The sequence below is a fragment of the Phaenicophaeus curvirostris genome, chromosome 1 (genome assembly GCF_032191515.1).
Source record: "Phaenicophaeus curvirostris isolate KB17595 chromosome 1, BPBGC_Pcur_1.0, whole genome shotgun sequence".
Taxonomy (NCBI): Eukaryota; Metazoa; Chordata; class Aves; order Cuculiformes; family Cuculidae; genus Phaenicophaeus; species Phaenicophaeus curvirostris.
In genome coordinates, this window is record NC_091392.1 from 55,668,274 (window position 1) to 55,956,631 (window position 288,358).

The 288,358-nt window shown below is 39.6% G+C and overlaps 4 protein-coding genes across 7 annotated transcripts; all 4 read right to left on the reverse strand.

Annotated features, from left to right (window-relative positions):
* Positions 1 to 8,249: 8,249 nt before the first annotated feature.
* On the reverse strand, positions 8,250 to 12,916 carry DUSP6 (dual specificity phosphatase 6). The gene is made up of 3 exons (XM_069858521.1): positions 12,033 to 12,916; positions 11,106 to 11,543; positions 8,250 to 9,728 (listed from the first exon to the last, which is right to left on the reverse strand). Exons 1-3 carry the CDS (start codon positions 12,436 to 12,438, stop codon positions 9,421 to 9,423), a joined length of 1,152 nt encoding a protein of 383 aa, XP_069714622.1. The 5' UTR covers positions 12,439 to 12,916; the 3' UTR covers positions 8,250 to 9,420.
* Positions 12,917 to 49,971: 37,055 nt separating this feature from the next.
* Positions 49,972 to 105,055, reverse strand: POC1B (POC1 centriolar protein B). Of its 2 annotated transcripts, XM_069858549.1 has the most exons (12): positions 104,976 to 105,055; positions 104,806 to 104,890; positions 96,155 to 96,326; positions 95,257 to 95,436; positions 93,905 to 94,012; positions 92,983 to 93,098; positions 92,506 to 92,639; positions 91,696 to 91,764; positions 88,123 to 88,275; positions 79,809 to 79,895; positions 52,233 to 52,415; positions 49,972 to 51,025 (listed from the first exon to the last, which is right to left on the reverse strand). In XM_069858549.1, the coding sequence occupies exons 1-12, from the start codon at positions 104,988 to 104,990 to the stop codon at positions 50,921 to 50,923; spliced, it is 1,407 nt and encodes a 468-aa protein (XP_069714650.1). In that variant the 5' UTR covers positions 104,991 to 105,055; the 3' UTR covers positions 49,972 to 50,920. The 2 variants fall into 2 exon arrangements, with proteins under 2 accessions (XP_069714650.1, XP_069714661.1); XM_069858560.1 differs by lacking the exon at positions 104,976 to 105,055 and having other exon boundaries at positions 96,155 to 96,307; positions 104,806 to 104,877.
* On the reverse strand, positions 100,299 to 104,620 carry GALNT4 (polypeptide N-acetylgalactosaminyltransferase 4). The gene has a single exon (XM_069858534.1). The coding sequence runs from the start codon at positions 104,528 to 104,530 to the stop codon at positions 102,779 to 102,781; it is 1,752 nt and encodes a 583-aa protein (XP_069714635.1). The 5' UTR covers positions 104,531 to 104,620; the 3' UTR covers positions 100,299 to 102,778.
* A 13,683-nt stretch (positions 105,056 to 118,738) lies between the features above and the next one.
* Positions 118,739 to 175,066, reverse strand: ATP2B1 (ATPase plasma membrane Ca2+ transporting 1). 3 transcript variants are annotated; one of them, XM_069858575.1, is made up of 22 exons: positions 174,972 to 175,066; positions 153,381 to 153,791; positions 147,963 to 148,160; positions 146,864 to 147,118; positions 146,659 to 146,784; positions 146,149 to 146,292; positions 143,210 to 143,248; positions 141,959 to 142,120; positions 140,137 to 140,351; positions 138,737 to 138,979; positions 135,853 to 136,094; positions 132,941 to 133,178; positions 131,892 to 132,071; positions 131,722 to 131,809; positions 131,335 to 131,441; positions 129,141 to 129,332; positions 128,726 to 128,939; positions 128,402 to 128,613; positions 126,781 to 126,888; positions 124,726 to 124,908; positions 124,330 to 124,416; positions 118,739 to 120,183 (listed from the first exon to the last, which is right to left on the reverse strand). In XM_069858575.1, exons 2-22 carry the CDS (start codon positions 153,583 to 153,585, stop codon positions 119,872 to 119,874), a joined length of 3,750 nt encoding a protein of 1,249 aa, XP_069714676.1. In that variant the 5' UTR covers positions 153,586 to 153,791; positions 174,972 to 175,066; the 3' UTR covers positions 118,739 to 119,871. The 3 variants fall into 3 exon arrangements, with proteins under 3 accessions (XP_069714676.1, XP_069714684.1, XP_069714694.1); XM_069858593.1 differs by having other exon boundaries at positions 120,027 to 120,183; positions 124,265 to 124,416; XM_069858583.1 differs by lacking the exon at positions 124,330 to 124,416 and having other exon boundaries at positions 174,972 to 175,065.
* Positions 175,067 to 288,358: the final 113,292 nt, after the last annotated feature.

Consider the following 288,358-nt stretch of genomic DNA (forward strand, 5'->3'; position numbering starts at 1 on the left):
GTGTTTCTACAGCCCCTTAACTTAAAGATAAGAAATATCCGGCTGCTTCCTCCTCTCCTCTCCTGGGACCTTGGCCACGTTCTGGGGTGGGGGGGGGCAGTAAGTGACTGGAGCCAGCCTATGCTTTTCAGGGTGATGTAATTTGTTTGTTCAATGGTATAAAGGCTAAGTCCCTCACAGCAAGGGTTGGGGGAGACCTCAGCCATGGGTGGAAGCACCACGTGGCTTCTCAGTTGTCTTTCTCCAAATCCTCACTGTGAAAAAGAAAGCCCCCCTCCACGAGCAACTGTGGATCTGGATGATGTTAAAACAACTGGTGATGTATTTCTCTTAACCACTGTACTTATTCTCTTACAGTAATGATTAGACACATTGCCTTTACAAGCTGTTACTGTTAACTTGCGATCAATCGCTGCCAATCATTTGTCTTCCTTCTCATTGTGATAACTTGAGTAAAACTTGATTTCACCAAATCTGGGCCTTTATGATGATTCTTCATTAAGTAGCTCCTGAGTACTTGAAAGTTTGGGGCTTTTATGATGATTTTTGCTAAAAGCCCCCTTTGCGATAAAACACACACCCAGCTCCTGTGCCTGAGTCATCACTGTATTATGTCAGGGACTCCATTTATAGCACTACAACAACATGAACTGAGTCCTGGATGTGATGCTGTCAAAATCCAAAGGGTAAGATGGACTTTTAAGTGGATTATGACTTAGGACTGAGTTGTCTAAATTCCCTGTTTGATGGTGCTCTGTAGGACCAGCTCCTCAGGGTGTGAGGGCTCTGCACTTCGCAAACAAACTGCTTCTTCCTCCCTTACGACGCGCAGCCAAAATGCAAGCGCATTTAGCTCATTACTTAATTCTAGTAACACTAGAAATTTCCCTGCCCAAGAATTCTTAGCTTCTTCAATCATTAGTTGATATTATCAATTATTATGCAGCTTGAATAGTGTGACATGTTTTCACAGCTAAAAGAATGCCCCAGTGTCTGATTTTGCCAACATTTAAGCATGTGAATAATTCTACTGACAGGAATAAGCTCATTGACCCCTGCAATAAAACTCAGCAATTCAAGGATGTATGCAAGAAGTGTCATTCTGGAATACAGTGATACACACATTATTTAAGTCAAGCTGCACACTGTAACTGGCTTTGCAGGACTCAGGACAAAAGGGGAAATTTTCTTTTGACCTCAGATAATTATTGTATTTATTGTTAACATCACAGTAATGTCACATAGCTCTAACCAGCTCTCATTAGCCAAGGTACCGTACAAACATACCAGATAATTAAATCCCTGCCAAAGAAAGCTCACATACACTTTGAAGCATAAAAAATGAAAATCCTGTTAATTTTATTCCACCATAATCAACAGCATCTTTTAAAACTTTAATACTGTAATAACTGAGGCCTTGAGTGTGATCTCTGCTACTTCTGTAGCCATAGGAATGCCATTCATTTAGACCTCAACAGAGAGTCTGAAATATGCATTGCTGGCATGAAATAAAAACACTATTGGACTATTATTAAGCCTGCAATGCCAAGCACTTTGAAGCTTACAGAACTTATGCATCTAGCTGCCACCTGAGACACCTCAAAGCATACAAAGTTTAACTACCAACAAACCCCAGAAACAGCAATGTTTTGTCATCTCTTGCCTTACCAGCAACACCGCCAAGGTACCCTTCTTTCCAGCAGCTGACATGCATTTTCTTTTCTGCCTAACACCAAAACTGTTCATAGATGACTGATTCCATCCATATTTTGCCCAAGGAAAACAGGGATGTAAAGAGTATTTATACCTCATAGTGTAGAGATACTCATGACAGCTGTGATCAGTACAGAAACAGTATAGCTGGGTAATCAAATGTACCAATTTTGGGGCAGACTTACTGAACAAACCTTTCCCTTAGTGACACAACGTCATGCATCCCCTCCCTCCTCTCAGGGTGCTGTGCTGTTGCTGCTTAGAGGGACCAGCAACCCAACACCAGGAGCCTGCTCAGCTAACTTTTATCGCTACAGACTTATAAAGTTCAAGGTGCAGTTGCTTGGCATGTGCAAATCACCATGTTTCCACTGCTCAAATCTTGGGCAAAAGGAGCTTTTGAGGGAAGCAGCTGCCAGGCACATTCCCGACACACCCTGCTAGATTTTGTGTTCCTTCCTCCAGGCACAGAGTGCCCAAGATGTTCGAGGAAACAGTAACGGATTTTGTGACACAGACAAAGAACAATGCAGTTCTTCAGAAAAAAAAAAGGACAAAGTCTTTTAGGATGACATTTTCAGAGGGAGATTAATTTCTTTTCATCTTCATAGATCACCCCAAGGCATTTATATTCAAGGCCAAAGTCTAGTAAAGCTGTAAACATCTGAAAAGAAAAGTTCTCTTTTAAGAGGAAGCATTGGTCCACCTTAATAATAGAAATTTTCTACTGTCTACTCTGACTGCAGTTTGGAAATATGAAAAAAGGGGGTTTTGCACATACAGCAGCATGCAAGATTTCACTTAAAGCAAAAAAAAAAGGGGGGGAAAGGGTGTAAAGGTGTGTGTGAATGACTGATTTGTTGTTTCTGTTTTGTATTTCCAGAAATCAGACACATTTTTTCTTTATTTTTTACAAAAACTATCCTGCACAGAGCCTGAGCATTACTTGATTCCTAATGCCTAAATTGAATGTCAGCTCAGTGATGGGCTTCAGCATGGGCTGAATTTCAGCCCAGATGAGAGATGCTGTGATATATTTCTTCAAAGAGAGCACAGTTGGCCTAGAAACCCCTCAAACAAATGAATGTGGTAGAAAGACTGACACAGAAAATGCAATTTAGATCACTGATAGCACAGGAAATTCTAATCAATCAAGTGATAGCTGAAGTCTCACTGATTCTGAACTATTTTTGTTACGTGTTAGTAGGTCTCCAGGACACTAAAATTATCATTTTTTTGAAATAAGGAGAAAAGTTCTCTCGCAATGCATTGAGACATTTTGTGTTTCTAGCTCTATGTCTAATTCAGAATCATATATATATTTATTGTACACAGAGAGAAGGGATCTACAAAAATCACTAATGCCCCTAATGATCTCTATATAGAGGTAGACAATGTCTTCAAGAGGTTTAAGAGTATTAAGACCACGAGTCTGGCAGAGCGTTCAGTGTAGTCCCTTCTGCTATGCTGATTTACATCATCTGAGTGTCCAGCCTACCAACTGGACAGCTAATGTGCTTTCACAAATACAAAATACTAGTGCTTTCAGTCTGTTTTTGTAAGGACATAACAGAATCACAGAATCACTAGGTTGGAAAAGACTGCCAAGATCATCAAGTCCTAACCATCACTAAACCATGCCCCTCAGCACCTCATCCACCCGTCTTTTAAACACCTCCAGGGATGGTGACTCAACCACCTCCCTGGGAAGCCTGTTCCAATGCCCAACGACCCTTTCTGTGAAATTTTTTTTTTCTGATGTCCAGCCTGAACCTCCTCTGGAAGAGCTTGAGGCCATTCCCCCTTATCCTGTCCCTTGACACTTCAGAGAAGAATCATTTCCCAGCAAAGGGAAAAAATTACACTTTTAAATTATAAAGAACTTTTGCCCTGAGAAAACCAAGTGTCAGCCATCAATAAGTTTTTCAGATGACTTCACTTGCAGATGAGAATTTATTTCCTACAGAGTTGAGGTCAGAAGGAAAAAAGGATTTAAAAGAGACTTCCATAATATCCCCAAACATGGTTTTAACAGAAAACAGAGAAGTTCATTAAAATAAACGTTTTAGAGTTAGGCAAGGACACTACCCATTTGGGAAGGTGGAAAATCTTGGTAGCAGGACTTTCCAAAACACTTGTGCCTGTGGCAGAATGAGCAAAGCATTGAGCACCATGGTCTCCACATGATGGTAAACAGACCTCCCACGTAATATCATTTTATGCCATGGTATCTGCAGTGCTGGAACAACCTAGGGATGGGAGTGCGCCAGCATTTCTACATGCTTCCTGTGTCCCGGGGATCGCAACTGTGAAGTAGAGCAGGGCAGACTTTCTGTTGCATCTCTCAAATATAGTCCTGAATGCAAGCTCTGTCATTAAGAAATATTTCCTAAACGGACTCCATACCCCCATTTTCCATCTGATAATCATCTCCTTGTGTTTGCAGTAAGTCAACAATCTTCATCTTTGCCTTATGAGGAAAAGATACGGCTGTGAGCACTCCACAATTCCCTCAGCTCTTGCAGATCCCTTGAATAACAAACAACAGAAAGTGTCTAACGCGCTTTTTTTCCTTTCCTTACAAAGACAAGATTTTTACTCAACAAAGAGCAGCACCCATACCACCTTTCTGCCTGTGCTGTCTACAGCACATGCTTATCTTTCAAATTTGGCAATGAAGAAAGTAGATGTATGATGCAGCATCTTCCCTTTCTGGCTCTTCTGGTGAAAGAGTGGGTAGCTTTCATCTCCCCCTTCAGCAAGCAGATGTTTGGAGAAAACACAGTCACCTTTTTTGAACGCAGCATCTTGCTGCAGTTCATATGCCCACGATGGAGCATTCTGGCTCCATACTTGTGCTCCTGTGGTAACTGAGCACTGCTGAAAATACACATTCAGCATCAGGGGTTGGGGGGGATGCACACTGAACTAAGCTTAGCAATTTGTTCCACCATCTTCATTCAGGCAAAGCTTTAGGTGATTTATAGTGGTGTGGAGAGAGGGCCTAAGCTGTAGCCTCATTTAAATGTCCACATGCAACTGTTTTTCCTGGAGCTCTGAATAAAGTGTTGCTTAACAACAGGGAAAAAGTTTTGTGTAAACTTTTCAAAGAAGCTAAAAAAATGCTCTCCAAACATGTGATTGATAAGCCCAGCTTCAGTTTTATGCCATGCCATCCCCACTTTCAGCCCATCCCCACTTTCCTCACCCTCCCTGCTCCTCAGAAAGGGTCAGTGCCCTGTGATGCTGGGTGGGCCCCAAGGAAAAGCTGCTGCCTCACATCCTCCTTCCCTGTTAACAGCATCTGAGTGCTGGGTGCTACATAGAGGGGACACAGGGAAGCCAGCAGAGCCAAATCTAAGCAGTGAGAGAGAATGGAAATGGGGAATAAGGTCATCTGCTAGAAGGTGGCAAAAGGACAGCAGTGGTATTTTCATATTCCTTTCTCTCATATCTACCTTTCCTATAGCTCACTAAAAATGACCAAGTCCTTAAGACTTATCCTGTTTTTCACTTCAAACACAAAGTGCAACTGGGAGCCCTAAGGTTGGGAGAAAGTAGAGTTGATTTGGGAAATGAGATAAACAGAACAGCAAGAAGGTAACAGGAAAAAGAGAGAGGGAAAAAAAAACAACAACAAAAAAACAAAAGAGAAGCAATAAAGGACCATGGAGATTAGGAAAAGGTCTGCGGATGAACAGAAGGCGTAGGGTGACAAGCAGCACTAAAAGACAACAAAGAGAATGGAGGAAAAGAAAATCATTACTACAACAAAAACAGAGTTGGAAGATGTTTTGGAGGTGGCCATAGATTGGTTTGAAAGGGTCTGAGAGGGAAAGAAGAAATGCAAGAAGGGGTACCAGTGCAGTGAGCTGCATGATGTTATTGCACAGAAAATGGAAAGCAAAGTGCTAATGCACACTGAGGGAAACTTTGGCCTTATTGGAATACAGGGGACATGGATGCCTTAGGACACAATTTCACCCTTTGTGTTACAGACACAGATGAGTCATGTGAGAAAGCTCTGATCATTCCTGATGGTATAGCTTGCCTTCCTTATACCTCCACAGCTTCTGAAGGTATTCAGTACTTCACACTTCTAATTATAATACGAAGCAGGTTGTGATTTTTTTAGCCACAAAGGGGGGATATTTTCCCGTTTCCCCTAAACACATCAGGCCTGTCCCTACAGGCACAAGGAATTTATTCTTCCCTTTACAAATTACTTTACCAGCTGAGGAACTGCAATAGCTGCCAAACCCCATAGAAGCCCAAGACTTCTGCCCAATCCCAGCAAGGACCAAAATGAGGGAGGGGAGAGAGGAAACAAGTTATTTTCAAACAAGTGCTAGGGAGGGACTGCAGGTGCAAGCAGAGCCTGGCCTCAGTAAAGCCAGCAAGAGCTTGGGTAGCATGAGCCATTCCCTTCGCTGTGTTCAGGCAGTTATCCTGGAGCCTGTGCAGAGAGGGTAAACATTGCTGATGAGCACCATCACTGTTTTTCCCACCAAACCATTTGCAATTAAGTCCATGCATGAGCATGAACACCCCCAGCAAAATCAGTGGTTGAACCAGGTTTTGCGTTGGCTTCAGTTCTGATTTGGGTTTGCCTGTGACCAAAGTCATGCTTACCCCGTCCTGGCTCAAGTTCAGCCAAGGTTTCTAAGTAACGACTCTGGTTCAGGTCTCACTCAAGGAAAAATCTGGAAGTTGTTTTCTGCCCAGCTCTGCGGTGTGTGCTTGTGTGCAAGAGAGAGAGCGCGCAAGCGCTGGAGCATAAAGCTAGTCTGCTTTGCTTGCTTGTCCTGAAAAATGATGAATTGCAGAAGCACCCATTTGGTGTTAGTCATTCAGTGAAGCAGGAAGGAAGCAGGAAGCCCTTGTGAGCACTAACTTCTCAAAGCAGCTTGCAAAGAAAGCCAAGACTTCCCTCGCCTAGGCTACATCACTGCACGCTGCTTTTTACATCCTCACCTTAACAGGCACCTAGTCACAATTTACATTTGCAACTCATTCAGCCGGAAATATTTGCCCGGTGCAAACAGCTGAGGCATTTAGCGTCAGCTTTTTCTCTGCGCAAGGTGTATTAAAAAGTGGGAGGGAAGAGGAGCCCTACGCCCGCTGAACGGGAGAGGACCGATTGCACTCAACAGGTTCAGTTCGCGCTGTGACCCTGCCCAGCTTCCTGCTATTCAGATGTGTTACTTCCCCTTTGTGGTAATGGCCTGTGGCAGCCGGCCAGAAAACACTATTAATTTCAGAAGTGGCCTGACAACAAACCCACAGTGAAACAAGAGGAAGTGGCGGGGAGGCCATCTGTTGACTTCAGCAGAACAGTAGGGACGCAGCTATGTAGGTTCTACAAGGAAAGCAGATTAATAATCCACAAAGAGGAAACTGGCTAAAATTATCCGCAAACCATATTAAAAAAAAAAAAAAGAAAGAAAAAAAAAAAAAACAAGGGAGTCACTTGAGCTGCAGCTGGACAGGAAATTGCTAGAGCTGCCTGCAAATCTCCACTTTGAACAGAGCAGCATAGGGAATGCCAAGAGCGGAAACCGTTCAAAACTGGATTAGCACAAGCCAAGTTTAACTGCAACCCACTTCTACTTTCACAGTTTATGCACTCAATCTAGGCCACTACTGCATGAGATACTGACTCACTTTTTTTCCCATGTTTTGTTTGCTTTTCATTTCACACACTTGCAGTTTCTAAAATTACTTGAAACATGCTCCCGGCTGCCAGGACTTCTGCAGAACCCTAGTTGACAGCCCCAGCTGCAGCACTAGCCCACCGCTGTGGAACTGCACACAGATTTTGGCACTACCCTACCTTGGGCCACTTCTGATCAGGAAGGATGTTAATGAAAACAAGTTGCAGCAGGAAGTTTTGCAATCACTATAATTCACCCTTTTTCCTTCTGCAGAGATGGGACTAGTTGAAGGCTGCAAAGAGGAAATGAGGTCACTAAGAGTATATAGAGACTTCTCCTCCTTGCCTTCACCTGCTAAGTTGCAACACGGCTGAACAGCAACAGAATAATTCACAGGCAGCAGGCTCTTGATAGATTTCTGTGAAAAGACTTCCTGCCAGACAGATGAGGAAAGCATAAACCTATATCCTGGCCTCTGTAAGAAGAGTGGCCAAAACTTGTAAATAAACCCAGAAAACAGCAACTCTTTACTCTCAAGAAATTAAAAAAAACAAAGGGAAAGAAAATCCTTAAAAGATCTTTATGGTCCAGGGTCAGGTGCATCCCTGGGGTAGCAAAGGGATGCTGGAATATTTTGCAATTAACCTAAAGGGCTTCAAAAGCATTCCCTTCACCCAAACAAGACAAGAATCTAGCACATGCATTTTTTATTCATTTAGGCACCAGAGGACCAAAGGGAAAATCAAGGCTTTATTATCTTAGGGGCTATACAAAAGCTATTGAAAGCAATCATTACCTTTAAACATAACCATATGTGTATGTGCAATTAGCCACATCCACACAGAGGGGAAAGGAGGAATAAAACAGCCAGGTTCTCAATAGTCAAAAATAGTTATTTATTAATAATTTAAGGTTTTACATTCTTATAATAAATTCCATCTTAAAACTTTTACACTGTGAATTAGACTCTCCCTTATTGGCAACCATGTGCAGGTTCACTGTGCGTACACAGGTACAAATGCTCGCACATACTTCCAGTTTTATACAAAAAAAAGACGCAAAATATTGCATTTGAGGTGAAGCTCCCTGAAGAATTTGTACAGAGGTAATGCACTGTTTAGCACATCTGAAAGTTTTAAAAAGTGACCAAAAATCTTTCGTGTTCAAAGACAAACCTCCTCCCAGATGATGTATTTACAAAAGGTAAGGCAAAAAATTAATTTAATTTAAAATATATATATATGTCATGTGGAAACTACATTAAGTAGAGCGTGAGGAAAAAAAAATCACCACAAGGAAAAAAGATATATGAAAGAAGAGACTGTACTTGCTCACGAAACATGATTTGCAAACTTCTTACCATTGCCATTTCTCCCTCACAGAAATCTTGCTTCAATTGAACAATAAAATTTAAGCATGCTGCAAATACATCCTTTGCAATTAAAAAAAAAATGAAACAAAAAACCCAAAGAAACAAAGCAGAACTTATGAAGTGAACGAAAATACTGATATCCCTTGGATTGATTTCTTGAATACATGTGAATTCAAAAATTGCAAATCAATTTAAGATTAAATATTTACATTGATCAAGTAGAATACTACCAAGCTCTTGGCAAACAAGTACTCGGAACGCACTAAGCTGAAATCTCTTTCTTTGGCTCCTCTAAATTAAAACAAACAAACAAAAATAAGGAGTCTTCACTGAAGACAAAGATGTGCCACAGATCCGAAACCAGAGAGGGAAGTGGGACAGTTCCAGTCTCTAGAGAACTTGTGCTCAGCCTGTCCAGCCTTACTCTACCCTCAGGGAAGTCCTCGGACCCCAGCCACGAGCAGAACTGAGCGCATTGCCCACTTGCCATCTGGTCACCACGTTCCCTCCCTTCACAACAGCCGATTCCATACCGTAACCTTTCCCAGCCTGCACCGGCAGCTGCTTTTCGACAGCAAAGGCCAGAAAATGAGAAAGCAGCTTTTTTCTTTATCACTGCCAAAGAGATACCATCGAGGAGTGATCCCATGAAGCGGACAGGAGAAGGGAGGCGGTAGGGGCTCACGTGGACTGCAGAGAATCCACCTGGAAGACGTTCTGGTTGGAAGGAGCGGTGAAGTATAGCTGCTGGTTGGGCACTCGGTTGTCACAGGGGCTGCTCAGCCCCAGAGTCCGCTCAAAGTCCAGCAACTGACCCATGAAGTTGAAGTTGGGCGAAATGTTTGACTTCTTCATCTTGACGATATCGTAGGCATCGTTCATGGACAAGTTGAGCTTCTGCATGAGGTAGGCCACCGTCACCGTGACCGAGCGGCTGATCCCTGCCAAGCAATGCACCAGGACGCCACAGTTCTTCCCCCGAGCTTCATCTGCACAGAAACAAAGAGGCAGAGGAGGACACGTAAGACAGAGGGCTGGTAACTGATCTCCCAACACAGATGAGATCAGTATCAAGTAGGAAGAAAGGGCGATTTTCATCCCAGCTGCCGGCAGTGCGGTGCAAGAGTTAATTTCACCGGCTTAAAACCGGGGCGAGAAGACAATCCGCTCCCCTACGTGCACTAACCCCAGTCGAAGTGCTGAGAAAACTAAGAACGAGACAAAGGCGCAAAGATACGCTGCATGACACTGCTTTAAAAGTCAGTTTTAAAAGACACTTTTTCGCCTGGAGATTTGACTTAAATTCTCACAGTCCCCTCGCCCCAGCATGGAAATCCTTCAATATGTCACTGAATGCCTTTTATACAGACCAGCAGACTGCGAAGGTCTATTAAATTATTCTCCAACTGTTGTGCAGCTAACAATGGAGGTATTCAGGCATTTTAAAAGAATGAGGGAAGTCACAGGGGACAGCCCATTAGGAGGAACAGGATGTCAACATTGGTTGAAAATGGGTTCCTTTGTAATAGGAAATGCATTACAATGCCTGGAGATTAGTTTCTTTGTGGCTTCCAGCCCACATTTCTTCCTGCCGGGCTCAGATTACCTACATTCTCCACTATTACCGGTATCATTCAACCGGATTACAGAACAGTTCCAACGGATAATGCTCTGCCCACCCCACTGCACCCCGACGGGGCGATTTCAGCCCTCCCCGAAACGAAGGACAGTGCAGATTTTAACCAAAACTCCTTGAACCCAAGGGGACGCGTTCCCAAAGCTGAAGGTTAAAGGCTCAGGGCCGGCTAACGGGGGCACTGAGCTCGAGACGTGTATCATTATTACCATGAGATTTAATTAAGGCTCTGACTATACATTCGCCAGCGATACCTCTCAGGAATAACTTGTATTTAAAAAGCTAAAGTTAGCTTCGCAGGTAGTTTTTTCTTTTTATTACACTGCTCTTCAGCAACCTCAAGAAGGGGAGGGAAAAAAAAAAAAAAAGCCATCAACCCTAGCCTCATTATCCCCCCCGGGAAGAGATTTTAAAAGATCCTGCGCACTTCTCAGTCCCCAGCTCCGACACAAACGGCTCGGGGAGGAATCCCGCAGCCAGCCAAACCAGGTACGCAGCTTTGCAACCCGCAAAACGTCGCTTACAATTCACCAGGACTCCTCAACCCCCGCCTCGAAGAGCCCCCGCCCGCCGCTCAGCTTAAGCCGGCTTTAAAGCCAGAAAGTGGGGCATCCCCCAGACGCTGCCAGACACCCTGCTACCGCTTCTCGGCCGAAATCTCCCGAAACCAGCAAGATAAATTGAATTCTGCCGCTTGACATACAGCCCTTAGCAAATAAGCGGGTCTCACCTATAAAGGAGATGGCCTCGGGAAAGAACTGAGACAGATTTTGGCTCCAGTGGTCTGAGATCGGGATCTGTTTGTACTTGAATTCGCCGGCGTTTTCAAAGAGATTAGGCAGGTTGGGGGTGACATTCAAGATGTATTTGATGCCAAACTCTTCTAAAACGTCCAGGTTAGTGGAGTCCTTGGCACAGCCTAAGTAGAGGTAGGGTAAAATCTCCACCGGGAAGGAAGGCTGGTTGTTGGAGAGAGGGCTGCCGTCGGAGTCGGTGGCACTGTTGGGGTCTCTGTCAATGTCAGATTCGATGTCTGAGGAGGAATCGGAGCTGATTCGAAGGCCTCCCAAGCCCAGGACTGGCAGAGGAGGAGAGCTGCTGCTACACGAGCTGTCTAGGTTAGTTTCGCAGTGCAGGGCGAACTCGGCCTGGAACTTGCTGAAACCACCTGGGGAGAAAAGCAAAGGGGGGGGGGGGGGGTGGAAACGCAACCTGATATAAGACGGCAAGCCGGCTGACTTCCCTGGTAAAGCCCTATCCGCAATGTGGCATCCCGTTTTCCACCCTTTCGAACCCCACGGAAAAAAAAAAAAAAAAAAAAAAAGTCGCACTCTCAGGCAGATGGACTAACCTAAAAGACGGTTTAAGAAAATCGCCTGCTGCAGCGCAGGGCTGAGCCCATCGAAGATTAAAGCTCTGCGCCGCTTCACCCCGCGGAGACCTCTGGAGAGGTGCCTGGGCAGCAATTCCTTCTGCCTCTCCCGGCTCACGCCGGGGTCCCCCCCTGAGCCCCATCCTCCCCACCCGGCGACGGGGACAGCGGCGCTCCAGGTGCCTTTAAGCGGAGCGAGGACGGGGACGCTCGGGAGAAGCCCCGGGCCGGTGTCGTGTCGTGTGTCCCCCCCCCGCTCCGAACCCCCGTGCGGCCCCCTCTCACCTTCCAGATAGAACGCCTTGCAGCCTTCGTCTTTGAGGCGCTTGAGCAGCAGCCCCAGCACGGACTCGCCGCCCGTGTTCTCGTTCCAGTCGCGGCTGTGCTCGTCGTACAGCACCACCGTGTCGGTGCCGCAGCGGCGGGCGAAGCGCTCGCGGTCCTCCTCGCTGCTGGAGACGAGGGCGCGCAGGGGCAGGTTGCCCTTCTGCAGCCGCCGCAGCATCAGGCCCGGGATGGCCACGTTGATGGCCGACTCGATGTGGGACGACTCGTAGAGCTCCTGGGGCCGGCAGTCCATCAGCAGCAGCCGCTCGTTGCCCATCTCCAGCTGCTCGTTCAGCCACGCCACGGATTTACTAATCGCCATTTCCGACGCGAAAGGGACGGCTCTGAACGTATCTATGAGCATGAGGAAGGACGGGGGGAGCGGAGCGTGCTCTGGAAGCGCCCCTCTCTCTCTCTCTCTGTCTGTCTCTCTCTGTCTCTCTCACGGGGACATGCGGCCGGGCGGGCTGTCCCCTGTCCCCCTTCCAACTCCGCGCAACTTATCGCCCTCCGCCCCGGGAGAACGAATCGCGCCACCTCCCCCTCGCCGGGCGGCGGGGAGGGAGAAGCAGCCCCGCTCCCGGCGTGTGTCTCTCTGTGTCTCCCTGCGTCTCTGTGTGTGTATGTGTGCGCAGCCTGCCCTCTCTCTCTCTCTCTCTCTCTCTCTCTCTCTTCTTTTTTTTTTTTTTTTTTTTTTTATCAATGAATCCCTGAATGAACCTGCCTAATCGCCGCCGCAGCCCGAGAGCCCTTTTCCTCCGCCCCGAGTGAATGGAATCCAATTAGCGCGGCCGCGGCGCGGGGCTGCCCCGGCGCGGTCCCCGCCCGCCGCTCAATGGGCTCGGCCGCGGGGCGCTCAATGGGCACATTCTCCGCCGCAGCCAATCGGGGCTCGCGGAAGGGGCTGTTGCCGCGGCGACGGGCCGGCTGGAACAGGTCGCGTTGATGAATCGTTAATGAGTTTGTCATTCACAAAAAAAAAAAAAAAAAAAAAAAGAAAAACGGAAAGGAATTTCCGCTCCGGATAAGCGGAGCGCAAACAAGCGGCAGCCGCGGCGGAGCGGGGGCAGGTGAGGGGCGCCGCCCCGTCCTCCCCCTCCCCGCCGCGGGAACAAAAGGCACCTTTTTTTCCTCCCCCTCTGTGTTTTCTGTCCCTCAACCGGGGGGGTTGTGCCCCCCCTCCCACCCCCCGTAATTCCCCATCGCGGCTTTTCATTAGGGCGCTCTAGGAATCCCGTTTTTAGGGAGGCGGGGGTCGCCCCTGTCCTCGGCTGCTCCCGGCGCGGCTGGAGGGTGAACCCCGAGCTCCGCTCTTCCTACGGGGCTTTATTCGCACCGAGGAGCCCGCTCGCAGCCTGAGGAAGCCCGGCGCGGGTCGGTTCCCCCTCCCCCCCCAAAAAAATAAAATAATAAAACTGGGGAGGAGGCAGCAAAGGGGGAAAGCGAAACGCGGGGGGCAAAACTAAACTGGGAGAAGCCCGGCCTAAAAAATACTAATCCGGGCGGCAACATCTGCCTGGGAGTAAAATTCTTCCGAAGAGGCTAATCGCGTTTTGCGCTGCCGCTGCGTTCGGGGGGCGATTATTTTTAAGCCCGGCTGGAGGAGGTTGGTCGGGGAGCGAGGGTCTGCGAACAGAGAGGGCATCGAGGGGCTTGTGTGCTCGGCGAGGGGGCGTCCGTGATGTTAATTAAAGCTGGCGCAGCAGCCGCCGCTTTGGAGCGAGGCTGACACCCAGATGGCATTAACGACATCCTCCGCCGCGGGGACTTGGAGAGGATCCCCGGCTGCTACCTGCTTCAGATCTTTGCTTGAGAGCGGGGCTGAAGTGCTTCAGAAACCTTGCCCTGACTCGAAGCGAGGGGGTCTGGCCAGGCTGAGGTGCAGCTCGCTGGACACGCACCGCACGGACTTTGTGCCACCGCTCAGTGGGGACAAACGGTCCAGTCCACCTTGGCCACTTCGAAGAGTTTCCAGGCTCTTCCTACCGGGTGCTTCACTTTCTGTTTGGCTCTGTGTATTCAGCTTATGGGGTTTAAACGTTCAGAGCAGTGACGGATCAAAGCGAGAGCCTTTGATTTTTAATTATTTATTTGTTGTGGGGTTTTGCCCCCTCTACGCCTTCTATTTTTCACGCATGGCTCAAGCAAGACAGCAAATTCTTTGGGGCTGGTGCTGTTGGTCGTTCTGTGTTAGTACAGCTAATAGCACAGCCCTGGTAAAATGAATAATTGGGTCCTAATTTAAGTCCTACTTATTTATTTATTTATTTTTCTTAAAGCTGTGTTCGTTCTTTATGTTCTCAAGTCTATCAGACCAACTTTTATTCGAATTTTACAAATTAATATAACCCAGCCCTTCAGTCTTGCTAACCATGGATTTCAGGATTAAGAAATGGAAGTTCTAGAAATGGAATTTCTGCAAAGCACGAACAACTGAAATAGAAATTCTCAAACCTTAACTGTCGTTATCTCTTAAGGTGCAGTACAATGCAATGCTTGTCTTACAACCACCTTGAATATTTTGTATTACTCATTATTCTAATAATAACCTGCACTTTCTCTGTTAACCTTCATCCTAACAGGAGCCACAGCCAGAAGAATCCTCAAGTGATCAATTGTCACATAAAGGCTTGCCTTAATTTAAAAAAAAAAAAAAGAAGTCAACTTGGAAAACAAGAGGCATATTAAATTATAGTGAATGTGACCTGGAAGTTAAAGATAGAGACAATTTCCTCATAACTTGTGAAAATTCCCAGCACGCTTAACACAATAATGAATATAATTTGTTCTTTGCAATCCAGCTTAATATTAATTGACATCATTCTTTGGGATTACACTGTACTTTGATTACATTTTAAAAAATGAAGTTGCATTGTTGGGAAATGGAAAAACATCAGCATGTTGCAGAGTTAGTATTTGAAGAAAATGGAACAAGCCCCAAATTATTTCCATTAAACCCTTCCCTATTCATATAAGGTAAACTTGCCTCTCTGGTGAATAAAATATTCTAGGAAAAAAATATGTTCTGATTATCATCTTCAGGGCATTTTAAGTGACGTTTCAAGGCAGTGGTTTAAAAATCTTGGTTATTCAGCATTTTAACTGAAAGCTATGTATTATGCAAGCACTTTATCAAACCCATTGAGATATCTGTCTAGTAGTAATGCAACAATAAATAATGATAGCATTTAAAGAGATTTTTATCATTAGTACTGTCGGATCTGATTGAAATGTTATTAGGGTTAAGTATATGAAGGCAATAAAAAGTTAGATGAAGCACACTCAAGAGAGTTGTAACTCCCAAGTGGAGCTGAGGCAGAGGCTTGTAATGATTATGGCTACAGGCAGCTCATTGCATGTCAGCAGTCTGAGGTGGCATTTGCTGAGTTGGGAACCAAACAGGAGATTTTGCATTGCAGCAGAGTTAAGCAAGTAAAATAAAAATGACACTCTGACATTGTGATAGTACCTCCCGCAGCATGCAGCACCTGGAGAACTCTAAAGGAAAATTACATGGCATGTTGTTATCTTTGGTTCTTCATGCATATATACACTAACTTTTTTCTCTGACCACACTGTCCTGTCAGTCGCTGAGGGATGCAGGAGTGGATTCCATTAAGTATGCTACCATTTGATGCTTTGTCAGGGGCCAGATCTACAACCCCAGCCTCACCAGGAGATCACTTATCCTTCAACTTCTAGAAGTTTTTATAGTACCTAGGCAGTAAGCAGAGCTTGTTCCTGTTAACCATGATCCTCTCATTAATCCAGTCACTATGAGAGTTAGCTTTTTGAATCCTGAAATGTTTATTTCTGGGTGGGGTTTAGCTTATTTAGTTTTGATTTTATGTTTCCCTGGCTGCAAATGAAACCTCTTTGACCCATCTCAAAGATAATTAATTGTATAAAGCCTTTTTTTCCTGTTTTTTTTTGGACCACAGACCTTTTGCTCGTTCTTAGCATGTGTAGACGCCCAAATGGATCTCCATGATTGCTTATAATCTGAACTTGTCAGAGGTGCAGGCACACAGGACAAGAGCCTGGCATGGATGATGGAGGTTTGAGTTCAGTGTTGCTTTGCCCAATTCCTTCATGTCTTTCCCTGTAACAGAAGCCCTGGGCCTGAATTAGGCAGACAGGCTATCTGCATAGTGTAACGGGAGAGAGAAGTACTAAAAAGGCAGGTATCTATGACGTTCTGAAACCAGTCCAACTGGGCCACTGTGAGATGCTTCACAGCCTGGGACACTGAGGCAGTGATACAAAGGCATCCTTAGGAGGCTAAGTACTCATGAAGTTTTTTCTTGCATAAGACATAGAGGATGGGAAATTTTTTTCCTTATCTAAGTGCTTTCTTCCTCTAAGGGTGCAGATTCCCACCTCTGTTCTGCTTGATTTGGAGCAGAATCTATAGAAGCCTGTCTTTCTGTGAGAAGATGGGACCTAAAACAGGAAAGATGTTTCTGCTTCTTTGGTCAGACCTTTCCCATGTTGCATCAATCAATATTTATAAAAGCAGAGATTCCAGCCTTGGTTTTCCACATCCTGCTGATGACCTGAATCAAACTGGCAGAGACATTTTCTGTTTCTGCACTGTTTAATGTCGGGTGAGTGAAGTATGCTCTGGGATTGCCTGCTGGAGAAGACCAAGGAGCGTGAAACATGCTGGCATCAGGATTTTGGTTGACACGCCAACTCAACTCAATTCTGGAAATGCAAGAGCTTGGAGACAGGTTTCTCCACCAGCAGGTCACACTTGGGTGTAAATTTTGAGGATCTCGACTGTCAGTTTTGACTGAACCAGCAGATGCTTGTGGTTCAGCTAGGTAGTCATTCAGATTTAGATGTTAGAAGTTAGATGTTCACATTTTAACTAGTTATTTCTCTTAATAATCACTTTTGTTGTTCTGGAGAGAGGACATAGTCCACACTGGAGCTGCTCAGTTCCCCTCACTGTCTCTAAAAGGTGCCTAGTGAAAGCAGCCCTTACTTTTAGGTGCTTATCTTACAGTCTGTGACTCTCAGCTCTAGATTTATCTTTAAGTCTCTCTCACAGTTCTTTTTAAAAAGTGAGAATTAAGGGTCTGCACGTGTCGGTGGTGATCTGTTTGAAAACAGAAATACAAAGATCATCCTAGACCTAACTGGCCATAACGTACAGTGCATTTGATGCAGAACAGGTTAGTGTAGGGTGCCTAAAAGGGAGAACAAACGTGCTCTATAAAGCGTTTTATTTGTTTTATGTAAAGCACAAACAATTTATGGAAATGGTATTTAACTGATTATTCAATGTCCAATTATTCACATCTAAAATAATTCCTGAAGTTGGAGGAATAAAACGCTGAATGACTCCATTTAGGAAATCCTTTTCACTCAAGTGCTTTCCTTGAAACAGCAAATAGCTGGATGACCTCAAGCACATATTTAATTGTGCCTTGTAATAAAGTAATGTAATTAGCAATTACTTAGGAATGACGCTTTAAGATACTTAACAGCTACTACAGGCATGCAGAGCTTTTATTTTCTTTTGACTTCTTGTGGTATACACCAAGTTCCCCTATGAATGTAGTTCATACATGAGTTCTCTAAATGATTCCTCAGGACATGCAAAGGTGAGTGGTTTTGTTTGACAGCAGATTGCTAATGGCTGTAGGGTTTTTCTTTCTTAGCGTATGAAACTCAGCTTGCAGGAAGGCAGTGCAATGTTCGCATTTAGCCAGGCTTATATAGTATTAGTGAAGCACACAGGCTAGCACTGTAAGCTTTTTTTTCTTCTTTCATTTCCTTTTTTTTTTCCCCCCACCATATACTGCCATTGGTAGTGGCAGTTTTCATGGCACTGGCCTGGGTATCACACTTTGCAGTGATTTACGTTTTGCTGGCAATAGAAACATAGCACAGGTGGACAGCTCTGCCTTGAAAATAATAAACTTGAAGAGAACAGAAGGCTATGTGTGTGCATACTTTTCTTATAATTAGTGACATGTTACTTTGAAAGCTTTCAAATTAAAAATGGGCTGTATAATAGACGCAAAAAAGAGAAGCAGAGAAAATTTAAAAAGTGGTGTTGAGGCTCTGATTGCGTAAAAATAGTGGTATGCCCTTAAATTTGATGTCAGTGATTAAATTAATAAATTAGTTTGCTAGTTGGAATCCAGATTCATCCGATTCTCTTACCTTAGCTGAGAAAGACAGCAACTGCTATTCACAAGTCCCGATCCATGGTGCAGGAGCATCGTGCTATTTGTATAGGGACAACAATGTGCTTATGTTACTTCTTTGCCAATACCAAAGAGTTCAGTAGTGCCCAAAGCGTGTCCTCATGTTTTGCATGCTGGTGTGTTTCTCTCTGCTGTTGCTTGCTATTCAGGGGCAGCCTGTATCATGCTATACTGGGCACATACATCACACCAGATGAGGCTGCTGAGGAAATGCTATAATCTCTTTAGTGCTGCCCATTTTTATGTGCTTGGAAGAGCTTACTAGGCACTAACATGTGGGCTTACCTGTGGAGGCACTAATGCTATCGCTAAAGCATTTTTCCTTCAGTAGCACTGTCCTATTTTCGTCCCATTCACTCATCCTACAAAGAAGAAAACTGACAGCATCAAGCAAGTGCAGAAAGCAGCTCTCCCTTCCCAATGCTAAAAGATTTATTTTCCTCTGTGTTTATGAGGTCCCTTGCTCTCAAATCTCTCTCTTGTTCCAACCAGGGGAATAAAGTATGCCCATGGGATGACTGAAGGCTTGTTCTAGACTGTGAAAAGAGTAAACAAGGACCGTGTTTGCACAACGCAGGGAGCAGAGCAGGGGCAGCAAATTACGTAAGGAAAAGATCTTCATCCTGGGACGGGCATATTCAGGAAAAGAAATGTCGCACAGCTATCTTATGTTCTGGTTCCAAAGAGAGGCAATTAAGAGTCCGACCCAGGCATAAACGATTCAGTTTCCGCTGTCTGGTTTTCATATGACCACTGGAATGTGTGCTGGGGACCTGATGGAGCCGAGCACATAATTTGGGGGAGACACGTGGGTAGATGTATGTCCTGGCACCTGTAACTCTCATGTAGCACATCTGCTCCACTTTCCACAGATGTAACCCACATGGGGACCCCTCCTGGGCCAGGCAGGAGCTGCACCAAATGGGGTAAGTGCACTGACAGAGGCAAGAGTTTCCTTATTACTGGGGCTGTGGGTTTTCCTGGTGACCTGCTGCTGTCAAGCGCAGTTTGGTAAATTTTATCAAAGGGGAAGCACCAAACTGATGGCCTGACCTAGGTGCTAAAATGTCCTATCCTGTAAAAAAATAGGGCTCAAATCACCAGCAGAGTTGCTGGCTTCTAGGGGACAGCATGTGGCGTAAGTCTTCATGCCCTGCAGTGCAAAGGCCTAGCTTTCTGGTTTAGTTTGTAAATTTTGCATGCACACAACCTCTTCAAAAAAAACAAAAAAAAACAGAATACGAGATAAGAAATCTTCCAAACTACAGTGGTCCCAAGGGGTCAGTCACCTAGTAATGTCCCTTGTCTCTTCATCTGGAAGCTCAAGAAACATTGGTCGGTGGAAGAGGGAAACCAGTAGAAAGAATTTTGTGTAAATAGAACAAGTGGGAGAACAACAGTGCCCTAAACATAGAGCACTACTGGGTTGTGCACGTTACTAGGAAATTATATATTTAAGGTATACAGTCCTTTTGAAAGGCATACATCTCAAGGTATAGCCATAAATGGATACGGTTGTTATTTCTTCATCTTTGATTCAGCATTTAAGAGCTTTGCAATGTCCAACACAGCTTGAAGACTGGGTGTGTACAGGTGTAATCTCTGCAAATGTTAACAAGAAAATTACTGCTGCTAAGTTTACTCTGAGTGATAGATATTTATGGGGAATTAATGGTAAACTGTCCCATCCAAATACCAGGTTGTCATTTGGTATGTCAGAGGGCAATGGCATGATGATTGCAGTACCATTTACTGTCACAGATTATGTTAATCATTTGGTAAATTGGTGCCGCCAGCATACTGCAAAGGTAGATTGTATTAAACTTTTACTTTCTCTAAGCAGTTTCCTAGTACAGCTTCAAAGTATAAACCATTCTCACATGGTTTCCTATTCTGGCTAAACTGTGCACATAAATATCTGTTGAAGTGTTCACAGGTGCATGTTGTAGAGATACCTACACCCCTATGATTTCCAGTGAGGCCCTGAAGCCTCTCCACTCTTTCTTAGAGGTTTTATCCAGTACCTTACAAATGTTGTTTTGCGATCTTGGTTTGTTCCAGTCACATTTTGTACCAATTTGCTTAATTTCAGGTGGTGGTCCCATCAAATCTCAGACGTTAAGCATTTCTGTATCATATTGTAATTTTAAGTGTGTGGAAAGCAAGGACCAGGATCCATAAGCGCCCTGCTCCATTTCTGGTCTGCACGAGGTCAGTGCCTCAGCACAGGGTTACGGAGAGCTGCACGAAGGGCAGTGCTGTCCTGCAGACAAAAAGGCTCACGGTCATCTGTAATAACTGCATTCGGAAAGGTGAACAGAGCACAGAGGTCAAATCTGAGTAGGTTATAGGTACAGTTGCTTCTGTATGTTTTTTCAGTAAGGAGAACTGAGAAAACTACAGCCAGCCACATCTAATGCCAGCCCTGCCCTTATATGGTTCTCAGGCAGGTTTTTGGAGAGCAGATACCCTCCGCAGCACTGCCATTCTTGGCTGCTTCCTCCGTAATGGGTGGGCAGAATCCCAAAGATATAGATTATCCTTTTTTTTTATCTTCCTGAGTGAAGCGTAACATTATTGAATCAGGGAAATCACATTATAATTACGCTATAGATGATGTATCCTAGATGGTTATGTCTTCAGATACGTAGAGGAACGCTCAGTGAGTCAGCCTGCAAATTTTGGTGGAGTAGGTCTATTCCGGTGTGTGGGTGTTTGCAGAACAATTACGTAAGTGCCAGGGTAACGAGGAACTTTTGACATTTCTGGCAGCTTAACTGAGTTCTTTTCAGTCAAAAATATACTAATTGTTGTTCTCTTGCATTAAACATACATTGTTGCCTTAACTGGATTTGGGGGGCATTTTTTTAAGCATTAGTTGTCAGGGCAAGATATTGGAACAGTTTTATTCTTGAAAAACAGGAGATTTTTCACAGTTACACTGAGATGAACATTTGTGAGAACTATTTTAAATCATATAAGAGGGTGCGAAAGTTGCTTTGCCATATGCCTGGAATTTACTATGGTAAAGCTAATTACTGCCACTGAATGCAAGGGCCCGTCAGCATTTTCATCATCACACCCACCCTCAACACCTTTTCTCTTTTTTTAAGGGGAGTTTAGTTTGCCTAATGTTTTTGCTTATATAGTCTTTGGGTTAAAGAATGATAATGCAACCTCCAAACTAACCCTTTAAGTGCCATGTGACCTCTATTCAAGGTGTGTAGGTTCAGTACCTTGATGAAGTATAGTGTATTAAATTGCAAGGCAACTGTTTTCTATGTGTATTGCATAGGGGAAAGAAGGAGAACCTTTTTTCCCCAAGAGCAAGATACCAAAATTAGTCAGACTAGGTCAGTGGCCAAATGGCATTTACAGAGATTTCTCTTTAAAGATCAAATATGAAAGAGACAAAACCTGAAGACTATTTTTTTTCTTATTTGATCCAAGTTATGCCTTTGGTATCAAAAACCTCTGGTCAAAGTAGCCAATGGAATTTTTTTATCTAGATAAATAGGAAATCTTTCAAATAATCCTGACTTTGCTATATCGTTTCTCCTTCTACATGGTATAATTAATGAGCCAAGTCACAACTCTGAATGGTGCTGGGCATCTAGCTGACATGCTTGAGTGATTATCTAGCAAAACAACATTTGTTCATGGCTTGTGGAGTGTCCATAAATGTCTGGAGGATGTTTTTCACCTCAAAAAAATTATTTTCTGAAGTCATTCAGAGAGGAGGGCTCTGTTATGTGCTCTGAGGGTTCAGAGGGAGAACTGAAGCTACCAACTGTGTGGGTACTTGTCCACACACAGCACACTGGCTATGGTAGCAAGTCCTTACCAAGACTGCAAGTATGTAAAATGAGGACTCTACCAGTGACGGTTTGTGGTGAGGAATCACTGGGATAACCTGTGTTTCTTGGGCTCCAACAATATACTTTTGGCCAGGAATTTTCCTGATTAGTGAGAACAACGTCAGCCTGGATGTTCTGGCTTAATGATATGTACATTATGCCAGCTCAGACTCTTAACATAAGGGGGTACATTTTATCACTTGTCTCTGAAAATAGCACACTCAAAGTTTCAATCTGAAGTCACTGCAATCATCCAACTGCTTCTCTAAAACTTAGAAAATTCTGGAGATCTGCAGTGTGAATCCATGGCCTTATATCACTCACAGCCTGGCAAACTGAAGGGAGTCATTGTTCTCATGTGCGCAGGAGAAATTGCTTAAATCCAATGAGCAAAAACAAAGGGACTCTCAGTGCCTCATATTTCCTCCCCAGGATTTAGGCAAAGTAAATAAAGGAACAAAGTCTTCTGCATTGAGTGCTCGGGACGGGAGCCCTCTTCACTCTAGCCCAGTGCTTTCAACAGCCAGCCATGTCAATTCACGTAGTTACTCGGAGAACGCTGCAGGCAAATAAGCATGAGTTCTTGCATACCTACAGCTCTCTATGCTCACTGATAAAATTAATTTCTCTTAGATTCAGGCACAGGCTAATTATTTAAAAACAATTGTTCCAAATGCTTTGAGACTCATTAACAACACATGTGATCCCTCTGCTGTGTTAGGAGAACAAGAACTGTTACATACAGGTAGGGAAAGGTCACCTACCTTCATCATTCAGCTTCAGGGCAACTCAGAACCTGCAGCAGGATATTTCCTTTGGAGGGTTTTATCAGCTGGACTTTTTTTTTTCTGAAAACCTACAAAAGTAAATGCAGGAATGCTGCGTTATTAATTGGTAAAGCTAGGATATATATTGTAATGGGAAAATACTGATAACAGTCTTCTAATTGTCAGATACACACCTGTCTGTCTGTGTTGAGGAAGTATTACTTGATTCAACCATTTTGATGCTGTTTATCTTATCTGAGTAAGATGGTTGGTTTTCTTCAGCTAGAGACTGGACTGGAAACAAATAGAGCAGTAGGTGTTCTGCGTTTAGTGGTGAGGCAACTGTAGGTAAATTGACCCATTTCTCTTCACTGAAGTGTTCCCCAACACATAGCAACAGTAACAGTAAAATAGTAGCAAGAAACAATAGGAAAATTCATACCCATTAGAACAAGATTCTGTGCTGTGAAAACCATTTTAGGTGTAGTGTCTCGTGTCCCTGTGAGTGGTGTTACAGCAGTTTTTCAACCTAGGTTAGCTGACACATGAAAGCAAAAGCAGTGCCTGGAACAGGACCCATGAGGTTGATTGTATTTTTGCTCTTATAACCATAGCCTATATTGATTTTGCAACTGATTCCCTACAAAAATATATTGCATATTACTTTAGAAGGCAAATGAGGCCAAAATTGAAGAGAAATTAACCAAAGGCTTTTTATTCTCAGGGCTTGGCATTGATCAGTCACTCTTACCATCCATTCAGCTGGATTCAGCACATTGTCTTTAGAAAGAAGGGGGAACTTCTGACTATGGAGACAGTAGAGATGCGAAAAACGTGCCAGAGGGATCAGGTCTAGCTGTGGCAAGGTGAGCTTCAAGCAGGAATTACAAGTAAGGTGAAGGTGACCCCAAAACCTCCCCTATGCCAACAGCTGCCTTGTGGATCTATGCAGTTCCAGCTCTATGCTCCTTGTCTCCTTTCCTCCTAAATTCCCACCTGACCTTCATACTCAGTCCTCCATAAACAGCTGAGCTGCCTCCATTCACTGTTGGTTGAAGAGTGAAACACACTGACAAAAGGGTGAAAGGGTTACCTGGGCCAGCGAGGAAGGAACTGAGCATTTGCTGAGGTTGTTTTTGCCTGAGGCCACCCCTTAGAGCAGGAGCCAGTTTGGGAGCAGTTAAGAGACATTTTTGCACACTTGGGGTGGGGTTCTGAACTGTGGCTGAGGTCAGGGAAGAAAGAGCAAGGTCTAGACAAAATGGGTCTGCTAAACTTAAGGTAAAAGCCCTCCCTGAAATGTGGTATCTCTGTCTGAGAACAGGCTACCCACCTAGTCTGGTCTCGGAGCTTTTTTTACTGGCAGTTAGAGAAAATGCCCTAGCTGTCATATTCTTAGACACTGTTTTCTTTAGTTCTTCACAGTCAGCCCCACAAGGGTATTTGTTGAAACTCAAACTGTTTTCATTCTGCTGCTGGATGAGAGGGCACCTCACACTTGTCTCCATGAGCATGGTCTAGTTCAGTTTCAGAGGAAGTACAAAATGCTTCTTGAGTCCTTTCCTTCTGTCAGGTCTACAGAAGGGTTTCTAGGAAGCAATTTGGTTTTTAGAAGACATAGCACTTCTAGGAACCTACATGGAAGAGAGAAGATGGATGTGTCATTTCAGAGGAATCAAAATGAATTCCTAAGGTCTGTACGACAAAGATTTCCTCCATGGGTTTTCTTAGCACAAGGTCCATGTTCTTCTGAAATTTCCAATGTGTTTTCAGGGCTTTTATAAGAACATGTGGGCTGTATTTGCTATGGAGTGGCCCTTCAACCAGGGTGAATTTTAGCTTCCAAGAATCAACTTCAGCTGAAGCAACCCAAAGATCATGTAAAAAAAAAAAATTCTTTTGCCCTGCTGTCAGTGACATTTGTGAATGATGGAAACCATCCATATGGCTAAACAGACCATCTCCACTCGCCCACAAGTAGTGACTTAGAGGATGAAAGTAATATTCATCCTGATCATCTGTTTTGTAACAGGATATTTATCTCAAGCTTTAAAGAATGTCATTATTATTGGGGGAGGAGGGGAATGAGCAGTAAGACAGGATCTGTAATAGATTATTGATGCTGGGAAGTGGGTAAGCTGGAGGGAAGGAAACCTGCCTGAACCACACTCGCTCTGCTATTGTGCAGGAAGAGGGGTTGCGGGCCCATGGTTGTATAAGGAGGAGGAAGCATTCTCACCATGGTCAATTAGGAGTCCAAGGAAACTAAGTGAGAATTGAAAAATGGTAGGACCTTGAAAGGAAGGGGGGTGACAACACCTCTAATGCACTTGAAAAGAAGACTGGTTAGGACAGGGACTAGGGATGGGGAGGTAAAACTCTGTGAGCACACCATTGAAAGCTAATCTCATTGCACTGCAGGGAGGCTGGCAGTGTAACAGACTGAATCTTAGAGCTGGGACTCTTGTCTGGTTATGCAAATCACGTGGTTCTGATTGATACTGGCCCAGAGTATGGCTCAGTGCTTGTGGCTGCCTAAACCAACCCTCATTTAAACTCCATTTCTGAACTAAGGAGCATGAAAATTTCAAAGCTTTTTGCTTCCTGTCAGGACTTCCAGGGGTGGTATTAATAGCTTTGGTGAACTGTACTCCATTGATTTAAAGCACCTGTGCTTCTGAAAGTCAGGATTTTATCAATTTTTTATCACTTACACAGGAAGCAGTGCTGGGCTTAATGCTATTTATCCAGCTGGACATATTGACTTTGACATAGGAGATCAAAGCATTTGGGTTAGGGATTGTGTAACATCTTCCTATAAGAACTGTCAGGGGTAGATTTACCAAAGCCTGAAACTTGGATTGATGATCATTTTGCATGAGTGTTCAGCATCAGGAAGCACACAATAGACCCTTTCTCTTAATGGAGCTGCAGGCTCTGGCACCTTCAAACATACGTATTTTGAAACATGTTTCACCATCTCCTGGAACATAACAATACACAAAACCCTGGAGGTACACTTGAAAGTGAGCTTTCTTTCAGCTCTAAGGAGGTGACCCAAGACCCTTTAAGATGCAAGTTGCTGTAGTGCAGATTGAGAGTCAATAAGGAGAATAAGTTATTTGTCTTCCCCCCCCACCTGCAATACAGTAAGAGCATTTCCCAAGAGGTAAGAGGCCGAAAAGTGCTAGCTCAGGAGCTCAGAGATTCAGTCCTGTGCTCCTGTGAGTCCTCCTTGCAGCGCTTCAGGCAACAGTACAGCCTGGCAGATAGATCCAACCCTTCCTCTTTGGCTAGATAAGAGACTTGACTTCTTGTCCCAGCTTAAGGTGACACATAGCACCTTCTGTGAACAAACTTGATCTATTTATATGTGAAGGGCAGTACATATGCTTGTTAAACACTAGGGCATGTCATAATACCACTTTTTGTGGGTTTATTCACATCCTCTAACTTTCAAAAGGCAGGATGCTGGCCCCCTTTGCTAGGGTAATGAGGAGAGACTGCAAAGAGAAGACCTCAGCGGGGGTCCTAATTTAGGGGTGCTATCTGCTCCCTAACAGAGATTACCTTCTACTGTTTGCTATAAAGGGAACAGAAGACTCCTGTCCTGAAGAAGGGTGACAGTGTGAAAATAATGTTGTGTGGGCTTTTCCTTTTTATTCATTTTCCTTTTTTTTTTTTTAAAGCTACAAACAAACAAAACCTAAATATTTGGAGTACAGGGATTGCGTGGCTCAAGGACTCAGGATGATTAAAAGCAGGAGCCATACAGAGACATCCAGAAATGATTGTTTTTAACAAGACAGGAACTTTGTCTGAAAACAGGATGACCTGCTGCAAAAGACGCCAACAAATCCCTGCAGAGCTTCAGAAAAAACAAGCAGGCGCCTGAGTGTGCTTTAAAAAAAAAAAAAAAGAAACCTCCTGCCTAGTAATAAAAAGGGATGTGAGGGTAAACAGGAAAAGAGCACTCCACACTGCGAGCAGCCCGGAGGAGGAGAGGCTGGGAAGAGCGCTGATCTGAAAACCTGATATGGTAACCAAAGGGAAGGATTTCTTAATATTCCCCAGGACAAACTCTCTGTGAAAACACAGCCTCAATGCAGCTTTGAGTGGCAGTTGTCTACAAGTTCCCATGTCCCTTTGTACCGGTAGCGTGGAGGATTTGAGAGGGTAGCGCTGGCTTCACAGGTTCTATTGATTTGCTTCAGTGACTGTAAAGAAGTGTTTCAGACTTCTGTGAAATACGGCCTTATGAGACATTTCTACTGCATAACTGTATTTCCTGAGGATAAAGTTACTGCAGTTTTGCACACCTGTGCTGCAGTTGTGCTGCAGTACAGCTTCCTCTCCCAGTGTTGGTGTGAATCTCGTGAGCGATGTTGTGTTTTCCACTGTGTCTTAGCCCCTCAGGTCTTGTAATTTCATGACAATCTCATTTTTCATGCATCTGAAACAAGTCTTTCTAGTCTTCATGCCTAAGAAAGAAAATCTTGACATAATAAAGGCAGCTTACCATAATACGCAGACTATAAATCCTATTATTACTGTTTTCAGATGGTGAGTTTTAAAATCGGATACTATTTTGAGTAATTGGGATATTGATATTTGGGCTTGATCATGCTGACAACTTCTGCTTGTTGGCAGAATTTGCAGACTCAAAAACTAAGCAGGTTTCCCATTACAACATGCGTATTGTCAGTGAGACACCCATAGAGGTAAACGTGATGGGATATGTATGCAGCATCAGGCCCAGCAACAGCAAAATCTTTTGCAGCGAGTTTCTCCTTGATGTTGCTCCAAATTCAAACACTTCCTCAGAACTGAAATAACAACTTAGTACAGCTTCTGTTCATATGGGGCCAGAAATTGTTTCAGCAGGCTGTAAAATCCACTGGCAGCAGAAGATTAATCCTTTCAAATGTAGGGCCTGGCCCCTACCAAAAGACAGACAAGTGGTTTGGGTTGGTGTCACTGGTCTGGCTTTGTGTCGGGGCTTTTGGCACAAAGGCTCCTCCCCGCAAAGCACCAGATAGCTCTGCCATGGCAGTGCTGCTCCTGCACTCTCCAAAGGAACACAGCTTTTCTGGTTTAGTGGGTCCTGTAACACCTATGGCCTTACCAGCACTGATGGGATTTACAGAGAGGCTTTTGGATCGCTTGCCCTGGATATATCCCTAAATTCCCAGTGATGCGCACCCAGTGCCCCAGCACTGCTTCTGCTCCCCATGGGTGTTTACCAGCCCCAGCCTGCCTGGTGCCTCTGCGTCCCTCCACATCAGGCTGCCTTCCAGAGAGGCTCCAGCCTTTTTGGGTGGGGGGACCAGAGGAGGAAAACTTGTTTGTGAGCTCTTCAGATAATGGAAAAGACATTAGTCTCCACCCTCTTCTGGATATTGCTTTAAGGATGACAAAGAACAGCTTCTCCTCACCCTGGAGGAAGATGGGCGCTAGGAGGTCTTGGAGCGGGGGCTGCCCTGAAGCTGGGGATCTCAGGCAGGGGCCCCAGCTCGGCAGCTGCTCACAGGGGTGACAGCTACCGCTGCACATCTTTTTGGCCCCTGCATCTAGCGCAAAACACTTCCCACCCAGGAGCTCTTTGGTTTCTATTTGTGATCATTTCATTTGCGCCCTTTTGCACCTGCTTCCTCAGCTAGCCGAGTACTTGGGGCACAGGTTTTTATTTATTCACTTTTTATTATATAATGGACATGGGGTTTGTTCCTTTGTTTTAGTATAAATCAAAGAGGATTTGCTACCATTCATGTATGTGATTGCCCATACACCAAATACTTATCTGTGGCTTGAAGCACTGCATTTCCTGAGATAGTAGAATTATATAGTAGACATTATAATAGGATAAATTTCCAATTTTGGAGAAATGAAATTAAAACTATATTAATTTTTTATTTCATCAAGTTGTATAGAAATACTAGGTGCTTAGTCCACTGGTTACCTAGTTATCCTCACACACACCTCACAGGGACACATACAGCTGTAGCAGCATGCTGTGGTTTTGCTTTATAGTTTCCAAACTTACTGTGAACATGGAACAAACCTGCTTGCAGGGTGTAGATAAGCATGCTTTTGGAAGGATCTCAAAAATTTTATTCTTACAAGATGTTCTTGTCCTCCTCAGGCAAAGTCATGATACCATGTGTATGGCCTAAGAATTCATTCTAAGTAGACGCGTCAAGGCGGTTACAACTTGATTTAAAAAAAGATTTTAAAATAAGAGTGGTGAAGCTGGTGAAGGGGCTGGAGAACAGGCCTTATGAGGAATGGCTGAGAGAGCTGGGGTTGTTTAGCCTGGAGAAGAGGAGGCTGAGGGGAGACCTCATTGCTCTCTATAACTACCTGAAAGGAGGTTGTGGAGAGGAGGGTGCTGGCCTCTTCTCCCAAGTGACAGGGGACAGGACAAGAGGGAATGGCCTCGAGATCCGCCAGGGGAGATTTAGGCTGGACATTAGGAAAAAATTTTTCACAGAAAGGGTCGTTGGGCACTGGAACAGGCTGCCCAGGGAGGTGGTTGAGTCACCTTCCCTGGAGGTGTTTAAGGCACGGGTGGATGAGGTGCTGAGGGGCATGGTTTAGTGTTTGATAGGAATGGTTGGACTCGATGATCCAGTGGGTCTCTTCCAACCTGGTTATTCTATGATTCTATACTTATATTTATCATTGCAAGGGAGAGGGTGAAACCCTTCTCTGTAAGCAAGAGATGCTTTAAACTCTACCTTAAATGAATACAAATTGGGTGAGATGTCCCAGGTCCCAAATTCATCTCACAAATTACCAAACAACCACAGCAGAAGCAACATAACTGCAGATCTAACATGCAAAAAGTTTTGCATTTATGTGAAAAAAATGGTGAGTTCAGGGCAGCTGCTTAGATTTCTGCAAGTATATATCTTTTTTCCAACGCTCTGTCTGAAGTAAGAGGTACTGGCTCCTGTTCGTCTGTTTTCATTTGAACAGTGGATCTTGCAAGCTTTTTTTTTTTTTTTTTGCATTTGTGTTTGAGGACATTTTAACTCTTGCAAATTAATTGTTCACCTCAGCCTCTTGGAAGGAAGTTGTGGATGACCAATGCCATTAGTACAGGATAACTTTTAGTCTGTTTACTCTGTAGTGGGCTATGAAGTAATTGACTATTATGGTGCTGCCCGGCCTCCAGCTTGACCCAGTATTGCTCTCTCAGTGGCTGCCATCCCTGCGCCCTGCAAATGCCTGAAAGTACTGACTTTCTTAACTGACAGAAAAGGGACATTCAAACCAGCTAATTTGCTGCAAGAAGCTCACTGTTTTGGGCAGTGAAAACACAGCCTTCTCACAATACTGCCATTTCTCTGGGTGGATGCTGCCATGTGCAAGGGCTGGCCGGCAGCATGAAGGTCATGGTAGGCATGGAGAGGTGCAGCCCGATGCTGGCATCCCCTGCAGGGGACAGTTGTTGCTGTTGCCATCCTCCAGCTGTCAGTGGTGCAGAAGCAAGCCTGAAGTTTGAAGGCAGAAGTTTGGCATTGCACAGTTTATGCCAAACTTGTGCTGAGGGGTTCTGAGCTATGAGGGATGATACTCTGAAGACATCATTCTTACAAAGCTCTTTTTCATTGTATTCCAACTAGTCAGGTTATTTTTTCTTCTCACTCCAGATATTTTGCATTATCCTTGCCACATGGAAGAAGTGAATGATGCTGTTCTGATCTTCTGCCATAAAAATGTGAAATATTGTTTGTGTGATCTTCAGAGTAGATTAGAAGTGGGAATTTCCACTTTTAACATGCTGAAATTTGTTTTCCTTTCTATCTAGGCAAGCTACAGTCATGTCAAGTTTTCCTCCAAATTAGAAATTCCATCACAAATGGATTTGTAAAATATGTAAATGCTTTATTAATCTTTATAAACAGCGCTTCAAAGCAAGATGTTAATTGAAAACTTCCTTTTATTTTTTTAGATAAATTGATTTTTAAAAGTAAATTTTTTTTTTTACCATTTACATTCATGAAATATTCCATGAGGAAGGACTCTCAGAGACAGTCAGCACTGGCATTGCTGCTCCCTCTGAAGTCACCACTGACTTCTGGGAACAGAACATGACAAAACTGTGAGTGCTTTTAGCAAGCCCCATTTTGAAGCATGCTATTTAGCATGAGGAGTTAAAAAAGCAATACTGTCAAAATGGGAGCTGTGGGTTAGCATCTCTCCAGTGATTTGTGTCGTCTATGATCAGTTATACCTGTGCTGTGAGGCATAATGATGGAGCAGCCAGTGCAGGGCTTACTATGGTAAGTGTCTGCTTTCCTAACATTATAAAATGACACATGTATCTCCTTTAAGGATGTTGGTTGCTCCTAATAATGGAAATAATACAGACAACACAGGTACAATTGCTCCTAGTTCTCACAGAGGGTTAAGTATTGACATGTTACCTTTCCAGCACTCTGGTTTCTGAAGCAACACGTTGCTGTGGTGGCAGAGCGCCAGTGCTCCCTGGGCAGGTTCTCTGCTCCAGCTAATAAATCCTCCAGGAGCTGGGCTGGTAGTGTAGTACAGTGTGCTGGCACTTCGGTGGCTTGAAGGAGAGATGGCTGGGGTGTAGGGTTCATGCCCCAACAGAGCCACACTGGAGACAGCCTGGGTCTCTGCTCCTCATCCCAGTGTTTTTCCATGTCAGGAAGTGGTGCACTTGTGTCTCAGCCACTTTTACATGTAGGGAGGTGTTGCAGTGTCGCCCCAACCAGCTTTGCACAGAGCTTAACTCTGTTAGAACACAGCCATCTTACTTCTTGCCTCATCTGGCTCTGGAAGCAGTACAGGTGCTTCCCCTGAGCCAGGAGTCCCTGGCTGGTTTGAGCCATTGTCCCAGTGTTTGTCCCCAGACAGCTCAGAAGCTGAGACACTGGGACAGAAACAGACTCTATGAGACCAGCTGGTGTCTTTATACCTTATAAGAATTAGACAAGTTCATTGCTCTTACAAGGGCACTTACACTATAGGGGAGATTTGGCTTCACATCACTGAGTTTATAGGCTGTAGCCCAGACTGTGACAGACCAGTCCCACATGGGGATAGCTTCTTGCCCCTGCCCATCTTTATTTCTTAATCAGTTATAAGCAATGCAGTGCTGAAAAACACAAACCAAAATGTAAATTGATTTATTAGTGGATGTTATACTAGTGCTCAAAAACAATGCAGCAAAATGAAAAACAACAAACAACATAGAACTGTATCCATATGTGTTTTGGATAAGAGTTTGCAGTAGAACAGAACTGGTTTTTAAGGCATTTCACATATGGAGTGCACCTTATGGCCTTTCCTTGTGTGAAATTGAGAACATTTTTGAAGTTTCTTGGCCATGCGGATGGCAAGTTACTGTTCACTAGATGAAGTTATGCCACAAGTGGGAAGTGATAGATGAGGAGACGATGACAACTCTTGGGTCACAGACAGACGCATCGCCACTGCAGCGCAGGGACAGATGTATCTTGTTCAGTGCAAAATTGCTTGTAATTTGCTATTGTCCAGTGTCAACACTGAGTGAAATAAAGCCAAACTAATTACTGATATGGAGCCCCCAGTCCTTTTCCCATAGTCTGAATCTATACATCATCATAGCTCCAGGTTAAATCTTATGTATTGGAAGTGAACATAAAATAGCTACAGACCTCAGAAGTGCAGTTGACTGGGGAAATCATATGTTAATGGGATAAAAATTGTATTTTTCTTCAAAATGCGAAGGGACAATTTATAGAGCCAGGCCAGCTAAATAACCCAAGCTACCAAGGACAGGTCAGTGTCACCTGTGAGTGATGCAAGAGTATCTGGGAAAGGCAAGGAAGACTGTCAGGGATGAGTTGCTGGGGAGATACCCGGGCATTTTGACAGGGTGTTGAGCTAACTCCTGAAGAAAACTAAGCTAAGTCCAATTAGAGTTGAGAGCTGCTGCATGAGCAAGAAAAGGAGATAGGTGGATTCTCTTTCCTCAAAATTATCCTATGGTAAAAGAGGACCAAAAACTATAAAGACAAAGAAATGTAAGGGAATAGCAGAGAACGTGTTTAGTAAGGGACAGAAAATGCCAGGCCTTCTCATGGTCCACTTGACTCTCTTACCAAGCAGCGGTGTTCTGCAGCTGATGGATAATCCTGGACAAGGAACAGCCAGCCAAGGAAGGCATTTCATGAGAGAAATATACCTAAGGCAGTATTTTATCTCCAGGCTTTGGTGGAGGAAAGAGAGCATAGTTATGTCCTGATGGGTAGTAGCAGGTATAGATGTGATGTTCTTTCATCGTGCTTGTTTATGGGGAGGGCAGTTGAGCTGAACACGCCAATTTACACTGCATTGCATGGTGTGTGAACCTTCAGCAAAGAGAGGCAAGTATGTGAAAACAAGGGTATTAATAAAGGCCGCAGATCAAGAGCAGGGCGAATTAAACCTGGCCACAAATAGATTTTAATAGTGCACCACAGACAGCACGATATTAACTCCTGCACTAAAGCAAAGATGGGGTTTGAATGTGTGGGTTCCTGGCTTCATGCACTCTGGCATGGACCACCAAGTTGTGTTTATAAACCACCCCAGAGGGTGTCTGAGAATAGTGCTGACAAGGGCTACACACCTGTGTAGACCTTTCTTGAGCAAAGTGCTCCACTGGGACTCCATGGCTTGGACAGCCTTTGTTGATGGGCCTTTCACTTTCTGAAGACAGTAGAATTAAAATGAGCTGGACAAGCAGGGCAAGCAAGGGGGAGAGATTTCAGACTCCTCTGTACCCAAACTGTGTCAAAGTGTCTGAAAATATGTTTCCTGGGAGCAAGCTGTTGCACATGAAATGCTGTGCTATTATAAGAAATTGAAGAAAAAAAAAGATCAGTGACTGCAGATGAATGACCAAAGTGCCGAGATGACAAAACGGACTCTTGGTTTGCCATAAAAGCATTTGTTAAGCTTTCAAGAGCTGAGCGACAGGAATGTAAAGCCTCTTTTGCTTCGCTGGCAAGAGGCAGCTGCGAAGGAGGGGTACTTGTCTGAATTAAAAATTGACTTTTGCGAGACTGGCGTTCCTGGCAGGTTACACCTGCTTCCCACCCCATGCCTTGCTGCCACTCTGTCTGGAGCAACGTGCTCTTAACAATAGCTGGTGGCTGGAAGGTACAGTGTGTGCTATACTGCTCATTTCCCCTTCCTCCCAGCCTGATTGTTATTGCAGCGGTCAAGAGCAAGAAGGGCTCTTTAACACCATTAAGCTGTGAGAAACTGTAGCTGTGACAGTGAGGGTCTGACTTCACACTATATGAAGTTAAAGAAAAACATTTAAAGAGAGAAGATGCCTTCCTGTAAGTACTTTGTACTGTAAAGCCTACATATATACACAAACACTCACATGCACATGCATCCGGGAGGAGGTGTGTGTCCATGAAGGGAAATCCTGCCTGCACCAAAGTCAGTGACAAAATTTCCCACTGACCTTGTCAGAGTAGGGTTTTGGCAATCATTTGTGCATGTGGTAGGACATTGTGCAAGTGTTCAGACATACTGCAACTGCATTCACACGCTGTTGGCCTGGGGGATGGCAGCCCAAGCCATGCTAGCAGTGTGCTGAAATACAGCTGGGGCGTGAGGGCTCGTCCTCAAGCCAAGCCCCACACACCAGCAGTGGTACTTCATCTCATTGTCACGTCTTTCTGCATCATGTTTGAGCTGGAGCAGCCTTGTCTGCCTGTGATTCAAGAGAATGTTCCTAGGCAGGGACCTTGCCTACCTCAAGGGACAGGCAGAGGGTCCTTGGTTGCTTGCTTGGTTTTGGGTTGAGGACTTTTTCTTTATTCGTCTTTTAAGTATTTGTTAGGATTAGTCTGAAAACTGGTGAACTACCTGCGATTACTCTGCTCCCCAAATAGGTAGGTTAGTTTTAAGAGGTCAGTTGGAAGGGCCAACAGGCTCTTAGACACCTCTAATCTTATATTCAGTGTTTTCATCCAGCTTATTTTACCCATGGCTCAGGCAGAAATTCAAGAAATCTACTTCTACAGCTGGCTTTAGTGGTTATGCCTTGAAAACTACTATTTTAAGGTTGATCATAATTCTATTCCAGTGATTTTTTCAACAGTTTTTAATTTGTGCAGCTCTAAGAGTTTTTCAATGATAATATGGGTGGAAATTCAAGATCGTAGCATAATGATTATAAATCATGGTTTCCTTAGGTACCTTTTGGAGATCCATTAAAAGTAATTTAGGGGGCCAAGGTCTAGAGACCTGCTGTAGTGTGTTTAGCTATAATGTACCAAAACTTAAGTAGCTATTTTCACATCAATTACTGCATGCAGTGGGCCCGCCACCTGATTTTAAAATGTAAAATGCTTATGGTATTTATGGATTCCTCCTTCATAACTATAATTTTGTAATAGCTGGGTTCTCATTTCTTCTGTCCCTCCCTGGCACTGCAAGCATCACGAACTAGCATCACCACGTGTGACAAGTTCTTACTTGCCACCTTCATCCCAACTGCATACCTCCTAGCTGGGACTCCTCTGTGGGACATAAGAGTTAAGTGACTCCAAAAACAGGAGCTGCAATTCCTGCAGGAGAGCACCATGTATCTATGCCTAGGACTAGATCTGAGGCAGTATGCCTAGTTCTTTTGAGAACTTGTCCCTAATTGTAATTACCATAGCTGATGGATGCCCACTTCTGAAAATGTCCTGCAATGTTACAGGTGCTGAACATTCAGAAAATCCGGTCATAAAGACCAGCCAATGAGTGGAGTGCTGTCTCAGTGCAAGGGTAGTGTGAAGGAGGGCAGAACAGGGCCAGAGCTGCTAACAAAAGAAAGCATAAATGCATTCAGAGCGAGAACCTCAGGAGGTTCAACAAGGCCAAGTGCAAGGTCCCACACCTGGGTCAGGGCAATCCCCGTTTTCAGTACATGATGGGGGATGATGTGATTGAGAGCTGCCCTGCAGAGAAGGACTTGGGGTGCTGGTTGATGAGAAGCTTGACATGAGCCGGCAGTGAGCGCTCGCAGCCCAGGTGGCCAACCGTATCCTGGGTGGCATCAAAGGAAGCATCACCAGCAGGTTGAGGGAGGTGATTTTGCCCCTCTATTCCTCTCTTGTGAGACCTCATCTAGAGTACTGTGTGCAGTTCTGGAATCCTCAATGTAAGAAGGATATGGAGCTGTTGGAATGGGTCCAGATGAGGGCTACAAAGATGATCAGAGGGCTGGAGCACCTTCCATGTGAGGACAGGCTGAGAAAGTTGGGGTTGTTCAGCCTGGAGAAGTCTCAGAGGAGATCTTATCTTGACCTTCCAGTACCTGAAAGGAGCCTACAAGAAAGCTGGAGAGGGACTGTTCATAAAGGCTAGTGATGATAGGACAAGGGGGAATGGGTATATGCTGGAGAAGGGCAGATTTAGACTAGACATTAGGAAGAATTTCTTCACCATGAGAGTGGTGAAGCACTAGAACGGGTTGCCAAAGGAAGTTGTGGATGCCCCATCCCTGGAGGTGTTTAAGGCCAGGTTGGATGGGGCCTTGGGTAACCTGCTCTAGTGGGATGTCCGTGCCCATGGCAGGAGGTTTGGAACTAGATGATCTTTGAGGTCCTTTCCAACCCTAACTATTCTGTGATTCTATGATAGACAATGTCTGCTCAAGATCCCAAATACCTGACAAAACCAGACTAAAACAGTATTACTAAGAAATGTCAAGCATACCTATTTCAAGTATAAAAAGCTAAATCACTTCCAGAACAAACCGTTTGAATTACCTTTGCAAAAGACTACGATGTCCTCAGATCCCTCAGAACAGCTCTAAACTAAGAACCTGAATCCAGAGCCTTGCTGTTGCTTTGGCAAATGCATCCTCACTTCCATGCAGAGCTGTGGCCCCTTGGCCATGCTTTGTGTCTCACTGGAAGAACTGGTAATATTACAAGCTGCTGAAGAAGAGAAACTGCTGAACTGCTTCGTAGTTCTGTGATCTGGGTTCATGAGATTCATCACAATTTAATGATTTTTTTTAATATTCATTCATTTTAAAGTTGTGTATGAACTACTTTCAGAATGTTATTATCTTCTGTGATTTTTTTTTTCAGTGACTCTTTATACTGATTATTTACATATTCTTTACATTCCCCCTTTGGTACACCTTGTACATGGACACATGTACAGGATAACACATAAGCAATTGTGGTAACTACTCTGTAAAGATGTAAAGTGCAGTTATTGCCACAGTACCTGCAAACCAGATTCTGTGAAATTTACCTTCAAACAGGGATCTCGGCAACCCCCTGAACATATCTGTATATACCCGACATGTGTTAGCAATATGCTGCAATGACATACATGTGTTCCCATGCGGCCTGTACCCGCATTGATGGCACAGCTTACTTTGTTCAGAATCACATTATTCATGTGTTTGTTATTCATGTTTCTGCTTCCCCAACTTTCCTTTGATGTAAATTTAATACAAGCTTTTTTTCATCATTATTTGAAACAGAAACTGTGGGACAAAAGGAACATCAAGTATAGGATATACTGAATAACATTAGGGAATGTTTTATACTTTTCCTGCAAGTTTTAAGCCATAATAAAAATTGTATATTTTTCAGAATCAAAATAAAAGTCTCTACATCTGATCAGGAGCTACAGGCTTACAGCTAGAGTCAGATTGGGGTGCCATGGCACTGAGCTAACTGAAGTCTATCACAGAGGGTGTGTGTCAGGGAAGGCAGGAGGAGATTCAGATTGGCTTCAGTTGCACAGAAGACATTTTATTTCAAGTGGACATTAGCTTCTAAGTCCTATACTGTGCAGGTCCTGTACTGTGTCATACACAGTTTTGGAAAATTAATGGAAAGATACTTAATGTTAAGCTTTACATTCCTCCTCAAATGTTGCTGAGCTACACCTTCACCTGTTATTAGCTTGCACGGTGTATGAAGATAACATTACTCTGTGCTTAATCTTTAAACAGAATTTCTGTGATTACTGGCCCTGGTTCTGAAAGCAACTGTGAGAAGTGAACAGGGCAGATGGGAGAAGGCTGTCCCAATGGATGCTACAGAACATTTCTGTAATGATTTAAAACCACAGTAGACAATGGCTTGCTCACATCCAAATGCGTAGCATCCCAAGATGCTGCATGAGGCAGGGGAGAGAACTGAAATTGCTTTTACGGATATGCTAGGCATAATTAAAGGCTTATGTTTGACTCTAACAAACTGCTGTACAGCAAGGGAAATGGCTCCCTGAGTAGCTTTTTACAAAACACTAAATATACTATCATAACAATAAAACCTAACTATCCAGCTGCTGGTGAATTATGTGCATGTGGTATTGTGGACAACACATCCCCTCCCTCCCCTTGAATCTGTCCCTTTCTGCTGCTGGAAAACAGCAAAGGTCCTCCAAGGAGCAGCTGAAAAGTTTGATAAAAATAAGTCAGAACTGCTTAATCTGCTTTTGCAATCTGGCTGCACTTTTTCTGAAAATCATGATTGTTCCTTTGGCAAAGTTCAGGGTGAAGCGAGAGCTGTTAGCATGGCCCCAAAGAGCGGGGAGAAAAAAGCTGCTTGCTGTCTCCCCCTTTGACATGACAAATAAAGGCAAATGTGTGAAGGTATTAGAGCCCCAGTGCAGAGCAGGAAGAGGAAAACAAATGGCACCACACCATATGCCCATAATCCCAATTAAAATGCATTCAAATTCATTTCTCTTCTTCTCAGCTTCCCTTTTCCACACCAATGAACAAGCGTGTTTGACAACAGAGTGTGGGAATTTCTAGTTCACTGAGCAGGTTTCCTTTCTCTTTGCCCCTGCATCTACCTGAGGCTGCTGCTCCAAACCCTCGCCACACACTCCAGAGCAAGCCCTGTCTCCCCTCACCGTACAGCCAGGTGTTGCAAACCATGCAAAGGACTGGGAGAAAGCAAACTGGGAAGCAGCAGACATAGCTTGAGGTAAAGCGTTCTCAGGGGCAGCGGTGTACTTTGTAGGAAATCAAACCTTTTAGGCTCCCCTACGATGCTGTGCTTAGCTTGCCACCTTTTCCAGGCATGGAGCTTCTTGTGCTTGAGGAATACACACAGGGAAGTGCCTAGCAGGCAAGTAGGACCTCCTGCCTTCAAAAAGTGTGGGGCAGCAGGCACTGCAGCCAAGGTGGTACCTAGTCAGTGCCACCAGCAAGAAGGGAGCAGAGGAGAAGTGCTGCAGGGTACTTAGGAGGCTAGAAAATTCCATGGAGTCAGCAGGGTCATGAGTGTATGAGAGGAAGACAGCATGGGTTAAGAGAGGGAGAGGATGTTAGTGTGGCAAATCAGTCTGGAAGCATCACATTGATTTAAAAAAAATGCAAAAGGATGCACTCACCATTATAAAATTGAATAGGAAAAGCAACAAATAAACATGGTCTACAGTTCATAAAACCAAGGTTAGACAGATGGAAGAGCCCTTTTCTTCTACAGTGTAGCAGGCAACCTCATCTGCAGCTTCTCATGTTTCTACTTTTCACAGTTCTAATGCAGAACTAATTATTTCCCTCTAAAGGCCCTTTCCTCTCCTTTTCATCTTCCTATTGACATAAAAGCTATTGACTGGATTTATAATCGCAGAGCTGCATTTCACTGTCTCTTGCATCAAACTGCTGCTTTCTCCCTTGCAGCATCTCTCAGATCTCAACCAAGGATTCAAAACACTTGCTTATAACTTAGCAGTCTCCAGGTTTTAGGTTTTACATCCCCCTCTTTGCCAGCCTTTTCACATCTCCATCCCACTGCTTCCTACACAGAGTACAGCTGCCAGGCTGATGATACAGATGCAGAGATAAAATTCAACTTTCAAGAGCTGCCTTAGTTAAATTATTTTAACGTACAGTTCCAGATAGTTTTCCCTGTATGCATTTTCTTTAAGCTTTTAAGGTTCACCACATCAACCTTTGCCTCTTGATCAGGTGGAGCAACCAGCTGCAGTAGCAGGGTGTCACTCCGTGACCACTCTGTGGTCACTTGTGCCAGAGGGAAAGTGCACAGTTGGGAAAGATCCCAAGCAAGTGGCATGATAGATGTTTAATTGAGCAAAAGGCCGCTCTGAAAACTGGTAGGAAACAGAGTCTAACAAACCAAGGTCATTTCTTCCTGTTACCCCAAGCCTGACTTCTCCCAGCACTACAAATCTCGGTCCTGTTTCTAACTCCTCAGTGCCTCATATCATCCCCATCTGCTCTGAAGTTCTCAGATCTTCTGTGTTCTTACTGTAATCTCATTCTCCACACCAACCTAGTCTCTGTCCCACTGTATCCACTTTTCATCTGGCCTGGGTCATCATCTGCAATGGTTTCAGTGAGCTGCCTGCCTTTGTCCTCAGAAGAAATGTCTCCTACACCAGTTCGCTCAGCTGCCTGTATTTTCTGATGCCAGAAGGGCTCCAGGAAAGGACAAAGGCAAGGTTCACGTATTATCTCATTCTTCAAAAAGGCTGAAAATTTCCAGAAAATTTCATCCTGAAAAGGATACCTACTATGGAAAATTTTATTCAAATATTGAGGAATTTCTGGGAATGGCTTCTTACAAAAACAAGTGCAAGAAATGAGGGCTATTTGTGGCACTCCTAGCCTGTGGCTTAAATAATTGTAGGAGCTCTTGCCCACCAATTTCCTAACCAAAGCACCCAAATGAACTAAGTGATTCTGTATGTCAAGATGCGCTAGTACCGTATGAACTGTAATATTTATTTTAAATCCCCTTGTAGACAATGTACTAATTCAAACTAGTTCCCATAGCTGCTGCAAACAATATCGTTATTATACAGCTCATTATCTCGCAACAGCTGGCAGAAATGAGCTTGGTAAGTCACAACTTCGAAAATGTGCCTGCACTTCTAACTTGTGTTACAGATCACGACTTCTTAATGGTCCCTTGGACAGGCAGCTATCAAACAGTATTGGTACCAATGCTTTAAGCTGATCAAAAGAAATGAGTGAACAGCATGAAGCAGATTCCTCCCAGCGTATGCTGAGGTTATACCTGTGGTCATTTTCTGCTTGTGGCGGCTACAGTGTCTCTCACATGAGGTAACCCATGAGAGAAATCTGCAAGGAGGCACAACAGTTTGAGGTTGCCTCACAGTGTTCAAGGTTTGGCAGGGCCATTGTTTATAAAACATTAATACCAAATTGATGTTTTGAGGAAACTCCACCCATGAGAGATCCAGAAAACTTCCTGATATACCCAACAAGACTTCAGCCAAATGCACTAATTGTAGGCTGCAAAATATTTTTTCAGAGGAAAAGGACGGGAGAGAAGAGAGAGTGAAAACACAGAGAGGAAGAGATAAGCAAAGAACTGATGGTCTGCAGCAGGATGGACAATATAGGCAGGACAAAGCATTAGGGCTGAAGGAGGCAGAGATTATGAGTAGGTTTGAGAAGATCATTCATCCCAGTTATTAGAGGCTGTACTTAAGCAGAATGAGGTTCACGTTTGTCGTCTCCCTATCTATTTCTCTGCCTGCTTTCAGCTGCTGGAAGGGAATTGCCATTTCTCAGATCTTTAAAACTTAAAGCCTATTCTTCCACTTGGAGTTTTTGGGGTCTGGCAGGACTTACAGCTTTGCATAGAAAAATACACTGGGGCATAAACCTTTCTTTCTATAGCTCCTGGCCATGCTATGACAGCAATACAGTCCAATGCTGTTGGCTGCACTAGCTTCTTGGACAATCTACTTTCAGATGTAATGGGTTTCCTGATTGAGAAAGTATGATTAAAACTGAGAGTTCTGGAAGGTACAAGATCTTCTAATGCCTAGAGAGAATATTAAAATAATGCTTAGAGATGGATTCTGTTGTTTGGTAACACCAAGTTCAAATCAACTCCAGAGTTTAAAGCACCAGATCTTCTTGATGTTGGCCAAATGCTTCTTCTCAGTCAGATGCCTTTCAAGGCCAAATTAACCCAAGTACACAGGCACATTTAACATCCCGATGAAACTCATGAGCTGAAGGAAAAACCATATCGATTTTAGAGACTGAGAGTCTGAAGTACAAAGTCAGATAAAGTTGACTCCCTACAGCATGAGCCCTGAGGTGAAAGAGAAGTTATCTGCCTTCTGCAGCCTTCTTCACCTTATTGAGCCCCCAGGATCTCAGGCACATGCCTGCGCCAAGTCCTGCCCTCAGATAACTCCACATTAAAGACAAAAAATGAAACAACTGCCCCCCCCCCCCCAGGTGATTCAGACTGAAGTGAAGAGAAATATCTCTGTCTCCAAGGGAAGATAGAGCAGATAGACCAGGTAGCAGCAGTCAAAGCACAGGCAGCTGCCACCAAGGTGGCTTTACAGAGTATGTTTCTGTGCCTAAAGTTCTAAGAAACCACCTGACACCCACAATTCCAGCAGCCACAAATGCCAAGAAAACATTAGAGAGGTTGATGCAGCCTCTGTATCAGAAAACAGGCCTGGGAGAAGTAAGTGAAGCAGGCAGTGCTGAAGGGCACTGCTGGTACAGAGAAACCACAATGCAATTAAGCATTTTTGAAAATAGAGGAGAAAATATTGGCACCAGGAGGTCTCCTGAAAACACTCAGAAATGAAGCTTAATGTGGTACAAAAAATGTTTCACTTCCAGGGCAGTTTAACCTGAGCAGCTTCTTTGGAAGGGAGGAAAGCTGCTCTGGGGCTGCCATGTAGCAAAAGGGTCTAGACTGTGCAAGATCCTTATTATCAAAACACTTGGAACAATCAGAAAAAGCCAGGCAAATCCAATGCATATTTTTCCCAAAACGTCTTCCCGCTAATTTAAAAAAAAAAAAATCAAAAGAAGTCATCAGGAAGAATCACAGGTTCAGTCCAGAGCCGTCCCGGAGCCATGGAGCCTGGAGAGCTGCCAGGCAAGCTGGCAGGAAATCAGGCAGGCTTGTGATGGAAACCTGCCTGTGTTTCATCGGAAGTTCATCCAAACAGAGATGCTTCTGCGAAACATTTTGCTTACGACAAATCAGCATTCTCTAACAAAAACCTGTGCTGTTGGAAACATCCCAGCCAGTATTTCTTACAGCAGAATCATTCCATAAATAACAACAACAACAACAAAAAAGGATACTGGGTATGTCATAGCTAACATTAAAGGCTATATTATACGTAGTTTTGTGACTCCTTATATAGGGCAAATCATAAAAATGAGACCTCGGGCATTTCCATCTGTTTTGTCACAATGAGTGTTGGAGACTCAGCTTTATTACCCTGCAATGTATACAAATGTAAAAGTAGCGGTGAGATGCTGAGTGAGGATAGATTTTATTGTAGCCATCATTTTCTCAATCTGAACAACATTTTTCAAATCTTACAGATTGTTAGTTTTGTATTCCTCCCTCTTCCTCCCAAATCCATTACACCAAAAATATGGAAAATTCCCTCCCAGTACTCAGATTATGTAATGAGTGCGTAACTCTCTGACTTTGAAATGACTAACAATCATTTAGAGAAAAGAGAGAAATGTGGAAAACACATACAGGACTTGGAATTAGTGAATAGCTGAGAGCATTTTTCTTTATAAATAAAAAGAAAAAATGAGGGATATTTCTTCTTTCATGGTTTTGAATGAAACTGGAGACCTCTCATCCTAGCATCTCTTCCAAAGGAGTACCCAAAAGGTGACAGAATAAGATCTACATATGAACTGAGGACTTAGTCCTGCATACTCTTCTTTTACCTGAGAAACAGAGGCAGAGATGGGAGGCTGTCATTCAGATCGCTATGAATTAAACAGCAAAGTACCCATTTAAACTTACCAGAAGCTCAAGTTATAATGACTATGGGTTTTTTTTCCATGTACCTTTGAAAGAAAACAGCCATCAGCTGCTATTCAAATTTTCTTTCTTTGTCTCGCAGTTATGTGAACACGGTGCACAAGATTAAGACATTTTCAGCATGTAAGTTCAATCCTGTGAGAAGTCCCACTGATTTCAGCCAGCAACTTCCTATTGAGTCAGCAAAGTACTTATGCCTGTGTGTGATTTTAAGATGACTAATCTCCCTGGCTGTGTCTGCACTGGAGGGTAGGTACATTGGGCAGGATGTCCTGTGGCCCTGGCCCCTGGCATACGCCCTGGCTGCATCCTGGCTCTGGGCTGGGACAAGATCAGCCTGACCATGAGCTTCCACTTGCCGTTCTTTCATTTGGAAAGAAATCCCTGTGCCGAGAGCCAGCAAGAAGTGCAGTATAACAATGAGAATCCACAGCCAGGGGGACTGAGGGGATGACTGGAGGGTCATCTTGTCTGCTGCGTGGCCAAAAGCCCAGCTCCGTGCTTAGCGTTACCCACATGCTGAAACTCTTGGGTAACTTGGAGTGGTACTGTATCAACCCTGGCTCGAATGAGGCTGTCACAACTTCTCTAATGAACCTCTCACAGTCTTTCAATAATGTGGCTATTTATAGGCTAGGTCTATACTGAATAGATTGCAGAAGCCGCACAAAAGCTCACAGTGTTTCAGCAATGAAGCTGTAGAGAGACATCATCACAGACCGAAACCATTCAGTACGGTTACATACAATTAAGTATTATAATCTACTGTGCTTTGCCTGATTACACTCACTGCTTAACTGAAAAGTTAAGGGCATCATATTACATTTATAAAATTTTCTTACAAGTGAAATCTGCTCTTGTGAAGTACAGGAATTTTCAAGTTTTACAGCTTAAGAACTAAGTTCTGCTATTGCCTGCAACACCAATTTTTAGGTAAAGCATCACTTAATTTTAACAGAATACCCCCAGTAATTGGTGCAGAACTTGAACTTAGTCAGAAACCATCAGCAACTGTTATCATCTTTCAAGTTGCTCTTTTTAGGCTTTAGCAAACATCCTGGATCTTGTGCTTCCAGCATGTATCATAGGGTGAAAATATTAATAAAAAGAATGATTTAAAAACAATAGACAAGTCCTCTCATGAGGAAGAATTGCTGCCGGGAGTGTTCTGTCCTTCTCACCTCCCAAGCATGTTGCATCTCAAATGTTTCTTTTTGAGATGTGTGAGATGAAGGCAGCATGAAGCAGCAGGACCCTTTGCACATGACTCATCTGAATCTTTCTCAGAATTCAGAGAAAGGATTTTATTGCTTTGACCTTCCCACATTTATGTCTCTACAACACCTGTTCATAGTCTCAATAAAGAGCAGACTGTTGCAAACATACTTTGCTTATGAATCTTATAAATCTTCTGAATCTTACGAGAGAATTGACATTTGATACAGGTGTTGGAATAAGTGCTGTAAGCTTTTTGTTTCCACCACCGTGGTGAGAAAAGGCTTTAGTGACACCCTTTAGTACAAAGAGTTGCAGTTCCTGCTACCTTTTCGTCCTAAAAGGAGAAGGGATTTCATCTGGAGATTAGGAGGAGGAAAAATCTTTAGACAGAAGTACTATTTCATTACAATACAAAGCACAAAAGGATGAAGAAGATAGCTAATAGCTGTCTATTCTTCTCTTCTGGCAATTTCTTTTTTAGCAGCACTGAAGAGAAGTTGGATTCCTCTGTTTTATCCAGGTCTGTAAGGGCCACAGAACATAAACAAGCTCACAAACCTAAGTACTGCTCTGAGTCGAAGAATCCTGTATTTAGATGGCATTGAGGCCCTCAGCATTTCTTCTCAGCCCACTCCTGCCTCTGCAAATGCACTGAGCCCTCTGATGCCCAAGTCTCTGCTACAGGTATGTGAAAATGGTGTGAATCCAGCTGGCAGCAGACTCAGTACCCACGCTTAATGCCAAAGCTTCCAGAAGATTCTTGAACTAGACGCTCCTGCACTGGTTGTGATCATCACTGCTTCCCAGACAGTCGAATCTTGCATCCAGCGATCCTCACGTGAGAGAGTGACTTTCGAAGGATGAGTTTAAGTTAGGCACATGGACCCAAACAGGAATCCCTGTTCCAGCAGACTCAGAAATTCAGTAGCCTAGAAATTCCCAGAGACCCTTGGAATTAAACTATTAAACTCTCAAACAGCAGCTTTTCTGACCCTGGCACACTCAGATGTTGTTTTGGTTTTTTTCCACTTGTTTTATTAATTGTTACTTCTGAAGACAGGGAAATGAAGGGAGGCAGGATGAAGAGCTTAATCAGATTGTGTGGCTTCATGTCAGGAAATGTGCTAGAAAAAATAAGCAGGTTTTCTGCTTTAAGTTGCATTTACAAACACACTGGTGGTACCTTGTCTAGAACTGCTGACTCTCTTACAAGAGAAATATTTTGGAAAGGAATATTTTGCCTTCTATAAGATTCCTTAGTGCTCACCAGTAAAATTCTTCAACACTGATAAACAAGGCCGAACTTTTACATCATTAAGACATTTAAGTGTAAGTACAATACTAAATTATAAATATGCTCTGTAACAGCTAAGAAATGCAGCTTATCACTCACTGACTAGTTTAGACAGGCTTTTTTTCTGCTGGATTTAAAATTTATGGTAAAATAGGTGAGGAGTGCACTCAGCATATCCTGTTAGCTGAGTCAATTGAAATCGCACCTGTTCTTGGATGCAAGTCATAACAAATCTAACCCATATACATTGTAAAGAAAAGCACTTGTATGCACTTTTTCCAATTAACATCTGCCTTTTGGCAAGTCATTAACCTATTTTCTCACAAAGAAATGGCTTCAATTGTATTATGCATCTGAAGCGTTCAAAAGTCCCTGAGGGGGCACTCTGACAAAAACATACTGTTCCTGGATCCAGTGTGAACATACATATTCATTAATTGTTTGGGGCAAAGAGTACAGAATTTCTGATTTTTACAAGTCTTACAAGGTAAACAGGTTACATAAAGCTATGTCCTTGGAAATATATTCAGATCCCAGATACTCTCACTCAATAGAAAGGTCAAGAGTGGTTTTGTGCTGTGATAGGGCAATGAAAATTATTCAACAATGCTGTAATAAGACTTTTAGGAAGCAAAAAAACCCTGTTTACCCTAAAAATAGTGTAGCATATTTATTTACATAAACATACATAAGTAAAGGCAGGAATTTGTACTTCTCAAATCCCTCGTGCTACAGGGGATCTGTTCAGATCATCTAAAAAATGTCGAGAATCTATTCTAGTACAATTACTCCATCTAGAAGATTAATCAGAATATAAAGCTACAGTTTAAATTTCTTGCCATAAAGATGATAATGAAACAATGAATTATTTTACATATATAAAAGCATGAAACAACAATTCTCCAAAGATGAGGGAAGGTGTTCAGATACATTTGGCTCCAGGAACTGTTTTTCCAAACCCTTAAGTTTATAAAAAAATGTGTCAGCAGTAGTAAAAAGTAAAGACTGAATGAAGATTTTTTTGGAGAATGTGGTGATGTGGGTTTGGTTTCTAATAAAAAGACAAAACAAAAACCCCTCAAATCAAACAACCACTCAAAAATAAAAAAGAAAAATAACAGAACAGTTTGAGTTATTAGGTTGGACCATAAAACACAATGGATTATTGGCACAGTCTGTTGTCTCAGTGGTTTTGCCCTGGTATTTTAAAACCTAGATGTTCAGATCAAAAGAAAAAGTGAACTGCCTTATGGTTCAGTGTCGCAACATAAAACCATTTGGTGTCTGCTGCCATGGTAATAATTGGGAACCTCTAAACATACTCCCAAGGGAAGTGCATCTTGTCATAAAAAATGAAAAACTGAGAAAAATATCCTTATTGCCCCAACATCGTGCTATAGGTAATGCTCAGGATAAGAATTCCGTTAAAATTAACATCTAAACTTTGAAAAAGGTGCTGGAATGTATCCAAACAACCACAAAGCTGGTGGAGGTTCTAGAGAACAAGTCCTGTGAGGAGTGGCTTAAGGAACAGAGGTTGTTAGTCTGGAGAAAAGGAGCCCAAGGGGAAATGTTATTGCTTGGTCTCTACAGCTACCTGAAAAGAGGTTGTAGTGAGGTGAGTGTTGGTTTCTTTTCCCAAGAAGAAAATTATAGGATAAGAGGAAACAGCCTCAGGTTAAGCCAGGGGAGGTTTGGGCTGGATATTAAGAAAAAGACTGGATGCTAGGAAAAATTTCTTCACTGGAATGGTTGTCAAGCACTGGAAGAGGCTGCCTGGGGAAGTGGTAGAGTCAACATTTCTGGAGGTATTTAGAAACCATGTACATGTGATGCTTAGGGCCATGGTTTAGGGGGTGGACTTGGCAGCATCAGGTTTACTGCCGGACTCTACGATCTGAGGGGTCTTTTCCAACCAAAATGTTTCTATGATACTGTGAAGTAACATTTGAGACACAGTAGTTACTAAGAGCATTTCTTTCAATTTGGAATAGCACTTTTGTTTCAAAATGCCTGCAGTGGTACACACGATGAATTCCCCAGATGCTGCATAATACTTTGACACTTCAGGAATCTGAAGTTGGGTTCCTCCAGTGATAGTCTTCCAGTGGCATGTGCCAGCAGGAGAGTTTATTCCTGCTTTTTTTCTCTCCCTCACAAACCTTGGGGATCTACTGCATGTCATTCAGAGACTGGTGTTATTTTTTTTTTAATAAGTGATTAAGCCATTTTTGCAGTAGCTACCTTGGATGCTGGAAGCAGTCTTTCTCCCAACAGGACAGCCTATTTACATTTACAATCAGAGGGATGGCTTTACTCCATGAAAGCTGGACTGCATGATGTATGTGGTTCAGCTCATTTAGAACAAGGATGGATTTTCAGTACTTCAGTCTGCAATACAGGTATACTTTTTGAAATCTTTAAGACCTACATAACCTACAGCTAAACAGCAGTAATTTTTCTCTAGCTATATAAGATAATTCAAATTAGCCAAGTCATCACTTATTTGCCAGAGCACAAACCCTAAAGTAAATGCTTCTGAAAGTTTAAGCAGACTCTTCAGGTGCTTTTAAAGGATGTTCTTCCATTCCATAGCTTTATTTGAAAATATATAGATCCTGAGAATAACTAGCTCACATCAAGTTTCTTTATAAGAAATATTGTGTTAGCTGGTGTTGGTTGTGTTTTAGGAGAGCTGTAACAGCTTGAGGAAAATACCTCCATCCTGTTCTCAAACAACTATTTCTAACTATACAGACATCCCAAGTGACGTGCATATCAAGTTTCAATATCAACAGACCACCTCATAGAATTACAAGAATTAGTGACAGGAGCTAAGGCAAATAGGAACATTTCAGCAGAGATTTCATTAAAACATACAGAAGTGAAAAAAAAAAAAGTCCAAATCTTGTTGATAAATAATCCTGAAAAGCTTAACCAGAAAAATATCTACAGATTAGAAACCTATATCTATAGTCCATTCACAGCAAATGAGAAACAAGAAAAAGTATTTAATAGCTACATGGTTTTGTGCCTATGAATGGAGCCAAGAAAAAGCAAAGACCAGAAGAGTATTTGCAAATGCCTTAAGCAAAGTACATCTGACCTAAAAGACAGTATTTACATAACTATGTGTTATATGGCATTATAAGCAATTGCATAATCAAAGGTCAGGCTGTATATATTAGAATATAAAAGACTATCCTTTCACAAAAGATTCATGGCAAGGATGTCTCATAGCAATAGTTGCATCAAAAATTTCTTTAAGAGACTGCTTTGTGATACAGATCTACTCAAGACTGAGCTGAAAATAAGTAGTACTTGTTGCTAGAATTCAGAGTTTACCTAGCGAGTGAGGTGATGTCTGGTTGTCTGAAGGTGATTACTATGAGAGAAAATGAAAAGTTGTAAAAGAAAAATTGACTGCTCATTGCTCTGGCTTAAACCACAATAGTATTTGCACAGTGAGCTTCTATACTTAAGCTGAAGTCTTTTGATGTTAATGAGGTTCAGCCTGGGAAATGGGCTTTATCTATATACAGTCAATTGCAGAATTGGATTAAAATACTCCCCCCATTTCAAGTGTCCTATTTTTCAAGATACAAAATGTAGCAGAAATGGATGACTCCCTAGTTTTGATTATGGATTTACAATGTTCTGCAATTGCCATTTATTATTGACATAAAAAATTATAGATGTTTTCTATTAAAAAACAAGACCTACAATCATGTTCCTAAAAATTGCATTTTAATTAAAAATAAAACCAAACTCATACATTGCAAAGCCTTCCCTGATTTATAGCTCCACTCATAACACACAAAACTAATGGGAGACATTCACAGCACATAAAGCTCGAGCACCTGTGGAAGTCCTTGAAGGATGAGAATCTTTTGCATCTATAATATAGATTTCACATAATTTTGTGTTTGGTTCAAATAGATTCTTCAGAAGCATGAAGCCGATTTTTAGTTTTCTGAATATGAAAAATTAATTTTGATGGGATGACATAAGCAGAAGTGTTCGTCTGGCAGCTGAATTCACACAGATGAAATTATAGTTTCAAAGTTTAAGTTACTTCATTTTCCTATTGGTAAATAAAAGTGTTTGCACTACATCTATTTGCAATCATCATTAATATGTTTAGAAGATGCAGAGTAACGGTTGATACTTTTTGGTAAAGTATTTGAGAGCATGTAAGGGAAAAAGAAACCTTCTGGCATTTTTGGAGTTAGGCCTAATTATGTCTTATTTAATTAAGGTGTTTGAGTAATGCTGCCCAGTACAAAGAGTATTATTTTCACAGTCCTTACCTGAGTTAAAAAACCTGCACAGTGCACTTCCATAATAATTACTATTCATCTAAAAATGTGTAGTTTGTTTCTTAGTTGTATTTAAAGACTTTATTAGGTTGAAATAAGAATTCTGTAATGTTCAACGGGAACAATTTTAGAGAATATTAGTTCTGGTTGGGCTACACTTTATTAAATACATAACCACAACATCTGCTTGCTACCAATGTTTCAAATGTGTTGTATATTTTTTTCTTCAGTTTTTATTACAGTGACTTATTAGAAATGGAGGATTTTTTTTTCTGCTTATAGCAAAATCCAATAAAGTAACATTTATTATTTTTCTTGTGAATATATGAAACATTCATCAATACAGTTCGTTTTCATCTTTTATTCTTCCTGTCTTCCCTGAAGTAACAATTTTTGCTGATTTTCTAAGCATTCTTTCAATTTATCTTCAGTCAAAGTCAGACGTTGTTCCAGGATTGAAATAGTCTGCATGAAGAGGACAGTAATTTCAATTTGCTTTTATATTACTCACACAGTATTATGAAAGTGTGCAACACAGTAACATGAAAAATCATTTTAACTCAAGAACAAAAAATATGCTAAGATGGTTTTTCCTTAGCTATTCCACCATTTATAACTGTATTTTGAAATAATGGGTTTGTATCTATGGATATCGTCTAGAGGTTTAAAATGGTTTTCACAAAATATTTTCTCTGACAGAAAGAAATACATATATGCATATATAAATTACTCTGAAATACTATCGAAAACTTGCATCCATATTTCAATCAAGAAACAGCCATCACTGGTGACCCCAAATGATATCTTCCAAAAACCTAGAAGAAACTTCTAAGGCATTGCAAAAAAAAAAAGGAAGTGAGAAAAAAGTCTACTATTAAAAGGCATTCTCCAAGAGATCACCTTCACCAGAAAAGGTGGATTTCTGGACACAGGGTGGCAGTTTCTTTTTAATCCAACTTGCCACCCAAATAATTTTCAGCTTATTGATGACTTGACTCCATACTTCCCAAAACTTATTTCTTGAGTTAACATATATATATATATTGCAAAAGAACATAGAATAAAACCTTAGCCACTCTCTTTTGATTCGGTTTATTGTTAATATATTACAGACTATAGAGTAGCATCTTAGAACACAGACTTGTTAAATCTGGATTACTAAAAAGAAGTATTGAGCATTTGCAAACAAGTGACGCAGAGTCACTGGCAGAAACTAGTATTTGTGCAATTTCACTGACACTAGGAGTTATGCCACTAGGTAGATTTCTACCCTAAGCCAACACCTTGAACACTAAGTTTGAAAAGGGATTTAATGGTACATTGCCAATTTACTTTGTTGATCTCCTGCTAATGCATTATTGTTCAGGCTGGGATCTGACAATTTCTGGTAAACAACTGGCTTCTGGTAAATCTATGTTACATCTCACTACTGAAAAACAGTGACTTTTCCTCCAGAGTTAAAAATACAATAATCTTTATGCTTATGTAGCAGGAAGTTTTCACTTTAGCAAATACAATACATGTGATCAATATTTGCTGAAAGGAAAAAAAACAAAGCACATACTTAACTGACTTTAATATTTTGATTTATGAACATGATTCCTGGATTTTTTTGTCCAATGACAGTGTTAGCATTTTCCACTGCAAGTGTTACCTGTAACTGCATACTTACTAGAGTTAAAATATCCAGCTGCTCCACAATTTGCTCCAAAGCATTACCCAGGGAGGAAGAGATGCCTGTTTGCTTGTCCACATTATGCACAGCTGATTCGCTCTCATTCTCAGACTTGCTTTTTGAACTTGTTGCCAAGACTGAAGCAGAGGAATACTGCAGATCTTCACTGCCGACATCATCCTTGAACACAGAAACATCATTTGAAGATGCAGTTGCCTTTGTCTTCATTCAATTGGAACCATACAAGAAGACAGGCAGAAAGGTCTGGCTTTTAATATTCTTTAAAAAAATCTATGAACACATACATGTACACACACAAAGGCTTTCAGGCTTGCTTCCGGTACCAGGTCAAATTCAGTCTGACCCAAGAAAGAATTTCAGCAGTGATGGATAAGGCAATAAGAGGAAGCTCAGCAGTCTTCAGGTTTCGGATATGTACGATTGAGGAACTACATGCTGTATTACTAGCATTTGAATTAAAGCTTGAATAAATACGATTGTTGACTGGAGTTTTTTTTCAAAAAGATAACTCTAGTCCACAAAGGAACTCATTCACAGCAGTCATATGGATGAAAAATCCATATGTGACTAGATGATCATGAGGGTTCCTCCCAACATCACAGTATGAAACCTTTGTTTAGTATTAATTAATCTTGATTCATAATAATAATAATAAAAAAAAAGTAGTTTTTAGTTGTTTACTCAGTGCCGTTACCTTTTGAGAAACTGATTTCTTCAGAAGAGAGGAGGAAACAACAGAAAAGACCCACACAATACAAAGTTAAGAGAGAAAGCTTGGATGTATAAACATTACTCCATGGTGAGAGAGCATGATCGGCCCAACCACTTCTGGTTTTGTTTGTGCCTTGAAGTCCTTGATGGCACTTTTTAGTCACAAAAGGTTAAATTATCACTAAATCATTAGAAGGCCCTTCATAACAACTTAACCCAATTTATGATGGCTTTAAGATTTCTTTGAAAACTTCAGATCATTTTAGTTTTAAGCTGAGGTAGTTAAGTTTTGTTATCTCTAATTATATTTTCAATATCCATAAAACTTTTAAATTATTAGAATTTAACCGTTTCTCTCAAATTTATCATCAGCTGATAAAAATATCCATTAGCTATGGAAAGGGGAAATTTTAGTCTTACCTGATGTATTTCAAGTACACGATATTTATGTTGTACCCAAAATATATGTATGTTATAAAACTGAATAGATTTTCAAAAGAGTCTTAAAATCATTGTCGGCATTAAAAAAAAAAATCTCCTATGTCTATAAAATAATCTTGTAGAATATAAATTGCTACGCAGAATTAGTGGCAAACCTTTATAAGATTACCTAGGCATGTTGATGAGTTTCTGCCAAGAATGATTTATGTGTAGTTGACCCTGCCTTTTGAATCAGGCAGGATCACAGTGATGGATGAAATACTACTGCTACAATAATGTCATGATATTAAATATAGGTAATACTAAATCATATCAATATTATTAGGAATTTATACTGCTACATTATCCACAGCACTATTCCTGTGTCTTCAGTGCTGTTCTGCACAGTTTTGACCAAGTAACATCTTCCGTTCTCTGGACTTGCTGATACTCGGAAATCTTTTCTTCCTGAAGTGCTGGAGTTGTACTATCTACATCCATGAAAGAGAATTAAGCAACAGACAAGTTGTGCCCACACCTATCTGAAAGAGGGTTTCTTTTTACTAGCAAAGCACAAGAGCAAACCAAAAAGGTCCAGGGAGGGGAACGGCTGAAGGCAGAGGCTGTGGTAGGTTATTGTATCTTGGGAAAAGGAGGGTAAATAAAGTCTCACCGTCCTGTCAGGGTTAAAAGATCCATTGTGCAGTTAAGTTCTGCAAGGACTGGTCTCAGCCCACAGGCAAGAACTCAAGAAGTGTAAAGGATGGTGTTGATAGGGATAGGGGGAGATATCCATGCATGTACTTCAGACCTTAACTTAAAATGCTACAAAACCACACGGAATCCTTCTCAAGGTTTGATAGTACCAAGGTATTTAGTGATATGTCACTTTCATTGAATTCATTATGATGAAAGAAACAGATAAATTAACTAGAAGACAACTCCAGTTCCTTTTCAGCCCAATTTTTGTGCCTGGTGACTGACTTATGCAAACAAACAAAGCATGTCAAGTAATAAAAGTCTGATGCAACTAATATTGAAATCCACCAGTGATTTGTATTGATACTGGATTATGTCAAAAACTAGAAGTGTGCAAGACATCAAACTACAGTTTTCGAACATTAAACATCCGTGGCTCTTCTACAGGACATCCTAATGGTTACATTAGCATTGGGCTACAGAGAACTGGCCTTCTCAGTCTAAAGCTATTTAAACTCATGGTTCATAGCATGATGCTTTGTCAGAAAGGCATGAAACTGTGGAAGAAAAGGCATTCTCTCCAGCTGTGCTGGTTTGACTTTTGCTATTGGTCAACAAAAAGCACCTTTAGTTCAGTGGTTAGGATAAACAGCTAGGAACGGGTAAATCCTGTTCTCATGAGAGGCTTCATATTTTTTTATATAATGGGACAAAATGAATAAAAATACTGTAGGAGAAAGGATTCAAACCCAGGACTTTACCACCCCAAACATAACAGTTTAACTACTTCTTTCTCTCCAGTACCATGAGTTTCAATTTCTTCTCAGTTTGAAAAAAATCTTGTGTTATCAACTTCAAATGATTCCAAAGAATTTTATATTGTGAAGGAGTCACTTGTTAGCACAAAATGAAATAGAATACAAATGGTTTGATTTTTGGACAAGGTAGGCAGAAAGTAAATTTCCCATTTAACTTTACTTTGCTTTAAAGTGTTAGAAGTCCTCAAAAGAAAGAGTTCTGAATATCTCCAAATATTCTGCTTCATAGTATATCCCACGTGCTTTTAGATGAGCATGAAATATATAGGATTATTGCATCTTAAGACTGTCTGTATCTTCCTTTTGCAGATTTTGTTATAGGAGATACCATTAATTCACTCCTGGAAGAGCTCAGATTCACTGTGTTCTGACTCACCAAGTTATATCTGAGGTCCTTGGGAAACAGGATTAATGGAAGCTTTTTGGCACGCTAACTAAATCACAAGACGGAGATAGTCTCAAATGCTGATTAACAGGGAAAAGATTAAGCTCAATTTGGCTTGGCATTCAAATGTTAAAATAAAAATATTGCCATACATTAAAGAATTCCTGCCTTACGACCTATCATACTATGAAAAACATCCTTGTATTTAACTATAACAGGAGAATCTGTTAGAATAGACATTTTAATGAGATTTCTACAGAAAGATAGTGAGATTACAGAAACCTTGATTCTGCCTGTAAATCTTGACTGCTTGCCCAGAAGCTTCCAAACCTCAACCAGGATCAGCTAAAATTTGACAGAGAGGTAGAGGGTGCACTGATTAAGTTGTGACAAATTTCAGGAAAACTGGAGGCAGGGTAGATGAGACATGTTGCAGGAAAGACAGGTAGAACTCAAGCACTGTATATTCTGCAAGGAGCAGTAAACCTGTCTGGTTGTCACATGCCTTATGAAAGGCAGGCAGTTGATGAGGGAAGTTAAGTGTCAGTGAAAAACAGCCAGTTGGTGCAGGAACCATTTGTAAAGCTCATGCAATTATTCTTTGGACACACCTGTATGCGTCCTCTGAAAATGCTGGCACCTTTTGCTGATTTTAATCAAACCTAAGGAAGAGGTAGGGGTCTCAGAAGTAATTAAGTTGCTAAAAGCTTCGGGGAAACCATTTGCCAGCGTTTCTCACCTGAGGTTAATCCTGCTTTACAAGTTCACACTCCTTAGGTCCAAAGAAGAATAAGAATGTGAATTCCAGAAATGTGAGAAAGACCCAGGCTGGAACCCATGTCTTTCCAGACACCACCAACAATAAACTCATTGGAAATAAACCTAGCATAGTTTGTCTAATGTCAACAAAGCTACTTGTACTAATGTTTTGAGAAGTATATTCATTTTCTTGCCATTTGAATTATACAGGTATAATAATTGAATAACACAGACAAAACAGATGTAACCATAAAATTCAACTGATACTCTCTGACTTTGCTTAAAAGCATACTGCTTTGCAAGTTCAGTGTCCTATGCATAATCTATTAATTTTCAAGTACTTAATGACAAAAAAAATAACATTCAATGACACTCAAATTCAAAATTTGCTGTCTGTGATTTGATGTATAAAGATTTAAAATTAATGGAGCAGGAGAGGAGAACAATCTGACGTTTCTGAACATAGACAAGTTCTTCTAAAAACAGTTCTGCTCTGAGGCTGCTGTTTCTCAGTTTCTTTTCAACCAAGCCTGCTGTACTTCAGAGTGCAAATAAAGTAAAAATATTGGGTTAAGCTCACAGAAAGTGATTAGAAATTTTGTCACTAAAGCCAACCTAGACAGATTCTTCCAACCCAAGGAGGAATGCTCTCAATTCAGGTAAACAGAGCAAATGCTAAACTATTAAAAATCTCACCACATACTTTTGTTACAGTAAAATTGATCAAAAACTGAATTTATCAGACAAATAAGCTATGAAAAATGCTTTGTAGCTCAGTAAATTGCCACCAACATTGCCAAGTCAGAGTATTGGAAATCTTCTTGTAATTTACTGGGTTAAGCAGGAAATTGAGATTCTTCTGCTATATACTCAAAGATGTATAGGGACACAGCAATACAAAAGTGCTTATACAAATAAGGCAATAGTCTTGATGTTTGTCAAATCTGAAAGGTTCAGATACAGATAAGCAAATAATTGAATTTTCAAAATTAGTAGGAAAGAAATTAAATGAGAGAGTTTCAAATTTTCAAATTAGCTAAGTTGTGCCAAAATGGTTGTCATTTTTACCACATCCTGGAAATTCGTAGAGATTTTTAAATGTTGTCAGACATGAAGTATGCTGCTATATCCTTGAGATACCTGCTTTATATTTTGATCTTTCCCAGTGCCGAAACTTACAATCTCCTCCAATTCAGTGAAGGGTCCAAAACTTCTTAAGTCTAATGCCACACTCAAACACCAAAACCCTGTTACAATGGAGGGACACTAGTCTCAGTAGATTTCCTTTACTTTCAGATGCCGATCAGTTCACATCCACCACTTTCATTCAGCACAATCTTTTTTATAAAGTTCTCTTTAAAGAAACTCTTCCTATCCAACAGCCTGCTTTACATAGTGTTTAAAGAACTAGATGTTCCCTTTCCTCCAAATTAGCCCTTTTCTAAAGTACTTTAAATACTGCTAAACAATTCTGTATGTTGCCAGCAATGTAGTAAAAATACCTCAATGCAAAAAACCAAAATCATTCTGAAAAACTTCAGAGCTATAGCTAATCTTGAGAGAATGAATTCGAATAAGGCAATCAATTTTAAATTGTTACTTCTGAGCAAATCTAAAAAGAAAATTAAAATGTGTACAGTGTTTCCATTCACAGCCCATTAGTAATAAAATGGACTCACATTTGGGCAACTTTATGAGAGTTACAAATAAGGAGGAGAAGGAACAGATTTAATTAATCAATAGGAAGTTATTACCATGACATTACCAAGTGGCTGTTCAGTAGAAAATTAAACTTAGCTTATAAATGATGTCACAAACAGCAAAACAATTGTTTATCTTTGTTTTCTATCAAGCAAAATAGTCAAAACTCTGTGGGTAGTACTCAATTTGTGAAAAATCCTCACACATAACCTTATCACCTTTGCCTGTTCCAAAATATTTTCCCATGAAACAATCACAGATCAGATGGAAACAAGCACTGCATCCCAGTCTCCCTTTGCTTCATGATGTATAAGAATAGAATCTGAGTAAAATGCATCAATATATAAAGATGCCTGAGATAAAGATGCCTGAGCAGTTTTATTTATAGAGGAAAAAAAATCCCTCAGGGACAAAAAACATGAAAAAATACAAGTATCTGTCACTCAACTGAAAATCATTAGTCTTCAATCTTCTAAGCACTTTCAATTTGGAAAATACAGACCACAGCTTCCAAATGAATATTTTAAAGATGTTATAATTAAGATGGGCTTATATGAAAACATGACATTGGTAAGCTTCCTAATGAATCACAAAAATTGGCATGGTCTGCTTTTTAAAAATAATCCTTTAAATTTTGAACACATGGTACATTTGTCTACTAATACTAAAACATTTCTGATACTGTGATTAAAACAACTACAAACAATTACTCATAAGCAGGGCATTAAGCTCAAACAGACCAAAGAGCAAAGGCATAGCAGCGTAGTCTCCCATCTCACCAGACCCTGATTTCCTGTGCTTTTTAGTTTTTTGAAATCATGGGAAGTTTCTCAGAATTAACAGTACTATTAAGATTACTGCTCTTTCTTCCATCTTGTGAACTTGCCCTGCAACTAAAATAGTTCATTGTGGATATATCAAATCGAACCATTCAGGAGATGGTTTTTTCTCCATTTTTTTGAAGGCGATAATTATTCACAGTTCGCTTCTATTGCTTTGATTTTTTCATCCAATAAGTGATCCACGTAAACCAGATCTCTATTAGGCTAATACTGAATATGCTAAATAACAATCTGTTTTATCAGTTTCTACTGCAGAAAACTTCCCTGTAGTTTCAGCTGATGACAGCACTCTTCATTTCCTCTCACACACATGAATGAGCACAGCAAAAACCTCCCATGTGCTAAACTTCAGATTTCTGCCCCTTGCTATCTGATGAGGTAGTTCTGGCAAAACGTACTGGCAAGCTTTAAATGCAGTTTTGCATTCGAGCAGTAAAGTACAGATAAACAGCGTATCTAAAGCAAAGTTCTACCAAGAATTCTAGCTTGAGCAGACCTCTTTCAGAACAATTCATAAACCAGATTTTCACATTTAACTGAAAGTCCTTCATGGCTTATTATGCATCTAATCTTCTCAAGCTCTTAAAAGAATGTCCAAGCTAAAAATAAAAACTGCAAATGCTTAAGGTAAGTGCACCTCATCCAATCTGACAAGGAAATATTCAATCTCCTCTTCAGCACAAGTATAATCACTGAAGGTAGTGCATCATCAGTTTAGGACCTAGTATCAGGATACAAACTCACAGCCAACAAACCAAGACAGCCTATCAGACCGTATTCCTTGGCAATAAAGGTGTTTTTACCCCAAATGCAATATCACTTTCTTTGTCTGAAAAATGACAAATTCAGCCTTAAGCTAGCTGAGTTTATAGAGATCACGAGGCCAGTACAGTACAATGAAAACTAGTTGCTAAATAGTTTTCTTAAAACTATCAATATGAAATTAACTGAAATCCTGATGATCTTACAGCTATGGTCTGATTAATCAGATTTATTTACTTCTACCTGGATTACAGTTATGTTAAATTTTGCATTGCTGCAACGGCATGAAATAATAAACTTCTCTGTTTACAAGCACATTTCAAAATATTCTGAATAGATACTTTTATGTAAAGAAATCATACTATAAAAATGTTCTTTTACACACATAATGAAACTGGCTATGTGGTTTCATTACATCAGCTTTTCCCCCAGAAGTTTTATTTACCATTGCTGCTTAATTTTTTTTGAGTTTGAGTATTGATGTTCATATCTAACTGCAATAGTTCCCTGCACAGACTCTGATTCCATAAAGGAATCCACAGAAACTTAATAGCTACACTTCATTTCCACTTTATTTAGATAAACTTGACCCTTAAAATGAAATATAGAACCTAGATACAGTAGCTACGCAGCTTGTAAAGGAGGAAAAAAAAAACCCCAAAACAGCCCCATCAAAGAAGTTCTAATTAAGCCTCTATGTGTTAAGGATACAGAGAAAACTGAAGATTTCCCCTGTAAAGAAAGCAATACTGCTGAAAATCTAATTATAAACAAATAAATAAATGTCATAGACACTCCACACAAACTAGGCTGAAATCATTAAAGGTTCTATTTCAAAAGGTGAGAAATTCCCTGCCAGGAAGTCAATTCTGTATATAACGTATACATGGCAGACCTAATTCAAACACTTTACCAAAATACTTGCACCACATTCACTAAAAATAACAATATGTACCCTCTGGAATAAAGGTAAGAGAAAATAATAAGTGATCTTCAATCTACCTTCAGCAGAAAGCTTTGTAAAGCTGAGGACAGATAACGTGAGACCACAGGAACATTCCCACTACTTAGTTACAAAATAAAGTAGCCAATTTTAATTTGGGCAAATTAGTTGGGACTGCATGTGTGCACATTCACAGGAACATCTTCTTGCTAAAATCAATGTTAAAGTTTCAAGTGATGACTCCTTTTTATCCATATAGAGTCCTAATAAAAATTATATTATATACTCCGCTTGAACTTCTTATCCATACTAGGAAGGGGAAAAGTTGAAGGAGGGCAGGAAGAATACTTGTAACAGAAACTGGAAACATAATTGAAGAGATAGGAGAAAAGAAATAATGTGAGCAAATGAATAACCCTATATGGACAAGGACTCATTTTGAATACTATAAATAGAATATTCTGCTATATTTGATACTACAAATGCTAACAAATAAAAACAGACATAAAAACTGCTAGGATTTTCCCAGCAAGACAGCAAATTCTCTATACACCAAGTAGCAGATTGTATATGGTCATGGAGGGCATTAGATGAATGAAGCATCAAATACAGGGAGGGAAGAAGGCAGGGTTATCTCAGAGCGTCCATGACAACACAGCATCCTCACCAGGAACACATCTACTCAGAGATGTCAGCTGTGCTTTTGGATTGCCTGCTTATGACTCTATTCTGTCCTCTTCCCCCACTTGAGAAACTAAGTGAAAGTCTCTGCCTTAGGCCAATCCCTAGCTAAATAAGTCTAACTAAACTTTACAAAGAAACAATAGCTGGTAACAGCATGATTTATTGTGTAGAGTCTTGAAATATGTGTAAGTGCTAGCACTTCATCTGTCTCATTCAAATGTTTGGCAAAATCACCTAGTATTTTCACTGGTATCGGTTCAAAATGAATTTACAATGAAAAGAGATGGTTCAACAAACTCAAAGAAATTTCTCATTCCTGAAGGCTTTAACTCCTAGGGAAACCAAACTAAAGCAATTTTTCTTAAGTTTAATTCTGAAAACCAAAATATGTTCTTTTCAATATGTATTGAATTCTCTTAGATCTAAGTGTCTCACATTTAACCTGTTGAAGCAAAACTAATCTTAATAAGTTACACTTTATGTAAATGAGAAGAGCTAAAAGAATGCATTTCTATCTTAAACTCCACCTCTCAATAAGAATGAACAAAAAATTACTGAAGACAGAATCCTGAAAAGACAGACTGCTGGGACAAGGTTAAAGACTGAAGGGCATGAGTAACCTCCTCCTAAACTCTGCAGAAAGGCGAGAAGATCTGCAGTCCCTGTGCTCCAGTCTCCACAGAGCAGGGGTCTGTTGCTTCACAACAGTGGGAGGCTGCTGCGCAGGAGAACCAGGGTAGAGCTGTGTATGCTGTAGAGCCTCCTTTCATGCACGCACACATACTACATAAGCAGAGCCCCCTGCTGCAGAAGGAGCACATAAGGTCTTTTTGCCATATTTAAGTATATACTCGTATACATATCTACACACCACCGTCTTTCAAAGTTATAAGCAAAGCAAACAGAAGCTCCTTTCTGTGGGCACAGCTGCACCTGTACAAATATTTTTTGTCAGGGTAACAACGTCAGGGCCACAGTATGAATTTTTTGGGGTTTTTTTTTGGTACTTCATACCAACATCACTCATGTCAACAAAACTTTGTTGCATAGACAAACCTAGCTTGTCGCCCATTAGGGAATGCTAGGAGATGCAGGGTGTCCACACAGAAAGATTCAAAGAGAAATCTCTCATTAGCTGAGACCTGGCAGCTTCGACTTCCCTTCAAGAGCAGAGGTAACAACAGAAGGGTGTACCATTTGACCAACTGCCTACCAACAATACCACTGGGTTTTAGGACCTGCTTCTATGTAACAAAATGTCTTCCAATTCCAATTATTTACAAGAAAATATCAAGGAGTAAAAAGCATTATAAACTGAGTTAGCAATCCAGCATGACAGAGTCCGAAGTTAAATTCAGCAGAGTCAGAACAATTGCTTGAAGACTTTGCCAAAAACCCAGATGCTACTATTAGGAAAAAAAAGAAATGTCCAGTATTTCACAGTTGCAAACTGAAATCCTCTGACTATAGCCAGGAAAAACATACTTCCCTATGTAATAGAGGAACATTCTTCCCCAGTATTTGACCAAGGCTTTTGTCAATAAAATGTTACACCTATAATGGATAACAAAGAAAGGTTTACTAATGACATAAAATGCTTTAAAAAGTGTCACAGGAAATTCCTGTGGCACAAAATAAAATGTCTGAAAAGTCATATTTATGTGGTGCTGTTAAATTTCATTTAATACCCAGAGGAAGAAGCAAAAGTCTACACCAAGCTATTTCAGTGCTTAGCATTAGCAAGACACTGAAGGTTCGGACAAGATGTCCAATTTGTCCAGGTAAAAAAAATACACCATGATGCTGAGCTTAGTTGAGAGATGGGATATTCACCAATTGCTTTAGCAGCACCAGTATGATTTTGTACTTAAGTGAGTTGAGTTTTACAATTTACCATGATAAGAATCAAATTAGGGAACTGCAGAAACTGAGAAATTTGAGAATTGCATACAAATATCAAAAAAAATGTTAATTTTGGAGTGGTCTGACATGCTTGTTATACTCTTGAAAAATCATTTATTTTAATTAGGGTTCCATTACAAATTTCTTTCAAAATACACACACTGTTCAGTACCAATTAAAATGCTAAATATGTTGGCACATAAGATTGGTAGGTAGGTTCTCTTTGGCTGTATTAAAATAGGAATTCAATGATAAAAATTACAGTTAAAGCATTAAGGTTGCCAATAATAGCTTTATTTTGAAACGCTTCACAATTTTCTCCCACTGTTGGACTGTGACAGCTGCAACGTTGAGGAAACCAAAATAAACACCTTACTGATTTAAGAATATGTTCTGCAGTTCTGCCAGTTCATTAAAATCAGAATTCAATTTAAAAATATAATACTGTGATAAACTGAGTGGGTTTCATTGCTCAAGCAGTTCATTAGCTACCGGGCTCTAAAGATTTACCTTCTCCCTATTTGACACTTGGCATTTGTAGCTTAGCCAATTTCTTTCTATTTCAAGTGACAAAAAATAGCAAACCATTGGAGATGACTGTCGGCATGGGATAAATGGCAACACCACTCTGACTGAATTTGGGTGGTCAAGGTAGGGGGAAGGATAGGAATGGTGGCTGACTCTGAGTTATAATTCCAAGAACATTTCTAATTCCAAAGTTTCACAGCAACATACTACTAGAAGAGGTCTTGATCACCGAATCCAGTCCTCAGGTACAAGAAGGAGTTTCCATCTATACCATTGTCATTGAGCAGTCTCTTATTTTAGACCTGACAACTCCCATAAATTTCTTTTATGACTTTTTATATTTTTAAAAGCATAAATATGGACAAAACTTTTATACAGACTATGCTCTAGCCAAGTAAAAGCATAAACCTTTCCCACATCTGCCTCAAAAGATGTTCTGAATATCACTGTGGTCACATCCACAATCCCATTTGCTTTTATAAAAATCACACAATCACTTGGTTGGAAAAGACTTAGAGATCATTAAGCCCAACTCTACACGTCCACCACTGAACCATATCCCCGAACACTTCATCTACTCATCTTTTAAATACCTCCAGGGGTGAGAACTCAACCACCTCTCTGGGTAGCCTGTTCCAGTGTCAGATAACCCTTGTGATGAAGACATTTTTCCTGATGTCCTGTCTGAACCTCCCCTGAAACAACTTGAGGCCATTTCCTCTCATCCTATTGCCTGTCACATAGGAAAAGAGACCAAAACAACCACCTTGATACAATCTCCTTTCAGGTAGTTGTAGACAGCGATAAGGTCTCCCCTCAGCCTCCTTTACTCTCAGCTAAACATCCTCAGCCTCTCCTTACAAGACTCGTTCTCCAGACCCTTCGTTGCTCTTCTCCAGACATGCTCCAGAACCTCTATGTCTTTCTTGTGGTGAGGGGCCCAAAATAGAACACAGTATTTGAGGTACAACCTCATAAATGTCAAGTACAGTGGCAGAATCAGTTCCCTAGTCCTGCTGGCCACACTGTTTCTGATACAGGCCAAGATACTACTGGCCTTCTTGGCCACCTGGACACATTGCTGGCTCATATTCAGCCGGCTGTCAACCAACACCCCCAGGTCCTTCTCTGCCAGGCAACTTTCCAGCCACTCTTCCCCAACCCTGTGGCACTGTATGGGGTTTTTGTGTCTCAAGTGCAGTACTCGGCACCTGACCTTGAACCACTGATCTCAGCTCATCGATTCAGCCTGCTCAGATCCCTTTGTAGAGCCTCTCTACCCTCAAGCAGATTGACACTTCCACCCAGCTTAGAGTTACCCACAAACTTACTAAGAGTGCACTCAATGCCCTCATCCAGATCAGTGATAAAGATTTTGAACAGGACTGGACCCAGCACTGAGCCCTGGGGACACCACTTGTGACCAGCCTCCAACTGGATTTAACTCCATTTACCAACACTCTTTGGGCCCGGCCCTCCAACCAGTTTTTTACCTAGCAGAAGGTATTACCCAGACCAATGGAAGCCAGTTTCTCAATAATACTGTGAGAAATGGTGTCAAAGGCTTTACTGAAGTACAGGTAACCAATATCCACAGCCTTTCCCTCATCCACTAAGTGGGTATTTTGTCACAGAAGGAGATCAGGACGTGTCTTTCATAGACCCATGCTGACTGGGCCTGATCACCTGGCTGTCTTGTGTGTGCTGTGTGATAGCACTCAAGATGACCTGTTCCATGACATTCCCTGGCATCAAAGTCAAACTGAGAGGCCTGTAGTTCCCTGGATCCTCCCTCCAGCCCTTCTTGTAAATTTGATAACCTCCAGTCAAGTGGAAGTTCCCCAGTCAGCCAGGACTGCTGGTATATGATGGAAAGGGGTTTGGTGAGCACCTCTGCCAGCTCCCTTAATACTCTTGACTGGATTCCAACTGGCCCCATAGACTTGTGAATATCTAATTGGCTGAGCAGGTCTCTAAACTTTTCCTCTTGTATCATGGGAACTTTGTCCTGCTCTCCCTACCCGTCTTCTGGTTCAGGAGGCTGAATACCCAGAGAACCTCTTACCTTACTATTAAAGACAGAGACAAAGAAGGCATAAGTACGTCAGCCTTATTCTCATCCTTTGTCACTATTGTTCCCCCCTGTACCCAGTAGAGGATGGAGATTCTCATGGCCCTCCTTTTGTTGTTGATATATTTATAGAAAGATTTTTATCTTTCACAAGATCAGCCAATCTAAGTTTTAGTTGGGCTTTAGCCCTTCTGATTTCCCTCTGCACAATCTCATTTCATCCTTGTAGTGTTCCTGAGATGTATGCCCCTTCTTCCAAAGCTCATACACTTTCCTCATTTTTCAAAGATACACGCAGATCTCTCTGCCCAGCCAAGCTGGTTTTCTTCCCCACCGGCTCATTTTTTGGTACATTGTCTGCTCTTGCACCCCCAGGACTTTCTTCTTGAAAAGCATCCAGCTCTCTTGGGATCCTTTGCCTTTTAACACTGCCCCCCAAGGTATTTTATCAACCAGTCTTCTAAGGAGTCCAAAGTCTACCCTCTGGAAATCCAAGGTGACAGTTCTGCTGACCCCCCTCCTTACTTCTTCTAGAACTGAGATTTCTGTCATCTCATGATCACTGTGCCTCAGGGATCCTCTCACAAGAGGCCTTCTCTGTTCACAAACAACAGGTCCAGCAGGGCACCTTCCCTAGTTGGTTCACTCATCAGTTGTGTTAGGAAGTTGTCTTCCGCACACTGTAGAAATCTTCTAGACTGATTACTTTATGATGCATTATACTTCCAGCAGACACCTGGTAAGCTAAAGTTTCTCACAGAACAAGAGCTAGCACTCGTGAGACTTCTCCCAGTTGCTTGCAGAATATCTCATCAGTCTCTTCTTCCTGGCTGGGTGGTCTATAACAGACTCCCACCATGATATCCACCTTATTAGGTATTGCACTGATTTTTACCCACACGCACTCAACCCTATCATCACCATCACTGAGGTCAAATAAGTATGGACAAGCTACTTTGAAAATAACAGAAGTAGGCAGTTAAAATTTAGGCATTTGTTCTCCACTTCTGCAAATTATGCTGGGGAAAAAGCCAAAATATAGAACCCTGAGGCTATAAGAAGGGTAATAGGAAAATAATGACTTTTCAAACTGCTTTCCCCATTCTCTCAGTTCTTTGTGTGGTAGTGTTGTATGGATTAAGATCCTGATCCATATTATTAGTGAGGTAACATGGATGGCTGCTTTACAGTCAGCTTTTCCTTCCCACCAATTCAAAAGGAGAAAAAACCCAAAACTAAACCACTATCACAAACTCCTGTCTCACTCAGCAGCAAAGTGTTACTATGCCAGTAGCTTGTGGAAACTCTGCTTAGCCCTTCTTATAGGATCCCATGGTCACCAAGGTGCAGAAAGGCAGTTGGCAAACAGTAGAAGTGAAGCAACCTCACCTAGTGTCTGTAACAATTCTTAGCCTTGTGTTCCAAATCCCATCGCTCTCACGCCTTTCTTGATAAAAGAGAAAACTTCACCCACAGTTTCCATTCTCTGTAGTGATGCTTATGTGACCAGAAAAGCTGAGGTACTATAAGCAGATACAAAACCCACAAGAAACAAGACTGACACTTATTCCTTCATTCACCAACATGTAGCAACTTTGGCATGGAAGAGATTCTGAGGAACAGGCTCACTGTGGATTGGCACATATTTCTTCATTTAATGTATACAAGTAGAAAATAGCAAGGTAATTTATGATTTATAACATCACCCAGGGCAACAAAATACACACACATTCATTACATGAATCTATATCAAAGTCCTGACCAGAACCAAACCTACATTGTCAAGCATTTCATTTTGGTGTAAAGGAACATGCTTTTAATGTAACTAATCATACTGGCAGCCAAAACAAGAGCATCAGTATGTTCCACATACAGAACTGAAAGCCACAGTACATGTACTCCGAGATGAAGCACAAGGGTAGAACTTGCTTATGTCACTATATTGCAATAAACTATTGCATGTAGCTTTTATTCCATTCCTGCTTGCCATTTGCCATTTCTTTGGCATTGGTCTGATGCTTTACTGAGCAACAGAACAGAAATTTTGTTATGAATTACCATGGATTCAAGTTAAATCCCTCTTGCTTTGTAATGATGACTAAGTCACAGACTCTTGGCATCTTTTATTTTTACATAAAAACCTCCCTTTCCTGTATGAATACTTCAATCTTTTAAGATTTCCAAAAGGAAGATTACTTTGGTGGTGTTATAAACAGCAGCAGCCTGGTGATAGCAAGAATATATGGAACTGTGTGCCCACACAAGGTAGAAAAGAACGTTTTTCCCACACTAATGAGAACACACAGCATCGCTGGTGCTCCCTGTCACCCATGTCCCTACTCTTAAGGAAAATAATTTCTAATAATAATAATCAAAGACACATTAACACAGAGATCAGTCAAGTGAAACACCTAACACTTGCACGTAAGGTACTCTTGTTAACAACAGCAGCTCAGACTCTGAAATGTGCTTGCCCTCCCTTGTGATCACAGCCAGGTGCCACTTTCTTTGAAAGTAAAGTACAGTTGTCTAAGTAGTTTAGTTGTAAGTGTTAGAGTTGGAGTAGGGATATAACAGAATTGAAACAAATATATATATGTATATATATATAAATAAATAGTATTTAAATACCTCACTAATTTAGAATTATGAAAAACTGCATTAAGTACCATCTACTATGGTATAGGTAAGAAATATAAGCACAACTATGCTAAAAGGCATATAAACCAGAATATTATACTGCTACGTCCCCTTCATTAATGTAATTTGATTAAAGCTGACTGTGTGCTAGTAACTGCTTAGAAGAGCTAAACAACGTGTAATCAGTCGTACAGTATCATTTATGACAGGCAGTGGTCTAGTCAAGACGTGGAGATGGGATATGAAAGAAAGCATATGTCTACTGTGTGCCACATTCTGTACTCGATGTTTAAAATGACAATAAAACCAAAAGCAGTTGGCACTATAAATTCCATATCAACAGCTGGCATTCCAGTCCTAAATGCCAAATTCCTGTTGGGGATTTAAAACCTTCACAGATAAAATATTCTGTTGCTTTTTACAGCTGTAAAAGGCAGAACACCACAAATGACCATAAATTAGAAGTGATGAAACACAGCTGATCAGGATAACTGAAGCCCTCAGCAAAAACTATATAGCCATTAGAACTAGGAGCAATAAAAAGGACATTTTAACCCAGTTTCCTATGGAAACAATGCTGAGACTATCATTTCTGTCTGCTTGTCTCCACACTGCACTTTTACATTTTGAACTTGTTGCAGATGTAAGAGGGTCTGATGGAGGAAGAGATTTCATACAAATTTCCTGAGAATAGATTACCAGCTAAAGGAAAGAAATCAGTAAGAACTCCCGCAGGGAAAAAGGATCCAGCATGAGTTTACACATTGAGACCAGAAAATGCATACAAGAGAAAGAGAACTTATAATTACCTCAAAGCAAGGGAAAAGCTTCAAATAAAACATTGCGGTCACCTGTGAAACAGATTCGTAGGAAGCTAGGCTACATTATTTCTGTCACTCAAGGATTACTGGTACTTTACCAATAGAACAAAAAAAGTCCTAGTAATGGCATACTTATTAGCTAGAGGTGTTGCAGAGTGATGCAGAAAGTTTTTAAAGTGGTTAATGAAGTATATTATCTTTAATTCTGGAAGATAATTAATGCTGTAATTGTATTTCTAGCAAAACACTTTCTATTTCAACTGTAGCAAAAACGTCTGTTAAACAATTTACACTATATGAAAATATTTTAAATTCTGGTTTACATAGTTTGAACTCAATGGTTTTGAAATAACTTGACAAGTAAGGTAGTGATGTTGACTTTGTATATATCCTGGAATAATGGAGAAATACAGGGGAGTGAGGAAGCTGACATTCCATCAGTAGTTAAACTAAAGTAGATAAACAGGATAACTGTGTGGTCACAGGTCACAGTCAGCTTGAGAACTGGTTTTAGCTGGTTTTTTTTTCAAATCCATAATAGGCATGCTACAATTTTAATTAATGTATTTTAGGTTATAATGCAGTATAAAGTCAATTATCTAGCTAGTCTTTCTTCAAAAACAGTTAAATCAAAAGATTACTACAGAATTTTGCTGGATCTAGTGATTCCACTGAAATCTGTTCTTGTTGCAGTCCCATGAAAAATGTACCAGTGACCTGGAAGATCAAGTTTACAGGTGGCAAAAAGGCATACTGGAAACTATTAAAATTATCAGGGTTACTTGGCAATATGACCTGACAGAGCTGTCAAAATGCAACATACAACAGAAAAATATCAGAAATGAAAGCATCATAGAGTAATACATGATAAAAAACCAGAAGCGTTACAAAGAATTACAATTACATAATATGTAACTAAGTAAAATTTTATAAGAGTTTCATGTGGTAAGTTCATTGGGTGAGTTACATTAACTTCTTATGTGTAGTTATATAACTACCTGAAAGTACTGAGCAAGAGGTAGTATTGTACTGTCATACTACACTGGCAAAAATTAGAAGTATGGACACAGAAATCATGTCCTAAGAGACATGTGAAAAATAAAGAAACACCTGTAAGAATAAATCATGGCTTGGAAGAGTAATCGTTTCAGTGAGAAACATTTTATGTTGGTTTATCTTGGAACAGGTTAGGGATAAAGTAATAAATTCTCTTAAATCTCTAAGTCAAGAAAGAGGCCTTCCTCTACAATAAAAATACTGTAATAGTCAACTCAAAGTTGCATTGCAATGCCTGTGCTTCAGGTATCTGATGTGCGGTGAGGCACTGACATCTCAGCATTTAGGAAGCACAATCTCCATGCAGTCAGAACATGCCAGAAGAAAGCATCTATCTATCCTGCCCTTCCTAGCACCAACCCCAGCTGGTACAACCAGAGTACAATACTGTGAAGGAATAAAAAAAAATATAAAACAGGTACAGCTTTTCAGAACACTGATACCATGTATTTTCACCTATGGTGTCAGCCACACAGTTCCTACTTTTTCCTTTCCTACCCTCCTCCCCGCCCAACTACTTATTGGAAAATGCATAATGGCAATGGAAGACAGTGTTTCTCTTCCAGCAGAATACTCTAATCGCTATCACCGACTGCTTCTCACTTGCCTTCCTCTGATGCTATATACTTTCAGCTCATATTTTAAAATGCTTCAAATTCAAGCTGAATCCTCTTAGGCTGAAAAAAATAACTGGATCCAAAACACTTACTACCTGAACAAAAGGAAGACATTACTACCACCTCCTTTGCTTGCGTGTTTCCATTGTATCTTCAGAAAGATGATGTTCAGATGTGTCATGAATGTAACACATATATGTTATAGCACTATCACATTGGATACGTGACTCCATGGACATTGGTCAACCTGAGTTAGGTTACAGCCAGCACTAATCTCCTACTTAAATCACCAGGTAATTTATAAATTATTTCCTTTGTGCTGGTATTAGTATTTGGATAGCTGAGCAGATCAGGGAATTTATTTGGATGGAATTAACCAGAAAAATACCAGCCGTGAAGGTAAAATGACTGTAAAACCATTCTTTAGCATTGTCCTATCTAATTTCTGACCCCGAAACTATTTTGATAGAAGATACAAGCCAAGATGCCTTCTGAGATTTTCTATTTCAAACACCTATCTGATGAAGGAACATTTTTGCCCTTGGTGCTGAATTGTATTTGAAAAGTTTTGGTGTTTCAGTCTCATTTTAAGCAACCTCTGTAATTTTTATATCTGACTCAGTATTTCCATTAGCTCACATGAAGCACGTAACTACATCTCTTACAGCAAACTACAAAGTAATGCAGCAAGATTTGCAAGGAAAGATGTGCTGTATTAGAACAACTGATATATTTGGAAAACACTCAAACAAGCTTTTAGGCAGAAAGCACCCTATGGGTTTAGGTATCACTGTAATCCGAGTGATAAATCAAATCTGCTAGTACTTGAACAAGTACTAACATTTTGGAAAAATAAGAAAAGATTATAAGTGTTAAAGTATTTGCTTTTGTAACATACTTGCATTAACCATTCTGAATAACATATCGGTTTTATATATATAGATATTTCATTTTATATTCAAGGTTCTAACACACAGTCGCAAACATGCTGTGCTAAACTTAGACTTCTGTAGCATTTAAGAACAAAGGATAATTCAAGGGCAGTATTTTAGCTTTAGCATCTTGTTTTCTAATATGCTTGATCTGTAGCTCAGCTTTATTATATAACTTAAGATAAACAAAAATAAAATCTTTCAACCTTCTGAGTCACACAATATGAATGAATCTAAACACTCCTTTGTTTCTCAGTCCCACAAAATGTGCAATCTCAGAATTATTAGAGTCCCTTGAGTACTAAAAAGTTCAAGACTTAACTTGTGCTGCTGCATGAAAAAAAATAAAACAGGTGCTTACAGAGTAACACAGCTACTGAATGCTAACTTCATTAACTTCCATTAAGCTAAATGACTCACAAATGGCATTTAGATCCCTAGTAAATCATCATCTAGGTCAGCAGGAAGCTCATTACAGACTGACAATCCAAGTGACAGAAACACTTTTCTACAAGTGCTATAGTAGTAATTTCCTGTGTGAAAGGCTTGCTGCTGTTCCTGCATTCCTCAGGGGACACTTCTTCTCAGAGGATGTTACTCTTCCCCAGGAAGAGGAAGGAACCAGTTGTTATTGGATGTGTGGGCTGATAGCTGTCGGGCATTTTCTGCATGCCGCAGAATCAGCTGTGAGAACTGTGAATACAGCTTAGATTCCCAGCCGAAGCCGCGGAAAACACTGCTTGGGCAGACAAGGTCAGAGCATACACATACAGTATCTCAGGAAGTTGAAACAGAAATAATACCTGGAACTTCCATTCCTCTAGTTCCCAGAAATGCGCTGATTTGCTAAAGGAACAATATACAGACGTGGATCGGCTTGAAAAGCATTCCTGAAGTATTGCACTGTTGCCATGAGTAATACCCTATACAAAAGTAAAATATGGGTACTTCCAAAAGCCATGTATAGCAAGCCAGTTATCTTACAAAACAGCACCAGTAGCCCAGCAACAGCACCTCTTAGTAGTGTCACTATGGACAAAGACAACATAATTAAACTGCCTTGTAAGGAAATTAAATATTGAAGCTTAATATTTTACATGGCTGGGGGAAGGCAGTGGTGTAGATTTTTATTTTTCCTGTTCCATCCCTTTCCTGTACTTCCTGTCCTACAGTAACTCAAGCTCCTTCCACATCTGCTGTGACACTCTTACAGGGCAGGTCACCAGTGGCAAGCCTGTGCCTAGTTCACCATCAGTGCATTCAGTGCCCAATGGCCTTTTAGTCTGTAGCACTGATATGTTTCCTTATTCTACCAACTGCTCATTTCTAAACTTGGTTAAAAAAAACCCTCCAACTATTGGATTCAAAAATTATGTAGCCGGGACAGACAGACAAATAAACATTACAATCTCATAAGATACATTTCCTCAGGAAAGCAGGCTAAAAATAGTATAGGAACTAGTATGTTCTTGCACTTTCCAATGCTCAAATTTAGAATTCTGTCTCCAATGAAAACTTGACTTTCTCTCAAGCTCCAGTTCACTCAAAGAATATAATGAAGCCTATTAAGGAACATCAAGACATGTATTATTACCTAATTATGTAGCAGCACACCACATTTCCTGTTCTCTCCTAGTAAACCAGCAGTTACACGCTGAGCTAGAATAGCATCACTGCAAAACACAAGGGCCATTTGGATCATATTCTTCTTTTATTACAAATGTTGAGTTCACTTTCATGTATTTGATCCTTAGTGTTTATTTGATGCTTGTGGTATCACAGCATATTGCTGTTAAGATTAAGTACACAAATCTTTTTTTCCCCCAAGCCTCAACCGATGCTCAAAATGCAAGTTCCGAAACTCACAGTTCACTATATCAAGCACTTAATACTTTTGGCATTTGTGACAGAAGGTGACCCATTTTGCTCGTATATGCTACAGCTTCTTTGGAAGGCCTTTGGAAGGGCAAGAGAAAAGACTGTGCCTGCTGCCTCATGATTGCTCCAGATGGATTAGATGTAGCCTTTGGAAGGGATGGGAGACTTTCCTTCCCTGAGAGCAGTTGAACATGTTTAGCTGCAGAGTGTGGGGAGAAGGCAGCTTATCTTCTTCTCCCAGCCCCACAAATTGTATCTGCACAGTGTACAGAGTAGAAAGCTCTGTCTGGTGTGTGCTGTAAGCCACAATGACACTAAAAATTTGTTTAGGAGAAAGATTGGACAGAAAGAGATTAATTTGAAAAGATGAGCAGAATTTACAAATTCTTATTTTTATTCTACCACACTGAACACTTCTGAGTTTCTTTATTTACTGCATTTATTCTGTGTTCTTGTAAGACGTAGCATTAGAGATTCAGAGCCTATTCCAGAGTTTTTGGTATGCCTGTCTATGGGAAAAGGTGCAGACAGTTTTACCTCACAACTCTGGAGAAATAGGATCTCTTCACATAATTCCCTAATTTCATTCCATGTTTGTGATTAGGAGTGTGGATCATAGAGTTGGCAGTTCATTCAAATATGGATTTCCTAGTAATGAGAAGAATGGCACTGGAACAGGTTGTCCAGAGATGTCATGGATGCCCCCTACCTGGAGGTTTTCAAGGCCACGTCAGATGAAGCTTTAAGCAACTTGCCCATGGCAGGAGGGTTGGAATTAGATGAATTTTAAAGCCCCTTCCAAACCAAACAATTCTATGATACGAAAAAAATCCATAACTATTCAGGGAGCAGCCTTTGTTATGTCTCTATCTGGCAACAAGGAAGGTAAGTTGATGTGAGAGTTTGGGAACTGTTAATTTTATCAAAGATCTTCTACTAGCGGTATCACTCCTTAGTGTAGAGCTCAGTCTAACTAGCAAGTGATTTTTGGACAAGGAACACAAGCAGGACAATTTTGTCTTTCTTTGAGAACAATAATTCCAGACTTCTTTTCAAAGGGATAGTGCCATACCTTTTCTTTGGTAGAGAAAAATGTATGAATATCGTGCAAAGCTCACAGTTTAAATGAAAGGATAGATGTCCAAGGTCGCAAGAAAACTTGATATCCACAGACTACAGAAAGCTGTTGTGCTTTTGGAGGAACTATAACAAGAAGTACACACAACCACTGTGCACCATGAAGCAATGCATGAATTATGCTCTATTGGCTGTTCCCTTCTGAATTGGGCTTGGGCCGCAGAGGAGATGATCTATGTATAAAATTCCTATTCTTTCTTTTCTTCCTTTTCCTCTCCCTTTAACCTCACTGAAAACAATTGGTGTTTATTTCCATGTAAGGCTGGAGGCAGGAAAGGGTGTAAATCAGAATAAATTTCAAGTTGCACGGCAAGGAAAATATGCAGTGTTTTTAGCTTTTAAGATAAAATTTCTTTTGTTGTAGTCTTCTACTGGATTCTGGAGTTGTGTTAAGCCATGCTAGAAAGACATTAAACTAAGATCTTTTCAAAATAAGTTCCTGAGGAAGAACAGTTGTGTAAGCCTTCATGTAAACAGAGATGGATGCCTACTGGGGAAGCATTGGGAAAACAAATTGTATAGGATAAATTAAGAGTACATATACTTCTAAATTTCGCATTAAGACACCTGCTACAAATGTAGTACAGATAAACTAACAGTGTCTTACTTTGAGGATTAAAAGTTGCACATGCTTTTAATTTGCTTTCACATATTTTAGAAGTTGGGGGGGAAAGGAGGGGGTTATTCGGCCACTTTTTATTTTAACAAATTGTATGTTCCTTCTGCTCCAAACATGAACAAACCTTATCTTTTCCCTTCCAATAACTAATACAGTCTTAACTTTGTAGAAATCCTACTGTAAATTAACAATAAACATGTCTTGTTTGCAGTGTTAACTAGGACTGGAAGAGAAAGAACAGCAAACATCTCCCCCAGAGCAGGCATTCCAAATTCCAGATTACAGTATGTTGCTTTGCTTCCTCCAAATCCTGTTTACACGAACAAGGTCAAGGGATGGAACATTAGAGAGCCTCTACAGTGATTTCCTGCCACTGTCAGTAAAAACTACAGAGACATCACCAACTTTCCCTTGCTCCCAACAGCTTATCAAGGACTGGAGGTTACCAATGTATTGCCTTACAGATTTGAATAAAACCCAACCTCCCTCAAAACTAAAAGTAAAATCAGAGGATGAAACACAAAGAAATAGTCCCAAAGGGGAAAAAACCATCCAATTTTCCCTCTTCAGTTGTTCAGAAAACAAAGGCAATATTAAGTTGTTTGATGCATGGAGAAGAAGGGGTAGAAGAGAGGCAGTAATGCTTACAGTGTCTTCAATGAGATAGAAAGGAGGAAGAAACACTACCTGCAGCCCCCAAACCTTGACCTCAATTCACTGAATATTTTCAGAGTGTAAAAGACTAGAAGTCATCTCATTTTTAGTAATTACAACATATGAAGGCTCTTACCATTGCAAAAGTCAGGGCATGGCACAAATACAGTCAAGCATATATAGCCTAGGTTTATACTGGTTTCAGTAACACACAGGAGAACTGAATAGATGAATACGCAAATTCAAAGCTATTTTCCTCACAATAATAACACAGATGGGAATTCTTATTGCTTTTGTAATTATAGTCCAAAAGAAAGCAGCTCCATAGTGAAAATTACACTGAAGTTTTTCCACAAACACAATGACCACATGGCCTTCACTACGTTTACAAAGGAAGTTGCATCAGCGTGAAACTTAGATGAAAACGGGTTTTTACCATTAAGTTAAAACACAAGCTGAAAAATTAAAGTGTTTCGAGCTCCGAGTTTAATAATTTAAGTGTTTTCTAGCAAAATCCCTAAAAGAACATTCATACCTGCATATCTTGGCTTAGTCTTTGATGCAAAAAAAAAAAAAAAGTAAGCAGATTTTGAAAATGCACATAAGGAGGTATTTTAAGTGTGGAAGTTGTTATGGATTGTTAGCTTTGATGAGGCAACAAATTAAAATTCCTTGAAAAGAAGAGGAGGAGTAGGAGGAAGAGAACATCAGTATTTCCTCATACAGATGAAGCTCAAAATACAAATGAATTGCTAAGAAAATATCTAAAGCTATATTTTAAATTCACAGTAAAGAATCAAGGCTGTTAAATTTTTAAATATTTGTTTTTCGGATCTTCTCCAGGCAGGCTGTTGTCAGGAATAGATGACAGTGATACTTAGCTGCACCTTAATTATCTGGAGTTGTGTGTCCTGTTTTAGGCTTCTCAATACAAGACAGACATTGACATCCTGGAGCAAGTCCAGTGGAGGGTGAGCAAGATGGTGAGGGGGCTGAAACACATGATATACAAGGAAAGGCAGAGAACCAGGTTTGTTCAGCCTTAAGATGGAAGGATAGGGGGAGATCTTACCACTATAACTACTTCCAGTGGTCCAGGGACTTGCCAAGGTTTTTGTAAATAGCTCTTAAGGTCCTGCTGTGTCACATGCATGATAAAGACACTGAACAAGAACCCTTAAAGACACATAAGTGCAGAGTGCATTTTTCTCTCTAACATTTCAGAAAGGCAGAAGAACTGCTTATGCTAAAGCAAAATGCTTAAAAATTAATAAGTATAAAAGGACATCTGTAAAATAAGCTGGCAACCTGATCAAAGGTTTTCAGTCATGTGAACAGTATCCTTCCAGTAGAAGTAGTACCAAAATACCACAAGCAGCTTTAAGACAGATCTTGACAAGTTTGCAAAGAAGAAAAAGAGCATACAGTGATGTTGTCTTCGATAACTAGCAGAAAAAGAGCAACCAAGGGGTGGTTGGAAGCCAGGGGAGGATGAATTAGACAAGGCTGGTAACCTCAGATTAGAAAAGGATTAAAAAAATACAAAAATAATGCAGAAACACAGTCTCATTCAAGCGAGGACAAACAGTATCAAGAGGAAATCTGGCAGTGAAGGTGAGATGGGAAGTAATTCAGCATCTACCCTTCCCCCTTAGATTTTTTGTTTCATGAGGAACACATGAAGCCTCTATAGGAAGGGCTTCTATACATTAGGGAAACTGTGCCAGCTTCAGATTAAAAGGTCCAAGTCACTGAGATCCAGAATCGTTTGGAAAACATGACACAGAGACTGGATGGCTGGCTTAAGAAATAGGCTATTATTCCACAGACAACAGACGTTGGTAACGCAGCAGACAGACTCTGGATAGAATGATGACACTAAAAGATGAGTTGAAATTAGAAAGTAAGGACGACCAGGTAGGTTACCAAAGTCGAATGTTCCTTGTAATGGGGAAGGAGGGATAATAGTGGCAGAAAACATGCAAATGGTTTCTGGATTTATGTCAATACTGGTGTGTGGGATAGAGCAGTCATCCTTAAGGCTGTGGTCTGAGTATCAAGGATACAGAACAGTTGCTAGATGGAAAAGAAGTGCAGATGGTGATTATTGAGGAACAGAAAGGTGAGAATCAACAGCGAACAGAAGATCAAGGCAATGGAAAAAAAAGCATAGTGATTACAGACACAGTCAAAAGGCCTGAATTTTGAAGCAACATTTTTGTAATGAAGACCACTGTAAAGCCAGCCAGCCGTCAAGAGGATTATGCCTCCAGCGAGTCAATTTATTCCTACTATGAGTCCTGGGCATAAGGTTTTGTAAAGTGCTTTCATATCAAAGGAGTTAATGAAGGAGATTAAATGACTGTCAGATGAATAGGTATGTAACAAAGTATTACAGTGTCAGTACACATTTGATTTCTGTGATCAGTATTAAGATCAGGAAGGAACGAACAGATTATTTTGAAGTGATTGGTAGCCAATAAATTATATCCACCACAATCTACTAACTGTCAAGCCTACAAAAGATATTTCTGTAAGACTGCAAATTACTTTTCAAAAGTTATATTAAGGAGACATATTTCCATTGTGAAAACACAACATGACAACTGCTACATCTTAACAGATATGAAATTATCATTTCAAATAAAAATTATGTGTTTATGAGCGTGTGATATATATGTGGATAAATATGTGATTATGAGTGTGTTCAGAGAAGAGCAATGAAGCTGGTGAAGGGGCTGGAGAACAAGTGTTACGAGGAGCGACTGAGAGAGCTGGGGTTGTTTAGCCTGGAAAAGAGGAGGCTGAGGGGAGACCTTATTGCTCTCTACAACTACCTGAAGGGAGGTTGTGGAGAGGAGGGAGCTGGCCTCTTCTCCCAAGTGACAGGGGACAGGACAAGAGGGAATGGCCTCAAGCTCCGCCAGGAGAGGTTCAGGGAGGTGGTTGACTCACCTTCCCTGGAGGTGTTTAAGGTGCAGGTGGATGAGGTACTAAGGGGCATGGTTTAGAGACTGGTGGGAATGATTGGACTCGATGATCCGGTGGGTCTCTTCCAACCTGGTGATTCTATGATTCTATTTCTTTTAGACATCAACCACTGTTTCATGATCTTCAATAAATCTTAAAGAATTTTATAAAGTACCTTTGTGACATACCTTTTCATAAAGCTTTCATGATAAAATAGAACAGCAGAAACCATACCTGCCGCCTATTCATATGTATTAATCCTTCAGCCACAAACTTGTGTTATAGTAACTAAAATTGCTCAAGATACAATCTATGCTTTCACAGGAACAGATTCAGAGCTAAAAGAAATTCTCATTTGAACCTAATTCTAGAACAGTACGTCTTTTAGATTTCATACCAGGAGAGCATATTTCTCCTCCTACGAGACTACCATTAAAACATCGCCTTCCTTATTGCCTTCCTTTCCTCCCACATGCCATACCAATGTCATATGAACAGCTAACACTAAAAAGGATCCAAATCCTATGATTCTGCCTTAAAACGTGTTCCTTTTTTTTCCTCTCCTAGAGAACTACTAGATGCCTTAAAAGGAGAAAATTAAAACATCGCTCTTGGAGTTTTTTCCAGAGGCAACTATTCTTTAGGTTTCCTATAAGATAAAGACTAAGTTACAAGAAAAAGTGTTTGAGAATAAGCCATAAATTTTAACAGTACTATTTAGATACAATTAGCATGGGCTTGCATTATAATTAGATTTTCTGCTTAGTATATGGTTAAAATTACCAGTATAATATGAAAGCTTCACTATTACGCCATCTTCTGGTTAGCCTTGGGAACTGTGAAAGTTGAGAAATTGGGATATTGAGCTCTGTGCGGTTGACAGCCGTTAACAGTATATTTTTAATTCATACAGACAAAAAGAGCACAATTCCGATAACATGTTTAATCTATACCCTATTTTTTTGTTTGTTTTCTTACCCGCCCCCAGCCCAAGGCAACTTACCCGATTACTGAAAGATAAAGAGGAAATAATCTCCATGACAGGTGGGTCACGTGTTTGCATATTAGTCACATCAAAGGTAGGGTTTATCTGGTGAAAATGAATTATAATATTATTATTTCAGCACTGATAGAGAAAGGCAAATATATAACTAAAAAAAAAAAAAAATAAAAGGACCACTTGCTACATTAAGGTACCACTATTCTCAAAGGACTGGAAACAGGCTTTAAAAGTCATGAAAATAAAGGTAGGATGTTACCCACCAACTGTGTAAAACACAATCATATAACACATGACATATGTCATCCAGAGGGACCTGGACAGGCTGGAGAAGTGGGCCTGTGAGAACCTCATGAGGTTCAACAAGGCCAAGTACTACAAGGTCCCACACCTGGGTCAGGGCAATCCCCGTTTTCAGTACATGATGTGGGATGATGTGATTGAGAGCTGCCCTGCAGAGAAGGACTTGGGGGTGCTGGTTGATGAGAAGCTCAACATGAGCCAGCAGTGAGTGCTCACAGCCCCAAATGCCAACTGTATCCTGGGCTGCATCAAAAGAAGCATCACCAGCAGGTTGAGGGAGGTGATTCTGCTCCTCTATTCTTCTCTTGTGAGACCTCATCTGGAGTACTGTGTCCAGTTCTGGAATCCTCAACATAAGAAGGACATGGAACTGTTAGAACAGGTCCAGAGGAGGGCTGTAAAGATGATGATTGGGCTAGAGCATCTTCCATATGACGACAGGTTGAGAGAGTTGCGGTTGTTCAGCCTGGAGAAGAGAAGTCTCAGAGGAGATCTTAACCTTCCAGTACCTGAAAGGAGCCTACAAGAAAGCTGGAGAGGGACTATTCATAATGGCTAGTGGTGATAGGACAAGGGGGAATGAGTATAAACTGGAGAAGGGCAGATTTAGACTAGACATTAGGAAGAATTTCTTCACCATGAGAGTGGTGAGACACTGGAACAGGTTGCCCAGGGAAGTTTTGGATGCCCTGTCCTCAGAGGTATTTAAGGCCAAGTTGGATGGGGTCTTGGGTAACCTGATCTAGTGGGATGTCCCTGCCCGTGGCAGGGGGTTGCAACTAGATGATCTTTGAGGTCCCTTCCAACCCTGACTATTCTAGAATTCTATGAATACAGAAAGAACGCAGATACATATTTGTTACAGAAATAATCTATACTACGTAAACATCCATCCCCCAAAACTAACACAGGTGATTCCTACTGGAAGAGGCATAAGCATTTAGAAGTTCAGTTCATGAAAATGAAGTTACAAATACTGACAGAAATAGACAGCTAACTCAAAACCTGCCCAAGGGTGAAGCCATGCATTTAGCAGTAGTTGATGCTGCTGCTGAAACACTGAACAGCAGGAAGTATTTAAACAGCCTTCTAACTCTTGTAACTGTCACTTGCAGGTGCTTTTGAAAGATTTTATGTGTGCAAAACAACCATAAGGGCTCCCAAAAGTTACACTTTCCAGTGTCAGTCATCTGCGGGCACAGCTGTAAGCTATCTTTCCTATTCCCTCCTTCCACTGGAAGGACTGTCCCAGGCAGAAGCATGGTACTGCCCCAGATAACTCTGGACTTGAAAACTGTTTTCCAGCGATGATGCTCATTTAGCTTGTTATAGTCCAAAGGCAGCAGCAGCTCTCCATTTGCACAATTATATATATATATATATAACTATGCAGAACTCAGTTTTTTATGCTACAACGGTCCCCTCCCTGTTGTAGTTTACCTCAGGCACACCCACACTCACAGTCTGATACCACAGCTTATAAGTACCACTACCATTCAGCTTGAGCTATCTATGTGTATCAGAGATGTTTGCCCTCACAGTGTAACGTATAGGAGTATTATTCTTACTATTTCATGAACCTATAAAATCCACAGGCCTAGACGATTTTCAGATTACCAAGAAGTCTGGTATAGTAAAGAGGAATGAAGTCTCCAACTTCTTACCAGTAGTCCATCAGCCCTAATTTCAACCATCTTAATTTAAAATGGAAAAACAAAGAAAAAAACCTAAAACATACACTCGCCTAGTGATAGGGCTATATTTTAGCTGCTGGAAGTTTATTAGACACAAGGCCAATTTATTTGGCTTCTTCAAGGATAAAGAGCCTAGCATTTCAGCTGAAGCCTGTCAAAACTCTGGCTTAACCAGAGTGTCTCACTCAGTAAGAGCTTAAGTGCTATTTCCACAAGCAAAAGTCCCTGATGCTAGATTCCGTACATTGATTTGTAGACTTTTTAGGTCAAAGATTCATTTGTTAAGTAACGGGAATGAGATCTTAAAGCTGGAACTAGTAGCCAAGGTAGGCATGCAATAGCATCTTGTACTGTCTGAAACCTTTTCATTCAATACATTTGCATTTCCATAACTTACATGTAGAAATTCAGGTTAAAATTAATAGAAGTATAAACTTTCTCAGTAAAGATGGGTGAAGGCATGGCGGGGATGACAAGGAAGATGAACAAACTTTACTAGCAAGGCTGAAGGTAAAAAAAAAACAAAAAACAAACAACCTTTAAAAACAGATGTTATCTGATTATTCAAGCTGAAAGTGACCCTAACATTTTGCAGCACTCAAATCGGAGATGACAAGCCTTAAGGGGAAATCTTAACTGTTTTTAAGCCAGTCCACCTTTCTGACTACAAGTGCCTAGCTCTTTCTTGGATTCAGCTTCCACAAGCCTTCCTTCATCCATGAGCTCTTTATGCAGGTATCCTGTTTTAAAATTCAGATTATAGGTGTGTCAATTGAAAATGAGCTACCCAGAAACAATCAGGAAAACCTGTCCTGCTACATGACCAAGCTGATAAATTAGAATTCTTCCTCAATTTGTAGATATTAGGATCAAGTCTTAGCTTTCTTCCAATTTTGTCAAATGGACTTGGAACTAAGGAACGGGAAAAGGAGAACCAAAGTCACAGTTAAAGTAATAATTTCCCATTTATCTGAAAGTTCTGGAATTCAAACTAGACTTCTTCAGTTTCTCCTCAGAAACCAGATTAATGAAAGTCTCCTGTGCATATAGTTCTGCTTATGTCTTTACCACAGAACGCAAGGAAGAGAGGAACGGCAAATTTCACTTTTTTTCCCCTCTGTATATACCTTATCTATTTAGATTAAGCAAAAATCAGGTACCGTCCTTAAGGACTTAGAACATTTGTTTAGTGTCCAGCATAACCATGGTCAGTTGCACCTGACCTTCAGTCAGTCTTGAAATAAATATAACTAATATGTTATCCTTGTGTCAATTGTATTACTAGGCTGTAGCTATACTCTTCTTGGAAATATTTATGCTGAATATTGCACTAAAAGTAAACAAGGCAATGGAATTAAGCCAAGTGTAAAAGTTTCAAATAACTTTTCATGACAAGATGATGTAGTTAGCTGTCAAATAACCTCAAACATATCTGGAAAAAATTAACTTTAAAGAATAAGAAAACCCACTAAACTCCAAAAAGCAAGGCAGATAACTGTCTTGTATTAAAGGCTTTCAAAAACTTTCTTCCAAAGCTTTCCTGTATCTGATAAAATATTTTAATTATCTTCTTCCAATACAATGATACAATTATCACATTTTGATCCAAAAAATATATATGAAGGAAGTTTTCTACAACATCTTTCATGTAAAGAACTAGAGATTTCTAAAGACTGATGTCGGACAAAACCAAAATATATTTCTTAAAGAAAGTTAGAAGCAGGAACTAGAATTGCTGCTTAGGATAGAGAACTAAAGGAGGAACACAGGAAATGGGCTCAACTAAGTACACAATTCTCAGCCATATGCTTTAAGTAAATGATTATGCCCTTGCAGATGTCCCTCTGTTGTTTTTAACAAAGTATATCCAATCTCAGAAAAACCACCACCCTTCACTTTATTTTTCTAATACATTTAATAAGATAAATGTTATATCAAAAAAAAAAATCCAAAACCTAATAAAACTAAAAGAGGAAGTTTTAATTACCCACACAAAGTATTTCCTAGGAAAGTGATGTAGCTAGCTGTAAAATCGTCTCTCCAAACATACCAAGAAGAAATTTAGCTTTCAATTTGATTAAACACTGGGGTTTTCGCTCAACTGGAGACCTCAAGCCAAGCAAGCCACAAGTTCTTATTTCTACTGCCACCTAGTGTCTATTGGGATTTCCTTCACCTAACTAGATCCTCAAATTCCAGTGTTATTTCAGCTGTTAAGATGAGCCTAAATCAACAGTAGCTTTTCATGTCCAAGATATGAACTCTCACATCTCAGTATGTCCAAACTTCAATGTTATGTTTTTAAAGGAAATTGCTATTTCTATCTTCCATTCATTTTAAAGAAGTCTCTAGAATATGAAAGATTAATTGCATGCAAATATAGAAAATTCAGGAATACAACTGTCACCAAATGGAATGCATTTATTTTTGTATATTGCACTAAAACGACATTACTGATTAAACATACTATTTTCAAGTATCCCCAAAAGCTCCTTATCTCAGCGACAAGGACTGGGATTTATCACAGCTAAATTTAGACATCTTTCCAGATACCTGTATTTGACCTGGTCACCCAAGATTACCTCTATGGTCAATAGAAAAAAGCAGGTACATTGATCAGTACAGCTGGAGAATAATTGCAAAGATTTGAAGGCAAGAACATGAAATTCAACACTTAAAATTCAGGCTACTGATGGTCTGAAGAAGGGGAGATACAACAAAGAAATTTCTTGTAAAAGTGAATTATGCTTCTAAAAGTAGTCAGGGGGTGACAAAAATCTACAGAAGGTATTTTGAAAACTACTGGGTCCGTGTATAGCTTTGAAGAGTGAGTAAGGAGAAGTTCTGAGCAACAGGGAAAGTACCGTCAAGCTCCATGTTTCAGTCACTGTCTTGAACACAAAATACCAGATGATACCTGCCAATTCTTAACAACCTTGTGCAGGCAGTTTTGTTCAAAACAGAATTTCCAGGTGGTGGTGTGTGAAAATACAAGTGTGTCTCTGAATCCAGCTGAATAAATTCTGAGCAAACCCAGCTCCTCGTCATGTGTACTGTCTTCCTAGAACCAAGCTGTATAATAGCATGGGCCTTGCCACATTTGAAAAAAACCAGCAATAGAAAAGCAACAGCTACCCAAAAGCCGTAAGAAACATGGAGAGGCACGAGACATCAGGAATTAAAGAAAAAGCATGGGAATAATTACTTCCCTTGAGTTCTAGCTGTATATGTATTGAACCTTGTTTTCTACCACTTTGGACTTTATCCCAAGGCAATCTATCTTCATACCTGCTATGGAGAGCACTAAACTTAACCAGCTCAACATGACTTGGGGCAATGCATTATAATGCATCTCAAGTGTCTAGATGACATAGCCTAGGGTTTGTAGCAAACCCTATGTGGTAATCTATATATTGTTAATATGTTAATATCCCTGCCTGCCTGCAACTCTTGCATATGTTACTAAGTCTCTTAAAATACTCCTACTTCAGTTCAGTTAAGATTAATCATCTTGCCCTGTTCCTCATGAAAAAGAAAGTAAACAGAAAGCAAGCAGTTCTGCATTTTGTCTGAAGGTGTGGATCACACATTAGGACAAACTGCATAATTAGAATTGCTGCCCTGCAGTGGAACAGATAACCCCGACTGGGGACTCTCCATTCCTCTACAAGGCTCCTTAACTAGATAAAACCATGGCTGACTTGATGTACCATTGGCAAACCAGACTAGATGACTTCCAAAAGCTCCTTCAGACATGGCTGTGATACAATTCCTCCTTTCCCTGGTAGATTAGAATTATGAACCATAGAAAGATGAGGGTGGTGTGGCAGTGGAACTGCCTAGTGTTAAAATTCTCTCTATTGTTTGTTGCTCAGAAAGAGGTTGGAATGGTAAACAAACAAAACCCCCAGTATGTTTGTTTTAAATGAATAGTGACAATTTTTTTTTTTCCCTTCCCCTCCAGGGTACAGCATAGCACAGTGGGGCTAGAAATGCTGCGTTTTTTTCAGCTGCAGGAGGAAATAATGAAAAAGATGGAAAAAATTCAGGCATAGTTAGTGCCACTAAAGCATGTTACTGCTGGTAGTAACCTGATGCTAGTTTTGTCCAAATAAACTATGTCTCTGTCCAGATGGTGAGGTCCACTCTTCCTCACCACAAGAAACCTATAACTTTTGTTGAGACAGGAGGGGCAGTAAAAAAAAAGGAAAAGACACATGGAGCAACTTTTTAAACTATGGAACACTTTTTAAACTATTATATCACTACATTAATTCTGAAACAAAGCTGCAAAAGATATTTTAATAATTATATTACATAATCTACAAATTTGTACATTACAGTAACATCAGTTTTGTTGAAACTAGCAGATGCTGTTCCAACTCCAAGAATATATTTCATCTCTGAGAACAAGATATTCTGCAGATAATGTGATGTTAACAGAAAACTAAACACAGCAATCTTATCCTTAAAATCCTGAAATTAGGCCAGAAAATATACCACAAGAGTCCAAAACTTTGCTACGACAAATGACAAAGCCATAGAGCCCCTTCACTACTATGCAGCAGCTAACCCAGAAACCTATGAGCTGCTATAAATGTTACAGCCATGAAGAAATGCAGAGGTTAAGTGAAACCTGCTAAAGCTAACTAATAAATAATTTCTTGACATTCAATTATCAAATTTTCTTTTATGTGCCCTTTCAGTATTGGTAATGAGGTGCTTCCTAGCCTTAGTTTAGCTTTTTCAGAGCTTCTCAATTACCTGAAAGCGGGGATGGAAAAAAAAAGAATCTGCAAAATTGCTTGAGAGAATATTTTTATCTTTGCCAGTATCTCTAAGCAGCAGAGGTCTGGAAAAGCTGACCTGAAAAGATAGGAATTGAATCCTGCTATACCTGCATTACCTTACAAGGTACTGTGGCTGTTTAGCACATGATATAACTGGGTGCAATTTGAAAAGGTCTTGAAGCAAACTGTGAACGCAGCAAGTGTGGTTTAAACCTGCTGACAAACGCTATGATTGAGTTTGTTCCAGCACTGACCGCCTATGCTGAAGGCTGCTATTGGTAAACAACTTCATTCATTGAGCTTACAATGAATACGACAGTCAAGCAAAGAAGTTCGCTTATGAAACTTGTCATGCTGTCCTGCTCTTGTTCTGATCAAAATGTTAAGCATCAGAAAGCTTCACATCAACTTGATGACAGAACCAGACACATAAGATACTAAGTGATGGATTCTATCAGGGTTCCCCTCCTCCGCTAAACAGTTTCAATCTTTATACTAATATTGCATATATTCATATTACATACATAAGCACATACACAAGGCCAATATCCTTAAAGCTCAATGTTTTAAAAGCCTCAGCAGGAAACAAATGCAATGGCAGCACTATCTGCATTTTACATGAATAAAAACAGGTAACAGTGAACTTCTACAATACTCTTAGCATATGACAGCAACCAAAAAGTTCCTAGATTTATATCAGATACAGCTTTTAGACACTAGAGGCACCTGGAGAACATCAAAGAAGTGATAAAAGTATAGGTAATCACCATTCAGAAACTAGCCAGATCTACCGCAAACAGTCCCAAACACATCCCTGGGGTTTTAGCATAAACAATGGTCTTGTGTAAGCCCGTGCTGTTTATCTATTCAGCACAGCTTTCAGACAATGTGACAAACCGGATTTTCCAAATACTGACAGAGAATATCTGGCATTTCATTTTGGTTCCCCAATTACCAATACTTCCAAGGCATGCTGTTTGAAGGTTTGATAGTAAAGTAGCTGAAGAATGAAATTATCAAGAAATCAGGCTACAGTGACATAAAAACACCCTACTAGCCTAGAAAGGCTTTCTCAACTTTTAGATGGATATCAAGATCTCCTTGTAATACCTAAAGGTCTTGGAAAGAGGGACTACTTGTGACAGTCAAGTATTTGACTTTCAGTAATAACAAGTATGTTCTGCTTACAATACATTTTGAGTAGTATCCTAAAGCTCAGTGAAGATTCAGATATCTTCTGCAACAGTTGCAATTTAAATTAGCTCAGAAACCAGACTATAACCTATGTTTTGCTTAAATCAGGCGTAGAGTACAGACGTACATATGAAGCCCAAAAGGAATTCACCAGGATAGATCAGACAGCCTCAGATAGCCTAGTGACTTTAAAGTGGATTCATAAGTTATGGTTGCTTCCAAAGTATGTAACAGAAGCTCTCTGGTAAACATAGAACACATTTAACTGTAAATGCCATCTGACTAGCATTTATAAAAGCTTCTAGTTTTCTCTAATAGAGTACTCATCGCACTCACCTCAACTGACTCAAGTTTTTCACAATGGAGATGAGGTGACCTTGGGTAAATATCAAGAAGATGAGGAGGATCATCAATATGTGTTCTTCTAATATGGTGTTTAAGAACTTCTTTGTAATCAAATGAATCAAAGTTGGTTTTCCACAGTAATACCTGTAAGAAGCCATCATATGTTAGTAACCACTCAAAGCCTATTCAGCGCCCAAAACATTCAGTGGAATCTGTTATTACAAACAGTTCACAACACCAGAATGAGCCTGATGTCTTCATTCAGTCTGATCTCTACTGCAACACAGGCACTTCCCCAGCATGGAAGACCCTAGTTATACACCAGGAGACACAGTGCACCAATAAAGACAGACCCAAACTAACTCAGACATTAGTAACAGTGAGATATATGGATCTCAGTATAAACTATATAAACCTGTGTCAGAAGCTGGCACTTGCAGGACAGTTAGGTTGTTTAGTTGATTCACAGCAGCTCACTGTGAGGCCCTTCTCTCTCTCTCCTCTTCTCAGCTGCGTAGTTCCACTACCTCCATCGCCCAATACAGCATAAAGTTAGTCACACTTTTTATGCGCATTTCCCCATTTTTCAGGCTAATTTTCTTCTTGTTAAACAATTTAAACTGGTTTAGAACTAAGTGTATACAAAGGTACAGGCAGGAGGCAGCAGAAGTAGGACCTTTCATCAGTGGTGAGCATTTGAGCTGTTTGAGGTCTAAATAAGTTTCATTTTGCTCTAAAGTAGAAGGCTATGCCACTGCAGCTTCATCTTTACAGATAACAAAATTAGTATGTGTAAAACCAGCATGGAAATATCGGATACGCCTTGAGTATTTCAACTGCAATGCAAACGGTGTAAAAGCAACCACACACAAAACTAGAAAAACAGTTGTTCCATAAGGAAGCACTTCCCTTTACATGACAGGAGTCACCAGACACGATGAGTTGCCTCATCTGTATGGTAAGAAATTAATTAACAGCACAAGCTGCTACCTTCCAAAGGAATAGGTATAAATTTCCTCTTTCACTTAAAGGTAAAAGGGTTTGTGGCTTCCATGGAAGCAGGTAAAGGAAATAGTTTGTCATGTGCACATACAGCCAATAAGTGTGAAAAACACAAACATCAGTACTCTACATGTTTGGGTTTATTTCTTTAAGGAAGAAGCAAACAGGAACAAAAGAATCATCCAGTACTCATTTCAAATAGTTAATGTGCTCCACAAAGCTTTCAGCTGGCTCTGCACCAACCAGAAAGAAACTGGAAACTACAAGCAGAGATACCGGTTTTCCATCTTTGATGAAGGGAAACCAGGTTTTAACTGCTGTTTGAAAAAGTAATAGCCTTGGAATAATATGCGTATAAAGCAGTAGCCTGTAGGAAATTTAACAATGAATCAGCTGCCTCCTACTCAGGCTGTGGACAGGCAGTATTTTTTGGACACTGCATTAGGGATAGAAGTTGCCTTTTTACTGCCAGCCTTTGCTCATCAGCTTGACACTGCCAATTCTACAGTAGGAGTTTGCAAATGAATACACCCTACATTTACAGTAGACCAACTTAATTCTATCACAGTAAGTTGAGAAGAGGTCCCACAACTATTCTCCTGGCAGACCTGGAAGAGGGTTGTGGACAGCAAAAATGGATGCTTGTGGAGCATGTGTATGTATACACCAACAGAAAATGGATGCTGAGGAATAAAGTTCTTGCATTTAACATGGATAAGGCTATATAGATAGGCAGTTACCACACAGTGGTTAGCACTGTGTGTTTTAAAACTTACAACACTGAAAGTTACAGAAAAGAAGTAGTCCTCTCCCACCAAAACATTCACAAGAAAGGGAAAAACTTCAACAGATAAAACCATGCCTTTCTGTAAGGTAAATAAAAGGAGTCACCTACAACGACTACTTTTTAATCCAACGTTTACCTAAGGAAGTACTACCTGATAAAACTGGATCTTCCCTCTCATGCATCCAGCATGAGACCTTTATACCAAATGGCTGAGAAACATGAGTCATCTTATAGATTTTGCACTATAGTAACAACTGACTTCATAACCCTGCATGCCACCAGCTTTACAGCGCGGAGTCAGAGCAGGAGAAAGGCAGTGACATGACTGCCCTGAACATACATGTTGTTCAGGGGCATCCAACTGTGCAATAAGACAGGCACTACCAGGGTGTGCAGCCATTTATTTGGGAGGCTGTAGGTCCCTCTCATCGTCATAGCTTCTCAGATTAATCTTCTATAGTGTGACTTATTTTAATGCAGGCACTTCACTTCCTTTCAAGTTGAATATATTTATCAATTCCTGCAAAACTCAAATGAATGTACTCAAGAAAAATATGATCAACAGTTCAGCATTACTTAGGAATCAAAGGCCTATTTTGGAACCGAAAAATTCTCATTAAAAAAAACTTTAGTATGGAAAATAAAAGATTGGACAAGTGGCTCAAGGAAAACATATTTCCTGCATTCTTGCCCAGGGCGGGGTGGGGGGGCGGGGGCATGGTTGCTTCCAAAATTAATACTGGAAGTTTGCTAATATTTTCACTTTTCCAATACCTGCAAGGCTTGGCACTGCTTATTATTACCACCCTGTGATAGAAAGCAATTTTAATTTTTTTTCTTTGAGTGCTTTCAAGTAATTCTAGAAAGTGTGTTACCTGAAGCATCAATTAAAAACCAGAAACACTCTCTTCTTTCTAATGATACTGAAGTTTTTAACTGAAAAGTACTTACAATTTTCCAAGACTGGCTCTGTTACTCACTGAAACATTTCAAACTCCACAAAACAGAATATAAAGCATGGTTTACGGTAAACTAAAAAGATCTTTATTTCTACAGCATGAGTCTCTTTGTCTACATTGGATTTCGAGCTCTTAATAACAAGAAACAATTGAAAAGACTGCTAATATTAAGGGACATTTCAGAGTGAAATATTAATCCTTGGGCTACAGAAGGTCTTTCTTTTAGGGGAATGCAAAAAACTGATAGCGATTATTCCAGGCTGCATAATATTTTTGTAATTATGGGATTAATCACACCAGATGACTATTCATTTTATGACTTGCTGTTTAATTTTAAATAACTTTTTTTGTTTTAAATGCTCACACAACTCTTCCTTGTACAAAATTCCCAGCAGTACAACTTAATTCTTACAAAGCAGCCACTTCAAAAGGAATTAAGATCTAATAGGACATGTATGCATTAATACTAGTTGAAATGTAACTATTTGTTGACATTGATTTTCAACAATTCAAATATTTCTGTCTAAAAATGATTCTTTTATTGTAATACATAAAACAGAAGTGGCTAGTACTGTAGTCTTTTCCTCATTGTAACATCCAATTGACAGTAATCAAGACAAAAACCAAATACATACTTTAAAAACATTTTTCTCCTCAAATTTAATGTTAGGCTGAACAAAGTCTATGTAACACACTACTGGAGAGAATGCATGTCAGCATACTGTAATTAGCATGCTACCGGGACATACTATATTTAACTTCCATCCTCTGTAACAAACATGAAAATATTCAGTTTAAAGAGATGATACCACAAACCTGAGCATCTGCTCCACCTGAGGCAAATTTTTCACCACTTTTTGAAAAAGCCACAGACAGCACAGATCCCTGAAAGAAAAAATTAGCATACAGTGAAATTACACTGTTACTGTAATCATGGTATTTTAAAGCAAACAGAAAAATACTTATGCAGTTATCTAACACATTTTTCAATAAAATAAGGAACAATAACTTTCACAAAAATTTTGCAAAAATGATAACTTGATTGAAGATTTAATATTGCACATCTTTGCAAGATATTGCATTGCGATTACTGCAATCAATGCTGGGAAAATAGTGACATTTTCCTTATATTTTATGCTTTAACTCTGCAATGAGAAATTATCGAACACACATTACTCAAGACAATGCACCTGAGTAATTCGTTATTAAAAGTAGGGTTTCCTTTGCATTAGGAGGAAAGGAAGATGTCTGCCATTCTTCACAGTAGTTATCCCCCATAAGCCTCCCTCTCCTCAGAGAGCACTGTTTTTCAGTAGACAAAGACCAACATGCCAAACAATTTATTTTGACAGTCAAGAGAGATAATTTTTAATTAATTCAAAACATGATCTATTATATAACATCAAGCATGCATACAATATTGACAAATGAATTGCATAGCCTTAGGTAAAATTGATGCATTTCCTTATGTACTTGCGACAAAGTGTATTAATACAACACTTTGCTGTCCACTATAGTTTATCTCCAAATTGAAAGATAAAAGACACAACATCATAAGTACCATGTTCCCTTTGAAAAGACATTGAAGAAGCTATTAAGATCTCCATACAAATAGATTATGTATACCTTGTGTCCATGAAGAGTGTAAATAAGTCTTCCTTCTAAGATGTCCAAAATCTTAAGTGTACCATCAGTAGAAGCAGTGATGAGATAGTTACCAGAAGGATGGAATGATACACAATTAACTCCCGCTCTGTGAACTAATTTACAGAAGACAATATTCAAAGACCATAGGTATCTACTAAGAGTAAACATATATTTTCTTTGCTCTTCTCTACTTCTAAAGAACTTCATTTAAGAGAAAAGCAACTGAAGTGTTGGGGACATAGTAGACTCTACAAAGTACTTGCTTAGTTCTGTTCTAAAAATTAAAAGCAGCACTGCAAAGGAATAATCAGGATGCAGCGTGGATTTACTACAAAAAGATTACTCACAAAATGCCAACAAAATCTGTTTGTCCACTTTCCCCAGTAAAGAGTGAAATCATATAATCTAAATAAACTACATTTAATTGCAAAATATAACAAACTACATTGTCTTTACCGTTGTAATGCTGCAGTAGCTTGTTCATTCGAATATCCCACAGTTTCACTGTATGATTGGAACCTGCAGAAGCTATACATGTGCCACTTGGGTTGAAATCCACAAAATTTGCAAATCTAAGTATAATTAATGAAAATAGATTGATTATGAGTTGCCAAACTTGTGTGGAATCCACATGTATGGAAACTCAAATAAGATATTTCAATTGAAATAAACATGAGAAAACAAGATCTGCATTATAAATCAGACTGTATAATTTGACTTTTGTTAAAAAGATACTATTATTGTCCTGACTCAAAGCTTCACACCTTGTGTTGGGGTACAAAGGTCCTACAAGGATGTCTGTAAAGAGTTCATAAGCAGCATGTAAAATAATTTATTCTAAGAACAGAATATCTAGCTGTAACAACCTTTTAGCTTGTAAAAAGGATAGAGGTGGAAGTCATGAAATTAGCAAAACACATATACAAAAATACATTCTATTGCCTTTGTTAATTAAAACTCTGGTTCCAAGTTGTTTAAGAAAACTGCAGATAAGTAAAAGCAAGTGTTTTCAAAACCTAAATAAGGCAGGCCACAGATGCTCACAGAATACTGCTTTCATCAACAAGTAGAGAATTCTAAAACATCTCTTGTCGAAATATCCAATATCAAATAGCATTATCGAAATGGAGGCAAAACACAAAATCTGTCAAAAAAAACCCAAACAATCTGACTTCTCTCTGGCTTACTTCTTGACTGTAGGAAAACAACTGTTTAACCTCTTTAGAAAAACACAAAATGAATTATTTTAGTTCACATAGGTGGTAGAAGTTTGATCTGTTTTCAGACATAACATAATACATATTAAAGCCATAAACCATTAGTTTAATCTCATTAAAATTATACATTCACATTTCTCTTCTTTTGTAGTAACACTCACCCTTCATAATCTAAGAAGCTACCAACACAAGTTCTATTTCTCGTATCCCAGATCTTAACAGAATTATCCTCACTGCAAGATGCTATTAGCCTTCCATCACGTGAAAATCTGGAACATACGAGTGCGTGCATTACTAAATCAATACTATCTAGGTTATCATTAGAGACATAAGTAGCAAAACACTAGAACCAAGAAAGTATCTTCAGAATTAAAATGTGTAACATTCAAGGAACGTTTGAATTCTTCATGTTTCTCATGGAGTAATAAAACTGAACAGAAAAGCTTCTCCTCCAGCTTTCCCCACTCCCATTTCACCATCAACTACAGTTAAAAATGGAGTCATAAGCAGGGGAGCTAACAGCAGCCTATTTCTGATACCAAAGAGATTATTATAGAAAACCATAGCCAAAAAGACAAAGAGGACACAGTGGAACCTTGTGTTCAATTTTAACCTACATATATATTCTCCTGTGAGTTCTCTCCAGCCTTACAAACTGTCAGTAAAACATTTATGATTATTACTAGACCAGCAGATTAGGTTTTTAAACAGGAAAACTGATGTATCTACAATTTCACCAATCCTTATTATTTCTGATATTGAGCAACTGCTTAAGGATATTAGAACACCGTTCAAGAGCATCTGCATCAGATTTCCTACAGCTTTTCTTCTCAGTGATCAAACTTCGGAACTTCGTAGTGGTCTGCACTTCTCCAGTGCTGAATTTCCTTCTCAAGAGGTTTAAATCAGGCCTCTGAGCTGCAGATTTTCCATTAATATGTCAAAAAAAAACCCAGCAAAAACCAATCTTTTCCTGTCTCTGAGAAGCTATCCTGCCTTTAAACAGGGTACAAATCTTAAATTGCAGTACAAAGACCTTTTCTTTTACCTTGTCCAGTTTTCTAAGTTTAACTCATTTTGCCTCATGATCGTTCTTTTATGCCACTACTGTTCCAAGAATAATTGAGAAAACCCCTACCATGCATAATAAATATAGAAACAAGTGAATGCTGTGAAATAAGTTAATACAAGACAAAACCACACAGTACTGGGGAAACAGACAGGATACCAAGTGAAAATAGATACAGGAGACACTATTTGTCTTTTAAATTAGAAGAACTGACACCCAGCAACAGATTTAATATGTACACATATTAACACTGACCAAGCTTTCAGACTTCATCTAGGAGACAAAAAACATGTGTGCATGGTTGATTTATTAAAACTTTATTATCAGTGACAGATCATCACTTATTATTCACAGATTTTTCTACTCCTAGTTCTGTCCTGGGAAATAAAACCCCTTTGTCGAGATTTCTATTTCTTTATAACTAGAACAAAAAAAAATGCTTACTTCGCACAGAGAACCCAATGAGTATGTTGAAATAGGGAAAAATAAAGGCGCTGTCGTTGAACACTCCATATTTTTATTGATTTATCATTGGATGCTGAAACTAGGAAGTGGCCGTCATCTGAGAAGCTCACGCTACGAACAGATGCAGTATGACCTTTCAGTACTGATGATTCTCCATGACTGTGACAAAAGACAGAAGAAAATCATATTCAACTGAAAGAGTTTAAAATCCCATAAAACTGGAAGTTCAAATGTGTGGAATGTTATCCAAATGAAAAAGCAACACATACAGGCTTCATCCTAGTGTTGCCAATACTTTTTGTCTTATTTGTATATTCAATATCAGAATAACAGACTTTAAAGCATTTGTATTTAATATGATCATTTTGGAAAACAATGCAATCAACTAGCAGCATTAGCTGCCATATAGTATTTGAAAGATAATTTATTGTATTTTTGACAATGTAATCTACAAAATGCTTAGAAGTTAAAGCCTTTCTAAGAACATTCTGAATAGCTTGTAATCACTACTAGTTGAAAAAAGTCTAAAAAGACAAAATAATTCAAATTATTTTTTCCCACAACTGTTATTTTTGTTTCGTTTGTCACTTGCCTCCCCATGATGAAGTGCAGACACACAATCCTTATTAAAAGGGATATATTATTTAATCCAGAAAAATACTACCAACCAGAGTCCTACACACATGAAATGTCTCAGTTGCTATATTTTTCTTTGGAAACTACCGAATAAAGAACTGTGCTGTTTATGCTCCCCAACCTCTGCTTCCATCAAAGCCCAGGGAAGTGGAAAGGAAACAGAAACTTCCACTGGGTAAAGACTCCAATATTCACATTGTACCCTAATGAAACACAGCCAGCATCAACCAGTTACACTCACATGCAAGGAATCCACAGTCTGACAGTCCAATCTTGAGAAGCTGAAGCCAGTAGCTGCCCATTTGGTGAGAACTGTACGCTGGTCACTGCTCCTGCATGGCCTACAAATTTGTAAGCTCTGCATTGTCTCTTCAGCTTCCACACCATAAGAAACCTATCCAAAGAAGAGGTAGCTGGAAAGAAATACAAAGATACTATGAGTCTGCTCACTATTAGTAAAAAAAACCAGTTAATAACTATGGATTTGGATTCACCAGTGAACTTACTGGATATTAGGGGGAGGGAGCATTTATTGAGCTTTAATGGATACTTGGCCTGACCAGAAGCCTGGCAGCCAGCAACACCAACACCAGGCTTTTAGAAGGACATCAGAAGACTGGGATGAGTAAAGGATAATTCTTCACAGGTAGCTTTCCCACTTATTAAGCAAACTGGCTTACAAGTACTTTAAAGATATAGAACAAAAGAAACACGAAGCTAAACACCACACACATGTCATTAAGTATGAACCCAGATTTGGCATTTCCAAATGCTAAGAATGAGACATTCATTTACCAGTGATTCACTTTGATCTCCAAGATGGAATTTGTTTTAAGCATCAAGTGTTTAACTCTGAGAAGACTAGCTAAATTAAACTCATGATATCATTTCTAACACTTCAGATATACAGTGAATATCCAAATATGATAATTCTATTATCCTATTTAAATACCTTTTTTATACTAACATTTGTCTAGTTCAACATACAATGTGAAGTTGTCAGTCTGACAACAGAAAGAGCATGATTTTTTTTTTTTTGCAGTCACTTTATGGGTAGGTCACACTATCTATGTTTGAGAAAGCAGACATAGATTTTACCAGAGCTTGATCATTTTCAGGAAACTATAAGCAACAAAAGCAAGGAGCAGTTGAATTAAACTGACAAGCATGATATTCCTACATCCCTTTTAACATCATCTCTGCTAAGCGCTAGCATGCAGGACATAAAAACGAAGGATTCCAATCCTACCCTCAATTATAAAATTCCTATTCCTAGTACTGAAAGAGAGGAAGAACAGGGAAGTTGAAGAGGACATGAAAAGGACAGCTTATCTCTTCTCAACCCATTTCAGGCACCAACACAGCACAAAAGAATAGAGTCTGTTCATTAGCACAAGTACTAAGGCAAGCCTCAAAGAAAGTATTAAGCTCTTCTTAGGGATTTGGCATGGAGATATTGTTTTTACTCCCAAAATATGAGTTTCTGGTAAAAGATGTAGGACCAGACTATCCCTATGTCCACATCAATAGACCTAAATTTGACACAGAAGTACAGGATTTTCCCCCCACCTTCAAAGTTTCAGAACTCTATTTTACAGCAGCCTCTTTCTAATTGTACTTGAATGATTTCATTTTTCCCTTTGATTCAGAAAAAAATGTCACCTAGAGCAGCATAAAACAGAAAGGAAAAGGTGAATTGTAAGCTAAAATAGAATGTGAAGACATCATGTTGGAAACAGAATGGATAAGACTGATGTTTTTAAAACGAATAATGCACATAATACCAAGTACCTGCGGTACCTTATGAACAGCACAAAGGCCATGTCATACCAACCTGCTTTGCTTTCAGTTCTGCTGAAGGAGATATTTTAAAAGATGACAGTACAACAAATTCAAAGCTTAGTTCCTTGTAGCTTGCTCTCTCACAAGTGGATTATCCCAGGGTTAATGAGACACAAGCAGTGACCTTACGTTGTCCGTTCCCTGCAACATCCACTGGCATCTTCCTTGCTTTCCCTCTGGACTCTGTTGTGTGTGTTCACACAGTGTCCTCTCTCCACCCTGAGGCAGGTTTCTCTCTCGAAGTCACTCATTACCATGACACTCCTCTCAGGGACAAAGGAGAGAAGAGGTTCAGGACCTGCACCTGAAAGAGTGAGTACAGACCCACTGCAAAATTATTTTCCTAAGGCACACAGGCTGCCATGACTCTATAGCTGAACAGCATGGAGGCATAAACCCAGAAAAAGAAACTCTAAGCCAAAATTTTCCATCCATGTTCAACTCCAGTCCCTATCCTGTCAAGGAAACCAGGACCCTTTACCATTAAAAATGCTCAGCCAAGCCAGGCTATTCCAAATTCAAGCAGGCTGAAATCAGCTCTGGTGTATATGGCCAACGCCTAAGCATTTCAGTTTAACAGTAAATATTTGAACTTAGCTAATCACAGGCATTAAACACAAGAGTCTATAGTGTTAAAATGATGCCAGCAATAACTTCCATTATCAATACTCATCTTAAAAACAGGTTTATACATTAGAAGTCTACTACATAATTTACTATTATCAAATAAAGTTCTCTTTTTGTTCCATTTTAAGGGATTTTGCCTACTTTATAACAACGCTTCGCAAATTTACTCAAGTACAGTATCTTAACTATTGCTTCTCTATCCTTTTAACGCATTTTTCTCCCCTCAAGTTCACATTGTCTATGCATTTACACCTTCACAATGAAGGTAGCAACGACCTTCCAGGCTAGATTACATATGAGGCCTTACAGCAATGCAGACCAGATCCGGTTGTTACATTCTACCAGTCCTCGCTAGTATGGCAGCACTCTACAGACCACCAGTAAGTGGTCCACAACAGATTTCCAAGGCTAATTTAAAGTAAACTGAACTGAAACAAAAGAAACACATAAAACCCAGAGAATCTTTTAGGATGGGACATACCACAAACATGTCTGTTGCACAAGCTCCTCAAAGAAAACAGGACATAGCCAGAACCGTTTTTAGAAGTGAAATACAAAATTGGTCCTTGCTGTAGTAATGAAAATATTTGATCAACGACAAAATATAATTAGAAAGAAACTGAAAACTTGCACTGAGCTGACTCAAACAGGCAACTTAGTCCAGTTTGTAACCTCAGTGCCTTTCTTTTTTTAAAAAAGGTCAGTGCTCTCTGTACACACCCAAGTACAGCTGACAAATCTCTTAAGTATTACTTTTCTGCTGCTGAGTCATAACAGAATTAAACACCAAAGAATAAACACTTGGCCTTATGCAAAGGCCAAGTTTACACATGGTTTTGCTGCAGTTCTCTAAACAGATCTCTGGGCTTCACTTATGCCACGAATATTTTATGGTATTTGCAATGAAACCAAGTTCAATTTATAAGCTGTAAGTATTGATGCAATACGTTTTCATATGTACACATGTATATATGAAGACGAGTTGCTGCAATACAGAAATACCATTACACTCCCATTTCCCAAAATACACAGTAGTGGCTACAAGTCATACAACAGATCAGAATAGATACACTCAGCCAGGTTTTACCACCTATATGTACCTCTTAGTCACCCTTTTTTCCCCCCCAAATAGAGAAGCCTCTCTGACATAATTAACTTGCTCAGTGCAAGTAGTACAGGCCAGATGGAGTACAGGGCTGTGCACAATACCTGTGCGTGAATATTCAAACATCACCATCACTAAAACCCACATACTTGACAGGAACCCTGCAAATGTCAATGTGATAAGGTACAGCATCACAAGGCAAACACACTTAACAGTGATTCTGAGGATTTCCGTCTTGGAGGAAAAGAATTATTAATTAAATATCTGTCAAACGAGCTGATCTATGATTCCAAGCACAGTGGATGTTATGAGACACTTTTAAGAGCCGCCATGAAGTTCAAGTTCATCGTGGTTTTTACTGTATGGTCTAACAAAAGTGGAAGAGAATTGAAAGGAGTCAGCACACTAACCGATACTGAATGATCATTCTGGATTTTATTTTTTTCAAAAGAAATCCCAAAGCCCTGTCACACTTATTCAGTGTTAAGTTTACATTCAATTTATTTTAAGTCACTTAAAATCAGTAGTTTAGTGTATATACAAGTGCTCATCAAACTTTCAAATTCTAACAGAAAAGAAAATCTTTCAACATTTCAGATTTTATAGAAATCTGTACACACTGAAAAACAACTGGATTGGAGTGTTTCTGTAGAATTGCTGCAACCTGGTTTAAAGGTTTTCTTTTCTTCCCTTCACTCTCCTTCTCTAGGCCCTCCCTGCCCCACTCCCAACACTTTTTGTTCCCATTGGGAACAAATTCATATTAATTTATTTATTTTAGGAGCAGGTTATTTACTTATGCTTCCTCCCCTCCCCCTTTAATTTTTAAATAACCACAAAAATGGAACAGGAAGTTGTGGGGAGAAGGAGGAAGGGTTCAGATACATTCAGAGAGATCAACTTTTCAAACTAAGAGGCAGATTCACTTAGACTTATTGCTTAAACAGGTAAGGAACACTTTAAATGTCAGTTTCAACACAAAAGAGGATCTTTATAGAAATGTTGGTTTTGCCATGTCCTAAGAAAAGTTAACTGTATAAAAGTTGCATAGTTTATATTCATACCATTTAACTACTTTCAGCTGAGGAAACAGGCATTGCACATACAACTTATGCTCTGCCATGTAGAAGAACCTAGTTTCTTTTCCTGGCATTTCTATTGAACGTAACAGTCTACAGCAAGCTTTTCACAAAAGCACACACTTCATAATATTTATTGCCTCAGCACATAATGACTGGCTGCCTTTTAAAATCTGATAAATGGTTGATACGTTGTAGGTCCAGAAAAGAATTCCTTGCTGCAGAGTGAAATGGAATCCTTTAGGAATGTCTCCCTTATATAGTTAAAAAGCTTCCTTTCTTTAAAAAAAAAAAAAAAAGAACGAAAGAAAAAAAAAGGAAAACTACAGCCTAGGGGAGGGGAAAGGAGAAAAAAAAAGAATGAAAGAAAGAAAAAAATCAAATTGCAAGTAGTTTCCTCAAAAACATTAAACATTTCAAATAACCCATGCCACACAGTGGCAAGCAATTTTAAAGCACGATTCAATGTTCCCCTCCTATCTTAGCCTGCTTCCACCCAAACCTCCCAACTCTTTATAAACACCAAGATTCAAGAATATATCTTAATTTACTTTTGCTTTATTTTAGCAAATCGTCACTTATTTCAGGTCTCATGTACTCCCTTTTAACCCTTTTACCTACCAACACCTGTAATAAATGCACACTTACTATCCTCACCTACCACCTCACCTACCACCTACTATTCCTCAAGTATCCAGATTTTTATTGCTCACTAGCTCTCGCTACTGCTGTCAAGAATTACTGCACTGTAGCTACTGAAGAACATTTATCACTTAAATGAAAGCAACCAAAAAACCTGGAATGCCTGAAAAGATAAGTTTTGAACTTAAATCATATAAACCTAAAACCAGATACTAACACAAGATTTTTTTCAAGTACACAATCTCTCTATCACATCTACTGTCTAGAATCACACTCAGAACTGATTAGTAACACAAGAATCAATATGCTTGAAACTCTTACTCTGCGTAATAGGATACAGAAAATATCTTAATTAAGTTCTTCCATGAACCGCCTAACCACCAAATCTTCACTTCCTCCAACCTGCCATTTGCCTTTTCAACTCCCTTTACTTCAGGGCCTCCAGCTTCCCAACTCTATCCAATGTCTCCCATGGTACTGTTGTGACTATAAAAAGACAAGAGTATGCTGCAGTACTTCAAAACTCAACCTATGGCTGATGTATGCCAGCTGTTGCAAAAATAAATAAAACAGCCCAAGTTTTCCTCTGTCTCTCCTTACCCTACCATGCTGATGGACCAAATAAAAAATGGATGCACTCTATAGTCACATAAGCTATGTGTCCCTAGGATGAAAGGCTTAATATAGAAAAGCTTACACAGAGGTAACATAAATATCATATACCTAAGAAACAGCAGTAGATAATGCAATTCTGTGTTTGCTTGCTGGCTTTCTCCATTACTTTGAAACAGAATTTTTAGTTGGAGCCTTCCCTATTTCTTCCCTTACTGCCAGCATGTCCCTAAGTTCCACTGCTACCACTCCTAACACATGTGAGCAACAGACTCATCCCAATGAGGAAGATTTCCAGAAAAGGCACAAGACCACAAAACAGTGCTGAAGCACAGTACAGAACAGTACAGAATCTTCTGTTTCTTCAATGTAGTATACTTAGTTGCCACCTTGAAAATCTTAAGAGTGTGTTAATTCCCAGAAAACTGCAGAACATTACAAGGTCTAAGATTCAACTTTCCACATTCGTGACAATCCAAGTATATGCTACTGTAGTACTGCTTTGTGCGTTAGATACACTTGCTATAACATATCTGTAACATTGGTCAGTTATTTCCACTACAAGAACCTTAACTTTTACTTCTGTAAGTAAAGATTCTTTACTTTTACGTAACATTATCCTGCATGTTTAATGTGTATCTTTTTTTTTAAAAGAAAAAAAAAAATCTCTCCTCAGTCCCCTCAATAGCCTTTGTTTTACTGCAACCAAGACAGAACAAAGAAAGAAACTAATGAATCAGAAGTTTACAAAAATAAAAGGCATTAGATCTGTACTCAACATTTTAGAGATTAAACCTCAGTATTTACTTTTGCTTTCCATACAGTTCACCACAGCAGATATAGTTTCTATACTGCTACAGAGCATTAAAAGACATTCCAATGTATGCAAACAAATGTTGCTATTTGCTCATGCGTGTAAAAAACTTGGAGACAACAGTCCATTTGTCACCAGCTGTGATTATTTATCAAATTTCCAAATCTGGTTTTTATCTGCAACATTACAAGTTCTCATTTCCACATCAGCACGCCCCTCAGTCGTACGATAAGCAGTAAGGCACTTTCCTGAATGAGGATGATAAATGCTCCCATCTTCTTTGAAATGCCATATAATAATTTCTGGAATAGGAGATCCATCTTTGGGGCAGCTCCTCATGCCTATGAAGTCTTCATTCTCAGGGACTTCAGCACACAGCTCAGTAACAGAGTTAAACCTAATCTCCTTATTTGATGTGTATTCAAAAAATTGATTGCCTCCCTGGCCATGACATCCAAAGAGAGATAAGTGAGACCCAGTAGGATTATGTTCTGGTAAGACATAGTCGAGGCACTCTGAACTTATTCCTGCACTGCGGATAGCACCATGCCAGCCTGGACGATCTTCCGGAACATGCAACTCAGCAAATATGTTTTTTAAATACCACTTAAAACTCTTGCATTTCAAACGCTCTCTTAGTATCTTTCTTTCAGAAATATCTCCATAGTTTTCTTTTCTTGCTGAAGGATTTCTATTGTAAAAGTGCTCTTTGTACTCATCCATCCATACCTCAGCAGCACGAGCCGTGTTCTGAAGGAAATTTGGTCTAGCATAGGGCGCACGTTTTGGAAACACATGGCCAACATGGGAGCACGGATGAATTTCCAACATGCCTCCACACTGCCAAACCCTAAATGATAATTCTAAGTTCTCCCCTCCCCAAACATCCATTCCTGTATCGTAGGTACCCAGGTACTCAAAATACTTCTTGCTGACAGCAAACAAGCCACCAGCCATAGTTGGGGATCTGATTGGGTCCGTTTCAGATTTGCGTCTGAGACGTTCGTGTTTCGGCACCGAGTGCCACTGGAATGTCAGCCTCCAGTCAAACCCCCCAATCATGGGCTCAGTTGTTTGCATGTAGTATTCAAACGTGTTCCAGTCAATGGTGTCGATGACAGGGCAAACAATGACAGTCTCGTTCTCAGCAATCCTCTCCAGCAGTGGTTCCAGCCAGCCAGAGACACATTCACAGTGACAGTCTAGAAATGTGAGGACATCACCAGTAGCAAAGGTAGCACCAATTAAGCGTGCACGAACTAATCCTTCTCGTTTGTTGGTTCTTATTAAGCGAACTCTTTGCAGACCACTTATGTATTTTTCAAGTTCAGCCTTCAAATAAACTTTATCACTCAAGTCATCCACCAGTATAATTTCTTTAAGAACCACCGAAGGTGACGTTTCAAGTACGCTATGTATTGTCCGCAACAACGTTGACCAGGCTTCGTTGTAAAAGGCGATTATAACAGATGTCGTGGGCAGTCTCCTGTAGTTGTAAGTTTTAGTTTTACAGGCACTCAGTCGATTATCTTCAATGTGCCGGTGGAGAGAGATCTTATCGCTCAAGAAAATATTAATCGCGTACTTCTCAATCAGCTCTTCTTCTTGTTTCTTTTCCTCGGGGCTCAGCTGCGGGCGAAAGGGCTTCCCCCATTCTCCCGGGGCACTGGGATCAGGCGGGGATTTGTCATAAACCGGACGAGCCAAATCCACAGCATCTTCTGCTCCACCAGAAAAGCGCCTCTCCCGCTTCCCTTTGGCGCTGCTCTCCCCGGCGAGGGAGGCACCCAAGGAAGAAACCGACAGCTCCACCACAAAGTAAGCGACCGTCAGGAAGCCGAGAAAAACGCAGCTTTTCCGGACCCACGTCCACCTTCTCGCCGGACGGATCCTCATGGCAGGCGGCCCGGAGGCTGGGGGGTCGCAGGGAGCCGCAGCCGCTCGCAGTTCGTCGGCGGCGGGTCGGGAGGGAGCCGGCGGGGAGGCGCACGGCCGCGCTCCCCTCGCTTACTTCCTCCTCCTCTCTCGCCGCGGGACAAAAACCCCTCCCTCCCGCCCTGTGGTTTGCTCGAAAAGTTGTCGCTTAAGGAAGGGGCAGAGACCGCCCGGCCGGCGCGGGAGCCCGCCCCGCCCCCGCCCCGCAGCCGGGCCCGGAGCCGCCCCGCACTCACCCAGCCCCGCGGCGTCCTCGTGGAAGGCGACGCCCGTCACCGCCGCTCGGTGGCCGCGTAGAGGCCGGATCAGCACGGGGTCCTCCTGGCGGGGAGAAGGCGAGCGGCGTGAGGCCCGGGCGCGGGAGCCGCCCCCCCCCGCCCCCGGCCCGGCCCGGCCCGGCCCTTACCCGCGCCGAGGCCATGGCCGGCCCGGCAACGCCGGACGCTCAAACCCCGCGCGCCGCAGGCGCGGCCGGCCGAGCGCCGACGTCACCGTCCCGCGCGTCCCTCCAGCCGCCCATTGGCCGCGCGCCCCGCGGGGGGCGGGCCCGCCGATCGATGGTGTCGGCGCTCCGCGGCGCGCGGGGCTGCGCGGAGGGCGGCCGTTGGCGTGGGGAGCGGGTGGCGGGGCCGGCCCGGAGCGGGGGGAGAGGGAGGCGCTGGGCGGGGGGAGGCTCGGCGGGACCGGCGGGGAATGCTGCCGGCACACGGGGCCGGTGGTGCCCTGGGCTGCACACAAAGGAGAGTGGCCAGCAGGTCGAGGGAGGTGATGTTCCCCCTTTGTCCCTCTCTTGTGAGACCCCACCTGGAGTGTTGTGTCCCGTTCTGGAATCCTCAACGTAAGAAGGAGATGGAGCTGTTGGAACGGGTCCAGGGGAAGGCTACAAGGATGATCAGAGGGCTGGAGCACCTCCCATAGGAGGACAGGCTGAGAGAATTGAGGTTGTTCAGCCTGGAGAAGAGAAGGCTCTGAGGAGAATTTATAGCGACCTTCCAGTACCTGAAGGGCCTACAAGAAAGCTGGAGAGGGACTATTCATAAAGGCTGGTGGTGATAGGTTGAGGGGAAACGGGTGTAAACTGGAGAGAGGCAGATTTAGGTTTGATATAAGGAACAATGTCTTCACTATGAGGGTGGTGAGACACTGGAACAAGTTGCCTGGGGAAGCTGTGGATGCCCCATCCCTGAAGGTGTTCAAGGCCAGATTGGATGGGACTTTGATCAACCTGATCTAGTAGGAGGTGTTCCTGCCTGTGGCACCAGGGTTGGAACTGGATGATTTCTAAGGTCCCTTACAACTTACACTATTCTATGATTCTGTGTTCATGAAGAAGTAACTTGCACTGCAATGGCCCTTTTCTTTCTTTACATCCAGTTTGGATCTTGCAGGGTTTCCTCTGACGTTATTCCCTGGCATCTACGGAATCAGGTCAGTAATTAGGCCATCGTGTAAGGTTTGTCAGTTATGGGACAGTTCCAAATCAAGTGTGTTTAACCATCCAGTGAACATTTAGAGTCAATGTGTAATGACTGGCTGCCTTTTAAAATCTGATAAATGGTTCATAACTTGTAGGTCCACAGAAGAATTCCTTGCTGCAGAGTGAAATGGAATTCTTTAGGAATGTCTCCCTTGTATAGTCAAGTTCCCTTTCTTGGAAAAAAAAAAAATTACAAAATGTCAGGTGATAGGCACAAAGCAACAGAAGGACTGCAATTACTGAGAGAAAGAGGGTGCATCCCTCTTTCTACAAATTGCTGGGAGAGTTTTTCTCAAATTGTAAGGCTTATGAAGTTAATCTGTTTCTTGCTGCTTCTCCTCATCTGGGAGTGTTTTGAAGACTCCCAAATGATTGTAGGAAGCAAAGTGTACCCTTGCCACAGACATATGATTAGCTATAATGGTTGTAGTTATAAAGGTAGCAGGTAATAGGTTTTACGCTGCTTAATTTGTCTCATTACCATGCATAGATTTTAGGTTTTGAATGATTTTAAAATTACTGTAACTCCTAGTAGTTTAATACAATGATGAGCTGGCATTGCCTCTTTAGAGTTGAGAATAACTGTTCTGCTTTATACAAGAGCAATCCACTGTATTAATTTGTTGTACACTGTGATGACAATGATAAATGGTGCATCGGAAAATATCTTCAAAGAATCACCTCTCAGTAGGCTGTTGTTTCAGCAGCTGTGAATTTTTTTCTTAGGTACTGATTTAAGGTAGTATATGTCCAAACAGAAATGCTGTATATGGAGGAACACTACAAGATTGTAACTCAAGGTTCATGCAGGTTACACGGTCACTGTAGGAAAGGACCTAATAAAAGTGCATGTAGAATTCGAGGACACAGGCAAACTTGGTAGCCTTTGTGCATTTGTGTCTAAGTGTGCACATAAATAACACTGATCACATGATTTTGTAATAATTGAGGTAATCGAGTGCATGTGCACAAGGGGCAAAAATAATATACTAGCCCACCTAAAATTGTATTGTATCTAAAATGAGACTTTATAATGTTAATACAGAATTTGAGTGCCATATCCTACTTTAAAATAAAACTGAGAACCCCAACTTTAATTATGTGGGATCATATTTAGAGCAGCTGTGTTAGCAACAGAGCCGTCTAGGCCCTTAGAGAGCCCTCTGGTCTTGGGGCTGTGGGCAGAAAGGGGACATGTGCAGGAGGTGCCATGGGCACTAGAGGGAAGTGTGAGATATGCTTTGCCAGTGAAGTATTGGTTATTCGTCCACCTACATGCAGAAGAATGTAGTCTCAGGGCATGAAGATTCAATGATAGGTTGTCTTGCAGTTGTAGATCCATTATTCTTTATGCCCCTGTCATCTTTCCAACTTCTGATCCCACCATTTTTTCTGCTACATCAAAAGGGTTATGAAAATAAAGAGTATAAGTAACTTGTGGAGTACTGTTGGTTTGGAGGAATCTTCCAAATTCCCATTAAAGACTGTTTATCAACAGCAGCAAGAAAATGGAAAAGGATAGCAAGCATTCACATATAGATTTGAAATGCAAAGGAGATTCAGAGTTGCCAAGTGACCTGTGATTGCGTCAAAAGTAAGTTGTGCAATGTTTTAAGTAACAGGATATGTATGTGATAAATTGAGGGAAAGTTCAAAAAGACTTTTCATGTTTATATAACCACTCAGAAAAAGTATCAAAAGAAGGGAGACATAAACCCCAGCTAAATTCCATGAGTGTTTTTCTGTCTGTTAACTCTTGACAGGATTGCAGATCAGCTGGTATTAAGAAGCACGTAGGGAGTAGATCTGTTTCCAGTTGGTGCCTCCAGTTGGCTAGGAGGTAGCTGCAGCTCGTTTAAAATGCATTACAGGACTTCTGGCAGCCCACTTGTCAGCTAGACTAAAATTACCTAGAATTTAAGTATTATGATATTAAGAGAATCTCGAAGAAATATTTTATATCCAATTCTGCTAAAAAGTAGCTGAAAAATCCGATTAAAACACACAAAATTTATTGAATGATCTGTATTCACCAAAAGTCAGTGGCAGCCTCATGATGGTGGTTATGGAGTATTTTATATTTGCAATGTCTATAACGTTTATTTTCACTGTTCTGTTTCCAAATGCATTACATAATCTCCACATCAATGTTTTTAGTGCATAGGGTTGTCAACTTGGAACTGCTTTAATTGTAGTTATTGTATTCACATAAACACTTGTTGGGTTCATTTTCCTGCAAACAGGCAACTCTGCAAATCACATGTGAGTTTCCAAGTAGAAATTAGAAGACCTAGGTAGAGTGGGATAGATCAACAAATCAAAAGCTTTGCTTCCTTAAAAAACTGGTTTTATGTTTGTGAAGACAGAGGAAAATTGGCAATGAATTTATATTTAGAATAAATTGATTTGTTAGAAGACACTGATTCTCAAAACATGTCAGGAAAGCAAGGACTTGTAACAAGGAGTTGCTTGAGCATGACACAGAAATACCATAAACTAAAAATAATTTTAGATGTTGAGCAGTAGCTTGCAGCTGATAGATATTTGAGATTTTTCCTTTTTCAGCATATAGATTGCATTTGAAAGAGAAATAAAGTAACTTAAAGTGCCTAAAAGGAAGCATGTATAAAGGAAAACTGCATTATTTAAAATCAGCACTGTAAAACAAATAAGCATCTGGATTACAAGCTAAAAGTGACAGTTACTCTGCCAAAGAGCTTGTCTTAAAGTCACTAGAATTTCTATAAAAATGTTTGTTATCCAGAGTTATTTTTAATTAATTCCTTTTAATTAGATGCTTTTGCATAAAAGGTACTGCTGTACCCTCCCCTAAGAGGATGGGGGAAGAGAATTTGAAAGGCAAAAGTGAGAAAGCTCATGGGTTGAGACAAAGGCAGTTTAATAGGTAAAGCAAAACCCATGCATAAGCAAAGCAAGAGAAGGAATTAATTCACTGTTTCCCATCAGCAGGCAGGTGTTCAGGCATCTCCAGGAAAGCAGGGCTCCATCACTTGTAATGGCTACTTTTACTTAGGAAGACAAATGCCATCACTCCTAATGCCCCCCATTCCTCCTTCTTCCCCCAGGTCTATATTGCTGAGCATGATGTCTTATGGTATGGGATATGACTTTGGTCAGTTGGAGTCAGCTGTCCTAGCCGTGTGCCCTCCCAAATTCTTGTGCACCCCCAGCCTACTCACTGGTAGGATGATGTGAGAAGAAGAAAAGGCCTTGAGTCTGTGTAAGGACTGCTTATCCATTAAAGAAAACGTTTCTATATAATCCACACAGTTTTCAGCACAAATCCAAAACATAGCCCTATACTACCTTCTAAAAATTCACTCTACCCCAGTCAGAATCAGCACAAATACATCTTTCTAATGACTTCTGGGATTAAATTCCTTAGTGTTCCGCCTTAAGTAACCAAACAGCACAGTAAAAATACTCACATCATAATATACAGGAGGAGCACCAAGTGCACTGGGTTTAAACCTCAATGTCTGATTATAACTCATAGACTCTATGATGTATATGCACTCTTTGAATATGAGAATATTTGCAGCCAGTGGTTGTTTTCTGCTAATGAGATTGGTTTGACTATAAAATTTTCTGGGATAATCCTTTTACAGTGTTTTAGAGCAGTGGCATCACTACCTGGCTGGATATACCATGCAATTCCAAATCTAAAGAACATCCTCTTCTCTCACTTTTTTTTTTTTTTTTAAAATGTTTTAATGAATGAATGATCAATAAAAGTAGTGCTTGCTGTGTTGCCAGTAACAAACACTGTGCGGGTCTATTGGCTGTGCTAATTGCCCTTAGGACAGTAACAAAGAAAGCTAAGTGAAGTAGTATTCTCAATTGGTATTTTATCAGCTCACACTCCTCATCTAGTGATAAAAGGGGAGAAAGGCAGGGCAGTACAGCCTCTCTGCTTTACTTCTGTCTGAATCTACTAGGCAGCACATCAAAGGTAACATAGAATCAATCTACTAAGTAACTTCACAAAACTGATGAGTTGTCAACTAAGTCCACTGTCCAAACATGAATTTAGGAGGATACAGAGTGGCAATTTCTGCTCACTTCTCCATTCAAACATATGAACCATTGATCATGTTGATTGGTATCAATCTAACAACTGATCATTTAGTCAATATTCAGACTTGCACTGTTTGTGACCCTTATGAAAAGAATGAAGTTAGTGAAATTTAAAGCTATAATAATTGTATTCAAGTAGTGACATATCGGCAGAATGGCTGGGGACCTCTGCTGTCCCAAGTTCTTTAAAAATAGCCATATTAAGCTCTTGCTGTAGAGTTCAGTTCACTTTTTATTGAAACAGTGCCTTTGAAATGAGACATGCTGCAATATACTTGCCCTACAGAAGAAAATTCAAATAATTTCTGCACCTTTAAGGTAGAGAGCCAGAAAACAATATATTAAGATTTAGTGGAATAGGCACTCCCCCACATTTTCTAAACATATTTTAAATATGTTTTAGTTTCAAAAGCAATGTGTTAGAACAAAAAAGGCTATGATAACTGCTTTGCAGAAAGTCAGCTATTTTTTCAATAATTAGAATGTCAAATTTCTATTTGAATTATCTCACATTAACATTTGGTCAGCCAGCCAGCTGGTTTTACTATATGGCTTATACATGGAATATTTGACAGAAGCTTTTCTCCTATTACACACTTTTTAAGACCAGAATGGCAGTTTTGTAATGTCAGGCTTTTGACATTAGCATTTAAAGTTTAATATGCAATTATCTGAGAACCAGTAAAGAGGACTCCAGATCTGATACAATAGTAAGTTCTCTGAATGTAACAAAGTATTTCTGTAACTCCAGGCAAAAGAGTGAGCAGTTGTACATAACAGCAGAACTGATATTGCATTTAATTTAATTTCACTGATACTTTGCTCAATCAGATAAAAGCCTGGAACACCACCACTCTATGAACTAAAGTAAGGAGAAAAGTCAGCTTCTCAATTACATTTAAATTGTAGGCTTCTATAATTGAAAAATATTTTTTCAGTGGTTGTTGTTCTTGATCAGTTCAAACAATAATATTGATTTTATTAAATTTATATGCCTACAACAGAACTTTATTTTTCAGAAACTAATCTTAAACACTTTATACCAGAAAAAAAATAACAGCTGCTTTGAGAATGGGGAACAGGTTCTTACAAGAGAGTGGGAGCAGGGTAGTGAAACCACGCAAATCTGCAAATAAATCAGCTTTTAATTTTCCTTATAAATAGCTACAATTTGTATCCTTTAAACACCTGAAAGATTTGAAAGAGCCAAGTAACAGAGGGGAAAATCCTCTTCTTCCTTGAGGAGCTGCTGCTTTCCACAGGCCTAACCAGAGCTTTCTGGAGATCATGTTAAAATCTGTGGGCTTTGCTATGAATTACAGACTGTTACTTTGAAGTGGCTTAGCACGTCTGGCTTGTAGTACAAACCACAGACATTAGAAGGCATAACCAAAGTTAAACGAATACCCACTGAAGACAGTTTAAAAACAGAATCACAAGATAATTCAGGTTGAAAGAGGCCTTGGGAAGTCATCTAATGCAAACTGCTACTCAAAGCAGCAGAACTTCATGAAGTTTCATTTCTTTAATGCCTGTAAAGACAAAAAGGCTGTGAATTTCCCTCTGCAAAGAGTTATTTTTTGCTGAATAGTCTTCCATCTCCACAAAAGACTAACTGAATAAGCTGTTATTTTGAACATCTGAATACTGATTTAACCCAGTATTCCTCTTCACAGATCAGAATATCTTCCCAGACTGCTGTCTGCAGAACTGCTTTGCAATGTGATGGGGTAAACTCAGAGAGGAGGGGAAAGAGGAAGGATCAGAAGACACACAAAATCTACACAGTTTAGCACTGAACAGCAACAACTAAGCCCTGTGGTATTTATCCTGGAGGTTTCTCTCCTAACTTGAGAAAAGCTCAAGTCCATTTTAAGCTGCACCAACCTTTGCTAAGATTCACTGGGAGTTAAAAAAAAAAAAACAACCCCAAGGTATGTGAAACTTCCTAAAAGTAACTTTTCATTCATGACGAGTAACTTAATCCCTAACCACCACTGAAACTTAAAAACATCACCACTAAAAACGTCAAGATCAGGTGTTAGTTTAAGTTCAGCTCACTGGAAAACACTCTTAAAACACTGAAGTAACATTATTTGCACCAAGCTTCATTGACTTACATTGACTGTAGGATGGACTTAATTCTTTGTATTCTGTTTTAAACTTGCAAGAAGTTGATATGAGAAAGACCTGCTAAAAGAAAGAAGAAAAAAAATATGCTTACGTTTACTAAAAGATGCTTCTACAGAGGGTTGGGAGCTGCCAGTGTTCTTCAATGTATGTATGCTATTCCTTTTCTTCTACACCTAATGACCCCATCTTTCCAAAAATGATCAAAGCCACTGATGACATCTTACACAACTGGAATCTTTTTCTTGCAAGAAGTCCTCTGGGATACCCAACAGGACAGCAAGGATAGGATCTCATCTTGCGTGAAGTAACATAAAGCCTGAATGTTATAGCATTTTATTAATACAGGCAAGGTAGAGATGCTTATGCATAACCTTTTTTGGTGCTGTTAACACTTATTTGAGTGCCGCTATCTATAGCAACGCATAGAGAAGTGATCTTTTAACAAGACGTATGGAAAGAAGTAGCTTTGAAAAGTAATGTATTTTCAAGACAGTAGGACAGCCTTTTTTCCCCCTTTAGAAAAACAATAGTATGAGTTTCATTTCAAAGTTTCGAAGCCCAAAAGAACTATCACTGGAATTGCTTAGCTGCTTATTTAGTACATCAGAATTCCAGAAGAATCGTCATGTCTGCAGAACATAGCTAAAGTTAATGCTATTTTAGGACATTAATTTTTTAACTTTCCCAGTCAGTTATTATTGAAAAAGGTTTACTACAGCAGAAGCTATCCAAGCTCTGCTATCACAGTGAGTGTCGTAGCAGGCTGTGATTAATTTCTTTGTTGAATTTCATGTATGTATACGAACAATACGCACACAAGGCTAATGGCAATACCCTGTAGAATAGAATTACATCCCCTGCTCAAGAATTACAGGATCACAGAATGGCTGAGGTTAGCAGGGACCTCTGCAGATTATCTAGTCCGACCCCCTGCACAACACAGGGTCAGGTGCAGCAGGTTGCTGCAGGCTGCATTGAGTTGGGTTTTGAGTGTCTCCAAGACTCCACAACCTCTCTGGGCAACCTTACCCAGAATTTGACCACCAGCACAATAAATAGAAGTGTTTTCTTGTGTTCAGGCAGAATTTCACATGTTGTAACTTGTACTTACTGCCTCTTGTCCTGTCAGTGGGCACAGCTGAGGAGTCTGGCTCCCTTCTTTGATTATACCCATCACACTTGCACAATTGTGGCAAATTAGGCTTCTACACAACTGAAGAGCATAGTACTTATGGCTTTGAGGGGATGGGAAGAGAGGCTGATAAGGAGGTGTTTGCCACCTGCAGCCAAGGGCCTGCACCTGCCAATGTTAATTGTGTTGTGGATTGATTACTTCTCCATGTACAGGTGTCTACAGATCAGGATCACTATGCTTGTTCAAATAAGTAGATGCTTTATTAGCTACTTTAAATAAGTCCTCATAGGCCTTTTACGTGTATTTTCAAAGCCCTGGCCTTAATACTTCTTACTAGAACTGGATCTTCAAGATATACTTTACAGAAGTCTACTGTAAGGCATAATGCTTTTGGAGGTTCCTGGCCAAGGTTTAAATTTGAAAGCGTTATCTTAATTCTCAGCTGCTGTATGTGAGTAAGCATCCTCGAAGTCCTGCTATGTGTTGAGCCAGAGCCTTGTCTATATACGAAGGTGCTTTCATATAAACAGGCACAGAAGTACGAATGAACATCAAGGGATCAGCTAGGCAAGTGGTTTTTATGAAATACCTGGGAGAAACGTTTGGTCTCAAGTGTTCATTCTCTACTACTCATTTGTATGTCCATTTACTGTTCATTCTTAGTTTAAAATGTAATTCCTCAAGCCTTCACACCAATTAAGAACTGGAAGGAGCACATTAAGGGTCTTTCACTGGAAACACCAACAGCCACGTTGCACAGCAGTTTTCCAGTCTGTTTACTGATAGTGGGTGAGATCTTGAAGTAGAAGGCAGAAGATCAGGGTAGAAGGATGAAAAAGGAGACAAATCTGCAATTGCACCTCTTACTCCATCTGTCTTTCGCTGTTCCCTGCAATAGTCCTTGGCAGACTAGTAGGGGGAAGAGACACCAAGCTTTAGGTCATGTTCATGCTACTGCTAGATTTATTAGAGCAGAACCTAGATGATTTAGTAAAGGAAAGCTAGGAACTATTCAACTTTTTTTGAAATTAAAATATAACAGAATGTACCTTTCCCAGAGTATTTTTTCATTTAAAAAAGCACTAGTTTGTTCAACAGAGTGCGTTTTGAATGATGACCTTCAATAAATTAGACTGTTACACTGATCAGAATATTAATAATGAATACATGGCCAGTGAGTAAAGACACTCCTTCCCCATCTTTAAAAGTTGTGTATAGTAAACCCTATAGTTTCTTACCAAACCATCAATTCCAACAGCTCCCTGTTTCATGTAATCTGTGCCTGATCCATGTATTCTTTGACAGGTCCCATGATAAGTGTTCTTAATTGATAGTTTTGCAGGTTCTCTCGTAAAATATGTAACACAATAGAGTGTGGTAGCTACCAGCACAGTATTCAAAACAAGCTCTGTATTCCCCTACAAACATCAGCCTTAGCGGTTTACCTTCAGGAGACCTGGAGACTAGCTTAGATCATAACTGAAGATGCTTTGTACTACAGCCAACAGAGCAACCAACATGTGGAAGGAGGAAAATGCCAAGTTAAATCCTGTATTTGTAAAACTGATTATCAAAGGTAACAGATTTACCATCTTCTAGAACATTTTTATTCTTTTGGAGGTTTTTTTGTTGTTTTTCTTTTTTATTGTAGTACCTCAGATGGGAACTTTTAGAAAGCTGTTCACACAAAGTTTGGAAGCGTTTGAACTGTATGCTCTGATTCCCCACAGGAGATTGAAAGGTTTTAAGTAGGTAAAACTAGTATTCACTTTGTCCCTCAGCAATTATCATAGAGCAATGGCAAGACTGTTCCTTTGCTTAGGAGGAAGCCACAGGAAGTGTGCTGTATGATGGCACTTACAGTGTTCCAGCACACTTCAGCTTCATGCTTTGTAAGAGAAGCAGCCTAGGAAAGCAGATGAAGATGTTCAGAATACTGTTAGGTACTGCTAGCTTTGCAATGAATCAAAGGGATAGAGAATGTGTACTTGCATTTCAGTGAGCAACTGCTGCTTCATTGTAGGATTGACACTTGTCACTACACCAGAATCCGAGATGCTCGGTGATGTTCCAATATTCTAGAATGTACACTTCCATCAATGAAAACCTGTGAATTTCCAGAAGTCTCCTTGCTAGTCATTTTTCCAAGCTTGAATTCCCACCGTCTTCTGGTAGGTGCAAGCCAAGGAAGCCTGTTCAGCCTAACAATTTTATAGACTTCAGGTGCACATAACAGCAGTAAGGAGTTAGAGGAATTCACTAAATCTTGAAGATCAGATATGGCCAAAGCAAGCTACTGCCCATCTTCTGCAATGCTAGATGTTATCATCTATAGGAATACACACAGAAGACTAACAAGATCTGAAGTGGTCAACGTTTTATGTGGATGCAGAATGAAATCCTGTGCCTGCTCCATAAAGGGGAGGAGAAACCTGCTTGCTTCCTTTGAGCTGTTGATGTTTTGGACATAAACTATGTCAATCTCTTCTCCATTTATATATAATGCTGTTGAGTTACTATGAAGGCATAAGAGCCACATAAATTTGTTTCCTCTACTGAGGAACACTCCCTGTTTTGTCAGATTTGCAGTATAAGCACCAGTTCTATCTTTATGCTTAGCAACTAGAATGGCGTTGCCTCTAGCCAGTGAGCTACGTTTTTCATACTTTCTTCTTTCAGGTTTTTAAACCCATCCCACAGTTTTCTAAGCAAATCCTCATCCTAGACCTCACTTTGAGCAAAAAGTACAAGTAGTACCTGTAGGTGGTTTTTGGTTTACACACCAAGCCGTATCTCCTTGATGGATGCTGCAGTCTCTTCAAGAGGTGGCTACGTAGTTCTATATACAGTCCAGGGTAGAAGATAAGCAGGAACAGCTCTAAGGCTCTTGATTCTGGCCCAGAATTTCTCATTACATAGCCTGGAATAAGCAGGCCCAGTTCATTCTGAAGGCAAGTCGGAGCTGGACCCTCCATGCTGGCCAAGCTCATCCACCAAAGTTAAGGTATTTCAGTGCTTGACATCTGTAAGGTGAGAAGATTTGCACTGCTTGGGGAGAGGTTGGAGATGGAAAAAAGCAGGCGCTCTTTAAAAGCAAGTATTTGCATGAGAAAAAGCAGTACAGACAAGACATTCCACTTTAATTTATACAAGGCTGGAAAAGATCTAGATTCTTGTAGGGCCCTGCAGAGACTGACACTGCTGGCAGTAGAAGCTGAACTTAGCAGGCCTTTGGAATGACTTCCCAATACAGTCAATCATACATAAGTTATCCTTCCATGAATACTACTTTATTTGCTTAATTCCTGTTATTCTAAGAAAGCCTCCAAGAGTGTTAGTTCTTTGGGGTTTTTTTTGTTGCTTGTTTGGGGTTTTTTTTGTTTGTTTTTTTTTTTGGTTTTTTTACACTTACTACAAACCCCTGTATTTACCCATTGGTTTAGCACTAAAGCATCTGTTTCCATTATTCTCTCCAGACTACTCCATGATGCAGCATTTCCCCTCTCCTGTTAAAACCAATACAGAAAAAATGAGTCCTCTTACATAACAATTACCACCTCTCCCTCAAGGGCAAGATCAGGTGGCCTAATATTTGCCTTGTACAAAATCATAGCAGACATCCTACCCAGGATACTGAATTCTAAGCTACTTCAAACAAGTCTAGTACAGCATTTACGTTGAATGTTACTATTGCTTGATCATAATACCACGTACACCATGACCTCTTGAAAGGGAATGACTTTCAAGTTGTGGCAAGAGCTACCTTATAGAACTGGCATGCATTTCAGGTTTAAATCAGTACTGTACTGACATTCAAGAATTTCAGTCCCCATACAGACTGAGATGAACAGCGCTTTTATTTATTTCAGTTACAAGAAGACAAGTAAACCTTACAACCAGAAAGGCAATGAAGGCCTCATGAGCTTAGTGATAACCATTTCATAATCTAGGCAACATGTTACGATTTCTTGAGATCACAAAGAAAGCATACCCCCCTCTTAAACAATTTTTCCGTATTTCTGTAAGGAATTTCCCTGTAAGAACAGCACACTGATGTTAACAGAATCAAGAGGGACCATCAATGTACAAAGCCTACATTCTCCCTCCCACTATCCCCAGAAGATTTAAGTGTAGACTTTATTTCAAAAAAGATAACACACAGTCATGATCACAGATAGAAGAGTGGGAAAAATGATTCTGGTTTTGAATGAAATCAAATTATGATGTGTTAATGAAGTTAAATGAGGATACTTTTTCACATGGCAGTGTACTTCATAGGTGAAGAAACTCTCCTCATTTTAAGCCAATGTTTATCCAACTTCTGTAGTAGGGAAAAAAAGAGTTTACATAAAAACCAGTTCCCCTACCAGGCGTTCTACTGAAGAACTATGACGCAAAGGAAGCGCTAGAAACATGAGAGAAATTACTGTACAAAGTGTCAAGTGCAAACTCCGCTTGCCTGGAATTCAGTGTATTTACTTAAGTACAATAGAAAAGACTGAATTTGGGAGTGGTTGACAGTGGGATACAGTGCTACAGATTGAACATCAGACACTAAAGGGCAAGCCCAAGCATGCATGTGTCCCACCACAAGGAAAAGATATGCTCGAGCTTCCTGAACTACTTATTTCTACAGTTTGCTCTAGTATCATCTTCTCCCTCATTACCAACTTAATTCCTGCATTCCTTTGAAGGGATCCCTTTAAAAATCTTCCAAAATTCTGGACTATTTGGCAAAATAAATAAATAAATAAACAAATCATTCACTGTACTAAGGAACACAGAGCTGGAAAAACACAACACTTTATGACTCATCTCTTCTGTTGCTCTTCTAAGCAGTAGTGGACCTAGAAAACATGGGAAAAGTACCAGATCACGTACTGTTCCATCATCCTTTGCAGTTTAAACAGTGCACTTGAGACAGACTATAACTACTTCAGTCAATCGCCAGCAGGTCAGCTTTGGTGCATAAGACATCAATTGGAAAAAAAAACCAAAACGTATTTTTACCCATGGTATATGTCAGTTCTCAAGTTTCCCCTCACGTAAGTGGTCAGGGATACATTTATTACACAGTACTCACAGTAAGACTCAGAATTTCAGGCAAACCTGTTCATTCTCAAGAAGCATCCTTTTGGCTCAATTGAAGACTTTTGAGTACCTTATCTTACAGTCATTCTGGAGGCAGCCACCATGATTCTATTTACCCAAAGTACTATTTTTAATGGGGCTGTTACCATCTTGAAATTGCAGTTTCAAGATTACCAGTAATAGAAAAGAGCACTTTTCAGTGTTTCCAGTGAAGGAGCTGAGAAAAAAAAAAATCTGTAAGAAACCATTGCTGCAATTTTATTTTAACAAAAGGGCAGATTTATTCATGTTTACAAACAAGTTTCAAAAACAAAAAGGAGAACATGTATGCTACCCACTAACAACCTTTCAAAATGCCAACAGCCCTCATGCTGCATGAAGGATTCTATAGATTAGAAAAAAATCACAGTTCCACTCACAGTTCACCAAGACAGCACTAAACTAACATGTTTAGACAAAAACAAAGGACTAAGATTCTGATGTATTTTGATTTAATCCATTTTGCCCATGATAACAGAAATATTTCAAGCAAGTTCCATCACATATTGATGTCCTGCATTAAACAATCCTACTAAGTTCTGAACAAAAGTTATTCAGTAAGTTTCTCAAAATTTTTAAAAATTAAACAGTTGTTTCAAAACCATTAAGTAGTAAATGTATTTAAGAAACTAATTAGGACAGAGGCCATAACTTCATTAGAACACCACTGCTCGTGTTTTTACAAAGCATTAGTGTTATCTATTTGGCTATTAGTATTAGCAATTTATCTACAATATTTAACAAGGTAAATTGCAGGCAAAATTTAGTACAGTTTCAATAGAAACACCCTTTTCCTGAAAATACAGCAGTATTTGAAGGACTATTTTTTTTTCTCTGCATCATTTATAAGGAAGCTTCCCATCTATGAACAGGAACAAAAAAAGTATCTACAAACCTTGTAAACAGATCTGTATCATTTATAAACATAAATAATCCAAATTATTAACAGCCAACAGCAGAAATTAAAGTATCAATTCAATGATCCAGGGCCTCCTTGCCCTTCCCAGCTTTCCCTTCAGAAAAGGATCACGATAAACTAAAGCTCTGCTAACACACTTCAGGACCATTTTTAAGTACAACAGATGATCCACAGGTCACTTATGCTGGAGTTACTGTTTATCTGTCAGAGTTCATTATTACTCCCACCCCCAGAAAAGCACCCTCCAGTCTGGCAGAAAGCTTTTTTTAAAAAAATAAATCTACATTCGTACAAGTGTGTCTTCTGTTGAAGTCCAAGACAAGAATGTCATCTTGTCCATCATAATGTGTGAAGAGACCCAGTTTCAATTTCTTTACAATGCAGCTAGTGTGTTAACATTCAGCTTACAATCAGAGTGATGTTTCCAAACTATGTAGCGGGCTCCCTGGGGATGAAGAGGTAGCAGACTTGTTCATGTCTGTTGTAAGGTGAATTCCACTGTCAACCGCATTGTTATTTTTATTGGGAGAGGGTGGGGGAGTAGAGTTGCGTTTTGTTGGAGCATCATCTTCAGCATCGGTATCATCAATAAGGGGAATATGAGGCTCGGAGTCTTCTATTCTAAACTCAGGATGCGTCATAAAATTGTGAATTGAACTTCGTGTCTCAGGTTTCTCTAGCCCCTCATACAAGGAGCTACGAAATGCATTCACCACTCGGATCTGTAAGCGAAGAAAAAAGGTCGTTAAAATGCTGCAGATTCATTGGTAATGGTATGGTTTTTTATGAGTTTGAATCCACAAACAGCTTGACATGAGTGAATCGAATTTGTATGTGATGCAGTGGAACTTGCAATAAACTGTAAAAAATGAAGAGCATTTCAGTAGAGCATTGCCAGTCTACACAGTAGGAATAAAAATAGTAAAAGAACTGCTAAAAGTTGAAGGGCCTAAAAACTTACACATGGCACTGGAATTGTTCAATTATTTAACATGGGCTAAGAATTTTTCAGGAGTGAGGCCAACAATTACTTATTCATAAATTAAATAAATCTCAATGAGTGTTTTATTCAATACTTATGGAATGTGGGAGTGATGGAAGGAGGGAAAAGGCTGAAAATAAGTTAGAGGACCAGAGGGCTACTAATTGTCATGCTAGGAAATAGTATGTCAACTGACTATGAAAAAGCCAAGCAAGTGTAAGCCAATGTCACAATGACCAGACATTTACGAAGAGTCATGCAAAAAAAGGAAACCACTAACGGCTGTAAATGTTCGAGTATATACCCATTTACCACACTAGGGAAAGCTCCTTACTGAATAGTGCTTTGGAAACTTAAGACCTGAACTGGGAAACTGAATACTACATTGTACAATTAAGTAGCTACAACAGGTTGTAACTTTGAAAAGACTATTCAAGTAGCACAAAGTATGGGAAAAGCAGGTTATCAGCCTTTGCTTGAGTCTTCAATTTACATTGAATTCATGGACAAAATTCCCAGGCTGAGAATTATTTCAATTACTTTCATTGTTTAACTAGCATTTTTCAAATCAGAAAGTTACGTTTACAAAATTCACAAATAAACATTTCAGAGTGAAATTAGAATAGAGTACAGCTTCATTTCACAAATCATGCCATGTCCAGGTTGAACTGTACCCCCAACTTCCCCCATGCTTCCTCCCCTCCCCCCATTTCCCTGACCAAACTACAGCAATTCAGGATTCATTCTTGAACTGATAAAACAAAAGGTTAGGCAGAAGTCAGTGACCCCTCTGTCCAAAACTTTCATCGAGATAGTTTCCTCTTAGGTTAGCACCCTATTCAATTCTCAACATCTCTACTTTTAAGTAACTTTGGCAAAGCACAGTTTCAATGGCAAAGCAACTCTGTAACAAGAACTTACTGTTACAAATCGTAAGTTCAATTTAAAGGTATTTTTTAGCACATCTAAGATAACTTGTTTCAAGCTGATAATTAAGTCATGACTAGCGCTTTGGTAAAGTTCCTTGCTAGTAAAAAATTGACTTCCAATTGAAGGAATGAAGCTGGAAGATCAAATAGATCAAAAGCACTAACTTCAAAACAGCTACAATACATCAGACACCCCTCCTGTAAACACAGGGAAGCATTCCTCGAAGGGAAAAAAAAAAAGTGTTGTCAAATTTGTTAACACAGAATCACTGCACAGGATAAATCCTAGATCCTGACTGCATCCTTTGATACTAGAAGTAACATTGTTCCCACCCACTCTTCTCTCACAGCACTTGCACTATTTTACTCGAAAGCTATCAAATTCACATTTTATAATACAAGTACAGAGCTGAGTCCTATTAATGATGGAAACCTTGTGTGGCCATGCACACGGGGGGAGGATGTAACTATCAGTAAAAGGAGGATAAGGAACAGTGTAAATTCAGTGCTTGAGAAGTAAAAGATTACAACAGCAGCTAGTACTTCATTGCTTAATGCATGAAAAAAGTGAGCACGCTGTTAAGGAGTTGGCATGTTACAGGAGCTTTAAACAAGCCCAGCAAGCTGCCAACTGCCTTGGCACTTACCAAAAAAAACAGTGATGACAATGCCAGCCTCAAAGTTTGCAATGCCTTTATCTGACACATTGCATCCCACTGTACCACTGATTTATGCAGCAATATGACATATGACTGCCTTGCAGGATGAGTTTTTCATTGCTTACAGATGGTAAGTTAGAACACAAGCAGTAATGGAGAAAAAAAAATTGGCTTAACAGGACAGCTGTAATTATCATAGGAATATAACCATAGCCACAATAAAGGCTTGATTCCCATGCAGAATGCATACTAAACCAGTGGTCTGGACACTCCTATGAACCCAGGACACTTGGAGTCTAGCCTTGAAGGAATAAATCATATTACCAGCATTTTAAGTTAAAAAGCGAAAATCTAGAGGTTTGAAGGCTTTATTTTTGACTACTTGACAATAATTAGTTAAGAGAGATAACTATAAATAAATTGCCTAAGTGAGGAGCAAACAAGATAATTTGTTACGTGTAATTTCTACTGCCATCAGACCTTTCTTATATTAGTATCAGAATAGCAAGGAACGCAGTAAGCACTCCAAATCCTCCTAGCCAGATGTCTACTTAGGAGCTGTAACCTCCCTTCATAGGAACAGCTGAACTATTTTCCAACATACAGTTCCAAAATCGAGGCACAATGAAATAACACATCTGATTCCCATGAATACATATTAGTTAAAAGTTGTTTTCCTGGAGGGCCCATCAGAATGCTGTACTACTTAGTGAGGATGTAAACTATTTCTCTGCTATTGTAGCTCTGTATCTACATTGGTCATTTGATGCAATGAGATGCTGCCGTGCTATGTTAGATTCTGCTCAAATGGCAGCATGGCATGAAGTGGCTCTCTAGTGCATTCTGAATGTCTAATAATGTTCTTGAGTGTAGTTAGGGATACAGGTTACTAATTAGCATTTTAACTAGGAGGTGCAACCCTATGCACCTTTACTATTCCATTTACTTTTCATTTTGTGTTCTTGAGGTATGTAAATTTGTGAGCTGAGCTTCTCAATACTGCTGCAAAGTAGGGAAATGCCTGTCTTGCCAATGGAGTACAAGTACAAAGATAAATGCTTGTGCAACCTTACACAGGAATTCTGGACAAGCCAGGGTTGGGGGGAAATTATCAGAAGAGAACATTTCATTTAAGACAGCTCCTGAAATTAAAGGTCTTCATCCATCTGGTAATCTGAAAGTTTAAAAAGCAGGAGAGGGGAAAGAAGCCCTCTGAGAGTTACCTTAAAAAACAATTTAACCATTTTCTCAAGGAAATTATAGAAATAAATTGAACATGTAATAAATAAAATTAAGATGTAAAACTCTTTCAACAATAGATATTAGCTATGAGTATTCAACTACAACTATTATGAATCTTCAGGCTCCATAGTTTAATCCTACGCACATGAGTAATTAAATCTCTAGCCTCTATGGAGAGGAAGGCTGAAACCAAAATGCCACTTAGAGTACAATATAAAGAGGGCAGAATTAAGGTGAGACAAGAACTTTACTTTCACTGACGGCTTATGAACTGCTGCCAGAAGAACCTAGAGGGGAAAAAGAATCCTTCAGATTTGAATGGAAGTTTCACCATTGAGCTTAAACCTTTTTTCCTTTTTTATATTGGCTAATTAAACATTTCTTCTGACTTGTACAGAGTTTAGAAGCCTTGTTTCGCCACCCGAATCCTGATGTTGAGAAAGTTATGTTATTCAGTAAAAAAAGGTCCAACAAAAGTAGAGATTTCAGAAGTTCTTTAAAGGCTACAAAGAAAATGTATTTAGTGCTCCACATTCTAACTACGTTCATACATTAACACACCATTTGCTTTTCCATCAGCTTGTTTACTTTAAGTATCATTTGTGCTGCAGTGTAAGACATCTATTTTTTGTTGCCATGGGACCACGATTAAAAAAATCAGTAAGTGAATTAACTGTAAGTCACCCTAAGAGGCATATACTCGAAAATTTACAACAGTTTTCCCATTTTATCTTAAACATCCCCCTGTACACAAATGGATGAAGGCACAGGATGTGCAGGCTCACAGCTTTCATATCAAAGTCTTTTGTTGAAACTGTTCCACCTGTTCTCAGCCCTCTAAGAAAAAAAAAAGTCTTGAGGACTCCACTTTGTGGAAGAGCTCTATAAAAGCCTTAACGATGATTTAAAGTACTAAGGAGAAAATGAGAAACGTTAGGTATGTGAATTAGGAAATGTTAAGTTCATGCACTTTAGGAACACACACTCACACCCCACAGTAGTAGAAGCAGTAGTAGAGGAAAACACTACATGTGTAGGGGTAGAAATATTTGTTACATCATGGTGCTGGCTGGCGATGGAGGGTTGCCGCCTTAGAGCCCCCTGAATGGTACTTCCACTCTGGAAAGCATTCACTACATCCATCTGCAAGGAATCAGAGATTGTGACAGCTTGCTCAGCAAGAGAGAGAGAGAACAAGAGAAAGGACCGTCCCATCTACAACATACAAAAGGTAAAGAAAAAAGGCACTTTTTAAAATAGAACAGATAAACAGGCAAGAGATGCATTTAGAGCTGAAGAAAACAGAGGACCCTGAGGGATTGCACATCCATCCATACCCGCTTTGGCCATCTCGGCCAAACTAGTTAGAACTGCCACCTTAGTCAAAGGACTGGAGATGAAGAGATCTCCCTCATAAACACCCACTGTGTCCTACCTTTTTCAAGACCATACCTGAGTTTGTATCCTGTTTAGGCCCCTAAACCACAAGATCTGACCACGACGTAATTCTCTCTCAGCATGATCAATCTCCTCTACATCTTCTGCTAGTTCTTCTTCAGGAATCTCTTCCTTTTGTGTTCCATGACCAGCTTCTTTAAGGAATTTCAGACGGCTGGTTGGAATTGTTGAAATCAACTAACGGTGAATGAAAATATGAATCAGAATTATTTTTTTCTCTCTTAAATAAAAAAGTAATACCAGACTTAAGCCTTAACATAATATTCATAATTAGCAAAGTTGAGAAAACAGGTTATGTAAACAGGATGAGTGCATTAATGTAGAGCGACCACTCCAGCTGAACAGCTGCAAAGCTATGAATATTCTTACCACCTCCACTGAGGTGTGAAGTTAAGCTTGGACTACAAACCTAGAAAACAAAACATCCTTGCTAGAGACAAAAAATTCCACCAACATTACTTGACTATGCCAGGAAGGGACAGTACTGAAGCTACAAGAACCACTAATTCTGTAGATTGTGCTTATACATACAGCTTTCGGAGCTCCATCAGTTTCACAAGCCCGATGTGTTACCTCTACATCATTTAATTAAGGTTGCAACTGTTAATTCAGAAATACAGAACAGAGTTCTTTCATGACCTGGAAGGTATCAATCCATTTGCAAGGCAAATGATGTTTCCCAACACCCTTATCCCCAAAATGTTACTTTGCCACTTGGTGTGCTCTAGGTCATCTATCTTAAATTAAACAAAAGCTACGTATAGCTGTTCCAGCTTTCCTTTTCATCCCCACCTTCAGGGTTATTCTGGTGAACTATGTAGTTAAGGGGAGTCATCTTTTGATATGTCTCATCTACCAGATCCAGATCAGTTCAAGACTGCTTTCTTTGATCATCACAAACCTAGATGACCATTTCAGCAACTGCAGAGGACAAAGACTGCTCCAAAAGCAAGATAAACAGGCCTTCATGCTGAAATTGCTACTATGAATGCTCCCAGATCACACTTCTGTTTCAACTGTTCTCAGAAAGTCAAAAGCTCTTTGACTTTAATGAGATGCTAAAGCAGCATGAACTACAGCAGGGAAGCTTTGCCCTTGCAAGACACTTGGGTCAGAGGTATTTCAAGCCATCTTGATCCTCTTCTAGGCTACTTTAAAACCTCAGAGTGACTCTTATTTGATTTTTTAAACAACATCACATTTTTCAGAAAACCTTATTAAAATGCTTATAGCCTTTTTTAGAATATACAACTATATATGTACTTAAAACTAAAAGTAACCCTACCAATTTTATACTGAAACCTGATGTGTCCTTTACAAAAGGGAAGGAAAGAAACTGTAATGGCAAACTCTGTGGGGTATCAAAAGTCTAGACAACTATGTCATTAAATAATGGAAAACTCTGTAGGTCTAAAGTTTCACATAAAGCTTGCTGCTTACAAGCACTGTTGTGCATGCAGTAGTAATGAAAATAAAAGTCAAAACCATAATGCAATAGCTTAATTGTCAGGATAACTTTCCAATTACTTCATAGTTATGCAAATGAAGATTAAAGAAAACACTGATTTGAGTTTTGCTGCATTTTTTGCTACTCCAGGAAGTTTTCAAATCAAGACCATACTAATAATTATAACAATTCTGTTTTTTTCAAGAAAACCATTCAACACTACGTTAAATATATTTGAATGTTAACATGTTCCTTGCTTCTGTATTCTGGCAGAGCTTGTTCTAGTACTTACCTGGCTAAAGATGTAATTTCATTTTTAAAAGGTAACTACAGATGCTTCTAGTTTAAAATAACTAAACATAAACCAATTATAGCATCTTGATAAAAAATTTAACTAATTGACCAAGTAAGAGTAAGGAATATCCAACTAAGGACTTTCCAGCTACCGAACAAGTAAATTCTAATCAGTATTTACTGTTTGTCTCCACGTATTCATATAGCCCACTTGAAAGACCTGAATACTTAAGATATTGCATTTGTACTTTCCATGTAAAATACTCTAATGCAAATAGATATTTAACATATTGAAAAAACTAGTTTACCTGGCCCCAGAGTAGTGTTCCCATGCCCAGGAAAATGGACCACAGCCACTGTTCAATTGAGAGTTCTGAGCAACTGAAAGGCTTTCCACCAAACTGCACAATAATTATCTGTAAAGAGCAACACCATTAAACAACGCTATATCAGTGACCTTTTACTATAAAGTTTGCTATTGCACAGGATCACTACAGAAAACTTTGCATTAAAATATGGGATTTCCCATCTCATTAATCATGCACTTCCACTGCCTCAGCAGTCTGAGCAAGTTTCCAAACCTTAGCCATCTTTCCTTTTGCTTTTCAGTATTTCAAGAACTACTCGTTTAGTTACTCTTCAAAATCACAAACATCTGTTACTACTACTTTGTGTTTATGGCTCCCCTCCTTTGTTTCACATTTACAGCATGTATTTGATGGTAGAAATTTACAGTGATTTGTCAAATGAACACCTTTCTCATAATCAAGTTCATTAATACACTTATGTTAACCTAAGTCATAGATCCACAAGACATGAAACATTTCAGAAATCAAGAGAATATTACTATGTATCCCATCAATGTTAAATGCTAAACTTTACATCATCACAGCATGACACCTACCTAGTTAAGTCTTGGGGTGAAGGGTCAGAGATCTCAAAAACTAAATCAAATTAGCTCCTATTGACCTACCTACTACAAGCTGTACACTCCCTAATGAGCAAGGAATTACATGCACAAAAATCTGCCCTGGAGAATCAACAATTACAATAGCAGAGCAGGAATGAAAAGGAGACTATTAAGTGGGGCACCTGACAGCTTAAAAGCCCAAGAGTATCTTTTTATTAACACAGAATAAAACACTGAGATGACAACTCAGAAGTCACTTATTTGGGAAGACACTCGCTCTGCCAAGGTTATAAAGGGAAAGGAGTTGCAGTCAGGAGTAATTTCTACATATCTGGCTTTGTTGCACAATAACAGTCAGTCTGCTGCATATGCAATTGTAAAAATAAGAGTAGCTTCTGAAGAAGTGGCATCTAAAAAACCTAAACATGGGAGAATAATTGAACTAACTTTACATGAAGTAGTACACTTGCATTGCTTTGATCACTATGAATTTGGTCAACTTCATGGAATCCCAAGTCTTAGGAGAAACTTAAGGCATAGGTTATATCTGAAGTCCAAAATAATTTAAGTCAAAATGAGATCTGAAAAATAGCAGTGTGCTTATTTGTTAGTTACTTCTTCTGATAAATTAAAAGTTAAGGTCTTTTAGGAGGAGAAACTATTTCTTGTAAACTATTTTATTCAGACTCAATTCTGACTTGGAGTTTCTCAACACCAGTGTGTTAACCCAATCAGTTTGAGATAATTTAATTTCACTTGTTAGCATATACGGACTGAACTAGCTTTTACAAAATCTGCATAGATGCACCAGCAGAAGTTCCCTAAACATCATGTATTTTTCATATCAAAATAACACCTAAACCAGCAGCATCTGTACAGATAACAGATTTCTGCATCAGAAGATGCAAACCAATATTTAACTACCTAAAGCTTATTCATGTTGATTACCATTTCCAAGGTAAGCAAGTAATCAATGTACTAAGTGCATTTTCACCCACAACCCCAAAGAAGCCACTTACCTGCACAATAAATGTCCCCAGAACAATAGAACAGAAGATAGCGTTGTTAAAGATTCCTTCAAAAACGTTTCTTTCACCATGAATTTTTCGGGCATTAATTTCATTAAAAAGCTGCATCATCACAAATGTATTAAATACAATAGTATAGTGCTCTGAAGGAGGAGCATGAAGAGGAGCATTTCTTCCACTATCGATATCAAAAATTTTCTCACCTGTGTATAAAAGCATTTATTGGCAGCTTAATTGGTGTCTTTACATATACACTACATAAAAAATAGTTTTAAGTTAACCTGTAGAATAACTTTAAGGCCTCAGTATTCTTACCAGCAAATAGGAGTGTGAAGACCACTACGAGTTGGTAGAATGCATGACCCAAAATGTTCTTCATCATTGTACGAGAAATTAAAGGTTTGTTTCTACCATAAGGCTTTCGCAACAGAAGAGCTTCAGTGGGTGGTTCTGTTGCCAAGGCAAGAGAAGCTAATGTGTCCATTATGAGATTTACCCACAGCATCTGCACAGCTTTAAGCGGAGAATCCTACAAAGATAGATACATAAACCCTCCAACATAAATGACCAAATTGCAGCTATTAAACACATTTATTATACAACATTAGCATGTTCTGAAGAGCACTACGTTCTTTGCACTAGTATTTAATTGAAAGTTTCAAATTGAAAGTTAACTAGTCTTGACATTTTCAACCTTTATTAGCTGAAACAGAAGACTAGCAATACGTACTTGTGTTATGCATGCGCCTGTAAAAGCAACAATTACTGCTACTACATTGACAGTAAGCTGGAACTGAAGAAATTTGGAGATGCTATCATACACGTTTCGACCCCACATAACTGCTTTAACAATACTTGTGAAGTTGTCGTCTGTAAGGATAATATCAGAAGCTTCTTTAGCTACGTCTGTTCCAGCAATACCCTGGTAGAAAAAGAAAAACAATATGAAATATAACAGGATGCACTGACTTATGTAATAATAGCTATTAATATATCCTTGGTCAGCATTCACTTTGATGCGCCAATGGTCTAAAGGACCATTTTAATATAAGCACTGGAAGTTATGTTGAATCAAGTCCTGCTTGCAAGTTCTACTCAAGCATGCAAAAATGTAAACAAGCAGGTAATGTTGTCTTTCAAAGAAAGACCTTAATAATAAAAATCCTTTAAGTGACAAAGACACTGTGTAATTTCTCCCAAAGAAATGTTACTGAACCCTGTTCAAGTTAAAGGCCACCAGGTGGTGCAGTACTACAGTACAGTTTATGTTTCCAGCAGTAGGGTAATGCACATGTTCACAAGAGAACAGAATGATACACATTACCAGAAAAACCCTTTTGCAGAAGAGCATTGGCATTAAACAGTAGAATATGCAATGTCAATGCATATAACACTGCAATGCAATTATGACTTTAAGGTTTAAGCACCTGAAGTATCCAAATAGTTACGGTGAGCTCTGTCTCATACCTACTTCAAGGCTATTTATTTTGCTGTTGGCATTTCAGAAACACTGACTCAATAGCTAATGTAACGGCCCTTACCCCTGATACATTCTTTGGCCAAGAAAATGAGTCAACTGCAGAGCTATCTGTACACCTTAAAAGGTACCTTAAGTATCACATAGTAGGTGGTATATTTTAAGTGCTATTTAGATAAAGAGAAAAATCAGTTTCTTACACAGATGGATATAGACAGTAACTGCAGGAAACCTTTAAGTTCTGGAAGATGAAAATAAATATTTCCCAGACAGTGCCAAGTACAAAAGCCATATAACAGCAGAAAACAGATACTTATTAAAAGAAGATTTTTACAGTCCAGTGAATATTTAAAATCTGGCAGCTATACATGAAAGTAATACTTTTTTAAAAGCTTATTGGAAAGCTTATTACATGAAAGCTCTTCATCTTCTGTTTTTCCTCTTCAAGATTACCTGAGTCAGTGCATCTGCAAATGTGGTGAAGGAAGAGTGTGGTCAACTTTTTCCCTTTAAACGCTTAATAATGAGTTTTTAAAAACTGAAGTGACCGACTAGCACCAAAACTGCACTTTTTCAGCCCAAGGCTGAGGAGGAATCTTGAGGCACCTATCTTACACTGTTTCAAAGGAGACAGAAGAAAGCTGAAGCTACATACTTAAGGCATGAGTCTATCTAGTATTATCACTCAAAGAAAAGTTTGGTTTAATTGAAAGCCTGCAATAAATTAGTGCTTAACACAAGCTAAATCCAGGCTATAAAGTTCTTCTCCCAGCAGTAAATTTTCTTTAGTTCTGTCATAGACAGAGCTTGAGTACCATCTGAAAGGGTGTTTGAGAATTCAAATTGAGAAAGTCAAATAACCTAAGGAAACAGACAGATGCAGATCCTAGATTGTCATAAAACGCTCTTACTTCAGTTGTACTAGAGATACCTCTTAGTATAGGTTCCACAGACATTACTAGCAGTCTCATTATAGTCTCCCTATTCTTATGCATATTTTTACAAAATACAGATGAATAAGCTCATTCCATATTGTGTATAAACTTTACTGAAAGTCAACATAGTATGCTATTTACCATCTAAAGTCATTCTTGCCATATACTGAACAGATCTCATTTCTGAGATCTTCAGTATCATTAATTCTGTTCCTACATCTTGCAACAAGCCTTTGCGTAAAAAAGGTTTTGATTTGAAACTGATGGGGATCTGCAGTTTAAGTTTGATTAAATGGCAAACACCACAAATTTCATTTCCATCAAATAAAAATATGGTTACGTTGGAACACTGAGGGAGGAGAAAAAGTCATTAGTATTAAGTGTGAAAGATGCTGACTCCATTAACCTACTTGTATATTGGGCTCATGAAACAAGCAAGGTTCTTTGAAGTGATTTGATAAGGTATTTTATCAATATCACTCTCCAAAATACTAAAGATAAAACAAAAATACCATAGCAAATCCAACATCTGCCTTCTTCAGAGCTGGACCATCATTGGTACCATCACCAGTTACTGCTACAACTTGCCTCTGGTCAAAGACAGTGCTATCAATTATACCTAAAATAAAATCAGAATTGTGTGTTACAATTCAAAATTGACAACGTAGCACAGATTACCTGAAAGAGCAGCTCACTCTTGCCTTCCTTAAAGTTATCAAAAAAAAAAACAAAGTCACAACAGATCGTTCTAGTTGACTCCATTACTCAAGAAGAAAAAAAAGGTCAGTTGGCAAATGCCTCATAAGCATTTCCCACTGTTCAGTCCCAGCCTTTTTTCTAAAAGCATAACACTGCCACTCCCCCATCTTTACTTAGAAGTCCGGATTGCTTTTACTTACCTTTCACTAAAGTGTGTTTGTCTGTGGGAGAAGATCTTGCAAGAACACGAAGCTTTGGCCAAATTTTATCTATTCGCTCTTGCTCTATCTGCAATAAGAGCACTGGTTATATTTTACAGTTAGGAGACTTAAAATATCAGCTGATCTACTTAATCGGCCAGTATGCTTACCTCTCCTTTTTCATTACGTATTCTCCTGTTAAAGTCTTTCCCCTCTAAACACAGGAAGTCTTCACCAGGATTCAGAATACCACATTTTAATGCAATAGCACGAGCAGTGTTAATGTTATCACCAGTGACCATACGTACGGTTATGCCTGCACGTTGACATTTCTTTATTGCATCAGGTACCTGTTAGCCAAAAAAACCCAAAAACACAGACTCAGAGACTGTACATTAGTAGAATAAATCTAGAGATGTGAGTGAAAGGAGTGTAGCTTACCCTAATTCTTTTCCTGAAAATGACACAAATGGTAAAGGGTTTTGTCACGTCATGTCCCCTGCTTATCTCCCCATCACCTACATCCACCCCCCTTCATTTTCCTGCACAATACTGCAGTGTTAAAAAAATAGGACAAAACCCCTCATGACATTAGGCTGTAGTATTCAAAAGTACAGAATACTGACTTTTCGCTTATGATTATGTAAAATAAAATCAGCTCACACTCCATTACTTCCTCCATGATTTCTAGCATGAAATGATGCTAATACGGATCAGATCCAAGTTCCACCTACATGTGGCATAAAAGCTTTCAACATTGAGAAATACTGCTCTCTTTAGACCTCAACCACAAGCCAGACTCCTTACATTAGTTCTCAGGTGACAAACCCTTGTCTAAATCGTTACCCATGAGAAGCTGGCAACAAGACGGCTAATATTAGCCTAAACAATACTCCCAATAGCCCAAGTGGTAAAAAAAAAAAAAAAAAAAAAAGACAAATTGTTCCATCTACTAAGACTCTGCACAGTAAGCGCCTTAAGTCATTAGTTTGTACAGAGCTTCAGTAACGCAGCATAAGTGACATTAAGAAGTTTTAATCTGCTTTTATAGCTCTATTAACCTTCCCACCAATAAATTAGATTTTCATTTATCAACCACGCTTAAGGCATACAATAGCAATTCAGTCTCTTGCACTCCTTGCAAGATGAAGAACAACGTGAATCAAGATCCATTGTAAGAGAATCATTGCAGTTTAGCCAGTTTAGCCAGTGACCCTACCTCAGGTCTCACAGGATCTTCAATGCCAACAACCGCAATGCATGTCAGACCAGTAACGATATCATTTTCGTTGTCCCATTCTGGCTCAGGTTCCCCTGCTGGGAAGTCTCTGAATGCCAGGCAGATGGTTCTCAGCCCTTCAGAAGCCATTGGCTCAATTACTGTTTTCACGATATCATCGCGATCCCTAGGTCTAAATACCTTTGGTTCTCCATTAGCACTCAGTATCTTGAAGCACCTGAAAAGAGCAGTTTAAAGAGTTATCCCACAAGCTTTGATTTCACTACTCATGCACACACAAAAAAGCCAGTATCAGCATCTCTAAAGTAATCTCCACATGCACTTAATCTCTTTCCAATTGTAAAACATACTAGCTGTAGAAAGTTAACAGAGACAGTCATCCCAAGATGAAAATAATGCCCACTGAATTTAGGACGCAAACATTAGTTACCACTATTGTATGTAAACAGACCGGTGCCTGCCCTGGTCGAGTCAGTCAATCCAGTTTCAAGTTCAATAAAATGATCTCACTTTGTTAACAGTTGCAGAAGAACAAGTCTCAGAAGAACAGTATGCTTCCAGTACATGCATGTAGTGCTTAAACAACTGTATGCACTAAACTTACAGCACTAAAATCAAACTCTTGTAATACTATCCTTAAAAGCAGTAAGTTTTGCCCCAACCTCCCCTCAAATCTAACTGCAGAATATTCAGAGAGCATTTGACATAATGTTATTGATGTGAAGTGTTAACTAAAAAACACCAAAACCACTTAAAACTGATTAAACGTTTGCAGAAGAGAGTGGATTCAAAACTAATTACTCCAGCATTTCAACACATGCTCTTTTTTAGTTATGTTTCTTCATTCCAATTATGCTGATGCAATTCATAGTCAGCATACATACTTTACCAATATTGATGCCATGAACATATAACGCTACCAAATATTTGAAACAAGTTTAGTCTTGTTCTTCTGCATCATTAGCAAAGTTCCACCATAAAGCAACACCCCCAGCATGTGTTTTACAAATCAGTGCTAATGTGACACTGAAAAAAGGGTAACTTCTTTAAAATTATTAAATTCAGACCTAGCAGGTACACTAAGATGACTACTACAGCATGTAAGTGTTTAGTCCAAGAGTTTAATGAATTCTCAAGTGCAACACACAAAAAGTTTCCACCTCATCCAGGAAATGAAAACAAAGCTGTTCCTCAAAGCTTCATAGTATTTATAACAAATGAAATCTGAGGTCTTTCTGATTCCCTAGTTTTGGTTTTCCGTTCACATGTCAAACACTATGGATAGCTTCTGCCACCTGCAATCTGAATTCAAAGCATTCCAAGATGACTACCTGGAAGCCAGTAAGTTTTATGTAAACATTTCATTGAAACTCACTTAAATATTTGACCTGATGGTAAGGAAAGAAGAATAAAACTACTCTGCTGAAAAGTTTGCTGCATCCACACTTATTAGTAACTCATTTGTGCCTTAAATATTAATATTTAAGCTTTCAGTGCACCAGAGTAGTACTACACGTTAAAATAAAGAATAAGCAGCACAACTGACAAACTAGGTTATAAGCTCTGAGATTTATTTCTGGCACTGAATAGGTAGTGGGTAAAGAAAGTGGCTTATGATGGGACAAGACTTCTGGTCAGGCCATAGTTTGATAATAGTTTTGGAATTAGAACTACTCCAACAGTATCCAAATCAGTCTAGGTTTTCTTGGTTTTTGCCAAATGACCTCATTATTTATTTTCTTATCTCAGTTATGAAGCCAAGTGGACCACATGAGTCTTGGATGAATGAGTTCTGGCAACTTCTACAGATTAATTGTACAGATAATAAGGTACATTATACTTCTGAAGGCACAAGTAATGAAAACATAGGCATATTTATTCACTGATGAGACTTGGCTTAACGTCTACCTATAAAAAAATTCACATCTAAATCTAACTTTCATATTAAGAAGAACAAGCCCTTTTAAGATTGACCTTTTGTTGCCAGTACTAAGCCGAGGAGGAAGGTTTAATCTTTTTTCTTTAGTACATCAGTCCTTTCCTAGATAACTATTTGGGTGCCTAGTAGCAAGCAAAAAGGTACATTGAAACGATGAGCAAAATCTATGTACTTCTCAGACTGGAATTAGTCTGACATTAGAAGAAAAACCAGACTGGCTACAGTTGCTGTTACTGATGCATACATGCTTGACTTCTCTCTTCACCTAGTTAGGAGCTACCACAGCTGCCTTCACACCTAAAGGTTTGTCCCAGTAGTGACTAATCTCTCACTAATCATCTAATCGCATTCTAATAAATCCTCTATAGATGGGCAGGTGGATAAGGAAGCAATTTACTTTGTCACATTAAAAATCCTCAAGTTTCTCTACTGGCCAAGTTCAATTTCCTGTTAAAATTATTAACTTGCACATCAACTTGCAGGTTTTTGAAGCTAGAAGTAATCACATTTCAAAGGCACACATCCTTCCTAGAATTTAGGCATATCAGATGTTGGGACTTTACTGAAAGCTGGGGAAACATTTTGACCAACCACACCTAAAATTGTTTAACTAGAGAATAGATAAATTCATAGATGGCATTCTGTATCACAGCAGAGCTCCCTAGTTCAAATTAATCATGACCAGCTCTTTTTTGAGGGGCAGAGCTGGGTCATGAGAATTAAAATAACTGAAAAGCTAATTGCCCGTCTTACTTTAGAAAGTCAAACAACTGAGGGAGACAAGCTGGAAAGCATCTGCAACCCAAGGGTATGGGACTGTTGCACTTGTTTGTGAACAGGGCAACAGAAATATTTTGAAGACCATAACACAATGTTTAGCACTTCAGTCTCCTCACCTATCACATCATTTAGCCAAATTTAAATGTTGAATTACAATATTAGCTGTTCTTACTTTTTAAGAACTATCTCAGAGGCACCTTTACTGAATATCCGGAAACTGCCATCAGAGTTTTTTAACACGGTACTCATAGATTTTCTAACAGAGTTGAAGGTGTACACTTTGTACAAATCCTCTTCTGGAATCTCATTTCTTACGTCCTGATAATCACGTTTTAAATCCAAGAGTAATCCCAGCAAGGCACATTCAGTTTTATTCCCAACATGACGTGGTAGGCCACCTTCTTTTTCAGGAGGCTGCAAGAACAAGAACCTTCACTGATTAGCATGTTAACTTAACAAACAACTGAAGTACAGCATTTTGAAAACAAGGAAGCTAAGGCTGAAATTAGTTGTGGGATAGGGAAGTTTCATTTTCACAATGATTACTATATAAATTTCTAAGTCATGAGACAAAAATCATACTGCTGGCTTTTCTAAGCTAACAACTTTTGTACCTGTTGAGGGTCTTTCAGTCCCTTTCTCAGACTAAAAACTCACCCATTAGGATAGTACCAAATCTCAATATGACCTTTTTTAAAAGGCATTTTTCATTGCTTGGTGTATCTATCTGATCAATTGAGTGTAGTTCTTTACTAGTTACTTTGTATTTTAAAAGTACAGATAAGTTTACTTAAACTGATTTTAACAAGCATCGTTTCTATTGAAGTATCTTCTCCTATAATAACTCTTCCTCGATGACTTGAGCTACGATCACATTGCCTGTTAGCCTTCTACTGAACAAACTAAGTCTTTAAGCTCCTTAAGTCTCACTAAAAGTACTGTTTTCCAGGCCATGGCCTATTTAACTGGAAAGAGTTCAGAAACAAGTTTCCAACCCTTTAATACCAGAGCAAGTTTCTTATCTCAGCAATGTGGAATATGCATATACTAGTGTTACAAGGAGCATTTCTTTCAAGATATTTCTGAGCTTAGGGAGCTACATCATTGCAGTGTAGTTTGTAGCAAACTAGGCAGAAGCATTTACTTAGCCTGACATGCCTCAAGGAGATAGAGCTGAAATATAATTATTTTAAGTCAGGGATACATTTTTACTGTTCAGAGCTGCAAGACCTTTGATTTGACTGTATCAAATACTCACACTTTCAAAATATTCGCCTCCACGCGCGGTTCTGGGCTCCCCAGTACAAGAGACATGGACAAACAGGATAAAGTCCAGTCTTAGGCCACAAACATGACAAAGGGACTGGAGCACCAAACATATGAGGAGAGGGTGAGAGAGCTGTGACTGTGTAGCCTGGACAAGAGAAGGCTCTAGGGGAGAAACTTATCAATATGTATTAAATGCCTGAATGGGGCAGGCTGGTGGAACAATGTTAAATGCTGCCAAGCCAGACCTCTTAGACTGTGAGCGGACAACAGGCAATGAGTACAAACTGCAACTCTTGAGCTCCTCAGAGCTGCTGGAGCATGTCCAGGAAAGGGCACCGAAGCTGGTGAAGGGTCTGGAAAATAAGTTATGAGGAGTGGTTGAGGGAACTGAGACTGATTAGTCTGGAGAATAGAAGGCCTTACAGCTCTCTACAGCTACCTGACAGGAGGCTGTAGGGAGGTGGATGTTGGTCTCTCCTCCTAAGTGGGTACCAGTAAGAGGAGAGGAAATGGCCTCATCTTGTGTCAGTGAAGGTTTAGACTGGATATTTGGAAAAATTTCTTTACTGAAAGAGTTGTTGTGCATTAAAACAGGCTGCCCAGGGAAGTGGTGGACTCACCATCCCTGGAGGTATGTAAAAGACTTGTAGACGTATGGTCTTCGAGATACTTAAAACCTGACTGGACATGGTCCCGAGCAACTTGCTCTGGTTGACCCTGCTTTAAGTAGTGGGGATGGACCAGGGGATTTCAACAGATCCCTTCCAGCTCTCCAACTCACTTAAGCAGACTGACCACATTGGGGGTAATATAATTGAAATTTTGGTAGTAAGGGACCTGGTCATTTTATATGCAGCTACTTTTTTTTGTCTTAGAACAAAGATCTTTAGAAAACGCTGGAACTCTTCACAAGCTGTAACTCATTAACAGTATTTCAGTCGTGCTTGACAGAAATCAGTGCTAGCGGTGTTGACAGGCTGCCTCAAGTACTGCTATTGAGAAAGTTCTTGCAGAGTTACTTACCATCATCATTGACTGAAAAGTATCTATCTGACTTAAGGTTTACTGCTGTTAAATAGTACAGGATTCTACCAAATAATGAAGTGTTATTTTGTTAATTTTTTAAAGCAAAATCCTAATTATTATTTTTACTATCTTAAAGAATAGAAATTATGCAACGTGTTGGAATAACTACAGCAAGGAAGCCATGTTTGAAGTTGTAGAAAATGATGTACGCAAAAGTGCTAAATAGTCCAGTATTGTGTAACAGTTCATTATTCTATTTCAAAACAATTTCAAAGTCTCAAACAAGTTCTGAGCAAAAAACCTTACATTCTAAAGCCTACTAACTCCTAGGGCAATATCTGGAATAAAAATCCATCAAAATCCTCATCTGTATGTGCATTTCCTCATCACATTCTAGCTAATGTGCTACTCTTACATGTTTACTTTGAAGTAGCACTCAAATACAACCAAGATGCTCTTCAAGTAAGGTAACCAGCCCCACTTATAAAAGCAAATTTAGACTCAACTGTGAACTTTCTTAAAAGTTATCCTCCTGAGACTGTATCTTTAAATTATCAGTTCAAAACCTAAATTATCAACTCGAACTGAAATAAGCTATTCTTGAAGTTTAGTCTCAAAGGCTTCAGCAATTCACATGAGGTACAAAATACCTTACACTGCATTTTCCACACATTTACACTTAACTACATATCCACCAGACAATCTGCACCTTTTGAGGAAGCTGTTTAATTATCTTGATTAGAATGAAGAAATACACTTACCAGTATTTTGGAAGTATAAGCACAATTAACAGAAATTCCTGTCACAAGGTAAGCCATGGTTTTCTCTGGAATAGCTTCTGGTTCTGGAATTTTTTTATAATGTTTTTCATTGATGTAGGCTTGGACAACTGTCATTCTGTTCATGGTCAACGTTCCTGTTTTATCTGAGCAAATAGCTGTTGCATTGCCCATTGTTTCACATGCATCCAGATGTCTCACCAAATTATTATCTTTCATCATTTTCTAAGGAAACAAAAGCAGTCAACAACTATCCATGACCATTACTTCACATTTCAGGAACTCTCATTTAAGGTGTTCAGTCTTATGCAGCACCTTCAGAAGATGCTCAGCCTTCAAGTTATCTGGCATCTTACAGGAAGAATTTGTAGCTGCCACGTTCTATAAGGATTCCTTTAAGTCTCTTATGTCACAGTAAACTTAATTTTGAACAAGGTTCATAAATATGGTCTTAGTCTCCTGTATCTGTATGCCACATTGACTACTGATAACAGTCAGACTGTTACAAGCAAATTGTATACAACTGTATTTAGAAATGGATAGGACTCAGCTTTACCAGATTTGAAAGGATATCTTTCTTGTAAGCAGAAAGACTAAGTAAGGTATGTTACAGACTTATCCAAATATCACATGATATATATTTCAAAGATGCTAGAATCAGACATAAAATCAAATACAGTTTAGGAGCCTAACATTTCTTGCTGAGACAGGGAAGACTACACAATCTTCATGGGTCAAGTATAATTTTAAATTCTTCACCTAAAAAGTTTGGATAGTATTTTAACCTTGAAGAGGCACAGTAACTTCAAATGATACAATACTAAAGCCACTACTAGTTAGTACTGTAAATTAAGTTTTAGAATACAGCCTAAATAGCCATTGTCTTTATAATTAGATTTTCAGATCAATAACTAGCTCTAGCATGCTGAAGCAGTAAGAAAATTAAGAGAACAAAGAGCATGATTTAAAATAAGTGCTGTATAATAAATACAAAGCTATATGTTCTACAATATACAGTCCTCAAGGAAAAAACAAAATGGAATTTTGTTCTAAGTACGTAACACATCAGTTACGTAGAAGCTCAGGTTCACAGAAGAGGTCATTATTTACAAACACACACATCTATTTATCATGAGCAAATGCTACAACTTTATGAGCTAAACCCATTCATCTTTAGTTGGTGACAACAGGCTGTCACTGCTCATGGCTAGTGTGCATTCAGAGATTAAGAAAAAAGTTACATTTCTTGTGCAGTTTAGGGAAACAAGAAAAGTTTCTCCCCACTATTACACGTATGTGATGCAGCATATCTCAACTGTGATTTTACAGCTGATGAATACACCCATCTACCTTTAAAATCTGTTCACCATCTATTTGCTTACCTTAACAGAGTAAGCCAGAGATATAGTGACTGCAAGTGGAAGACCTTCTGGTACTGCCACCACCAAGACTGTAACTCCAATAATAAAGAACTTCACAAAATACTGAATATAAATTGGGGTACATTCAGCAAGCCAAGGTCTCTTCTGAATCCAGAAGGTATCAATTACAAAATATAATACAAGGATAATGACTGTGATTGCAGACATCAACAAACCTTGTTAAAAAAAAAAAAAGAATAAACAGTTTTCAGAAGTTATCTCAAATACTTGGCAGTATAGGCGCAGACGACTGCAAATACTTCTGCCTTTATAACAGTTAGTTTACAGTTAATATTTTAAAAATAGGCAAGTTGGGAAACACTGAGGTAGTTTCTCAAAGGTATTCTAACTTCCAATGCAAGTATTTCCTCATACCTTTCTCTTAGAAGCTTCTAAAATTTATTTTCCTTCTCATTTAATTGAAAAATGTAGTTCTCATTACAAACAAGGGAGACCAATATGTAAAGTCAATTGAATAAGCAGGATAAGAACTGAACTAATTCAGCAGGCCTTCAACAATTATATTGCTTACTTATTCAGTAGCAAATACTGCTGACAATACATAACCAGCTTCCTGCAGAAGGTGGTATTAAATATGGCAGGTAAGCACAGCATTTAATTAAATGAGAATAACTGGGATGACAAATTAGCAAACTGAGCAGCATACTTCAAACATCACAGGAAAATCATGAAGAAAAATGGACCTGGCTGGAATAAAGGAAAAGTCACTAGTGTCAGCTCTTTATAGAAAGATGCTCCAGTTTGTGCACCATCCCAAACAGCAGGACCGAAAAAAACCCCAAGCATGCGTGAAGATGAGCATTAAGGGCCCACTGGGAATTACAATGGATCAAAAGGTGCATAAAGGTAAAAAAAAGACCACTGGCTTACGAAAAATGTGAAAAAATTGTTTGATAAGGACAGCATTTTACACTAAACAAACTATGGAAGCTTTATTCAACATTTTTTACTACAACTTTCTCTGAAAAAACAGCACTGCTATACATAACTAGAGTGCTAAAGCTACAAATTTATTTGCTCTGTCCTCCCATGACTGTCTTACGACACAGATGAAGTCACCCCTTTTGTGAGCTGTGGGGTGGGCTTTAGTGGTTCCTTCTAGCCTAAATCTTTCAGCAACTCTACACGTACCAAGATAAATCCTGGAACAGTCGAATTAAACCTCTACATGCTGTGTAACATAGCCTAAAATTTACAATGAACTTCATTTTGTTTAGGCTACTTTCAAGAAGCAATAGTTTACCAAATATTTTGACAAGACAGCTGAATATTTGCTGATAGAGCAGTAACAGAAGCTAAAAGATAGCAGAAAGTCAATGAAAACATTACATGCCAGCATGTAATATGGTAAGTGGAAATTCCTAAGCCTCTGGAAGTACCAGAGGTAACCTGGTTGACCCTACCACATTTTCCAGACTTCACTCAATTTTTATTTCCCTAGGTACATCATTAAATGCCAGATCTTATCTAAAAAACATCTTTCCCAGCAGTTGTCTGATGTTATGAAGTTGGAATTTTCTCTTCCAGAAGCCGACACACTAGAGCCTAAATACATTTATATCAAGGAAAAATAAAAACCATCTATATGACAGCGAAGTGATCAGCACACTCTGGCTCAATGGCATACTTGCACGCATTGGAATTTTGCATTTAAAATAGCTGGCCATGACTGGTTTGATTATATAAGTTATACCCTCAAACTACATTCCAGCTTTACTCAAAACATGTGACATCAACGCAAGGAGTTACTGATTCATCATACCTGCTTTGCCAATCTGAACTGCAAGCTTTGTAAGTTTGCCTTGAAGAACCGACTTTTCTTTCTTTGGCAAATTTGATCTCTTCTTGTCTTTCTCATCTCCATCCCCACCATCCTCACTCTTCAGTGGTTGCATTTCCATGGCTGCACCATCCTGAGCTTTAGCTATAAGTTAAGATGAAATAAAGTTTAGCCATTGGGGAGTCCCCAAAATCAATGATATTTGGAAAGCTTAACACCAGGTTCCACTAAACACCAGTACTGTGTAGTACCTAGTACCCAGAGGTACCGTAGTACAGATGGCTGTTTAAACAAGTGTTCTGTGTGCATGTGCCCAAGTGCTGGCAGCAGGGAAGCTGCAGCCTGTGGCTAACACCATGGTGGGGCAGGTTGAACCCCTGCATCCCACAGAGGAGCAGATATTCACACTGTAACTTGTGTAGGACCCTATGTCACAGCAGGTAGATATGCCCTAAAGGAAGCTGCAGCCTGTGGAAGGTCTGGGCTAAAGCAGGCTCTGGACAGGAGTGACCCACATTTGTGCAGTCCATTCCTGAAGGCCTGTACCCTGTGGAAAGGGCTCACATGGCAGAAGTTCATGAAGGGCTGTGCCCCATGGCAGGGCCCCATAATGGAGCAGGGCAAGAGCTTAAGGAGGAAGGAGCAGCATTATGAACTAATGAAATAAACCCATTTTCCATCCACTTGCGCTCCTCAGAGGAACGAAGCAGAGAAGTCAAGAACCAAGTCAAGACTATAAGGAGCGGGGGGGATGTAGTGTGTGTGTGTGTGTGTGTGTAAGCCTTTTTAAGCTGCTTGCGTTCCCCACCATAGTACTCTATTTTGAAGTGGCAATAAATTAATCTTATTCGAGCCTGTTTTGCCCATGAAGATAATTACTAAGTGATCTTCCCATCCTTATCTTAACTCACACGCTCTTATCCTATTTCCTGCCCTGTACTGCTGAGGAAAGGGAGTGAGAGAGCAGCTGGGTGGGCAGGTGGCAACCAGTAAAAGTTAACCCAGCCAAACAAGATAGCTTGAAAATCATGAGTAAACTTAACTTTCGTAGTATTTAGCTATGTTGAAATGACCAAGTTAATTCAAGCATTAGTTTTGAGCAGATATACTTATGCCATTTTTAGCTTTGGAACTAAATATTCAACATGCATTTTCAGAGGGAAGTACATATTCATTACATACACTCTCAAAAAATGAGGACTTCCAAGAAAGGATCAGAGAACCTGCGTTTACCTTTGTTACGGTTTTCAACAGCTCCATCTTGCTTTTTACCTGTCGAAGAGGGGAACAAGTTGTGTTTTAAACTGGCTGTGCTCATTTTAGTGTTTACATTTCCATATAATACATATATTACCACATGATTTAAGCAAGGAAGTGTGATTTTTAAAGAAGTGTAGAACAATCTAGAGGCAGAGGTCTGACATAACTGAGGCTTTAAAAGTGTAAGTCACTCACAGAAACAGCTCACATCAGTTTTTTGGTCTTTAGTTTTCCCCATTAAGAGTATTGTAGTGTTATGCTATCATAGTTAAGCGTCTGTATCAGTAATCTGTGCAAACTTGTTACTTGTTTGGGAAGATTTTAAAAGGCTTGCCTAAACATTTTTCTAGAAAAGAAATTTGTGACGAACGTGATTCTGGTGGCCTCAGTCTTGCTCTCTGTTCTTACAACACTTGGCAATTGCATCTGACTGCTACCACAAGTAAATTGTATGATCTCATTTCCAGAATTGAAGTATTTGTACAATACTACAGAAGCTATAGCATAAAATATTTATAAATCCATACCAAAGCTAAATGGAGGCAGAGCCCTGGATTACTTGATCTATGCTAACCCTATTTACGCAAGCACGCACATAATCTGTTGGCAACATACCAATATTACACCGCTAAGCTAACAGTTCAAGTTCATAACAAAATACTGCTCCTACCTCTGTTGAGACATGGAATTCAACAAGAGATCATAAAGAAGGACAGTGAAACAGTGAAATAAATTAATGAGTGAAACACTAAAGGTAGCTAGACCAATACAACATGCATAGAGTATTGGCGTGAGAGGGGCACACTACCTTTCTTTCTTTGGGTTTTTAAGTAAAAAATGTTTAGATACTACCTTGGCAAGTGACAAACATTTCTCCTAAGCAGAGAATGCAAGGGTTATAGTTACTATTTGCAATAATCTGAAATGAAAGCTCAAAATTGAGCAATCCAGAACAAGACCCAGAATCTTTCAGTCTCACAAGTAATTAATTAAGTCTTCAGCCTTAGGTTATGTAGAACAAAATACGTGCGAGTACTCAGGTAGAAGAGAATCAAGTTATCAAGCAGCCTGTTTGGTATGACATTCAATACCTTCACTATACCACTGTAGATATAGTCTGGTTTGCATACATAATATTTCCTCTGAAGCATCCTCAGAAGAGCTGGGGGCAGGGGGAGGAAGGGTAAGATGCCACTTCAGACTTCTTAAGAACTCATCATTACTTCCTAATTTAGTGTTGTTCTTTCCTAGTTCTCTTTTTCTCTTTTACAAGAGTGACGTTCTACACTTGAGTTACTTCTAACTCCTTGCATATGTTTGCTTTGACTCTGAACCAAGCCATACATAGCCAACCAAAAATAGCCACTTTAATCTCCTTAACATTCACAGAGCAGCTAATTTAGTTCAACCTGTTTTACCAAGGAGAATCTTACTGGTCGCCCAACCTGAGAGAGGGGAATTTGTCTATCTTGGGACACAAAAAGCCCCACAACTGTTCAGGCCCTATGATACACCACAACACTACTTGTTAAAAGGGCTTCTGCTTATGGAATAATATACACTAGCAGAGTATTAGTAAAAGCTGTAATCTTCTCCATATGTCCCGTAGCAGCTGGTACTCTTGCTTGCTTCCTTCCTTCTCCTTCCTCTTTAACAGAAAGCGCAAAGGATGGAAACTGCTCCATGCTAATTCCCTGGAAGAGCTGCATGTCAACTTTTACTCTTCAATGACACCCTTGAGCTTGAAACTAACTTTGAACTTTCAATTCGTCTTGTAACAATTCTTGTAACAATTCTTGTAAATTACTTCTGAAGAAACTTGATACTTTTAAGTTTCAAAAAGCATCAAAATTATAAAATATCTGTAGATCAGGACAAGACGACAAAAAGCACAGTTCAATCCTAACTCCTGCACACAGCATACATTTCAACAATTGCCTCGTTATTTTGAAGGCCACTGAGATTCCTAAGCACATTTTCTGTATGGCTTCCCATTACTGATAAAGAAGAATATTTTTCTGTCAAGAATTCTCAGGCTCAGTCCCATTCAGCAGACTTCACCACAGTTTCTACAAAACTTTTTTGCTGTGGTGAAGTTCAGTTGGCAACATTAATTGCGAGAGCTAGTATCAAACCACTATGGGTTAACACTTCTAAGCTTTGATTCTCAGGATAAAGGCTATGGTTTAGATAAGTGACCTTATAATTCCAGCTACTGAGGAAGTCCTTCAAAATAAAGATGACAGCTCACTTCACAGAAGGGCTCTAAAATGCTTTCTTTGGGTTACAAGACCCTCATGCCTCCAAAGTGAAAGCTTAAGAAAAGTGCCGCTAGGGATTTGTTTTATGCATATCTCTGAGCATTCAAAGTTTCAGCTCTGGAAGAAGAGCAGGAGCAGACAAAGCTGCTCACATTTATCAAAATCAGTCATATATACATTCAGGAAATCCACAAATCAACGATACAGGCACGATCAACGATACAGGCTTTTCCCCTTCAAGTGTCACAGAACTCCCTATGCAGGACATTTTCAATCAGTCAAAAGCAGAACTAGATACTCATTAGGCTGAGTTATTGTTAATAATCTGTTTGCCATAACAAGTACTTGCTACTAGTCATAAATGTACTTTGAAGTTACACAATTCATACATGGCATGGCCGGTTAGGAGTTGTACACTTTCTAATCTCTAATTGATCAATGACATCTATAGTTTAACTACAAATCCACATGACAGGAGTCATCTGTAGTGGTGTAAGCTCAAGTCACTAGACCTGAAGTTTCTTTTATGCAAAACCTACTGGAAGTAGGATTAAGTCTGAAAAAAGATTTCTGCCACCAGATGAATAGAACAAATTTTTATCCAGTAACATTCAGGACTTTCTCTCCTGGAGTCAAGATTATTATGCCTACTTTTCTTGTCCTTCTTCTCTTTTTCTTTCTCCTTTTCCTCTTCATCTCCTCCAGCTCCAAGTAAGGTAAAGATGATTCCAGTCTGAGAGTTCACACCCACAGCAGTAACTACCATTCTTCCAGAGCCTTCCATCACATGTGTACCTGAAAGATGGGATCAGATTTTCCACTAAGACTCGAGCAGTTACACGGCAGTGCACAAAGAAAATGAGTTCTTGAACTTCACACTCACAAAACCGTAAGATGTGTACATGTAGCACTGTGTTCCCCCAGAGCTTTAATTGCCAAAACTATCTGGAAAATAAAACCATAAACAACTACACAAAACGTTAAAACTTATACTCTTAAAACTAAGAGTCTGCTCACTTCAACAGTTTTGGACTAGTTGAACTGGTTTTCAATACTTTTAGGAGTCAGTCTAGATATAATCTAGTTTGCCAGATTTTAATCTCAAAAATACCCATTTTACCACTAGAAATGAGCTACTTCAAGAACTGAAATGTTACATACCTGAGAGCAGCATAGGATCTCTGTCCAGAGACTTCTTAACATGATCAGATTCTCCAGTCAGTGAGCTTTCATCGATTTTGAGGTCATTTCCTTGAATAAGTACACCATCAGCCGGCAAAAGATCACCTAGGAGAGATCACTGGGTATGTTGACTGCAGTTCCTTTTTTAAAATAAAAGAAAGTTCAACTTTAAAAATATGTTTACCATATTTCACTTGTGCAATATCTCCAACAATTATGTCAGCTACTGGTATTTGGATGACTTGGCCACCTCTGATGACTGTGAATTTCTGTTCTTGTTCAATACGGCTCTGCAATCCCCGAAATTGTTTCTCCTTACTCCAGTCATTGAAAGCTGTTACTAATACCACACAAACTACAGATAGGAGGATTGCAGCTCCTTCAATCCAACCCGCTTCAGATTCCTCCTCTTCTTCACCAACATTTACTGATCCACATACTGTAGAAAACAGGTTTTAGATTTAAGAAAGTTCACACAGATAGATATTCCTACAATAAAAAAGTTTTGCCAAACAGAAGAAACTACTAATAGCTGCTAAATATTTTACATGCTAACCTCTTGGCAATTTATTCTCGGCAGCACAAAGAAGCTAATAAACCTGAAAGCGAGAGCAGCTAAAGAAAGTTAAACCACCTAGAAAGTACATCCCTGCTTTTCTGAACATAAGAGTGGTTGATACAGAAAAGTTACCTGTGCTTATTGTCTTGTTAAATGATGGCATGAGAATGCCAGACTAGCCACCTTCTGCTTTCTCAACATGGAAAGTGGGAACACTTTACCTTTACCTTAACAAGCTGGATATCAATGCAAAAAAATTCAGTTCAATGAAGGCCAGATCTCTTCAGCTTTCATTTAGAAATATAAATGTAGATTTCTTAAATTGGAAGAAGTTACCAATGTCAGATTGCAAACCAAGGAAAATTTAAGACTTGCTGACTCCCCAAAGAATGCACATAGCCACAAATTACAAATTGCTTAAATATTTGAGGTAAAGCTTAACATCTCCCTACCCACAGAATCATGAATGGACTTCAGGCAAGTCCTTGTTTCTGCTGCTTGCGCTTTACCTCTGGCATTATTTTGGTCAGAATCACGACTCAAGAAATCTCATGTTGGCCTTGCAAGGTAAGCTACAGTTTTAGCAGTGTTCTCTCAGTAAGGAACAATAAGCTGCTTTTCCACTGACTTACTGTCTCCTACCAGATTTACAGCATAAGCATGCTGGACCAGGGAAGTCAGCAGTATATTACAGGTAGATACCTAATTTTAAAAGTTTACTTACGTGATTCATTTCCTCCTGGAGGCTGGTAAAAAGAAAGGCCCAAGGATACTACAGCTGCAATTTCTAATATAATTAGTGTAACGTCCTGTAGTGCTTCCCATACTAACTGAAGAAATGTTTTTGGCTTTTTAGGAGGTATAAAGTTCTTCCCAAAAACTGCTTCTCTCCTTTCTATATCTGCTGGATTTCCACTTAAACCTATTTAATAATAAGACAAAGTTAGTGACATTTATTTGCATTTCACCCTGACATTAGAAGTGATTGAGGTTTCCCATTCACGGAGTCAAGTCCCACTCCATATTTTTGTAACAATACTGAAAAGCCATATCTCAAATATGAATACCTAAGTATTATCTTTAAATCAGTGACGCTACAGAAAAACAACTATGTTGTATTATTCACACTCTGCCGATATAAAGTAAGCTGATGGTCTACCTACTTGCATTTAATATGACATAGCAACAAAGTAATAGTAACAGACATACCTTAGTACAAAGTAAACACCTTTGCAAGACAAGATCATTAGTAGAGTTACTACTATTGAGACTGAGTAGCACCATGCAGCTTTAGTAAGACCACAGCCTGTGAAGCCAGCTCTGGTTCCCACTGTAGGGATTCTGTATATCCTAGGATCCTACAATTAACGTAACATTTATAATGAAATTTTTAATATAGTTATCAATATAAAATACTATAACTATTATATTTGTGTAGTATTTAATTATTATATAAGAGACTATAAAAAGCTGGTGAAACTCTCCAGGCATCATGTGGAGAGAGGGAGCCACTTAAAGATGCTGCTTCTGCCTGACAGCAGCTGTTTGCTCTTCTGAGGCTTCACTTTCTATCTCCTCTAATACAGAAAGAGCCCATATTTAGCACTGTGCAGGGCCTGTGACCTCAGCTTTTTATCTATCTTTTCTTATGTGGCACAGTTCTTTTTTAAGAGTCCTGTTCTCTGTCTTGACTCTTGTACCATCCTTAAGGGTCACTAGCAGGCAAGAGCAAGTGGCCTTCACTAGAAGAATCTGCTTTACTCCAGCAGTCTCCAGCTGCCTAACCCCACCACTCACAATTTAAGCTGTCAGCTCATTTTTCAAGGCAAAAGGGCAAAATGTCCAGTGACATATAGAGCAAATACTTAAGCCATACTGCCCCAAGGTTGTGACCAGCACCTGCTTAACAACAGCAGTCTTCTTGGTAGCAGTGTTTTTTAGTAGTTAAAACTGACTGCTTGATGATAAAGGCATTATAAATACTCTAGGTAATCAATAGCTAATACTTCAGCTGGCTTTCATAATAAACCAGATATTTAACACCTCTAACAAGCATTTCCTAGAATCCTCACATGATATTTCAAGGAACTTTAAGACTGCCGAACCACAAGGCTCAGTTTTAAATGCTAACAACTGCTATGTAATCACTTAAATGAAAAGCAAAATATTACATGGAAACCTGTTCAAAAATGAAATTAAATATACTCTTAATGCATAGAATAAATTAGATTTATTCTAACACTGTTAGATTCACCTTCAGTTTACAGCTTTGGAGGTTTAATAAAAAGGATCAATTTTACTGGTTAGCATAATACTACATTTGTTTTGCTTTGAAATGCCTGCTTTCATTCTCAACTCAAATAGCACTGCAAGACCATTTTAACAACAAAGCCATATGAGAGCATCTAGAGAAACTCGGGACAGCCTGGCAATTCCAAAAGGCCGGACTACATTGGTATTTTGTAACTGACATAATTTCTTTCTTCCTTTTAGCATGGCAGAGTTTATAATGCTGTTTACATCACGTCACTTTCCTCCTCCCCAAGGTACTAAGATGCAGAACATCAGGAGTATGCAGCAATAATCTCTGAAGAATAAAAAACTTTTCAAACAAGTCTATATAAAGTCAAGGTACTATTAGAACCACTTAATGAAGATTAGTAAATAAGCCTAGCAAAGAAAAAAAGTATTTTTATTTTTAGTGTTCGCCGTAATACACCATGTAGCAAGATCATTAATTGTACATGGCTGGCAACTTTACAGTTCACAATTTACAGCCCTGAGGTCAAGCCTACTTCCATTATATTGTTCATTATGTATCTTAACTAGGGTAATTTATGTTTTGGGGGGTCAAGTTTGAAAAGTATTAGAGAAAGAGCTAGGTAAAGCTTCATATCCAAATTTCTAATTTGTTAGAAGTTATAGACAATCAAAACTATGGACCTGTGGAGATAGATGGTGGTCCATCTCTCCAGAATATAGGAAGGACCTGTGCAACTGCAGATACATCAACCATTCATTTTTTCACATTTCTACACATGTAAAGGACAAAACCCATTAAATACTAATAGTAATATTGATAAGGACAGTTCCCATTTCTCATTTCAAATCAGGTAGGTCTGATCCACATTTCATCTGAAAACAGACATAGCCTTACATTGTCAAGAACTTCAAAGCAAGAAATTATACGAGCTGAACTCATCCATTGTGCAGCATTTTGGAACTACCGGTGCTGTGAAGCCACTGGCAATGACAAAAATCAGCATTTCATATCATAATGAAAGCATCTGAATAGGAAGAAGTGTCATAGGGTTGTGCAGCTGTACACTTGAGACTTTAGCTAGCTATAACTAGTGTAACACATAGCTTCATGCACAGATCTTGCCTAGGTTTTCTACACTAGAAATGTCCTCATTTCTATACTTAAAATTTGTATTTGACAAAAGACCTAGTTCTACTTCTACAAGAGCTCTCCAGCACTACCTCTTGAGAAACTTATAGCAGCTTAACTGACAGAAGGCAGGTTCTCTAAAGGTTCATAGAGAGATTTAAAGCCAAAACAACACCTTTGCAGAGGACACTGCTCTAACTCATCTTACTTAACCTTTTCTGAGCTAATTATCACATTCAACTGTTCAGGTCTTGTTGTGTTTATGAGCTGCTCTCACTTCAAATAAAAATGGCATCCTTTAATGAAGCTAGTGATGGTATTTAACAGACTGCAAGACAGTACATCTAGATGTCAAATACTTTTCAAAGGGAAAGGCCTCGATCACAGAGTCCTCAGCACAGCAGAACTGACCTGCAGAAAGGGGCATCTAACCCTTTTTAGTTTTAGTACACTTGACACTCATCATTCCCATGTGTTAACTCGGTTGTTGCATTAAGGAACAAAGTGAATACTGCAGTATACGAGCTATTTGATGCTTAGGGCATCATAGCCATCTACAATTGTACACTCACCTAACTTGCAGTAATAACAGGCCTTAAACTTTGCAGACTGCTGTAAAATGGGATTCAACTCTGAGTTCAGTTCCTGATTATAGGAAACTACAACCCTTTTCACTAAGGAAACTGCCTCTCAACACTATGCAACAGGTCAGCGGGGTAAGGAGAGACTGTTGTTCCTAAGAGATGTTACACTGTTGTACATACATGCACTAAACTTTACAACTCCTTTGATGCTGAGGAACACAAGTTTGCACACAATGTTTTACATACTCCTTTCTCAGCCTAAAACAAGTCTAATCCCATTCACTGGCAGGTCAGGCATGAGAGCTGGCTACTTCCAGTTTGGTAAGAAGAACCCAGTTCATGTACTGAAATAATTTCAGGAGTCTGGAAATCAGGAGTCTTGCTTCAAAAGCAGATCAACCCAAAACATGCTAAATGCAGATGTACTCACAGATACCTTATGACATTAAATCCCCCCAGATGGAGTACTGTGTCCAGTTCAGCAATCGCCAACATAAGAAGGACATGGAACTGTTGGAACAGGTCCAGGGGAGTGCTACAAAGATGATCAGAGGGCTGGAGCACCTCTGCTATGGGGACAGGCTGAAGGAGTCAGGGTTGTTCAGCCTGGAGAAGAGAAAGCTCCAAGGAGACCTTATAGAGGCCTTACAGTACCTAAAGGGGGCCTACGGGAAAGAAGGGGAGTGACTTTTTACAAGGGGATTTAGTGAAAGAGGGGGGTGAGGGAAGGGTGGGGCTATAAATTGGAGGGGGGAAGATTTAGACTAGACATTAGGAAGAAATTCTTCACTATGAGGGAGGTGAAATACTGGAACAGGTTGCCCAGAGAAGCTGTGGATGCCCCTTCCCTGGAAATGTTCAAGGCCAGCCTGAATGGGGTCTTGGGCAGCTTGATCTAGCGGGAAGTGTCCTTGACAATAGCAGGGGGGCTGGAACTAGATGATCTTTAAGGTCCCTTCCAACCTAAGCCATTCCATGATTCTATGATTAGAAGGCTTTTCTTGATCCAAGGAGACAAACCTTTCCACGGTATTTCTGAAGAACAGAAAGCAACGGCTCTCCAGGACTAAGACAGCAGGTACTTCACTGCCATCAACACGACACCATATTGGTTAAAAGCTATGCAAATGCTTAAATTCTGAGACATGACAATTTGCCAAAGTCTTGAATTTGATACTTCTCAGCCACTACCAACAGTAGGACTTCACATTAAGTTTACATTAGGTAAAAATAAAAAAAAAAATTGTACAGAATACTACGGTTTAGACATAATACGCAATATGACTTGTATTATTCTTTCACAAAGTAAAGCTTACAGCTTTCATTTGCACTAGAAGGAAGTAGTAAAAGCGACCACATCTTAAGAAAAACTCCTACAAAGTTCTCAGAAAAGAGATTTGGTGTATTTATTTCCTTCTCTGCATTTGTACCGTTTACCTTGGAGTAATAACTCGACAGCAAAAGTATCAGATAGCCACAAGTCCAACATAGCAAACAGTTCTTGAAAGACACTTATTTCTAGAGAGTGAGATTGTGTGATCACTTTGAAAACCTTCTACTAGCAGTGATAGTACCTCTTAGGGACTAAAGTGGTATACTTCTTTTGTATATATCGAATAAAATCTAGGAAATACAGTATATATTAAAACTAAGAATTCAATTCAAATTAAAAAATTAAGAATTCAATGTAGTACAAATAGAAAACGCACCATCAGTTTCAATAATTGCTGCATTAGGGAATACAAGAAATAAGTAGCAACACAGAAGCACTAATAAGCCCTGTGTTACACTACTAAAACTTTGTGTTCTATGACAGCCTGATTTGAACTGCAAATTACAGGTCATGTGAGCTTTCCACAAAACTTACACTTCCATAGTAAATTTGCTATGTTGCATTGCTATTTCATATGTGGATGCCTACATCAACAAACTCTGAAGTACAACTTCACCAACAATTTAACAGCTCACATGCAGTTAGACCAACTGAAAAATCTCTTGCTTACTTATTTATTACCATTGAATACCTCTGCCTTAAGCAAGAAGCAATATTTTATTATGGTAATGGAAATACTTTTATAGACTTTGTTGTATTAGAAAAAGGACTTTAGCTTGACTAAGATTTTTTCTAAGTGGAGTTTCCTCAATAATAGTGTTAAAATCAACTTACCTTCGTTTGGTGAAGTTTTCAATTTTGTACAGATGCCATGTACATCTCCATAGCATTCCTGTATTTTATGCAGTGCATCTGTAGCTCTAAGTTCCATAAGAGAACGGAGTTCTGCAAGAGTAACTCCAAAATCTCCATGATTAGCTTCTTTTACAGCGTTTTTAACACCACTATACGCAACTGAGTTGTTTGCCATATCACCCATGATGCATGCAGTCTTTAGTGTAGACAGTTTCCAGTAGGGAACTTCAAGATTTCAACTTAAAATATTTCCAGAAGGAAAATAAATCCTTTGGGTATGAAGACAGTCAGGAGAGCAGACACATCACCCGAGTAAGAGACCCCGTCTGGAGAGAAATCTTTGAGGTTGTCCCATGGCGTGTTCTATTCAAGCCAAATGGCATGTACAGTCTAGGAAAAGAATAAATATACATTAAGTTACATAACAGCTATACTGAAATACACTGTAAGACAATCCTATTCTTCATACTGAGGTTACAGAACAAATTTCTGCTTAAGGAGAATTTCTTCATATTTCTTATAATATTTCAAGTTAGCATTCAGCTGACAAGAGTGACAAGGCAGAAAATGAACGTTTCCCATCCCAAAATAACCTTGCATTAATATACTTTCTTAAATAATTTAAAGAAATCAGCTGTTCCATGTCTTGCATTTTACTTGGTATATTATATGGTTCACCATCACGAGGAAGCCTTTAAAAACTCCTGTTAAGTTAATAAGTTTCCAAGGAAATCGAGTTCTGAGCAACCATCATTGATGTCATACGGGGCAAGAATGCGTTCAAGTTAAAAATTCTGACTTTTCACTGAAGCTTTCACTTCAGAGTTTGGGATGAGCAAGGTTTTGTGTGTTCCCATGAACTCATTTGTGAAAATCTCAAGGAAAACAGTTTCATCACTGTTAGATCACACACAAATAACATCTTAATACATTATCACATCCAAACAGTTTTAGCCCCTCTCCAGCCCATTTCATCACAAGTCAAGCCTCCCACAGTATCTGCATTTAATTCTTTGAATAGAGGGGAAAATTGCACAATACCACCTTCCTGCAGAAGGGATAAGAAAACTAAGAACAGCTTTTCTGTCTGATTATCAGAGCACTGTAGCTGAGAAATTAACTTCTACCCACAGGATTCTTAACCAGCACCTCTATATTTAATTCCACTTGACTGACACATCTTGCATGCATGCATGTATCTCTATACAACAGTAGAGTGAACACACAAACACTTCATAACGATATAAAGATCTGCTGTGTGCAGAATACAGAAGTCTGATTATGCAAGATGGCTTCATCAACTCAGCAGGGCACGGTGAGCTCAACCAACAATATATTCCCCCATGAAACTTTATGACCGCCAGGCTCTTGGACGCTTCCAGGTCAACAAACCCTCAGGTGTCATATGCCCAGCAAAGGCAGTTACCCCTGGCTGCATTGCTTTATGAAGGCAAAGAGTCAAGTAGTAAATAAAAGGTTTCTGGCTATTGCCCTGCTAGGTTGGAGGACTGTTTGGCTGAACCACCACACATCCATGCCGAGGCCCACGTATAAGCACCAGAAATTTAAAGTTCCAGGAAAGTCTCAGTTCTCTGCTCTGGAAACAATCAGCTTCAGCTATAATGAATCAATCTACCATGTTATAAATCATGCCACAGTACTGCATTTACACTAAAGACGACCACTGATGGTGAAAGACTTGGGAGTGATGTCACCATACCAGAAGTGACAGTTCCATCTTTATCAGATACGAAAAAACTCTTCTCTTCCTATTACTAGGAGACTCTGACAAAAGCACTGTCTACAGCTGTTTTCTGGAGACTGACAAAAAGCACAAAGCAATCAACATGCATATTTAAAAACCTTCAATGTCCTATATAACATCAATCAAATCATGTACCTAATTTAAACATTCATTAAATCTTCATTGTTTTCTGTTACAACAGTTGAAGAGTCCAGGATGATGGCATCAATCTACATGCTAGGATGCAGTTTTGTTTAATAGAGTATCCTCTAAGTGAAGAATGCAAATCATCTATGAAAGGTTGCTCTTTCAAGCCATACATCTTTACCTAAGCCCCAAAGCTGGACACTGTTGGCCAACTAGTACCCTAGGAGGATTTATCAACTGGCATCTTACCATAAGCATCATAAGCTATGATAGTATAACAAGAGGCAGATCAGGCAAATGAGTTTGTATAGCTATGGAGAAGATGCTGCAGCTGCTAATTAGACAAAAATAGACCAAGCAAAATGCCCTGCAACTAATTACATCAAACTTGATTCAATTTTAATTAAGAAAAGCTCTGTTCAAGCCTCTAGCAGGGGCCCTGCCCTTGAGGCCCAAATAAACCCAAATCCAAGTACAACCACAAGGTTATGAAAACTTACAATCCTAGTCACTGCTTACTTGGCATTGAAATGCTTTGAGACAACACTGGGCCGGGGCAAGAGTTACTTTCACACGTAAGTAATCTTAAAAGCAATAGCAACTGCTTAATCATCATTCATACTGTGCTTCAAACTCTGGTTCTATTATCTCTATGCATCTAGATACATTTTTGTTAAGACATAAATTAGTCCAGTGATTAGCTATTACTAACACTCTATACTGAAAAGGGTTCTCAGATGTTCTGAAGTATCGCAATGGTATCCGAACATACCAAGAAACCCTCAGTGCTCACAGACAAGTTCAATAAGCAGTGTGGCTCTACAGATCAGCTCTAGTAGTGTTACAGACTATTTGGCACATGCATGCTAGGAAATAGCTGTGGAAAATTGAGAGGAACAGTGTGGACGCTCTTCAAATTTTTAATATTAAGCAAGAGCAGTTTTGTTCTACATCATAAAAACTTGCTTAAATGTTACAAATTGTAACTCTAAATCAAAAAATAATCTGCTTCTATAGTCCACTTTTACCAGGCACGTCAGTGGACAGTACAGCCTCTCAGGTTTGTTTGGGTTTTTTTTTCCCCACTACACGGGTACAGATTGGACTTACCATAACATAGTTTCTTTGCTGAATCCTACAGAAAAGTCTTACTACAAATTTCTTTAAGAAATATCCTTAATGCAGTTTTGATGTCAAAACTTGCAATATTGAATCATTTCCCATTACAGCAAGTTCCAACAGTCTATTTCTGTAACAAAGTGGCAATGCATAATGCAACTACAAATAGTGAAATCCCAAGTATCATAAAAGAAAGTATATTATTGAACTACATAGATCTTTATTTTGGTTTGACCAGCATTTCTGTTCTCAACTCAATTCTTGCAGCAGCCATTTGAGATACAATGAGTAGTATGAGCTCTGAAGCTCTAAAGGTAAAAGCAACTCACTTCAGACTTCCAATCTGCTAATATTTTAGACTTGAGAAACACTTCAAATAAAGTCACTCATATACCATCGCTGAAGTTCCAGCTTGTTTAAATTTTAATGCAGCTGAAGTTATGTTAGTGTCCAGCTTAAATAAGGTTCACACAAGGTAAAGAGAAGTCTTTCTCTGATTAGGCACACTAGGAGCAAATCTAAACTTACTGCCCGCCACACTCAAAGTTACTAAAAATCCTGTCCTGCAGAGGCACTTCAGTAGCAGCACATACTTTTAACAGGCAGGATTCAGATAGTTGTGCAAATCTCTGAAAGGATCCTGCTGTTTTATGACCACAATAGTTTCATTGACACATGTTATTGTGGCTACCTATGAGGAGGACATTACCTTAAACACCTTACCCAAATCAAATTAATATTAATTGCTAAGTGAATGTGCTTTGTAACAAAAGAGAGTAGTTCAAGCCTATAACTTGTGAAACAAAGGTTAGATCATTTTACCAGTGTAGAAATTCGACAATCTCATGAGCCTCCGTAGTTGGCTAGAAAAAGGACAAGCTTAAAACAAAGTCCACATACAGAGATGTTTACTGAAGCATGAACAGACTACATATTACAACTCTATTTTGTGTCACCAGAACACACTGCGTTGACCAGGCTAGAAGTAGCTATTACAGGTTTCTTGAAGTGTTCTTCTTAGAAGACTTGAAATACAAACCTATATTAATTCCTTGCCCTAAAAAGCAGCTACTATTGAGGCAGCCCAGAACTTTAAGTATGTTTCAAAAAGGACTTAAAAACTAGTCCTTTATAGGTGAAAGTACTTAGTAATTACAAATTCAGTAATTAGCAATTCCTCTGTTTGGAAGGAAGTATAATCTGTGTTCTGCATTCATTAAAATTAGAGCTACCTTGGAGTGATAGTTCGCAGTGGCCATGCAGTGACAATCAAGCAAAGTTTAAAAGTAGCGTAATTACATTGCCCAAATGCACAGGACCTAGCATACCTTAGACCCCTATCCAAGCCTTTCCTATTATTGAATTCACATTTAATACTTGCTTACCAACCTACAGGAAATGCATTTTAACATTAAGAAAATTAAATCTTCACACTTAAGCAAACTCATAGCTCAAGAGTCAAAGTTCCAGCAATTATACACTCTATGTCATTCAATTTAATTTATACATCTGCTTCAAAACTATGCATTCAGATATTAAGCATTAGCTGGTACTAGCACTTGACCTTCAACACACTAAAGCTGGTTGCTGTAACATAGGAAAAGGATTGCAAAGTGATTATCTCAGGAAAGCCTTTGTTTAATCTAATTAGCTCAATGAAGACTGGACAGATCTACATACCAAGAGGCTGCAGTGATAAAAACTGTTCCCCATATAGAATCATAGAATCACCAGGTTGGGAGAGACCCACCGGATCATCGAGTCCAACCATTCCTATCAAACACTAAACCATGCCCCTCAGCGCCTCGTCCACCCGTGCCTTAAACACCTCCAGGGAAGGTGACTCAACCACCTCCCTGGGCAGCCTGTGCCAGTGCCCAATGACCCTTTCCGTGAAGAATTTTTTCCTAATATTCAGCCTAAACTTCCCCTGGTGGAGCTTTAGGCCATTTCCCCTTGTCCTGTCCCCTGTCACTTGGGAGAAGAGGCCAGCACCCTCCTCTTTACAACCTCCTTTCAGGTAGTTGTAGAGAGCAATGAGGTCTCCCCTCAGCCTCCTCTTCTCCAGGCTAAACAACCCCAGCTCTCTCAGCCATTCCTCACAAGGCCTATTCTCCAGCCCCCTCACTAGCTTTGCCACTCTTCCCTGAATACACTCCAGAGAATGTTTCCAGTCATGATGCCATTTTAATCTGTTTCAAAAAAAAAACAACTTGAGACACAGAACAAGTATAATATGCTTTTGCATACTTTAATTTGAAACCCACAGCACAGGGCATGTTCCACAGCTTCAAGCCATCATATTATATTTTTCAGGCAGTGGATGATGATCGTCTGTAATGTTATTATAATGGAAAGTAATTGTAACTGAGAAAGCAACCTGGAAATCACACTGAGAAAAAGTCTGAGGTCTTCTGCTCTGGAAGGTAAATTTTCTTACTTTAACAGCCTCATACATACTTTACCTGAAAGGCTACCAGCTGTTTCACAACAAATACGAATGAATGCTAGTAAAACAAAAAGTTCACACAGAACAACATGCATTTACAGGTCACTAACTCATATGTTAAGATGGGCCTATCTGAACAACTAGGAGTTGATTCATTTCAGTGGCATGCTGAAGTTTTAGTGCAAGCATCTCTGAGTCTGGCTTATAAAGAGACAATTACAAGTAGAATGAACGCCTAAGAGGCAGAGGGCATAATCGTGGAGGACACTCCATCACAGAAAGCTTTTAATACATCACCTGCAGCTTTAAATGTGCCAAACAGTGTTGTAATTACAAGCTTTCCTTATTACAACTCCTGTGCTATAAACAAATTAAACTGTGACTGACACTTCCGTAAGAGTGCTTTCATCCAATGGTGGTTTCTTTGCTTTAAGACTTGCAGTTATATCTTCTTGAAATGTTGGCTAACAAATTCCCTAGTCTGAAATCAATTCATTAGTATGAAGTAGCAATGTTCAGGCAAAGGATTCCTGCATCATTTCCCTCTTATTTCGAGAGCTGCAAAGGAAACTTCTAACAGTCTTGAAAGTGAGTCAAGACAGCACAAAGAATATGCCCTTCCTATGAAACAGTTCACTCTACAGCCTCTGCAAGGAGACCGGCAAGCAAGCAGACATCACCTTCAATTACCACCAACCAATCCTGCAGGCCTGTACTGCCCTGCCTTTTCCAAGCCACGGCCTTTCCACACTCACAAAGCAACTCAACTCTGATCAAAATGACAGCTGGTTTAAGAAGCAAGATTGGAAAGTGATGTATAGAATAGTCCAGGTAGAAAACCATTTTATCAAAAGCCTAAGCTAATCATTAGCTTTTTGAATTTAAGGTATTTTAACCTGAATACAAGAGAACTAAATAGATACAAGAAACTGATCCAACAAGCAGGGCTTCAGAAAATCCTAAGAAAACTTTCAAAAGGAACATCAGACTTTGAGACATATTGGAAAGCCCTCAAGAATAAAAAACAATGTGATCACCATTACAGTAAGCATCAAGTGTTCCATGTATTTAAAATACTAGACTTTCATACTCTAATTTCATATTACAATGCCAAGTTGTCCACAAGGAGTCAAACACTTCAAGACAAACGAAAGTGATAAGAGTTGAGTTTCTGACTACTTAAAACATTTCTGGAAGCAGGAGTTACTCATTCCAGGTATCCATTAGAAAAGCAATATCTTGAAGTGTCTCCTATAGTCCACAGCTCTGATCAACAACCAGACAGCTTCTCCTTTCACTTGCAGGCCCAGAGGCTTCCTTCTCCTACTTCTCTTTACTAAGCCTATCTACTTTTTGCTCTGCGATAGTATCAGAAACTAAAACAAAAAGGCTAAATTTGACCACACTGGTTATAATACCAGATAATTCCAAGTTAAGACTATAATCCCAGGGAAAAGAGTTTTAATGTCTCGATATGACTCTGTCCCATTTGGCATTGTTTCTAGCGTGTTCAAGTACCTAAGATGCATTTACTGTGTGTCAGCTTCCTCGGATAACTTGAGATGAGTGGAGCTGCCACATTTTGGACTAAAGCAGCTGATGGCTGAAGGGAAACCCAGGACATCACAAATGTCCACCCTACTGGTGCTTAAAATGGAAGAAAAAAATTATTTGCCCAATGCCCATCAATATTTTCCTTTATTTCAGAGTCACTGAGTACTAAATAACTGAGGACTGAAAGTCTGTTAATCCTGCACACTTCAGGTTAAAAAAGGTTTATTTAGTATTATTACGCTGTAAATAAGTTTGTCATAGTCAAAACTCAATATATTAACCCCAAAAGTAATTTTTTTTTTTTTTGTGCAGTGAAGTCATCCATTGACAAATATTCACATAAATAAGTTAAGGAACAACTTCCCACACTTTTCTCATAAGTATTAATCAAAAACATTTTGGCACAAATCATACAACTCAAAAAGCTGAACTTTTTCCAAAAAAGAGATGGCAGCATGGCATTCTATTTGTTCATTATAAGACTAAATAGTTTACTTGCATTCTCAAATTACAAGACGCATTCTAGCCATAAAACCTGACAGGCATGTGTTAAATGACACATATGACATCATTAGAAACAGCTAAATTTCAAGTAAAGTGAAAGTGAGATGGTATCAAATTCCATCCAACAGAGCTGGAATTGAGTCCTGGATTTCAGTCACTTGTTGCATTTAAAGCTTAGTGTCTGCCTTAAAGCAATGCATCCAGCTGGTCAGTCCTGACAATAGTCACAGTTCAGAGCAAAACAGCAGCCAGTTCCCTCATAACAGTTATTCCGACAGGTAGATCGGTTATCCTGAGAAATCTTTTAATGGGTTTTTTTTTTTTCAGTCTGAATTTTTTTGCTGCTTTTCCTTAAGCCTTCTTCCCACACTGCTGTAGTTTCAGGTAAATTAGAGTCAATTTTATGACCAACTCACTTGCTGTAAGTAACTCAATCTTCTGAAAACTGCATGTTTTTGAGACAGTGTTATTCCCTAAAGTGATAATACAGGGCATTGGTATGCAAAAAGACCAATGCTTATACTTAACCAAGGCCATCCTCAAGCTGGCAGAAAAGGAGCTGCACCTGCGAGGAAGGGCAAATAGGGCCGATGACTAACTGACCAGTATTCCATCCCATATACATCACACTCAGTATAAATTTAGAGATCACAAGGGTCTCACTCTCTTCTACAATGGCCAACATCCAGTGAGGTCCTCCTTTGTCTGGTTGCACCTAACCCCAGATCTGTGCATTCCTCAATCCAGTTCCTAAATCCAGCTCCCTCCTAGCTGTGGACCCAATCCCTTATGCCTGCTCTGCAGCATTTGTGGTGACTTACAGTCATCGAGGGGTGAGGACGCAATCTCATATATATATTTCATAACTTTCTAATTATTTTCATTGTTACCATTACCATTAGCTTTTCATTAAAGCTGTAGTTCTAGTTTCCAACCCCTAAGTCTTTCTCCTCTCATTTCCCTCTCCCCTTTCCCTGTGGGGGCTGAGGGGGAGGAAAATGACATGGGATTTTAGAGGCTCAACTGAACAGCTTTAGCTGCCGGATTTGGCCAGCTGGGGCTAACCTGTGACAAACACCTTTTGAAATAAACATATTTCAACTGCTGACTTACGCTTTTACTTACACCTTTCAATTCCCACAATGCCATACATGCATACCACTGAAATTGCTTTAGTTAGTTTGAGCAATGATTTTCTTCCCTTCTCACATAATTAGAAAGTAGCATTAAGAGATTTTTTTTTTTAATGTTCTGGAGCTCCAATTCTACTTCAGGAGTTCTTAACACCAGAAACCTTGTTTCAAAACATGTTGCACTCATTTAAATTAGAACACGTTCAACTTAAATTGTATATAGCAATTCAGCTAGAAACAGACATTTACCATCTCATCCTCTTTTGAACAATCCTCCCTTTTTTTTCCAGAAAGTATTCGTTCATATTAACATCAATTTAAGCAGAGCAGTATGCTTGACTGCAACCATGCTTCGTGGTATCAAAGTGGTGCAAAAAACCTCTTTAGAGCTGTGAGCCTTCAGCCAAAGGGCAAAAGCCCATCCCTATCTGATTCTTTTTGTATTCAGGAATCCTCACCAGAAATTTAAAATTAGTCTAGGAAACATTTATGCATAATGAGATTAAGACTAATTACTTCCATAAAGTCATTCTGCATATGACTGACTCTTTTCTATTACAGCAGTAAAACTAACTTAGTAGGGTAAGTTGAGAGGCTTTTCTTCTACCTTGGACTAGCTTCCTACCATGTAGAAACTGTACTACAGAATATTCTATACGTCCATTGAATATTTACGTAGCAATATTTATGTGGTAAATCATCCACATATGATCCTCAAAATCCTCATTCCTGCCAAGCAATGGTTTGGAACAAAAAAAAATAATAAAACAGCTCCCCCATCTCTGGTCACCCATCTCAATGCCACACACTATAATGCTATGTTGGATATCTGTTATGTCCTCTCACAGCCAAAGTTTAAGCAGCTTTCTGCTTGTCCTGTAACATGTCGGTTTAAAAACCTTTATCATCAGATTTTTCAAAAGCCTTTTGGAAATAAAACCACAATTTATCTTTACCCTCAAGCCCTTAAAAAGCCTTATGTCTTGAAAAAAATTTGAAAGCTCACTTCCCCTGCATGTCATATTTATCCCTGCCTACCAGAAATACATCAGGTAAAGTGCCTGAAGAGTTGTTCTAAGAAAACCCCTTTCAAAACCTGAAATTATATTTGCCATCTTCCATTCCTAGGGAGACAAAGTTTCTTCTAATTCAGATATCATAACTAATCTATGCTTGAGTAGCTTTCAGAACTATTACACAAGTTTGATACTCGTGCTGGTAGCAGCAAGAGGTTCAGGGGGTCTTGTTGGTTTTGGTTTTTTAACCTCAGTATATGAATTTGAGAATCCATTTGTATAGCTTCACAAGAAATGAAGGTTTCTCTCGCAAACTTCTCCATTGTGATTATACTGATCATTTCTTTAGCTCTTTCTGTTAAATTTGGACAGCTTAGCTCACTAATACATTCTAGCGGGCCTCGTCTTTCTCATACATTATAAGAATCCTCATTAAGTTGAGCCTCAGGGTACTATCTGATATGTTTTACAATTTAGCGAAGGTACATATTGCTTTATCCTTCAGGCATATCTCCAGTTTCAAAACTGGGCCTTCCTCATGATTATACTTTTTGATCTTTCCGAAGCCCAACACCCACTTAAAGGCTAAGTTCTCATGCTTCCCGCACTGTCCTGCTTTTTTAACTACTCCTTTAAAATACCTTCCTCATTTATATAGAGTTGATTGCTGGTTTGGGCCTTGTGGCACACATTTAAGTATTACTGAAATATATACAGCTACTGCTATGAGTCCACAGAATGATGCTGAATCGCTGTGCAATCAGTACAAGTTAGACGGCAACCCCCGGTCCACCATTCAATACAAGATCTTAAGTTCTTCTCTTTGAATTTTGTTTAACATAGACAGAGAGCGTGTGAGCACTGCTAGTAGACAAGATGCATAAAGCTGAGGTTCCTATCATAGCACTTTGTAAGTCTAGTAATCCAAGCAGCAACTTGCACCCTCAGGTGACCAAAGGTATGGCTGTGCTACAGTGTCAAGGCATAAGACTTCCACCCACAGAGGTCCTGAAGTGGCTCTCATTATTTGACACCAACAAGATTGCAACTTACTCTTGCCACCCTTGTCCTTTTGCATTGGGAAAAGCCACTTACATTAACTGGCAACTGAGTTAATTAAGTAATAGCCTATGCAAAAGCCTGCTGTTGCAACAGTTATGCAGGCAACTCAGAGCTCACAACAGCAAATTCTTGTGTGCCTTTTTACACTTCTTTCACAGCACTTCACCCACTTAAGAGACAGCACTTCATCTTGGGTCCTGCTGTAAGTCCATCTCTCAAGGGACACAAAGCACCCCAAACAACTTTAGCACCCTTCTTTTACTAACTTTTTCCACTCCTGTTGCTTTCTTCCCTGCACTTCCATAATCTTTAAGAACAATTTTTCTAACAGCAATGTAATTTGCCTCTCTGGATTCCAAGAAGATAGAAAGCACCATGCACATTCCCAAAGCCCTCCACCCTCCCACTAGCTGTGCGGGTAGCTCTGCATTTCACTTCTCTGCAGTCTAAGAGTGGGCTACTCACAGCAGCCTGGTGCAGAAAGCAGTCACCCTAAAAGCACTTCCTCTTGCCACAGCCGCAAAATAAAGCCAAAATATTTAAATATCAGGGATTCTACTGTTTAAACAAGCTAGCAAAACAAATTTTTCAGCAGTTTTTCCAAAAGATGTCAGAATAGCTGGCTACGTGCAATTAAGAACTCCAACTTCACTTCTAAAGTCTTCAGCTTTGAAGATCTGTACTCTGCATAACACTCTAGGTTTCTGAGAGAACAAAGACAACAGCTGCATGATTAATTCATTAGAAGAAAGTGACTGGGGAAAAGAATGCAAATGCAGCCATGCTCCATGATTATATTTATAAGTCTTATTCCACCAAGTAAAGGAAATCTTGTAAACCAAAAGTCTTAATTCTTCACTAGTATTGGTGGATCCTAGTGCAATTAGTAGATTGTTGTGCTTCCAGTCTAAACAGTAAGCATTCAAACTAGGAAGTGAACTAGGTGTCTATTTAGCTCTGACACAATGCTTATTCCTCTAGGCAGGGAAAAACCGTGCCTTGAAAAGCTTCATAGCAACCAGCTGGAGATATTCAATGCTAAGGATCGTGTATTTGTGTCTCTCACTCTTATGCCCAATTGAAGCACGAGGCTATCAGAAATAACATGGTAAAACAGCAGGCACTCAGGAGCCTAGAGCATAACTACCCTTGACATACATACTGAGGTGTCAGTCTCCTGCTAAGGCAGCTCTGAATGCTCAGCAGTAATTCCTAGTAGCTAGTTCAGAAAGTGTAATATTACCTCTTCCAAAAGACAGCATCTGAATTGAGAGCCTACTGACTTTAGTTCAGTTGGAGCTGACCCTCAGGGCCAAGAGTCTACTCATGCGATTCTGATCCAGCTAAGTCAGACTTATTTTGTTGCTTCTACATAAAGCTGCTTCCCCAAAGTGTTTATTTTTCAGCGGTGTGTAATAACATTCTGCAACTTCTGCAATCAGGTTGTTTTTAGCAATAGCATACAGTATCTCTGAAGAAAGGGAATTGGTAAGGACAGCATCAGCTCCTCCACTCAATCAACAAACTTCAAGCAGCATGCTAAATTGAATTTGTGCATGTTAGACTAATTCCAGCTGGCCATTGCTGAAGGCAATCTCTTTTAAGAGGCAAGACTTGTATGTCCAACTCGTGTTTTTCATCCAACTTCCTCAAAGGGCCATTGCAATTACCCATTTGACTGTAGCTCACCTCAGCTCAGTGAGTTTCTTTCCCCATTAAGCCATGCAGGGACTCACAGATCAGCCCTGATAAACCAGAAGCTAATTACATTTTTAATCTAACCCTTGCAAATCACAAGGTTCCCCTCCTGCACCAAACAGGTAAAGCCGAGTTACAGAAGCTGAGAGCTTCCTCTAGCCAGCCTAAGCTTAGCAATACTTGGGGAAATGCAACTGTTTCCTCATTGGATGGAAGTGACTGAGAAGAGCATCAGAGTATCATAAAATAAGAGTGACACAACACCATGAAACAAAAGATGAGTTACCAAAACTCCCACAGTTAGGGATACCACCATTCTTGAGGTAATTTGGAAGATGCATAGAACTTTCCCCTTCTACCTGCTAGTGCTCCACCAAGTTTCCTAAGCAGGTTCCTGTATCCCTGTCTTCCTCCCAGGATACCATCACCTGGTTTCTCAGCACCTTTAATAGACTCTTTAGCTTGAAGGACATGTAGCATTCTGTCTCCTTTCCTAATGGAGAAGACAATGGAAAATACTAGTAAGAAGATGTGCTAGGACTGTTCTCCAAAAACCTGCTTATAATTTCAGTCCCATTAAGAATGACTTATTTCAATTAGTTTAAGGAAAGTACAGGAAGAACCCACCTGAAAACATTTATAATTATCTTCATAGTGTTTACAAAAAGCCTAAGATAAAAAAGACTTAGCCAAAAACTGGTGTAAGTATGAAGGCTGCTAGTACCATGTAGCAGACTTGTTTTTCACACTTTCAGACTTCATAAGTTCTCTCTAAGCAAGCTACAAAACATTGATTAGGAAGAAGTGAAACTTAAGTCTTCATACTGAAAAAGAATCATACACGTAATTTCAAAGCTACATTATTAATTTGGCCCATTAAAGTTGTGTTTATATTCAAGTCTGCACACCATGTCAAGCAGGCTGACAGTCAAGTTATACCAGTCAGCCTCTAAACTATGTTTAGTTAAATTCTTAGTTTGATCCTACTTCCAATAATTTACAACACCGTTTTCTGTTTCCTCCTGTTCTGGAGGAAAGAGATGCTTCATAGTAGACACAAATTTATACTAAAAGCATCCTGAACATCCTTCTTATGTTTAACATTCACAGGTATAGCAGCACAGTTTATAAACAGTGGTTCCAGTTCACATTCAAGGCCAAACAGGCATTTACACTGAGCATTTATGTGTAGTTCTGTATTTTGCACTTGTAGACTGGACACCAGAAGCTAGTAGCTTTCTCTAGGGTATTAATAACAAGTTGATTCTTGGTGTGCTACAGTCCAACTACAGGAGTCAGATTTTTGCACATGCATCCATTCCTATTGAAATCTTTCCCTCTAACCAAAACAGTATGTAACTTGGGAGGTGGTGTTTGATTGTTTTTTTCCTTAGGGGGTAGTGGAATGTCTTATTTTATTGGTATTTGAATACAGTTTAGAGCACTTATCTAATTAAAGGAACTCTGCAACATAATCAAACAGTATACTGTCAGAATCTAAGCATGAAGGAACAAACAATTTTAGGCAGTTACACAGCTGTCTGTCAAAACCACAATCTAGTTTGAGGCATAATGCTGTATGTATGTAATTAAGAGTCAACAACTTGAGACAGCTTTCTTCCTTAAAACTCAAAAAGTAGGTACATACTAAAGCATTACCTTGTTACTGAGTAATTACTAAAATAAGCTATTAGCTGTCAAAAAGTATTTTTCCATGAGCAAATATTTTCAAGTATTTAAACTACTGCCTCAGAGCAAAATTTCTCACCTAAACCAAGCTCTTTTAAGATTAGGAATCGCCGACTCCTTAACTTGGAAGTTTCTTAAACATGCTAGGCTTTCCTAGAAAATTGAAGTATTTCCCTGGGCACTGAGAATCTTCATCTGTTCTTGCTTGGCAAGATTAGACTTCAAGGCAGGCATTGCTAAGCTGTATTTTATGGCTTGTATTATGCAAGTCCACAAGTTTGGGTTAGCTGTCAACTATTATTAAAATACAGTGTTGGACATGAAAACAAACATTAAGGAGCATGGCAGTAAAACGCTATGTTCTGATCATAACAGGGGGATATCCAAATCATACGGCTGAGCTTCAAGACTTTAATTCACAGCAGCAAGACCAAAGGGGAAAACTGGAAGTGACAGATATTGGGTAGGAGGAACACACTGACTGTGACTTAGTCTAACCTTTGCACGAACACTCAGGCAACTGCCTGTTTTTATACAGCCAAGCAGTCCCTTCTCAATATAGCACTGCCTAAAGACATCTGCAGACAGCCACAGGTATACCCAAGGAGAAATCTAATGGGAGGAAACGCAGTGTTTGGCTGCACTGAATTCTTAAACTGGGCTTGCACAGTAGCCTTACCATTCTTAAGTACTGGACAGTCATGAATTATACAAACAATTGTCTAGACAAAAGACTGCACTTTCCAGGAAACACATCTTGCGGGTATGAAAAGCCTGAAAACATTCTCAGACTTCGCAATGAGAAGACTACCTTTCCAGACCACAAGGCTCAAAGGTACTTGTTCAGAGATATCCTACACTAGTAAATGCTAAAAAGGCAGTTTAGCTTGCTATTCCACTTACCCAGCTTCAGACCACTTACTGACCAGTATATCCAGGTAGGTTATTCTCAGAGTCCTCAAAAACTGTTAAACCACCCCTAAATTCCCAAAAGCAAAAATAATTAGCATAGTAGTATAACAGCATAATATTATCAGAATGAACTACAGTGGCTTGCAAAGATGCCTGGGTTTTTTACATTCAAGATTTCTTCTCATAGGAAGAAACCAGTAGGCTCAGAATGAGCAAATAAATGTACAGGTCACTGTAATTTATGGAAGACTATAAGTGCTCTTCCCCTGTGGGAGGCTTCCAGACCTCTTTGTATACATACAGGACACAGAACCTATAAAAATAAAGCTCAAATGTATGACGAGATGCACAAGTACTTGGTATCTTAATTTGGATAGCCCCCTCCAATCTTAGATACACAAAGAACAGACCAGACTACAGTTACAAATGTATATATAACACCGGTGTTTACCTCTATAGGATGAGATAGCATCTGAGACATCTGACTAGCTTTCAGTAACTAATTGTTGACCCATTTATCAGGAAAATCCCTCTTCCATTTATTAAACTGTTCTTAACTCAGAATTTCACACAGGCATATTTGTAGGAGGTGCTACTAGACTATTTAAGCTCATGAAAGCAATTTTTGTAGAGCCAGCAGAGGGAGTACAGACATCGTTTTACTTATCAGCTGTGGAAAAGATACTCTCCTTGTAAGAAAGCACTTAAAGAGCTGGCCTGCAAGCCTAATACAGTGTGTTTAAAAGCATGCCAAGAACTTCCTAAGGCTTTCAGAGACATGTATGTCAATGGCCAGCAGAGTTGGCGTTCTGTTTCTGATCCCTAACCAGCAGTCACAGCGCAAAGTCTCATATCTGACAACATTGGCAGGATCAACTCTTTAACAGTACTAACAAGTGCCATAAGCCTGATGCTTTACATGGCCCCCAAACCCATTATATATTATAGCTAGAGCTCAAACTAGTCAACAGTTTTTATTCCTATGGATTTTGCTGTTTCTTAGTTTCAGAAAACCTAAATACTTTTGGTTGTTAATTTCTTAAAAAGCAGCTTCACCTGGAAGAAAAGCTGAGAAGCTCAGAGTTCAAGACTAGCAAAGGGACCAGAAGGGTACAGCAGCAAGGTGTTGGACTGGAAGGTAGTAAACAGCTAACCTTTCTGCTGGTGTTCACAGAGGCATGCACCTACTGGCAAATCTGGTTTTACACATCCTCTGAGGCAAGAGCTCTGCTGCTTTATTTAGCATTTCCATTGATCAGTCTGCTTGGGAGTTGGCAATTATGACTGAATGGTGTTGACACAGTGGCGGCTGTGGAAACAAGTCTGAAAAAGGAACAGGCTTTAAGCAGACAGATTGATAGCTTTTTGACATCTCCTGGAGGTGAACACTAAGCTCCAGGCCACCATGAGACAATATACCTCTCTGCCAAGAAATCTACAAACAGACACTCCTTACTTCTTTAGGCTGCAAAGTTTTTACAAGGTTCCTTTAAATAAAGTCAGTATTTCCAAATTTGTTGGTAAGAGGCTAAGCTAATACAAAATCCTTGCCAACTTTAAGGATTTATCAAATTATTTTATTAGGTGGCTACTTTTAAGTTTCACTATTTAGAAGTTCATAGATTAAAAGCTCACACAAATGAAATGAGAAAATTAGTCTCAAAATTTCTCCTATAAGAGTGGCAGAATGCTTTCCTCCTCCCAAACAAATGATAAATTTCCTTCATCTTTAACTTCACACAAGCTTTAAAAAGTTCCAAGAGGTTGAATCACTAGATTTTGGTTACTACCTACCCAGGACAAAGAATAAGCCTGTAGCTATGGCATTCAACCTCCACTTCTTTTGAGTTTTGAAAACAGAAAAAACCACCCTTCAGCAAGTTAAGATGGTTGCTTCTGCTCCCTACTTCCTGCAGGCAAGCAGTCCTCACTTCTCAGCTTCATTTTCACATAGTAGATTCACTACACAACTAAGCCAAAGTGGGCCAAAATGATTCCCATCTTACAGAACTTGGGTTCAATATTGTACAGCTGACTAAAATTTCTCCCCTAACACAGGGCAAGACCACTTCACAGTTTTGCTGTTGAAATTCAGGGCTCTGGCAGCACTCCCTGCTTGCCTGCTGTGCCTGGTTGTCTCCCAAGACTTTGGCCAGGCCACTCAGTTTGCTTTATGTAGGGCAACCACAGCAGGGAAAGCCCTAACTCTTCCACCACAAACATGGTGATGCCCAAGTATCAGGAGGTATCCCAACCGCTCTGATTATCCTGCCCTTCCCCAAGTTATTGCTCTCTCTTTGTGACAATAGTCAAGTTTCTGCAAACACATAAGAAGCTGATCCAGATAGGAAAAATTATGTTTTTCAGGGAGACTTTATCTAGCCAGACTCACCACATAGATAACCCAGTGCCAACTCAAACCAGGTCACAGAAATACAATGAACCTGCTTAAACCATTTGCTTGAACCAAGCAAATGTGAAACCATACTTAAAAGAAAGATGCATTTTTCGAAGGACATGACTGAATTTATGACTACAAAGCCATAAGCAGGTGTTATAAGCAAGGTGAACACCATAAGTTCACATAGCAATTTATTGGTTGACTAGAATATCACTATTCTAACTCATCTTGCAACTGAAGCCTTTTTAAGCTCCCAAATAATTATGAATATTATATACTTTACAGTTGAGGGATTGACATTAGGCTTCTAATCAGCAGTTTAAAGCATGTGATCTATTTATATGGAGTAGTAGGGTGGGGGGAAGCGCTGGGAAAACCCTGAAACATGAGTATGTTTGGAGAACCTTTCCTCTTAAATAAGTTTCTACAGCAAATTCCACAGAATTTTACATTTGAAATTACTACAGCCACCTTTAAGGGATAGGCAGAGGTTTGCTGTTATCTCAGTTTTTCACCTGAAATGCTGAAGACATTTAGTACACAGCTGAACAATTACTGATTCCAGTATTAATCACTCCCCAAGAATCAGTACCTCAATAATTACTAACACAGCACACAGCAGATGGCAAGAGCTTTTTTGGAAGCCAACACTGAAGTTGTACTCTTCCCCATCCCCTTCTCATCTCACCACCTGGAGGTTTGATCTAAAGTTCTGAAGCCTGTTTGCATTCCACAGGTTAAAAGTTTGCATTCCTCCCATAGCATGCGAGATCCACCTGACCAAATGGTAACACCTGTATCCAAGGTAGGCACTACAGGCTTGCTTTTTATTTTTTTTTCCTTAAATAGGCAATGGAAAAATCACAAATTCTCTGCTAAAAGATTAAATTTAGCCAGCTAGAACATGATCCAAAATAGTCTCATGAATCTCTTCTTAGATGTGCTTGTGTCTCTTCAGCAGAAGAGGCACAGAGTAACTCCTTTCAGTTTAAGATGCGTATATAAGTGGCTAGGATTGTCCTGCTGAAGTGCAGTTGGCTGGGCTAAACTCTCACATCAAGCAGCTGCACTTCCATGTCAGAGCAGGCACATGCGAGAGGAAGGATGTGGTTTCACAGTTAGTTTAGGAATATCCAAGCTTACACTACTGCCAGAAGGTAGAGTCCTACACCCCGGATGGCACCAGCACCAATGCTCACTTAACAAGAGGGGGCAGCCCTAGATGGAGAATGGGTGAAAAGGAAGACTGAAGCAATACCGGTGGCCAGATGGGTGACAGGTACTGCCCCCTTCCAGCACAGCACAGGCCTCACCAGCTGAAGTCAATTATGGAAGCTCTTCTCACCTCCTCATTAATCCTAGGGAAAAGAGCCAGAGCCAGGTTGAACTTTCTCTATGAGGTCCCACTGAAGACCATCACCAGGGTCCCTCTTTATCCCTCTTCCAAGTCAAGCAAAGCCACCTTGCTCAACCTTTCCTCACATGCCACAAGGCTATCCCAAATCAGCTTAGTTACTCTCTGCCAGGAAAGGTGCAGAACACCATTCTGGATTGCGGCCTCACAAGCACAATGGAAGGCAATAACCCCCTGCCTATGCTCTTGCTGATGTAGCCCAGTGCAATCCAGTCCTTGCCAGCACGGGAAAACCTTGTTGCTGACTCAGGCTCCCCTGTCTAGCAGGGTGGCCAAGACCGGATTTCCTACAGACCTTCTCCTCCAGCCCCACTATAGGGTGCCAGGCAGCCAAGGCAGTCCCAACCTTCCTGTTCACTCTCATTCCCGGGAATATGGATGAGCTATCAGCCCTACCACCACAATCCAGCACTGGACACATTGACATTTCCAACTACTCCCACCTGTTGCAACCAAAAAGAAAACTCATCAGTAGTGCTTTTATTTTGCCAACTCACTGATGCTCAGCAGGGGACTTTTGCAACTCCCATCAGGAGCTTGAAACAGGTCTGTTTTATGATCACTGCCTCAAAGTAGCATGGATTTACTTTGTCCAGTTCAAAGCATTTTGCCTCTGGCTACATACACAGCTTTATTCACCATATTCATTTCTCTAGCTTTGGGTTTGACAATAGAATGGTAACAAAGCTTCGAACCTATGCAAATTCAGCATTTCAGTTTTAGAGTGAGTAGTTCAAAATGTTATTACAGTATCTTCCCAGAAAATACAAAGTACTCACTTCAAGCATCCACCCCTTGCATTCTTCCATCTGCTAAACTGATTTCCTGTGCTTTGAGGGAGCTTAAATTCATACCACTGCTTTTGAGTGTCAGAGTTTGCATAATCAAGAAAACCTTTTCAGAGCGGTTTTAGGTAAGGCAGTTTCAGATGCTGCTATACAGTGTCCAGCACTGTCAGGCTCAACAAGGAAAAAAGAAAGCCACATATGAATTGTTCACTTGCAAGTAGATGACATCCTTAATATGTACTACTGCTGTATATGGTGGTTTTTCATTTTTTAGGAGGGTGTGGGTGTACTAAAGCTCTTTCAAAAGGTTCCTGTAACCTGGTATGCACCATGAGCAGCCATCTCCATCTGAAGGATAACTCCACTACAAATGCCTCCACTAAGAGAAACCAACTAACACACAAAACCAAAAATCCAAAAGGCAAGAGACTATGCTTTTCTCAAGTCCCAAATAATTCAGTCCTTTATTTCCAAATCTTTTTCAACTCACTTTTGAAATACATCTCCAGTCTAGGAAAAAAAAAGCCCTAGAGCTACAATAACCACAGACAGATCCACCTATTACCAAAACACACATATGAAATCAGACTTTGTGAAGAAGCTGACATTTCACCACACAAAGAAAGTTCATTGTAGAATGTGAAAATCACTGTCACTATTAACTGCATTGATCAGAACATAAGCCAAAGTGATTTGAGTTGTTAGTAAAGCAGAAGTAAAGCAGTTGTGGTAGCGCACCTGCCTGACCCTCCCCAGCTGTCAGTCTGCAGCTTCTCAACTATGTAGATTTGAATGTTGTCTGGATCAGATCCTGCCAGCCAGTTTAAATCACTCTGTGTTTCACACAACTTCACTGGAGTAAGGCTGCTAGACACTGCTCTAATTCAAGTATTGATTTGGATTGTATTTCATAGGTTCCATGAAGCTTTGCACCAGCTTCATTCCAGAGTGAGGAAAAACTGGCAGATGCAAGTGATGTGAAGCAATTTAAAGTGCAACAACAACAGGAAAAGCCATAGCACCTAGATGCAAGTGAAAAGACTTCTGCTCAATATGCATAAAACCGTCCTTTAGTCTCTACTATAGCTTAATACACAGCAGAGGTTAAAAAATACCACCCTTTCTTAGTTAATTTAAGGACTAACCATACCTGTCCTTTTTACCAATTTCTTATTACTATCTCAGTTTTACCCAAGTAAAAACTTCAGAAAGCAACTCTGGATGCATAATATGACAGTTCTTCATTTCTTCCACTGCAGTATCAGAAAACATCTAGGCATACAGCTAGCGTGCTGAAATTTTCTTTAATATTTTACTCGGTGCAAAGGTCCTTATGTATAGATCCAAATAATCTTTTCTGGAAAGCCATTAGGTGAATGCTGGCATTCAAACTATTCTCCAATCTACTGTCAGAACAATAACTTCAAGCTCCTCTACATGAAAATGTTAATACTCTCTAGACAATGGTTTCACATGGCAACCCCACAAGAAGGAACATTCCTACACCACTGATCGGAAGACAGTCACTGCTTCCCTCACACAAGCCTTGCCTCTCGCCTTGGAGAGCCTAGTCTGCAGGAGGATTGTGTAACACAAATCATCCACTGATGCAGCAAGTCAAATGAGCAGTGATGGCACAAAGGAGTTGTTGAACAGCACAGGACAGGCTGGAAATGAAAGTAGCTATCAGGCCCCTTTAACCATCCCATAAAACTTCCTGCTCCTGATGACAAGCCAAAGAAACAAGCACAAATGAAGCCTGTCTCGACATCTTCACAGTCTCTTGGATGATGCTGATCAACACAGCAGACTCACAAGGACATGAAAAAAAGTGTGCTTAACTTCAGAATATTAAAAACAGAAGCAAACACCTTCTATTAACACAGGTGAATAGCAAGTCTTTTGATCAGGACTTAAAAGACTCCCATCTCCTAAAACACCTACAGAGAAAAAATGTTTTCTAAACTTTCGGAGAGTGATGGTGGCCATCCTCTTAACTTTTTATAATATGCTGAGAAGTATTCCCCAAAAGAAAAGTTTGCAGTAGCTACAAGACTTCTTTACTGCTAATGGCTAAGCTCCTTGTGTCAACAAAGAGCACAGCACTTCGGACATTTCTCTCAATGGTGAAAAAACTCCATCAAACACAGCTAACGTCTCTTCTTCTTCCTTTCCCCATGAAGGGTTATTGGTTGGTTTTGATTTGCTTTAAATCCAAAGATATTTTCAACAGATTTCCAGATGAAGTTTATTCTATCATACAATGCTACATATGTTTTTTTCAGAAACCTTATCACGCAAGACCAAAGGTGTATTGACTTCATTAGAAATGCAGTAGATCAGGAAAGCAATGTATACACCACCACCAACACATCCCTGTATTTGCACAGACACATAAGCAATCTTGAAAGAGTCACACGGACAAGCCACCAGTCACCTGTCAAGTAACAAATGTAAAATGTGATCTCTGTGTAAGGGCAGATCTGTAACGCTCCCATGAAAAGAGCACTTCACTTTTCTTCCACTGGTGCATCTATTGTAATCGTGATTAGGATTATCTCAGATTCAAAATCCTAAAATGAATACCAAAGTTTGAGCTTCAATGAAGACATAAGGCAAGAAGAAAAAAACCACATCACTGTGAACCTTGGGTTGAGTCCCAGGAAGTCAGATAGCTGCTTAAGGCAAAACTGGCTGAATCATCTTTTCTGCCTTGAGATGCATTTGTCCCTGTTGACTATGCGGAGCACGGTACATACCAGGCCTCCTCTTCGTAGACCAGACACTGTACACCAAGTGGTCAGAACCCAACAGTGTTGTATTCCCTGCTGCCACCTTATCTTTCTGTGAATATAAGGGCACAAGTAAGGGTAGCAGATTACAAGTGATAGGCTCTGCAGAAATGTGTTTTAAGAACACAGTGTTTCCTGTGCTCACTGGGTATTAAGGCGACACCCAGCTCATAAGCAATATTAAAACCAGAAACCTTCAGACCACTTAAGTTCACCACCATAAGCAGGAGGCCATGCAGGGACTTACACAGCTCTCTCCTCCAAAGCACTATCGGAAAACTGCCAGCAATAAGCCAACACTACTCCCAGGACTGAGACCAATCACATTTTAAGGGGCAAAACCAGGCAGGCTTAACAGAGCCAGCTCCGGAGCTTATCAACTCCGTCATCCTCAAAATGCATCCATGCACTCCTTAACTACACAATACAGTAACAAAAAAATCAGTATAGGGAGGGTATACCCTCTTCCTCAGTCCATTACCCTCCAAACCCAAGGCAGATGTTATTTGGCTGGCTTGTAACAGCATATTACATCTTATCTCTTTCTGGACAAAAAAGAACTTGGATTTCTTTTCAGAGCTACACCTGGCATTTTTTTTTTCATTTTTAAAAACGCCTCCTACATTTTCTTTACATTTCTTCTCCCACCAGACCTTTGAAATACCAACTGAGAAAGCCTCATGCCTTCTATGATGCCTACTTTGCAATTCACCAAAATTAAACTAATAACACCTCCTGCTGTCATCTGTCAGTTAGAATAAAATTTAAGTGGCAGCAGAAATCACTTTCATAATGTTTACTGGAATATGAATTGCCTGAACAGGCAAATCCCTCAAATTTACTGTTCATATCAAGTGAAACCTGTCAAAAACTAGAAACTTATTTTTATAAACTGTATTTGAAAGCCTGATAATTTAGAAAGAAAAGACTAGCTGGACGATACCACATACTTGTGTTGAAACTACATTTGGTGTGAAAAGTTGCAACTCTTCCTAGATGGTTTAGGGAACATCTTGTCTGTTGATTGCACTGCACATTACCTCCCAGAAGCCCTCCTTCTATACTGCTTATTGCTTCCATCTCCTGCATGCAACTGCCCTGTTACAGAGATACTGAACATATTTTTAGTTTTCACATGCAGACATAATTATTTGGCAACCTTCACTAAAGAAATCCTTCCCTCATTATTTTTTTATTAGTTGAGCATGGCCTTTTCAATAATTTGAAGCCAAATCCAGGAGAAAAATAACATTAGTGACAGTTATTTAAAAGTGAAGAAATCCAAATGTAAAGACAAGCCATTTTGAGCTAGATTAGTAATTCTTAATGCTTGTGAGAAATTCCTATCCTCTACATAAGTCAAAGGTTCAGTTTTCTTTTTCAAACAGACAGCAGTATCACCTCCTGTCCTCTGGCCTCCTTGTCCTTCAATCAGTTAACTCAGTGAAGAGCAATAAAACTGTTACTTTCAAAAGAAAATTCAACAGGTTTGAATAAAAAAAAGCCTACTTGAGACTGTCGCACACATTATAGCAAGCCAGCAGGCAGAGCTAATCTTAGCTTTTTAGACATAATACCGCAACTCCTAGATTTTATCTAATTTTTAATTAAAATACTCTACCGAGAAAGATCATTATCTCCTGAGCAGCAGCTTTTAACAAGTTTTATTATTATTATTATTATTAATTTTAAGACTAGTTGAAAATACCAAAGAGTACAAATTTAAGAATATTATTGCAATTTTATTGATTTTGGAGGAAACTAAGCATACTTTTCTGTAACAAAATCTGCTGTAGATTCAGGTAGTATTCCTTATTTCTCAAAGGATATTTACATTTAAATGCCCTGGGCTAATCATGGCTATTCGTTATTCTTCATTACATTAAATTCTGCTAACTGAAACCCGACTTCAGCTCTGAGCAAAACGTGCATCCTTATTGCACTATTTTCCCTTAAAACCAAAAGGGAATATATATTAAAATGAACAGTTTAAACACTGAAAGACATCACTGAGGTCACATTTCAGTGGTAAAGAATGCTCAGTGCCATTAATATTTAGTCTACCTTAATGGAAGAAATTTGAGTTAGAAGATACTTCAGGTTATCTTGTCCACTCTTATGTTAAGGGAGACTAGCTTGCTATGGCATGTTATTGATTGCTTTACCAAGCCCATTTTGAATTCGTCATTACTAAGAGTCCCCAGCTCTAAAATCTTAAATAATGGCAAAGTTAACTCTTCCACAGTATCTGTTTTTGAGGGCAGTTTAGCAGATCCAACCTACATTTCTTCCTTCTTAATACCTTCATCTTATGACTGTCTCCAGTTTATCATACTCCTTTTATTCTGAATAAACACAAAACAGTAAAAAAAGTAATTACTGGGCCTTTGCAACTGTGAGCTGCAGGACATTTATGTGTCTCTCAGCTTCCTGTTAGGCTTCCACAACAGGTTTAGAGGTTCTCAATTTTAATAGCCGAAAGAAGTTCTCTATATTGAATCCATGAAAGAGTCACCTTCCAAATGAGATTCTAACGTTAGATTGCAGAGCATTTTAATTGGTAGGATCACTTGCAGATTATTAGCTGATTATATATTACACAAATGGGAATCCTTTGCTTATATCATGACCTGTATGTAATGCAACTTTGTAAGAAGCCAACACATAACTTACCCAATGCTAATGTGACACTAGCTTGTTTTCTGCTTCAAGTTCCCAAGCACATCTGCTTAATATGCAATAGTGAGTCACTGTATGTGTGCGTACACAGAGTACTGCCACAATCCCCTTTAAAATTAGTTTTGACTTGTATCATTGTAGTTATCTACATCACAAGTAGCATTTTACTTGGAATGAATTGAAGTAGTTATGTTGCAATTCAGCACCAAGATAATAACATTGACAGGAAATCCTGCAAGTGTCTGTACACAGCACTGCATCCCCTTTTTCTTCAGAAAACCCAGCCTGGGTGGGTTACCATACTGAACAGAAAGAGCAGCAATATACCAAACAACCTAACAAAGCTGTTCAAAACCGAAAATTTCACATTGAAGTGTAAGAGGTTTTTTTCCTCCTCACTGAATTCAGTGACCACTTTTTCCACTGACACCGAGAGTTTCCATTCATTATGCCATAAGTATTAAAGTCCTAGTACATTGGAAGCTATTCCTGCCAAAAGAGCCAATGGTTTAAAGATACACAAGTTTACTTCTATCGGAATTCGCAATTTGTGGTGTTTTGAACAAATCCTTGAAAAGCTCGAACAAACATGAGGAAAAAAAAAAGGCACTGTCTAGAGTTACAGTTATCACCTGAACACACTGCATGACGAACCAAGGAGTGTGCAAGTTACCTAACCAAGATCTTTTCAAGCACCTAAAAACACTACTTCAACTTAAGTTCTTTAAGACTTATGCGTGTTTTAAAGAGGCAGAATCTTTTGAACAGGCAGGGGTTTTCCAAAGACAAGCTCCGCTTCTCCCCTCAGCAAGCAAAGATTGCCAATCACTAATGATGCAAGATATGTTTCACAGGTACAGCTGGGTTGGGACTTCGCTTCCAAGAAGGGACACGTTAAGGGACACGATCAGAACATTAACCTGTAGCTAGTCACCTCTCAAACGCTGCAAAGCCAGACACCAGTGCAAACACATGCTCAGAAGACAAGGAATAAGGCATTAACGCCAGCTCCTTTTAAACACACTTCGAAAAGAAAACCACAGCCCCTGAATTTATAAATTTAAGAACGCTGTAACAGATAGCTAAGAACTTCTGTAACATGGATCTTAAAATGAAAAAGAAAAAAAGCCTCCGAAATGTTGTTACCATGTATCTTTCCCTCATCTCTTCTAACACATTTTAAAAACCGAAACGGAAAAAAAAAAAAAGCACAGAGGCTTTCTGTTAAGTGTGGAACAAGCATAAGACTGCATAGACCTCTATTAACGCTGTGCAACGCTGTTGTCCCTCAGGTTGAAAAACCTGGGACTGACTCACCCCCAGCTCCCGATCTCCAGCGGCTTCTCCCGGCCAGGCGGACACCACCACCATCCCCCCGCCTCAGGCAAGCACCGCTCGCACCGCGCTAAGAGAAACGCTCCCGAAGAGCACCCCAACACCTCTTCTCCATCAGCTTCCCACGAGACCCGACACCCTTCCGACCTCGGTGTTTTCCGACAGCCCGAGGGACCGGGCAGGCTAGCCCGAGCCCCGACGGCTCGGCGCACGCCCTCCCGCAGCTGCCCCTCCGCCGGCGCTCCGGCCCGCTCCCCAACTCACGTGGTGGCGCATCCAAAGGTTACCCGCGCCGCCGGGGCGCGGATGACACCGCCGCCGCCGCCGTCGGAGGCGCTTCCCGCGGCGGAGCGGGCTCCGCGCTCGGCCGCGCCGCGACTGCCGGCCGGGCGCCGCATCCCCTCCCCGCCCGCGCCGGTCGATGAGCGCCGCGGCCGAGGCACCGAGAGACCGAACCGCCGGCGGCCGCCGACACCCGCTCCGGGGAGGAAGAAAGAGGCGGCCCGGGAGGCTGCGGGGGCGCCCGGGCTGCCGGTGTCGCGCAGCCTTACCGGGCTAATCCCGGCTACTTAACCCGGCGGGGGGCCGAGCACCACCTTAATCCGCGGCGTGCCGGCCCGGTCCCGCCGAGGCTCAGCCCCGCGGCCGCCGCCCTCAAGGTCACGCCGCGTCCCGGCTCGCGCGGCGGCGGCGGCCAGGTGCTCGCTCCGGTACCTGCGGGGGAAAACCGGGGATCCGCGGCGCCCGAGCCCCGCCGCGGCTGCCGAGCGGCGCCCCGCACCTGCCGCTCGCCGCGGGGGGAAAAGGCGACCCGCCGCGCTCACCTCGCCGCCGGCCGCGACAAGGCGCCCGCGGAGCCGCCCGCTCGCGCCGGGTCCCCGCGGCGGAGAGGGGGCGGGGGGCAGCGGCGATCGAATCGGGGAGGGAGGGGGCACCGGAGGAAGGAGGAGAGCGGAGGCGCCCGCCCGCCCCGCCCCCGTCGCCTCACCGGCACGAACCCACTGCTCGCCGTCCCGGCGGGCGCTGCTGCTCCTGCTGCTGCTGCCACCGCCGCCGCCGCCGCGGCTCCCCCGGGGGCCGTCCCGCCTCCTTTTCCTCCCGCACGCACCGAGCCCCGGCGCCGCAGAGCAACCGCTACGGGAGCCGCCGGGCGGGGCGGGGCGGGGCGAGGCGCAGCGAGCCTCCCTCCTCCTCCTCCTCCTCCTCCCCCTTCTCCTCCCTCGCGGTCGCTCACTCGCTCTCTCGCCGCCGCCCCCGCCCCTCCCGGTGCCGCAGCCGCCGCTCCCCGCCGCCCCCTGAGCGCCGGTCACGTGACGGGGCCCCTCGCGCGGCAGGGAAAGGTTGGGGGGGGAGGGAAGGAGGGGGGGGGCGGCGACGTGCGGCGCCTTCAACGGGGGAGCGGGAGGCGGGGCTGCGATAGGCGGGGCGCCCGCTAGGGGGCGGGTCCGCGCGCCGCCCGCCGGCCACTGGCGGGACGGGAGGCTGACGCGCTTGTTTCCATGACGTCGGCGGGCGGGGCCGCGGCGTTTGATGGAGCGCGGCGGGCTCGGCGGGGGGGGGTGGGCGGGGGCGGTAAGGGAGGGGGTCGGTGACTTTGCCACGAGCGGCTCCGGCGGGGAGGGGCGGCGTGTGCGTGTGTGAGCGGGGCCGGGGGCGCGCGCGCCCGTTGTCCGCCCCCTACCCCTCGCGGCGGGGGGGGCGGGGCCGCCCTAACGGTCCGCGGGCGCGCGCGGGGCGCGGTCCCGCCCTGGCTGCAGATGGGGCCGCCGGTTCGAATCCCCGGGCCGCGCTCTGCCCGGTGCCCCGTGGTGGGCGGCAGGGGCGAGCGTGTGGCTGGGGCAGGGGAGGCCGGGGGAGGTGCGGGGGGGGAAGTGTTCCGCGTTTCTGTCTCCAGCCTTCGGTTGGAGAAAGAAAAATTGTCGGGGTTAGAAAACCCGAGTGAGTTGTCCGGGGAAGGAAATAACAGGGCTGGGAATGAAACTGGAAGGAAAAGACCCCAATTTCACTTCTCTGCCGACGCGGATCATCCCACACCCGAAATGAAAAAAATCGCCATCCCTAAAACACGACGCAGCTACAGCCACGTTATATTTTCTCGAGCCTTGATTTGGCATCCCCCCCACCCCTCCGCCGGGCATCTCTTTGCAGGGGCTGGCCAGCTGTGCCACGGGCTGCCTGGCTCCTCGAGCCTCCCATAAATACCCTGCTTCTCCTTTGTTATCCTTCAAATCCCGCTGCTGCCACAGCCAGTGCCGCAAAAGACTCGAAAAGCAGAGGAGCTCGTGTGTCACCACTGCTGCGGAGCCCAGATGATGCAGAGCCAAAAGGGTTAAAGCAACAGGGTGAAGTCAGCACAAAACGGCCCAAAAGGGCTGCCAAATAAATAAATCATCCTAACTACGTTATTATCATGGCTTGCCTGAGCTTCATTGTCTCATTCTTTCTTACCTGAATGCCTATTACATTTGTCTCCTTGTTGGAGAGAGGCAATCAAAAGAGACTGTGAGCAGTAATTGGCTCCTGCCCGTTTTGGATGTTGCTAAAAATACTACCTTACCTCTCCACATCTAGAGGTCAATTGAAAAATCAAAATACCGCGGTAAGCAATGCTGCAGACTATTCTGTTGAGATTTTTTGCTTTTCTTCCAAGAAGGAGGATATAAAACTATCTAAGCACGTATAAAACATTCTCTTGCATTCTGCCTGCAGTTCAGCACCCTCCTCTGCACTGATTGCTGTAGCTCAGCGAGGCTTCCCCAGGCGCTTGGAAATTGTATTTTTCAATACAGCTTTGTAAGACTGGCAGATGCGTTCTGCACAGTTCTGTCATATCTCCTAGCTCTCAGGCAGACAAAATTAGCTTTGGTACAGCTAAGGAGGAGTTGATGTGTTTAACGCATTGCAGTCTGGGTACACGTCTGTACCTGTTTCCTTTTGTCCTGACGGAAGGTAGGTAGGTTGTGCTTCAGTTCTTTGTTTATGAAATGGGAAGAATATCCTATTTTCTTCGCAGGAAGGAAGGAAAGGTGGGAGGGATACATATCAATGCTAATTTTTTGAAATACTGCTATGGTAGAATTCTCTTAAGTGGATACATTTTTCCAGGCGCAAAACCAGTTATTATTTAATGTTCCTCTTGCACTGATACTCCAGGGTAGCATAAAACCATGCAACACGTTGACTGAAAGTAAGAAGAAATTTCAACTAGCTCTACAGAATCTCCTCCCTGATGATTTCAAAATGTTTTCCAAAATCATCCTCGAGCTACAACACTCTTCATGGGTTTTGTGAGAAGACAGGCACTCATTCTGTTTCTAAAGGCTAGGACACGTAACTAACTAACAGAAAACATTCCATGTAATGTAGGTCACCGGTCCTATAAAGCAAGGAAAACCAAGATGCACAAAGAAATATTTCTGGAGATCTTTCATTTTACTTTTGAAGAAACATTACCATTTCAGGAAAATTCAGCATGGTTTGCAGACAATTTGGAAAGGCCAGACTTGACAAATCAGTGACAATAGCTCAAGTCATTCCATGACCAACAGTCTGACAACAGAAATATCATACATACATTTTAACGGAGGCAGAAAATGTGTCACACAGAATGTAAGTGGGTTGCCTGGATCTGGTCTACTTACTATGAGGCTTTTAACATAAGGCATGTGAATTGGACTATTTGGCTCATTACAACATTTGGTACAAAATGAGTAAGGCCACCAAGGTCTGAGAAACAAGCATCCCATCCTGAATGAACTAGGGGCCTTTTGGCAAAATTGCATAATGGGCTTGACTTGAGAAAAGAAAGTAGAAATCAGACTTTTCCTAGGTTGCGCATAATCTGAATTTTATTTCATTTTGAAACTGATTTACTGATTATTTTGCAAGTGCTGATCCTGTTTTAAAAAAACCAAAATTAGCGAACTGGAGAAAGCACGAGAAGTTGGGAAAATATTTGTGTGTGGGCACACCCATGTCTAAAGCTTCCACCAGGCTTGCAGAGCCAAACATTTTCCATAGCAGCTACATCTCCCAGTCGGCTTTCTCAGCCCACTACTGCTGTTTGACCATGCTCTGCAGACCACCCTGGAGAAGATTCCTGTTCCTCATGCTTCTGGCTGGGGCCCTGCCCCATTGCCTGTTGGGCCATGAAGGCTACATCTTGTGATGGTTCCAGTATCCTGCATGCTAACTGATCAATCTGTTGCCTAGAAGACTAGACAGCCATCTAGATGAGCAAACGATTAACCTCTCGTTCTTCTCCTAGGTGTCACAATGACCAAATCACTCAATCATCCACTCACCAGCCTAGCAATGACCTTGTGAAAGAAAACAACATCACCCAATTCATTCTGAAATCGCCCACCCCTCCCTAAGGAAAGAGGCCTATCTGTGAACATTTGCATTTTTATCAGCTCAAAATTCTTTCTCTTGACTGTTCAGAAGCTCAGGATTTGTGCATAATGTGTTTGCTGGTGAATGCATACGATAATTTAAAATACTTGATTTTTTTTTTCCTCTATTCCATTTCCCTCACAACATTTATTTTCCTCTATTTTTATGTTCTTTTACTGCACCATTACAAGATCAGGAGGGTGGAAGGTAAAAAATAAATGAACAAAGGGATGTGAGAAGCAACAGTTCATGCACAAATCACCTTTTCATTTATATTATATCTAAAATATAACAGAAGAAAATGCACTGGACTTAGTATGTTAACTGCTTCTTTGTTACATGTTCTTACAGCAGCGTTACAAACCCAGACTGGGTGAAGGAGTAAAAAGATATTTCATGAAAAAAGGCATGATGTTTGCATACAAAGAAAAAAATAACAAAGCATAAAATCCTGAAATTGTTGGAGAACCTGACCGGTTAAAGGACTTGGATTAGGCATGAGACATCAGGAAAATAAAAATAAAGAGAGAGCAGGGTAGGATGACCATACTTTACACTGCTGTAAAGAGCAGGAAAAATATGCTTGGAAAGCTTTTTAATCATAAAACATAAATTAATAGAAACAGGTATGGATGTGATGAGACAGTATAACTATGGCTGCCTCTTTGAAAGAGAGAAATGCCTGATAAATGAATGTGTTCTATTACTCTGCAAATAGCAAACCACTAGAGATCAAGCATACGTACAGTGAACATGCAGCTACATCCACTGCAGTGGCTTTTCCTACATAATGCTTCCCCAATTCTCCCTTATGGCTAGATCCCTTCCACCTAATTGTTGAATTCCTGAATGATGGCTAAAGTCTGAAGTAAGGCTGTCCTAAAAGCAATTTGTTCCAGTTCACAAGGAGGGTTCATTACAAGTAACACTGCTGTTGCCCATCTCCCTGAAGCTGCTATTAGCCTTCATCTCTTGGTGCCTGTTGTTGATGCTGATATGTACTGGTCAGGCAGTTACCTGTCACCCAAAACTCAAAATTTGGGAGTATCCATTGCAATTACTCATGTACAAATGTGCCTTGGGGCGGGGTGGGGGGTGGGGGGGCGGGAATTCATGGTATGTACAATTCTGCATTAAAATAAAAAGTATTAGTTCGTCTGATTTATGCTACCATGGGTAATTTTAGATGAGTTGCACTTTAAGGTTTCTCTGCTGGACTTGTCTGGTGAAGTTGTGGTCTTTGAATGCCTTTCATCAGCTGATGTTACTTTGTGAAGCTTCATTGATTTCATGGTTTTTATGGGCCCGTTCCAATTCATGCTGACTGAATATCTGGTTCATAAATTGTAATGTTGTGACGCGCTCCTCTGTGATCAAGCAACAAGGGTTTTGTCTATTTTTCCTCCCCTCCCCAAGACAAGAAGCAACACAGATAACCAAGCTATCTCTCTCTGAGGCTAACATCAACATCACTGACCAGTCTGAGTCACACTCCTGACTCACAGAAATTAGTTTTACAAAGAGTAAATGTAGCCCCTCCTCTCTCCCCGGTGCTGGGCAATTGTCTTGAAGAGAACAATAAATTGTGTCTCAGCGATCCTACTTCAAAGTCCTTTGGATAAGAAAATAGATAATTCAGTTAAGTCTTAGGTTCCTTCAGCAAACATTAACATCTCTGCCTCTTGGCGATTGTTCAAGACGGTTTTGAAACATTTAAGAGTCATTAGAGCTAATAGCTCCCATTCTGCATTTCCTTCAAGGAGGAGTATCAGAAAAAAATTCACTACCTTATTCCCACTGCTTTAATCAAGAATTAAGCATTCAAATTATAAACAATGACCGAAACACACTTGAATCAATTATTCTTGTTTGTTGGTCAGATACAGCTCTAAATCATCTAAATAATCTGGTTTTCAGATATTAAGAAAAATATCTACCTGCTTAAAACTGCATTTAAAAAATACCAATAATGACCTAATCCAGATACATATCTTAAAACTCTGGGCTCAGCCTTGCAAGCCTTATTCGGGAATAATTGTTTCCAGATTACAAATACCGGATCTGAAGACTGTAAAGATCAAAATTTGGATATCTATGAAAATGTGCAGTTAGAAAATATCAAAGCCTTAAAATAAATTGCCCTTCACAGTAGTATAAATTATAGTAAAGATATTATATAAAATGTTTATACTTGCGTGTATGTAAAATCAAGTATGTTTAGACTACTTAGCTGTAGATTCTTGACAGTGAAAAGAAGAAAGTCTTGACTAGGGCACTGTCTCTCTTACCAGGTAATACTACAACTATAAATATTAAGGCGAGCAGGAACAAACTTTTTAAAAGAGTTTAAAATGTTGATTACTAGCTTATAAAAATGAGGAAAATTAACTAAGTTCTTGTGACATCAACTCTATTCCTATTATGTAGTAATAGAAAAGATCAATAGGTTTTTCCTCTGCCTAAGTTCCCTTTTGTTAACTGGATAACATGGGAGCCTTGCATTGAGCCACCAGAGTTTAGATATATCAAGTTCTGGGCACATCTAGTAATAGGACTGCTGTAGGTTATTTTCAGGCTACATGTTATGCAGCAGTAAAGGCAGTTTGGTTTAGGACTGAAGAGGATTAAAAGATATAAAAATATTTTGTGCATGAGAGCAATCCAAACACTGACACTTTTGTTATCTTCAGTTCTGACTGGATTCAGTGAGAGCTCCACACGCTTAATGATTACTAAAACTGACATCTATGTTACTAAAAAAGTCTTGAATTACTAAAAGGGATTTAAAAATGAATCCCCATAAAAGGCTTTTAGATTTACTTTCATATTAGATTTAAAATCAATCTTAAATTTGATTATCTTTTGCATTTCACTCAGCTTGATAGTAAAAAAAATAAGGTCTTTTTTACTGTTTCAGCCAGTTCTCAGTGCATTTCATGTTCAAGCCCCCAAGCTCCAGCAACAGCTTATGAATGGCCAGCCCTTCACTCAGAACAGTCCATCAACATATCAGAAAGGGCCCATCAGCTGGGCTATGGTTAGGAGTAAATTTACAAGATGTTCTTGACAGTGTATTTAACACCCCTTAAAAACGTTAAGTCCAGGTGATAACCCCCAGGTCCAAATCGTCTGAGGAGGACTATCTTTGCACATTTGTGCAGGTTTTGGCTACATGCGTTGAAAATGCATATTTTCTTAGTGTTAGCAGATCAGTCTCTGCAGGAATACGTGTCGCTGAAGGACTTGTAATGGCACTGGAGTGTGGGAGGTTTCAGTCAAGCTCGTCTAGACTCACCTCAGCCCATCATCTGCTCTGGACTGAAAATATATAAGGGAGACTTCTATTTTATAATGAAGATGACCTAAGTGTTCATACTTCTCTACTATACATAGGGAAAATGCAGAGGTGAAGCAAACAAGGATTCAGTCATATCATAGTGCAGTTTCAGAAACAGTCAAGGTAGGCTTTTGGGATCTTACAGAGATCTTTCTTTAGGACTTGCCCAGCTCTGCATTGTACTGAACCACACTCTTCCACCCTTTTGCTCCTGTGCATGACTCCTTTTGCCTCTTTTCCCTTTATGTAGTCTCTTTCACTTATAATTCAGTTTAATGTTTTTCCCCAAGTAACACCTTTCCCACTCTTCCTGCCAAACAAAACACCAAAACAAAACCAAGAGCATTGCATGGAATGCAATGGTGATGGCAACTCATCAGGTGATGAATTTGCATTTTGTGCTGTTGGTGTGTGGTGTTCCTCCTTTTGTCAGCCTGATGGGATTTATCCTCATGGGACACATCTGGACCTGTACTAGTAACCCTAGTCTCCTTTATAGTCAATAGTGAGAAGCTGCAGTCTCCAGAAGGCAATATATATCATTCTAAGTATAATATTTAGGGTAATTCTGCAGTTGTCTGTATATCTCCTTTAGTTCTGGAGGCAAACAAGGGTGAATAGTTTAAATTTAAATGTCTAACTTTTAGAAAGCTAACAGTGGATATGTACAGTGAACTTCTCTTTCAGACTGCATGATTTTCTGGACTCTCTTAATCTACCAGACATTACTGTTAAGTTGCCACTGAACTGGAAAATATATACCAAGAAGCCAAAAGTAGAAAAAGACACTAGGAGAACCAAGTTTTAAAACTATACATTGCCAGTGATTTTTAATGAATACGAATTGTTTAATTAGTGCAACTTTTGCTAACAACTTTCAGTAATTAAAGTGCAGAAACTTGAATCAAGGTGAATAATCTCTATGAAGTAAATTAAATGATCTTAAGCAACGACATAAGTGAAGTATGTCTGAGTCCAGTGGAGCCATCTGTGAGGAAATGGATATGGGCACACAGAAGGCTTGCAGAACATGGGTCCTGGATTGAATTCCACTGAGTTGATAGGTCGTGGTTCTGATTGATAGACTCAGTTCAGACTAAAATCCCCTGAGACTGTGTACTTTCTTGCTAGACCAACCAGCCACACTATGAAAGTGATTGTGAGTCCATACTAGGGTTTCTTAAGAATAAAATTTGGGATGCAGTGTCAAATTGCCAGCGCTATCACAGCTTATTTTGAAAACACTAAGATCTGGGTGACACTGGGACTTAAGCTTTGATCTTAATAATTGCTTTATGTATGTTTGCCTCCCACCTTTATGTGGTTCTGTGGATGTCCATGGTGCTCTGCTGAAGTACAGGGAAGTGTTGGCACTCGGAAAAGTGTCAAAAATTCTCCTCAAATATATAGTGTTGGTGTTTATAAAATAAAAAAAAACCCAAACGTACATATACATAAAAATAACTTGATGTAGAAGGAAACTGTGATTTAAATATATGTCAGCTAAAACTCTAAACCAGTATTACATTTAGCAAAAATAACAAAACTTTTAAAATTATAAACTAAAAGTAAAATGTGCATAAATTCTGTTAGCATTAGATAACCCAGTTTGTTACCTAAAAAAATTTCTTCTTTCCTTTATAACTGATCTTTTCTTCAAGCATATCCACATCCATTTTTTTTTTCTCAGAAGACAAGTGAAAATATGCATTTTAGAAAAATGTTAGAATTGTTGGGTTTTTATGGGAACCATACAAAAATTGTTATTTTTTTTAAAAGGAAACAAAACTCTTGTGGTAAATAGTGGATGTTAGTCATAAGAAATGAAACCAGAAAGAGTTAATCAAAACCCCTAAAGCCAGAAAATACGGTGTGTTGTATAGATAAGGTGTTTGTCTCCCTGATCTTTTCCTCTTTTTTTGTTAGATAAAAACTACTTGAAACATTAAATTGGCAGACGAGCAAATGTAAGGTAAAATACCTCTCTTAAACCCATAATGCCAGGAAATTCAGAGATGAAGCTGCAATACTACTCTTGTCCCATCCTGCAGTACTTTTGGTGTGTGGGGTTTCTCATTGTTGTCATAATTCTGAGATAAGTAAGAACACAGAAAATCTTTTGCCTTCCCTCAAAAATATTTGTTTTAAGTTTGAGGGGTAGATTTTTTTTTAATAGCTTACTATAACATTTATATTTTCTCCTTCAAGGTGTTCCGCACATTGGAATGTATTCTTATTTAATTTTTGGGTTTATGTTTTGTTTTTTTTTCCATTGTTATCTCTAAATTATGTACATTTAGCTGAGGGCTGGAGGATCTGTTTAATTAATACAACCAGTTACAGAATAGTCACCATATTTTGCTATATATTTAATATCTTTGGAGAAATAATTTTTAGTATTTGGTGTTTTCATTATTTTCTTCTATAGTGTTCCTATACTATGGTATATTCCATGCATCAGTTATGATTTATCTGATTGCAAAGCCAAAAAACATGTTTAAAATATAGTCATGTTTCCCTGAAGAAAGAGAAATTTCGTATTACCAAAGTCAAATGCAAGAAGGAGTAAAAGGTGATATTTGTGTAAACTGTGGAAGACATGTCAAAGGTTGATGAGATTCAAATGTGCTAGAATAATATTCATGTAAATTGATAAGACAACATGCTGACTCTTTATTGTAGTTAAAAAGGGAACAGCTTTCTAATGGACTATCAGTGCAACAGCTTTAAAAAAACCTAATTCAGTAAATGCTAGATAGTACCAGTATAGTAAATAAACAAATAAAGCAGTATTCACCCAGAAAGGGCATGACAGAATCAAGCTTCTAGGAGTCTAAAGAACAGCCTGGGGAAAGTTATCCACATTTTGTTCTTGACTTCCTTGATATTTGTTTTCCTCCATAGCTAATATGTATTCCAACAATGGGTTTAATGTTGCTTTGAGAAACAGATGATGTAGTGAAGGAAATTATGTATCAACAGTGTATAAAATAATTTTTTCTCTAAATTCCCTAAATTTTAAGTTTCTGACTTCCTTAATAAAGTTTACAATAATTATTTTTAAAGATAAAATCTAGTCTACAAAGAGATATTTGTTATCCTTTTGTACACTTTAAGTTTCATATATTGTTCAGTCATTAAATTTCATTTTACAAGATAATAACAGGGGTGTATTTTTATGAATACAGTTTGATATAATTACTACTCCCTGTTTAATGATGGTATTACCTTACAATTAAACAATTTGCTTTACCCATACAAAAGATTTCCGTGATATATTATATCTATTATTTCTTTTTTTTTCCCCACTGATTTTATGCCAATTCTTAGGTTAAACTGCTTGCCTTCTCATCACTCTTTTACCCTGATATTTAAGGCATACTTAAGCGTTCTCCTGAACTCTGGATGTTTGATGTCAGGCTTGCAAGGTTCCGTTTGGATTCATTGGACGGTGTCTTTTGGAAATGGAAAACACAGAAGAAAAAAATAGTATTGCCTCTGAAGACTTGAACCAGATATAAATTGTCTTTCATAGCCAGTATAAACCTATGAGGGCTATACCTCTGCAGAATTACAATGAAAGACTTTAGGGGAGAAGAACTGGAGTTTCCATTTTTGATGGATAGTACCTGACTTATCTTATAAGATATTTGGTCTTTCACTACCAAGTTCCTTAGATTCTCACTGCCAAGTTATGTAGTCATGCAAGAGTTCTGTCTATAGCGCAGTATTTATTCATTGAATCTGTTATTAAGCAACATTTGTATAATGGTCTGAATTTTTACATGTAACAGAGACCACCACATACTTTGGATATATTTTTCAAAGACTCTCTCCTGCTGCTTTATCCCTGAAACACCTTTCTCTCAACTAACAGCCTTAAAACCCTTTGAATATATTCTCAATGGAAGAGGAGACTCGCACACAGAGTAATAAGAGCAATGAGAGCATCCATTAGCACCGCTTCAGACAAAATCCCATAGTATAGGAAACATAGCACTGAAGTACTTTCGGAATATGCTTTTCTAAAAATTATCTGCCAGATTGTTTATGCTATTGGAAAATTCATGATAGGGAAAAATAAGACCAGAATTAAAGAATGGAGACCACAGTCTTAGAAATGTAAATCTAGTATCTGTCTGAGACGTGTAATGGAGACAAACCACATTCTGCTTCAGCCCTATCTGTTCTGAAAATGTCCTCTGCTAAAAGTGAGAAGAAAAACTCATCTGCATGTCTGTTTGACTGTACTATTTTGTTATTTATAGATTTATGACTCTTTTTACTTGTACCTATTCGTATTTGTAGTTCTTCAGTGGCTGACAAGCAGTAACCAGCACACAAACGTGACAGCACAGCTTACCTACTCCAGCTTGAAATCCTAGGTAATGGCTGCATCAGGTTCTTAACTAGATTTTTCTGCCTTTTGTTCAGTTTTTGTATCAAATACTCCATATTACATCCAGATTTTGATAATGAAAGGCAGCACTTCAGCCAAATGGCCTCTATGAGTAAGGCAGAAACATTTTTTATTTTCTAGGGCAATTAATTAGACATCCACACTGTCACTCCCACACTTAAATTAATCTCCATATGCTCAGTTATCACAGGAAAAAAATAAATGAAAGAAGAAGCTGAAGGGAAAATTAATCTGCAATGTTTTTTTAGACACCTAAATTTCTGTCAGCATGTTGGGAATTCATAACCTCATTATTACATGCTTAACTAATCAGCACACTTTATAATTTCCACACAAAAAGATGCCTCTGTCACTTTTCATCATATATGTAACATAGAGAAGAAAATAAGGAAGTCTTACTCATGAGACTTCAGTACTTTAGTTACTTGCATTGTGACAGTTACTGTTTGCCTGTGAAATACTACTTCTGACTTAAATAGCACTTCTGAAGTTACTTGTTTTATAATATATTGTCTTCAGTTCATTTAATTTCTTGTTTTATTTCCTTGCTAATTTGAAAAAAAATCCATACATCCTCGGTCATTTTTCTGAATTGCCGATGTTCTAATAGGTCTTGTTGGAAACGCTTTTAGATCACTTTTTAAATCAAGTGTCTTGTGTGATGATGGATGGTCTTTGGTGAAAAGAAGAAATATGAATAGCACATCTAAACTAGAGAGGCAGTTAAGCATTGAAAGTAAAAGACTTGCAGCTAGTGAAATGTCGAAATATGTGCTCTAATAGCTTATGTGTTCCTGGCCTGATACAGTTGTTTTCTCTGGGTAATATTTCTGTGTTTTAAAGCCTTAAAAATACTAGCAGTCAAAAGTTTTCATCCTTGCTACAGCATTTCAGCTGCACAAGACACAGTCTACCTGATCATTACGTATGAGGGAACAGACTTTACCCTGTAGGCATGAAACTTTCCTGCAGAGATGCACAGCTAGAAAGAGACACACTCATTCCATCTTTTAGGCTAGTGCATATCAGCGTTTAGGATGCTTACTACATAATTCTGGCTGTGATAAGGAGTTTTTTTTCTCCCAGGTTTTGGAAGGAGCATGAGAAATGAATCCTAACCCTCTGCTGAAGCTATTGAACCATGCTAGTATCATCATTCTTCATAGCACTTCAAGGCATAGCAGGTACTTGAAACCCATAGTCTTAGGAACCTGTTAACCTGCAGGATTTTATAGCCTCAGTAAACAAAACTAGATTGAGGAAAGGGTTCAAGCTTTTATGTAAAGGTCTACTTGATATACTTTATACAAGTTCTTGTGACCTTCGTGTCTTCAAGGCTTCATTATTAACTTATGTTTGTTTTTTTTTAATTTCAGAGTCTCATTGCTTACTTAGTTCAATGTTCTCTTCCAGTCACTGCTTTCTTGCTCACTTTTTTTTAAATTCCGACTGGATTATTCTCCATGTATTGCTTTAGAACAGAGACAAATGTTTAATTATCGTCACATCTATGGTGGTTTTGGTTTTTTTTCACTTGAAGAGAAGGGCATGGGAGCTTAATCAGTTATATTTAGAAGCAGATGTCCCTCCTTCCCTTTCTTTTTCTTCTTCTTTTCCTGCTTTTCTCCCTTCCCTCCCATCCTTTCTCCCTTCTTACCTTCTTTTCTTCCTTCTCTCCTTTCCTGTCCATAGAACCATTATTTGTGAGATTTCTGAATTGATTGTGACTATATAGCTAGATATTAAAAGAATTGTTCTTCTATGTAAGGGTAAATAAAACAGGAGTTTAGTGAGAAAATTTCCATGGAAACGACAATTTGGTGACAATGAAAAATATTTCTCACCACAACATGCTAAAAATAACTTCACAAATATCTTTATACAAAGTGGACTTTTTTTAATTGATAGCATGGCAGGCAAAATCATTGTATTTTTCTTCTGGAGGATGGTATGGCTTACTCCAAATTCTGCATTCCAAATTCTTGAATAGGATACCTTTGCTTTTGCCAGTCTGTATTTTATAGCCTATTCTGAAACTATGAATTACTATTCATCTAGATATGGGGATTACAAAATAAAGTGGGCTACATTGTGTGCTCAGTTGCTTGTCACTTCACAAATTCTTCTGCCTTGTTGCTCTTTCAAGGCAGTACTAAGATCAATTCTCTGGGAAAAGAGCAACATCTTGGATCTGTGCATTCTTTGGTATTGCAAGGCAGCTGTGTCTTCTTTTACCTTTCCTACAATTTTTAAAGAAAGAAAGGTTGATTGGCAGTTCCTCTACAAGGTACAATAGAGCGATGAAATTGGAGAAGCAGTGCTCCTTTGTGAGAACTGTTATTGTACCATATATGCTGCTGCTTAGTCTATCGTCAGGCTTCTGAAATTCCCCTTGGGATCTCAGTTTCATGCTAGTATCCCCAGTAGTCATGTATGCCTTTCTTGGTTTTTTTTTTTCTGCACTTGGTTTTCAAGCACAAATGCATAAGCGCATGATGATTTCTGCATTTAGCTGTATATAGTTGATTTGTACAGGTTGGTGTTATAAGTTATATACAAGCCAGCTGCAAACTGCACTCTCTTTTGTCTGTAATGGTTGAATAGTTACACTTTTTTTTCCCCATGGTTTAACTCTTTTAGTAAACTGAAATTTCAGTGGAATTATCTGCATATGATGGTTTGTTTAGCTAACTGAAACATCTTAGGAAGGAGTTAGTTTCTATGAAATTAAGTAAAACTGTACAGATCCCTTGGTCCACAGATTTGTCCAGCAAGGATTTGTGGTCATCTGATAGGTCTTGTCTGAGAGACAGATGGACTAGAAGGTTTAGAATAGAAAGAACTGAAGTAAATACATACACTTTTTCATTTTTGACAGCCTACTTAAAGAAAAATTGTCTGCAAGAGCAGTTTGAAGGAAAAGAAAATATTCCTGTCTTCTTACTGACTGCTGGGCCCTTAGGGCTTTGAAGAGGAATGGTGTAGAAGTCCTGTATTTAGATCTGCTACTTATAAAGCAGCCTCTAATTGTCTTTGTTTTCACCTTGGAGTAAGCAAAACTGTATGCTTGAAAAGGTCATGCAGAACTGCAGTTGCTTGTAATTGTCATGTATTTTTTCTCTGAGAAAAGGTGTGTCATGGTGGTAGTTGGGATTGGATCCTACACAGACAGAGCTAGATTGTGGACTTGGCTCTTAGAAGAAATATTAGGTAGTGGATTTATATTCTCAAATTGAAAAGTAGCACTTGGATCCCATCCAGATGGTGGAGTTCTAAACATGGGAGTCAGTAACTGAATCTCCTCATAGTTTTATGAGAGTGTCTGTAACTGGGTACTTTCTTAGGTGTTATGATGAGAAACAGTAAATGTTATATTCTTGGGGTATCTTTTCTGCCAAGAACTTGGTCTTCTATGTCTGTTTGTGAACCACTCCCAAGAATTATGTCAGCAGCTTAAATGCCTTAAGAAATTACTTACAGAAAGTTAGGAAAACTATCATCATTTAAATAAGTAAACATTTAAACATGAGCAAATCCTTTAGGTGGTCATAGCCAACACACCAAGACTACATAGTCTCCTCCACTGATATGATGGTAAAGGAAATCTAATTCTCCTTTGAACATGAAATTATCTTAAAAAATAGTGTGATATGTAAAATGGGACATACAATGGCAAAATAATGATAGCTTTGTCACACTCATAAAACGAATGCTAGTGATCAGTCTAGTTTTCTTCAATGTTTTATCCATCTATGTAGTAGGACTTTTTTACTTTTAGATCACTGCAACTTAGTGTTGAATGTATGTGACGTTTATGTACTGGGAAAGATAAATCCTACAATTTGGATTCTGAAGAAAAAAGTTGAGATAGAACCCTGAAGTGCAGGTTTGACTGAGAGAACAGATTGGAAGTGGGTAAGTTTACAACTTTGAGTTGGAAGGAACACAACAGCTGAGATCACTGAATAGGGCCAGTACAGAAGTGCAAAGAAAATGAAACCTGACTTAAATGGAATTTCTAGGTTAGATTATGACAGATTGAAGCCTTTTAGGTCATTCTGCACAGGGTTTTGTGGCTGACAAAATGGATAGGACCGGTGCCCATCTACCTCGACTGTTGAAAGTGCTTTTAGTCTACTAGTCTACTAGTGGCCTTTGCTTTCAAAACTGGTTTTAATATGCAGATTTTGTTATGTAAACATGTTTTTATTAGGCACCTCTGCATTGATTGAGTGGCTGTTTAATTTCTTTGTCCCTAGATTTTTTGCGGCAATCTCATTAGAGGTCATGATTTAAAATACTTGCTTTGAGTAGACAATCCTCTCTGCACAGTGGGTTTAACAAATACCCTGAGCTTCAGCAGTTGCAGTCAGAACTCCTTTTAAGTGGATTTTGGAATGTCAGATTGAACATACCCTCCTGCCTGTGATCCAGAGCAGTCACCTGTGTGAAAGGTTTTCAGCCTCTATTTATTTGTGCTCTTGGCTCCACTGGCAATGTATGTCTTACACTGCTGATTTAAGATTACTGTCAACAAGCAGTTTTCTTTGCTACCTGTTGAAGATACTGGTAACAGTTTATGCAGAACATGTAGACCATAACTTGGAGAGCTTCTATTTTAGAAACTGTTATTACCTTATATGACATACACGTCGTGTGACAGAGATGAAATGATCTTGTAGTAATGAGCATCTTCTGCAATCATTACTTTACTAGATCACTTTCCTTGCATTACCTGAGACTTCATCCGGAAAAGCATATATAGATGTATATCTGTAGCTTCACTGATAGTTCATTTGACCTTGATATTAACCTCCAGCCAAAATCTAGTAGCCATTTACATTGCTTATCCCCTTAAGTTTACTTTAGCAAAATTTAGCTTGATCCTGGAAGATCTGAACATCTTCTCCAGAGTCTAACCCTGTTCCTGTGGAGTTTGGAAAGTGAATGCATACAGAAGTACTATTTATAGGCTGCAAATGTAGGTAATTAATTTGAAAGTATGGAACTTCGAATTTGGCATCACCTCATACCTATGTTGAAATGTAATTGTGTGGAAACAAAGTTTTCACCTAGGTGAAGGAGGCAACATCTAGGGTTGTAGCAGCTCCGATGAGTTCTTGAACATCTGTTGTGAGATCGCCCCCAGCCTGATAAGGAGAGCTTCATACACTTGGCCTGCTTCAATTCTTCAACTCATTTGCTCTTCTCAGAAATGGTGTAAGGCTTTTCTCATTGTATGTATCCCAGAAGTGGAATGACTTTCTTCTGTTCTTGTAATGAGAGGAGGAAAATATTTTTGTTTGCTTTGGTTTTTTAGGGGGTGGTGGGTTTGTTTGTTTGTTTGTTTTTAAGTATTTTGGTGTATAGCTACTATTTGGGATAGTTTGGTTGTTTCCATGCTGTTGGTATAAACAGGTTGTCAGTTGTTTCATTCAAAACCAAAACAAAGCTGAGAGAAGATGCTGTCTAATCTAAAGAAAAGGACTGAAGGCTCTGTTAACTCTTCTCCAACTTGGCAGAAGATGTTGCTTGAGGGAATGGGTCAAACATTTCTAATTCCCATTGGCACAAGAAAATGCTGCAAACTTGTCCCAGTGCTGCTAACAGTTTTGCTCCTCAGATGCCGGCAGCATTTAGAGACTTGGGGTAAACAAAGCTGACAGCATTTTCAACATTGTTATCTATTTAGAGCGGGCCTAATCAACACTGTTTAAAATGATAGAGGCTGGCTGTGTTCTGTTTATGTTATGGCTTCCAACTTTACTGATAGTAGGGGAGAAATCAGTCAGGATTTTAGGTATTGCCATTGTTTAGAGGGCTATAACTCATTTTTTACCAAAGTCTGCTTCCAGAGTACAGAGTGTTCACTCTGCTTCCGCTGGAGTGACCATGATCTGCAAGTGGATTTTGCAGTCTGGGGGTGTAATAACACCCTTTAGCTACTCCCTAAGAGCTGGGATGATGGTAAGAAGTACAGGGTGTTATGCAGGAATGCAAAAGGTGTCAGGCCTTGGGGAAAACCTCCTCATAACTTTGGTTGAGGCAGGATGCTGCTTCTTTGAGAAATGCTACCATCAATTGTCATCAATGATGTAACACAAATTTTCCATTATATCAGAACAAAAACTGAATGGATATGACTTTCCTTTTTTCAGTTAAAAGCCAGCCAATTAACTTTTCTTCCTAACCTTAAGCTAGATAATAAACCGGACCACATCAATTTTGTTCTTTGGATTTCAGTTGGATCAGAACATATTTTCACAATATTAAACTGTAGATGACTCTGTTAAAACTTTTATCTTTGTTCATTGGGTCAAATTCTTAACTTCTATGACATAAGTCACATTCTGATCTTGTGAATGCTCACATGCGGTGCCTTGCAGCATAAATCACATACACTTTTCAATATGCATTGTACTGCATGATAGAAAACATATTTTTGAAAGTCAGATAGTGGAAAAAAGGTTGATAGAAAGCACAGCTGGGAGACTTCACAATGCCTTTTAATGTGCCTAACCTGATTTAAAAATATTTCTGAACTTAGGGTAATTAGGACAGAAAGCTTGATAGAGGCTCCTGGCTATTTTAGTGACACCTCAACTATCTGCTTTGATATGTTTGCTTTGGTTTTGTCTTGCCTTTACTGAATATTTCATATTTTTAACATTCATTTATTTATCAATGTTACTTTAAGCTTTAGTTCCCTTTAAGTTATTTTTATGTATTTCCAACTGTATTTTTGCCACAGACTTATAAGAGTGTAAACTTTAAAGGCTTTATTTGACTTCATCTTTGCTTGTTAAGTGAGATTCTTGGGGAGACCTTCAGTTAATTTCAACTGGCAGTATTCTTTCAAGTTTTAGGATAACATTACTAAAAATGGTAATTTAGTCTACACAGAAATTATTTGCCACTGTCAAGTTCAAGTACTGTAGCGTTGTCTTTTTTTTTTTTTAAGTTTTATTTGTTGCTACGTTCCCATCACCATATATGGTATCAGTGTTTCACTTATTTTATGGGTTTTTTTTGTGTGTTCTGACTAGATTTAGTGGTATGATTGAAAACAGACAAGTTCTAAGCATGCTTTGTGGGATACAAAAGCAGTATTTTATTTCTGGCTACATATTGTAGGTATTATCTCAACTATGTTGTAAAAATACTTAATATGGGTAGGAGGAAGGAAGAGGGAAAAGAGGCAAATATTGCTCTCCCTTACATGGTTGTAGAAGACAGACAAGGATGTGGAAGGAGTGAAGAACATCTCTTTTATAGCCTGTGTAAAGTCTTTGGTAAGACCGCAGGGTAGCTGCTGTCAATATGCCCATGCCAAAACGGACTTGTTTGAAAACAATGGAGAAGAAGTGGGGAAAAAAAGGGTCACTATCTGGTCTAGATGATCAAATATTGTACCTGTCAAAAATGTGCACTAGTTGACTTCCCTTCCTCCTTTATTGACACAGCAGCATATCTCACAAAGATGATGGGAGAAGCAGAAGGCTTCCAGAAGAAACTCTCAAGTACCCAAGAAAGCTGAAGCTAGAATAACTGGTGTGTTATTCTATGCTTTGTGAAAAAAATTAAAAAAGGAAATTAAACGTGGTTCCAAGCATAAAGATCTTCCAAAGGTCAGAGTCAGACAACAGAGAACATGAAAAACTTCAGGAAAAGGAAGACATGAACAAAAACTGGGTAGCTTAGTATAGGTGCAGTAAGGTAGTGGGTTTTAAATAGGGCTTGAAAGCAAAAAAACATGCCTGGCTGACAATGAGTGGGAGGATTCTAAACATAGAAAGCAAGATTAAAGAATGTAAAAGTTGAAAGAGGCAGAAGGATAAAAGAAATGAAGAAGCCAAAGCTGAGTTTAGTGACACAAACGGGCATTTGAAGTTTTCCAGTTCTGTTAGACTTTTTATTTATTCCCTTCCCCCTCAGAATCTCCATCTCTTCAGATATCTAATTTTTTAGTGGCTTCTCTTGTCTTCTTTCCTTTTTGAATAAGTTGGGTACTAAATACTAATTTTAACACATTTGTGTTTAAAGTTAGTGGGCCGTATCAATTCTACTCCCTCTTTTCCCTGTTCTGATAGTGGAAGAGATCTTAAAATCATCTATTTCCATCTGTTCATGAAGCCAAAATGGACAAGACTGAGATCTGAGACTTGGTACTCAGCACCTGAGTAGCAACTCCTTTTTAGCTGGAAAAAAATGCATTGATCTGAGACTTGACTTGGCAGGTTTTACATTTTCATTAAATATTGATACTCAGACATCATCTTTGTTTACACTGCATGTTGCTTCCTCTAGGCTTTAAACAAGGTGGGGTTTTTGCAGATAGTGTTGAAGTCAGGAGTTCATAACAACTGTACTTATTGATGTGTGATAAGAGTTCATCAGTGTGTATTGACCAATGTGGGTAAACTCAGGTATTGTGAATGATGCTTAAAAGCCATGGGTTTTTTGATACCAGGTTTTTGACTCCAGTCATCTTAGAGAATGCTTTCAATTAAATCAGTCATAAATATTCTGCATAGATGTTATGTTAGGTTTGGTCAATGCAGTAGGGTATGAACTGTAAATTTTAAGGACATCAACATTTGAAATTTATTTAATCTGCCATCCTGTCCCAGTTGTTCGTATTGTATTAGCTTTCTACTGAAACATATTCTGGTGATTTAAATGAAAAAAAATTGCTAATGTGTATAGTCCTTTAGTTTGATTTTCCTGTTTTCACTGAATTATTCTTTTCTTTTGTATTTGTCTCAGAGTTTAGGGAGAAGCAGAAGGAAGTCTGAGAAGAAACGAGTTAGAGCTGTTTAGGAGGAAAATTTTAAGACGTTGTAAAGATAAGCAAGGCCCTGTTTGTGTGTTAAGGTTCCCAAATCATGGTCAGATCCTTCCCTGAGGTCTTTAGAAGAGGTTAAGTAACATAAGACTGATGTTGACTATTGCTGCCTTGTGGATGGATGTGCAGGGATTGCACAACCACACAAGTGACAAGTCCCTTGTAACATGACTGGAAACAGATTTCACTTGGGCCACAGTGGAAAGGGGAAGGGCTGCTTCCATCTTACTTCCCCATATCACAAGATAGAGAATTAAATCAGCACTTTTTTCACTTGTCTGTGATGTCAGTACTCTATGTTCATAGGAATGGAAAGTTCAGGGTACCTGCAAAGTCAGCAGTTCAAGAGGTGGTGGATATGGTATGGCGATAAAGTTTGCATGGTGCTACATCAGCCTGGATTTAACTGTTCCTGACTGCCCACAGAGTGGGTGAAAGCATGGAGCTGTATCAGAAATGCCTACAACAAAGGTAATGTAAGATGACACCAAAAAGCATGTTATAAACCATAGGCATAGGGTAACTCTCTTACATCTTATAGCCACCTGCTTGGAGCTCTTCTTGCTTCCATTCCTTGCATACAGTAATTTTGGCTTCCCTAGTGTCACCTGCAGCACCAGAGATGCCTATACTATGTTACTGATATATCATGTATAACCACCTCTTATCCAGAAATATCCAGTTTATATAGCCACAGCCTCCCTGCCATCCTCCTTTCAGACGGTATTCTGATTGCTGAGGCTATCGTCTACCATCCACACTTTGCTGGACTGGATCCACTGGTGTTCCTCCTCACGCTGGAGTTGATGACCTTCAAAACAAATGTAAAATGCACTAGCTGAAGAGGGCAAAAAATACTGTGTCCAAGATAGAAAGCACATTAAGTGAGCCTGATAGACAGTTAGAATAATTTTCAAAGGAGACAGTGGATTCTCTGTTCAGCTCTTGCAAACTGATTTTCTCTTTCATAGACATACTGTAATTCAATCAGAAGTTATGGGCTTCATGCAGAAATTAGTTGGATTAAAACTGATGACCTAGATTATCACTGTAAATATATTTGTTTTGCAAGCAGAGTCCATGCGATAATCTGCTTATATCTAGCTGCAAAGAACAGGTAGGCATCAATATAATTTAAAGAAAATAAATCTAAGCAATGATGCAAGCTAGAAAAACATCCCTGAAGTCAGTAGAGCTATTCAATGTAAACTGGCATAGGTTCACAATGAATCACAAGCAAGTCATAAACACTGTTTTAAAAGGAAAGAAGGTATGTTATATATTAATATCTTAAACAAAGAGTAAAGGTGAGTTACTATCACCAGCTCATTTTTTATCATAGTAATGACTGGCTATGGAAGGAGGTAATTATTTCATAATTTTCCATGAGTAAGATTTTCCATTGTATCTTTTATGCCCACACATAACAACTGAAGATGTTATGAGGAGTTGTAAAATGGCTTCTGAAGTTGCACACTGTTGGCAGGCTCAGACCAAAGGTAAATGATTATACTTGCCACTGTTGCAGCTGAACTGTGCCAGCTGCTGTGCCAGAAGGTGTGCCACAATGCCCTTGCTGTCAGAGAGTTCCTCCTGCCCTGATCTCCAGATTGTGCCTTGGGACCAATCACCAGCACCAAATCTGTTAATTGCTGTGAACAGGAACCTGACCTTTGAGTGCCGATAGTGTCAGTCAGCAGATCTGAGAAATGCAAGTGAAAGGAAGAGGATGGGTTGAGCGAAGCCTAGATCTTCTGTGCCAAGGAAAATGGGCAATAAATGAATTAACCTTCAGAAGAGGCCCAGAAATCTGGTCATCCAAACAAAGAGGGAATTTGTTGTTGAGTCAGTCTTTCCACTTAATTAAATAACTGATACAGCTAATGTCCTGAAGACCACGACTAGTGTGTGTCTGAGATGGGGACAGGGAAAGGCTGGGCAAGAGCTGGGATATCTTGCACCGAACTGACAGATCTAGCTTGTCTGTCATCCATTTGTGCTTGGTTTGTTTGCGTAGGAGCCTTTGGATCTGGTTCATTAATTAAGTCCTGTTTTTTTTTTTTCTTTTTACGTTTTGTATAACAATTCTGGGAGATACCTTGCATCTGTTTCTTAAGTTGAATGTCTCATGGTGAGCCAAACCTCTCTGACTGCGTGAAACATGCAGACTCAGCAGCTCAGCTTTTCTTCTTCTCATGCTTCCTGAAATGTCAGACAGCAGCATTTATATGTATGCAATGACAGGACAGGAATCAGCCTGAAAAGAGAGTTTCATTATTGGTGCAGTTCTAGTTTCTTTTCAGATGAGTGGAAAAAGCTGACTATTTTTTTTGTCATGTTTAATGTTTAAAATACACAATTTTCTGTATGTGTATTGTACCACCTTGACAGCAGCAAGATATGGAAATCAATGCAGAAAGCAGCTAGACCACTATGCTTCAACAATACAAAACCGTGTGATTAAGCTGGATAATACACTGCTTAATATTGCCAAATAAAATAAAGATAGATTTTGTAAAAACAAATACAGCAGAGAACCATACAAAAATTGTAGGAAGGACACGTTTTCCTGTGTAAACTTAATACTTATTTGCATATTTCCCTGCTTTCAGATATGTATCCTAAGCCATGTATTGTGACGGTAACAGGAATTTTGATTCCTGTGTGCATTGTTGAAGAGATTATATAATTTTGTTTAAACTTGAGAGAAAAGAGGGGTCAGAAAGAAGTGCCAGAGTCAAGAGATTATAAAAAATATATTTATAGCCGGTACATTTGACTGGCATAAACTCTGCCTGATCTATACTTGGGAGGAACATTCCTCTTTTCTAGCATGATTTACATGTCATAAAAGCTATGAAGATATCAATGAGGCTTGTTCTAATACAGAATTGTAGGTTTGAGTGGCCTCTTGATGTTCAATATGGCTTCATCTACAACAATATACAATAAGTCATACTTAAGCTAGGATAATTTCTTGACTGTAATGAGATCTGTGATGTCTGCCATCGGACATAAAGTCCACGGGTCATAGCCTCTCCAGGACAGAACAGTGGAGGGGAGAGGGAGCTGAGTATATTTGTATGAGGAGCACGATGAAAATAAGACCATACTGTGTGCTCATAAGCAAAACTAAATCAAGTTACTAATAATCCGAGGGCTTTAATGGTTTCGTTAGCCTTGAGCACTGATGCTGGAGAAAATAGAGAAAACATGCATTGACTGAGAATTAATTTTGCAGATGTGTGAATTCTTTTCTGCAAAATGCTGTTTGATCAGTTTTGACCACACCTTTCCTGTCTTCTAAAAAAAGCCAAAAACATAAATGAGGACTTGTGGTTAGAAACTGACAACACGTATTTGATTGCATGGTTACAGGCTGTAAGCATATAATATCTGATAAGGTAAATGGATTTACGATATTGTCAGCTTCAAATATTTTGTGAAGTTGTTTCTAGGTACAGTCCCATAAGCTGTTGTGTAGATATACAAAGACCTAAACAACAACCAGCGTTTTGATTGCTGAATTTGGTCTAAAAGGAAAAGGAACTCCTGAACTAGTAACAAGTAAAGTTCTATCTGCTGCTGATGAGAAAAATGTTTGCATCTCACTGTAATTTCATTGGGGGATTAATAGGATCTAGTTCTGCGACTCTGAGGGGGAAAAGAGGATGGCAGATGTCTTACAACACCAACTGTGGAACATAAACTGCAGAACTGTCCCTGAATATTGTATCTTGGAGCTTATTTACAAGGAAGAGGTACCATGTCTTTATACTGTACCTGCATTTTAGAGTAACCCGGTTTGGATGTGCTCAGCATTGCAGTATGCATGATGCAGCTGCTTCCACTTGCAAGAATTTCACAACCTGAAAATAAAGTAAGTAACTTCAGGAAAATGAGCACATAAAGCAATACCAGAAGTAGAAGCTTGGCTCTTGAAATGTAGTGTAGGCTCTAAAGCATGCAATCTTTAAAACAGGGGAAAAAAAAAGTAGAACTAGATCCAAATGATCTGAACCTGATCATCAAATTGTTAAGGAACCTAAGTTTTCTGGCAAAAGTCTCTGTCAGGCAGTTTGGTAGTTAAGATAATATCCTGTGAGGGGAAGGGGCTACTCAGGTTCAGCTCCCTTCTTGGTGTATTGCAAGAATAAAAAGTAATGTAAAATTCAGAAAGTTTCCTGGAAACAGATGATATAGTAATCCTTCAAACAATGTGCTGTTGATTTAGAAACAAATGGGGAAGGAGCTGAAATGCAAGTAAGGCAACAGGACAAAATGTCACAGGCACTGTTATGGAAATCCTAATAGCATTCACAGATTTGTCTTAACCACCCACTGCAGTCACTGATAACTTTGTTAGTTGTTCTCAGAAGGCTGAGTAAAAGTGATCTGGGTGTGTAAGTACTAAGCCTATCTAGCAGAACTTTATTTCTCTACGGGCTTTGATTTGTGGGGGTTTAGGCTGCATGAAGCCTCACTAGGCCCTCAGAATTTGCTGGCTAACAGGGAAAATGCTGACTTTTTACCCAGTTGTCAAAACATCTTCAACTGTACAACTACCAGACTTGGGATGAAGGCATCTATCCAACCTGTCTGTAAAGAAATAGTGATAACATGGCACTCTGCTAGAGCTATCCTCTCATTCTTACTAGGGGCAAGCAGAGTAAATGGAGGGTAAGACCTCTCTCAGACCATCCAAAAAGGTCATTTTTTGCAGCAGGGTGTTATATCATGCACAGTGGTACAAAACTTATTGACTGAAATAGAAATAGGCTGTTTTATATAGGAGGTGTCATTTGAAAAGGCGTATCTTCTCGCAGGAGCCTGTACTGCTCCTAAAACTCTTGAATAAAGAAAAATGCAGGTAGGCTGATGGGAAAAAATCCAAATCCTACAACATTTCAAGATTATTACATTAATCCTACAAATTATCAACATACATACTGCTAAAATGAGTTGCAAAAGATGGGCTAATGGCAAAATAATGTATTAGATGATGGAATTAAAACCGGGTGCTTGCTACATTAAGGTTACTTGCTATACATTTACCAGCATTGTGACTGAGATAGCACGTAATTTGCTCCTGAAAGTATTCTCCTGCAGTTCTTGGGTCTTCAGAAGCCATTAAAGCAGATTAGCAACAAAAGTCTAGAGATCAAAGATAGGCTGCCAAATAGCTGAGTATGGACTTTCAAACCCATAGGTATAATAATACTAGACAAAAATCTTAACATGTCCTGTGGTTGTAGTCCATGGTAAGCATCAGGTCCAGAAGTGGTTATATTGTAAATGCGTTTATTTTCCTGAAAAAATCTATGCCTTTAATAGACATTGCGCATTAAATTTCATTAAAAGTATATATTTTCATTCTAGAAAAGGAATGGCATAAGATTTTTTCAGTTTTTAAAAATATATTTTTTTAAAGACAATCCAGCTATTACGTATACTTTTATCAACAAATGGACATAGCTTAGGAAACCTTGTAAACTGGATTTCACTTTGGTATATATAAGCATGCAGGCTTTATGTCTATAGGGTCTGCAGTATTAAAGACAGGAAAAACATTTGGTAGACAGGAGATATCTGAAAGGGAGACTGCAGACTACATAATGCTGGTAAAATAAGCTCACACTGTTTACGTCCACACCACAAGGCCTATGTATAAACACAATAGTTCAATACATGTCTCATTCTTACCCAACATTCTCTTCCTCTTATTCTTGTCTTTACTTCCTTGTTTATTTTTGCTGTTAACATCAACAGCATTGTCTGTACACTAGACAGGCTTTAGCACTAGAGTTTCAGATAAAGTTGTAATTCCCATTACTGTTTTTCGGTTTTTGAGGTTTTTACCCAACAGTGATCAGCATCTTGAACTACTCAGATGTGTCTGCAACACTTAAACATATGAAGATAGATTTCTCAAGCCCAATAGTAGCTGATTTCATTAGAATTGTGATAACAGGGCATCTGATCACTGATATGTAAAGAATAAGTCTAGAGGAACAAAGAAATATTGTAATGGGTTATCACTGGACTGGGTTGACAGTGAGTGAATAGATGTTAAATGATCAACATTGAAAGCTAACAAAACCATTCTCCTACTGAAACTGTAACCATAGTGGGAAGATAGACATGGGTTTGACCAAATCCTTTTGGAGACCTTATTGCTCTCTACAACTACCTGAAAGGAGGTTGTGGAGAGCAGGGACCTGACCTCTTCTCCCAAGTGACAGGGGACAGGACAAGAGGGAATGGCCTCACGCTCTGCCAGGGGAGGTTCAGGCTTGACATTAGGAAAAAATATTTCACGGAAGGGGTCATTGGGCACTGGCAGAGGCTGCCCAGGGAGGTGGTTGAGTCAGCTTCCCTGGAGGTGTTTAAAAGATGGGTGGATGAGGTGCTCAGCGACATGATTTAGTGATTTATGGGAATGGTTGGACTGGATGATCCAGTGGGTCCTTTCCAACCTAGTGATTCTATCATTCTATGAAATCATGTTTGTTCTAATTGCTTCTAACTTGGCTGATAATACCTGCCAATGGAATAGTGAAAATGTATTGCTGCTGCAGTTACCATTCTCTTCCTTTTCAATGCCTAAGAACAACTGATTATGTTTACTAGCTCCACCCTGGTTTATATCAGCTAGTTAAGATATGCAAGCAGAAACTGTTTCCTAATGTAATTCTGTGGACCTCAAGGGCACTATTAATGCTAATGAGAGAGGCAGTATTGGAAGTACCAGAAAGATGGAAACCTGTGGCTTTAAACTTATACATACATATATGTTTTCATATGTGTGCACACATTCTGGCATATATGAGAAGATGAATCAGGCTCACAGATGAAAAAGTATGTAGAAACATCAAACTATCAAGGGTTGCGCATAAACTGCCTTGTCCTAGCAGCAAGGAACGCCAGCAGCATCCTGAGTTGTACTAACAGAACCACAGGCAGTAAACTGATGGAACAGATTGTCTCTTTTTATTAGTCTCTTACCTAGATACTGGATTCAGCTTTGGGCTCTCCAATACAGGAAAGACATCAGTGAATTGAGCAAGTGCACCAGACTGGCTGGGTCTTGAGAACCTGTTGTGTGAGGACGGATTAAGTCTGGTTCAGCCTGGAGAAGAGAAGGTTTTAACGGAAATCTAATAGTTGTCCTCCACCCTCACCATGCCCTGTACCTACAATATCAAGAAGACGGAGCCAGGTTCTTCATAGTAGTGCACAGTGAGCAGACAAGAGACAGTGGGGATAAATTGAAACAGGAGTGTTTCCTACCTGTTAAATATTTTTTTTACCATGAGGATGCTCTAAATAGTTTTTCACCCTTAAGAGGGTTAAGCAGTGGTTGCCCAGAGGTTGTAACCTCTCCATCCTTAGAGGCTTTGAGTAACTTAGTTTGATCTATAAGAAGAATCTGCTTTGAGTGAGAGTTTGGATTAGAGACTTCCTGACATCCCTTTCAAATGTAATTCTTCTGTGATTTTGTGATTCTAGGATTCTACATGGATGAACATATTTACTACCTTGAATTTTAAAGTCAGCTCCATTTAGGTAAAAGAAAAATAGAAGACACTTCCGCTAGTATTTGTGCTAAGGCTGTGATTGTGAATCTAAAATGTCAAGATATAAAGTGAAAATAAAAACTTTTTCTATTAAATTTAAGTTTGGAAAACCTCTTCCTTCCAAACCGGATCTCAATCTTTTGAGAATTTCTTGAGAGTACAGCAAACGTGATATGGTAGACTTACTGCGTGCACATAGAAGACTTTATATCAGAGCAGACTTATTGCATAAGCATGCACAGAGAGCTTACATACTACATGTATGTATTGAAGTTCCTCACTTTTGTATTTGTTTGGGAACCAGGTAAAAATGGAAGGCCAAAGGCTGGTACCCTGTAGAATGGCTTTGCCTTGTTTAATTTTTCTCCTTGAGGAAGGGAACAAGAGTCACATGCCATGTTTCCATGTTTTGCTTGGTGCCAGGTACATTAAATGGTGTTCAAGATCTCTTCATAAACATTTCATGTTTCTTATATTTTAAAATGTAACTGTGTCAATAAACAATAGGATAATATAAATAAGGATGATATGATAGAGGGAAAGCATCAAAGTTACTGTTCTCTTTACCAAACATGAACATTTGATGTTGTTTTTTTTTAATTTATCTGGAGTTGCTGTTCATAACAACAGAATTAGACTAATTTGTACAGTAATTTTTGAATAAAGAAACACAGTGGAAAGGGCTATTCTGGAATCAAAGAATGCACGGAAGATGTTCAATTTTGCTTCATTTTCATTTGCTTAAAGTAAAATCCTTGTTCTATGGCAAGGGCAGAGACTGATTCAAATACCGTGTATATCAGATCCTTCCAAACAAGAGAAAGTATAACAACTATTTGTTCTGAACAGCAGTGAAAGAGCTGGATCAGATGCGAAAAAAACTGGTTCCACCCAGGCAACATTTTGCACTCTGAAATGATGGAGTGATGGAGTCTAGTGTTTCCCAAGGACAAACACAATCTTTAGTACTGCCCATAATTTAGCAAGTAATTTCAGATCAGTAGTGTGTTTAATGGTGCTATAATTCGTTGTAGTTATCGAAGTGAAGGCAGCAGGGCAGGCTCCTGATCAAAACACATCCCTGGAACGTTAGCCTGATTACAGAGTCTGAGATGTTGTCTAACATAGGTTAACAAGCACTTTTTTACTCTCTGGATGTGCCTGGGATTCCTAGGTCCATCTGGACTGTGCAGGGCATAGACATGAAATAAGGATTCTAAATACTGTTTGTACATGTCCCGCGTGACTCTCAGCTTCCAGAGGTACCTGAAAACCATCCTGACTGTTGTATGTGAGCACTACCATCATAGGTCACACTGGCAACAGACTGCATAAGGTGTACAGGTGTTCTGGATGCACCCTTTTTCTCAGAAAAAAATCTAGGCCTGCCAACTTGTACTTACAGATTTTTTCCTGGAGGAAATTTCTCTCTGATCAAACATTTATATTTATACGCTACTTACATCACTAAGCAGGTAAGATGGACATTAAGTGCTCAAGGTTACACAATGAATCTGTGGCACAGGGAGTTAGCTCAGATCTCTTGGGTCCCAGTCTATTTTAAATTTAGCTGTGAAGACATTGGACTCATACATTATGAATACATACACTTGTGCTCAAAATGCCCACTGAAAAAAAAAAATCTTTAACTAAATCTGTTGTTTTAATAGAAAAAATCTTTAATTTCTTTTTTAAAAAAGTACATAGACTGATACTGCAATGGAAATTTGCCTGCTATTCAAACCGTATTCTGTTTTAGAGAAGGACTGGCTTGTTATGATAATCTTTCATGTACCCTTATTTGTGATAGCCCTATCATCAAAACATTGTTTGCAATTTATCCTAGCTCTGGTTGAGAACAACGTTTATTTATCGCTAATATTACAATAGAAATGCACTCCAAACAGAATTGGTTTCTCATTCTATGTATGTACAAACTCATAGATAAGATTGCTCTACCTGTGAAGAGTTTTTGTGATTAAGTAGATGTCTGGTTATTACAGACACATGGGATCTATATTTCAACTAAGACAGGGCTTTAAATTAATTAGATGACATCCCTTAGATGTGGGACTACACGGAGGACTTAAGGTTCATAAATACTAACCTCTGTTCAGTTTAAAAACTCACTGAAAAACATTGCTTCTTCACCTCACACACTCTGAAAGCTCTGTGTAAAAGAATGCAACAAAACACAAGTGCAGCTTTCTCTTGTTTATGTAAGTCATCTCCCATGGCATGAAAGGCTCAAAGCCTCAGACAACCTGGTCTTCAATTTCCCCTCTTTCAGCTTAAAACTGTTACCCCTCGTCCTGTCACTGGACTCCCTGATAAAGAGTCCTCCCCATCTTTCTTGTAGGCCCCCTTTAAGTACTAGAAGGCTGCTATAAGGTCTCTCTGGAGCCTTCTGTTCTCTAGGCTAAACAAGCCTGACTATCTCAGCCTGTCCTTCTGTGGAAGGTGATCCTGCCCTCTAATCATCTTCATGGCTCTCCTCTAGACTTGCTCTAACAAATCCGTGTCCTTCCTGTGCTGAGGACTCCAGAACTGAATGCAGTACTCCAGGTGAGGTCTTAAGAGAGTGGAGCAGAGGGGCAGAATCACCTCCCTCAACCTGCTGATCATGCTTATTTTGATGCCCAGGATACAGTTGGTTTTCTGGTCTGCAAGCACACATTGCCAGCTCATGTTGAGCTTCTTATCCACCAGTACATCCGAGTCCTTCTCTTCGGGGTTACTCTCAACCCATTCTCTGCCCAGCCTGTATTTGTGTGTGGGATTACCCCGACCCAACTGCAGGACCTTGCACTTAGCCTTGTTGAAATCATGAGGTTCTCACAGGCCCACCTCTCAAGCCTGTCAAGGTCCCTCTGAATGGCATACCTTTCCTTGTCCTACTTAGTCTTGTAATTTACCTGTTGTAGTATGGAATTGTTAATTTTCTCTTTCATCTGTCTTTGTGCCAGGGGCTGATTACCTGGAAACGACTCCTGTCTGTTTTACTTTCATCAGGGAGATAACAGATATTTATAGCATAGTCACTGTTGATAACACCTTGACCATTTCTATTCTGTCTTGCGTCTGGAGATAATCCTCCTCCCCAGTGGCTGATCTACTGAGATTAAGTAAACCCCAGTTTGTAGCTGAGTTTCTTCTTCTCATTACAAATGATCCTTGACACCTTCTATTCTGTTATCCTACACAGAGACACAGAATGTCTTTTCTTCTGTTTGCCTCATCAGGTATTTGTTCCTGTTCTTTTGAAATCTGTCACGGGAAGCACAGATCTCAGAATAATCAGATTACCCTATCAAGAGGCCTGTACTGAGCTCTATGTCGCTCCACTGAGGTGACTAAAGTAGATATCTAAAGTAGGTAGTATGTTAACACTGGCTTAAGCAAATATTTTACACTGCAGTAGAGGTGCTCTGCTAGTGTTTGTCATGTCATTCAACATACAAAATACCAGATGTGATCTTTCTTTTCTTTTCCAGTTTGAAGAGTGGCTGCTACTGAACTTGAAGAGAATTGTTATACAACTGCATTTGTTACAACACCTCATGGCTTCTGTCTTAGAAATGAATAAAGTAAATATGGAGAACTATGCAAAAGAAATTCACCATGTCCTTTTGAACTTGATTTCAGTGCAAAATGAGTCCAAAGTTACCATTTCATGTGCTAACTTCTTGATTAGATTAACCACTCATGCAAACAACTGTCAGGACAAAATAAACCTTGCAGTTTAGAGGCTTTTTTTGGTGTATATACACTTTTCCATAACAGGAGGACTACTGTCGCATTGATTTTGTTTCTGAAAAATCACTTTGAAATTCCAATTGAAGATAACATGTAATAGAATCATATTGTGTTTAAAGACCACGGAAGTAGGAGAAATTATTAGAATCATCCTGGAGATTACTTTGATATCCTGGAGGAGGATTCTTTGCTTACATGGGGTTATATACATTGATGATAATGCCCAATGTGACAGTGTAGCTAAAAGCACTGGTGTAGCTCTTGACTGTAGAATTAAAACCTATGAGTGTGTAGTCTCTATCACTTTTGTGCTTGCAAAAACAGCTTCTGCTGGAAGGGTGTGTCTGTTTCATGTGTCCAGAAATTGAGGCAAGTATTGAAAACTGAGAATGGATGAAAGGACACATCTTCAGCAGAAACATTGTTTGCATTTGAAGTAAAACATGTTCAATCTTGAATTAAGTAACATGTTTGTTTAGGTTTTTTTTTTCCAGAAACAATAATTAGATAGAAGAATCATTTACCAAGGTGAATTCTTCATGAGAAGTGCTTAAATATAATGTAATTTGGGAGGGGGTGGGTGATGTTTGGTTTTGCTTTTTCTTTTTACTTTTGTGGAACACATGCTCAAAGAGGAATAATTTGGAAGAAGTCCTGTAGCCTGGTGGAGATCAGAAATATCAGTCATTACACTTAACTGACTGATGTGCTTTTGCTAGTCTGCATACCTTCTAATTATACTCAGGAGAAATGTGGGGGCAGAGAGGGATGTTAATCCTATTCCTAGCTATATCTCAGCTCATGGGGTGGTGAAACTAAAGAATAAGTGAGAAGAGACATCAGACACTAATTACTATAAAGGCAATGGTGAGTGTAAATATTTCATCACGGGTCTGAGTGAAATTGGGTATTTTTTCTTAGAAGTGTAATTCTTGAAAACCAATGACTTTCAACTTTTCTTAAAACAGAAAAGAAATATCTTCCTAACCTTCTCTTTTCAAAGAGAAACTTGAAAACAAGTCACAGTTTCACCTTGAAGGCTCAGAAAGTGAGAGATAAAAGCCTGCAAATATATAATTAAAAAATGAAACCTCTTGATTTTTGGAGGGAGAAGTGATTCATAAACTTTACATGTTCATGGCTGGCAGTACTGTCACTAACACAACTGAGTAATCACTGTTCTAAGTACTCTAGGCACTATATCCTGTGCTTCACCTTTGGAGAATTTGGAAAAGAGCAGATGCCTCCCAGATCAGATTAGATCACATTGCTGTGGCTTATGGAAGAATTGCTCAATCCTACTGGTCTCTTTTTAACGCTTGTGAAAGGCATTCAGTTGCCAGCTACAGAAGAAGATAAGAAGTTCTAAAGCATTTTGAGGCTACCAGTAGCCAATAACAGCAGGAGGCAAATTATGGATGCTAGCAGAAGCAGATTCCTTCAAGCTTTGTGTGCTAAATTCCACCAGCTCCTGTCCTTCTTGTTACTGATGGTTTCACCTAGGGCTTGCAAAAAGACTTGTATCCAGTGTTTATTAAACCTGACTGGGTCCAAAATTTTTAATTGTCTATCTTCTTATGCTTTAACCTGAGTTCATGAACTGATGCAATGGCTTCCTAAAGATATTTGGTAATTTAGGAAGAAGCCTATTGTGTGCTCCTCAGATGAGTTAAGACCTAAGGGTTCTATGTGTGCTTCATTAATCATCAAGATGAACTAATGATGAAACCTGAACTACATGTATATTATTCAATTATTTAATATTGTTGTTAGAGAAAATACTCCTTATATTAATTCATTGAGGTGACAATGCACTGAGTTTGGATGCTGTATGGCTCAATAATAATCTTAGATGATGTGTTCCTTGTTTATTTCTCTTTATTATCTTTGGATATTAAATAAGACATTAAAAAACTTTAAAAGATGTTTCAAATAATTTTTTTTTAGGAAGGGTTACAGATTTAATTCAGTTTTAGTTTTCTGAGCTGTTAATTTCCAAACATTTTTCTGAATGTTTTGGAGTTATTTGTATGCTTGCTTTTTGGAGTAGACATTCTTTTGGATTCTTGTCTGTTGTGGGTAAGCTCTATCTTTGCGTATTCAGTTAGCTTCTCAGAGCTGACAAAGTCTGAGCAATTTAGAGATTTATTTTTTACCATTATTGATATCATTATTAAATATTATTGTTATAAAAATCATTATTTAATAATTGAAAACTAATTTATACCCCCTAAAAAAATGGACGGGTTGGCAGATAGGTAGTAACTTGAGACCTGCAAGTTGTCAACATAAATATGAGTTAGTCAAAGTGAGTTAATCAACTTCTATGTAAAGTACAGCAGAATATTTTTGAAATAAGTTAAATCTTGAAGTAGATCCTTAGTCAGCCAAAATTATGAAACAGCTGGATGGAGAGAAACAGTGGACTTACACAGAACAGTAATTATATGATATTCCAGCTTGCTCAAGGGTCAAGTCCCTGGCCTCATGTCCTGTCCCACTAAGTTTCTTAAGCAATGCAAAGCAATGAGGAATCTGCTCTTAGTACAACCAAAACCCTGTATTGGAGACTCCTAGTTCCTTTCCCTTACAGCCACACAATGTTAAATCAGGAACAGACAGCTTTTACAGCACTTGTTCCCATGATTATGCTTAAGAGAACTATTTTAATTTGAGATTTGGGTCATGAGGAAAGCTGAGCCACAGTCTTATGGGCTCATCTGATTCTGGACTGGCAGAGTGATCTTCCTGGATGTGCTGCAGACAAAAACCTATGGAACCTTGGGTAACATGAATTATTCCACAAGTGTTAATCCCATGGTGGTCGCAGACTGAGAAAAAACAAAAAGGAGATTTAGGAGTCTATTCTTGTGTAAACCATCATCAAAGATAGCTCGAAGTTCTTCAGAAATGTACAAAAGGCTCTGCAACGAGTCCAGAGAAAAGCAACAAAGCTGGTGAGGGGACTGGAGAGCAGGTCTTACAATGAGCGGCTGAGAGAGTTGGGGTTGTTTAGCCTGGAGAAGAGGAGGCTGAGGGGAGACCTCATTGCTCTCTACAACTACCTGAAAGGAGGTTGTAGAGAGGAGGGTGCTGGCCTCTTCTCCCAAGTGACGGGGGACAGGACAAGAGGGAATGGCCTCAAGCTCCGCCAGGGGAGGTTTAGGCTGGACATTAGGAAAAAATTCTTCACAGAAAGGGTCATTGGGCACTGGAACAGGCTGCCCAGGGAGGTGGTTGAGTCACCTTCCCTGGAGGTGTTTAAGGCACGGGTGGACGAGGTGCTAAGGGGCATGGTTTAGTGTTTGATAGGAATGGTTGGACTTGATGATCCTGTGGGTCTCTTCCAACCTGATTATTCTATGATTCTATGATTCTATGAAAAATCTGAGTTGTGTCCCCTGGGAAGATACAAACCTGGACAGCTCTTCCATATGAAGGCAAAATGCCAGAGGAGAGCTTTGGAGAAGTTACTGTACTTTTTTAAAAAACAAGGAGTGTTAAAAAGTTTCTGGTTCTGCCTGAATGTTATGCTGCTAACCCTCCTCCTCCTAACTGCTGATTCTCCCACCCATTCATGGTTGCAGCCACAGCTGACTGGCATACTCTGACTCTTCTCAGCAGCAGCTGCAGACCTGGCTTTCTTGGACTTGAATAACCATTTTCTGTCCCTGACTCTATTACTGTGGACAACTTACCCCTTTACCTGTATCTATAACTTGCCTCAACTCTAGTGCCAATAAATATCCAGCCTGGACTCTTCTAAATCTCTAAGTATTTCTAGATCAGTTGGGAAAGCAGTCCACATTCCTCTAGTATATCTTACTCCAGCCTTTTCCTGGTGAGATTCTTAACTTTATGAAAGCAGAATTTGAATGCTTTTGGTACTAGCTGACCTTGATTTCACCTAGACTAATGTTGCATCATGCCTCCATTTCTATGGTTTTCTGCACATAATTGAAATTAAAGTTCTGTGCTTATTATTACTGTCAAAGAGAAATCACCCCTTCCTCTGTTCATATTGTAAAGGTTAGTCTAATGACTTCACAGGGGAGAGAGAATTGGTTCCAAGTGAGATATCTCAGTATGTTAGAGACAAAAAGGATTGCTCATATCCTATCCTGCATAGGATTCTTCTTTTAAGAAGTCTCAAAAGGCAGGCCCTTACTTCATCACACAAATCTTTCTGAGGAACATATGATTGGCTTACCCATATAATTATGCTCTGACTGCAAGAAACATGTTACAGGACTATGAGAAATGCCTTTGTTTAACTCTGTATGTTAACATAAAATATGGCATAAAGGCAACTCTTTTTTTAATGTAAAGACACTGGATCCAGAAATGTCAGTTTGGTTTTGAGATAAGGATTTCTTTCCTGTACTAGTGTCACAAATACTGGATTTGGAATTCATACTGGCAGTATTGTTTGTAAATGTGTGTATGTGTGAATGAAGACATACATATGCTTCCGTGGAGTAGTGGAATTATAATCCTTGATACAAAACAGGCTAATGCATGTCGGTGTACCTAAGTAACTATTAGAAGGTATAATTCAGAAATTACAATGTCTAATATTAACTTATTTTTAAAAATTAAGTCTTTTGTGCCATTATTTGTCAGTCAACTCTATGGCGCTCAAGTATTAAAACAATAAGACTTAAAAAATAGAAGAATGATACCTTCTATAGCTTTGAGGTGATTAATTTCAGAGCCTTAGACAGAACTATTTTTTTGAAAGTAGACATTTATCACTTCATGGCAAACTAAAATCTGTAAAATTTCTCAGTGTGGATATCAAAACACTGAGCTATCCCAAAGCAGCAGTTTCTTCTTTATTAGAATAAGTGCTCAGAAAATGATTGCAAGTAGGACTGTCTAAGAATCTTATTCATGTATGTTGTAGTAACAACAAGTATTTCTAAAATGTGTTATTTTCTCTCTGCTTTTTTACAACTTTTAATGTGATACTTGGTAAAATTTTGTATTGATTCTAATCTGTCAAGTTGGTTTAAATAATTTTGTTCTTATATCTTTTTTAGAAAGTATATCAACATTCACAAAGAAATAAAGCTGTATCTAGACTGAAATATTTGCAGAACACTCGAGGGGATTAATTATCCCACCCTACTGAACTCAGTTGACTGAGGTGAAATAAGTGGAAAACTTGAACATCTAGAATGTTTACATAAGCAGAAATTTAAATTCTTGGGTTTATTTGTGCTTGACCCATGCTTAAAATTTGCCACTGTAATTGAACATGTGATAGCCGTAAGTGCGCTAACTGAATTCTGTGCCTTGGTGGTATGGAGAGCACCGTTCTGTTTCATGGCCAAATTCTCTTCATCAACAGAACATTTTAAAAGTTTCAACTGTGAAATAACAACAACTTTCACGTTGGAAAAATTTTAGTAAAATGCTTGTTATAGACAGCTTCATATTTTCTGGCGAGTAAGTAAAGCTGGTTGAAATATTTTTACAAGAAAAATTTTCCTCTTGGAAAATGTGGTCTTGTTAAAATAAGAACTTTTTATGGATAAATGTCAATTTAAATGCATATTTTTTATTTTACAATTGAGGTAATCAAAGCAAAGGTCCCCCCCCCAGTTCAAGATGACAGTTGGAAACAAAGATAGTGTTCAGTTCTAAGTATTGATATGAATTTAAAAAAATAAAAAAGAAAGAAATGGATTAAGTTACCCAGGTACTTTTGCTCCAATCACAGGTGTGGCATTTTTTCACTTTGGCAGTTTTATTTTGAAACTTCTTGTAGGTTTTTTTGTTCTACTTATTCAAATTCTGATTTTTCATTCTGCTTTGAAGTAGAAACTAATTTTACATGGAAAAAAAAAATATTTCCCAATCAGATCTAGAAAAGAACAATCACTGAAGAGTTTCAATTGGAATAAGGAAGTATTATTTTATGAATTCAGATATATCAGCTACAGTTATCTGTCTCATCTTTTAAGCTGTTTTCAGACATCTCAGGAGAAAATTATGCCTTTATCAGGTGTAGAGCTCTTCAGAGTACCTATATAAGCAAAATAACACACATAAAGGTGGTTTAGATTTTCCTTTGACTGGGTTACACTTTAGAAAACATTGGTTTTTGAATTGTTCGTATCTGTAACTAAAGTCTGTAAGGACTGGAGACAGTTTTTCCAGGTGAAAAGGATGTAAAGATCTCACCAACACTTTATGTGCCCCAAAGGACATAATTTTGCATGATCAGTGCCCTTCTGCCTAATTGCTTTTTCCTATTCCATTAAATTACATACACATCAGCATGAGTAGTCAAGTTTCTAACAATCTGAAAATTCATATCTGAGGGATCATCTCTCTTTGCTTTCCTCTCCACTCGCTGAACAGCATCTTTTGTTCACCACAAGATCTTCACAACCACCCTCTCTGCCATCTTCTATTAACAACAATGCCTGATGAACATTGTGGATGGCCAATTAAATTATTATAAATAGAGATGATCGAGTGTTCTGTAAGAAACAAAGGATTATCTAAACATAGCTTTTACTTCTGCTCTTCCTGTGGCTGCTTCTATCTAGACTGCGCTATCTGATTCCTAGATATTTGGGACTATTTTTCACTTGAATTTTAGTCTCCGATGTTTTGAGAATCTAGTTATGCTGACAAATGTAAGTCTAAAAATAATACATCCATCTCACATATTTTGGGAAGATTAGCCAGAAAAAATAGGGAATTCCAGTAATTATGTTATTGTTTATGATTCTCAGTGTGATGGTAGCAGATTAACACCATTGTGTCTTGGAAATAACATATAAAAAATATCTTTTTCAGCACAAAAGTGATGCTATGAACAGTATCAGTAAGCCTGGAATATACCCAGTGAGGTGGAGTGCTGTATGTTATTGAAGAAGAAAATAAATCTGTCTTTGTTTCTGGAAACCATATAATTAAAAAGAAGTATTACACTATAAACAGCTTGTTTCGGAACAAGATTTTTCATTGCAGAAGATCTGTGGTATTTTCCTTGTTCTTTCCTGATTCATTCTGAAGACTTCACAGTATCATCTGAAAAGATTGCTATTAGGCGTAAATAACAAGGAACTGCTTCCTTAATCATGTTGTAGAAGTTATCAGTTTGGTTAGCCAACATGTGTTTAACAGAATGAATCAGAGAGCGAGATAGTTCCTTGAAGATAGAACATGCTCTTAAGAAAGGACTTTGAGAACAGCTTGTGAGACTAAGACTAAATGTCTTACACACACATACATGCCCGTGCATCTTAGATATTTCTCAAGATTCGGGATGTAATCACTGGTAAACAGTCAGCTTTCCCAAAGTGTTGTAAGGTGGGAGTAGATAAATCCAGCTCGCTGTTGGGCAAGGGAAATAAGCCTCACATAAGCTTCACAGTTTACAGCACTGTGGATATCAGTGCATGACTGGGCAGTAATCAGTGTAGCTGACTCTCAGTGATAGCACTTATACCTGAACCCAATGTTCCATAGAGTTTGTGGATGCTTTGCTTCAGTTCCATCACAGTTAATGACAGTCATGTGTTTCAATTCATTGTCTCAGACTGAAATGGTTGAAAGACTGCTTGAGCAGATATCTTTAAGAATCATGGAATCTGCAGAAAACAAGATATGCAACATCTTTCTGAGACCTTATGACTAAGCTATATATGTTCTATGATTTTTGTGAGGATTTTTATGTTACTGCTGGCCTACAAAATGTGCTCAGCCTTTTCAAGCATTAGAACTCCTGGATCTGCCCCAGTTCATCACCACTGCTTTAAGAGGGGAGGGAACTGAAGCTTAGTTTTCACTTTACTTGGATATTTTCTATGGTTTCCAAGAAGTGCCAGAGTTCAGTGGGGAAAAGTTATCTAATTTTCTTTTTTTATAGATCTTGGAATGAAACTATCTGTATGAAGTAAACCTCCTCTATCCAATGGGAGCTCTAAAGACAGCACATTATTGACTGTTCTTTTACTATCACAGGAATGACACTATTCAAGAAATAGTTAAACTCATTTGAGAAGAAAAACGTAGTTCCCTGCCATAATGCAGTAAGCTATTATCCAATTAAAAATGATCTGATAAAAACACTTTCCACATTTGTCATGTTTTTTTTTGCCTGTTTGTGAGCTAGCCAAAGAATTTCTATCATTTTCTGAATGCAACCAAGAGGTAACTAACTGTTGCCATACCAATAACTAGGAAGAAAAAGAACCTCCTCCACATGGACTACCCACACAGATCTGATGGGCACAGTTTGTCAAATGCCTTGGGAATAAAGTGGTGCAGTGACTGATGGTTTGCACATGACTGCTGCAGTTGGACCTGGCCTTAGCCTTGCATGGGGAGTCCGTGTGTATGTGCATGTAGTATAAACTGTGAATCGCTGAGGCATTGTTATCTGCTTATGTTCCAAATCACATCTCTCATTTAAGTCACTGGCTACTCTGTTTTAACTCAGTCTGTCAAATTGTACTGTGTCAGAGCAGCTGTGGACCTGAGACTGTGACTGTCGAACCTAAGAACTCACTTCACAGCAGAAAAATAAATGAGATGCTTCTTGTTTTCTTTGCTTTAATTGAGGACAGTTTTGCCGATGTATCATCTTGAGTTCTTTGATGTCTCATATGTATTCAGTGATACCTGTTACAGATGTTAGCTGTTGAAACATTCACGTGTAAAGTGAAACAGACTTCATATACTGCAACTTACGTGTATTTTCACTTTTATTATGTACAATAAATTTCCTTTTACAGAAGCATTCTTCCCCCTTCCTTCTCTGTGTTTTCTTGTCTGTTAGGTTATTAGCATCTTGGAATAGCATTCTACTATTTCTGGATGATTGTAGTGGGCTTAGCAAATCATGATAACTAATATATATGTATTTTAAAAAGGATAAGAGTCTGAAGAAGTACCTGACCTACTTAATTCCCATTTATGTTACAAAACAGTAAATAAAACAATAAACAAATCTGCATAGTCCATTGAAAACACTGAGTTGATAAGAGAGAGCAGAATATATAGTTCCTTAAAGCTTTAAACACTCAAACATACTGACTTTACTACTAATTGTTGTCATGTAATGCCAATGCTGTGATATGACTTACTGTCATGAATAAGCATAGTTGTTGAACCTCCAACGTTGAAAGAAATAAGCCTGTTCAAATAAAACCAAATTTTACACTAAAGAGAAGATTTTTGGAAACTGAAAAAGGAAATCCCATGCTGCTTTATTTTCATGTTAGTAAAAAAAAAAAAAAAGAGAAAGCTTAATTTGAAATAAAATATAATTTGATTGTGGGCTATTTAAGACTTTTAACTCTTCCTTTCTTATTTTAATCTATCATTTTTTTTTATTTATTTGTAAAGCATAGAAAGCAAAGATTTTAGCCTCTTCAAAATGAAAATTATAAAAATGTTTTGACATTTAAAAAAATTCCCTTGATTTTTTCAGATAAGCATTTTTCATCAGATCCTACCCACACTTGTAGATTGTTTCTGCTGCCTGTGTTCCTTCCTGTCACTGAAAATGAAATTAAAAAGAACAGTGACTTCACTGATCATCAAAGGAAGATACCCCTATTTTAACTATGGAAGCATACTTTTATACATATTTAAGTGTCTACAAGCTTCCATAAATTGTGTTCCAATGTAATATATGCAGGCGTTTTAAATTTGCTTATTGCAGTCTTCATTGAATTCAAGCTTTTATCACTCACAAATCTGTCTTCATAGGACTGTAGGGATTTTTATGCAGTGCTTTGTTAAAAGCAGGTCTATTTTCACTTATGTTTGCTATTGAAAATGCCTTCTAAGATATTTGATAGGAAAAAGTCGAAAGTTTGGGCTAGATCTGCCCCTCTAAATTCGTTTCTCTTGATTCTTTATTTTCTGCTTGCTAGGTTTCCATCTGTGAGAATGCAGACTTATTTGTTTCTCAATTAGCTTTAATATTGGACAGGTTCTGGTCTGTCTTTGCAAACTGTACACCATCTCCTATATTTGTCCAGTGTTCTTTAGCTCTTCTTGAAGAAGGATAGACAGGTAGTTTATCAGAGATTTACATGTGAATGTCTGAACAATATAGTGTATGGCTTGTGGCAGTAAAAGCAATTAATGGATTCCAAGTCCAAAAGGGTTCTTCTAATATGACTAGATGTCATGGGATTCACCCACTTAGTTCCACTGTGGCTTCACCAACTCATGATAAAGAAAACTGCATAGGGCAGGTTTGATAAAACTTTAACTAAAGCATCCATTCAAATTGGTCAGAAGTTTTAATCATAAATCTATCAGACTAGGGCATTTTTCCTGGGATCATTAACTTTGAAGGATTTATTCCTTGTGGTTGTCAGTAGGTCTGCTCTTCTGGAAGATAAATGCAGTGTTTAGCTAAGGATCCTGCTGTCCTCCGGGCACACATGTAACTTCATCTGATTTCCGTCGGGCATATGAAGTTGTACCTGAGGATTACATGAGTCCTTTAATAATTAATTGTAAGGATTTTTAGGTTAACTTTAACCTGTGTTGTTATATAATCTGTTGTTTGTTCAGGAAGCTAGATTAGGTAACTTTACCTGTAATTCTAGTTAATTCCAGCTGAAAGTCAGAATCTTTGACAGTAGTAAGTCAAGCAGTAGAAAGGCATCTGTCTCTTTTGTCACGTGGCGTAGTGGTCATAGATACATGCTGAGTATAAGAGGGAAATCAGCAGTGTAATTTTCCTATCTCCTCACTGCTGTGCTTGGAGGAATGTTTGCTTTGGTGTTTTCCACAGAAATTTTCAGCCCCAGCAGAGCCAGCATTGTCTTGTGTCTCTACAAGGCCTTCTAATTTATGCAGATATGGATAGTACAGGCCAAGAGCTAAAGGAGGACCCATCCCACACTGTACTGGACTGAATCAGGATCCATGAATGCCTCATGTCTTCTACTATTTCCTGCATCACAAACAGCTACATAACATCTGTCTGTTCTCCTAATCTTAAACTAACTTTGAACAGTTAATAAAAAATTAATGTCTTTCCAGTTATGATAACAGGACTTTATTGACAACACACAAGTATTTTCCTTCAAAAATGCGAGCTTCATAATGAGTTCAGGGTTTCACAAATGGTCCTTTGAGTTCCAGTTTTGACACTGTATAATGTACTTTAATACCCCTTCATACTGATTTTCTGTTTACTTAACAGAAAGCTATTTTGCTTTTGGAACTTTACAGTTTTTGGCACACTGGAAGAAACCAACCTGCTTTATTATATTCAAGATTGAAGGAAATCACTTTAAGCCTAATAAGATTTACATATTTGCATTCAATGACAGCAAGGAGTCAGATTAAATCAAGGCTGAAGGTCTAGGCTGCATTAGAACCTTTGACCAAGCCAGTAATGCTTTAGCTGGAAAAGTATGACAAAATGATTAGATGAACAGCCACTGTTGTATTCCTTTCCTTCACCAAGGAGGGAGTTCTTCTCATACTGCTTCATATAAAGTGTAGGAAGAAGGCTACATGGCATATCAAAGCCTTGAGAAGAGGAGGCTGAGGGGAGACCTCATTGCTCTCTACAACTACCTGAAAGGAGTTTGTGGAGAGGAGGGTGCTGGCCTCTTCTCCCAAGTGACAGGGGACAGGACAAAGGGGAATAGCCTCAGGCTGCACCAGGGGACGTTCAGGCTGGACATCAGAAAAAATTCTTCACAGAAAGGGTCATTGGGCACTGCAGAGGCTGCCCAGGGAGGTAGTTGAGTCACCTTCAGTGGAGGTGTTTAAAAGATGGGTAGACGAGGTGCTTAGGGATGTGGTTTAGTGGCAGATAAGAATGGTTGGGCTCGATGATCCAAGAGGTCTTTTCCAACCTAGTGATTCTATGATTCTATGATTTAAGTCATCTTGTATTTTTTGAGAAGGCTGATATCACTAAAGCAATCATGGATTTCTCACAGTCATATTAATAAAATGTGGTTTGTCAAGTTTTTCAATGGTTTAATGAAAAGAATTCCTTGTTTCTTCTGTTTAACACAATAACGTATTATACAAGTTGTCTATTAATAAAAACATAATGCCTAATGCTTATATAAAGTTGTCCTCAAAGCATTTTACAAAAGAGATCTGTGTGATTATCCTTTTCTATCAATATGGAATGCAATATATTTAATGTTAGAATTATGGAATGAAATTCCAGGATTTCAGCACCTGTGCTGATTCAAAGTGAGTAGGGATTCATCACCTGTCAAGGTCTTGCATCATATATAAATCTAAAATATATCTAAAAAGCAGTCATTTAACCTCCACTGAGAGTTTAGGAGAATTTTCTTGTGCTATCTGAAGATAAAGTAACATTATTTGGTATGCTTTCACAAGAGATAGTCCAAAGGCTACCCTTAAAGGTCTACAAACTGGCTTGTCCACTTCTCCCTTCAAAGTGAGACCAATGCTGTATCAATGCTCTCAGTACCTGTTGCTGCCCATAGCATTCTAGCCAATGATGGATGTCTGAAATTTTCAAGGCCATCTACTGGATTTAGAAACACATAGAATCATGGAATCATAGAATGTTTTGTGTTGGAAAGACCTTAAAGATTATTATACAATTCCAACCCCCGTGCCATAGGCAGGGACACTTTCTACTAGACTAGGTTGCTCAAAGCCTCCTACAACCTGGTCTTTAACACTTCTAGGGATGAAGCATCCACAACTTCTCTGAGCAACCTGTTCCAGTCTCTCACGACTCTCACAGTAAAGATTTTCTTTAAAACTACTATCCCTTGTCCTATCACTACACTCCCTGATAAAAAGCCCCTTCCCATCTTTCCTACAGAGCCTCTATACATATTTTACAATTTCAATGAAATGAAATGTAACTTCAGACTGCTGAAGAAATCTAAGGACATGAAGTGAAATGTTTGGAATCTTTTTTCATGAGGTGCATGTGATGAAAATGTTAAAATCAGTCAATCACACTGCGATTCTGATTAAGCATATACTTTGAAAGACAAGGTGATTAATCTATCTTTTCCCTCAATGTCTGTAAAACAAAACTGTAGTCCCTGATAGTCAGTCTGGTAGCTACAAACTGTAAATAACTGATCCATTTGTAATCAAGTCAGAAGATAAGATGGTGGATATGAAAGGTTACAAACTCAGGTGGCCTTTATTCAGATTAAGTTCCTTTCTAAACTATGTTTTTCTTCCTACATGAGCTGTGTGACATTTGCTGGCTTTGTAGATTTGCAGTGCTGTGTAGTTCATTCCCCAAACTGATTGGTATTGTTCTAAGATGGATACACAAACCAAACTTGACTTCGGCCACAATTTCCTAGTCCTTACTTGGACCAAATGACAATCCTACACAGTGCTCCTTGGGGCACCAAAAGTTGGCACTGAGGCAGGTTTTAGACATTTTATTATAGTCTAGGCACCTTTCTGAAATTTTAGCCTGTATCATATACTAGATTTCATGCACAGGCATCAAGTACTTGTACTAGAAAATTGTCAAGGTCTAACCATGTGGTGCTAGAATTTTTCTGTAGTAAAGATGGTAATGGGAAACTGCTTCCTACGTTCTCATCTGGACTACAAGGAACCCTGCTACTCTGTCAGGCAAGGTGGATGTGGCAAGTAGGGAAGATTGACACTTCACTGGGGCATATCATTTCACAAGGAAAATACTTAGGCCTACCAGATTAAGAAGCATCTTTGTTGATAATGTGATAGCCTAGGAGATAAGTATTTTTCCTTTTTTCTTAGCAAAGTGATAGCTGAGAACTCTCCTTATAATGTTTAGGGTCACTGAAAGCTACTTTACCCTTAATGAACACCAAAACCAAAAGTGATGAGCAGATGGGCAAAGCAATTCTTCAATGTGTATCGCTCAGGACTGTGTGGTCAAGGTTCCTCTAATGAGGCAAAATGTTGTGGGCTGATGTAAACTGTCAGTCTCATCCCCTACTGCTACTTGCTAGTTTTCTCTGGCTGTATAATGTTATCAGTCTACTGTACTTTGAGAGCATTGATATATAGAGATAAGAAGTTTCCATTGTTTATCCCAATCAGATAAAAGTAATGTCAGTCTTAAATAAAAGTGCCCCCTCTAATTTCAAACCCTATGGGTACACAGTTTTGTTTGACTAATGCGGGCTGTAAAAATTCCAAATAATGCAATGACTGAAACAACAAAACACAGACGCACTGCATACTAGATGCAGTTGAGTGAATACAGACTGATCAATTGCAGCTCCCTGGCAATAAATTCTATATGGTTCAGCAGTCGTACTTGCAGGATTGTCCTAAAATATGCAAAAATGTCCTTTAGGAAATGGAAGCATACATGAATGATTTATTCTAAAAGTAGGAAGTAAGAAGTGTAATATATATATACATAAATATATAAAAAATTGTCCAGCATGACTGAAAAAGTGGCAAGGATAATGGGATGTGTTGAAAAGAAAATCTCTTTTTTGAGAGTAAATCAATAAGGGAGTATTTTGCAAAGCCTTCTAGTGAACTATTTGAGATTTCCAACATTGCTTTAGGCCACTGACCAAAACCCAAAATGCTTATGAATCTACTTTGTTACAGGCTGTGAAATGTGTTTGTGTAGAATCTGTTTAATGATGAAGGCCTGCTAGAGGAATTTTATTTCTTCCTGCATGAATTTCCTATTAACAAAAATGCCTTTTCTCAGGCAGTACCCTTGGCCAAGACTCTGCAGCAACTGGCCAAGCTCATACAAGTGAGATAAGATGACTTCTGAATGGCAGGTGTCAGCAGCGTAGACAGCTATGATGTGATGTGTGACTGACATGGAAGTAGCAGGCTGGCTGCCAAGACCTCTAAGCAGTGATGTGCTTGAGGTATGTGTGAAATGCTGAACTTGGTGCTTCATTTGCGGGACTGCTCCGACCTGTTCTGTGCTCACATATGGAATGTGTCTGCAAGTACCAGAGATAAAGCTGGAGCACTGTGAGACAGAGAGGCACATGTACATCTGTAGCACTGAGGACACTTAGATAACTTGAACAGACTACAAAGTGAGAGGAACTGGTGTCTGCTGTGATAGAGGTGCCAAATGACTAAGGGCACAGCTGATAACTGGCAGTGCAGAAGTGCAAGGTGGGCTCTGACATACACAGTGATCACCATAGCCTTAATCCTAACCTCTGTTTTCCATAAGCGTAGGAACTAAGTGACTCCCATGAATAAATAAATATGAACCACAGTCTATCAATGACAATCCTATTTCTGTCTCATAGACACTCAGGCTCAGTGGTCGATAGTTTTCAGATGCTAACTGCTAATTTACAGAGAGATAGGAAACTGCTATCACTGTCAAATAAGTAGCAATGAGACAGATTCTAATGCTGCCAGATCTTAGCTTATTTCTGGGACTTGCACACTCCTGAGTGGCAGACTCTCAGTGTGTACAGGAGAAAACATGCCACATGCTCCCCTAGCCTCTCTCTCCTCTTTTATTTGCTATCAGGGATCATAATTCTGCCTTCTGACACCTTGAATGTTTGAGTTTTTAATCTTTAGTGTCTCCACATCTTGCTTTTTTTATGCATGGTACCAATAGTAATGGATGAAGTGTCTTTTTTTAGCAAGTTACCATGTTTGTTTATGCAATATAATATCTGTATGAGACTGCTCTGAATATTTGGGGTTTTTTCTGCTATGAAGGAACAAAGAACAGTATTTGCTGTCACATGTTGTTTGACCAACATTAGTGGAATCCATACATTAATAGTATTATCCCTAAATCCAGAGAGCCTTATTCTTCCTTTGTTTTTATCATAATGTCAAGATGCCTCCATACCTGTGCAAAAGCCAAGAAAGGAATCCTTGGCTGATAGTATTCACCTCCTTCCTGGGATATTGCTGCATAGTCCATGTTGGGCAGTTGTTGAAGGTTAGCATGGGAATGCTTGTACAAGCTCCACTCAGATTGTATTTAGGGGTGGTTAGCTGTTCTTCGAGGCTCGCCATCTAATGTGTCTGAAGGCATTGCATTTATTGTAGCAATAGTAATTTTGCCTTGTAATAGTCCTGTTATTACACCTTATCTGCTGGAATAAGCGTACAGGTGAGGAGATCCCACAACTCTATACTAAAAGCAGGGTGAGAAGGTAAGAAATTGCTATTGCTTTTCAGGTGTTTGCAAAAACTAGAAAAAAAGAGACACATGCTCAGATAAAAGTTGCACTCTGGTTAATTCAAGCCAGCATGACAACGATGACATTGTAACCCCATCACCCATATCTTTCATACAAAGTAAGCCGATAAAACATGAAGGATCAAAAATATACTATATGAGTATATTTACTTGCTTAATCACTCTTTCCTACAGCTCTGAATGCAAACCAGACCAGTTAACGTTCAACGCAATTCTTTCCTGTCAAATGCTGTCCAAAGGAGTTACCTCAGAGAAGCTTTCTTTTTTTCTATGGAATGGTTCATGATTGTTTCTGGCTACTTGGATGCAAAGATGAGGCTCCTTAGTGACTGTAAATCAGTCCCATCTTGTTAATGTCAGTAAGGCTATGCTAATTTATGCTTGCTAAAGTACTCAAACCTGCCAACAGGCAACTGGTTAAACATACGTTTAACCTACTGAAGTTGCTCAGAAGCAATTAAGGCAGCAACGACTACATTAGATGTGGAAGGGTTAAAGTGTCACTCAGTTCAAGTTCATTCCTGTCATCAGCTTCAGGGGCATTAGGGTCCCAGGGGGTGCCTTCCCAACCTATCCCTTGCACTAAAGCCTCTGATGGAAATATGAAGGGAGAGAACTATAGATATCAACAACGTGCTCTAGGAGCAATTGAAGAAGGATAGTAGAGACCTGCTGAGACCTTGTCCTGCAGTGCCCTGTGCTGAACTGTCCTCAATTACCTTCACAGTCTTTACCTCACTTTTCCCTTCTTGACCTACCATATCTCCTTGGTCTCTTTTCTTCTGTTGTTGAACATATTTTCTTTTAGTTTATCATTACCACAAAGAAAAAAAAAAATAAAGAAGAAAATCCACCTGATGTTTGCTACTGCTGCTGACTCTGCTTACATACTGCACACTTTTCCTCTTCTTTGTATTGTCTGCTTGGACTGTTAGCTCTGAACACTGTTTTTAGCTAAGCGCTGCACAAATAATGGGAATCCAATCTTGGTTTGTCTTCAGGCATTACCATAATAAGAAAGGCATTTCAATTCAGTGCAGTGTTGTAAAGATGTGCCTGTTCTTAATGGGATTGTCTTTCCGAGCTCCAACCAGTACAAACAAAGCAAGGAGAAACCAGAATACTCACTGTGAATAATGCTTCAGAACAATCTTGCTATTTCATTGCTTTCTGCAGTCTACAAGCTACTTCTTTTCCTTACCAGATGTACCAGTTCAGCATCTAAAATATTATCATGACCTGAACAAACAGTTATTCTAATGTAGCAAGTTGTGTCCTTACAGTACTGATGGCACAAATGATAAAAGAAACACGTACCAAGCAATTAAAATAATAATGCTTAAAATATCACATAAAGTAATACTTAAAACCCATAATCTTGTGGACTTGCAAAGTAACTTTATGGTGACAAAGCAGTTAATTTTTCTCTTTTGTTTTGTTTTGCTTCCTTCTTGTTAGCATCCATATTTCTGTCTTTATGTGGGACACTATTTCCATATATAGACATTTTGTTCAGATTTTATATGGGTGGTAAGGCACCAGAGAAAATTTTGGTTGCTTGATGGCAAAGTTTCTTGTTTATGCCACCATTTGCACTACTGTTCTCCCCACTGCAAACTGTTTGTGGAAAGCTTTACTCTGAGCAATATAATAATAACAAAAAATTTAGAAATGCTAGTGTAGTTACTTACATAGAACGAGAATGTAAGTGTGGGTAATTTTTACAACTGAAATCAATGTAATTCTGCTATCTTTCTTTATTAGATGGAGACATGAGACATATCACTTAACTGTAAACACCCACACTGTAGATATCTTCTTTGAGCATGTCACGCTATTCCTTTTATAGTCAAGGGAAAGAACTGCCCTATTTTAGCCACTTCTTTTCAGATGAGATAAATTACACCTTGTAAGTGCATGTTTCTCTCTCTTGACTCTAAAGGCCATCCAGACTAAAGGATCAGATGGGGATGTTTACAGTTTAAATATTTGCATTTGGTTAGTCAAGTCCTTTTCTTGGTGTTGGGTCCATAATGAGTGAAGAAAATGCATCTTCTGAAAGTCTTACTCAATATGCACCCATTGCTCCTTCCGTGCATCCCAGGTTTGGATCAGACCTGGGTTATGCCTTCTGAGTTTGAGGCAAAATTGAAAATTGCAGAACAAGAAGGAACAGAGCAAAGATGGAAAACCTGGAAGACTGAGTTTAATGGTTTAACCATCTCCTAGAATCATAGAATGGTTTGGATTGGAAAAGGCCTCAAAGACTGCCCAGTTCCAACCCCCCTGCCATGGGAAGGAACACCTTCCACTTGACCATGTTGCACAAAGCCCCATGCAACCTGACCTTGAACACTTCCAGGGACAGGGCATCCACGACTTCTCTGGGCAACCTGTGCCAGTGCCTCACAATCCTCATGTTTTTTTCTTATATCTAATCTAAGTCTACCTTCTTTCAGTTTAAAGCCATTGCCCTTTGTCCTATCACTACATGCCCTTGTCAAAAGTCCCTCTCCAGGTTTCTTGTAGGCCCTGTTTAGGTACTGGAAGGTTGCTATAAGGTCACCCTAGATCCTTCTCTTCATAAGGCTCTTTCAATGCTTCTTCATAGGAAAGGAGTTCCAGTCTTCTGATCATCTTCATGGCCTTCCCCTGGATCTGCTTTAGTAGGTCCATGTCTTTCCTGCACTGAGGGATCTAGAGCTGGACACTGTACTCCAAATAGTTTAGAGTGACTCCAGTTACTCCAGAGCAGACTAGACCTGGAGAATCACCTCCTTTGACCTGCTGGCCACTCTTCTTTTGATATAGCCCAGGATACAATTGGCCTTCTGGGCTGCGAGCGCCCGTTGCCAGCTCATGCTCAGCTTTTCATCCACCAGTATCCCCAAATCCTTCTCTCACTCTTCCCAGCTGTCGTGTCTGCACCACATGCTCTCTTGGCTGTAGTAGGCAGGCTGATTTCCAGCCCTTTGGCATAAGGATGTGATGATCTGAGACCATGGCCTTTCTGCCTCCTCTGCTGATTGCTGCTTCTGGTGTCTCAGACATGAGATAGCTTTGGCCTGAGGAGAAAGAGAGATATGCTTCCAGACATGGTGTTCTCAGGGATTACTCCTCTTTGCTTGTTCATCTGTCCAGATGCAGTTTGTATTTGCCACTTGTTGGAAGGACTTTGATAAGTGGTAATTGGTACAAGCTAGTACAGGCAGGCATCTGCCTTCCTTACTAATGAAGAGAATGAAATATTATGAAGGAATTTGCTTTCCTTCAGAAACTTAATTCTCTTTACAAGCCTTCCCATCATTTAAATAGCTGATCTCAGGAGGTGGGACATGTCTCAAGGGTTATGGGAACAGTTAATTCTTAACTACCTTTTGCTCCTTGTGAAGAGTAAATCCTCCATAGTTCTCTCTCTCTCTCAAAGATGCCTGAACTTAATATAATAATGATAATACAATAATGAACGTCAAGGATTTTATCCTTTTTTTTTTTTTTTGAGGACGAGGTAGGCCACACAAAACCAATACAGGAGAGAAATTCTTACTGTTTATGTGTGTGTGTTTTGCAGAATCATGCCTGTTCATCATGTCTGTGACATAAAAAAAAAAGGGTAATTTTGATGGGAATTAAGTAATGATAGATCAAATTCACAGAATAGTCTCAGAGGAGACAGAAAAGCCCCAAATATTTGTTTCAATATTTAAAGAATTATATATACTACCTTTCTAGTTTAAAGAGGTTTTTTTTATTTTGCAATTAATTTGTTTTAAAGATTTTTTTTCAAAGAAAAGAGATTCACTAAACAAAAATGAAATAGTCTGAACTAAGTCTGAACCAATATTTTTCACCATACCGAAAAAGCCATTATTTGTAAAAATTGTACTTAGAAAAACTTGAGACAGATGAGAGAAACAGTTCTTCCCCAGGCTCCTTGGAGACCAGTGAAGCTGCTAGCAGCTTGCTTTAATGCAGAGCTGGAAAAGGGCTCTGCCTACCCACACAGTATAGCTGTATTTATCTGAACATATTCTTATTGCTTTGCAGTGGATACAATTAATTATTTTGTACCTACAGTGCTCTGTGGCATACCATTACATCATATTAGCCTTGTGTTTGACATCAAACTGATGTAATGTGATGCACTAAGAGTTTTATCAGACCTGCTTTAATTAGCTAAGATGTTTTATTGGAGTAGTTAATATTTACTTTGGTTTGCCTGTGAAAGACCATTAACTGCAGGTATCCAAGCTCCTAACTAAATGTGTGTGGTATCCTGCACTCTGCCGATTAATCGCATAGTATTTAGATAATTTAGCTAATATGTTGAACGCATATCACCTAGTTAGTGAAAGATTTCAAAGCTGCGGGCAGTCTTAAGGAATGAATCATTGCCTGCAATACAGTCTTCATCACTTACTGCAGAAATGCAGTGCCCATAAGTACTGAGCTTGAACTGAGTGAGGGTCAAAGGGCAAGGTAAATCTGGCAAAACCAATGTTGGAAAGTCATCAGTACCTGCAACTGTCACAGCTGGAGTAGCTCATCCCGTTTTCAGGGTGGTTTTTTTTCATCCTATTAGTATCAATTAAAGGTACCTGTTGACTTCTAAAACGACTATGAGTTTGGGTTTTTTTCCCATAATTCTTAGGCCTGGAGGTTTATTGAATTTCTTTGTGATGGTGGAAGAGAAAAGGTTGCTTGGTTTTTTTTTTTTAATTTTTTGTTTGTTTGTTTGTTTTTGAGGAAAAGATCTGAGAACATGAAATGGAAGCTTTATGGCACTCCAGCTCACTGATGTTCTGTTATCCGGCTCATTAGGTCTGGGCTGGAAGCCTTAAGCTTGTAGCTAAATGCTTTATGAGGGTTTAGTAGATGAAAAGGTGAAAAGCAAATTAGAAATGTTAAGGAAGAGAGGCAGATGGGCTGAGAAGGCAAAAATGAGATCTGTTCAGTTATTATGGTTTAGCTGATCCTCATACACAGATTGCCTGTGGAGAAAAATGACATAAAGGGTGTGACATACTATCATAGACAAATAAAAAATAGTAGAAACTCTTCTCTGCGATGAAGCCAGAAGACTCCAGTATGACATTATGACATTCCTCTCCACATCGCTCTTGTGTCTCTGTTTGGCACTGTTATCAGTGCTTGAGTGCTGGGGGTCATCCTGCCCTCGGCTCCCTTGGTGGGAGGAATTGTGAGTGCAACCCTTATCTGTCTCAGACGAAGTCAGCTCAGATAGCTAATATCTATTTACTCCGGTTTTTAAAAAAACTGTATCTTTCTGAAGCAGTTTAAGGGTCATTTGCACTATCCCTCTATCCATGAACACTCCAACGGGGGTGGGGGGTGGGGGGTGTGTGTTGGGGGGGTTGGGTGGGTTGGAGGTGGGACTGATGTTTTTTTATCCACTCCAGCCACTTTCTGAGTGAATATGTGTTTGGAGTCTGGGGTATATAGCAAAACCCAACATACATCTCCCCTTATTGAAAAAAAAAATCCTGTATGTGGTCAGGATCTGAGTTTTATATCTCATCTGAAAGATAACACCTCCAGGAGAGCATCTTGGGAGAGCAATTTAGTACTGAGTCAGAGGGAAGAAAATGAGTCACTGCAGCTCTTAGATTTTTCTTGGAAGTTTCTCACTAAAGCATTGACCCAGCCTGACACTATTTAGAAGATGACATCAGAAAGACTAGAGTTTATGCTAAATTCATAATGGATAAAGGTTAGTATCCCAGGAAACTGATTTGAAGAGAAAGGTGAATTTTTTGTGGAGCATTTAAGAAGTGCTTAATTGGGGTACGTTTATCATGCTCTTGCTTTAAAGCCAAGTAAACACCTCTTCTCCTGCCCCTCTACCCCCCCCCCCAAAAAAAAAAATCAGAAGTGAAGACTGCCTAATCAGAAATCTTGAGCTGTTAAGTAGTGGATACTGCATGTGTCACATCACAGACTGTTCCTTCCTTTAGCAATGGCACACAAAGTGAACTCATTATGATCAAATTGTATTTGGCTAGAAAAAAGCAGCAGCCTTTTTTTTTTTTTTTTCTTTTTATTTCAAATCTTACTATGCAGCTACCTGATTTTGCAGTAAAGCTGCCTGCAGTCCTGTGAAGGATCCCCTCATCAACGGCAAGACATCAATGGCAGTGCCAGGTTGTCATTGTGGAGTGGTGCTCTGGTGATTATCAGTGAATTGACAATGATTAGTGACTCACTGTTGCTCATTCTTAATCCAGCCCACTCCACCGCTACTTGTACTGCCTTGTGGGAAGCAAATCTAAGCACATGCACAGGAAGAAGCCTCAGTGTTATTTTTCTGGCAGCCCTCCAGAATCCTCCTTTGCACTGTAACTGCTTGTCTGCTACCCGTGGAGTTTGCCATCCGGCTAAAGATTTTCTTCCAGACCCATGGGGACTTCAGAGGGTGTACATTCTACATTAATGCTGAATAGTGAAAAAGATAAAAATTATTTAAGCCAGTGGTATATGAGATGTGCATCTATGTGATAGAATTATAGCATATAAGAAAATGAAAAATGGACCCACTGGCAAGACTGGCTGCAGTCAATCTCCTGAGGAACCTTCCTGTGTTGAAGAGGTCACCTCCTGTGGAATGCAGTGGCATCTATGTCAACATTCTTAAGAAAGGATCCAAAACCAGAAAGGTTTCTTTAAGCTTATTTTCTGTTAATTGAAGCCATACAACATGCAGACAACTGCAGATGTGCAAAAGTTGCGTATGCCGTGCCTTGGTCTCAGTAGGATACTTCAATATCATTCAAAGGGCATACTAGATTGAAGAGTGGTGTGGTTCCTGTCTGGCCCATGAGCCTTGGCTAACTTCATTTAGATTCAGGAGAACTTAAACAGCCTGTAGGCCAGAAGTCCCCTCAACAGATATCACAATCACATGAGCTCAAGAGAGGGGGAAAGTAGAAGGGCAGGTCAGAAAACTGAGGGGAGTTTAGCTGCAGAAGCAGGACTTCTAACAGCTTGAGCTGGTGAAGCTGGAAATGCACCTGCCATTGGAAGTATCTGAGAACCACTGTGGCTGATGCTGTTCTCTTAAAATGTTATAAAATATTCTCCTTTTCCACTATCCCATTCCACCTCTGTTGCACATATTTCCTACATGAAGCTAACCCATACATACTAAGTCTCCTTTATGATTAAGGATTCAAGATGCAAGGCAAAGGGAAGCCAAATATATTTTCATCAGTCGATTCCTTAAAAGCTGCAGGGAAGCAATAGGTGTTTATACAAATGGAAATCTTTCTTTTCTAGCCCATGTATTTAGAGCAATAATTCTCAGAAATCAAACTGAAGACAAGAACATGCTTAACAGATATACGTTCAGAAGCATTATTCCTGGAAGGGAAGAACATTTCTGATACTTGAATGAATTCATAAACAAGGCAAAATGTTCTACTATGACTCTGAGAAAAAGTGGTAGATCTGTTAGGGTCTCTAGTCTTATCTTTGCTCTTCATGCCAAACATATTTTGTCACATTTGCTTTCACTGCTTTGAGCTGTTTCTGGCAAAACGAGTACGTTCTGCTTACTGCAGCTAAATATCTTGAACAAACATGAAGTTGTTTGTACGTATTGTTTTGATGGATGGAATGAAAGCTGGCATTTCAAGGCACATTTCAAGTGTTGTCATCCAGGGTTCTTGGCACACTGGTGCATCCTGAGAAAAAAATGGTTCTGCCTCAATAGTATGGAAAGCCTTGACTGTAATTAATGGTTGGCGGCAGATAAGGTGGCATCCACACAGCTACCTGCCAGACACTCTGTCCAAGTGTCCAGGTGTGTACTAAACTGGGCAGCATGTTCCCTCTGCAGTGCAAGGCATCTGTCTTTGCTTGAGGGATGCCACACTTGCTAGGCTGAGAAACAAATCTGTTATTCTAAAGATGAAAAAACACTTCCCAAAGGATTTTTGGATGTATTTCTGGTGTCTTTATTTAGGTTTTGACTTTCTGTGATTTAGGGTTAAAATACTCTTACTCTCTGTCCTTTCTCTCACTGAAGTCCTTGTCCACATATCTTGTAGGAGAAAGACATATGGACGCTAACTTCTCAAGCCTTCATACTTCTGTTTCAGGAGAGAACTGAGATTTTCAAATTTCTTAACAAATGAGTCATGAAGTAATATGGGACTGGGTTGTGTGACTTGTAGTGTACCTGGCCTCTTTAGGCTACGTGGCATGGGATGTGACTTTGGCATCTATACCCTGTGTACGACTACCTTTCTGGTTAACACATCTTTGGGCTATTGCACAGTGCTGTTGCCTTCTGCTCTGTGACACCAGCAAGACACAGATCAGGCTGATCAGTAGTAGGACAGAGTGTCAGAGTGGGATGGAGACCTTGGCTTTATGCTGAGTAAATGGGGCAGAGCAGATCATGTTGCTAGGCAGGAGTCAGCTGTGAATTTTGTACGGTGTGTGAGACGTGATGGGTCTGCCAAATGCTAATGCTGCCTACTGACAGTATCTGCTCCATGGTTCTTCACTAGCAGCTGACTAAGAAGCCTCAGGCTCCTGCTTTTGACACCACTTTCAGGTCACTGTTTCCTAGCACCAGGCTGCATCAATAAGCGTCCCAAGGACATGTGCTGTGCCTGTGCTCCTCATGCGTGCCAGGGCAGGCTCTCCTTCTGTTGCACTTGAAACCAAGGGACAAAACGCCCATTGAATTTAATGAGAACATGGGTGAGCCCACTTCCCATATGGTGCCTGTCAACCATGTGCTTAAGAAACATCTGATATATTTTTACTCTGATCATGTGTTTGGTATAAAGATTGAGACTTGATAAGGCTTGTAAATTCTGAGACTGTAGGCCGTAAGAAATTCCCAGGTTTTGTGTAAATATCCATCTTTGTCCTTTTGTGAGAACCATGTGCCAGTGTGAGAGCTTATACGATTTTGAGTGCAGCTTAGAGAAACCATCTGCTTTAATGTACACTTACAGCACTCTGTGGCAAACCCTATGCCTCCTGTCAGTGCAGTATTTGTTTGCACAAACCTGAAGTGGAAGGTAATTTTGAATTTCTGATGAAAAATTGAGAAATATTAAGGCTTATACTTATAATTTTTTAATTTCTGTGGCTTTTGCATGATTTTAGGATATCTGCCACCATGGCAGCTTAGTCATTGTGAAGCTGTAATGCTATCATCGCCTTTGTTGCAAAATAAATTTACACTTCTTGTTTGAAACATAAGCAGGAAAACTTTTATACAAGACTTAGCTGAGACTGTCAACTTTTATACAAGTCTTAGCTGAGAGTGTCAACTTTACAGAAAAAATGCTTTCTGTAATAAAGCTGCTATAACATAAAATCATTGAAACTATATTAGATCCTGATACCAGTTCTCCACTGATTAATATCTTCTTAGGTGGTTCGTTTCAATTTAAATAGGATCAAAATTTTAATATGACATTATAGTGGACAGGATTTATCTGTTTGAAAAAAAGCTTCCTGTTTTATGTCACCTTGACTTTGAGCAAATGCATCATAATATAACTGAAATTGTTCAGAGTACAATGAAGCATAAAAGAAAAATTATTCTGAACAAGGCACGAGCACAAGTTGACTTTCATGCCTTCTAAGGACAGAGCTCAAGGGAAGTGTGGAACTTCAGCTTTGCTGGTTTGCTTTTGCTCTCCAGAATAGTCTGGGGAGTCGCTTCAAGACTCATGGATTGCACTTGAGCGGACTAGATGTAAATAGCATGTGGCATAGGAAAAGTACAAAAAACAAAGGTACCTTTCCCAAACTAATTTCTATTGTAGTATATTACTGACAGTCTCACCAAAACAGAGACCATTTTGTGTTTTCTTATGCTAAGAGTAACAGTCAGGAAACTTTTTCCTTCTTTATACACCGTTGGACACTGTTGAGATGGATTGTGGCGATGAGGAGATTGAGTGACTGTGGGTTAAAATCAGAGGAGCCCACCAGAAGGTAGATTTTGTGATGGGAGTCTGTTACAGACCACCCAGCCAAGGAGAAGCAGCTGATGAGCTCTTCTATAAACAGCTGGGGTTAATCTCTAGATCAATGCCTCTCGTTCTTGTGGGAGACTTCAATCTTCCTGATATCTGCTGGAAGTACCATAGAGCAGAAAGGAAGCAGTCTAGGAGGTTCCTGGAGTGTGTGGAAGACAACTTCATTGCACAGCTGGTGAATGAACCAACAAGGGAGGGTGCCCTCCTGGACCTGCTGTTTGTGAACAGAGAAGGCCTTGTGGGGGATGTGGCAGTAGGTGGACACCTAGGACAAAGTGATCATGAGATGATAGGGTTTTCTGTTCTAGGTGAAGTGAAGAGGGTGGTTAGTAGGACAGTAGCATTAAATTTTGAGAGGGCAGACTTTCAACGCTTCAGAAGGCTGGTTGGCAAAGTCTCATGGGAGACAGTACTCAAGGGCAAGGGAGCCCATGAGGGCTGGGAGCTCTTCAAAAAGGAAATCCTAGCAGCTCAGAAGAAAGCCATCCCCATGTTCCGGAAAAAAAGCCGTCAGGGGAGAAAGCCAGCTTGGTTGAAGAGAAAGATCTTGAGTGATATCAAGAAGAAGAGAAATGTTTATGGGTTCTGGAAGAGGGGACAGTCCTCTTGCGTGGACTACAGGAGGGAAGTGAGATTGTGTAGAGAAAAAATCAGAAGGGCTAAGGCTCAACTAGAAACCAGACTGGCAATGTCTGTGGAAGATAACAAAAAATCCTATAAATACATAAATAATAAAAGGAGGACTAGGGAGACCATACAGTCCCTATTGGACGCAGAAGGAACAACAGTGACAGGGGATGAGGAAAAGGCTGAGGAACTTAATGCCTTCTTTGCCTCAGTCTTTAATTGTAAAGAAAGTCGTTCCATCTGTGTACAAACCCAGGAGCTAGAGGACCAAAATGAGGCTCCCATGATCCAAGAGGAGGTGGTCAGAGCCTTGCTTGCCCAACTAGACACCCACAAGTCTAAGGGCCGGATGGGATTCATCCAAGGGTATTGAAGGAGCTGGCGGATGTGCTGGCCAAACCCCTTTCCATCATCTTCCAACAGTCCTGGAAGACTGGGGAAGTTCCACTGGACTGGAGGCTGGCTGATGTTGTGCGTATCTACAAGAAGGGTTGCAGAGAGGATCCAGGAACCTACAGGCTTGTCAGTCTGACCTCAGTGCCAGGGAAAGTCATGGAGCAGGTGATCTTGAGTGCTATCATGAAGCACATGCAAGAGAACCGGGTGATCAGGCCCAGTCAACACGGGTTCACAAAAGGCAGGTCTTGCCAAACTAAGCTGATCGCCTTCTATGACCAAGTGACTCGGCTGCTGGATGAGGGAAAGGCTGTGGATGTGGTCACCCTGGACTTCAGTAAAGCCTTTGACACAGTTTCTCACAGCATTCTGCTTAGGAAACTGTCAGCCTCTGGACTGGACAGGCGCACACTCTCCTGGGTGAAAAACTGGTTGGATGGCCGGGCCCAGAGAGTGGTGTAAATGGTGCAAAATCCAGCTGGAGGCCAGTGACAAGTGGGGTTCCCCAGGGCTCAGTGCTGGGTCCAGCCCTGTTCAATGTCTTTATCAATGACCTGGATGAAGGCATTGAGTGCACCCTTAGAAAGTTTGCGGATGACACTAAGCTGGGTGGAAGTGTTGATCTGCTGGAGGGTAGGGAGGCTCTGCAAAGGGATCTGAACAGGCTGGACCGCTGGGCTGAGTCCAATGGCAGGAGGTTTAACAAGGCCAAGTGCCGGGTCCTGCACTTGGGGCACAACAACCCTATGCAGTGCTACAGACTAGGAGAAGTCTGTCTAGAAAGCTGCCTGGAGGAGAGGGACCTGGGGGTGTTGGTTGACAGCCGACTGAACAGGAGCCAGCAGTGTGCCCAGGTGGCCAAGAAGGCCAATGGCATCTTGGCTTGTATCAGAAACGGTGTGACCAGCAGGTCCAGGGAGGTTATTCTCCCTCTGTACTCGGCACTGGTGAGACCGCTCCTCGAATCCTGTGTTCAGTTCTGGGCCCCTCACCACAAGAAGGATGTTGAGGCTCTGGAGCGAGTCCAGAGAAGAGCAACAAAGCTGGTGAGGGGGCTGGAGAACAAGTCTGACGAGGAGTGGCTGAGAGAGTTGGGGTTGTTTAGCCTGGAGAAGAGAAGGCTGAGGGGAGACCTCATGGCTCTCTATAACTACCTGAAAGGAGGTTGTAGAGAGGAGGGTGCTGGCCTCTTCTCCCAAGTGACAGGGGACAGGACAAGAGGGAATGGCCTCAAGCTCTGCCAGGGGAGGTTTAGGCTGGACATTAGGAAAAAATTCTTTACAGAAAGGGTCATTGGGCACTGGAACAAGCTGTCCAGGGAGGTGGTTGATTCACCTTCCCTGGAGGTGTTTAAAGCACGGGTGGACAAGGTGCTAAGGGGCATGGTTTAGTGTTTGATAGGAATGGTTGGACTCGATGATCCGGTGGGTCTCTTCCAACCTGGTTATTCTATGATTCTATGATTCTATACATAATTGCTGTGCTTCCTGTATCAATCTTATTTTGCATATTAGTTTGTGAGCAATAAATGGTTGAGAGAAGAAAGGAATAGGGCTGCACAACAGCTGTTATTTATAGGAAACCAGAGAGGATTTAATGTAATATATTCTATTCAGTATAAAAATCAATATCTATCTCAAACGAGTAAGAACCTATCTTAAGTGAACAAAAATCTTCATTTACTTCCACTGCACCCACAGTAATTTCCCACTCTGCTGCCTAAAGCTCATTCTTCACAGTTAATAATAAACATCATTGACTAAATGATGACTGCAGTTTCTCTGCTGGAATCACAAGCAATCACTTATGTTCCAGTCAGTGCCATACTTCTTTCAGTGCATTCGTTCACAACATACTCTGCGTTATCAAAACCTCTGCTTGATCACTGGCTTCAGCCGTTGTTACACTCACTTAAAGTGAAACAATAAACATTTTCCAAATAGTTGTGAAACATCTTATAAACCTGTGTGTTCTCCTTGTGCTCCAGTTTGTCACTGCCTGTTTACCATAAGGAAAAATGAAGAACTTTGACCTCTAGAATAGAATTTCAGGGGTGATCTCATCCAGAATGTCTGAAAAATGTGTCACCTCAAGCCACTAACCAATTTAACCTTTACTATGTTTCACACTTAACAGGGAAAACAATTCCCTCTAACTGTATCCTAAGGGTACTGGAAAGATACTGATATCACTTACGGTGTATTCTGGCAGATAAGGTTTCATTTTCTTCTTTGGCATTCAAAGATGTTAAATGGCACTATATAAAAACAGTGATCTCATCTGCGTTAATTTTCAAGACAAATTCATTAATGCAAAAGGTGAGTGGTAGTGAGCTTCTGAACATAGTTTATTTGTCTACTATTAGTTTAAAAAATGTTGTCTTGACTTCTTAACAAATAGGTGGCTGAATTAGGTCCTGGAGTGTTAACCAAAATAGTTGTTAGTAATCTGAGAAAGTCTAAAGGTTGTTTGAAAGACTTGGGTATCATTTTTTTCAAAACAGACTTCTATAAACTCTTCATGAACTGTATGTTATTTCTCCAAATATAGTATAAAATAGTATAAAATATCTGTAAAATCCTGAAATACTATTTGAAGTTTTTCTTGGGAATATAGTTACAAAGCATCCATTTAAAAGTTTATGTTAATCAGGGCTTAGTTATGAATGAGAGAAAAATGCACCTGAATAACTGCTTAGTATATCTTCTTAATCTAGATAGTTTTTGTCTTGCTTCTATTCCATTGAAAATATATCTCCTCCTCTATTATTTTCTGCTTTCTTGTAATCTAAGTTTACTATAGAAGCAATAAAACTTCCATGATAAATTCAACAGGAAAATGTTTCAGTTTCAAATATATTTATCTTCCTGGTGGTGCCAGGCACATACCAGCCACATAACATAACGGTCTACAGAGCAGCAGCAGAACAGGTATCACCAAAGGAAACCACAAACTGTTTTGTAATGCCTGGAGCACAGTCCTGTAGTCTGTGCCTATTTGCTTGTATAGAGTCTGTGCACCCAAAATACTTTATGTTATGAAGGCTGAAATAATGTTAAAGAAGCACAGTGTAAGCAGTGAGATGAACAAGGTTGTCTTAATCGTTGCCATCCATTATCTGTGCTTCTCTGATATTAATTGAACAAACCACCAAATCAAGAATTTGTGTAAGTATGACTTAAAACCTATGAGTCCTGCAATAGTCCAATTATATTTTTGGCAATATGAAAGGGGTGTGGTAAATAATCAGTTTGATTACTGAAGTGAGAGTATTGCAGGTAACATCAGAAGATCCATTCCTTGGAATGGCGTTAACTTTATGACTCCTTATATTAAGCAGCAATACTGTCTGAAGGATAGCAAAATAATTATGTTGTTTTATTTCAGTCCAACTGCTCATGTCGTTCTTGTCAAAGTGAATATGAAAAAAATCCAAATGGGAGTAAACTTCAGCATGTCTTCAGCTCCTGCTCAAGTGATGGTGGAAGGTGCTTGGGATATCTCAGGAAATATTCAGCAATTCAGTGAGACAGGTTCAGAACCTGGAGGAAAGGGAATTATTCTTATCGCCACTTCTAAAAAATTTAAAGAAAAACAGATCTTTCTTGTTATTAAAAACAAACTTCCCAAGAGCATCTGGACTTTCCAAATATTTAGCATGTGGATGACTCACCAGCTTTATGCTAAGATACCATGCTGTTATTTCAAAACTAAAATATCAGCTTTGACATTTTTATATGTCACACTGAGAGCCATAGTCTTTCTTATTATAATATATCATATCAGCTTTTAAAAGTCTAAAATGAAGCTTGGATTAAGCATGATGCTGGCTTTTAATCTAAGATCTTTTACAAAAGGATTGTTCTCTGACAAACCATTTGGCATAGGCATCGTGTTTTAAAAAGCCTTTACTTTTCACGTTAGGCCAGCCTGTCATATTAGCTGAATGGTACTTGTCGTGCAATTTGAAATACGAAGAAAAAAACTATCTGTTTTTCTAGCTAGGTCAAGGTTTAAAGGCGAGTTGGGGCTTTGCCTTTTGGTGCTTGTAGAAAAAGTGAAGTAAAACACACACCTTAAGCCCTTACAACTGCAAGACTTCATTTGGTTTTCTGTGACTGCCTGAAATTTTCCTGCATAATGAATGTATATTAAATCCTCAGTGTAGTCATGCAAGTTACTACTTGGAATAAAATAGACTAGAGCTCTTCTCAGCTTGAGTGGCCAGCACTAGGAAGGAGAAAGTGATCTACGACAAGGAAGAAAAGGTGTGTTCCCTAGAAACATCTGTTCCTTGTGATAAATAAATAAAGAATAAAGTTGTTATTTTTGTTACAGTGAAGCATGAATTTCAGATAAAAATCTAATCCCCAATATTTCCAGATCTTCAGCACAGGGTGATCTTTTCTTTGGTGCAGTAAGAAGAGCAGGGCTGAGGTATCTTCTGAGATACCTCTGAGATATCAGCATCTGAGGATCATTTTGTTAACTCATCTTAGACTGACAACTAGGTGATCTCAGAATCAAGAAGAAAATTGGTATATAAGGCTTCCATATCTCCACTATTTAGTGCTAAGGTGTGTTATAAAATGTGTGCATATATATCAAGTCCAGAGAGAATTTTTTTCAGTTACGAAGGCCTCCATCACAAAGATAGGAATTCAGGTCTCTCAATACGTGCAATGTAAAATAAGAAGCTCTGGACTTGCTACGCGCTATTTTTCATGACAAATTGGAGTCTTTCTTTAGCTACACAGGCTCATTAATTTTACATTTCCTTGGTGTCTCTCCAAGTAGAAGGAAGGGTACTTTTTACTGTAGCTGTATTTGTATCTAGTATAGATATCAAATGGTTTCTATTTGTTTTATTAAGAGCTGTGATTATAGCAGCATGACCCAAGAGTACGAAGCGTGTCAAGCAGCTGCTAAATTATATTTCTTGTCCCATTTCCAAAAGATATTGTTCTTACAAACCTGAAAACAGATATCTGCAGGCCTGGATAAAACAGGTATAGGCACAAAAAGAGACCAGCCTCCTCTCAAAAGGCTACACCATTTTCTAGCGGTGTCCAATCAATGTAAGTTAGAACATTTTAGCTACACTTTAATGTGATGGATGGAATGAATATGCAGATATGATCATCATAATTACATAATATCCCTGTATGCAGTCACTGCTATTTTTCTATGGCTCTGTAAATAAGATAGTTGAAGAAGAGAGGGACAACAGTCCATCTCCTGGGGAATAAACTGCATTTCTTGAGCCCTGAAAATCTCTTTGCCTTCCCTGCTCCTATGCCTGCTATCCATTGTGGACCTTTAGGCATGCAGTTCGTACTCAGTAGCTAATGAGACTTAAGTAAACATAGTGAGAGATGAACACAGCCTCTACAGTTTAAGAAATGATCCTGATTGTGGTCTCAGTTAAGCTGGTATAAATCTGGAATGACTCCACTGCTTACAGTTGAATTACTGTAGATATATATCAGCTGAATTTAGCCCATAGATTTCAGTTTTTCAAGCAAATGGAATTTTATCACTCTGATTTAGGCCACTTTAAAACCATAAATATAGAGATAGTTTAGCAGATCAAGTTATGAACCTAATTTGTTTCTTTGCATACTGAAACGCAAGCTCTATTTTTATCTGGTTTTAAACCCTATTCTTCAATAGTCATGGAACTGATAACATTGCACTGATGACTGGTAAGATAACATTATATATTATGATTAGAAGATCAATGCTTCCTTTCCTTAAGAAAGCCCTTTAACTCTGCCCTTGAATTTTTGTACTTTTGGCTGCAAGTAGCATGCAGACCTAGTTTTTAAACATAGTTTGATATCTGGTTCATGATTAAAATGAAGTGATTTGATGGATGGAAGACATATTCTGTATCTTAAACTAGTCAGAGAAACAAAGTACTGTTTTGTTCAATAAAACAAGCAGTGCCAGGCATACTATGATCACATCACCAGTGTTATAATGAACAAGTTGTTCAGCATCTGCCAAAAATCAAAGGTGAGGCAATGGGAAAAAGACATCAAGAGGAGACATGCTGCCAGGCAGCTCTCAGGCAACATAAACCTTTGAGTCAAGCAGTTTTCTACCAGTCTTCATTTTAGGTCAAAACACTAGTAACCTACAACATTATGTACAAAAATTGTGTAGCCCTCCTTTAGATTATTCTTAGCTTGGAGCGTGAATTTCAATAGCGATAAACGGTATAAAGAAAGAAATTTATATACATTTTAATTCTAAGGTGGAGGTGTCAAACATGCATGAAATATAATGATTTTTACCTTGCTTGGAGCAGATTCAACTCAGTAATGCTTCTGGAAAGTGTTAGAATTTGGCAGAAAACCAGAAACTGAATTGATACAGTAAAGTTATAAGGGAACAGGAATCTCTGATTATATGAGTCTTGAGAACATAAAATATGAAGCTATTCTAAGCTGACTTTGCATTAAATACAATTGCTAGTCACCATGAAGTGATGATCTTGAGTAGTGCTGAGGTCAGGAATCCATAATTACCTGTATCTTCTTGTTATAATAAGAAGAACATGTGTGTGGGAAGGGGGAGGGGGAAGAAGTTATAAAAACCCGTGCAACAGAAGCCATTTAAAAGACAAGATTTGCCAACTATCGTTACCATAGTTACCTTGCATTATGATTATAGAAAAAAGATCTGTGGTGGTCTTATTTAACCATGTGTGGGTTATATCTGAGATAGGATGATGATCCCTGTTCTATGAAATAGAGATGAGATTTACTCTCTCCGAGCACACCAGACTCATGGAAATGAATTAACAAACTCATTAAAAAAGTCAAACTGTCAGTGTAATAAAGATGAATTGTGTTTATTTTAAGACATCTGGACATATTTCCTTTTGACTGAAAATTTCCTAAGAGCAGGAAAAAAGTTAGCTGAGTGCTTTAGTGTTAATTTCCAGACAGATTAAGGCAGGTGATGTGTTCCAAGAAAGCTGATACACACTCCTACCAAAGAATTAAAGTACACTGACAAGTGTAGGTTACCTTTGAGGATTGATTAGGAGTCTGTTTGTTGAAGTTACATATACAAGCCTCTCTGGTTCTTCAATTTTCTTATTTGTAAAGTGGTCATTCCCAAGGCATGTATCCTCTCTTCCTATAGCTCATAACTCCAGAGAATTCCTTTTTTTAAATTTTTTCATCTTGGGAAAACAAGAATTGAGGGTTTACTTTCAGAATAATCTGAACGGTGTAGCAGAATACACGTTCCCCAGCTCTTTTTTTTTGCAAATCACACTGGCCCAGGCCTGGTGTGGAGTTTGGAAGGTGCTGAAATCCAGACCCTGCAGTACCCTACTGCATCCAAATTCTTTGGAATCTTGTGCCTGGTACAACCCATGGACTACTTGTATATCATTTGTCTTGCAATTATTCTACCATTTATCCTGGGGACACTGATATACAGGACTGCATAAAGTGAAGCTACGTGTGAACTCATGTGCCTAGGAGCTGTTACTCATAAAGCCAAAGATGTAAACCTATTGAACTTTGTCTTGTATACACTGTGAAGAATTTGTAGTATCAAGTCTTTAATCCTTCCTAATTGGTTAGTTCTCCAAGTTGACCTTTTTTACCATTTTGGAAGCTTCCTTATACATACGATTATGAAAAACTTTCAGCCAAGTAAAATAAGTAAGTACTTATGAGGGACACAGACTGTTTTGTAGCGTAATGGCTTTTGCATTACAGCTGCATTGGCCTATTCAGATGCTGTGAATATCTTAACATTATTGCCAAAGAACTGACCTTGTTATACGCTAGATAATTTGGGACTTGCCAACATCATTGGCATGGCAGCTCAAGCTAGCTACCTTCATATTTATCTTCTTTGGGGGCAGATTTTGAAGCCTCCATTGAGCTTGTGGCTGCCTCTTCTGCCGCTGAGATCAGGATTTGAAATAAGGTTTGAAATTACAGTAGGTGTGTCTGCAGGGATTAGAATGCATCCCTTTGATTATAAACATGAAACACTCCATGCCATGTTGTGACTCATGCTTAACTTTCTGTCAGTTTGGCATTTTCTGTGGCAACATCATTTATTGGATCTTGGTATCCACAAGTCTTTCCAGAGAAAAATCAACCTGACTGTTCTTCCGTTTTTCTACCCAGACTACTGATACTTCTGTCACCGAAATCACGGCACACCTGTGATGCAAAAAAGTACTGTTTATTATAAAGTGAAGAGCTCTTTGATTTACATAAGGTTTACATCAGCCTATCTAGGGTATTGAACACAAGCCACTTCCTACTTGATTGGTTTTTAGGCTGTCATCATGGCTGCAGAGGAGCAGTTATCACATCAACCATTCTGCCACCTCCCTGTTCCTTTGAGTTTCTGTTTTATTCTGTAGTAATTCTAGCCTGGTTTGCAAATTTCATTTAATTAATTAAAGATGCCCTGAAACATAACTGAAAAATGTCTGTATTCTGAAATGTATTTTTTAACTCACTAGATAGCTGTATGTCAGAAAAAGTCAGAGAAACAGTCCATTTTGCATGTGTTATTTGTTTTCTGCTCTGCCATTGGCCCAGAGATATCAGTTGTTTAGATAGTCACAGTTGTAGGACAGATTTTTAGTTAGTGTAAAATGGAGTAACTCTTGACTGTGCTGGGCTATGCCAGCCTTCATGTACTAATATGATCTGTAATTTGTTTGTCCTCTATATACTGAATATTCACTCATCCTATACCTAGAATGAAAGATGAATGTGAGAAGGAAATAAAAATACCATTTTTCTTATTGTGCGAAACAATTCTTATTCTACTCACATACTGATATGTCAAAGAAACCAGTAAATCTTAAGAGCATGCTTCAAGTCAGCATTTTAATATTTTTTCTTTGTGATGAAGGGATTAATCATAAAGGTGCAATACTTCATGTTAATGAAAAAATATATTGATGGAAATTATTTTTATGGAGCTCACATTGCTTATTAGTCTCCATAACATGATTAAAACAATGCAGAAAAACAAACCATGGCAACTTCACTATATTTCCTGAACCCTATCCTTTCTTTACAAAGTGGCATTTATTGCCTGGAGAGGAGATTAACTAAGGACTGGAAAGACCCAAATGTTCCACACTTGCCGCAAGACTGTGGAGACTGCAGAATCTCTAAAGGCACTCGATGCTATTTCTGCAGTCTTCTGCAAAGCCTAACAGACTGAATATGCGAAAATGATCTGTTACTTAATTTTCAGTGCAGGAGGCTGTAGCTTTTGACTGATGCCCTGAATGCATGATTGACTAAATTTAAGCCATTTAAGCCCTTTATCCAGATTTCAACCTTGATTGGAGATAGGCTATGGGAGAACATTTCTTTTCTCTTTGTGAATAGCCTTCACTTTACACAACAGGAGTGGTTAAGTATCACAGATTCCTCTATGCTAAGAAAACAGTAAAAGACTGCTAAGATGCTACAATGAATTGTATTCATTTTGAAGCGGGCTTTCCTTTTTTTATCCATAGCAGTAATGCAATAACAAACATGAATTATTAATTCTGGTTGTAAAGCCAGATGCTAAATTGTTTCACAAGCAATTGTTTGTTTATGCAAGTGAGATAATAGGCCCTTGAACTCCTCTTGCACATGCATACAGAGCCTTCTAATATTAACATGCTAACATGGCCTAAACATTGTGATTGCAGCCATTTGGATGTACGGAGGCATATGCACAAAGTAGCTTGCTGATACAGTTGTGGTCCAATTTTGAAATTCATGTTCAGGATTTAATCCAACAACGCTGAAACGGGTAAGAAAGGTTAGTAGTTCACTGGCCCACTTTAGGGGAATTAATGTTAAACAAGATTTTGCAAGACTAAGTTGCTAAATTTGAAACTTTTCTGTGGGGATGATAATAGTGTCCGAATATCTAAGGAAAGAGCGTTCATTGAGGTGAGCCAATGTCAAACATCCGACACCTGGAATCTCAGTGAGATTTCATTTATTTTCCACTTCTCTTTCTTCTATTTTACTCCTACAGCTGCAGATTTGAATATTCAAGCACAAGCTGAGAGTAGGAGTACATTATTTTGGGCTACTGGTATTTAGTTTGAAATTGTCAATCAGCCTACAGTCAGTGTACAGTGAAGAACAAATACTGTCACAATCTGAAAAAAAGCACTCATTACTGTTGATATAAAATGAATTTATACTGAATAATCCTAAATTAAATGTTAATAGTTTACAGATTGTGTATTAAATGTTGGTGCATGTTGACTTCCTCACAGGATTCTGCAGTAGTGTAAGCAGAAGTACACATGCATAAGTAAAAATGACTTCCCATGAACTCATTTTCCTTACAGTTCTCTCAAGGTCAGTAGCAATTCTCCTGCAGTGAATTAAAAAAACGCAATTTCTTTTGAATTCTCTGCATCCTTCACACAACTGGATTTAGACTTAACACTCCAAAACTGCTGCTCATGTAAGACAGGAACATCTGCACATGCTCAATCTGCTATCAACAAAATAAACTCAGCCTTCAGAAACTGCTTAAAGAAAACAGGACAAGTTTGCACACATCCAGTAGCTCTATGTCAGTGTCACCTCTGGAAGAAATACAAATTATATAAAAAAATGTATAGGATAGCTGTGATGAAATTAAAATTTCCCAAGGCATAGATGATATGAAGATGCTTATACAAAAACTTGGGAAATAAGAATTGAAGAGCATTGTCAAGTTCTTGAGAACTGGCTATAAAATTACTTTCTGTACTTTTCCAACTAAACGTGATTTTCAGATTAGACATCACAGTGACTTCAGCCAAGCTGCTGGCTGAAGCTTGGTCCGAGGAATGTCGGTCGGGTGCGATGTTGACGTGGTGGCCACCTGTTTGGCTGTTTTTACACCACTGTGGTGGAATGGCTTGTAAGAAACATTGCTGAACTGCTCAGAGGTAAGTGGAATGCTTTATGTTGGAAAATACTAATTTATCAACATAGAAAAATTCCCATAAAATGCATTTCTTTTGACAAAAACCTCTGCTAAGAGAGTAACTCATATCCAATGTGAAATTTCTTTTCAGAAAGAAAAGAAGTGTCAATACAGACCTTCTTGGCATCTCAGAGTGCTGGAACACCTTGTTTGGCTGGCCACTGTTCTAAGGAATCCTTTATCTTTAAAACCACAGTACAGTGCATTTTGCCTGGCTCATTTCTTAAAATGAGGTTTTATTTTTTTCATTTGAACTTAAGACAAAACAATCCTGAAAATCTCTTTCTTTTGCAATTCTTGTTGAATTATTGATGTTGTTGTTCACTATTTTTCTGGTAGGTATTTGCTTAAGATTATGAGTCAAGGACCTTAAAAAATAATTAACATATATTCCTTCGGTACATTTGTTAGTGATATCTGAAATAGAACATTCTTATGCGTGTGTTTCAATATACAGTATTTATCCCTTCAAAAATCAGCTTAATTTTGACTTCTGTTCAGGATGGTACCCTTAACTTATTTTATTTACATATTAAAAATAGTAAAATATCTTAATACATTGTGATCCCCAAAATACTTTGTTCAGAAAATACAGTTTGCTAAAATTCCTTCTTCTAGAATGACTTCTTACTGTGTTAGTAAAACAAATTAGTAGAAATCAGACAATGCTTTAATATCAGTGTGAAAAGTTTGAGCAGGTCTTCTGAGAGCAGAGTAGTTAATAATGCACAGTGTGATATACACTATCCCTGTTATGGAAGATGATACTGTTCATTATGCAGTGAACCCTGCCAGAAGCAACCATTCAGAAAACCTAACAGAAGTGCTTTGTGGAAGAGAAGTCATTGCTAACAATAAAGTTAGGGCAGAACTGTCAATACAGGTATAAATAAGGGATGGTCTCTGGATTTATGTGCCTCAGTGTGAAGTTGTGGAAGTTCTGCTTTCAGAGGTGGTTTCTTGTGAAGTTCCTTTTCTTGTTCGATTATTATTGGATATGTGCCCAAGTCAAAATTGCATTCAGGCAGATTGAGCTCCTTGCAGAAATATCTCTGTGAACATATTTGTATAGGAAGAAATCTGTGTATTTCTAGCTACTCAAGATTCATGTTCTTGTCCTAGCATCCGTAACCAAAACCGCTGAATAGCGAAATAGGTGTATACTTATGCCTTAAAATTCTGTTTTGACTTGTTTGTAGGATTTTAATTTTTAAGGTTTACAGTATAAGTTTAAAGGGTGACAGAGAAGCTTTGCAAGGACTTGAAATTGAGGTGGACACATGATGTTTCTAGCCATATAAGATCAACTTCTGAAAGTATTTATCATATCTTCACCAAATGTCTATCTGGGCATCCAAAATGAACAAATACAACTTGATGTTTCAGAACTGTTTGGTATCTGAATATTCTGTTGGCCTAACTTCAGTACTCTAATATGCACTGAAATCACAAGACTGTCTCCAAGCTACCATCAACTAAATTATGCATTAGCATAATCATGCTAAATCAACAGCACTTTTGTTGATACAAATACAGAATCACCTTAAGTACTGAACAGAAGCACTTTATTTTCACTTACAGTTCATCTTACAATTTTTTTCTGTTCTACCTTCTGCCGAGTCTGGGGACTCTAAGCTACGGTGTTGGCTGTGAAACAATTTTGAGCATTGCACTGCCTCTCAGTTCTGAGTCATATGAACAAAACTAATTGATAAAATCTTTTTCAGACTCGCCTCTTGACAGTCATATACTTCAGGGTAATAGAGGTTGTGCACATATTTTTTTAAGTCAATTATTTTTATGTATTAAAATGAACTCATTAAAAAATCAGAGAACGCAGGACGTAGAGAAAATGTTACTTTGCCTTGTGGCTCCAAAGAACCAGTTCAGACAGAGGCCAGGAAAGCAGTGACTGTTTGCTGTCATCAGTTTGTAGTCTGTGTGAAATGAGATAGTAAATGCTGCCTGTTAAATTTTCTGACTAACCTGATGCCTGTTCAGCTACAGGAGCTGTGAATGTACCTGAATAAGGAAATATTCCCTGTGCTCACAATCAAGCAGGTAGTTTAGTACTCTGATGAGTTAGATGTCATAACAGAAAGCACTATAACTCTTAATGCTTGTTGGCGTGTCTATAGGTAGGCTCGGCCAAGAGGGTAAGAAAGGAACAGACTTCTCAGCCCAGGAAGCTTGTTGGCAGCATAACATGGGAGCTTACCCTGTCACTGCCTAGGCTGTGCTGGAAGATTGATGGTTACTTTATTTTGACTGTGTTCAAGTGGGAAACTGTGATATTACCTCTTTAAGAATGGCTAGAAATTTGTGTGTGCATCTCTGTATAAATGCACACACACGTGCGTGCACACACATATACAGTCTCTCTTAATGTAAATGGGTGTGCTACTACAGGGATTCATGTAAAAATTCCATAGTTTCACCAGCCTTTTTCTGTACCTTACAGCTATCACCCCTCAAACACCTTTTTCACTTTTTCTGGGGCAACATTTTTTTGTTGTGAAGTCAATAACAGTAAAAAGGAACAGCTAACAACACAATGGGAACATTAAAAATTGCCAATCTTGTTTCTAAGCAGGTGTTTTTCTAGAGTTTCATTGTTATGAATTTTCTGCATGAGAGTGATGTGCAAAGAACATCTTGTGGAATTACTATAGTTAAGAGGAAGTGGAAAATATTTATTTTATGATTTCCAAGGACTAGGTTTTCAATGGATGTTTTGTTTATATGACTCAAAGTATATACATAGACAAGAGTTTAAAGTTCTTTCCCAAGGTCTTCAAACCCAGCAGTTCATTCCTCCTTTTGAAAGCAGACACCTAACTCATAGCTCAGAGGAAAAATGTAAACCTTAGTACTCTCTGCGAGAAATCAGTTATTGTCATTTTGTAGCTGAGCTGGCTGATCCTGCGTGTAAGCAGAGAGAAAGGCTCATCATAACACTTACACATTGTCCAAAAGTTTTGCCCTAGCCAATGCTTCAGGGGCATCAGCAGGCAGTGGATCAGCGACAGTATATATCCAAATGCCTGCAGCCAAGTGAGTGGGCCAGAATGATCCTTTTGTGATTTTCCTTGCTCTCACCAGATTTGAGGTCTCCCATGCAAGATTTTCATGTGAGAGCACAGTGCTCTCTCTATTTGCAGCATGCCTTTCTTCTGAAAACCAACCACGTGTCACTGGATGGTTGGTTAGCTGCCAAAGCCTGCGTACCACAGCCTGGAGAGGTATATTAAAAAAACTAGAGCTTCATGTTTCTAAGTGTGACTTCACAGTATAAAGTAACCTCAAAAAATCCCACTGTTTGGGAAGGGGCAGCAACTGGGTTGTTCTGGGGAAATCCCTAAATATTGTCTAATGGCCACAGAGACTGCAAGTTGGTAAGAGTAGTGAACTGTCTTAATGTATTTAATATACACTTAAATCGTACAAAAGTCAAATGACCTAGCACACACATTTTACGAGTTTTGTATTAAAAAAAGAAACAACTCAGTCACTATATTGAAAAATGCATCTCTTATGAAGGAAGATAATATTTACAACTAAGGTTAGTATGTTTGCTGTTCAGCTGAGATACTCAAAGACTAGTTCACTGAAAACTTGAACACAGAGCCTCCTCTCTGAAAACAGAGCAACTTTGAGTTGCTTCATGTTAGGCAATCATAAATCTAGACATCTCAAGTCATTAGATATTTGATTGTTTTGGGTTTGTTTTTTTTTTAGATGAGGCAAAGGGAGAAACCAATTTGCAAAGCTGACTGTTGTTCTTTCAATGATTCATAAACCAACCCCAGATCTCTCTGCTGCTTCTGCTGTACTTGTATCACCACACAGAACCACTAAGTGCATGTCCAGAGTGTAACAGAAGAAGGCATTGAGTTCACTCTAAATTCTCAAGAATCTGAATCTGTCAAACTACTTTATCTCTGTGCTTTTATTTTCTCAATTGACCTTCTATGTTATTTTAAATTATTTAATAACGATCTAAATTCAATTTCACAAACCTACAACAAATAAGACTGTAAGTAAAGAGGAACTCATATTTTTACTATTATACTAATAGACTTAATAACAATAATCCTCCAACATCTGTAATCGTAAAATAATAACTTCATTATAATTTCAATACAGTTAATACAAATCCTCAGGTTCACCAGTACACCAGCTGTGTCTTGGTGCTCAACAACACAAAACAGCAATTCATGCAAAATTACCAGTCTTTGTTACTGACTCTTTTCCCTGGCTCCAGTCCCAAAACATTCCTGCTGTTCAGGTCTTTTGTTTCCTCTCACTGGAAGTCTTTTATTTCCTAGGAGAATACAAAAGATCATCCCCAAGGATACTGTCAGTAGCCTTCTTGCCTCCAATATCATGCCTCCAGCTTTTTATTACTCACAGTTAAGAAACTCAAGAGTTTTGTATGTGGTCTCTACTAATTTGGACAAGGTACTTCTTTCTGTAGTGCTGCTGGCATTCATCTAGACATGCCTGTAACATTCTCTAGCACCTTTAACAAGCTTGAAAGCTCTGGGCTTTAGGAAAAATACTCTTAAACAATAATATTTTCTAACATTTTTCCGTAAGGATTGTAAAATACTCAGAAAAGCAAACCAATCAGCACTTAATGCTTGTCCTTGAATTAGGATGATATTCATAGTGTTGGATACTCTGTTGAGCTAGGAACTTGAGGATTTAAGCAGAAGAAAGGCCTGGATTTGTTGGGCAATGCACATGATTTTTCTAGAAAAAGTTCCTCAGAAGGATTTTGCAACCTAAAGGCATAAAAGAGGCAAGAGGCTGAGAAGAAGACATAGGTTCAGGATGAAATATTTCTGTCCTGGATTTGAGCCTGTTATTCAGAAACAGTCCCATTGCACTGGACCTATTGGTTTAATCACCACCAGCAACTTTGCAGCATGCACTGTAACCATGCATGAGAGAGGTGACAAAGATCAGAGTTCATGATGCTGAGATATCACTTGTGTCCTTTGCAGTCAGCTTGTCATCTTTGTCAAGTAGCCAGCCAACAAAAGGACAGTTTATGTTTCAGACTCCCAGGAGGCAAAAAGTTTGCTGCATCTGTTATTCCCAAAAGTCAATTTTGTACTGAGAATACAAAAAGAGAAATGAACATCTCAGATAATGCCCTATTATGTAGCAGACCACAGATCTCTCAAGTTGCCATTACAATGGGACTCAGCAGTGATAGACAATGGAATAGTCTAAAATAACTATCCATGATGAGAGTGTTGGGCCATTCCCTGAAAGCATCCTGCACTGCTCCTTGTTAGAAAGAAGACACAAGTTGTCTTGGCTTAATGTACCAGCTACACAGTGTCTCTTTTCATACTGGGAACCTCCAGTGTTTCCATGCCCCCTGGTTCTCTGACAAATAAAATAGCGTTCAAATGAACAAGTGACAAACTTCTTGGGAGAACACAGCTTTCCCAGGAGACAGGATACGTGCCTCTTTACATTGATCATTTGATCATTCACTAGTAGAGAGAATAAAGACAGTCCAATGGTGTCTGGAGCACAAGAGTCTGTAAACAGTGGGGTTTACTCACCGGGCAAGTGAAAAGACCATTTAAAGGTGTTTTAAGCTCACTGGGAAGATAACAACATCATGTTTTGATATTGCTTTTAAAACAAGTATCAGAATTGTGTTTGGGCAAATAATGTGTCTGTAAAATTGGCAGAACATTTGCAGCTTGAACTTACGAAGCAAGGGGAGACAGATGCTACACTGCAGTCAGCCACTGCTACTTTAGTCAAATCACTTCCTCAATGCTATCTCCTCCTGTCATTTCCTATCTTGTTTATTTGCATTGAAGACTCTTTACAGCAGAAGAATTTCCTAGTAAAGGTTTGTGCAATGCCTAAAAATTTCAGACCTTGCTTGTTGTTCATTTTCATGCTGTTTTTAGATCTTAATATGGAGCAGGTTCCATGCGAGACTGCACAATGCATTTCATGCTGTGGAACCAACTCTGGTGTCTGCACTGCAAACATACTTCAGACCATATAGCAGTGATACTCCACAAAAACCTAAAACATTATAAATTTAACTCTTAAGGTCCAGCTATGTAGCTTCTGAGGCATTTTTGTTACTGTGCATAGAGATTTTTTTCATTTTAGCTGAAAATTCACTTTTTCAGCTAAAATGACTTATCATCATGACCAGGACTATAAAACTTTAATTATGAGACTTACTGTTAATATTTATAGTCAAAGAATAAAGTTCAGGAGAAGACCAACCCCAAATCAGATCTGGACTTGTTCTGTGACTAACGTAGGTTTTTTCATTTTGTGTCAACCCCTCACTAAAGCTTGTCCACATAAGCCAAACTTATTTCAGAAACAATGAATTTAAAAATGAAAAATAAAAAAAGTTTCTTCCATTGTGACTTGAGATTATCAAACAAAATTCTTTGGTTAATAGTTTTATGACTGCTCCATTCTGCTATCATTGCTATGTCTAAAGGTCAATTTCTTCATCCCGTAATACAGATTTTTTTGTTTGCATAGCTGAGTCAATCTGTCCTCCCTGAATCAGATGTAACGATCTCCCTTTGACCTTCTTTGTAGGTGTTGTAGACAAAATTCTGCACAAGATGTTAAGAGGGAATATGCACAGACTTTCAACTTTGACTATGGATTCAACAGAAATAAGAGGATAAGAGGCTAGCATCAGCATAAAAATATGAAAAAATCCCACAGGAGTGGAATGCTTTCCAGAGCTCTTTGGGAATAAGGGCTCTTCTCATAGGAATATAGTACAGCTACTATCTCTTAGTCAGGATTAGCACTTTGAAGCACCATGTATTTGATAATCTCTGTATAGACCAAAAAGACACCTCGATGGATGATGTCAGCCTGTCACAATGACTTTCAACAAGCTTGATATTTATCCCTTTTTTTCACAATTTCTGTGATCTAATACTAATAAGACAGTTAGCAGAGCTTTGTGTCTGATAGTAATTAGGCATCCTATGTAGTGATTTGTTATAAATTAGATATCAGAGAGCTTTTCTATTAGGCACAAAGGCTTAGACACCTGAGTACACTTTAGGTCTTTGACATCTAAGTCAAAGTGGCAAGTAAAAGCCTCCATTCATTCAACAAATGCCTAAAATCTCCCTCACAGTGATAGGTGCCTACATTTCCTTGAAGAAATAAAACAGAGTTCTTTATTTTTGTTGTTTCTGTTTCTCCTACACAATGCATATGATAAATAAAACCTCAATTTCCTCAGTGGCTATCATCCTCTCCAAGTTCAGATTTTCACAGAATCACAGAATCACAGAATAACCAGGTTGGAAGAGACCCACCGGATCACCGAGTCCAACCGTTCCTACCAAACACTATATTTTAGTATAGTATGACTGTGATTATTTAACTCATAGAGAAAGTCTACCTTTAGCAGTGAAAACCTATCATAAACTTTCTAGAAGATGTTTTTATGCATCTCTTAAATTTTCCTCAGCTCTTTCGGTGAAATATCTAGGCCAATGTTGTCTGGTATTGTATATTTTCGTGTTTCCATTATGTTCTTTACAACAATTGATATGTACTGAGAATATGGATAAGTCCATCTGTCCCTTCCCTTTGCTTCAGCAAGGCAAGTCTTTTCTTTGAGGTCATGAGTTCTGCTGAATGAAGCAAAAGCTTGAACCTTCTCTGTCATAGCTCACTGTGTGCTTGACAAAGCCTCCTGCTCATTGCGAGACCATTCCAGAAGAAAATCAGTGGCTACTTCTAATCTGCTCCATCTTAGTTACTTCCAATCTGCTCCATCTTAACTACTTCATGGGGCTGTTGCAGGTTGTGCAGTTTGCAAAATGCATTTCAAAGGAGACAGTAAATTCAGATCATGATTGCAGTAGAGCAGCACGAAAGGTTTTCCACAGCACTTCCCTGCTGCAGCAACCTTCCTTCCTCTGAATTCTACTGGAGATTCCTTGTGTCCCATTCTGCCACCTCTCACAGGCTCCTCCTCACAGGCTGGACCGCTGGGCTGAGTCCAATGGCAGGAGGTTTAACAAGGCCAAGTGCTGGGTCCTGCACTTGGGACACAACAACCCTGTGCAGTGCTACAGACTAGGAGAAGTCTGTCTAGAAAGCTGCCTGGAGGAGAGGGACCTGGGGGTGTTGGTTGACAGCCGACTGAACATGAGCCAGCAGTGTGCCCAGGTGGCCAAGAAGGCCAATGGCATCTTGGCTTGTATCAGAAACGGTGTGACCAGCAGGTCCAGGGAGGTTATTCTCCCTCTGTGCTCGGCACTGGTGAGACCGCTCCTCGAATCCTGTGTTCAGTTCTGGGCCCCTCACCACAAGAAGGATGTTGAGGCTCTGGAGAGAGTCCAGAGAAGAGCAACGAAGCTGGTGAAGGGGCTGGAGAACAAGTCTGACGAGGAGTGGCTGAGAGAGCTGGGGTTGTTTAGCCTGGAGAAGAGGAGGCTGAGGGGAGACCTCATTGCTCTCTACAACTACCTGAAAGGAGGTTGTAGAGAGGAGGGTGCTGGCCTCTTCTCCCAAGTGACGGGACAGGACAAGAGGGAATGGCCTCAAGCTCCGCCAGGGGAGGTTTAGGCTGGACATTAGGAAAAAATTCTTCACAGAAAGGGTCATTGGGCACTGGAACAAGCTGTCCAGGGAGGTGGTTGATTCACCTTCCCTGGAGGTGTTTAAAGCACGGGTGGACGAGGTGCTAAGGGGCATGGTTTAGTGTTTGATAGGAATGGTTGGACTCGATGATCCGGTGGGTCTCTTCCAACCTGGTTATTCTATGATTCTATGACTTTTATACACATTTCCATACTGTTTTCTGTACTTTAAAAGTTGCATATAATCCACTATTTTATCTTCCTAGCTATGATCAAGCTATGATCTTACCATTGGTCTGCACGTTTTTCATTCGTCTTGCTTGCTTAGCAATGTAGCTTGATTCTTAGCAGGCTTACCTGTACTGTTTACTGTTCACTGTTCCATTAAACATGTACGAATGCATACAAAGTCCAAAAAAGGTTTCTCCGTAGCTGAATGAAAGATTTTTCAACCTGTGGATCTGCAGACTGTGAAAACTGATACAATATGGAAAGGAAGGCCTTTTTTAAAGGGAGCTTAGGAGATGCTAACACAGTCAAAAAGTAGCTAACACAGTCAAAAGTAGTTGCATGCTCTACATGCACTAGGTCTTGTTCCAGTTCTAGGTGGGCTACAACATTTTCTGAACAGTAAATGTTCTGCAAAAATAGGTTACTGATTCTGAGATCCTGCAAGGATATCAGAATTTCCCACAGCACTTCTTTGACTGAATTGTGTATCAATAGTATTTACAAAAAAGAAAATATTAAGCTGACAGTCCACTGGTATATGTGTTATAATTGTGTTACATTGGACAAAGCATTGCTAGACACAGAAGAAAGATAGAAAACCCTTTCAAAGGAGCTCTGTCACACTGGATGCACATTTGCCTGCCTTTGCTGTGATTCACTCAGTTCTAAGCAATATTTAGCAGGTAATTTGTGCACATGAGAATAATAATTAAAAAAAATAAGGAGTTTATATTAGACATTCCATAGAACAGAGAGACTAATTTTTGTTTTGTTTTTGCTACCTTTAAGGAGTCTTTGTTCATGAATGCAGTTTGTGAATAATAGGAAGTTTAATTAAAAAATAATTAAAAATAATTTCATCTTGCTATTAACATTTGTTCAGTCAGGTAGTACTTGAAAGGTACAGACAGGAAAGATTCAGATTTTCCCCAGGTACTTTAGTCCTTTCTATTGTCAGCTTCACTCTTGACTTTTCCCCAAGAGAGAGTCCAAGGTTTGGTAATTTCTTCAAACCCCTCCCTTTGCAAAAATTCTGCCCAGCAGAAGGAGTAAAGAATGCATTATTGTACTCAGTAACTATTCTCAGTGAAGAAATGCAGGTCAATTTTTGTCAATATTTGTGGTAGCTGTTTGTAACTAACCTTGTCACATACAGACTTTGTGTAATGAATTAATTACAGGAGAGGAACGCATTCTCAGTGACGGGGGACAGGACAAGAGGGAATGGCCTCAAGCTCCGCCAGGGGAGATTTAGGCTGGACTTTAGGAAAAAATTCTTCACAGAAAGGGTCATTGGGCACTGGAACAGGCTGTCCAGGGAGGTGGTTGAGTCCCCTTCCCTGGAGGTGTTTAAGGCATGGGTGGACGAGGTGCTGAGGGGCATGGTTTAGTGTTTGATAGGAATGGTTGGACTCGATGATCCGGTGGGTCTCTTCCAACCTGGTTATTCTATGATTCTATGATTCAAGAAGTATTCCCTACAAGGAAAAAAGGCAACTTCATCACATTAATGCCTCAGCTGGATTCTGTAGTTCTCACAACATCGTATCTACAAATTTGGGTTATGTGCCCTTAGTCTTCCTAGCCACAACACTCAGATTTATGCCAACATAGATTTCCCATCAGAACAGATGGCATACTGCAGCAGAATTTTATTAGAGCTGCATTTCCCAGGTCCTTTTCTGCAGCACTTTTGCTCTTTTCCCTCCTTTTCCTAACGTGACAGGGCATCATATGGATCTGACACTGAAATTAGCATGAAGACATGTGTGGTTACTTGCAAATCTGCTCTGCACAAATAATCATTTAGATAACTGACCTGCTAAGGCTCCTAGCTGGCAATCACACAGCGAAGCCTGTAGTTTCTCATGTTTTGTGCTGCTCCACTATTGCCTTATCCTAAGCTGTTATACATCTCTCATCTCTTACATCAGAGAAGATAATCAGCTGTATCTTAGGAACATTATCATTCTACATCTTATATGTAAGTACCTTGGGTTAGTAAGAAGACAGATAGGCATCAAAAAAAAGGATGTGACTGGACAAAATAAGGCTAGGTTACGAGTGTTTAGGTTTCCAGTAAGTGTTATAATTTCAGTGTTTCCATAAATCTGGTTTGTAACAGATGGGTGAAATGTAGGTCAGATGCAGCAGGCATCTTAGTAAGCACTTGATTTATGGTTTCTTTGATCTCTATGATTTCGTGTCTCTTGTCACATGATAAAAGAAGGTTTAAATCAGTCCACGCAGACCGCTTCCAACATGACAAGGAATAATGAGAGGGCAAACCTGCAAAATGAAGTGCAGGATTCTGGCATTCACTTCTGCCTCGGGCCAGATTCATTCCGGATGCACACTGGATAAAGCAGTAATGTTGCAGGCAGGCAGAATTTGCACACCGCTAATAAGTACTGTGACACACAAATAAGTAATGCAGTAAGTAATATAACACACAAAACCACACACTAAGCTGAAGGTCTTGCAATCCCAGGGCATCAAAGAATAAATCAAGGCCATGGTGCAGCCTTGACTTTGAATTTCCTAAGCTATTGTTGACCAGCTCAATATTTGAGATTTCTATGTCTGCCTTCACATTTTGAAAAATGCTATGTGGGGACAAAGAGCCCCTTCCTCCAAAACAATAAGGGATTCCCAGTCCTTTCCTTTTAACAGCTCACAACTCCTTCAGTAAACATATTTATTGGAGAATTTAAGTAATGGGGTTTTACTTGGGATACCCTTCGGAGCTGTGAGGACCCACCATATGAATACATTGTAGCTCACAGTTGTGAGGCATATATATAGCTGATCCTTTGAATCTGTAACATCCTCTGATGTTGATGTACCTGCTGCACACAATACAGCCTCTCCTCTCATGACGTGTGCAGATCTTGGTCTGCACTGCTCTGCCCCAGCAGCTGCTCACTGCATTGTTGGGCAGAGAGATAACAGAGTTCTCCTCTATTTATTTGAGTGAGCTTTCAATGTAAAAAAATAAGTAAATCCGCACAAAAAGATTCTAAATCATGTCATATTACACTTTCTTTCCAAACACCATTACCCTCCAACTGTTTTCATCACATCTGATATTTTTTCCTAAATTAGACACCATGTTTCTTGCTTCATATCACTGACTGGGTTTTACTAGATTTTTAGTCCCAGTAAAAGATGGGTCAAACTCAGGAATTATTTTCCTCATACATTTATAAGTTTGCACAGTTCTGAGCCTGGCAGTAAATTATTTCAGATATTGTCATTATTTCTTTATATACTTTATGTGTATTATTTGTTTATGTACTCTGTCTAGTGCATAAACAAATGTAAGCCAATTAAAGAACTCTACATATGCTTAGTTCAACAGAATTACCATTCAGCTTAAATATATAAGTACTTCACTTTCTGACATCTCTAGGCAGAGCTGTAAATGAGAAATTATAGTTAGCATTACAGAAAGATATTCTGATTTCAAAATCTCTGCCTTAGAATCCTTTTCAGCCTGCACAGAAAATAATTATTGGAGTAGAATAATGCCTGTGGGCACAGGTTAAGAAATTATATTGTTTCCCTGCTATACCTCTGGGAGCCACTGCTGTTAAGTGCAAGTCAAACCTGTAGTGGAGAAGGTAAAGGTCAGGCTATGCCTTCCTCTACAAACGCTGCATTAAGAGGGGTGCAATGGGAAACGTCTGGTTGGGTCCTAAGGACAACATCTACTGGAACTGAAGCCAGTGGTAATCTTTCCATGGCATGAAATGTCTTCTGGATAGTATCCAACAGGAAAATAAATTCTAGCTCACTGTGGAACTATCTTTGTTGCCATCCTGTTTGCTTAAAAAGAATATGCAAATCCTGTTTCCTCTCAGGCAGCAGAAACTTTTTAGGAAGCACTTTTTTGTTGATGCTTCTAAGCTCTCCTCTGTGATCATTCATTGTATAAAAGTCTTCTAAGGCATTTCTGAAGAATTTTTACCAGTAATTGTCTCTGGTTCAGTTTCTGATTCTTCCTTGCTCTCTTCTCTGTTGTCTCCCTACTGAGTTAATTTACTGGTTCTTCTATAATGCACTCAATAGTAATCACAGCTAGAGAAATTTTGCCATGTACAAGTGAGCTGGATGTGGTCATGAAAGTCTTTGTTTTACTCTGGCTTCACTGAAATAATTGCACAGAAATGCTTTGAGCCTATTTATCATTACTCTAAAGAAACCTTGCAGTTTCTCCTATCTTTGGATTGATTTAACCCAATCTGTCATGACTAGAGTTTGTATTATCTTCCTTCTAGACTGCACAAACTCAGAGAATTATGTTTTTTCTCCCTTCAGCTTTTGGCAGTTGGTGATCTTGGAAAAGAGAGATGCACTAGTAAATTTTTCTTGACTGAAAAGGCCTTATGAAAGGAAACACACTTCTCTCCATTGTGACTCTGGTTTGCAGGTTCATTTGACACTAGAAGTAAAATAAGTTCGGTACCGTTGAAATATCAAAATATCTTTGACAGAAAGTTGCCCATATGGAATAAATGTGTCACAGGACAACTACCTCACTTTTATGAGAAGTGGAAGTGCTGTGACTGGTTGCTGTGTCTGAACCCTTAACAATGGGCTATTTGATCTGATTAAATATGGTGTAAAATCTCTGCAGTAAACATATCTTCATGTTTAATGACTCACATGTCACAGATGGAGAGCAAAAGACATTTTGGCTTTCTCTGCTTTCAGAGGGGTTGTTAGAAATTAATCTTTTCTCCTCTTCACTTTTTCACTATTGTAATACACAGCAAAACCCGAATGTACTTTCTTGCTTGATGCTGCCCAGAAGCATCACAGCACTGCTTGGCAGGGACATTTTTCAAAGGGAAGTTTTGACATACCATGGCATAGAAATTGCACTTCTGGTTTCTAATTAGTACTGACGTGCATTTGACAAGGGGCAGAGGCAGGGCTAGGAGTGCAGTTGCCAGAGTAATGTCCCTGGGACACGTATGTTTCTCCCAGCATGAGCAGTTCCAGTACAGTCACTCCACCAGGGAGGGTATTGAGCTGCCCTGTGATACAGCTTTACAGCTACATAGCATTTTACACATGTTTCCACCGTTAACATCTCCCCCCCTCCAACCTAAACTCAAAAATCCTTCAACTAGAGAATGAAAATTACAGCCTGACAAAGATGACATTTCTCAGGATTGGCTGTCTTCAAAATGCAGCCTGTTGGTCACAATTGTTGAGTCATTAATTTCCTTTCTGGGCAAGTAATTAGTGCTCTATTTCCTGGGAAGAAAATTTCCCTTTGGATCACAGTGAGAAAGGCTGGGCAAATGATGACAGGTTTGTAGAGGCTGGGCAACTGCCTAACCCTTAGAAAAGTTTCTAGCAAGATGTGTTATACACAGGAACACTTGCATGTTCATAAACCTCAATATACATGTTCATTCAGACACCAGACAAACATGTCATCTGCGATTAAGTCCTTGATATCCCCTGTACAGTAAAGATAGAATTCATAGTCCATGCCTGAAAAGCCAATACATTGCATAGATGATGCCACCTGAAAGATGGTAGATTTATGCCAACTCAGAAAAACTTAATTTATTTGCATTTATTGGAGCTTTGCTTGAATAAAGATAATAATTTTTTTATGACAATGTGTACCTAAATATAACTTCTTTGAGCAAGGATAGAGAGGGAGAGAAATAAACAGACAGACATTTTCTTCAGTGTTTGTTGTACAGTTCATCTACCTCTGTCAGTGAAAACTAATAGACACTAATAAACTAAATATCTTTCATGGTGCCTTTTATTTCTGTTGTTAGTGAGCCCTACTTACAAAATTCAAATCTAATTCAGACTGTAGAGCATTAATAAAATAGACTGATGAACAAAATCCCACCCTTTATAAACTTAAGCTCTAAAAGATTTAGTAAATTATCATGTCCTTCAGTCTTATGTGACTAGTGTAGCCATAGAAAAGAATAAAAAATGCATCTGGGCAGTCAAGATTTGGATTAAGAGAATCATTACCTCATAACAACTCTAGGAGGAGGATTGCAAGTGCTGAATTTAGCCTGGATGCTGGTCAAAGCAGAACATAAAGCAGTGAGAGAATCTGTGAACCCCTGCTGCTGGACAAATCTGCAGCACTTAGGTAATCAAAAATGATACTATACAATTCTTTTTCAGTTAAACAAAAATAATTGTAAAAAAACTTTCCACAAAACTCTTTCCTCTATAAGGCATGGATTTTCATATTCAAGATTGCTGCCCCGTGATCTTCAAATATCTTCAGATACATAAACATTTTGTGTAAGGATTTTGGTCCTAAGGGTAGATGTGGCTTCTGAAGGTATGGCCCCTAAGGATGAGTCACAACAGGAGCCTGCCCTTAGCGTCACACGGCCAAGGGTAGATGATGCCATGCCCTTGCCAGTGAATTCCACTTCTCTTTGTGAAGCAACATGCTGGACTAGGTCCTCAGCATGTAGAGGTCCACAGGCCCTCAGGAGAACCTCAGGCTCCACCTGCAGAGCTGGCCACATAGTTTAACACTGTGAGATATCAGACGCAGGTTTTGCTTGAGTGGTGAGCCCGTGGCAATGAAATGCCCTTCCTTTTGCACTTTCTCTACCTCCTCCTTCTTCCCCTGTTTGTCAAATGAAGAGAGAAGGTGTTTGGGCTGGAGGGGAGGTGCATAGGGGAAGAATAACACATATCTCTGTGTTTCTGATCCTGGAGCTGCTGGCAGAAGCAGAGACACATTGTCTCTGTTCTTGTTAGAATCTGTAGTCAATGTTCCCCAGGGAACAATTATTCAGTTGGGAGCTTTATAAAGCAGTAATAGTCTTCTAGGGATCAGTCCCTTGAGGTAGGTGAGAAGAGTAATAAAATGAAGATAGTGTTCTGGCTGTGTTTGCCGGGTTATTCCTCTGAGTTGGTTGTTTTTACCTGTTCCTGGAAAAGCAAAAGGCCCAGAAACAGTTATGGATCTGTCTGTACATGCTGATGTCAGCTCTCCTTTCAAGTTCATCCAAAGCTAGAAAGAAGAGTAATCTGAGAATTGATTTTTGCTTCTGTTGTGCTCTGAAATATGTCTCAGATTCAAGCTTCAAAGAAACTGCTTATTCGCCCACGCAGGACTGCACTTTTTTTTTTTTTCATTTTCTTCTTTGCATTTTAACTGGACCCAGTGGACCTTTCTTCCAGATGCTCAGCTGAGTGCCAGCAGTTTTGTGACCTGTGTACTGCAGTAAACATCTCTTGTTTCTTCTTATACTGTTGCATATAACCTGAGCTGATCACTTTTCTCCACTGAAAATTAGTATTTTGCTTTTTTCAAATTATCTTTATTTTTTCTTTAGATTAATATGTATGTTTATGGATAACTGTTAGCTAAGCCCTTGCAAAAAGACTTTTCAGTCATCGTGAAAAATCCCAGTGATGTGGTTGGTCATGTTACATAGTACTAATTGCAACAGGATAATAAATGAGGGTCATTAAGCTCAGTTATCTGTGGTTCACATTCCTGGAAAATGAACTTAACGCCTACATTCAATGGCAAATTTTTCCAAAATGAGTATAGCCTTCACATGTTTATATTATTTCCAGTGTTTCAAAAAAAAAATCTGTAGGTCTGGGTTCAGGCCAGAATCCTGTCTGGAGCAGCACAAAACCAAAGGGGTTTGGCTGCAGTAAAGTTTGCTCCTTAATCTGAAGAGGAGATTTAATTCTTGAGCAGTGAGTCAATATAACAGAGTGGCGATTATCCAATACTTTGAGATTATCATAATACTCACCTGCTGCTGCACTACTCTCAGCCAGCACAGGATCCATTTACCATGCTGCCTTGCAGCTATCAGCAAGGAGCATAGTAGACCCCAGCTAGAACACATCAGCATGTATTATGGTTGAAGGACAAAATAATTCTCCTGTCTGCAGGAATTTATACCTATAAAACAGAGTGTATCAGCTGCCTGGGGTGGTAAATCCTTGCTCTAGCAGATTTCTTCTTCCGGCTCTATAGCAACACAGCACTGGAGTGGACCTCATAGGGAACCTATGCTACACAAAGATATCTGATATTATGCTTATAGTCAGGAGCTGTTGGAAAAAGGAAGGGCTTATATATGTTTCCTACAAGCACTCGTGTGAACAATACTTCAATAATAAGACTATTTGCATAAAGTAATTAGGAAGGGTGTGAACTTGTCATAAGTCAACTGTGTGCTCAAGACTGCCTCTGCTACTTGGGCGGCATGGGTGGGTAGTCAAGCTGAGTGCATAAGCTTGGTCATAGGAACAGGCTTGTGGCTGTGGCCATAAATATTCTCCTTTTTGTGTCTTTGTGCTCCATGTACCATCTCTCTTGTCTTACCTATTCAGGCTGTAAGCAGTGCTGGGGCAGGAGTTATTTCTATTCATATGCAGAGTGCTGTGGTATGCTAGTTTGAAGTCCTTATCACCTCTACACATGATCCAAAACCAGAATCAGTAACACCAACACAGTGTTTGGCCACTAAAACTATAGAGGAATCTAATTAATTCAGGCAAATAGCACATTGGCAAAGCTATATTGTCTTTACATTCCTTGCACTTTGCTGTGCCATATAGCCACAACCTATTTTGTTTAATGGCATTTAGACTAAAGGGACCTTGATGTTGTTTGGGACTACTATGTACTACTATAATATAAACTAAGGACATTATCAAGTGGTGCCCAAGTTACTTACAGCAGGGATGAAAAATAAGTTGAGCAGCAGTCAGTGTTCAGCAGTGCCCTGGATATCAAATGTAACACCTTCATGGCCCTGCATGATTTAAGCCTGGGGAAATAACTAAATAGAGAAAAGAGGAAAACAAAAATGTAATGCAAGAGCAGCACATGTGTAACTGTAAACTTGCAGTGTAATAAATTTGAAGGATCAGGAGGAAGAGAGTGAGACAGAGGGGAAGAGAGAGACAAAATTAATGTTCTCCCCATTGATAACTACATTTAACTGCAAGTCAGTGTAAAAGCCAAAGGTCAGTCCAGATTTGACGGCATACAAAGGGGCTATGTTTTCAAAAGCCGCCTTTTATAAAAAGGTTTTTATGACATCTAGAAGGTAAAGAACTCAAGACAAAAATCTTTCATCTCAATACTGCTGTTTCATGAACTACGTACTCAGTGAAAGTAGATTTAAACTAGTTCCAGGTTATAGCTTGTAAAATAAGGTCAGGATACCTGTTGAGCCCCTGTCTTCCTGAGATAATAGGAAAAATATCTTAATTTAAACTTAGTTCCTTTGGCCTTGTTTATATCTGGACTTGTGGCAAAAACTTCCGGAGTGAGGCATTCCTACTCTCATTTCTGTAACTTACACCACTTTGGTTTGTAATTTTTATTTTTGGTAATCTCTTTTGTAAACAGAATGTCCTGCAGAGACCTACAGTAGTGAGTCCAATGAAAACAGGACATCAAAATGCATTACATTTAAAAACACATGCTGGTGTATGGTTAAGATTACAACATTCAGGATTGCAGTCTGTAACATTACATAAGGTTACACTATACAAACATTTGAAATGAAGAATTTCTCACACAGTTACTATTATTTTTGAGGGAGTTTATGTTTGGGTTTCTTAGCACTTAATCACAGACTCTAATAACCTTTACTTGAGAAATCCTCCCCCTTCTTTTGTATGTGACAGAAATCGGTGTGTAACCAGGCCACGGGGACATCATTGCACAGGGTATTTTGCTCAGGCAAGCTATAAGAGACATCAAAGGCAACTGGGATTTGCAGGTAGCCTGACTTCTGGTCAGCAGATGCAGCCCAGTGTGGGGAGAAGCCTAGCACCCAGAGCTCATTGGGTGGACGACAATGAGACCGCTCAGACCCAGCTTTCACCTGGACCCCTTCTTCTCTCCTATTCATAGCTCAGCTGCTGCCACCCTGAGCACCTAGCAACAGGTTTCTGGTTCCCAGAGCTCATGCTCTTGCTTGTGTCCCCTTTCTGTCCCTCCTGATGTCAGGTGGGGGTGGCTGAAAGCTGCAAGGGGTGGACTGGGAAGATCAGGGTGCAGGAGGCTGGAGAACTGCCTATACTTCAGTCTCAAGTTCAGTGACTCCTACTAAAATGTATAGAAAATGCAGAAATAGGAAATGTCCCCATATTTCAGCTGATGTCCTGGTATTGAAAGGAAGTCCCACATTAAACTGGAAATCTAGCAACATATTTGGGGCTTACTCCAGAGTTGCTATGAGACTTAAAGTGGGAAAGTCAGGGCTTAGCTCTGTCTGGTAGATTAGAAATACGTAAGAAGTTTTGGCCCCTGTAGAAGATAGTTTCCAGTCTACTTCACTTCAGTGATTTCTGTGTTTGTCTTGCAGTTTGTCCTGCAATGAGATGGAATGCCATATTGTGTGGGAACTTACTGTTTTGTAACTAGCTTTTGCAAAAAAAAAAAAAAAAATTGCTCTAATATATATATCTTTCAGTTTAGGCAGCATCCAAGCTTAACTGAGGCCATATAACCTGCGTAATTTTCTCATATACCACAGGAGTGAGTCCCCAGTTTCTCAGATGACTTTTAACAACTGCCTCTCATATAATTAATTTAATGCAACTGAAAACAGTGCCATTTACTCTCTGTGGAAAGCCCTGTAGCTTCAGCATGACTTAGTCCTTCCCAGTTCCTTTTTATCCATCAACATTCTTGCTGTGGAAAGAAATGGCAGTGCAGGAGCTGCTGAGAGACAGCATTCCTACAGCCATAAAGCTGCCACATTAAGACAAGTGACAGGGTAGCTTTTAAAAGTCTCCTGACATAGCTGAAAAAAAATGTTTGCTCTAAAAACTTGTCTAACCACATTAGTTAAAAAGTGTGACCTGACGAAGAAGAACAAATTCCAGTCTCTATGAAGGGAGTAGAAATGTGGAATTACTTTCTAATGACTAAAGTGCAGTTACAAAACATTTCCACTGGCAGAGGCATGATCATTTCTGGGCCTATATCACAAGCCTCATTTTAATGCCATTTTAATGACAATTTGCCCCAAGTGTAGCTGAAGTGTGTATATGGATTTTAGTTAGGAGGAATAAATGTAGACAATGATGAGACAGAGGCAGCACTGGTGAATTAAAAACAGTCCTAGAGACAGCCTTTGGACATTGCTTTCAGAAAGAATGATTCCTATCATCTTATCAGACGAAGCATATGACTGCTGAATGCACTACAAGCTGGCAGGCCATTTCCACAGCTATGACACAGAAATGACCATCAGATTATCTGCTTGAGTACAGAAGGTCAGCAGTCTTGCTGGGATCTCGGAATACAGAGAGGACAAATTCCTCTCTGTTACTGGGTACAACTTAGAAGAAAAAAAATAAAAAAAAAGAAAGCAATTGATTTTAATGGAGTGACTTTGGATTTACACCATCACAGCTGAGACCAGAATTTGGCTCATTGTGTGTAGATATATCTATGAATAACCTTCTTAACCTGTTGGAAAGCTAATGATGGAAAATGTTTCCCATAAAAGTATATGTATTACAGCTGTGTAAATATATTAAAAAAAACCCCAAACTGTCAGCAAACTTGCTGGCAGACATATGTGTGTTTCAACAAGTTCTCTGTACTCCACATAGCCTTGTTTTTATTCTCTACTGACACACACATGTACACACACGCATACATAGACTTAGTAACATTTAAAGAGTACAAGGCTCTCAAGAGAGCTAATTTTGCTCAGTTAGTTCCCCTGAACAAACAGGATCCCATTGCAGAATACATGCTATGGGATGTGCCGCTTATGAAACACATTTTATAAGCCTTACCTAGTTGCCAGCTATAAAATTCATTAGGCAATCTATGTAATAACTCTGAGACATAAGAGACAGAGGGCCTTTTTCTCTCCCTTCACATCTTCCGTGGGAGGAAAAGAGACACTAGTGACTGCACTGGATTGTCCTCAAAAATTCCTCAGCAAAAAGAGCTGGACTTCTTGTGTTATTGCGGCCATAAGTTGCTTTTATTGTAAGCTAGAGGCAAATTATTAAGGAGTAAGGAAGAAACAAGGAGTAGGTATCTTTAAGTTTCACTGCCGCTTGAAATTACTTCCGGAGAGAAGTGAATGACCAGCTCAGCACTAAATCTAGTGACATAACAGGTTCTTCATTTTTATAACCATGTTTAGTCAACAAAGTGACTCCTGACCCAAACTTGTACGTCTGCTATTTCAGTGGAAAAAAAGGGGAGTAAGAGACGATTTGACAAACAGTTCTTGTATTTTTAAAAGCTAATAAACTGGTTAAATCTCTATAACTGAGTAGTTATAGTGAATAGTTAGTATTTTTGGCAAGACTGTTAAGACATATTTACAACATGCAATTGGAAAATGAGCTTGTTATAAATAAACTATTCCCAGTGACCGATTAAGAAAATATTGGATATGTACAAAATGACAGCATTAAACAATGAAAGTATTTCCTGAGGAGCTGAGCGTTAGCAAAAGCCACAGACAAAATATTTTTAGTGGCATTCCACACTCCGTGTTTCAGAGCCGTTTATAACAGAGCTCATTATGAGATATCCCTTTCTGCTACAGGCCACAGCTGGATATACCAAAAAATAACCCTCAGAAAAAAAAAAAATTAAAGAAATATTTACCTATGAGAAAGACTCACAGTACCTGGCTTTATTTCATATGGCTAATTTCTTCTCTTCAATCCACCAAGTGGGTTCAAGAGAAGAATTTGCCCTTTTGTCTCCAATTCCTCAAGCCCCTGCCTCTCCTGAGGACTGCTATAAACTCTCAGCCATTCCCATCTGCAGGAGCATGGAATTCTGAGAAAAAGCCTCCTTCAGAAGCCTGGCAGGGCATGAGCATACCTGTACATGCGGGCTGTAATTACCTGTTCCTCTACCATCCTTGTACAGCACAGTAGTTGTGAACCCTCTTACAGCACATGCAAAATGGATCCAGACTTCAGCTATTCTGCTGGACACGTAAACAAGCTTTCAAGTGAATCCTGGTGCTAAAAGTTCAGGTATAAATTTCTTGTCTGTTTGGAACAGCTAAACCAAAGCACTAAATGAATATCTGTACTACAGCTCTTCAGGTCCAAGATGGGGTTAGGAGCTAGAATAAGAAAGGAAGAAAGCACAAGTGTAAAAAGCATCGTCTCTGAGCAACAGTGGTTTGAATGCCTTCAAGGTACTCAGAGGAAAATGCTCAGGGGAGGCGTTTTGCAGGCTTTGTAAAGGATAAAGGCATTAGTGCCAGTGCAGCTGGCCTGTGGGTACTAGTCAGCTGTATGACTGTGCAGTGATACCAAAAAGGGCATTTTGACTTCTTTCCTTGGGTGCATATCCACCTTAATAACATTCATGGCCTTGTCCTTTTGCTTATGACTCAAACCAGAGCTCACCACAATCTCTTCAGCTTTTATATAGCACTTTTGCTTACTTCCAGGGAATGTTTGCTTCCCTGGGATTTTCATCTTGTTCCTCCCAGCCAGGACAGACAGCATAATCTGTTATTGACCTGAGAAAGCTGCTTCAGGGAGAAATAGTTTGGGAGGAGGCAGAACTGTATTGTCTCTCTGCTAAAGGGACAGCTTTATGGAGAAAGCTGCATTCAATTCTCCTTCCTCTCCTCTCCTTTCTTGTGTGAATAGTGTTGATAGAGAGGGTGTGTTTTAAGTCTGCCAGGCTCCTGCAGATCCCTAGCTGGTTATTCTCTCAGGGAGCAGACATGCAGGTAGAGCTGCCAGTTGGCTGCCATAGCTGCGCTTGCTGTATAAATATGTACACTTTTCATATGTTTGCCTTTCTTTTGGAAAGTTATTTGGCCTCTGGGTGACTGCAACCAAGCACATGTTAAGTGTTACCTTGTCTTGTCACCTTTTGCATGCCCTAAGACATGCTGACTCTAAACTTATCCAACACCAGTTTGGTGCACACATACACACACAAATCCATGCCACTGAATTACAACAGCCCTGTCCTGGAAATAAAAGGGAATCTCTTGGGTCCATTTAGTTGTCCCTCTGATCACTAGGAATGCCACACATTCTGAAACATCAAGATATAGCTGTCTTATAATACCAGGTATTCCATGATTTTTGTAGACAGCTGTCTGCTGCATCAAGAGATTATTTAAGATCTTGTATTTCTTCCATAAAAGACCAAGAAAGATACGCTTATGATCTTCAACAGGAGCTGAATCTTATTCCAGATTGTTAATAAATAAATAAATATATTGTGCTAATCAGGGTGATCCAGCTTTTTATTGACGTCAAGCTTCAGATGTCTTCTGAGCAACATGGAATTGGCAGTGGTGGGTCTTGACTCTAGGAAAGTACAAAAGTATTTATAACTCCAGCTCCTCCTTCCAAAACACAGAACAGCAGTGATGGCACAACTTCTGAGCTCATAAAAAGTTTTCAGAGGCCTATCCTATCCTGTTGTCCTCCTGCTGTTTTGGATGATATGTGCTACATGGTAGAAAATGAGTTTGAAAGTCAAAATTCTTTTATTCCAAGGGAAGTCTAGAATAACTGAGATGGCACTTTTGGCATTTCTACTGATTTGATTTCATTTTACTGTCTGATATTGCCTCATGCGTGAAGGGCTACACATTAAGTAAAGCTGTTGCGATGGCCAGAATTTCCTTATGGGATTGTCCTAGTGACTGGAAAACTTAACCAGGAAATCATATATTTCCTTAAAGAAATACATTAATTACATATATTTTTTCCCCAAACTGACCTCAGGAGGACACCTAATGTAATTTAGCCATGTGTATTTGCTAGTATTTCCATTAATCTTATCATATTTTGAAACTAAGAGTTTGATAGAAATTGTTACTTTTTTTGGTTAGATAGGAGCAGGCAAATTCTATTTGTAGGTAGTGTAAAAACAGAATGGTTCCTTTAGCTTTTATTTCCACTATACAAAATCTCATTCCTATTGAAAAAAATGCAAGAATGTCTGAAATCATATCATAGAATCAAATATTGCATGGTTTGAGTTAGAAGGTAACTGAAAGATCATCATCTATTTCTAACTCCGCTGCCATGGGCAGGGACACCTTCCACTAGATCAGGTTGCTCATAGCTTGATCCAATCCTGTCCTCTACACCTCCAGGCTGGGTCTTCCACAACTTCTCTGGGCGGTGGGGTCCCAGTAAGAAATTTCTTCCTAATATCTAGTCTAAATCTCCCCTCTTTCAGCTTAAAACTGTTACCCCTTGTCCTGTTATTACACTCCCTGATAAAAAGCCCCTCCTCATCTTTCCTGTAGGCCCCCCTTTAAGTACTGGAGAGGTTAACTGGATCCACTGAGGGGTGTAGATGAGGGTAACAACAGAAGACATAATGCAACATAACATAAGCCAGGTAAAAGCAAAACCGGAACTCAGTGGAAAGATTGCTAAATTAAACAATAGTTAGGATCCTATATGCTCTCATGAATCTGTATTTACTGTGGGTAGTTATATGCATTAAAAATACCCCCATTTTTCCTGTGAAGGTGGTTGAACAAAAACTAGAAGAAATTGTCTACAGAAATTGTGGAGTCTCCATCCTTGGTGACATTCAGAACTCGACTGGTTGTGGTCCTGAGAAAACTGCTTTAGCTGTGGCATTGGACTGAATATTTTCCAGAGGTCCCTGCAAACCTCAACCACATTGTGATTCTGTAATTTCAGGGTCCAAAGGAAAGTTTAAGAAAAGATAAAATATGCCCTTTTATAGGACTTGCTTTAAGGTCTGCAGGTTTCTCCAGGAACAAATAAAAGCTTTTGCTTTGCAGACTTTTTGCATGGAAAGTTGTAAATATAAAGTGCAGCAATAACACAACATAGGAAAACTGTTGAAGCTAAATAATAAACTTGGTTACAGCTTTCCCTTTCTTTCTGGATCTTCTAGTCAAAGTAAAAGGCAGAACACCAAAAGAAGTGAGTGCTAGAGGACGGGATTACATTGAGAAACCACTAATTCTTGTAAGCTGGAAGCATAATCAATAACCATAGAGCAGAATGGAGAATCACCAGTATTGTACCGCCTTTTGGAAACCTGCTGTTGCAAAAATAGGTATGGTGACTGTCATGTTCAGGACAACCAGTTAATGGGCAATTACAGTCAAATTCTTTCAATTTTCCCTGTAATTAGGCTAATTACATACCCAACATGCCTATATCCCAAGCTGTGAGCCTGCTAGAAAAAGTAATTTGTTTTCATGAAAATCTTATTAAGCTGCATCATCGGTATTAATGTTTCCCCGTTAAAAACTTTGTTATTTCCAATAATTGAAGTCCAATGTATTGTGCATTTTGTATTGCAAAATCCATCTGTATTTTCCCTCAGGGCAAAAGGTCTGAAGCAGCTATTAATGAAGAAAAGTCTAACAGTATAAAAAAATTTTAATTTCTCTTCAGTCTGATTCTAAGTAACAGCTGCTTTAGTCTGCTTCACAGCACATTATGTTTGTAAAACAATGCAAATTGGGCTGTGTTTCAGTGGTTTTCCTGTTTGTCTGGCGAGTGTTAATTCAACATAGTGCTGCATTTTGCTGTCATATGTATAAAGAACAACTGATTCCTATCCCGGGAATTTTCTGTCTGGATGCTCTCCACCTTTTGAAGTATAACAAGAGATTGACTTCAGCTGAAGTAAAAGATGTTTTCTTCCCAAGGAAACATGCATATCTGATCAAATTCTTTGCTGCTGTATTCTTGTGCAATCCAGTTAAGGGAACAGAGTGATACATATTGTGAATGACTTTCCCTTCTGCACAGGTGGTTACAGAGCAAACCTGAAGGGAACACCCCTGGAAATACTTACTGACTAATAGTCACTGAAGTCAGAGTAGCTATTTTTGCACTAACATCCTTTACATGTTTTACTCACTCTGAAAGAATAAAAACTGCCAAGATTCTTTTTTTCCTGTCTGCTTTATTATTTTATTTTCAGAAACTTGATATGAATAAATTCATAGTTTCACTTTAACCTGGCTAGGATTTATGTCCTTTCTATTTCCACAGTATACTTTTAATTTTCCAGTATTCTGCCAGTTTTAAATAGTTTGTATTTTGACTAAGCTTGAGATAGATGTGGGTAACCACTTCAAAATGGCTTTGCACATTCTGATTAGTTTTCCCCATCTTATTTTCACAAGTTCATACATCTCAATAAATTTTGAGTGTTTGTTTCTTTGAAGAGTGGAGAATTCCTACTCTTTAAACAAATCTGTAACACTGATGTAGGTGGCAAAACTTGTCAAATGCTGTAGTGATGACACTGTAGTTACTGTTACTACATGCATTAGAAGTTCTTAACTTTGTTTATAATATTTTTAGACATCTACAAGCAATGCAGTGGCCAATACATGGTCAGGGGAACACTGTGAGACAAGCTCTGGAAGGTCGTGCTAGGTAAACAAGCACTTCTTTCAGGAAGAGATGGCTCCCAGTTACAGAGCTGGCAGATTAGAGCATTTTACTGCGCTTCAGCTGTTCCATCTTGCAGTCCTGTACATGAGCTTAACATAGCAGTAGAAGTTGTTTTGCAGTGAGATGTCAGATTATGAATCGGAACAGCTGAGGTGCAGCAGGTTTTGCTCTATCTGGAACAGGAGCAAGAATTTCTGGCAAAGAGCAGTAACAAACAGCTGGGATGCGAAGAGGCAGTAAGGTCTTAGCCACCACAGCTGTTTGCTTTAGTGAATGTAAGTCAGAGACTTGAGAGAAGCATATAGTCAAAAATAGTTGAATAGTTCATCAACCACCTGTAGTCTGAAATGCATTCACAGGGAATATTTGTTGGACAGCTGTAAATGATGACTAAAAGTACCCATATCTGCTCATGGATCATTTGCATAGAGAAAAGAAGGCTGTATCTGTAGTATAACATATTTTGTATAAAGATCAAGGCCTTGTACCTGTATGTCAAAGGTAAAATATTTTGAATGAAGAGGATTTCTTTTGAGTGTATCCTTGTAACCAAAACATCCCTATAACTTTGCAAAATGCAATCCATTTGAAGTTCTGCAAATGGCACCGTGGCAATTGGCTCTTACAGCACCAACATAGTTTATTAGGAAATACCATAACAGAAATCAGAGGATATAGAAAGAAAAAAAACTTTGACACCAGCCAAAATAAAAGCTTTCGGTGTCAAAAGACTCTTCTTGTTTTTCACCCCTGTTCTTCTGATCGTTATCTGAATTTCCTCTACAGAGAAACTCTCACAACTATTTATTTATTGATTGACATTCATATCTATAAAACATGTGCCCACTGCCCAAGCATCTGGGTGGATTTACATTCACAAAAACCCCAATAAATAATTCACAGCATATTACCAACAACTGCTAGAGAAAAGAGAATCCTGAACTAATTAGGATCTGAGAACACAAAAGCCCTCTAGAAACATCAATTCTAACCAATTTCCTCACTAAGTCTGCTAAGATAACAAGTCCATGGATTTTCTTAGGAAGAAGCACAGGTAAACAGATAAGCTTTGCTCTGTGCCTTAAGGGCTAGCAGGACTAGAAGCACAGCTGTGAAACCAGTTCTAGAGCTAAGCGTTCTTCACAGCAAATATTTTACCATCCATTACTGAAACTAGAACTGACAACAGAAACGCTCCAGGTGAACTCAATGGCTTAAAAGATAAAGGAAAGAAAAACAGGTCCAAGACTATTTACGGCTTTGTAGCTTATGCTAACGTGTTCAATATTATTGCTCCATAAACAAAACTTTATAGAGTACTTGCATAAAAAATGCACTCAGAACTATGAGTGAAATATCCATGGAGTTCATTTATAAAGCAATAAAAGTAAATTAGTCATGGAGCAATAGAATAAGGTAAAATCAGATCAGATTTGCTTATTTGAACACTTTATAACCTGGAAAATAAAAGACAATAATTTGGAAAAAGTTTTATGTCTGGAGAATAAAACCTTTAAGCAGTCAGATACATTATCTTGTGTTTAACGTGAGGGCAAGCAAGTTGAAAGCTGTTTAGAGACCTGTAGAACTCATTGACTTATACAGTAAGAAATTGTCAGATAAGTAAAATTTATAGAGTTCTGCTGATGTAGGCTGAATGTTTATGACCTTTTGGCACCTGTCTCCAAGGGTTTAAGCTCAAGAAGCTGACATTGGTCAGAGGTTTGAAGGGTTGCTTGGTGGATTGCGTTCCATGAGTGCTGAGGTTTCCTGTGTAGTTCCAGCCTGTTGGGTGCTATAGCGTTCTGGCAGCTGCTTTGCTCATTGGTATCATTAGGAAGGGGAGCCTTTCTTTGTCCTGTAGGGTTACTTTTCCAAACTTCCTTTATAACACCTTTTCCTTTCCCCTAGACAGACCATTATTGTCTAATAGGAAAAAAAGATGATGTTTGGTGGTGGTGAGCCAAACAGCATTATCAGTTCTCCAAAGATGTTATAAGCTCTTGCCCTCAGTTCTAAATTAGGCTAATTACATTGAAAAAGCATTTTTCAACAAGTCTAATGGGAGTTTAGAGAAGACTTTTGAATCTTGGGAGGAAGTGTGGAGAATAATAGAGTGTGTGGAGAAAACATGATGGACGGCAAGAAGAAGAAAAGTAAACTGGTTCTACTCAAGCTCGAGAACATTCAGAATGTGAAAGTACTCAGAATTCATCTAAAATTATAATTCTTGAAAATCATTATACTTGCTGCATATCTCATTCAAGAAAATCTCAAAATTCCTGCTGTCCAACAGCCTGTAAGTTAAAAAATATGGGAAAATGAAAAAAATCCCCCTTCTCAGTGACATAAACCTTATCATTCTCTCTAGCAAAAAAAATGACAAACTACATTATTGTCCTCTCCCGTGTCTGCTGTCTAAAGTCAACACCACAACATAAAAGGGGCCAAGCTAAGGAGGAGAGGTTCTGTGGTGAAATTCAGCTCTACTTGCTTCCCATCTCTGTCACTTTCTGATAGGTTTCTACTCAGCCAGCAGTCGTATTTTCGAAAATATTGATGACCTTGAAGTTATCTATGCATTTATATTCAGTGTAAGACTATTGCTTAAAAATATCAGAACAAACTTATTCAGAGCAGAGTCAGAGCATTCTTTGTATCCAAGCTTGTGTCTTACTTCATAAAGAAGCTGACATGAGGTCATTTATTGTCTGTTTCCTAGAAATAGAATGTGTTGTTCTGAGATCACACCTCCAGAAGCACAGATATGGACCCCATAGTTTCTGTTTACTCTAACCCAGGATTTCCTGATTACTAGTTTTATGTTATCAACACACTATTTTCAGCATAGGCATTTCTATTTTATTTGCCTCTTTTTACAGCCAAGTCATCACTCTTACAAAAACAGTAAGAGGAGGTAATTTGAGACACGTCCTCCAATACTGTTAATAGCACAGACATCTTTTTAAACTTTCTTTCTGCTGGAGATTGGCTGAAGTTGTCACCAGTGCCACCAGAAGTGTGGAGTAGAACCTGTCACCTCTGAAACCACTATCTATCCCACTTGCAAATTCAGCAGGAAAGGGCATAAATAAACAGGAGAGGAGCCTCTTGATAAGGTCATTCCTTCTGGATTGCTCTATGAATCGTTCATGAAAAGGAAGGAACTGCTGCGTACCCTAGTAGGTGGCATCACAGAGTCTGGACCTCACAGGTCCAGATGGGCTCCCAGGAGGGCACCAGCTGCCAGCCACACACGAGGAAGCCTGAAGTTCCTAAAACAGCAGTGCTGCCCAAGACTTCACAGAGAAAACTCCTTAGAGCTGTGAATATATTTCCAGACTCTAGTCCAGTGGTATCCTGTCAGAAAAGTAAGCTTTGCATCAGTAAATTACATGCACTGTGTTTCTTGTGTAGGATGTAGGATTGTGTAGGATGTTAGTACAGGGCATTGAATACCTGCTCCAGTGTGTTATACATAATCATCATTAAGATCAAACAGGATATTCCGGTGTTTGAGAGTGCTAAGCCATCTACATTTTTAGAATAGCTTGGACAATTTAAACTACGATTAAGATCTTTGCTCTTTGTAAAGCCATCCCCAAAACTCTAGCAAAAAACTTGTAAAAAACAGGTGCATTTTTTTTTATTAGCCTTTTAGGATGAAATAAGATTTTGTATAGATCTGTGCAACTCTTGAATTCTCTGAATTCAGGAATTTTTCCACAAAAGACAAGCGTGATTTCAACTAACTTCACCCTACATAAAGTTAAGTGTATACAAAGTTAAACGTATACAAAGTTAAGCATAATGCCGAAAAGTGGAAAATAGTCTTCCTGTCCAAAGAAAGGAGGCAAATCTAGCTGGCAATTTGTCTTACACTAAATGGTTCTTTTTAGTTATTCTGGCAGAGTACATCTTTTTACTGAGCATAGACGGGTTTCAGAAAAGATAAGACCTACTACTATTTGACAGGTGCAATCCTTCCTAGCTCCAACAAATGCAATCCCTGTTTTACACTCTTCAAAAGTCCCAAGTACTATTTCTAATATTATATCTCTGTTTTACTGGGCTAGATTTAATAGGTTTGTAACTTGGTGCACAGACATTAGTCATGAGAGGTTACTGACAGCAGGTGGTGAGCAGTTGGCAAGAATAACAGATATTTTTTCAAGTATTTTGTAAGGTCATTGAGAAATTCATTGCTAAAGGAGGCAAGGAGTGAACTTGGTTAAATCCAGATCTGCTACAGATGTATTCGTGGCTAGAGCCATATAAGTGGAAATATAACCCTAACTTCACAAATCTTAAGAAAACCTCTATGAACTTTACTAGGCCACATGTAAGATTTTAAATCCACAGTTCTGTAACTTGCTGTTTTCTGCTGTTTTCTTGAAATGATATCTGTGTAAGCATCAACGATCATGAATTCATCCACCTGCATAAAGATAGATTAATACATTTACAGAAACAGTGCATTTAATGCATCGTGTACTTCGCAGAGGAAGCAGATCACACTTCAGTTTATTTACTAGTGAGTTAACAAAATATTATAACGGAGGATATATTATAATGCATAATGTGAGAATGGGTAACAATCTGATTCTGAAAATCACCGAGTGCCTGAAAGACTGTGTGGAAAGACTCAGTGAGATGCTGTGCAAAAGCTGCACTACAAGAGTGTCTGTCATTATGGCAATGCCCATGAGACTAAATAAATACAACAGCTGCACTCACTTCCATTGCCTCTGATTTTCCTTCTTTAGTTTCTAAGACTAAACAGAATGATGAAGCTTTGTGTAAACACAATATTTTCCTTCCTTCAGATGCATTCTGATATGTCTGCCAGTGTTTACCACTATAACAATAAAGAAAAAGAATATGTGGTATTTTAGCCCTTACTGAAATATTTCTTTAAATGAATTCTTTGCTGTAAGAATTTCAGTCAAATGGTAACTACTATGAACTACTGAACTGATAACAAACTAATATCACAGAAAAGCTTCGCAACTTTAGGACCAAGTCTATGATGTTTCTCTTCTATGACGTCAGGTTCAAAGCTTGTAAACAGCCAACACATTAGTAAAATAAGGCAACAAGTTAGAAAGGAAAAAAAGAGTGTCTCATGAATGATTCATACCCTTTCATGTCACATTGGCAACATTTTTTTTTTCTTTCCTTTTGTAGATTAGTGTATATTGTAGCTACAGAGCTGGCAGGACACAGATACCTGAGCAGAAGCATGTTGCTGCAAAAAGGTATTGTGTAATCCTGAATACCGTTGGAGTCAAAAGCAATAGATCTAACGTACCACTGCAATGGCTTTGACACAGCTGCTGCTGTGTTACATAGGTTGCATTGCTGGGATGAAGCCTAAGTGATTGTGTGAATTCCACTTTTCCTGCTTATATTTTGCAGAGTCTTTCTTCTGCACGGTAAGTTTTTTATCTGCACCAAGTGAATATTGTTCTAGCTTGTCTCTTGTCATTGCTGTGAGTGAAACTACATGTGAAATTTCAACTAGATCTCCAGAGACTGGAAACTATATTTCTGTAATATCACACAGACCATTTTGTATTGTTTGGAAACATAGACTAACCAATGACAAATTCAAGAAGTCAATACTTCCAGTTAAAGTTCTCCACCTATAAAGCTGCAGAATTATTACATCTGTATTTACACATGCAATTTATTATTTTAAAGATAAGACAAGTTAACTGTAGCATCCAAAGTAACACTATCTTTCCTAAGCAAAAGTAACATCTACTGGCATGTGAACAAATACTTATTCTTTACTGCTGGCAATATTTGCATTGTTTAAATGTTAATAAATATGTGCAGTTTACTCTCAGCTTTCTTCTAGTGATTAGATCTATCTACAGTAACAATTAACCACTTAACTTGTTTTATCACTGTTTGTATTAGGAAATGGGTGAGTCTATTTCTACTTCGATGGCAACAATAGACCACATAGGTTAAGAGAGCTTCTAATTCTTTCTTTCAATGTGACTTGTATAGTATACTTGGAAAAAAAGTCTTGAAACCACTTAGGCATCCAGGCTAAGGAGTGAAATTTCATTTCTGTTTCCATGTGATTTGCTGTGTGAAGAAGACAAGTGGCATTGTTTTAAAGAATGCCTCAGGGACTTGACAATCATAAAACTTGTTTTTAAAGGAAGTTAGGGCATGTGTACTCTGTGCTGTGGCAGTCCGTGCAGGGACACCCCAAGTCTGGGTTTTGGAACCTAACCAGTATCCTCATGTAGCAACGTGCCATTCTGTGAAGATGTAGCAACCTATATGGAACTGCTCCAGGGTTCTCCTAGCAGAGTTCCCTTAACAATATGGACGTGATGTCAAGCGCTTGCATGACTAAGCATAATTAAAAATCAATGGGATACTAATTTCTGTTTCCAGTAAGGATTTATATTTCTGTAGAATATTGATGCTTCTACTCTTTCATCTTTTTATAGGAAAGAGCTGGCAAGGACTTCAAGAGAAGCCTATTAGTGTATTTTATATCATCCCAACACTATATGCCCAGAGTCAATAGCAATTATACAGTGGTGTAGGGTAAATATTTTCCATGGGTATAATTATGTTCCTGTTTATTCACATTTCTTTTTTGTTTCCCTGCTTATTCTGCTTTCACATAGATCTATTTTCTCTTCTGACACCCTGTATTACCTAACTCTATAGAACTTTACTTTGTAGACCAATATGCATTTTAACCAAAACCGTTACATTTTGGAGACCTGTCCCTTGATGCGCATGATAGATTTACCCTGTTTTTCAAATGCTGAGGCTACATGCCAGTCAGTAACTAGATTCCCCTTATAGTTAGTAGAAAGCCATAAGCAATTTTAGAGTTCACTTCATCTCCTCCCAGAACTAATAAATGAAATAGGCTTGATGACTGAATTTGCCTTTGGCTCCCTATTGACAAGCAAAGATAAATGTCCACTTTCCTCAGCTAACGTGTGCATGTATAACCTCAGATGTCATGACTTCTGTTCATTGAGACTTATTTTCTGTACCAAAATTTTTTGGCAAGTCATTGGTTTTAAAATATTTCCAATGAGGACAATAATTAATACAACTATAAGACAATGGAGGGTCAGGGTGACTGTGCCTGATCTGGCTAGATATTTGTTCAGTCTCCCAGTTTCTTTCTGGTGGTTCACCAGGTCAGATTTAAACAATAACTTCTAAACAGCCATGCCTACTAAAAATGGTTATATTCCTGGTTACAGCTGATGTTCCATTTACTAGTGAGCTGAAACTCCTTTTTCTTGCTCTTATCATAAAGAAAGATTTCTGGTAAGCCTTAAATTAGATCCATCAGTTGCATTTTTTCGCTTGTGAATGTATACGTGCTTGTCACACCAGCCCTTTGTTCTGGCTGTCCTCTCCAGTACTCCAAAGTAAGCAGACACTGAAGCACATTTTATGAGTTGTGCTTCCAAGAGTGCCAGTAAAGAAGAGTCTTGCATACTTCACCACCTTACCTGTACACTAGAACAAGGAATAGAAGTGGAGTGGCAGAGTGTTGTAACCTGCACGTATGTACACAGGTATTATGAACAGTCCACGTATTACACTGGATTTGCTATGGCCACGATACCATGATGAGAGATGAATTTTAGCAGTACTGCACTTTGGCACAGTGGGGAATCTTGGTTCTATAGGGCAGTGGACAAAAATATCCTCCACAATTAAATGGATGTTTAAAAATGGGATCTGTCATTCTTAATAATGTCAGTTTAAACTTGAACTCAGTCCCTCTTTCAATCATACAGAGCAACAAATAACACAAGAGGTACACATTTAGCTGGTGGCTGGCAACCTCAGCGTACAGAGGAAGAGTGCAGCTACTGTTTTGTAGCAGTGCAACTGTATTACAGAGCTGCTTAATGTTATGCAGGGAACCTGGAGGGGGAATTAAAAAAAATTACAATGGGTGTTAAAATCAAGCCTGCTGGGAAACTCTAATTATAGCTGTTGCTCAAAATATTAAGGCTGGTATATAAGTTATCTTCTGTATGTTCATACCTTTTGCCAGTACAAAATACCAGAACTTTGTCCTCCTTCCTCCATTTCATAGTGGTCTATAGAAAAGGGGAGAGTATAGTTTATAGAGAGGCAGGATGTCAAAATTCTGTTCTGTGCTGTGTATGGCTGCAGAGACTGGAGGAATCAAGGGCAGTGTTCAGCCTTGTACAGGCATGGGGCTACATATTAAAGAAAACACTTAGAAATCTGTGAATCATCCCCCAAGCTCCAACATATTTTCTGAAAACTCTCCAAGAAGAGCTGTAGAGACTTAGAAAAATTGCCAGTACATTTCCAGCACTCTAAGGGCATTCTGAGGCATAATACAAAACCAACAAAAGGTATTAATTTCCATGGTAGATGATGCTGAGAAGCACTGATGGAGATCAAGTGAGATGAAATAAATCTTCATGAACAGACCAGGTAAACCTTAGAAAGTTTGGGGTTTTGTTTGTTTGTTTATTTGTTTGTTTGTTATGAAAGACCTATTGCACCCCCTCATACCAGTCCTCCCACTTGTTATAAGATCAATAGAAGACAGTTGGGATTACAGAGAAATCAGATGACTTTTTTTTTGTTTGCTTGTTTTCAGCACTGGACAGCAGAGTGAATGATTAAGGTTCGTTTTATGACATTAAAGTGATCTGGGGTTTAATGTAGTGTAATACTTTCTTTAAGCAGTGATCTTTCTTCTGATAGGATGAGTATGATTTGCAATTTCTATAAAAGTAGTCTTCCAATAGCATTTATCCACCTATTGGTAATATTGATAGGCAAAGCCAGCCTTGTACCGTGGCATAGTTATAACACATATGGCAAACACATACGACAAAGCTACTGAAGGGGCTGGAGAAAAGGCCTTATGAGGAACGGCTGAGTGAGCTGGGGTTGTTTAGCCTGGAGAAGAGGAGGCTGAGGGGAGATGTCATTGCTCCCTACAACTACCTGAAAGGAGGTTGTGGAGAGGAGGGTGCTGGCCTCTTCTCCCAAGTGGCAGGGTACAGGACAAGGGGAAATGGCCTCAAGCTCTGCCAGGGGAGGTTTAGGCTGAACATTACGAAAAAATTTTTCACAGAAAGGGTCATTGGGCACTGGAACAGGCTGCCCATGGAGGTGGTTGGGTCACCTTTGCTGGAGGTGTTTAAGACATGAGTGGACGAGGCACTGAGGGCCATGGCTTAGTGTTTGATAGGAATGGTTGGACTCGATGATCCTGGAGGTCTCTTCCAACCTGGTGATTCTATGATTCTATGATATTTACCAAGTTTAAAATAATTTCTTGTGTATCCTCCCTTGTGATGATAGGAGGTATGCGAGGCACCTACACAGGGGCAGGGCCTGGAAAGGCCAAAGACGTGGGGAAACACTGATGTTTTTTTCAACAGGAAAGACCAAATCATATCTTAGCTACAAAGAATATATTCAGAAACTAAACTCAGTGTTTGAGACTGTATCTGATTCACTGGGGAATGGGGAAAGGAAGATGGGTCATGATACCTCTGACACAGAGAGTTTTTACATGTACCTTCTCAGTTAGGTAACCATCAGTATATTTGGCTGATACTTACACCAATATCTACAATGCATTGGTGATTCTAGATTAAACTGACAGAAATAGAAGAGTGACAGATGCTTTGTCTGCCCGCTGAGGAGTACACTCATATGGAAATTTCTGGACCATTTGAAATATTTATGTGTTATTCAGAAACTATGTTGTTCCTCAGTTAATTACTCCTCTCCATTTGCTAGATAAAGAGGAAAAACCTTCTTAATTTTGAAGTGAAAGCAGGCTTTGCTGTACCACACCAGGAAAACAAAACTGTATTCTTGATGAGAAGGGCTCCCTGTTGGGCAGTTTAACAGCTCAAAGTCTACCACCATTTGCAGGTCTCTGAGGCAGATTTCTTCCATCAAAAAAGACAAACAAAAATCCTACAATCACCCAGCCTCATTCTAAGTGATGCTGCTTCCAACAAATTGGAAGCAGTATTAACAAAAAGGGTCTCCAAACTCATTGGTATTAAAAGGTTGAATGGAAAAAGATATAAAAATAGTGGAGTATATGCTAAGAAGTGTTTAAGAGTCTGAGACGTCACCTATTTAGTGCTATTCCACTACTCCCATGGAAGAAGACATTGATTGATCCATTAAATGCAGGCAAAACACATAGGGTAGGTTTCTGGCTAGTCACACAATCTCATCCTGCGGGACTAGATGAAGGTTATTCCTTAGGAGGCTGAGGGGAGACCTTAATACTGCCTACAGCTACCTGAAAGGAGGTTGTAGTGAGGTGGGTGTTGGTCTCTTCTCTCAACTGACTGGTGATAAGACAAGAGGAAATGGCCTTAAATTGCACCAGGGGAGGTTCAGATTAGACATCAGGAAAAACTTCTTTACTGAAAGGGTTATCAAGCACCAGAACAGTTGTCCAGGGAGGTGGTTGTTTAAAAGATGGGTAGATGAAGTGCTCAGGGATACGATTCAGTGGTGGACAGCTACAATTGGACTCGATGATCTCAGAGGTCTCTTCGAACTAAGTGATTCTATGTTAGGGAAAGGAAAGATGAAGACTTAATTCCTGAAGTCATGCCCAATACCTTGGAAAAAAAGCCTTACCAGAATGAGTCAGACGGCGATATCAATGAGAGAAGTTTCACTATGTCTATGTTAACTTGACCAGGTGCCACTTAGTGACTTTATGTGCCTATTTAAATTATCTTAAAAAATCCTAAACAACTTTATTCTGGTAAGTGGAAGAGAAAGGCCTTGTTAGTCACATGGGCTCTTATTAGGTAACAGCATGTTTTGTGACACAATCTCCAACTATACACTTGCCTTAACATTGATGAATGATTGTCACAATAATGAGCTATCTAAAATAAAGACTAATTCAGACAAAATGAAAACTAGATAGATGCTTTGTTCGCAGATTTCTAGCTTGCTCCCTCCTGCCTCCCACCTGCAGAGAGGTAAAGCAAGGTGCAAATACAGTAGAGCACGTCTTGCTGACCTGACTCCTACAGACTGTTTGCAGGTGGGAGCATTTGTCATCTTCCTTCACATATCTACTTGTCAGTTCACCCATGGGAGACATTGAGCATATAGCACCCTTCTCCCCACTCTTCTTGGATCCAAAATGAAGGCAACCCTAACCTGAGTGTATTGGTTTAATAGTGGCTACAGGAGATGGGACTTCAGCCAAACAAATGGCTTCTCAAAGGGCCCTGTATGTTCCCTCTGTAGTTAGTTGAGAGGTACAGGCATTTCCAAAGGATGATTCATATCATCAAAAATTAAGCATATAGAATACATGGGATGAAGCTTCTAGAGGAAAAATTTTCCCTGCACTGCCTGTTCAAGTAATCTAGATGACAATCTCAGTCTAGATGCTTGAATTTTGCAAGGCTGCAGTTAGATGAGATGAGCCCTATCTAAACTTAAATTCCAGCCACAGATAAGTATTTAGAAGAGCACTTTAAACCACAAATGTGACTGAGTTAAATCCACATGCCTATTGAAATAAAATGGGATTGGGATGTGGGGATCCATAATGAAATTTTGGAAACACCAATTTATCTAGTGGAAGTTGGCAAAAACCACCATCCAGTAATCTGGCACTTACAGGCTGTTTTTTTTCACCTGCAGATGAGTC

Coding starts and splice junctions, on each gene's coding strand:
- ATP2B1 (XM_069858575.1), bottom strand. CDS start 153,585: ATGGGTGATATGGCAAACAACTCAGTTGCGTATAGTGGTGTTAAAAAC. Junction 148,161..153,380: donor GAAAACTTCACCAAACGAAG/GTAAGTTGATTT, acceptor ATTATTAAATAG/GTTTAAGTGGAAATCCAGCA. Junction 132,072..132,940: donor AAGATCCTGTGAGACCTGAG/GTAGGGTCACTG, acceptor TTTGGCTAACAG/GTACCTGATGCAATAAAGAA.
- DUSP6 (XM_069858521.1), bottom strand. CDS start 12,438: ATGCTCATAGATACGTTCAGAGCCGTCCCTTTCGCGTCGGAAATGGCG. Junction 11,544..12,032: donor CAAGGCGTTCTATCTGGAAG/GTGAGAGGGGGC, acceptor TTTTCTCCCCAG/GTGGTTTCAGCAAGTTCCAG. Junction 9,729..11,105: donor CGAGGCCATCTCCTTTATAG/GTGAGACCCGCT, acceptor GTTTCTGTGCAG/ATGAAGCTCGGGGGAAGAAC.
- POC1B (XM_069858549.1), bottom strand. Junction 94,013..95,256: donor CATTGGGTTCTCTGTGCGAA/GTAAGCATTTTT, acceptor CGTATGTTCCAG/ATTTTCACGTGATGGAAGGC. Junction 88,276..91,695: donor CAGGTGGAGCAGATGCTCAG/GTTTGTGGTATC, acceptor GGCTTCTTACAG/GTATTACTGTGGAAAACCAA.
- GALNT4 (XM_069858534.1), bottom strand. CDS start 104,530: ATGAGGATCCGTCCGGCGAGAAGGTGGACGTGGGTCCGGAAAAGCTGC.